This window comes from Onychostoma macrolepis, chromosome 02, assembly GCF_012432095.1.
Source record: "Onychostoma macrolepis isolate SWU-2019 chromosome 02, ASM1243209v1, whole genome shotgun sequence".
Taxonomy (NCBI): domain Eukaryota; kingdom Metazoa; phylum Chordata; class Actinopteri; order Cypriniformes; family Cyprinidae; genus Onychostoma; species Onychostoma macrolepis.
The window spans coordinates 3055362-3277193 of NC_081156.1; the positions used below are offsets into that span (position 1 = coordinate 3055362).

General features: G+C 37.8%; 4 protein-coding genes and 1 long non-coding RNA gene across 11 annotated transcripts; 3 read left to right on the forward strand and 2 right to left on the reverse strand.

Moving 5' to 3' along the window:
* Positions 1 to 322: 322 nt before the first annotated feature.
* dnajb4 (DnaJ heat shock protein family (Hsp40) member B4) lies at positions 323 to 4618 on the reverse strand. Its single transcript, XM_058751346.1, has 3 exons — positions 3836 to 4618; positions 2794 to 3371; positions 323 to 1259 (listed from the first exon to the last, which is right to left on the reverse strand). The coding sequence occupies exons 1-3, from the start codon at positions 4044 to 4046 to the stop codon at positions 1026 to 1028; spliced, it is 1023 nt and encodes a 340-aa protein (XP_058607329.1). The 5' UTR covers positions 4047 to 4618; the 3' UTR covers positions 323 to 1025.
* Positions 4619 to 5433: 815 nt separating this feature from the next.
* Positions 5434 to 13522, forward strand: slc25a24l (solute carrier family 25 member 24, like). Of its 2 annotated transcripts, none has more exons than XM_058755111.1 (10): positions 5434 to 5966; positions 6095 to 6221; positions 6354 to 6441; positions 6640 to 6751; positions 7208 to 7366; positions 10281 to 10418; positions 10496 to 10603; positions 11330 to 11497; positions 12300 to 12438; positions 12942 to 13522. In XM_058755111.1, exons 1-10 carry the CDS (start codon positions 5844 to 5846, stop codon positions 13124 to 13126), a joined length of 1347 nt encoding a protein of 448 aa, XP_058611094.1. In that variant the 5' UTR covers positions 5434 to 5843; the 3' UTR covers positions 13127 to 13522. The 2 variants fall into 2 exon arrangements, with proteins under 2 accessions (XP_058611094.1, XP_058611103.1); XM_058755120.1 differs by having other exon boundaries at positions 12955 to 13522.
* A 1517-nt stretch (positions 13523 to 15039) lies between these two features.
* On the forward strand, positions 15040 to 20769 carry cope (COPI coat complex subunit epsilon). Its single transcript, XM_058793857.1, has 10 exons — positions 15040 to 15200; positions 15389 to 15451; positions 15702 to 15802; positions 15982 to 16134; positions 16245 to 16298; positions 16873 to 16954; positions 18893 to 19048; positions 20075 to 20143; positions 20321 to 20395; positions 20529 to 20769. Exons 1-10 carry the CDS (start codon positions 15099 to 15101, stop codon positions 20574 to 20576), a joined length of 903 nt encoding a protein of 300 aa, XP_058649840.1. The 5' UTR covers positions 15040 to 15098; the 3' UTR covers positions 20577 to 20769.
* A 13869-nt stretch (positions 20770 to 34638) lies between these two features.
* Positions 34639 to 174544, forward strand: st6galnac3 (ST6 (alpha-N-acetyl-neuraminyl-2,3-beta-galactosyl-1,3)-N-acetylgalactosaminide alpha-2,6-sialyltransferase 3). 6 transcript variants are annotated; one of them, XM_058797900.1, is made up of 7 exons: positions 54204 to 54226; positions 66890 to 67081; positions 110369 to 110778; positions 121617 to 121663; positions 123140 to 123202; positions 168686 to 168793; positions 171454 to 171593. In XM_058797900.1, exons 1-6 carry the CDS (start codon positions 54221 to 54223, stop codon positions 168772 to 168774), a joined length of 807 nt encoding a protein of 268 aa, XP_058653883.1. In that variant the 5' UTR covers positions 54204 to 54220; the 3' UTR covers positions 168775 to 168793; positions 171454 to 171593. The 6 variants fall into 6 exon arrangements, with proteins under 6 accessions (XP_058653908.1, XP_058653917.1, XP_058653883.1 ...); XM_058797907.1 differs by lacking the exons at positions 168686 to 168793; positions 171454 to 171593 and adding an exon at positions 131952 to 132049; XM_058797925.1 differs by lacking the exons at positions 54204 to 54226; positions 121617 to 121663; positions 123140 to 123202 and adding an exon at positions 34639 to 34838 and having other exon boundaries at positions 66887 to 67081; positions 171454 to 174544.
* On the reverse strand, positions 91628 to 94194 carry LOC131553345 (uncharacterized). The gene is made up of 5 exons (XR_009274172.1): positions 94136 to 94194; positions 93317 to 93361; positions 93138 to 93212; positions 92985 to 93007; positions 91628 to 92422 (listed from the first exon to the last, which is right to left on the reverse strand). It is a non-coding gene; the product is annotated as an uncharacterized LOC131553345 (long non-coding RNA).
* Positions 174545 to 221832: the final 47288 nt, after the last annotated feature.

Here is a 221832-nt window from a genome sequence, read left to right on the forward strand (position 1 = left end):
GTAGCCTACTGTGTAAATCATTTTTAACATCTTCGTGCCATTCACTTTTAATAAGGATCAATCTTGTTTGCCATCATTGTTTTCACTGAGATTTAAAATCTCGTTTCCGCTTTCAGAAATCATATCCATTATTCTGATACGATGACTAATTCTGAGTAGCAAAGGTTGCTGACTCATTTTGGACCTTATTTCCCTCATGTAGTGGCATGAACATGTGGCATTGAACATGTGGCGTCCTCTGGCGGATATTTCAATGAATCACGTGCACAGTAGTTGAGCATTCTGCATCTCCTACAATTTTATTAAATTGTATCATAAAGATTTAACCATAAACCTTCAACACAATGCACTAGGAGTAGTCAGTGTAAGATAAAGTAATTCTAATAATGCAAACGCTCTCTTAATTTTCCATGAATAAACATGGTATGCTATGAACCCACAGCACAAGTAACCAAATTTTTGGTCTCTGTCAAAGACAGTTACATTATGTGAGTCCGTTACTCACATTTAAACGGATCTGACATATCAGATCTGACAAGGCATTAGTAGAGTCTTGCTAAATGCTATCACAAATGAAGGCAAGTATCCATGGTACCGTCACACAGTTCACTCCAAGCCATCATTTACTAAAATTATATCATATTGTGCATTTAGAAAGAATAACAGTACATGATCTGTCAGCACAGATGGGATCTACTTGTAAAAGGCAAACAAATAGATCAGTATAATTTAGTCTGCAAAACACTTATTTCAATACCGCACAATTCAAAAGAAGCATAAAAATAACAAAAAATATTCAGACATAGATTGCACTGTAAGTTGGCACTGTCACTGACATACACAAGCATGCAACATAATTCATATATATGCATTAGATATATAACATATACATATATATATTTAACAAACATTTAGATAAAAAATAGAAATTGCACATTCTCAAAATTTGATTTGTCATATTAGTCCACCTATGAAGGGGACTGAATTGTTCATAGAAATGTCACTAAAGTCTGTCCAAGCTCACTTTATGAGACCGGTAAGTGTCGTTTCAGGACATCCTTGGCATTCGATGGCAGACTGTCAGGAAAGTTCACATCAAACTCCACAATAAGGTCTCCTCTTTGTTCTGGGTTCTTTGGGAAGGGCAGTCCTTGTCCAGCAATGATCTTCCTCATGCCAGGTTTGATAACATCAGTTATCTTTATATTGCACGTTTTACCGTCTATCGTCGACACGGTGACAGAGCAGCCACACAATGACTATTAGCAAAGAAAAAAAAAAACAATCGTTAGTAGGATAAGAAATATTGGTAACACTTTACAATAATATTCTCTTAACTTTAAATATGCTATAAGACAAAGAACACATAAAAGCAGTCTTGTTAGTATTTATAACTGCATAACTACTATATAAATTTTACACTGCCATCCATTTATAAAAAATGATTGACTACGTTTTAATGGATGCCTGGTGCGAGATGCTTTCAACTCTGATACAGTAACTCTGTAACTGAATTGGACCTGCTTTTAGATACGCCTTCATTTTTCATCTTATTCATAGATTCACAGTATGTTCTTTACACTTTCTTCTTAAAATGACAAGCATCAGGACAGGAAGCTGGGAACAGAATGAAACTTTCACATTATGACAGTAACCTGGGCAAATACCTACTATAATTCCAATTTATAGGCTGCCGTGTGCAAAAATACATCAAAGTTTTTCCCTTTTGTCATCTGCATCCCATCCAACAGCCTGAAAGCATATTTTACTGGTTTGACAGCCACTCTGTGTCATGACATTTACAGACACAGCACTGTCTATCAATGATTCTGCCATATATGTACATCTTGATGGCCCTGTAACAGTTTAAGTGGGCGAGCTCCTTTCTGGCATCTCACAACAGCTGATCGAGCTCATATTCCTTCCTGTCCAAACTGCATTATGTAAGAGACGAGATTTCACACAAAGAACTTGACATTTTGAGCAAGGCAAATTTACAAAACCTTGCCTTATACAAACCTGCACAGATAGATAGATCTATAGACGGTAAAAGTGTTTATATTTTTAAATTGACACAAAATGCTACAGTAAAATCATGTTAATTGGCAATTTAACATGATAAACTGTACTTCTAAATGACATACCCTACCATAAATTGTGGAAAATTAGCTTGCATATAATAGGATTAATAACAAGTATACATTTAATACCTGTAAGCCTAATTTTACTATAAAATACTGTTTAAATTATATTTATTGGAAGTAAAAATAATGAATTACCATATAATTTACAAGGTGAAAATCTATATTATGTTCAACAAGTCAACATTTTTAAAGTCAGATGGATGAATGGATGGACAGATAGATTTAGAGATTTAGAGCCCTGCTGTAATTTAACTTACCATATATGGTTGAAAATGATATTCCATGAACTATTACTGTAAAATACTGTAAAAAAAAAAAAAAAAAAAAGCTTTTGGAAGTAAAAAAAAAAATTACCATCTAATTTAAGTGAAAATCTATATTATCTATGTCAATATTGTCTTTTAGAGTCAGATGGATGGATGGATGGAAGGAGGGATAGATAGACATTTACAGTCAGATGAATAACAGACAGTCACAGACAGATGGGATGGATGGATGCACAACACAACACAACACTTCATCAATCACTTCACCCCTTACTCAGGATGGCCCTCTTACTGCCCCTGGATAGATAGATAGATAGATAGATAGATAGACAGATAGATAGATAGATAGATAGACAAATTAATTTGGAAGTGGCTTCTCTCACCTGGCGCAAACTGACCCGGACCGGGTACACGATATCAGACCCCTCTCGGCGAAAGTGGGCGTGGGGCTTGTCTTTAATGACAAACACAATATCGGCAGGAATAGTATTAGGCGATTCGTCACCCTCGCGTGGAAACGTGATTTTGGTTCCCTCTTTCCACCCACGCTTGATCTCAATAGTGAGGATTTTGTCCTCGTTTCTCAAAGTCCGACCGTCTGGATTCAAGCGCTTGCGTGAGATTTTCATGCGCTTGGTGCATCCGTGAAAGACCTCCTCTAGAGACACCCGGAGCTCGTGGTGGATCGCGGGGTCCTGTTTTCTGCGCGGCGGGCCGCCCGGACCAACGTGCCGCTCGCGTGGAAATCCATTTATGTTAAAACTCGTGAAAGAACCAAAGGGGTCATTTCCGTCCACCTCCATGTCATCGTCATCTCGTCCATTGATTTTCCTGCCAAAAAATATCTCGAAAGGATTGGCTCCCCCGAAAAACGTGGCAAACGTCGCGTGAGGATCTCCATGGAAGGTGTAGGTGAAGTTGCCTCCTGGCCCGTCGGTCGCCCCTCCACCTCCTTTAAGGCCTAAAATGCACAGATTTGACAGAAAACACGTTTTATCGCTGGGAAAAAAAACTGAGGAAAATTTAGGCCACATGGCCTATTATATATGATGCCTGATGTTTAATTACTATGATGTTAAATTACTGTGCATCCCACTGCAGTAGGCTATGCCTAATAAATAAACACACATAAATCATGCGCACTTCAAACCAGAGCCTATAATTACAACAGCGGTGACATCCAATTTTGACGCTTAAATACAGAACATAGAGTCTTTTCCCGATTTAAAATAATGTGTTGGTTGAGCACCGAAAAGGTCAATAACCCAGGACTCCATATGGTCAACTTTGTGTACTCTCCAGTAGCCTAAATGTCCTGAGAATTCGTTTTCATTACATTTACATCCGATACATTCAAGAGATTAGACAGTAGGATTAAGTATTCATATTGTTATTACGGATAGGCTATTACAGAAGCAAGCCTACCTTCTTCACCGTACTGGTCATATATTTCTCGTTTCTTTGGATCACTAAGAACTTCATAAGCCTCCGCGACCTCCTTGAATTTCTCCTCCGCATTGGCCGTCTTGTTTTTGTCAGGATGCCATTTCAGAGCCTGTTTTCTGTACGCCTTTTTGATGTCGTCGTCTGATGCTCCTTTTGCGATTCCCAATATTTTGTAATAATCTTTGCCCATTTTCTCCTATGCAGACCCGGTTGGCGCCGCTTCCCGAGGATTCGTAAGTCTCTTGAAAAAGACAGTGAATAAATGCACCGTCGTGGTGACTACGGTGTCAAAACCTGCCTCTTTAAACCGTGATACAGATGATCAGTTGAGCCTGTTGTGTCTGTTTGGAGGCGGTTACTCAGCACTAAAGATCTTGTGTTATTTTACCCTCTTTAAATAGCCATTGCTCCCTCCCCTGTACCAGTGCAGCTCTGGAATCAGAGTGTGCTTTCTAGAACGTAGCAGAGGCACGTCATTTCCCATTTCAGATAAATCTAAATTCGAGCACGAGTAACGATGTGTAGTTTATGTCTCCGAGAAAATTCTGTGCTGTGGAGATATTCTATCTATCTATCTATCTATCTATCTATCTATCTATCTATCTATCTATCTATCTATCATTATAGTTTATCTGGTCATCTGAGGATTATGGGATGACATTTTAGTGGCTGTATATTTTACAGTTCATACATTTCAGTAGATGATAGCCTACAATGTTATTATACCAACCTTGAACTACTAAAATCTGATTTGTGCCTTAAAATATATTCATAACATCATAATAATACAAGTATTATTTAAAAAAAAAAAAGGAAAAACATCTGATGACTTAATCTTTTGATGAAGTTCATCAAAGTTGGACTTTCCATGAACACCTTTCCAAGGAAACATAGCCTACATGAAACTAATAAAACAAAATAAACATTAGCTAAACAACATAAATCAAATATATAATTCTATCTGTCTGTCTATCTACCTGACTGTTTTGTTGTCTTGCTGAATATAATATAAATGTAAATCTGTCTGTTTACCTGACTCTGTTTTGTCTTTCATTGTATGTTGATTAAAGAAAGCCTGATATATTTTTCAAATATGAATGATCAGTATGCTTACTGTGGGTCATATGAAACATTTCATTCCAAAATTAGCTCATGCTGCTTCATTAACTGCAGTAGCCTTTATGACCTTTCTGTTTTTGTGCTTCATATATATTATATTGTCTCCCATCAGAACAGTTTAACCCTATCTATCCTTCAGATCACTCTAAACCTTTAGACTAAAATAATAGTAATAAAACTAAACAACAATAATAATAAAACTAAACAATAGGCCTAAAAGTCAAACCCTGTGTAGCTTTAGCTGTTCTAAAACTGTAATGCTACATTTGTGTTGTAGCTAGTAATCAAAGCTGCTATGGATGCAGGTTATTGGACGTCATTTTCTGAAAATAGATGGAAAATATGAGATAATAAAAGGCACCACTCTAAGAATAGTAGTTCAATCTTTCACTGGCAGGTGGCAGCCTGCCAGAAAAAGATCCAGTTTCCTCTCCATCCCAACCTTCTCCTCACTCAGACCTGCATACTTGAAGCAATCTTTGAAAAAAATAGCAGATAACGAGTCTAATAGAAATACAGCATAAAGGAAATAACCAGAAATAACCATGTTTGGTCTGTAAACAATATTGACTTTAATAATCCGCACTGTTTATCCATATAATAGCACCACAGTTCCATCTGCTGGTTAGCATCGGTATAGCATGAACTTTCTCTGAGATGCTGGTATTCATCTGGACCACCGCATTGTACTCCATTCTCTGGCGAGAGATGACTCGGCGTTATCAGAGTAAATAAAGGTGAAAATACTGTAATTCACCTCAAATTAAACTAATAGACTTAGCCTACTTAAAACTATTAACCGTATCATTTAAATACGAATATATATATATATATATATATTACATTGGATAACCTAACAATAATAATCATGGATCACTTCCGCGGCTTGTTTGATAAACTCGACAAGAATAAAGACGGGTTTATATCTACAGAGGAGCTGCAAAGTGAAATGCGAAGGATAGGCGTGGAACCAGTTTGTGAAAAGGTTCAAGTAAGGCTTCTTTGTGTGGAATTACATACTGTTATACATTTGTAGCGATGTAGCCAAAATTATTCATTTTTTCATATGTATCTGGATTACATTATTGTCAGTAGGCTTAATATGATTCTCTCGTTTAGGCTATCATGTCCAGTTACGACCAAAATGAGGATGGACGTCTAAGCTATCAGGAATTTCTAATTTACATGATGGACAAAGAGAAGAAATGGAAAATAGATTTCCATGCCCTTGACAGAAATAAATGTGGTAAACTGTCTATGACAAATATCCATGTTTGAAACTGTTCTTTGTTTAAACGTGTAAAATGTGCTCTCAGCTCACAAAACAATACCAAGAAAGTGGCAAAACTTTATTTATAAAATCTTTCCTTTGATATAGGGGCTATTGGCCTGGAGGACATAATGTACCTGTTTAAGGAATTAGGTTTGGTCATATCAAAACCAAACGCAAAGCGGATCATCCAAATGTAAGAGGCCTGATGGTGTTACTTTTACATTTGCAATATTTTATCCTTGATACTTATTATAAAGCATTGTTTACCAAGTCACAAGCATCAAGATCCCTCCATATGTGTAAGATGAGGCTGATACTTTGACATATATAGGTTTATGTAAATCTCAAAGAGACTTTGTTATCTGACACAGTTAATTTTGATTGTCATTAGGATGGATGAAGACAACTCTATGACGGTAGACTGGGAGGAATTCCTCCAGCATGTCATCATAAACCCAGCAGAAAACATTGGAGAGTTGGTATCATCCTGGAAACATAACCTGGTAAAAACAGATTTTAAATACTTAAAAAAATACGTAATACATACCTCACCTAAAAGGAAAATTCTCTCAATATTTACTCACCCCCAGTGCCATCTCTGTTGTGTAAGACTTTATTTGTTCTGCAGAACACAAACAAAATATTTAAGCTCCGGCAGTGACATTTAGGTGTGTTCCCTCCCAAAAGTGATTAAATCAGCATACATTAATTAAACCTCTGGAGCCATATGAATTATGTTTATACATGCCTTTATGTGCTTTTTGGAGCTTCAAACTTTGTATGCAGACTTTGTCTGGAGATTTCAATCTATCATTGTGTTCTGCAGACAAGTTGTACACGAGTGTGACATAAGTAAATGGTGAAATTGCAATTTTTAGCTAAACTATTACTATTGTGCAAGTATACATTTAATCTGCACTGTTCATAATCAGGTTTATAAAAGGATGTTGTTTTTTTAGGTGTTTGATGTAGGAGAGAGTCGCTCTATGCCTATTGAGTTAACCCAGCAGGAGACTGACCTGTCTGTCTGGGGGAGCTTTATATTGGCCGCAGGATTGGCAGATGCTGTGTCTAGAACTGTGACAGCACCAATAGACCTGTTAAAGACACGACTTCAGGTAGTTTTTGTTAGTCATAACAAAAAAAAAAAAAAATTTGACTACTTATTGAATTGACTTTAATGTATTTAAAGGGGTCATATGATGCTATTTTAAAGATCATAATTTTGTGCTTTTGGTGTAACAGAATTTGTTGACATGCTTTAATGTAAAAAAAACCACATTATTTTTCAAATACTGTACATTATTGTAGTTCCTCTATGCCCTGCCTCTCTCAAACACATCGTTTTCTATAAAGCCCCTCCTTCCGACAAGTGCAGTCTGCTCTGATATGCCCAGCTGACACAGTGCATTGTGATTGGCCGAACACCACAAGCGCACATCAGAAATGTAACACCCCTTACAATAATCGCGAGCTTCAGCTTTCAAAGTAAATATAAAGACAGTTAATAATGTCCTTAGTTTTACCATCAGTTAAAGCCCGAAAGGGGAACAGAGTCGCTTGACAGACACAGTGATGATGCATTTGCAGTACACAAGCCATGGTTAAGACACCTGACTCCACTGTGATTTGACCTGTCTCTCTCTCTCAGACACACACACACAACGCGTTACTCTACTCTGCGCAAAACTCCGCATTTGAACAGTCAATATAGCAAATATTTAAACTAATAACAAAACATACTGACAGTTGCTGATTCAGAACCCCCTCTGCCCCCTGGCTGTCCGATGTCCGTGAACATCGCTCTAAACTAAGGGCTGCAGAGAAGAAATGGTGCAAATCAAAAAACTCTACCGACCTTAGTGTGTATCAGTCACTCCTCTCTTCCTTCTCTACAAATGTCTCCATGGCTAAAACGACATACTACCACAACAAAATTAACAACTGTTCTGACTCTCGCACACTTTTCAAAACTTTCTCTTCTCTTCTCTGTCCTCCTCCCCCTCCTCCTTCATCAACTCTTACAGCTGATGAATTTGCAATTTTCTTTACAAATAAAACAAGAACCATCAGTGGCCAATTCCCCGCACCACAAACTGATGATAACTTCACAGCGACAAATACACACTCTCTCTCTTCCTTCTCTCCACTCTCGGAGATGGACGTTTGCAAACTTATCCTTTCCAATCATCCTACTACCTGTTCGCTTGATCCTATCCCCACTCACCTCCTTCAGGCCATTTCTTCTTCAGTCATACCTGCGCTTACTCACATTATCAACACCTCTCTTCACACTAGTACATTTCCCACAGCATTCAAGCAGGCTCGGGTAACCCCACTGCTTAAAAAACCCTCTCTAAATCTAACACTTTTAGAAAACTACAGACTGGTATCCCTTATTCTGTTCATTGCAAAGACACTTGAGCGAGTTGTGTTCAGCCAACTCTCTATGTTTCTTGCACAGAACAACCTCCTGGACAGCAACCAAGCTGGCTTCAAAAGCGGCCACTCAACTGAGACTGCCCTGCTCTTGGTTACTGAAGCCCTGAGAATGGAAAGAGCAGCTTCCAAATCCTCAGTATTCATCTTGCTGGATCTGTCTGCTGCTTTTGACACAGTTAACCACCAGATCCTCCTGTCCACCCTGAGAAAGATGGGCATCTCAGGAATCGCACTCCTGTGGTTCGAGTCCTACCTCTCAGATAGGTCCTTCAGGGTGTCTTGGAGGGATGCGGTTTCTAAGTCACAACTTCTTGCTACTGGGGTTCCTCAAGGCTCAGTGCTTGTACCACTTCTCTTCTCCATCTACATGTCGTCATTAGGATCTGTCATTCAGAAGCACGGCTTTTCTTATCACTGCTATGCTGATGACACTCAACTCTACTTCTCATTCCAACCAGATGATCCAATGGTAGCCGCTCGCATTGCAGCCTGTCTAAGAGACATTTCTAGCTGGATGAAGGACCATCACCTTCAGCTCAACCTTGCTAAGACAGACTGCTCGTGGTCCCAGCCAACCCATCACTTAATCACAACTTCTCTAAACAGCTGGGTTCATCAACCATAACTCCTTCCAGGACAGCCAGGAACGTAGGAGTTGTGATCGATGATCAGTTAACCTTCACAGACCATATTGCTACAACGGCCCGGTCCTGCAGATTTGCCTTATCCAACATAAGAAAGATTAGACCCTTCCAGTCAGAGCAAGCCGCACAAGCCCTTCTCCAAGCTCTTGTTCTCTCCAGACTAGACTATTGTAATGCTCTCTTAGCAGGCCTTCCTGCATGTACTATCAAGCCTCTGCAACTGATCCAGAATGCGGCGACGAGAGTGGCCTTTTTAACGAGCTGAAAAAAGCTCACGTTACTCCTCTCTTCATCAGGTTACATTGGTTACCAATAGCTGCTCACATCAAATTCAAGGCACTGATGTTTGCCTACAAGACAACAACTGATGCTGCACCAATATACCTAAACTCACTAGTTCAATCTTATGCACCCTCCAGAAGCTTGCATTCTGCAAGTGAACGACGCCTTGTGGTGCCATCACAAAGAGGTAGCAAATCACTCTCACTGACCTTTTCCTGGACTGTGCCCAGCTGGTGGAATGACCGCCCGATCTCAATTCGAACAGCTGAGTCTTTAGCCATTTTCAAAAAACATCTAAAGACACATCTTTTTCGCCAGCACCTGACCAACTAATACTAGCACTTACCTATTCTATTCTATTCCATTTTATTCTATTCTATTCAACAACAACAACAAAAAACCACCAAAAAAAACCTAGCTACATGTACTGTGTTGAACTAACTGAGACTTGTCATGGCACTTGTATACTTTTGTTCTCTCGTTGATCTGATTGGTTTTATTGTTCTCCTCATTTGTAAGTCACTTTGGATAAAAGCGGCTGCTAAATGATTAAATGTAAATGTAAATGTAATTAAATTGTGAGTAATCACAATATATTTAATTTGTAAAACTGTGAGTGTCTGATCTGACAATAATAGCCTAAACAGTGCAATATGCTAAACAGGTTTTTGGATCCAAAGCTGTGTCTCTGGGATTCCGAGAGCTGCAGACTGGTGGATTTAGATCCTTGTGGCAAGGAAATGCTGTGAATGTTCTTAAAGGAACACCACAATCAACGCTTCAGTGTTTGATCTATGCCCAGGTGTGCCCACAAACACATACATTCACTCACATGCACAAATGTTCAAACGTTAATTCTTTATCTCACTGTCCTTGCAGATGAGGATGTACACTCTTGGTGAGAGGGACAGTCTGTCGGTCCATCAAAGGTTTGGACTGGGCTGTGTGTCAGGGGCCGTGGCACATGCTGTGTTCTACCCCTTAGAGGTATCACAGTGACAAAACAGGTTGGAGTTCCTTACTGTTAGGTGTTGTTTGTGAAATCTTTGTTAAAGAAAGTGTGTAGTTGTCATTTCTGTCATCATTTATATCTAGAAGGTGAACTTTTACAAAGAATTTCTCATGCAATAACCAGTAACATCCTGGAAGTCATAAAAAGTTATAGTTTCTTTTTCAGAACACAATTGACACGTTGAGAAATATCCATATCATATTACTTTCTAATTTACTTCACGACAAAGGCAGGATACAACAACATAAAGAGCAAATATGGATGCAAATTAGGTGTATAACTGACTCTTTATCTTTGTGTTGTATTATTTTCATGCTTGTTTCTGTTTCCTTCGGAGAATGATGTCTAATGTAGCTTTGTTACTCAAGCCTGTTGCCTCATATAACAGCAAAATGCACGGCAAAATAAACTGCTACATTTAATCGTCGGTAATTATGACCAAAAAGGAACACGAAAAGCATAATTAATGTTTTTGTTACTTGTAATAAAATAAATGTTAACTAAAAATGGGGGGAAAAAACTTTACTTGGATTTTTGTACTAAAATAACAATAACTGATGTAAAAGTTGATAAATATAGGCAAGAAAGACAAAACACAACTAAAACTTTAATTAGAACTGACTTGCAGTTAACATTCACAATTACGACTGATTAGATCAACACTAATTTGCTGACTCATTTTTTAATTCTTCTAATGGCAGGTGTTGAAAGTTAGACTCAATCTCCAGCCTGCTGGTACCTACAATGGAGTTTTGGGATGTGCCAGATTGATTTACCAGAACGAGTCTGTGTCAGCTTTCTACAGAGGGTTCAAACCCAGCATACTCTGTATGATACCTTACGCTGGAGTGGAATGTGCAGTGCATCAGGTAATTCAGGGCACTGGAGGAGGTACCGTATCTGAGCATTCAGTCAAGAAGAGACAAACTGCTTTTACTTTCAGGCAGTGTTATTGCTGAATAGGCAAACTGCAAGCTTTACTTTCTTAACATCCTAAATTACACAGCTGTAAGTTTCATCTATTACTGATTGTACATAAAATCATAAAATGTTAATTAAAGAACATTGCTAAAAACTTAAAACTAAATATCTTAGTGTGTGTTTTAATTACCAGTAATTTCATATGTATTATTTATGTTGTTTTATTTTTTATTGTATGAAATTATTTGCATCAGTGAAGAAAATATTATCATGAAATGTGCTCCATGCAAAAACATCTACATTAATAGATTTTATTCAATAATATTTGGCATCATTCATCTCAACTTAAATATATTAAGTTAAACCAGTAAATCAGAATGTAGCGGTTATATCAGATAGAAATAGCTCCTTAAGAAATGCAGATTAAGCATTTTACCTTTTTACATGTTTGAGGATTATTACTAAAATGTAAAAAAAATATACAGTCTATTATGTTTTTACCATTGTGAAAAAATGTAATATCAGTTTGCATATTTGTCATCAGACCATTGCACAAAAATAGTGTAATTTTACTTAATATAGCAGCCTTAACAATTATTGCCACCACTACGTTGATGTGCAAGTAATAAAGAAAATGTTCAATTATAATGACGAATTTTAATTAACTTTAATATTAACTAATTAACTAAATATTTGATTTTATTTCACTCATGAATCAGTCATTAACATGAAACCTTTATCCTCTGGCAGTCAATTATGAGCTGGGCTAAACAGGATCCAGAGCACTTCGGTGACTCCAAGCTCTTCCTCTTCAGTTTTGCAGCATTTGCATCAGGACAGGCCACCAGTTACCCTCTTGCTGTCATCAGAACACACCAGCAAGCGCAAGGTGAACGTTAACCTGAACTGATGATAATTACGTGGATAAATGTTTTCTTTCATCAACAAAAATAGAATCATGTACATTTTATCTTCCTCATATTAGAATATGGCTGTCAGTCTTGTTTTAGAGCACTAAATACAGTTCTGTTCACATACAATTGAATTTGTTAGCGTTTTTAATGATGTTAAGGCCTTCCAGTGTTACAGAAGTTGCTACTTTTTATACATTTTAGTCACTCTCTTTGTGGTAGCAAGCATTATTCAAAGGTTTGAGGGCAAAAACAGCAAAAGCTCGACCTTCAGTTGTTCTTTCATACATAGAGTATTCAAACTGGTGTAAGCTCAAGAATATTAGTTATATATATAATTAGTAAATATTCTCCTGTTAGTATAAATATAATCGTCAGTCCCAGACTGTGCAAACGTGTTGTATAGCATTTGTCTTGTGAATTTCTTTAGTATTTTAAAAAAAATTATTTGATATGTTGTTTTTTTCCCTCACAATTTCAGCTTTCTGTTCCAGCTCACAGAAGCCTACAGATGCTCTTCAAGGACTCGTTGGAATCTATGAGAAATATGGAGTCAGAGGTTTTTATAATGGAATGGGTGCTAGCTTTCTAAGAGCGGTTCCTTGTGCTTTACTGAATTACACCCTGACCTCAAAATTTGAGACATTGCTTTCTTCATTGTTATAATGTTGAATAATGGATCAGGAATGATGTCATGAACCTTGTGTATATTTATTGTTTTTATTCCTTTGAATTACGTTAGATTACATATAGTCTTGGGTGACCTGTTATGGTAACTTATGACTATGGTATCAGTATTACAGTATCAGTTTTTGAGATCTGAGCCTTTTAACAAATACATGAGCACAGTATCTGTATTGTGCATTCATATTGGCAGCACTGTATTGGGTTATGTATTTCACAGTTTACAATATGTTTTTGCCATGAAATGTTAACCATGTATCCAACCTTCCTGACATCAAAAAACTTTATTTGCTTGCTGCTATGAACTTAATGAGTATATGCCACTGGTGTTAAATTGTAAGGCCAACTCAGACTTAATAAAAACTGCCATTTCTTTTTTTTTATTTTGCTTTATTCCATTATATTTCCTTTTATGCTAAGCCCCAGATGTTACTAAATTGGTGAAAAAAATCTACTTTTGGCAGTACATTTTTTGTTCGCAAAGAACAAAACAGGTATACTGAAAAGTAAGATGGGTAGAGAGATGCAGTGAGCTAGTGAACAAAGTTTCAAACTTGTGATATGATCACATACAGTACCTCTAAACATTTTGTAAATATTAAAGGAATAGTTCTGCCAATAATGAAAATTAATTCTTCATTGGAACAGATTTTGATCAATTTAACGTTAAATCACTTACTCACCAATGGATCCTCTGGGTGCCATCAGAATGAGAGTCCAAACATCTGATAAAAACATTACAATAATCCAGTAAGTAATCCAGAAAAAAAAAAAAAAAAAAGACATAGTTGAGCCATGGGGCTAGTTGTAGGATAAGGAAGGACTATATCAGTAACTAAGGTTTTAAAAGAAAAGTCAAATTATACGTTTTTTTTTTTTTAATGTCAGTTTCAAACACCACAACTCTCTTAATTTACAGGATAATTTGTGTGAATTTTCTGACCTTGAAACTAAACTACCAATATCAGCATATTTTTGCCGTTGGGAAAACAAGTGGACACAGTGGTACATTTATAAAACACAGAACACAGAGAACTTGAACTGTGTTATTGTGTTTCTAAATATCTGGTCAGGGCAAGTTTGCTTCATTATAATGTTATACAAATCCCTGATGAAAAATAATAATAATGATAATAGGAACCATCACAGACTTTCTAATGGTTTCCACTTATACAAACATTACAAACCTTCAACTGTTAACCATTAAATCCATTACCAAATGATTTCCAGTAGTATGTTTTGGGCCAAATTCCATTAGGTTTAGTGGTTTTGACATACCACCAATAGAAGACAATAGTTTACCAGAGACCCACAGGGACCAATAAAGTTTTCAGTAATACCAATACAATTTCCATTATAACCATTAAAACCATGAAAAATTCTGTTAGGGTTTCTATTGTTTTTGTTGTTGTTGTTGTTGTTGTTTTTTCCCCATAGGCCTACCCTGCAGGCATATATAACAGTAGCTTCACTTTCTTTCTTTCTTTCTTTCACACAAAGACAGATATTTAAATAGTGGTTCAAATAAATAAAATATGATTTCATAGGCTGAATAGCCTATAATTTAATATCAAGTAAATATATGGTTATCCTACAATAATAACAGGAATGCCAGGATAGTACCAGAGCCTTGTTTAAGCTTTTATGGGCAATGGTGCCCAAATATTCAATAATATTTAGCTAAACATTTGTTTTAATTATTGCCAGCACCATGCAATGCGCAGTTTGTTAGACACAACTAAGATTGATAAATCGCTCTTTCACCTAATGGGCTGTCCTGACCCTCATAATTTACTGTATGCTCAATTGACCTTATCAAACGGGCTTTACTGACGAAAAAGCAGCAGTTAGTCTATTCCTTGCTTTGCCACAAGAGGACAGCATTTTTTAGTTTTGTTTTTCCGGATCGAAGCAAGCCGTTCTGGTTACGTGGCCAAGGGGACGTTTCACAAACATGGCGTCGCAGCAGAATGAAGTGGATGAGCTGTTCGATGTGAAAAACGCGTTTTATATCGGCAGCTATCAACACTGCATTAACGAAGCCCAGAAAGTAAAGGTGAGTGTCCTGCAAAAAAATAGTGTTCATGAGACGAAAACATTTCCTCAAGAGTTTTAGGTTCTAGAGTACGTTACGTCTGTTGGCTAACGGCTAATTCATTATAGCTATCACGTACCTATTTAAAGATTGTAAGTTAATTAACAAATGACAAACAACTACATGAAACTATTCTATATTTCTTTTAGACGTCAAGTCCAGAAAAGGATGTTGAGAGGAACATTTTTCTGTACAGAGCATATATTGCTCAGGTAAGTTCATCAGTCTGTTGTGATACTGCTGCTGCGTTATTTTGATTTTAATAAACACTTATACAAATGTAGATTGATTTGCATATTATAGTTTTTTGTAACTGTCAGCTACAATGTATTTTGCCCGCCTGCCAGTAAAGATGCACAGCTGTTTCATCTTTAGAACAACAAACATAGTGAATAATGTCCTTTTTTATATATATAAAATCAATAATTAGGTGGTTAACAGTGATGATTTCTGTATCCTCAGAGGAAGTATGGTGTTGTACTGGATGACATAAAGCCCAGCTCCTCTGAGGAGCTGCAGGCTGTCAGGATGTTTGCAGAGTACATGTCCAATGAAGGCAAGAGGTTTGTGCAGTCTTTTTATCTTTATTATATCAGACCATATGTATATATTATTTAAAATCTAGAAACATACAGTAGAGTTTAGTCATTTTTTCTGTCATTTAAAAACATTAAAAGCTGCAGAAGCCTTGAATTATGTATGAACTGATTCCGTGTATTTTATGGCCTTATACTTCTTTTAGGGATGCAATAGTGGCAGAACTGGATAAAAAGATGGCCAAGAGTGTTGATGTTTCCAACACCACCTTCCTGCTGATGGCGGCTTCAATCTATCTGCATGAGATGAACACAGATGCTGCATTACGTACCCTGCACCAGGGAGACAGTCTGGAGTGGTGAGTGTCCTGAGACTTTCTGACAGTTTCAAAAACTGTTGATTTAATCTAACACAAGTTGGATTACAAATCCATAAATTGCTCACTGTCTTTTTGTATTTCTCTTATAGCATGGCCATGACTGTCCAGATACTTCTAAAGCTGGACAGAGTTGATATGGCAAGGTATGTCTTTTAATTTATTCATTTTTAATTACTATTTAGTTTTGTATGTATGTACAGTAGGGCTGGGCGATATATTGCATGCAATGATCATGCGCATCTCGTCAGTAAAGCCGGTTCCGTGATTAGCGGTAAATCTCCATCACTTGCTTTCAAATGGAGCGGCATTAACTACACAGAGCCGTAGTTCACTGACAAGCTACACAATATCGCGTTCATTATCGAAGGCGATTCATCTGCGATAATGAATGCGATGTTGTGTAGCTTGTCAGTGATCTGCGATTCTGTGTATTAAATGCCGCTCCATTTGAAAGCAGGCGATGGAGATTTACCACTCATCACGGAACCGGCTTTACTGACGAGATGCGCATGATCATCGCGTTCGAAATATATCGCCCAGCCCTACTGTATAAATGTTTATATATATATGTTTTATTTAAAAAATATATATGTAATTGCAAAAAATATGTAGCTTATGATGTTTTGCTACAAATATAAAAAATTAAACTTGATTTTAGTTAATAGCTTTAAATATATTATTGTCATGGATCTGTTGTGTTGCTCATTGTCTCCACAGAAAGGAATTAAAGAAGATGCAAGACCAAGATGAAGATGCCACTCTGACCCAGCTCGCTACCGCTTGGGTCAACCTTGCAATTGTGAGTATTGAAGTAAATGTGAAAAGTTTTCTTGGACGTTCCTTGTCTAAAGGCTGTGAAACACCCAAGTCAGCTGTTTAGCCAGTATCAGGCAATCACTGAGTGTCTGTCAGCCTAGTTTCTGTGGTGTGTGTTCTGCACTCTTTGCACTAGTTGGACTACCAACAGTGGCTTTTTGGTCAATTGAGCATATTGAAATGGAGTCGGAGCCTTTGGTTGTGAGACTTATTGGATGTTCAGTTTAACCAGTCAGTGCATAAGAAAAGAAACAAAACAACAACGAAACAAAAGTCTCTTCTCATTTTACCTCAGCAAATATTTTCATAATGATATAGCCATTGGTGATGTAAGCAACCGTAGACCAACTGACCAACATTATATTTAATATAGTACGCAGGGCGCTCATTGTTAACGTTTGTATATCCTTTGACTAGGGGTGTAACGGTACGCGTACCGAACCGAAACGGTTCACATGGTATATTCCAAATGGAAGTGATCATCCCTATCCCCTTGGTGTGGGTACTTTGGAGTGAACAGGGCACGTGCGTGCCATTATTTAGTCGTTTGGAATGCACTTGGCAAAGAGAGAGAGTAATTTCCTCATCATCTTCAGCTGGGATGTTCCCATGACAACGCAGCACGGTGTCTGTCAGCAGATGTCGCTGTTTTAAAGGGGTACTATTATGCTCTTTTACCAAGTCTTGATTTTGTTTTGGGGGTGTAGAACATGCTCTCATGCTTGGTGGTTTGAAAATCGCATTATGTTTCACATAATTTACATTATTACAATACATTTCTCCCCAGCCTGACACAAACGGCTCGATTAAGTTCCGGTGAAAAGGGATTTTAAAAAAAGTAAATATCTCCCTTTTGAGTGGACTTTGAGATTTGTAACTTTGTAGATCTTTTTATGCCCAAACATACACACTACACACTGACTAAAATTCAAAAAGTGAAAAAGCATAATAGGACCCCTTTAATGGCATAGCATAAATGGCTTTTTAGTGTTGTTAGATTAACTGTTGTAAATGAACATACATTTTATATTTTAAAATGTTTTTTAAAGTGTTTTGCTATATAATATATAAAAACTAATATGTATAAAACTTTTTTAAATACAGTATAAAATGTATATTTTTTATGCCTGACTGTGTCTGTCAGCGAATCTGCTGACGCACACCGTGCTGCGTTGTCATGGGAACATCCCAGCTGAAGATGATGAGGAAATTACTCTCTCTCTTTGCCAAGTGCATTCCAAACGACTAAATAATGGCACGCACGTGCCCTGTTCACTCCAAAGTACCCACACCAAGGGGATAGGGATGATCAGTTCCATTTGGAATTTACCATGTGAACCGGTTTGGTTCGGTACGCGTACCGTTACACCCCTACCTTTGACAAAAATCTAAGTAAAGTTTTCACAGAACCTTATTTATACTTTCTGTACATTAAATATTTTGGGCAGGCCCTAAGTGCTAGTTGGCTGTTGACTGTGGTCTTTGCGGTGTGTTCGAATGCATGTACACTGCCTCCCAAATTTTTTGTCCGTCATAAAAAAATTTGGATCAGGTTCGAATTTTTTCCGTTTGATCGCATTCGTTGCAAGCATTTTGAGAGATTAATTAATACGCATTAGACTCAGTGTGCAAGGTTTCTGTGTGACGAATTTTTAGGATAATGAATACGAAAAAACGCATACGAAAGAGACCTTTAGACTTCCATCAAAATAGAATAACTTACTTTTCTTCTAAAAGCATCAATTTACATTTGTTTGCACTTAAACGTGAGTTGAAAAGTGTGAAATGATTTTGTTTTTCTATAAAATTTCTGCATATGGCTACTTGTTCAGTTTTTGCTGAATTGTATATCATTTTTTTTCTTGTTGACTGGGAATTGAATTGTGAAGAATGGTGTTTTTCATTCTTCTTCTACCAACAGGGGGGAGAGAAATTGCAGGATGCATTCTATATCTTCCAGGAAATGTCAGACAAGTACTCGCCCACACTGCTGCTGCTGAACGGTCAGGCTGCAAGTCACATGGCTCAGAATAAGTGGGATGAGGCTGAGTCAGTACTACAGGATGCTCTGGACAAAGTAAGAGCCTGAATTTCAGCACAGCAAATGTCAAGAAGTTTTGTCTAATTTGACAAGTGTAGACTGACTTCTTGGTTGAATCCAAGACCTTCAAGCTAAGACTGGCCACACACTGGAGGATTTTAAGGCCGATTTTAAGCCCAATTTGCACACCCGGCCCGAATCGCGGCTTGTTGCAACTGTTTTTTTATTTATTTTTGGTCCAAAAATCCTCTATTGTGTGGTATCATTACGATTATTTATCTGCTCCTGATCGAGATGGAGCGTCGTCGAACTCAAATAGTAAATATCAAACATGTTTGATATTTACGACACTTGATCGGGCTGCCTCTGACATGATACCCGCGATAGCCAATAAGAGCGAGCAAGTGTCACCTACCGGATGTTGCGTGCTTCTACAGCTGAAACTGGCAGCCACAAACATGCCATGAAAGCGATCACCCATATTCTTTTGTATACTGTGAAACAGAACGCACGCCAGCAGAGCCAGCTGACAACATTGATTGTCCTCTATTTGTTTTTCTTCTCTAGTCACGTTTGATCTCGCGAGTCTCCGTGAGATCACGTGTCACTGTGAAATCGTTCCTACAATCTTCAAGTGTGCGGTCTCCTGGTCTGGTCGAATCATCTAGTGTGCGCGTTCAGAAGATTATAAGGCTAAAAACTGGTTGAACTGTTTTCATATCTGTGGCCTCCCATGGTTTTAAACTTGGTTAAGATTTGAAAATCATCTAGTGTGCAGCCAGCTTAAGCAAGCAACCCAAACTCAGACTATAGAAATGCTATCCTGAATCACAGTCTAATCAGGGCTTAATTTTTCGGCTAGTCTCCTATGTTGACCTGTACAAGGCAGGAAATTGGTTGCCTTGCAGGGAAAACAAGCATTTGTGGTTGAAAACTGGAATTACTATTGAAATTGAAAGCAGAACTCATTAAGATGTGCTTCATATTGATTATTCAATGAGCTGGCTTTGGTCCACTTTTAACTGCGGTGAAATGTCATGATTTGTCCTTTATCTTCTATAGGACAGCAGCCACCCGGAGACACTCATCAACCTCATTGTGTTGACACAGCATTTGGGCAAACCTCCTGAGGTGAACTTTATAAATATAAATGTTCTTAGCACAGTCAGCTACAGAGGCAGTGGGATGTTAAGATTAACACTATAATCTGCATGCTTTGGTGTATGCGAAAGCATTTTATACCCCTGAGGAAGCATTAGCTATGTAAAGGATAGCAGAAATGTTCATAGTCTCTTTGTTTCTGCGCAGGTGACAAATCGATATTTGTCTCAACTGAAAGATGCACATAAGTCACATCCATTTATTAAAGAATATCTTACTAAGGTAAGATTATTTGGTGTGATACAGGACACCTTGTTCTGTTTTTCTTTTCTGAGAAGGCATTACTTGAGTAACTGTGAAAAAATTAAGTGCTAAGTTTAATAAAGACATTGTAAACTCAATTATGTTCCCACAGGAGAATGAATTCGACAGGCTTGCCATGCAGTACGCCCCCAGCGCCTGAAAGAGCTACGCAGTTTTAATTTATGTGTCCTACAATGCGCCGCAATATTATTTCCCCTCTTTACACCTTCTCAATGCCTTTAAACAAAATAATATTCAACTGTTTGAGATTTGTATTTGCTCTGTCTTTTTTGACATGTCCAAATGCTCTACAAACATTCCTGTACTATGGTTAAATAAACATGTTTATCATACATAGTGTTGTTGTGTTATTGAATGCTCATATCGGCCAGAGAACCTTGTCCACATCACAGCCAATGTTGTTCCTTGCCAGGCAATGGGCAAAAAAACTCTGTTGTGCCAAATCCAGTCTTGACAACACTCCACAACTGAGTCGCCATACGCCAATTCTATTGTCTTCAAGATGGCATGTTCTGCTTTGGCATGTTGGCTAATTATGTTCCTGCCTCTTTGTAAGATTGAACCCTGCTTCATATACAAAAATGCATTCATGAAATCCATTTCAAACAGACTTCTTCAATAGTGCATTTGTAGGCTTTCCTGATTAACATGCACTATAATACACTGCAGTTTACAGTAGCACAGAATTGGACTGTAAGCATCAACTGAAAATCTACACTTACTAGCACATACTGATATTGTAGATCTAGGATCCTTTATGAGTTGCGATCAAAGGGAACAGACAATGTTTGAAAGGCTGACAATATTTCAAAGTTTACATTGTCCTCAACTACTGGATTTGCTGAATTTCACACAGTCGAACATCAACAATGAGAGCATCTAGCTGTTGGGAGAACATAGCAAGCTTTCCACCCTCATGTGCTGGCCTTGCAATTCTACAAAAAGAAAGAGAGCACTTACGAATGTATACATACAACAAGAATAGTAATGGAAATTACTTCGATACATAAAATGTTTTATGGTTATTCCATAAGAATATTGTCACCTTTCCTCATCCAGCACCTGTAGTATTCCTCCTCTGCCTCTCATATTGTTTTCCTCCATTGTTAGTATCAACATTTAGCACACCTCAGAACTGACTAGCTGTGTATTTTAATTGCATCGTTAGAAACAAGTGTGATCAGTTTTGAGTTGTGTGTAAATGACAGCTGTATGGTAGCTGTGTTCAAGATGAGAATGTGTTTAGAGTTTTACAAAAACTGCAGTGTAACTAACTGAAATTGTTTTGCCAAAATAATTATTTATTCAATGGTTTATGTGTCTGAGCATTTGGCTCAGAGAATGGGGTTTAATGTTTTAGCAATTCAGGAAAAAAAACTCAAATTCTCAAAGCATGCAGTTTATAATTGACATTTTCACATCACTTGCTCTCATGTATCCTGTAGATATCCAATCAAAATAATTGGTTTTTAAAGACAAATCAAGATTTGCATTTTATTCAAATGAACAAATACAACCGGATGTGGCTGTTCAACCAACAAGAATGCCAAGTGTATGCTGTTCTTCATCATAAAATAAAAAGTTTTATTAAGAAACACTCCATATTTTGTTTTAATTACAAATGTTTTTGTAATACACCATAGCTCTTTGTACACCCATTTGACCTCAGACCTAAAGATGCTGGAGAGTGCAAGCTGCTCCTGTTTTCCATCTATAGTGTTTTCCAGGACCCTCCTTTAACGGCACACATATCACTACCCTTCCCTTTTTTCATGCTTAAGCAGCAATGCTGTGCTTTGCAAAAACATCAAGCAGGAGGTGATATATCATAGTCCTGGCACTGATCACAAGGAAAGTTCTGTAAATATGTTAAAATGCTATGTTATAGGCCTGTACATCTAACATATTTATGTAAAAAAAAAAAAGTTTTTCTAACATTCCCATAAAGCTATGAAAACCTTTTCAAAGAAAATTTGAAACGAAATGTAAATGTCTATTATATGTTAAATTTGTTATTTATTTTTTTAACTTCATTTTGTGTGTATGAGCAATGGGAACGTTTTGGTACAGTACACAAGACTTTTTAACTGCAAAATATGACAAAATGCATTGTGACCTTAATTATAGGAGGAACAGAAAGTGGACACAGTGCTGACTCAGTTTGTCCCAAATGAAGGAAATTACATGTATCTTTTTTTATTATTTTTTTTATTTAATGAAAGTTTCTGAAGAAAAATCAGTTATATTATCAGATAAGTCAAATCTGGCCTCTGGTCTCAAAGTTGCCCAAAAATAATTTCCATTGTTTTGCTGACATCTAAGACTTCTTGTATGCCTCATCCATCACTGATCAAATACAAACAATGGTGGTGTCATCAGTAAATGTGACGATGCAGTTGCTGAAATGGAAATGCAGTCAAAGGTGAATAACAGTGAGTAGCCTGATATAGAGCTGAGACAGCAGTTCTGTGTAATACAGGTGCTCTGAAAAAATATCCTTTTAGGATTTGCTAAGGACAATGTTTTGTTTGCACATAATATTTTCAGGTCGATGACAACTTTTCTACCTAGGACATTATTTCTCTCTGTTTATTTGTAGTTATTATATTTTAAAGGTTATGAATGCAAATTGGAGTCCAAAATCTGAGACCTGGACACAGATTGATCCATTAAAGAGAGTGACCAATATGAACAATGAAGACCAAGTCAAAGTTGAAGTTCAATCAGCTGACAGCAAACTGTTCTTCATTTCGTTTCATTTTGCTTCCAGTGTTCTGAGATACCCTGATCTCCTATAAGAATAACAGCAAATCAATCTCTCTAATCTCCAGTGAGACATTTAGAATGGACGGGAATATAATTTTTGGAGGATTTAAAAGCAAAAATTTGTTGGCATGATTTTAACACTAAGGTTTTAGTGGTTATCTCGACATTGCAACAAAGTTCTAAAATAGGATGTAACTTTACACAGAAAAGGTTATAAGCATTTTTAAGTTAGCATATAGTATTGTTTGCATCTTACGGTAATACTTTTGAAACTAGTTATTTTAATGTTTATGAATTGGCCCCATGAATTTCCATTGTGAGTGCCCCACTGTAACCCAGATTTAAAGCAAAAAGAGTCACAAGTGAAGATTTATGTTTAATCAACATTATGCCACAAGTGCTGTCGATTGAACATAGGAAACACACACGTACTGTACATCATAAGACAAGGATGACTAAATGACCCAGTGGCTCACATTTTAAGTACTCCTCTTATTATGTTTACCATCTTGACCACCTGGAGGATGTCTGATAAAAAGTGCCCAGTTTCAGTTAGATTTACTCAGCTCCAAGAGTTTTAAGGTCAGTTCTGGCATATTTATAGTGTTGAAGGTGGAGCTGTGGACAATAAATCAGTACACACATCCCAGTAAATGTATGAACAGCTCAAGGGCTGTTTGCAAGGTTGGAGAAGTGGTGTCATTGATTTGTTTGTTCAGTATGAAGCTGCAGAGGGTCCAAGGATTCGTGAATGATGTTGTCAGAAGAGGACAGAAGTTACCACAGTTTGACAGTAGTTACAGTATTCTGTTTGAAACGGACTGAAACCTCAGGTCAAAGAACTCTTGAACATGTCTGTGTAAACTGGGTCCAGCTGCTTGCTGTTTTGAGAACTCGCAGTGAGATGCCATCTGCTTGCGTTACTTGTTGTCACCTGCTAAGAACTTTGAACACAACTTGCAAATCATTTTATTGGCCTGGCACGATGTCACAGGTGGTTCAAGGTTTCAGAAAATGCTATAGATGGTACGCCAAATAAAAAGGAAAACTTGTGGTATTGATACGCAAAAATGGACTTTGGCGTACGATACGAACGTGTTTGGCGTGCATATAAAACTCAGTTTTCGCGTGCATATGATACCAAATTTGTTGGCGTGCATATGATACGCATCTACCCCACAACCATAATCCTACCCATCGCGTAGCATATACACGCCAAAGTCCATTTTTGCCTATCCATACCACGAGAAACACTGGGGCGGCCTTGGATGGAACATCTGGGACAGCAGTGACATGAATCTTTGAGGCATCACTAGAGTGGATATAACAGGGAATTTTGGTGTCAGGGACTACTGGGGTTGTGCTGACAGGAAGCTCTGGTACTGCAGTGACCAAGACAAGAAGCTCTGGAAATGTAACGGCTGCATCAATAGGACCTTCCAGGATGGGACAAAGAACTGTGTGACCAGGGCAGCTAAGGATACCTGAGACAGGAACCTCTGTTGTGCCTGTGACATGGACCTCTCTGACCTCAGCTGGTTCTGGGGCAGAGGCGACTGACACCTTTAAGGTGGCCTTTGCAGGGATTTCTGCTGTGGCAATGAGAGGAACCTTTTGGACCTGGTCATTCATGGTACACTCTTAAAAATAAAGGTGCTTAAAAGGTTCTTCAAAGCAATGCCATAGAAGAACCATTTTTGGTTCCACAAAGAAGCATTCAGTCAAAGGTTCTTTAAAGAAACATCTCTTTCTTATCTTTTTATAATCTGAAGAACCTTCTTTCACCACAAAGAACCTTTTGAGAAACAGAAAGGTTCTTCAGATGTTAAAGGTTCTTTATGGAACCATTTAGACGAAAAGGGTCTTTTATGGCATCGTGAAGCACCTTGATTTTTAAGAGTGTAGGAAGTTCAGGGATTGTATAGTGCATTTCAAACAGCAACATGAGTCAGAACAAATTTCCCTAAGCAAGTAATTTTGCAAGCTGTAAAATTTTTCACCTCAAATCATAGCTCCATATGCAATCATATGCAAAGACGCTAAGGCTACTCGTGTCAGCCTGTCAAATGCAAAATTGACCCTCTTCTCCATGTGAATGGGACCTGAATCAAAAACAGAAATCAGTTTTTTTTTTTTTTTCTCTAAAATTATTACACATAACAGATTTGATCTGGAAATCTCATACCATTACACAATAGAGGTGTCCAGTCCTGCTCCCGGAGGACCAATGTCCTGCGGTGTTTCGCTCCAACACACTTGCCTGGACATTTCTAATATTCCTGAAGACCTTGATTAGTTAGTTCGGGTGTGTTTAATTAGGATTTGACAAAAATTTTCCTCCAGGAGCAGGACTGGACACCCTGCAACAGACGTATTGAAATTATTTAATAAAATATTGCATGTAGATCACTGGCAAACCTAAAACAGTCAACAAACATCTTTCTCATTATTTTCTTTCATGAGATTAAAATAGCTGCTTATGACAGCAACCCATATGGTGTTATGAGTTCAAGTTCCAAACTACAGGTTTGAGGGACAATACATATCATAGTGGTTCTTGAAAAAGATCTTTTCAGCAGGACCTCCAAGGTGAAAAACAAGTACACTTCCATAATGTACTTAAAGTGCTCTATTTTTGCACACTAATTTTGTACTTAATATACTCAAAATTATCCTTTAGTACTTCTTAAGATAAACTTAAGATCATCTAAGTGTACTCAACTGTGCTATTTTGAGACACCATGAATATTTAGCACTTTAAATACATTATGGAAGTGCACTTGTTTTTCACCTGGGCTCTCACCCAAAGTCAATCAGTTTGATCTCCAGAGTGCTCTTTTTTTCGAAAAGAAGATTCTCATTCTCCATGTCCCGATGGAAGACCCCTGGGAACGGCACCTGACAGCCACTGCAATGGTTTGCCTCGTGAACTCCTCTCTTGAAGAGGCTGCTGTAGTGTTCCCAAAAAACGAGCATGTCCTTGGGTGATAGGTGCCTCAAGACCATTATGTAATGGTGAGGGTGGTCCTGTCAGTCCAGCAGCTTAATGATGTGAGGGCAGCTTGAGGGTCTTTACTGTCAGGGTCACCTCTAGGAGAAATGGTACGGGATGAACAGGCTATAAAAGACTGTTTTTATAATGGTCAGATGGAAGTGGTTTCTCAAATAAGGATTTAACCTGGTCTTGGACAAACTGAAGGCTGTTTATTCATTTAGACATTTGTAATGTTATTAACATTAATCTAAAATGTTATTAATTGAAAACCGTAAAAGATTGCAGCCCACATGCAAAGCTGATGAATTGCAAATCCCCAGCCAACCGAAGGCCATCTTGTTACCAATGCCAAAGTTCCAGCAAAGGTGGTCTATTGAAAGGGTTTTTTTTACACTTTAATTATATAATAAAGCAATTTACCACAGTGTGAGATGCTACATTGATTCTTATACTTGTAGATTACTTGTATACTTGTGATTATTATAGGCTACTTGTAGCCTTATGACTTAATAATAATTTATTTGTACTTTTAATACATTTGTACATTGCAGGACTATTTAAATTAATTGGAATATATATATATTACATTTGTGTACTTTTTGTTTATTTTCTTTTGTGTACTTTTAAAATGTTTCTAACAATCTTTAAAAGTATGTGATCATATTAAATTTGGGCTTAAATTATGCTAGTCTTTATTCTCTCTCTTTTTTTTTTTTTTTTTTTTTTTTGCGGCTTATTTTGCAATTTGTTTACTAGTCATTAATTTAGATGATTATTTCCTAATGTGGTTGTGTTTCCTCTCCCCGCCACCTGGAGGCAGCATTTATTGCTTTCATCCCACTGCATCTCTCTACAATTTTACATTTCAGAAAAATTACTTAACCAACATTAGTACTTTGGTTGTTTGCACACATACTTTAAAGATGTGCATGTACTGCCCTTTAAACTGATGTCAAAATATTTCCAACAGTCAATGCACTGACTAACTCCTATAACACTATATACACAGAGCAATGATAGCACAGCACAGGGAGGCACATTATAAATATATCCTTTTATATTCATCACCACTCTATATTCTATCCCAGTAATTTGTCTTATTTGCATAAATAGCCTGTTGTGTCGTATGATACATACATTTGAACATGATTTTTCTAAAAAAAAAAAAAAAAAATGATGAATGGATAATCAAGCCTAAGAAATATTACTAAAAATATAAATCTTGAAATATTACTCAAATATTAATTACCTCTATAAAAGGTATTCTTACGTTTACTTAATAAAACTCATTAAAGATAAAAAGAGGAAAAAGAGATATATTTTTTTAACTTATTTTGAACCACTTTTTTTGTAGAATGTTTTTTTTATTCATTTTTTTTTTATCATTGACTTGGAAACTTTCTTTATAAGTCTTTAGGTATGAAAGTTAATCTTACTGAAAAGATCACATACACACACACACACATTTGTTTTAATAGATAAAGAAGGCAACCAAATGTGGTATTTATAATCAATCCATGTTTAATATTTAAAATTTAAATGAAACATTGGATTACTATTTGGTTTGAAAAGCTTTTAAATTATTTAAATGATTTATATGATGATTGTTGTAGATCTGTTTAACTAATATACTGCATTTTGATGGATATGTAAGTAAATACTGTCATGTAAATAGGTTATAAATTGATTGCCAAACAAAAATGATTCACTCAAACAATTCATCCTAAAACACTGATTTATTCAGGGTTGAAACACAACTGCCGTGTGTTGCTCAGAGGTGCGATTCATTTTGCTTTGGCTGCATTAAGAACTATTTTCATTGGAGGAGCAAAAACAGAAAGTGAATGAATGAATGAATGAATAAATATTCACAGTCCTGCTAATATTGGAACAACTGCATTATGCATTCTGTTTACGGAAATTGCTTCTTCTCTCCCAAAACTATAGTACGAGTTCAGAAAACTTTAGCATGGACTGATCGCGAAAAGATTGCATCTTTTTAGAAGCTTTGGTTCCTATTCTTTGTAATTACGTGGAAAAGAGCGACTAGCACATTATTCAAAACTTCTACTTTTGCATTCCACAGAAGACAGTCAGTCATACAGGTTTGGAATAACATGAGGATGAGAGGATGATGACAGGATGTTCATTTTGGGTGAACTATCCCTTTAATTGTTGTGGATGGATTAGGGATGGAGTACTAATTAGTGCATGAAACACTTCAAAGCAAAGTTCAAAGTGATAGATTTACCCTGTTTATTGTTTAATCTAGTTTACCACCATCAAATAAACAACTACTTAAGGCTACAAAGAGTTTGATAATGCCTTCACTCTGAATATCCTGACAAGTTTTTGTTTACACAGTATATGTGTGTGTGTACTGTGGTATATTTATTGTGTATATATAAATTCATGTATTTAAGAAAAATATGATACGTTTATATATTAAATATATTTATATATAATATAAATGATATGAATATAAATATATACATGTAAATACATGTAAATATTTTCAAAATATATACTGTGTGTGTGTGTGTGTGTATTTATATATGCATAATAAATATACACAGTACACACAGATGTATTATGTAAATAAAAACTTTTATTTTGAATGCGCTTAACTGCGATCGTTTGACAGCACTAATAGCCTACATATACAGTGGTTGAAAAAGTGTTGGCCCCCTTCCTGATTTTTAATTTTTTTGCATGTTTGTCACACTTTAATGTTTCAGTTCATCAAACAAATTTAAATATTAATCAAAGATAACACAAGTAAACACAACATGCAGTTTTTAAATGAAGTTTTTTATTATGAAGGGAAAACAAAATCCAAACCCACTGTTACGTGTTTTCCCTTCTAGTTTCCTGTTTGCCCTTATTTGGTTTAGTTCCGGTTCTTGTCGTTAGTTAATCAACGTTTATTTTCTCCACCTGTTTTGTATTAATCATCTCGTTTACTCCTTTGTTTCCTATTCATTATAAGCATTCAGTTTCATTGAAGTTTTGTCCGATCTCAGTTACGTCTAGGTGTGTATTTTCTGTTCTCCCGAAGTGTTCTATTAAATGTTACCTCTTACAAAACTCTCCAGTTGTCTCCAGCGCCTTCCTTCCTGACACACCGTTACACCCACATGGCCCTGTGTTAAAAAGTGCTTGCCCCCTAAATCTAATAACTGGTTGGGCCACCCTTAACAGCAACAACTGCAATCAAGTGTTTGCGATAACTTGCAATGAGTCTGTTACAGCGCTGTGGAGGAATTTTGGCCCACTCTTCTTTGCAGAATTGTTGTAATTCAGCCACATTGGAGGGTTTTCAAGCATGAACCGCCTTTTTAAGGTCATGCCACAGCATCTCAATAGGATTCAGGCCAGCTTTGACTAGGCCACTCCAAAGTCTTCATTTTGTTTTTCTTCGGCCATTCAGAGGTGGACTTGCTGGTGTGTTTTGGATCATTGTCCTGCTGCAGAACCCAAGTGCACTTGAGATTGAGGTCACGAACAGATGGCCGGATATTCTCCTTCAGGATTTTCTGATAGAGTTCAGAATTCATGGTTCCATCAATTATGGCAAGTCATCCAGGTTCTGAAGCTGCAAAGCAGCCTCAGACCATCACACTACCTCCACCATGTTTGTCTGTTGGTATGATGTTCTTTTTATGAAATGCTGTGTTGGTTTACGCCAGATGTAACGGGACACACACCTTCCAAAAAGTTCAACTGTCTCATCAGTCCACAGAATATTTTCCCAAAAGTCTTGGGGATAATCAAGATATTTTTTGGCAAATGTGAGACGAGCCTTTGTGTTCTTTTTGGTCAGCAGTGGCTTTTGCCTTGGAACTCTCCCATGGATGCTGTTTTTGCCCAGTCTCTTTCTTATTGTTGAATCATGAACACTGACCTTAATTGAGGCAAGTGAGGCCTGCAGTTCTTTAGATGTTGTTCTGGGTTCTTTTATGACCTCCTGGATGAGTCGTCTTTGTGCTCTTGTAGTAATTTTGGTAGGCCAGCCACTCCTGGGAAGGTTCACCACTGTTCCAAGTTTTCTCCATTTGTGGATAATGGCTCCGACCATGGTTTGCTGGAGTCCCAAAGCTTTGGAAATGGCTTTATAACCCTTTCCAGACTGATACATGTAAACTATTTTGTTTCTCATTTGTTTATGAATTTCTTAAGATCGCGGAATGATGTGTTGCTCTTTAAACATGCTTCACTTTGTCAGACAGGTTCTATTTAAGTGATTTCTTGATTCAACAGGTCTGGCAGTAATCAGGTCTGGGTTTGGCTCGTGAAATTTAACTCCGCTTTCTAAAATAATGTGTTTAATCACAGTTCTTTCATGATTTAATAGGAGGGGGCAATTAATTTATCACGTAGGGCCATGTAGGTTTGGACTGCTTTTTTCCCTTAATAAATGAAATCATCATTTGAAAAAACTACATTTTGTATTTACTTGCATTATCTTTGTGCAATATTAAAATTTGTTTGATGATCTGAATCTTTTAAGTGTGACAAATATGCAAAAACTGTAAAAATCAGGAAGAAGGCCAACACTTTTTCACACCACTGTAAATATATAAAGTCTTAAACCCAATGATCATTTTGAAACAATATGCAAAATCTAAATCTAAAATTAGGGTACAGCCTGGCATACAACTTTTTTTTTTTTTTTCCTGTGGCCTTTTTCTCATCTAGTTATTAATTGAGCTTTTCTTAAGCTTGCTTGAGGCTCAATTCTGTTTAACACGGCTTCACTCTCTATACAACAGAAAAGTACACATACAGCCATGCGGGTCAGCTTGATGTTACTTCTTGGTTTTGTTTGTTTCCACTGAACATTAGGTCTCTAGGCTCAGACCTAAAATAATATTTCTTTCTGCATGTCTTATTCTGTACATTTAATTTTGTGCTGGCAATGTTTGACATTGAATGAAATGTTTTGTTATATGAGCAGTAATGAAATATGGAAATTATTTTGATACTTTTATTAGTTTGATCAATTCCTATTTTAATATTCTTAAAAGTTTTATTCTTTTGTTCCAACCCGAAATTATGAAAAGCACTGTGCAGCCAAAGAGGAAACTAGAACAAGTGTATGCTAAAACTAGTCTGTCTTCTGATTTAGTAGTCTAGGCTTTGGAAGTGACTAACATTGGCGAATTTGTTCTGCTTATTAACAGAGGGGCCTGGTGAAGAGGTGAGTATAACCAATCAAAGTGAAGAAAACTTTGCAATTTTTTTTTTTTGCCTTTCCTAACATATAAATATGTTTATTTTATTTTTTGTTTTTTGCAGTTTTTTGTGACTCTCTGCTGGTTGCTAATAAACCGTATTCCTGTAGAGACTTGGGACTGGTGTTATAATGCTGTGCAGCCGAAGAAGGGAAGCACTAAAGATTTTAGAACTTACATTTGATAAGTTAAGGCAGTGATAGAGGCTTTTTGGATGGAATAGCGTCCCCAGGTTAAGGTAGGGCCACCCGTGTATAATATAGGCAATGAACATGAGGTTGCTCATGCACTTTAAAGTTGTGATATAACTGAAGTAATAACAGATCATTTCTTTCTTTCTTGTGAAACAGATTATCGAAAAAGAAATTGTAAGGTGGGGACTTGGTTTTATTCGGTTGTTGATTGAATGGTTGGAGATCTGAATGTGAGATACTCAACTGTAGCAGAGTTCAAGCAGACTAAACGACTGGAGAAATCCTGCATGCATTGTCAGTTAGTCTCCCTATACACTCTCAAAAATGTTACATTTTTGTATCTATGTGCAGACTTTGCAATAACCTTAAAGGGATAGTTCACCCAAAAATGAAAATTTGATGTTTATCTGCTTATCCCAAGGACATTCAAGATGTAGGTGACTTTGTTCCTTCAGTAGAACACAAACAAAGATTTTCAACTCAAACCGTTGCAGTCTGTCAGTCATATAATTGCAGTCAATGGGGCTCACGGCTTTGAGAGAGAAAAAAAACATACACAGACAAAACCAAATTAAACCCTGCGGCTCGTGACGATACATTGAGGTCTAAAGACACGAAACGATCGGTCTGTGCAAGAAACTGAACAGTATTTATATTTTTTATTACCTCTGATCCGCCGCACGGATATCGTCACGAACCGCAGGGTTTAATTTGGTTTTGTCTGTGTATGGTTTTTTTTCTCTCAAAGCCGTGGGTCCCACTGACTGACATTATATGACTGACAGACTGCAAAGGTTTGAGTTAAAAATCTTTGTGTTCTACTGAAGAAACCTACAACCTACAGTCACCTACATCTTGGATGGCCTTGGGGTAAGCAGATAAACATCAAATTTTCATTTTTGTGTGAACTATCCCTTTAAGAAAAATGGTGATGTGCTGCTCAATTAATTTAGCTGATTATTTTAGTGTTATATATTTTCTGCTGCTCATTTCAAAGCCTATTTTAACAAATCTACATGCACATTGAACATTTTGACCTCCAGTGTGAGGTAGTTATTTATTTTTATTCAGTTTGCACATTTTCGAGTTGTGAAAAAAAAAAAATCTAAAAATTAATTTCTGGTTAAACCATATACCTCAAAAGGTAGAATTTTGATAAGATATTTTCACAAGGAGGGGTTGTATTTTAAAAACAACTGGTCTGTTTTATATGCTCCATAATTTTCCTATAAGGAGAAATTGGTCCAGGTTCTTATGGGTTAAAATATATTGTTTCTATGGTATATTCAACATCTTTAAATGAAGAGTTTTGTATTTCACTATTGTTTTTAATTTGCTTATGTCATTCATAATGCATCATGGGATTGTGGGTTGTTTAAATAGCCTATATCAGATTTACCCAACACTTTTTTTAAAAGCACCGTAGTAATATTTCACAATATTATCTTTTTAATTGTATTTTTACTCAACAAATGCAGCACTGGTAAGCATAAGAGCCTAGTTTCAAAAACTCAAAAACTTTTGAACTGCATATCTCTTAGGTAAATAGTTCATCCAAAAATGAAAATATTGTCCCCAGCAAGTTGTTCCAAACCTGTATGAGTTTCTTTCTTCTGCTGAACACAAAATAATATATTTTGAAAAATGTTGGTATAAGCAAACAGTTCACAAAATAACTCTCTCTCTCTCTCTCTCTCTCTCTCTCTCTCTAGTAAAGGTTGCATAATGTCTCAGAGCCTCAATTAATTAAAAAGAAAAAAAAAAGAAAAAGGAATGTCCATAGCCTTGTGCAAGCTGCTACTGGAAGTATTTTGAAAATAATAGCATTCCCAAGCATTATTTCTATCATGAAATGCTTGAAAATCTGAAAAGAATAGTTCACACAAAAGTGACAATTTTGTAGTTTTTCTGTATAGAAGTCAATGGCTAACTGTTTGGTTACCAACATTATTCAAAATATCTTCTTTTGTGCGCAGCACAAGAAAGAAACTCATACAGTTTTGGAACAACCTGACGGTGAGTAAATGATGACAGAATGTACATTTTTGGGTGAACTATCCCTTTAAGAGGGAACTTTCTCTGGCACAGCTGCATTGTTGAGTCTGTCAGCACAGGCAGAGAATTACAGAGCCCAAGAGAGATCATCATTCAGAATCCATCTCAGAGAACCTCACAATGCCTGAATTAACACAGAGCCAGAGTCGCATTGTGCTGCTCACTTCATGACTTTGAATGCTGTGCAATCATGTAGAATCAACCGCAATTCTCACTGTTTCATGTTACTCTGACCTAGTTTAAATTGAGTACACATTTGCACATTTCATTCAAACGTTGACCATTATTTTCATTATACACTTGATTTTTTTTTTATAGTACCTTCATATTAAATTACATACACAATTATTATTATTACTATTTTTTTCAAATTTAACCAAATGGTTCCTTTGAGTTTTAGATGCTTAGCATTTGTTAGTATTTACTGGTGAACATGAGAAAATAACAACTTGTTACATGCAGCACTAATAATCTTATACATGATGTAAACATCTTTTATAATGTGTCAGTCAGATATATTCATGAGCATCTGGAATTGTTCAGCTATTTGCATGAAGATATTTTCACTGATCTCACATTCTGTCTATTCTATTTCTAACCTTTCTTGTAACCACATTTATTTAGTTATGTTAATGCTTGTACATTTTTAGATTACCTCTTTAAACAGCGTATTTTTTGTTTTTATAAGCAATAATTACAGTGAGCTCGTGTACCTCATTGTGCACAAATGCTGTAGCATTAAAGTAAATCTAAACAGACAATGATAAATAATTTTTACCGCATGTATATAGGCCTACTCTCTTTGCAACAATAGTGAAGTTAATTCCTGTCATCCACACGGCCATTCTTTACATTACAGTGCGCCGAACAGCACAGGAATGAAATATCAGTCACATGATGAAGGGGGCGGGGCTCTCGTAGCTATGAGCCAATAGGAGCGCACGTCCACCCGAGCTCTGTAAATCAGGGAATAGAGCATGAATAACGGTACTCCACAATATTTACTGAAATGTTTCATCGCAACACGAAAGTCGGACATCCATGGCACATAAATAAATCATTAAGCCGCCAATACTGGCCTTTCCGTCTATAGATAGGGACGAGCACTTCAGCACTGCGAGCTATTATTCAGTGTTAAGATGGCCTGGATCTGGAAGGTAAGTCGAGCTGAGTGTTTGTCTCGCTTCATATCTAGTAATGTATGGATGCGCATTAACGTGCTGCTCAGATTGCATACGCTAAGTTGGTATTTTAAAGTTAGAAGTGTGCAACGAGAAACGGAGGATTCTGCTAATAGCTTGGTTCTTTTGTTATGAATGGAACTGTGTGGTAGAAGCTTCATGTCTTGTAACATTGTTCAAGTGCGACACGTGTGATCACTCAGTTTGCTTACACTTTGCAACCAGATTTATTTGATGTATCCTGGCTTATGCAATGATTGGACTTGTATCCAATCATGTCGATGACGATGTCTGAGTCTGCAAAGACCTTCGTTGTAAGAGACATACAACGCAATAAAGTTATTAGTTTTAATGTAATATGCACGTTATTACAACCACTGATGTATATGGTTTTTATATCCTCCTTGAGGTTTCACAACCTTCTGTTCAGAAACAAATGAAGACCTTCATGCTTCAGGGTACCACTACTCATGATATGTGGCTGGAGGTTTTATTTATCTATTTATTTGTTTTTTGGATGAATCATTCTGTCTATTGTGATGTGAAAAAAGAACAGTAAAAGCATCGGGACAGATTGCATTTTCAAACATGCTTGAATCTCTGGCCTTGTGTCAATCGAAAAAATAAAAAATAAAACTCTAGAAACCTTTGAGAAGTGTTGATTTTGTATTTTTTGCAAACTTTCAGACATGGGCAGTACGTTATAAAAAAAGGAGAAAAGAACATATTAATTCAAGAAATAGCTGGAATACGCATCTTTTGCCTGATTTGTAGTCTGGATGCGTCAACGCAAGTTGCTAAAAGTCAGAGTCAGTCTGCAGATTTTCAGCAGTCGGAAAATTGTGTAGTTTATGATGGGTACAGGCTCCAATTTTAACTTCAGATTCTATGATTCCATCCAGTCTCAAGATATCAGACATATTTGATATTTTAAGCTGATTTTATAACACAAATAATGTCGACTAGCAAGAAGGCGCATGTTACTGCTTGAGTTTGTTGTTGTTGTTGTTGTGTGATCCTCAGTGTATGATGCCCATAAAAGTTGTGTAGTGTATTCCAGCCTTAAATCACAACATTGTTACATTTCTGATTTCCTTTATTTATCATTTTAGTTCTTGTAGTATTTGAAAAATTAAACACCCTATATGTCTTTCTCTAGTTTGTTCAGCTAGTGTTGTTCACCAATGTGTATTAAAGCTGTGTATTGTTTTTGCAGCCATTGGTAGGTTGATTTGTGCTATCAAAACTTTAACTTGTTTGCTTGAGCATCCCAACCAGCCTGACAAAAGCATCTTCAGTTGCATTTCCACAGAACTGCAAAACAATGATTGTTTTTCAGACAAGTTTCCTGAACACAGCATTGGTCAGAGACACAGATGGGCCTAGTTCTGCACCCAAAATCATGCTATTAATTTAAAGACAATAGCCAAATGTTTCTAAAAATGGTAACAAACGATTTGCACTTGAGCTTGGTTCGGCATGCCACGATTACACTACAAAGTGGAAATCCATACTAGTTGGGCCGGATCAGTACAGGGTTTGGAATGGCTAAGAAATGAGAATGGTTGTGCCAAACTACTCTTGTTGCTTAACAGTTCCATTCTGTGCTGATCCATGATTTTGGGGGTGGACCAATTGCAGACAAAACCTGCATAACTATGCAGAATAACCTTCTATATTGTGTGTTTAAAATGTTTTGATTTTGTAAATATTCAAAGTGAATGTAAAACCGTTTTTAACAGTAATGTTTAAAAGAAACAGCACTTAACAGCTAAACAAAAACAGCTGTATGGAAGGGATGCAATGGGTTGTTCAGCAACTATGTTCAACAAGTAACAATTTTAATTTCAGTTACAATGCTTGCATGCCATTCATTGAAACTGAAGACATATAATCAGGAGATTCCTGTGTGGCTGTAAATAGCCTTAGTTGGCTGTACTGTCTGATAAAGAGGTGCCTTTGTCAGTGCTTTATCATTACCCTTAATCTATACGTCTGCATCAGACGGCAATCCGCAAACAGAGAAGAGCAACATATTAACTATTTAAAGCTGCTCATATAAAATACATGTTCCTGCTTATATGTGGACGTGAAGTGTTGGAGTTCTATTGGAATTCTTAGAATTTTCCTTAAGCACATTGCTTTTCTTCTGGACAGTTTGGATGGTTTTGTGATGGTAATGTAACCTTCAAGAGCTGGTCAGAGTGCGGTGTGCCACTGAGAGCCTCTTTGTAATCGCTGAGAATTAGTTCCAGCGTTGTCCACTTCACAGGGCCGCAGTGGTCAGTTCGGCCTGCTCTCAGCCTTCTGCACGCATACTTCACTGTAAAAAGACCTGCAACTACCTTAAAGAGCTATTTCTACTTGATCAAACCATTTAATTTAACTTAATGTATTTAGGTTGATTCATAATATTTTTAATATGTTTGGAAGCACAGTTTATATATAAAAATATATAACAACTAATTCATTATTACTTATATTACTTATATAATTATATTATTAAAATAAAATATTTCTGAATATTTTTTACTTTATTGTATTTAAATGTCAATAATTTCAACAATTTATTCAATTAAGCATAATCAATCACAGCCTTTTGCGATTTGGTAAGTGTAGTAAGCCATATTGCAAATTCGATTTTAGTTTTAGTTGAGAAGTTATCTAGTAAATTATCTTGTAATTGATTGGAAACACTGGGTAGTGTAATAAGAAAATTTAGCCTATAATAGATTGTCAAACTCTCTAAAAGTTTACTTCATGTTTATTCTGATGAATTTGCTTGTAATGACCTAGTGATCTTAATAGATTATGTAGACAAAAAACATTGTAATGTGTGTTTTAAATGGGAAGAATGTCTTAAATGGTTAGAGTTATGACTGAAATCAAGACAATCTGGGTGTTGCAATTGCAAATATTTTAAACATTTGAGAAAGTATTAAAGACCCAACAAATCTAAATCCAGAGATTATCAGTAAGATCATGAGAAACAGACAGTTTGGATGGGATTACACACAATTCTATTAGGCTAATTTTAAGAGGTTTAACTTTGGAGTGGTCCAACAGTCAAAAATAAGCATTTTGCGTATTTGTATTGACATAAACACAATAGTAGAGACATGCAACTAGGAGTCTTTAGCATATAGCAAACTTTAATTTATTTTTAAACATAGGCTTGCATGGTATTAGTTCAATTAGCCAATTTAAACGAGCTTTCTCCGCACACATTGTATACTGACTAATCCAGCACCGCTCACACAGACTTACTGACTTCACTTTTGGTGCATTATACATCTTAACGCCACTGTAAAGGGGTTGCTAAGATTTCTTTTTTTTTTTTTTTAAAGTCTTTTATGCTCGTCAATAGTGATTGACCGATATTGATTTTTTATAACCGATACTGATACCAATTATTTGCATGTTTATGTGCCCGATAACCGATATGCAGAACCTATATTTATTTACTGTTATAAAGTAAATAAATGACTGAGTGAAGTAAGAACATGCTTCACTTTGGTTTTTCCTCTTTTCAGTCATCTTTTTTTTTAAAGTGTTGAAAATTAGCAGTCTTTCATGTTAAATTTAATCTTCATATTACAACAATAAAAAATATTTTATTTATAAAAAGCATCAGCAGCAACAACACTAAGCAAAATAAATGTAGAATGTCTAATGTTTTCAAATGGAGAAAATAAAGGACAGGAGTCATATCAACTTCATTTTAAACTACAGTTTTAGTAGGTTTATAAGCTGTTAGGCCTATGGAGTCAAGAATGATTCACTGGATAATGTTAATTCACTGAATAATATTCTCTGGAATATTGGAATATAACAAACAAAACATCGTATTTCATTGTATTTCTCAACTGGAATGTTATATCAGAATTATTAATAATGTTTTTGTCCTTCTAGATTATGAAATGCCTGCTGACAGCGTGGTTTATCTATGCATTTACACAGAACTATACTCAAACTGAGATCTCGCAGAGATAATAAATAATTAATTTCCATAGAGTTGTATTTATTTAGATGTTTATTAGCAAAATAATAGTTATATAGTAAATGTTACTACAGTTTAGGGTGTTTTAAATAAGTGAATCACTTTGTGACTCCGACTTCACGAGACTAACGATGAGCATAGACAACAGAGAGAGAATTCAATTCAGTGCTTTTATTTCCAACATGTGCTCATTCATGGCTGCGTATTATTGAATCCAAAGTTACGTCTTTATTGGGACAGGACATGACAGATTATTTTCCATGACTCCGTGAGTTGCTCTATATTTCTTAGAGCCAAGCTGCATAAACTACATAACAGGCATTTATGTAATGCATCTAATTTGTAGAGATGTTCCGATTCTCTTTTTCCCTTCCCGATACCGATTCCGATACCTAGGCTCAGGGTATCGGCCGATACCGAGTACTGATCCGATACCTGGGTGTGTATCTGGTTATACAGCTGTATGTACTACTAGCCCTGTATGAATTGATATAATTATTTTATGGTGTGCTTCACCATATACTATATATATATATACATATATATATAGATAGATGATAGTCTGGCGAGTAAACAAAAAAATATAATCTATAATGTTTGGAAAATGGAACATCTTTTTAAATATCTAAAAGTACACTCTTAACATCAGTCAGTCAAGCATTATAAATATATTATGATAATCAAGTATTATTTAATGATATAACTTTAGCAATTAGAATTAAAACTTGGTAACCATGTATGAATACATATTAGTCATTTTAACTGAACTTAAGACTGGTGGTGGTGCTTTTTTGGTCATTCAGTGTTTCTGTAAAAAATGGGGGGAAAACTATCAATAATACTGATAAGATAATCATACTATGAATTCTACTAAGAACAATATAAAACGCACTAAGGATTAACGAGCTGCTGGATTCATGAATATTAATCATGTTGTCTGCATTGGCTCGAACTGATTTGCTGAAATCAAAACAGGGACGATAATAGGTGAGCGCCAGCCAATAAGATTGTCGTTTGCGCATTAGCTCCGCCCACTACTGGAGAACCCGGCTGTTCTTAAAAGCTGAAGAATTCATTTCAATTTATCGGTGAAACCGATATGGTAAAATGCTTAAATATGGAAAAATGTCAGTAAATTGATATATCGATCGATCTCTACTCGTCAATACTGCATTTATTCAATCAAAAATATAGTAAAAATACTGAAATATTTTTGTTAGTATTCTTTGATGATGTCACGGTCTTGTGTGCAAATCAAAGCGCACGACACAGGAGTATAATCCAAAAGAGTTCTTTTTAATAATCCAAAGGAGAAGACGGGTACAACCAAACACAAATCCAAACAATAGCAGACAAAGAAACATGTTTGATATTTACGATTTGAGTTCAGCAACGCTCCGTCTCGATCGGGAACAGATAAATAATCGAAATGACACCACACAGAGGATTTTTGGACAAAAAATCTTTTGCGACAAGCCACGAACCGGGCCACACCCCCTGATCGTTCGGGTGTGCAAATCGGGCTTAGAAACGGCCTTAAAATCCTCTAGCGTGCGGCCAACCTAAGTAACTAATCAGAGCAACTAACTAGGATGACGGAAACACAGAAAACTAAACTAAAACAGATAATACATGTCACAGATGAATAGAAAGTAAAAACTTTTTTTTTTAAATATTAATTTTGTTAACATGATAAATGTCTTCACTGTCAATTTTGATCATTTTAACGCATCCCTGCCAGGATCAGAAATGAATATTTCCATTAAGGGTCAATATTTTCTCCCTTGTATTGATTTCCAGGAGCATTTATTTTTTTTACATTCATCGGGGCAATTTTTATAATTACCTCCTTAATTGTATCTTTGTTGTCTGTAATGCCAAATACTTAAATTTAACCAATTACTTGCAGTGAAAATATTTTAAACTGTTACCAATAATAACCAACTGTATATAAATGATACATTTTAGAAACAGGGACTCACTGACTAATCTAAACACCTCTGATTGGCCATTGCATTCATAAGCTCAACAGAAATGTGTGTGATTGGTTATAATGCTCTACGCTGCAAAAAACAACATATAAAAAGCAATCTGATGGAATGTGCACAGATCTGTAATCTATCTATCTATAAATTTAGGTTGTTATACATGGAAAAATGGAAATTGTCTATAAATATTTAGTCTTTAAAATTTCTTTCTTTTTTAACTCATTGTAACATCAGATGTCACAATACAAGGGATGAGTAAATAGAGACCCACTTTTAATTTTTGGCTGAACTACTTCCTTTAATAGCCCTGGTTCAGACGTTTTCTGCTGTTTAATGAAGCCAAGCTTAAAAGGTTGCAGGTAAGATGGATTAGCAAGCACTTTACACATAAACCTTCCAACAAGACGATTTCCCCTTTATTAAATCCAATTTGGTCCTTGCTCCATTAGGATGTCCTACAAGGAGACTCTGTTGTCTGAATGTGTCATTGTGCAACATTTAGTTTTGTACTGGTAGCTCAGCCTTGTTTGGGAGGTGGAGAAAGACAGCTAGGTCAGGAAGTGACTGACATCTCATTTGACTAGTAATCTGGCTTGGAATGGTAACAGTGTTGATGTGGGTAAGTAGCTTAGCAGGAATGTGAGGAGGCCAGGGAGAGATATTGCAGGCATCTGCTTGTGTGGCTTTTTGAGGATTTACACTTCTGATCCATTTGCACACAACAGATGTGAATCCAGACTGAATTTTGTTTGCCTTTCCTTAATGAAGTAGAACTTTGAATGGAAGATTTGGGATTTTGTTATGCAAATGTTATGGTTTACTGTATTGTAGGTCTCTTTTATTGTTTAATAATATGCTTATCAAATATTAATTTATTAAAAATGACACTATAAGGTGAACCGTTTAACCCTTTTAGAGATTTCTACTCATCAGTTGCTTGATTCAGTTAATCAGCACAGAATTAATCAACAATTACCCTCTAATATACAGTGCCACGAATGACGCAGATCATTTGAGCTGTTATTATTGTAGGTCTATGTTTCCACCCCATTGATTATAAACAGTATGTGATGAATTATGATGACATCTTGGACCATCAACTCAAGTGTCACTTTTGATTTAGATGATTTGTAAACAGTGTTACTCAATGTCCCTGCATGCCTATAGTATAAACAAGGAGTCTTTCAGACAAAAGAGAGGGTTTTAATAATGCTGGGCTTTTAGATACCAAAAATGTGTTAATTTGTACTAAATCAATGTTATTTTAAAATCTAGAGATCAGTTTTTAAAGCTGATTGCTGGCTGTATTTTGATGAAGTTTATGTTGCCTCAACATTTGCTGTAATAAGCGGTGTAATTAAAGTATATTACACCATAATAAGGCAAGCACCAAAGGATCATTTAAAAATTTTAAATGTGGTGAAAATGTGTTGCATTCTATTAAGACTAAAACATATTTAAATATTTTATAGTGTTGTGGAACAATTTCAAGTGTAGTTAAAGAAACAGTTCACCCTAAAATGAAAAAGTCTTTGATTACTTATTCAGCTTCACAGTGAGACGTGATGCACCGTTTTTAATTTTTATTATAAATGCAAATAGGTTTGAGTGCTTTGTCAGATTAAATGTAAGATACTTACACTGCTTTCTGTTCCTCATTATTGTATGCCTTCAGAAGACTTGGGATATTAGTGAGTCATATGGACTACTTTATGTTTCACATTTGCATAGTTATTTATTTAGCAAATGCTTTTATCCAAAGCAACTTACAATGAGGAAGCAATTTGTCATAAGTGCCAACAATATTTGCAGTACACAATGCCGAGATTAAAGTATAAACTAGATTAGTACACAAAGCTAGAGCAGAGGTAAAATGCAGAAAAGACAACCTGTTCTCACTCGCAAGGCATCAAAAACCAAAGTATAGTCAAGTGCCTTTAGTGTCACTGTTACGACGCTAAAAGTACCCCTATGCTTCATTTTTTTAACAAGCTTGATGACTTAATGAGAATTCTTTGGCATCAATACACAGGACATGGAAAATTTGGATGATATGTAACTGCGGAATTATTTCCAGTGATTAAAACCTTAGGCTAACTTTGTTCCTCACATAAAGATATAATATTGTAAAGATATTTGCTTCAGACTTCAAGACATGGAATGCATCACAAATAGTTTGTAATACCTTTTTTTTGGTAAATTTTTGTAAGAAATTGCCGTGACTGTACTTTTATCTGCCTGTTACGTGTTCTGTGTTGTTGAGAAGTGGGTAGGTTTAGGGTAGGGTGAGGTTAGGTCCTCAAAAATATCTATGAAAAAGTATAAATATGTGTAAAGTGTAAATATAATAAATATGTATTTCCAACTTTACAAATGGATGCAAAGAATTAAATGAATCTTGATGCATAAGGCAAGCAACTGAAAGCATGGAGTTTCTAGTTCGATATAGTGATTCAAGGGTACCATTAGCATCTTAATATTAATAGCTAGAGGCGTTTGACCATGCTTTATTTTTTACACCTTGGGAGTCAGAATACCTTTAATAGTAAGGGCATTTGTTTATGATTGTGGATTAGTGCTTATGGAAGAGGTGTGTCTGTAGTTCTGGCGTTACAGTGATCTTCTGAGGAGATCAGGTGAAGGTCAGCGGTTCAATCCACCAAAGACAAATAGAGAGGGTGCTTTTATGGTGCTTCTTTGGTGGAGTTTGACAGCCAAGGTCAAGATGATTGTCCTTTACGTTTACTTCAGTGATTCTAGCTTTTGTTCGTTATTATCCTGTATACTGTATATATTCTTTTACATATTGTTCAAGTATTTAAAATAGAGCTTTTACTTGATTCAAATATTTCATGAAACATTCAAACCTGTAATAATTCAAGAATGAAACAACTTTCCCATCACTTTATGAAGGTATAATGACAGTGTTTCATGGATGTGATTTCTGATCAGTTTGTAGAAATCCCTTTATGGTGTTAAACATAGGTCATGCATTAACTTGTTTAAACACTTAAGCACTTCAGGTACAAAATTTTGAGTTTAAACCATTCTGGCTTACATCTGCATTGTGTTATTGAAAAAAGATCAGCTAATCTGTCATTCCAGGTCCCACCAGTGCCTTCGTCTCTTTTTACAAACTCAAAACCGGAGAGTAAATTGAGATTTCCTTTCCCACTTCATAAGTTTCTGTACTATATGTTTGTCTTCTATAGAACCTGTCCTTGAGACTTTTTGGAAGAAAACTGTGTGTAATTCTGTTTTCTCATTTGAAATGTCTATTTAAGGAATGATACCATGTGAATTTTCCATTGCAAATCCAGATGTTGTGAAGCATTAATCTCTCCCTCAGAGAATAAATAGGTTTGCTGAGAAAGCAGAATTAATTATGATTCTTTCCAATCTTTCCGTAGTAAGAAAATGCAAGATTGGCTGGAACCAACTTTATGGATACTTAAATGGTTAGTTCACCCCAAAATGAAAATTCTGTCTTTAATTACTCTCCCTCATGTCGTTCCAAACCTGTAAGACCTTCGTTCATCTTCGGAACACAAATTAAGATGTTTTTGATGAAATCGGAGAGCTATCTGACCCTCCATAGACAGCAACACAACTGAAATGTTCCCAGGCCCAGAAACGTAGTAAATACATCGGTAAAACAGTCCATGTGACATAGGGCTGAAACGATTCCTCGAGTAATTCGAGTAACTCCAATACAAAAAATAATCGAGGCAAATTCTTGTGCTTCGAAGAATCGTTTAGTTCATTTACTAGGCATGTACTGAATTTTCGGCCGCCGAAAATATATGCCGCGCCGCGCCACACAGCAGTGTTCAGGTTTCACTGTCCTCCAGCCGCGTGACGCTCCGTTCAATATTCCGCTCTATAAAGTGCATTCTGCTCATTTACCGCTCATGCTCACCGGAAAAGCTAAGTCCGCTCAAATAACGCGTGATAAGAAATTTCTATGTAGTACACTTGTTCCTGTTTGCAGTAGCGCTGCTGTGCTGTGACATGCTGTAGTGTAGTAACGCTGGTCAAATCTCCTTCACTGATCTGCTCCCCGCTACGCTCTGCTCACATGAGCTGATAATGATAGCTTTGCCAGGGTTTTTATATTTTTACACATTTACTTGATATTTCTGTACACAGAATCATAATTTCTATTCATTTCCCACTGATTTACGCGATGTGATGAGCATTACTCATATTAACGCGATCATATCTCTATAAATGAATGGCAGAGACGCGCGTTTTCCTTTACCACACACACTGCCGACTCGATGAGGACATAAACACACAAACAACATCTCCAGAACTGATCTGAGAGTCACTTCATGAGCCTTTCACCGTTTCATTTGAGTAAAACTAGCTTCATATCATATTCACACAGAAGGAATCCACAGCAACCCGTCAAAATAAAAGTCCGGATTAATTTGAAGACATTGCAGCAGAAATATATTACTATTGTTCAATGTACATACTACTACTACTAAAATTATGAAAACTTAATTTTTTTGAGGAATGATCACACAACATTTCTTCCATGTTTTAATTTTAATAGTAAATCCCCTTTGTTTGCCAAAATGTTTAATTTTCAATAATTTAAAGATAAATAAAATTGTTTTATGCCTTCATTTGATAAACAGATACACAATACAGAATTTCTGAGGAAAAATAAAACATTTCATAAGGCTATTTTAAGAATGAATAACAATAAAACATTAGATGAGAGAAAATAAAACATAACTTTATAATTGTCATTTTCTTTAATCATAGCTATAATTATAGTAACACCTAAAATGTGTTGCATGTAAAAAGTGTTTGTTTCAGCCACTTGAAGGGTGGGTACATTGTGTGCACAGTGCACATGATCAGGATGGTACCACCTCCGCCGCATTTTGAGAAAGGAAAAACCCTGTTTGCAGGACTATACATTATTTGGATAATTAGTCAAAAACAACAACAACAACAGTTATGTCTGATTCTGTTGTATAGAACTGAATAAAAAATAATACATTGATATTTAATATTAATATATTTTCTGTCCAATTTTCTTTCAATAAAAGTGTGGTTATTTTATTGGCTTGTGTTTTTTAAATTCTTTGTCATTAAAATTGAGTTAAATTAAAAAGTCTTACAAAACTACTTTATATTATTGAATAAATAATTATTACAAAGCCGTTTGGTTCTCGACCAAGCACATCCAGAATTCTTGGTTTCAGCCCAGAATTTTCATTTCGGTGCATCACTGTAACTGCATAGAGTGCACTGTGTTTGCAACCACATGCTCCTTTAAAGGATTACACACACCAGTATGCAGAGAGAGATTTAAGAGGGTTTATTCTCCAAATAACTTTAAATTCATGTTGCTGAAAAATGTGTTAATAAATGTTGTGTATGGACTCTTGTTTTTGTTCCATGTTAGCTTCCTGCCCGCTAATTTTTGCCTTTTACAAAAGCCACAAAGCCTTCTAAGAAGACAGTAAAGGCTTATGTCACGCCTGAGCTGTAGTTAGGCTGAAACTTGAAAGTTAAGTTGCACAATGTTTAGGTTTTATTATTATTTTTTTATTACTATTATTTTGATTTATGTCTTAGTTTTAGGTTGTACTATGTTTACCTTTTTTAAAGTAATTTGAAATAGATTTTTATATTTTTATATATTTGTATTTTGAATGTAATATGGCAATTAAATGCACTAAATGGGTTTAGTTTTATTAATATATACAATTTCAGCAATAAAAATGTAAATTTTTCTAAAAAGGAAACAAATAACTTGTTCATTTTAAGCGACCTGTCTTATTTTCTCTTGTATATTTAGTATTGCTCTTTAATAAAGAAAAAGTTCTTCTTATCCGATTACTCGATTAATCGATATAATTTTCGGTAGAATACTCGATTACTAAAATATTCGATAGCTACAGCCCTAATGTGACATCAGTGGCTCAAGTTCAGTTTTGCGATGCTACGAGAATACTTTTTTTTTGCGCAAAGAAAACAAATATAACAATTTACTCAACCATTCTTCTCACCTGAGTTATGTCTTCCGCCATTTTGGAGAGTACCTAAGAACATATTTGACTTAATCAGTGTTGTTTATGTTCGGGGGGAAAGCGCACGCATGCACGTAATCTGCGCATTAAGCATTGTTTATGCTTAGGGGAAAGCGCGCGTATGCATTGTGATACTCTCTAAAATGGCGGACTACGTAACTCGGTGGAGAAGAATGGTTGAGTAAATTGTTATTTTTGTTTTCTTTGCTCAAAAAAATAAAAATAAAAGTATTATCGTAGCGTCGCAAAACTGAGGTTGAGCCACTGATGTCACATGGACAGTTTTGCCGATGTATTTACTATGTTTCTGGGCCTGGGAACATTTCAGTTGTGTTGCTGTCTATGGGAGAGTCAGAGCTCTCCGATTTCATCAAAAACATCTTAATGTGTGTTCCGAAGATGAACGAAGGTCTTACGGGTTTGGAACGACATGCGGGTGAGTAATTAATGACATAATTTTAATTTTGGGGTGAACTAACCCTTTAACCCTCTCTCTCTCTCAAAATAAATAAATTTAAAAAAAAAAATCAATTTTCTTGCATAAAACTGAAGAAGTTTTGGGCAAGAATTGAACAAAACTCAATTTATTTAGCACATACATATAAGATCAAAACTGTCTCCTTGCTTTGCTCTGATTCACAGCTGTTAGCTTATAATTATGATTGATGAATGGAGCTGTTAGTCAGATTTCATGGGAAATGTCAATTTCATATCATTTGGCACAGCCAAGAGGGACAAAAGTTGCAAAGTTTTCTTTTTAACTTTTTAATTCAATTAAATTTGAATGTGAATACTAAAAGGAAGACATTTAATAGAACATAACATTCCACTGCATTCATATATTCCATTGTCACAAAATGTGGATTCAAAGCAACAACAAATGCCATATCAAAAATGAAAGAACAAGAAAGAAAATAAGGAAAGAAAAAAATATTTTCCGCATGATTATGTGACCATAAATGTATATTTTTAATTATTTTTTTTGAATTTCTTATGTTATTGGCTGATTCAAAGTCTTCCCTTAAATTGTAACAATTTCATTGCATCTTATATGCATCTTGAGCTTATGAGGTGTAGAAATTTTTTTGTAATGTCATGCAATAGAAGTTCAAATGGCTCCACGGTCACTCAGATTTTCTATGTCTATCTCTCTCGTTGTATGGAGAAAGTCATGCATTTCAAAACATGCACTAAAGCCAGTGTATTGCCACTTTGCCAGATATCATACAGTATTCCCAGTGCTGGCTTAGTATTTCTCTGACGGTGTAGCTATTTCCTGAAGCAGATGGTCATTGCCGGGGACCTGCCTCGAGTACACAGCGTCCTAGATCTAAAAATGCCACTATAATTTCACAAGGCAGCAACTGAGCTGATATACGTGTCTGGGCAAAGTTCCAGGTCATTCCGAAATATAAAGCCAAAGAAGTACATCAGCGAACGAGAACCTTTTTGTGTGACCCTCGCCAGGAATAATGGTGCTCAATTGTTTTAAGTGCAGGGTGTCAGAGAATAGCTCAGTGTTCACATTAATCACCCACCGAGCTGACAGACATTGTCTTGGCCTTGGAGAGCACAGCACAGAAATCACTGTCAGATGTAAGTTACAAGGCCAGATTTTTGTATGTGGGTGACTGACAAAAAATGTGATCCAATAAGACATGAAACAGCTAGCTGTAATGCAAACACGTTTAGCTTTCCAAATTTTTTTTGTCACATTTTTCTACATAAAACCCTAGACTGTAAACTGTTCTGTCAGGCAACCCAAAATGTTCTTCATGTGGTGACATCTAAAATATTAGTTGAAATATTATTTTAAGTGACAAAGGTTAAGGTTACACACAAAGGTTTGGGCCACAATATTTAATAAACGCATAAGTGAATGGATACAGAAACCAATAAATTAAACAATAATAGCCACTAAGTGATTTGTGTGGACAACCATGAAGTTGATAGAAAAATGCTGGCATGATTGTTGCAGGCTACTGTATAAATGAAGTTCAAAGGAAGTGGAGATTATATTTAGGTGAAAATGCTGCTTTGGCAGCTGAAAAATTATAGCAGGAAATTGCAGCGTATGAAAATTGGCCATAATGGATGCTCAGGATAGTAAGCAGTGAAGGATTTTGATTTGTGGTACCATCAGCCACAATAGAAACATGAATCCAGTAGATTCACAATTACTACAATATATGGTTTGTCAATGTTCTCTTTGCCGTCTCAGGTATTTTTACTAGAATAAAGGATGCTTGTATGAGAAATACTATGCAGATGTAGGCTTTCGCATTGTATAGAAAGCTACAAATAATATATTTTCTGCCTTGTTCTATGAACAGGCTCCGCATACAATTAAAAAAAAAAAAAAGTTGTTTTATAAATTTTAATTGTGTTCTCCAGCAGTAAGTTGTCACATGCGCATTTATAGTTTTATGCTAAAGCTAAAAAGCTTTCCAATCCATGTGCTATAATAAATGTTTTTCTTTTCTTTTTTTAATGATATTCTATTCGAGGACAAGATGCAAGATGAATTGCAAAAATGTTTTACTTTAAAAGCAATTTTGTCTTTTCCAGTAAAAAATATCTAAACATCTTTAACCAAGATTATTTAAAAAGCAGTGAATAAAGTATTTAGGCTTGTTTTAAAGTATCTTAAAAGTGTGTAAGTGCACTGGCAGATTTTCACTTCTTGAACTTCTTGAATGGTGGTTTTTCATTTCATGTCAACTTTAATAATTAATCCAGAGTCATACTTTACTAACAAAATACTTTACAAATTATTTTTGCAACCTGTAGTGGAATACATTTGAAAAATAACTCTTCTGTATTCAATAGTAATATAATATGTCCACTGTCTAAAAATAACTGTCCTATATTCAATAGTAATATAATATGTCCACTGTCTAATATGTATCACTTAGGTCAGGGCTTCTAAAAAAGTTAGAAACCATTCAGTCTCCTAAGAAGATAATACATTAAAGTTGAGCCACAATATAGTCAGAATTTGAAATATATTTTTAGGCATCTCCATTTTAGAGATTATGCTTTGACGTCAAATACTGTTATGATCCATGAGTGTGAAATTGTAACCTGTGAGCTAGTTTATAGTGTTTATATTTCAAAAGACTAAAGCCACATATTTTACTCTACTCAACTTTCCCCTAATGAAGTTTTAATCGGGGTGGTTGAGGAGGAACGAGCTCATGCACTGTGGAGAATTTCTGACAAACTGGCTGAGAGCTCTCTAGTGATGTGTCGTGTCACCAGGATTACATCTTCACTGACCTGGTTTTATGAAAGCCTTTTAAATGCTAAACAGTTCAGGGTTGTCAGAGAGACAGGACAGACAGTGAGCATTCAACTGTAATTGGCATATCTATGAAAAAAGTGCGCAAATTGATATGAAAAATTTAATAAAGGAAGAACAATGCATGGAAAGCCACCAGTAGGAGAGTTTCAGAGTCTTTACTGGAGGGATTTATCCGTTTTTGCAGGGCTTACTTTGGTAAAATATATTCATTTATTTATTTATTGATTATAGTTTATTATTATGCTTTTATATGTCATCACTGGTGCCAATGAACTAAAAAATTAAATTGCACAAAATACAATTTTGTTATAGCAGAACAGCTTGGTTTAAAATTAATTTATTATACAGAAACAGTAAGTTTTTTTTTTTTTTGCTTTACACATGCAAAAGTAATGTTACCTTTAAACAAAATAAAAATGAACTCACATAATAGAGTGCAAATAGTAGATATATATATATATATAAAAACCTTCTAAACATTTAATATAAACACTGGCTACTCTTTATAGTTTGGCCTCCTGGAGTGTTTAAAGGAGCTTAGTGGCTCATGGGTAGTCCATGGGTGGTCCATTTGAAAGACACTGTGGCTGTATAAAAAAAAAAAAAAATCATGTATTCATTTTAATCTTTTTTTTGTTTTTTTGTTTTACAGCGCTATATCACAGTGGACTTCATTTGGGTTTTTGTGGTCTATAAAGTGATTAAAATAATAATGTAAAGACCCATATATTTATATAATATATATATTTAATATAATAATACAATATTCACAGCCTTTATTATGATGCAACTAAAACTGAATCTCTGGTGAAAAAAAAAAAGAACACTTAAAGAATGTCTTTGCAGATCAAGGTCGTGGATAGAAAAAAATCCCTTTGGAGTACATTTGAACAATTTAACAACTGGAAGGAGTATGACAAATCTGTAAATCTATAGCCTTTAAAAACTGAGTGACTTTGCTGATATACTGAGGGAGTATATACCAGTACACATCTCTGAAGAAGCTATAAACTTCAGATACAATTTACAATCTCTCTATTAGTGTTACTGGACCTTAGTCCTGAATTTGACGCTATCGACCACTACATTCTTTTGAACAGACTCGAAAATTATGTTGGCATCAATTGCATTGACATAGTTCAAATGATACTTATCTGACTGTTATCAATTTGTAGCAGTAAATGAATCATATGAAATGAATTATATCAATCACAAGTTCCGTATGATGCAAGGCTCAGTACTAGGACCTTTGCTTTTCACCCTGTACATGCTACCCTTGGGAGATATAATTAGACAACATGGTTCACAATATTGACGAAACATACAAATTGACTAAACTTCATGGAATGTATTGTCAATATAAAAAATTGGATAAGTAGTAATTAAATATAAATTTAAATTAGCAACAAACAGAGGTTTTAATTATTGGACAAAAAACCTTTGCATGCAAGCAATAACCTAGAATACTGTCTAATACTTAATGGCTGCTCTGTTAAGTCTTCGTCGTCAGTTAGGAATCTGGGTGTGCTATTTGATAGCAGTCTTTCATTTGATAGCCACATCTCTAGCATTTGTAAAACCACATTTTACTATCATAAAATGTCTAAATTATGACGTATGCTCTCAATGTCCGATGCAGAAAAGCTATTTAGCCATCAGACACCAGATGAGCAAAACTGATAGAATCACTCAGACTCAAGGCTGGAATTGTAGACTGGAATTAGTGATTTACAGTATTTCCTCTATAACTATGCCAAAATCTGCCTGTTCCTGATTTAAAACATATATTGATATATTAAATAAAATTAATTAATCCTGATTTTGTGATTGCAGAAATTTGCAGAAACACTCATTGAGGAGGGAAAAAAGAAACATGCATTTTAAAATCTTTGATTTTATGTGCTTTTTAGTTTGGTCATTTCAATATATTAATGATAACAATGTATTAATTTAAATACTTTTAAGTTCTCCTGTAGCCCTGTGGAAGTTTGTTGAGAACCACTGCTGTAATAATGCCAAATAAAATCCTCTGGCTAAATATCATAAAACATGAAAAACATTCATATGTGTAAATTGCGTAGATGTATACATTTGTGAATGAAGCAGTGTCAGGAAGGAGTAGAGTTGAGGTGAAAATTTATCTGCAGGGGCGCGGGAAGTGTGTTTTTTTCTGTGGGCAACTGTTTAATTGTTGGGAATCTAAAAAAAAAAAAATCGGTGTCTATTTAAGTGCAAATAGCCAAGTTGTTTGAAGAGGCTATTTACACTAACTCCACCAACAAACGTATGATTGGGATAGTCAAATTTGCAAAAGACGGTTGCTAATTATCAGATTCAGTAGTGCAGATGGTAAAGCGTGTGCTATCGTTCTTTTGACACGATCGACTGGGGTTTGAATCTGCCTTTTGGCGAACTTTTTTTGCAATAAGTAATTAGCAGGATCCTGCTATTTTAACATAGAATAAATAGAATCTAAAGCTGTTTGCACTGTGTAAATAGCATATCACTAAAGAATACTGCTATTTTCACTTAGTATAAATAGCCTCTATCGCACCCCCCCCCACCCCCGCGCACGTACAGCACCCCCAACCTAAAACATCTTCCTGCGCCCCTGTCTGTATGTTTATTAAGTGTGAAAAAAAAAACTTTTATGCATGAGAACACACAGAAAATGCATGAGATTTAGCATTGACAATATTTACCAAGAACTGAACCAAAACTGGGGGTATAAACTATAACTGAAACTGCAGACTAAACTACATACTATAAACTTTTAGACATATTAAAATAATAATAAAATAAATAAATAATAATAATACAATTTATAATTGAAAAACATGAAACAAAATTATTTAAAAATATAAAATATAAAAATAAAACCTAATTCAAAATATCAACTACTATAATAGTATAATCAGTGGCACTAAAATAACACTGCAGATCATGCAGTCAGTCTCTTGCCAACATAACTCCTGTTCTAGAAAAAGAAACCAGATCTGTCTGACAAACCACATGTTCGGTAGCGATCTGCAGCAGATGTCTGATGTCTGTGGCGTTTGGGTGTCAGACAGTTCTAGGTGATAGCAGCCAGTCATTTTTATGACAAGCCTTGGCTCTGGCATTTCTGAAGGACCGGAGGAGGATTTGAGATGCTGGACGATGATAATGGTCCAGTGGTATTTTTCCAATAAAAAATGTATCATCACAATTTTTTGATTCACATCTAGGAATTGATTTAGTGAATGTTTCCGTCGCAAAAAAATAGAAATAAAATAAAATAATAATACGTACATATGTTTATTATGATCTTACAATTCACACCATGGTGTTTCCAACCCCTTTTTTGTATGCAGTATCCCAATATTTGCATAAAAATAAGTGGCAGCTACTGTCAGCTACTGACATTGGAGACCCAATTAACTACAAAAGTCAAAATACATAAAAAGAAATAGCATTGGGATGTTGCATAAAATCTACTAGCAGGGTAGAACAATAGAACTGTGTGAAAAGTTTTTAAATGTGTTTCAGTTTAAAAAAGTGAGTGCTATAGTTGAGGTGATTTAACATACAATTTTACATACATAACATAATTTCTAGTATTTTATTTTATTCAGCTGTGTAGAAAAAAATAGGCTCTTGTGCTTCCAGATTCTCCTATTTTTTTCTCAGACAGAGTACCAAGCGAACACTGCTTTGCTTTCTCTGGAAAGCAAAGCAGGCCATACAGGCAGAGAAGGGTTCCCTCTGCTGGTGACTGTCATTACAGCACCAGGGCATGTAATGCAATGTACACGTTACAGTTTTTGATAATTGCTAGAATTTCTCAATACTTATATACTATTTATTTTTTTCAAAACTCTTCACACAGTGAGCACAAGAGCAGTTTATATGGGCGAAACTATGGATCTTTTCCATTGCTTTGGCACAAAATTCTCAAAACATTCAGTGACCTCAGTGACATCCTGCCTAGCATCTCATTTTGTGGTCTAGAAGAAAGAAAATCTTGTAACGTCATGAGGGTGAGTGATCGATCAATCTCTTTATTGCAATCACATGACTGAATCCACTTCATTAGAAGATGAGTTTTTGTTTGTGAGTTGTGCTGTCTCATTTCCTTTGAGGGCTAGTAATGATTCTTGAGAACTAGCTGGGAACTGGAGGAGAGGATAGAGCACAAACGCTTAGTAAATATTTCTAGAATCTCTTATTAATTGAAATTGGATTTTAATGGCTCACTCTGCCATGGGTGTGGAAACAGTTTGTCGGGGGAAAACATCTTTGCATTGCTAATGTAATTTCCATGCTTGCTATTGCATTTCTTGCAATTACTGTGAAGGGTTCTGAAAATAGATTCTGTGTAAAGCTTGTGCGCTTTCTTTGTCTTTGCTTTAGATATCACATGTAACACTACGAACCTACTCAAGCAGCTAATTTAATTCAAAAGTCATCTGTATAACATGAACACATTATAAAACAGAAAGAAAAGAAAGGTATAGAATAAAAATAAATATAAATGACTATTTTCATAGAAATAAGAGCCACTTTAAAATTAAAATCACTAACAAAACTCAGCTTACTGCTACTTTTGCTTCACAAAAATAAACATTTTATTTATTTATTTATTATTTATTTTTCACTGTTAAAATTTTGATTTATTATCTATGACATTAAATAGAACCATGGTCCAAAATTCCCTTTATGCCGCATCTCTCAATAATGGGTGAATTAAGAAAATACTGTGCATTACATAAATATTTTAACCAGTTAAAAATGTATTTTAAAAAGTATTAAAAATGTATATTTTTTATTTAGAAAGAAAGAAATTAATACTTTTGTCTAACAAGGATACATTAAATTGTGAAAAGTGACAGTACAATGACAATACTTGTACAGTGTTTTCAAGAACATCCATTCATCAAAGAATCCTAAAGAAAAAAAAACTTTCCACAGAGATATATATATACAGTCATGGCCAAAAATATCGGTACCCTTGGTAAATATTATCAAAGAAGGCTGTGAAAATTAATCTGCATTGTTAATCCTTTTGATCTTCTATTTAAAAAAAATTACAAAAATCTAACCTTTCATTGGATAATAAGAATTTAAAATGGGGGGAAATATCATTATGAAATAAATGTTTTTCTCAAATACACGTTGGACACAATTATTGGCACCCCTAGAAATTCTTATGAGTAAAATATCTCTGAAGTATATTCCCATTCAAATTCACAATTTTGAGCACTCCAGGGTGATTATGAACATGAAATTATCCAGCCATGGCTTCCTGTTTCACAGAAATATAAATAGGGGGAAAACAAAGCCCAAATTCCCTTAATCATCCATCACAATGAGTAATGAGTATAATTCTGATGTGCAGCAAAAGATAATTGAGCTTCACAAATTAGTGAAGTGGCTTTAAGAAAAGAGCTAGAGCAGTGAAAATTCCCATTTCCACCATCAGGGCAATAATTAAGAATTTCCAATCAACATAAAATGTTAGGAAACTGCCTGGAAGAGGACGTGTGTCTATATCGTCCTAATGCACGGTGAGAAGGAGAGTTTGAGTGGCTAAAGACTCTCCAAGGACCACAGCTGGAGAATTGCAGAAAATAGTTGAGTCTCAGGGTCAGAAAACCTTAAAAAAAATAAATGTCAAACAGCACCTACATCACATGTTGTTTGGGAGGGTTTCAAGAAAAATTCTCTTAACTCATCCAAAAACAAACTCCAGCATATCCAGTTATCAGACACGACTGGAACTTCAAATGGGACTGGCTTCTATGGTCAGATGAAACTAAAAAAATGAGCTTTTTAGCAGCAAACACTCAAGATGGGTTTGGTGAACACAGGGATAAAAAGTACCCCATGTGTACAATGAAATATACTGCTGTATTTTTGATGTTGTGGGCCTATATTTCTGCTGGAGGTCCTGGACATCTTATTTAGACACACAGCATCATGGATTCTATCAAATACCAACAGATAAAATATATCAATAAGTGACTGACTCTGTTAGAAATCTTATAATGGGCCATGTTTGGATCTTCCAACCATACAATAATCCAAACACAAACCTCAAAAACAACACAAAAATGGGTCACTGAGCACAAAACCAAGCTTCTGCTATGGCCATTCCAGTCCTCTGACCTGAACCCTGTAGAAAATGAGTGGGTGAACTGAAGAGAAGAAGCACCAACACGGAGCTGGGAATCTAAAGGGTCTGGAGTGATTCTGGATGAAGGAATGGTCTCTGATCTCTTGTCAGGTGTTCTCTAACCTCATCAGACATTATAATTGGCAAATGGCCAATGTGTATTAGAGAAAAACATTTATTTCATAATGATATTTCCCTCCATTTTAAATTCTTATTATCCAATGAAACGTTAGATTTTTAAAAATTTTAAAATAAAAGTTCAAAAGGATTAACAATGCAGATAAATTTTCACAGCCTTCTTTGATCATATATATATATATATATATATATATATATATATAATAGAAAACATATTTTAAATAGTGCTGTCAAGCGATTAATCATATCCAAAATAAAAGTTTTTGTTTACATAATGTTTGTGTACTGTGTATATTTTTATGTATATACAGTAAATACACACACATGCATGTATATATTTAAGAATGTTACATTTATATATTAAATATATTTATATATGATATAATGTATATGAATATAAATAAATATATGTAAATATTTTCAAAATATATGCTGTATGTGTCTTTATATATACATGATAATTATACACAGTACACACACATATATCATGTAAACAAACACACATTTTTTTTCCCGATGCGATTAATTGCTTGACAGCACTCATTTTCAATTTTAATATTTTCTAATATTACTGTTTTTATTGTATTTTTAAATAAAATAAGTAACAATACTGGTGCATCTAACAAGCCATTTCAACTTTTGTTAAATTTCCCTCACATCTCTAACAATCGTGTTTGAAGTTCACCTGTTATTCTCATTAACGGTTTGTTGTTCACTATTGGCAGGATTTGTGTGTTGCACATAAATATTTCACTATTTCTTACATACATGAAAACAGATACATAAATGCTCCCATCAGAATTCCTCTCATGCAATATTAGCATGCATCTCAGCGTGGCGTCCATGTTTTTGCTCCTCCAGATGTGTTTAATTTCCTACCTTATATCTGTGAGAAATCCAATTTCTCTCTCTCGCTCGCTCACTCTCCTCACACATACTTACCAGGCTGACAGGATGATTCTAGTCAGTGTATGGGATTGCTGTGACGCCTGGTGCTCAGTCTGTGAACGGAGATCAATACTTGGTGAAATGAGTCTGGTCGTGGCTCTAGAAATAGCCCTCAGCAGAGAGATGTTCCACAGAGAAAGCTTTGTTAGCCACAGTGTCAGCTGCAATCTCCAGCACTGTAAAACTCCCTGTCAGAGGCAGTCGTAAAGAAGCTTCATAAAAAAAGAAACAGAACATATCCAATTGAGTGTCCAGTCCTGGAGAGGAACCTTGAATTTTATGGTGTATTTTCATACTTGGGCGAGTAAATATCCCTCGATATGGGGAATTGTTTTTTTGCAGGTTGTATTTTATACTTCTGTAGGTCAACAACAAATTTTTGCATTCACACAGAATAATATGGTTTTCAGTAGGCGTGTGCGATATTGACAAAAAATAATATCTCTATATTTTTTGTGATTTTAATCGATAAGGATAATTAGATGATATTTTGCTGAGTGTGTTATTGTGCTGGTACCTTAAGGACTGCTGTGGACAGCTGGCTCCTAAAGTTACTGATATTCTTCATATTCTGTGTGGTAGTCAGTTCACACTAATAGAAATGAATATTTTCCAATACGTTTAATATGATTTTTACATTTTGTGGGCATTTTTACCTTTATAAAGCCATTTGTTTTCTAAAAATGTCCATTACCTTTTGAGTCAAATTCTCACGTTTAACCAGTGAATTATAATAATAAAACATTTGGGCTGTTACCAAGCAAATGAGATCAGTATCAACAAAATTCATCTTTGCAATGCAGAGGAAATACAGAAGCTGCATCCGAAGTGGCATTTAGATATATTTACACACTGTTTAATGCAGGACATAAATGCATTTAACCTGCAATTACAAATGCATATAACATTTTTGATATATTAAACATAAAACGTTGAATACTGATATTTGAAATTATTAATAATTATTAAATAAAAGAAGATACTTTGAATGTGAAATTAAAATCGCCAGTAGGTGGCAGCAAGTCACTGTTAATAATTGAGTCATTGCGATTGAACCGAATCATTTAAATGGTTGATTCATTTAGAAACAAAACGGCGTCATGACAGCGTTGTGGCTGTGTTTGGAATTATTTTTTGTTGGCGAAATAGTGCAAAAACAGGAAATATGGTGTCTAAAACGTAAATCTCTTAATTAAATTCTTGTTTTTTTAACTGTTGAAAAAAATACATTTCACATTTGTAATCATGGTAATTGTTGGAGAAAAAGGGCACTCTTTGTGTGAAATTGATTAACTATATGAAGTGGTATAAATATATACATTTTCTGCCCCCATGTCTTGAATTTAAGATCATTCTAAATGTATTTTATTAGACTGAATCATGCAGTGAAAAAACAAACTCTACACGCACTTGTCTAGACTTAACGTAACGTGTGTGTGCACTGGGGTGTTTTGAATGGTTTTTACAAAATACTTGAAAATGACAAATCGCACATCGTTAAAACAACAACATGCTTATCAGAAGTGCAAACGAAGTCAAACCAGTGGAGTGTGAGAAAAAAAATGCTGTCATGTGTGAATATACTCACAATGAAGTTCTTTCGTTTGTCGTTTAGAGGAAAAATATGTTTGATATATACGCAAACAGTGGTTTACAGGCAACATCCCGTTTAATTGAATTTGTAATTAGGGTTAGCAGGGCTCGCAAAATTTCAAAATCCCTGGTAGCCCTTCGGGCAGGTACTCTTCAGATTTTGGTAGCCCGAAAATTAATATAACTAGCCCGAATTAAAAAAAATACTATTTTATTTTATTATTATTATTATTATTTTTTTAAATATAGAAAATCAGATAGGAGTTTAAATGTCAATCAAAAATATTTTCAATACACAAATATCAACAAATATGAAGGAAGGCATTTTATTTCACTATTTACAGGGTATCTGCAGAATTTTTAAAAATATATTTAAGGCAATTTATGACCCATTTTAAGAGCTGCACAAGTAAAATGAACACAGATTGAGCGGGGTTGGACAATGTCTATGGTAACATACAGTTTTGAGCCATAAAATTACATGATTTACAGTTCAGATACAGGTTTTCACAAAAACAAAATTCTTATACAACAGCGTTTCAGGCTATAGACCGTTTTTATGAAAAGGGATCAATCAAGCATATAAATTATTATGTTAATTTAAAACCTATAAATATTACTGTCTTAATTGTTTAGATTTTTAGAGGGCACATCAACTTCTTTCTCATTTACAACTCTTATGTGTTTGCTGCGTAAAAACATGAGTTGATATTTGCATTGATCTGACCATAAACAGCAAGGCTTATTGGAAATGCAAATTCATTCTCTGCCACGAGGTGGCGCTTTAGGAGCGCTGAAATATTGCGGTTTCCCCGGAAACGCTGTACACAAAGCAGCTCCGCACTCATAAACGCTGCTTTATCAGGAATTATAGGTAAAATCAAATTAAAATGCCAACGACATGTTTCTGAGGACAGTCGGTTCCCTTCAGATACATTCACATAAATACATCTGCGCCGCGGTTTGACTTGAAACGTGCAGCGCTCATTATTTATTCAATGACATCATTGCCTTTTGAAGTTTAATCCTGCCTTATCGTGACTCATGTCTTTCCGTCCCCAACTGTAAGACCTCTTGAAATTATAATTAAGACATTTCTCATACCATTTAACGTATTTAAAACTTTTTATGGCCTTAATTTTGATACAACTCACTTTCAGAGTTTATAAGGACCCGCGGGAGATCTGTATTTAAGGAGCCCGTCGGGCAGGCGGTGATACATTTTGGTAGCCCGACTGGAAAACACAATAGCCCCGGGACGTCGGGGTAGCGATTTTGCGAGCCCTGGTTAGGCACGCTTTCCTCGATAACAAGGTAAATGCACAACAAAAATGACAGTGGTGAGAAAACAGCAGTTAAGAAAGCGTCTGATCATAGAGATATGGATGTTTGTACCAGCTCTGCAATCAGCACTCAAAGTCATGTCACGTTTATACTCTGAGGTCCAATTAAAATGTTATCAAGACTTTTACATCAAAAAACATCACAATTTAGGAGTAATGGGCAATATTCTGTATAGACGTGGCAGATTGTAGACTCGGAAGTAAACGCCCACTGCTATGATTGGCTAACACTTGTGTTTGACAGTCTACATGCTTCATTCACAGATGGATGCTGCTGGGATTTAGGTTAAAAATGCATAAATACTCATATTAAACAATCTGATTAACAGACAAAGCAATAGTGATCACGTAATAAAAACAGTTACTCACAATTGTGTGTTGCGACATTGCTGTCGGATCTAATATAGCTGGCACAACGTCTTTTAGTTTCAATGTTTCTCAAAATCCTGCATTGAATTGTGCCTTGTTTGTAAACGAATCTGCAGTAAAATTAAGTGAACAAAGGGCCGAGTTCTTACAGGCGTGGTCCGGAACTTCATTAACAAATCCTAACGTTGGGATCAGAAGGAAGTAGGATTGTCAAAAGTACCGACCGCGATACCATTCAGTACTGAAATAATAAAAACGTCCAACCAGAACACTTTAAAAACTGTGTAGCGATACCCTTAGCTGGTTTTAACTGTAAGTAGCTGGTTCTAGCCTGCCCAACTAAATAATAATCGAAATTTTTGTTTTTTTCCCAGCAGGGAATGGTAATCAATGCAATCAATTTATCAATATAAATTATTTCTGTAATAGCCAATGCTAGTGTTCAGGATTTTTTTCTATTAATGGTCAGCTAGTTGTCCCTAATTGCATCAAATTGGTCTTTATTATTCTGAGTGTCACAGTTGTCCTATGATGGCGCTGTTGTCCTCTCTCTCTTGCGCTCGCTCTCTCTTTTATCTCTTTCTGTTTGTCCCTGCTTTTGAATAATTCCTCTCCACTGAAATGGGTGAAATTGTGCAGAACACAAGGCCTGTGCAATGATTATCCTGATGGATAGTACAATGATGAGACGAGTCATATGCTGTTGCTGATGGAAGTTCTTAGACATTTTCCCTCTCCCCTAAGCTTTTACCTCACCCTCTGAATCTGACACATCACTTTGCCAAGATTTGTGGCCACAGATTGAAATCAAGGTGGAGGGATATTTTCTTTTTATTCCCCCTTGCTGTGAGAACGGATGAGATGAACGGTCAAGCAGATGTTTTTTCCCCTCCTTTTTCTCTCTCTGTTGGTTGAGTACTTAAGTGCTTTAGGGGCTAAATCAGTTTTACTCTATGACTAGATGCTTGGATGATTGTCAAAACCAAATCAAATTTTAGTCTGTAATCTGATTAGAGCCTTTTAACAACCGCAGTGAGAAAGAATCTGTTGCAAGATATAACAGAGATATTAGAAAGTGTTTTAAAATGGCCCTTTTCAGCCTAATTTAATTTCAAATCACTTTAGTATATATATATATATATATATATATATACACACACACAGTGCTGGGCAGATTACTTACAAATTACAGTCTGTTTTTCATTACAAATTACATGATAAAAATTGTAGTCAGTAATGTAATCTAAATGACTCTATTTAGGTAATGTATTCTGACTACTTTTGGATTAATTTTAGATTAATTTTGACATAAATTGTTTAGTTTTAAATGGGATTATTGTTATTAAAAACAAACAAACTAAAACAAAAAACAAACAGAAATCAAATATAGCCTATGACCATTAACCAGCAACAGAGAACATGCGAATGTGAACAAACATCAAATGAACAAACATTAATAAACATGAAAACAGTAATGAATAAATGAATGAATGAATGAATGAGGCATTTGTATGACATGGTCATATAATTCAATGACATGGTGAAAGTATTCCAGGTTTTAAAAGTTTTTGTCAGTTATACAATTTTATTAACAGGGAGGTGCTTTTGTCCCCAATTTCAGATGCATGGTTTGCTAATTAATTTACATGACATTTACATGGCCAGTCTATGTTATGAATACTCACTGTATTCAATATGATACATGGTAGATTTTTTTTAGAAAGAGAAAAAAGAATTAGGGTGACAATAAATTATGAATAATTTACTGGCATTGTGTGAATAATTTGTAATCATATAATCCATAAAAAAGTAACTGTAATCTGATTAATGAGCATTTTAAAACATAATCTAATTACAAGTAGTGCATTTTGGAATCGGTGCAAAATCCTTTGAGTCTTTACTGTTCATCTTAATGGCACGACATAAATGTGAGACCATTCCTAATATAATGATGTAACATTCCAGCAATCTATGCAATGCAGTCTTTTAGTCTGAGCTTTAAATGGTCATTTTTTTAAATCAACTCTTCATGTTTGATGTCTTCCTGTGAAGTGCAAACCCAAACACCCTGCCTGAGATGTTTGATGTGCCAGATTTGAGCCCCACTGGCTCAGAAAGATTTGCTGACAGCCACCCTATTATTCCAGACACAATTCCATTCTAGATGGCAAATTATGGGCCATCAAACTACATCAAAGAACATAGACATTCACACCTTAGCAGCGAAAGCGGGTGGTTTCGCTTTTATATGTCTCTGTTGCATGAAGAAGCATCGTTATGTGTTACATTCCTGTACACAGATGTTGCTTGAGGCATGATGCAAAGATAAGCACTTGTTCTTTCAATAATTGTAATCTAGTTTAAAGGTGCAGTGAATTTTTGTGGGGGAAACACAGTTATTTCAATAGGAATCCACTATTGATTCACTGCAGAGGATCCATTGGTGAGCTAGTGATGTAATGGTACATTTATCTTGGATGGCCTGAGGGTGAGAAATCTTTCATTTTTGGGTGAATCCTTTAAGTCACAGGTGTCAAACACAGTTCCTGGAGGGCCACAGCCCTGTAGAGTTTAGATTAAACCCTAATTAAACACACCTGATCCAGCTAATCAAGTACTTGTTGGAGCAGGGTTGGAACTAGGGGCCCATCAACAGGGTTCCTGATATATCAAAGGTCTTGCTCTTTTTTAAAACAGCCATTATTCCCTTTAGCTTAATTCACAGCCCTGCAGAACCAACATTTGCTACATCTTGTTGCTAGTCAGTTGCATGTTCTCTGATGTCAGATAACTGACCTGGACTAAAAGGCTCAAAACTTTCTGATATTGATTTCATGGGGTTTTTAAAAGTTAAAATGTTTTACGGTTATTTTCTTAAGACGTTTAGTCAGCTCTTGTTTATATTACATAATATTTCATGTCTCATATAGAATGTCCATAATATTTTAAGTACTTGTCCATAAGCTGTATGCATTCAGTCATGTTTCAAGTAATTTTTCTTAGAGTTTCGAACACTTCTTCTGACACAACCATATGCATCATGTCCGTGGGCACATCATTATGCAGAGATAGCTTTGACAGTTCTCCGTATTTCATTGTGAAAAGAGAACTGAGAATGTTAGAAGTCAAATTTTAAGAGCTTTCTGACTTTTTTTTTTTTTTTTAGAATACTCAGTGGAAAATGTGTCATATCAGATAACTGTGAAGAAGGAGAAGATTCCATTTTAATGGAAAAAAAAATGAACAATTTATCAGCTTGAATTGTCCTCTGCGATCAGTCAAGTACAACACAGAGAATCGAGCTTCAGTTTCTGTCAAGTTCAATCCTTTTTAAGGAATACAGAATGACTTCTGCTGTACTTCTGACTTCTGTTTACAAGGGTTGGGTTTTTGGACTGCTTTAGACCATTAGGACATGAACTGAGAAAAAAAGAGCTTTGTTCTATTAAGATATCATTGATTTTGCAAAATCATACCCTTATTATTATTTCAGTATGTTTTTGTTTTATGGTTGTTTAAAGTATTATCTAATATAAAAATAACTGAGCATGAAAAGTAGGTTGCTTTAAATACACTATTTTCTTATCATAATCTCAAAGATGGCAGGATATATTGTGCATATTGACTAATTTTGAGGCAATGGAAGCATATATAATGGAAATAAAATTGGGCCCAATATATAGCCTTGTGGAAGCCCCCCAAAATATTTACTAACTCTACAGAGAGTGTTCTCCCTTCAAGAGAGGATGAAAACCATTCAAGTCAAGTCAAGTCACCTTTATTTATATAGCGCTTTTAACAATACAGATTGTGTCAAAACACTTAACAGTATCAAATTGGAAGATAGAGTGTCAGTAATGTATAATGGTAAGATTAAACACTCAATTTTCAGTTAAAGGCATTTCATTATTGAATTCAGAGATGTCATCGTCTAGCTCAGTTTAGTTTAAATTAGGGCTGGGCGATAAATCGATTTTATCGATTAACTCGAATGTGTAGTTCACGTCGATTTGTTTGAATGAAAATCGGTTTTCTCTTTAACATCCGCCGACGCTCCCGTAGTCCCGAAAGGGCTCAGCCCTCCCGACGCGCGTTTGCCATATTAGAGTTTAGGTAGGGTTTCGTGATCCTCCCGCAATCCGCCGCATCCCAACGTGTTCGGAAAGATGACGTGTACTGCGCAATGCGGATCCCTTAAAGCAGTGTTGCGCGGCTCACGAGACTCATGCGGCTCGCCAAGCTTTAATTTGTGGCTCGCATGGCAGTAAATAATACGATTATATGAGCAATACAGAGATTTCATAAAAACATTAAAAAAACAAGCAGGGCTATAACATAACCCATAAAAAAACTCACACCGTGTCTACACCGGTCGTGAGCGTCGCGGTGCGATCAGGGCTTATGATTTCCGCGATGCGGAAAACGCAGACGGAATCACGGAATCTAGTTATAAAAACAGAATGTACTGTATAACGCGGAATGTCATTGAATTTGTCAAAGTTTGGATGAATAAATCAAAAGTAGGTCATTACACTTAAATCAAATTGCGATATGAACTAGTATCTGTAAATGTTAAGCTGCAAAAATACCATTTAAATATGAATCCTGCGTGTCTCCTTATGAATGAATGCACAGACGCGCAGTTTCGTTTGCGACACACATACTGAAGCGCGCAGTGTTTTCAGCGTCTACTGTCTCGCCAAATGAGGTCATAAATACATGAACAACAGTCAGTGTCTGCTCTATTACAAATAATAATTTTTTTTTTAAATACCCAAAACAGCGGGATTACAAGATGGATATAGACTAGAAAGATATTTAAACTCGCTCTACCCTTACGTCCATGACATTGACTCACTGCGGAGAATAAATACAAGGGAGGAAAATGTATATTTCTTCTCTCCTTACTCTGTTTATGTGGTAAGTGACATTTTATGTACTGTAATGTAACTGTAACAGGCAACCGTTAGCAATCGTTATTCGTTTTCCGTGCCTTTCTGAATACGGATTCACGCTTTGGGCACACCTCCTAACCCCCACGATGTCATCGTCCATCCTTTATCAGAACTACCTCCTATCTACTGAATAGCAAGATGTTAAACTTGTGTTTAAAGAAAACTTATCAAAAAGGGTCACATAATTTTATGTTTTATGTTACGTTTTATGTTATATGTTATGTTATGTTACATTTTCACTGTTTACAATGGCAGGGCCTGCCATCTTGTCTCTTTGGCTTGTTGTTTCTGATTGCACTTTAACCCCAAGGGGGAAATCCAGATCAAATCCCAGAAGGGAAAATCAAAACAAAATAAAGTTAAAACTTGTTTTGAACAATTTCTTTGTCATCTGCAGATTGATTTTAAGTAGGGGAGAAAAAATTTAAATCGTAAATCGGATTTTTTGTGAAAAAATCGGGGGGTTTTTTTTAGGCCATATCGCCCAACCCTAGTTTAAATAGTATCTGTGCAATCAAATCGGCGATAATCGCTAAAAATTAAGTGTCCCCAAGGACAGTCCTTTGAATCTCTGCCCACCATCTTAAATGCTTCAGCAAAATTTCACAATCTAGGGTTTTGAATGCAGCACTAAGATCAAGATGGAGTAGAATTGGACACTTTTCTGAATCATCAGTCAGCAACAGGTTGTTAGACACTTTGAGGAGGGCTGACTCTGTGCTGAGATGTGCTCAAATCCCAGATTGCAATTGATCAAAAATGTCATTTCCATTTAAAAAGGGGGAGAGCTGATGATAAACAACCTTCTCTAGGATTTTTTGATTAAAAGGACAGTTTTGATGTTTGTTTATTATTTAGTGAAGAAAATGTTGCACCACAGCACCGGTACCACTTAATAATTTTAATGTTTATGTCATGATTATTACTTTGCCAAAATGGCAAACTTTCTATAAAATGGGAAGAATTAAAAACAGCTAATATAATATTTAGTTTGACCTCCTGAGGGTTTTTGAAGGTTACAGTCCCTCCTTTCACTAACCATTTGTCCAGAAAGAAAAACAAGCACTTTTTGACTGTGACAATAACTATTTTGCCTGAATGTTTCATTGCCAAATTTTGCCCATGAGTCAGAAAAGCTAAATGATGCGATGTTTTCTGTTCTTCTTTCCCTCCTCACAGAAGAAGTCAGTCATAGTGACCAGTCTGATTGTGGCGGTGTCTCTGTTTTTGTTGGTGATCAATTACTCAGAGAAACCCTACTTCCTGCTGCAGCCTGTATTCGGCCAGAGCTTCAGTAGAAACTGGATGTTCTCTCGCCCGCCACACAAAGCCTTCAAACCCCACCACGGCTACCTCAGTGTCCCCGACCAGGAGGTGAGACTAGAACGCACTTAAAACATTCAGTGGCTTTACCTAGTCTTACACTTTTGAGCTGCATTATATTTAAAAAGTTACGAACTGGATGAAAAAGATGTAGATTTAGCTGACCAATGGAACTGTTGGCTTGGACCGTCAATGTAGATGCAGAATCATTTAAAAGAAAGTTTTCAGTAAGACATATTTTAGTATTTCATGTTTGTCACATTATCAATATCAGTATTATGCAACCAAAAGTGCCTAATAAAATTTTACACTGCTGTGTTTTACAATGTGGAAAGTGAATTTCATTTTGTTTTTACTGCACTGGCCATTACATCATTTCAAAAATTTGGAAGGACTTACTGTCACATTTTTAATAAATAATATTGTAGTACACCACATAATTTATTTGTACCAAATGTTGAATTTATTTTATGGTCAGTCATATCATTCTAAATATACAAATTATTAGCAGGTTATGAGTTACTCACACTGCGAGTTTTATATGTAGCAATAAAGTACTCTTAAAGCCTTTTTCCACTTAATAATAGTTTCCAAAATATGAAAAAAAAAACTTGTTTTTTGTTTCCGAGTGCTAATGAGTTTGTTGTTAAGGCTGAATTCTACAAGCATAAATATTTATGAGGACGTTAACAATAGTTGTATCCTATTTTGCCTCAAGATGTTGTCAAGGAAGTGTTGATGATGAAAGAATCTGCAGCCCAAATGTTTAAGTGAAGTTTTGCCAAGTCATTTTTTTTCATATTCAAGGTCATTGGAGAGTTTTCCCTATACAGAGATGAGGCTTTGACTCATAACTGCCAAGTTCATGTAGATTCAACTGTTCAGGTGATTTATGGCTACAATTAGTGCAGAGAGGTTCGCTTGTTCTCCTACTAACAATGGAACAAAGAAAATGACTAAAAAAATTAATTGGATTTATTGCTTCAATCTGATCTCTTAAAAGCATCCAGCTTTTTAAATGCAATTATGTATGGTTGAAATTGGTCAAGAGGGTTGGATTTATTTAGTTGTTTTTGCTTTCATACTGCTTTATACACAAGTGAGGGGCAGAGACGGTCCTTATACTAAAGCCACGTTGAATACCTTTGTCAAGGTTACAAAGTGCTGCTACAACAGTCATGCCTTTACAAAACATCTTTTAGTTGCTGGGCAGATTCTCTAACTTCCAAATAACTGAGCTCTTTCAAACTCTTCTCCCAAAACAGTTTGTTTTAGACCATAGAAAATCAGAATGAAAATATTGATAATAACTAAAGCTTAGAATATACACCCCTGTAATTCAACAGTAAACGCCATTGACTTTGCAGATTGCCACAAGGCAATTTTGAAACACTTTAATAAATCAAATCTCAGTGAAACGGGCTTTATTATAGAATATGTTTTTAAAATGCTTGACTGCACAACATAAAAGTAACTTTTTCTTGAAAAGAACTCCTCATTGAAATAATCTTGAAAACTATTAAACACTGACAGTATTTAAAGGATTTATGTTTCTTTTAGTTAGCTTACATTTTGTACTACTGTAGCTTAGCTGTAGCTTATACCACTAGTTTATTAGCCTGTTAACTTAGCCTATAACTTCCCAAAGTATGACATTATATGTTTTATATAAATAATACTTTTTTTAAATTATACTGTTCAATTAGGCATTACAAATGACTTACAAAAAAGAAGAAAAAAAAATTGGTACATTCATTCGCTAGTATGTTTCTCTACTATAACTTGTATTTATACCATTTTTTTGTATTTGAATTGTTTTATACTCATAAATAGAACTTAGAAACATGTTCTGGTCTGAAATGATGGAGTGTGGGTGTTGTAGTCAGGAGCATCACATTCACAGTGGAACAGGCTTACCTGTCAGATCAGTGTCTGTGTCTGTCAGCTCAGAGCGAGATGAATGCCTCTCATCTTTCTCCTGATGTTCTTGTCAATACTTTGCTCTGAACTTCTGCCATACACTGAAATGGATTGGGTGGGTAAGTCTGTTTACCATTATTCAGTGAAACCAAAGGAGGCATCTGCAGTATTATTCGTCTAGTAAGCCTGCTAGGTTAAAGAATTATATAGCTGGAAACCCAATTAAAATTCCACTTTCATAATTTAATGTCAAATTTTCAAATTCCGGTAATTTTTCTGTTGTAAAATATTCGCAAATACAACAAGATTTAATCAATTCTAAACTTAAATTGTCAAGCTTTCCACTTTACAAAAGCAAAGTTAATAAAATGGCTGTGAAATGTTAAAAATGTGCAAAATGTTTCTATTTTCATACTTACTGAAGCAGTGTTTGAGGAGGTATTTCAGTTTAACCTGTGTTTAGTGTGCCAGTAGTTCCCTATCTGTCGGTCACTACGAGTTAAGTCGTGACTCGACATTATGGGGTCTTACTTGGGAGCCCGAATCCTCTCTGATTAAGAGAAAATGCCAATGAAATTTGGCTAGTGGATTTTGCATGCTGAGCCACTCCCTGTACACACGGGTATAAATAGGCCACGGGTGCATCCACTCATCATATTTTTGTTTCGGAGCTGAGTGAATGAACACAGTTTGAGATTTACCAGGCAAATTCTCACTTAGAGCCCTGCACGGGCCTCAAATTCAGGCCCTAGCCCTAGAGACGCTCAGGCCCAAGCCTTTTTTTTTCTCCCTTCTCCCAAACAGCTTATACTACTGATTTAGAAAAAACTTTTGGAGCATTTTTGTTCGTTAAATAGAAGTCTATAGATATAAAACAGTTCAAGCATATAACAATTTTTAAACGTTAAACCTAGATAAATGTGTGCTATATCCAATCGTTTGTGCGGAGAGTGGAAGCTAAAGCGTGCTTTACAGGACACGGAGGTGCCAGCGCGATCACTTGCATTTTTTTCAGTGGAAACAACTTAAAATGCATTGTCAGTTTTGCTCATAAAGGTAAGAGTACTACATCATTTGGAACTGTAAAGGGTCTACTTTTATTTGCGTGCACTCACAATATCAACAAAATGTTGTGCTTTTATAAAATAAAGAAAACAAACATGATGCACTTTCTGCCGTCTCAGTCTTGAACAGGAGCACTTCACAAAAATGAGCCAAAACTCAGTGAATACATGCCTCACAGACATGACGAATATATCTATAGAAAGCTTTAAAGCTTTTTTTGGGAAGATACTGGGTTTCAATCATCTCCACAAACTGTCATTAACACCACAGACAGGCCTTATCGCGGACCTACTCCGACCATTCCAGACTTCACTACAGGGGACCCTAGTGAGTTCACCAGACTAAAGATTGCTCTTGAGAACCTTCTACCTCCTGATGCTACTGAGCTCTTCTGCTATCAGATATTGATGGATCATCTGAGATTAGATGAAGCCCGTCTAGTAGATGACTCCTATCTTAACTCACCTTTCCCTTATAGAGATACCATGGCAGCTCTGACTGAAAGGTTTGCAGGGCTCGCAAAATCGCTAGCCCGACGTCCCGGGGCTATTGTGTTTTCCAGTCGGGCTACCAAAATGTATCACCGCCTGCCCGACGGGCTCCTTAAATACAGATCTCCCGCGGGTCCTTATAAACTCTTAAAGTGAGTTGTATCAAAATTAAGGCCATAATTTTTTTTTAAATACATTAAATGGTATAAGAAATGTCTTAATTATAATTTCTAGAGGTCTTACAGTTAGGGACGGAAAGACATGAGTAGCGATAAGGCAGGATTAAACTTCAAAAGGCAATGATGTCATTGAATAAATAATGAGCGCTGCACGTTTCAAGTCAAACCGCGGCGCGGATGTATTTATGTGAATGTATCTGAAGGGAACCGACTGTCCTCAGAAACGTGTCGTTGGCATTTTAATTTAATTTTACCTATAATTCCTGATAAAGCAGCGTTTATGAGCGCGGAGCTGCTTTGTGTACAGCGTTTCCGGGGAAACCGCAATATTTCAGCGCTCCTAAAGCGCCACCTCGTGGCAGAGAATGAATTTGCATTTCCAATAAGCCTTTCTTGCTGTTTATGGTCAGATCAATGCAAATATCAACTCATGTTTTTACGCAGCAAACACATAGAGTTGTAAATGAGAAAGAAGTTGATGCGCTTTCTAAAAATCTAAACAATTAAGACAGTAATATTTATATGTTTTAAATTAACATAATAATTTATATGTTTGATTGATCCCTTTTCATAAAAACGGTCTATACTAGCCTGAAACGCTATTGTATAATACTTTTGTTTTTGTGAAAACCTGTATCTGAACTGTAAATCATGTAATTTTATGGCTCAAAACTGTATGTTACCATAGACATTGTCCAACCCCCCTCATTCTGTTCATTTTACTTGTGCAGCTCTTAAAATGGGTCATTAATTGCCTTAAATATATTTTTAAAAATTCTGCAGATACCCTGTAAATAGTGAAATAAAATTCCTTCCTTCATTTTTGTTGATATTTGTGTATTGAAAATATTTTTGATTGACATTTAAACTCCTATCTGATTTTCTATATTTAAATTAAAATAAAATATTTAATAATAAAATAAAATAGTAATTTTTTAATTCGGGCTAGTTAAATTAATTTTCGGGCTACCAAAATCTGAAGAGTACCTGCCCGAAGGGCTACCAGGGATTTTGAAATTTTGCGAGCCCTGGTTTGGACAACCTTACAAACTAGCCCTCAGAAGGATAACGAAAGTGATGGATGCTCCTGACATTCGATGAGGTGACACAGCAGCCTTTGACAAGTTTGCCTTGCAAATCAGATCCCTTGTCAGTATGCTGGAGACTTTGGGCCATGAAGGTCAGGCTGAATTGAGGTGCGGTTCGCATGTGGAGAGGCTGTTAGGCAAACTTCCTCCTGAAATGAGGTCTGAGTTCAGAAGACATATGTTTTGTCGTCCCGATGCGGTGTATAACCTCCTGGACTTCTCGGAATGGTTACAATATGAGGCCTGGTGTCAGAGCAGCGAGAGCCAGATTTCAGACCGCAAACGAAGGGTAGAGCAAAAGACAGTCTGGGGGAGAGGGTACCTAGGGAACCCTGCTGGCCGTTCAGCTACTGTACTCCATGGATCAGACGAGGGCCCTGCCAAACCACCATCTGGACCTGCTCCGATCTCGTTAACCAGTTCAGGGGTCCTCCAAGGACAGAGTGTTCCAAAGTGTTCTGTCCATACTGTGACAAGATCGACCATTACCTCAGTCAATGCCCTACCTTCAGGTCCTTCAATAAACAGCAAATGACAGATTGGATTCAGACGAATCACCGCTGATGGCGTTGTGGGCGTGCACACCAAGCAGCCAAGTGTACCCTCAAGAAGCCATGTAGTATCTGTAAAGGCAGGCATTTGCAGATCCTTCATGAGGTCAACTCCAAACCCGCGACTAAGGTTCTTGTTTGGTTAATTCAGCGACCGAGACTCTGTATTTGGATAGACCTACGGGATGTAGGAAAGTTCTCCTCAAGGTTGTTAGAATTCTGCTTTGTCACGGGGATAAAACCCTGGATACCTATGCCGTCCTTGACGATGGTTCGGAGAGGACAATTCTCCTTTCCCCTGCAGCACCTAAACTTGGAATCTATGGTCCTGAAGAGAGCCTAGCCCTGCGTACTATCCGACAGGATTTACAAACTGTGACTGGAGCCGCAGTCTCCTTCCAGATTTCTCCATACTGCTGTGAGATGCAAGCTACCCGATCTAAGGAGGATTGAGAGGCTATCAATCACTTGGAGGCCAAGACTACGTGGGTTGATGTCAACTGAATCTTCCGCTATGCAACACCTTTATTGCGCAGGAAGGATTTCCCCTTCTTTTGTGCTCCAAAGGAAGCAGTCATGCCTAATCTCAGAGGCATGGAGCGTCAGCTCGCTCGGTCACCGGAGAAGGCAGAGGTGTATAAGTCTGAGATAAATAAGCTGGAGTTGAATGGTGCTGCCGTCAAACTGCTAAATGAGGGACAGGGAGCCATAGGAGAGAATTGGTATATTCCACACCATATGATCATGCACAATGGAAAAAACCGCTTAGTGTTCAACTGTTCCTTTGAATATGAGGGGCTGAACCTTAATGACTCCTTGCTACCTGGTCCAGTTTTAAGCCCCTCTCTCCTGGGTGTCCTCCTGCGGTTCAGGGAGCATTGTGTAGCCATAAGTGGAGATATACGTGGGATGTTTCATCAGGTCCTGCTACTGCCTGAGGACAGACCACTCTTACGTTTCCTATGGCGTGACCTGCGGCGAGATGATCCTCCAGACACTTATGAGTGGCAAGTCCTTCCCTTTGGGACTACGTGCAGCCCCTGCTGCGCAACCTTCGCCCTCCAGCAACATGTGTCTCGGCACAGTACTCCTGATGAGGATGTGAGATTCTCAGTGGATAAATGCTTCTATGTGGACAACTGTCTACAAAGTTTACCTTCTGCACAAGAAGCACGTCAGCTAGTGGATAAGTTACGTGCCCTCTTATCCCCTGGTGGTTTCGACATCCGCCAGTGGGCCAGTAATGTAGTGGAAGTTGTTAGTCATCTACCTCCTGAAGCCAGGTTCACTAAGCTGGAGTTGTGGCTCTCTCAAGATAAAGCTGACCCACGAGAGTCAACCTTGGGCCTGAGCTGGAACTGCGAGTCAGACCAGCTAGGGTTCAATCATACACCTGTCACATACAATGCTTTGACGATGCGGAGCATTTACCGGGTGCTGGCGAGTCAGTACGACCCCCTTGGAGTCATCCTTCCATATACTACCCGAGCCAAGGTGATCGTGCAGCAGCTTTGGGCAACCCACCAGGACTGGGATGATCCACAACTCCCTTGTGAGCTCTGGCAAGCATGGATAGCCTGGGAAGAGGAACTTAAATACCTTCCACAGGTAACACTCCCCAGATGCTATAACCCCTCCTATATGGATCATTCAGATGTTCGCCGGGAGATCCACATCTTCAGTGACGCCTCTGAGAAGGCATATGGGGCTGTGGCTTACCTGCTGTCAGAAGGTCACCAAGGGGAACTCCACCTTGCCTTTCTTCTAGCGCGATCCAGAGTGGCCCCGTGAAAGCAACAGTCAATACCGAGGCTTGAGCTCTGTGCCGCTCTGATAGGTGCACAGTTGGCAAAGTTGCTTGCAAATGAGCTCACTCTGAATTTGGACAAGATCACCTACTGGACTGACTCCACCATTGTGCTCCACTGGCTCCATTCTGAGTCCTGCCGATACAAGGTCTTTGTAGGCACCCGGGTAGCGGAGATTCAGGAGTTGACCAATCAGTCAAAATGGTGTTACATAAATTCTGAAGGAAACCCTGCCGACGATCTGACTCGTGGCAAGAACCTGCGAGATCTTATTGGCACCAACAGATGGCTTCAGGGTCCAGAGTTCCTACTGCAACCTCAGGAGGAGTGGCCCTCTCATCCCACCTCACGCGTTCCTGACTCCAAAGACACCACTGAACTTAAAGGAGGAACATTCTGTGGGATAACTATCACCACACCATTGATCCATGATGGAAAGAAATACAGTACCTGGACAGAATTGGTGGAGGCAGTCGCGCAGGAACTGCATGGGGCGGCCGCCCAGGATGATTTCCCTCCAGCTAGTACCTATGGAGAGGCAGAGACTGTTGTTCTGAGAAGGATACAGATGGACAGTTTCCCTGAAGATTATCAGCTGCTGAGAGTTTGACCCAGAAAATCAAGTCATATGAGTCGGAGGACGACTGAGGCGAGCAGAAGCCCTTGACCCACATACAGTGCACCCTATCGTACTCGACCCTCATCATCCAAACACCCAACTGCTTATTAAGGACTATGACACTCGACTCCATCACCCGGGACCTGAGCAAGTGTTTGCTGAGCTCCGCAGGAGGGTGTGGCTTCTGAGGGGCAGAGAGGCCATTAAGAAACATCAAAGGTCATGCCTCGAGTGTTGTAAGTGGAGGTCAAAACCTGCAACTCAGCAAATGGTTGATCTTCCTCCTCCAAGACTCAGATTATTTAAGCCTTCGTTCTATTCAGCGGGAATGGACTGTTTCGGACATTTCATAATAAGACTGGGACGCAGGACTGAAAAAAGGTGGGGTCTCCTATTTAAGTGTCTCACCACTCGGGCTGTGCACATAGAATTGCTAACCTCTATGGACAGTGACGCCTTCCTGATGGCACTGAGAAGGTTCATTGGTCGACGTGGCCAGCCAGCAGAACTGTACTCCGACCAGGGCACAAATTTCCGAGGTGGAGATACTGAACTCCGAGAAGCCTTCAGCAAACTCAGTCCAGACCTACAACAGCTGTTAGCCAAACAAAGGATCAGGTTCCACTTCAATCCTCCAGCTTCTCCAGATTCTGGACTGCGTTCATAAGGCAGTACCTACCAACAATGCAGACAAGAGGCAAGTGGCAAAGATCCTCACCTGACCTTGAACCTGGCACTGTAGCCATGTTAGTTGACCCCTAACTACCTCGGTCCTTGTGGCAGATCGGAAGAGTAACAAAAGTCTGCAGATGGACATGTCAGAACAGTGGAGATCCAGATAAAGGACAAGACGTATACCCGACCTATCGCTCGTCTGATTGTGCTTCCTGAAATCCCTGAAGAGGATGAGCTCCCTGAAAGTAAAGACAGACAATAGAAAACCTGAATCACTTTCCAACAGAGCAAATTTACACCTAAATTTGTGGGCGGCAGTGTTGGAAACGCGGGGCTTAGTGCCCCCTTTCGATCATCGCCATGACGCAGCAAAATGAAGCGAGAGAGAGACTTGTCCTGGGAGCGGGAGAAATAATCGCCTTTTGTGTGTTATAATGTACGTCTGTGACTAATTGTGAGTACCCGCTCTGCTCTATAGACTACTCTTGTTAATCCTAATATTCAGATACGAGACAATTTGGTATTTGTCCGCTGTTCGCGATCGAACGTGTGAAATGAGTGTAAGGCTATGCTAGCGCATTCAGCGCACTCCCGAGCTGTTCACAAATATGATATCACTATTTGTATTATCATCCTGTTCCGTACATTTTTATTCATATCATCATGCTGCTCTATTGGGAACTATTACTGTGAAGTTTATATAAGAGTACTTAATTGTTTGGATTTGTGATATTCATTGCAAGCCAATTTGGGGATTTTGTCACCAAATTTAGCTACTTTCTCATTGTTGCTGCGACTTTTATTAATTTTTTGCGACAAGGAGCTATTTTAGCTATATTTAAATACAAATAGTGATTTTTTGGAGATTTTTTTTTTTTACTTGGCCACACCTTGCCGTAGGCCCGTGACCTCCCACATTTACTCTCAATCATACCAATGAGTCTGTGCACAGTGTGCAGTGAACACGCATCAGTACACCTGCCATTCAGATATGATGGCACGCACCACCATTTCATTATAAGCTTCAAGATGGTGGAGAACAAATATGAAAAATTTGGATTATATCAGGGCACCAACTACTCAGTGCATGAACATCTTGTTTTAACCACAGACACAAATGTTATACCACAATTCATGCACAATCATGTCAACCAGATACTGAGAGACAGTGCATCATCGTGTCATGTGTGCTGGGATGCAGTATTTTGCACTTTGCAGTATAAAACACATGCAAATAGAAAAAGCACCAGCAAATCAAGAACATATCTTCATCAATTTGACAGCAGGTGCTGCAAATGCTCACAACACAAACAAATAAAGAAACACACTGCAAATGCTCACAACATAACCAAATAAAGAATTGTATTTGCGTTTCTTGTGTTGTGAGCATTTGCAGCGCATGTGTTGTCAAATTGATGAAGTTGTTTTCTTAATATGCAGGTGTTTTTTTTTTCCTATTTGCAGCGCGTTGAGCTCTCTCGGCCACCGTATAATAGAGTATGTTGACTGAAATAAATTTGTATGAATAAAGGTTTTGTTTTTGGAGAATCATAATATCTCTTATCTGTTGTATTTGAGCAGGACAGGGATGCACTTTGGTGACACATGAAACAAATGCCTAACATTGTGTGTCTTTACATAATTTCCATCATGTGCTTGCAGATCACAGGAAGAATTTACTGATTCAAATGTGTCGTGCAGAGTTACAAGAAAGCATTTCCTAAATTTCACTTCAGAATTTTGTATACTTTTGTTGTATTTTTTATACTGTCATAAAATTGTACTGTCATTGTAAAGTATATATTTACTTTCCTTTACCAATTTTACCTGTAATTACTTTCTTTTCATATTTGGCGACTTTTTGTGAAAAATGGAGATTTTTGTGGGTGGTTCTAGAGATTTTCTGAGGGAGGGGTTTGGCAACACTGATTGCAAGTATACGGGCACTTTCGGTTTAACGTGCCGATTATGTTTACATAAAAGAGCACAGCACTAAATTGTGTTGTATATTACCGCAGAAAGTTGATACTGTATATTGTATTTACACACTACATTGTATAGATTAATGTGATTTGTTTTGATACAGAAGTCAAGTATTGTTATGCTGATTATTTCTTTTATTTCTGTTTTATTGTAGAACCACACACACATACACCCTCCAATACATCTTCAGTGTTCAATAAACCCCTTTTGATTGAAGTTGACTGCCTGATCCACTCCTGTGTTCTGATCGACACACCAAGAGGAAGGCTAGAGAAATCCGAACCACCTTAGAATACAATCCTAGTTCAGCTCCATAACGCAGCCAATGAGCTTATGTAGCACATGTGTCAAATAATATGCACTTGTTGCTAATCTTAACCATAGGCCAGTAGGTTCAACTATGGAGATGCAATTGAAACAACAACAATTAAGTTAAAATAAATCTTTGTATTGAAAATAAATTTAAATGCTTTTCCAACAATCTGTCACAACTTTTCAATATCACGTCACAATTACATCAAATTTCAACTCCATTGAAATTAATAAAACAATTTCACCTGAATCTCTAGTTGGTTGTTAGATTAATAGGGTGCACCCTCTAGGCTATGCAAATTTCTTAGAATGCAACACCTTTGATATCACCGTAACATTTACAGTGTTCAAAATTAATAATTTTGACTGTTCACTTTATTACAATAACTCCTTGATGTTGAACACAAGGCAAAATAAACAGTTGGGAAGAAACAGTTCAAAGCTCAGTTCAAACTATTTGTTTGGAGAATTCAGTACACAAAAGAAAAGAAAAGTTCAGTACATCTGTTTGAAATGTTCCGTTGGAAAAAAAAGAAAAGATTCAGTTCAAAAAGATTTGATTCAACAGTTCCAATTTGACAAAAAAACAACTCCTTCCGAGTAAAAATAATACTCCTGAACAGTCACTTAAACAGCTCAGTTCAGTTTATGAAACGAAGCAGGCAATCAAAACTTTCCTACCCATTTCCTCGGGTGATGGTTGGAACGCAACTCTCACAACAATCAGTGTTGGGAAGGCTCAATCTCGCTGGGAAGGCTCGCCATCTTACATCATCACACTGAAATAAACGTAGTTCCAACGTAGGACAAAAAACCTGACCTGCATATACAACAGGCAGCTTTTAGTTCACAAACAAATTAAATTCACTGTTTTCAGTCACACATCAATACATACTAACACATACAGTATTTCCCTTTTTAACATTTAACAGTTATATTTTCATTGTACTTTGGTTTAGATAACGTCACGCTATTTAAACACAAAAAAATTGTTCATTCGTTATCATCATCAACAAAATATAACATTAGAAACTCCTATATACAATCGTTTTTAACCATTACATCCCTTTTGTCTTGTAAAACATCAGAACTCATCAGTATTTCACTCCAACAAAGAAATAAGTTTTTCACTCTCTAACTACTGAATACATTCCTACACATTTAATCACATTTGTAGCAGTACTCACCAAATCCAAAGAAAATAAACAAGGTTTCTGTTTTTATCTTCTCTGACGTATCTTAACTGTCTTAGAACAACACTGCTACTTGTTTCTCATCAGCCTCGAAGAGAAAAGAAAATGGCTACTCCCATCCCAGCGACTAGCGTGGTGGGGCGGGACTTCAATTTAGACTTCACGTAATTGGAAAATCATTAAAATGTCAATCGTCACACTAAAATGCTTTTTCACTTTAGATTCCTGCAGCGTGCTTTCAAAGTTTCTCTGAAACTCAACAGCTAGATAAGTAAACGGTCTTCAATCTGATTTCAGTGGATTATAACATTTGTCAGATTTACATTTTTAAACTAGAAAACATACAAGTTGTAAAACTACGTGCAGGTTATTAGTGTGAGGAGTAATTACAAAGCATGTCTTGTTCATATAACAGCACTAGCATTAGCAGCAGCAGCAAGCAGTTTTCCTAGTTCATGTATGTGAGAATCAGTGTTGGGGAGTAACCATGGTTCCCCGAGGGAACGAGACGCTGCGTCGATAACGCTTTGGGAACGCCCCTGTGTTCCCACGCTCTGAAACACGTGTGTAATCCGTCCGAGGGAATCCCGGCTGACGTCACCGGCGGAGATGACGTAGCGACAGCGGCAGCTTCAAAGTGAAGGAAGCGCTCGCAGGGGTGCAGATAGTATGGCATGCGACGCAGCGTCTCGTTCCCTCGGGGAATCATGGTTACATACGTAACCTGGGACGTTCTCCTTCGGGAACTCGAGCTGTGTCGATAACGCTTTGGGAACGACAATGCCCACGCCACCATACTGACAAATCCCTGCCTAGTGTGGAACGGCACAGCTTAGGCCGAGAGGACTGAGGAGCCAGGAGTGGCATCAAGGTCAAGGCTGTAGAACCTGACAAAGGTCAGAGGGGTGGACCATCCCGCAGCATTACAGATATCGTGCATTGAAACACCAGATGAGAAGGCCTTAGAGGCCGCCATACCTCTAGTAGAATGAGCCCTGATCCCCAGAGGTGAGGGGAGATCAGAAGACTCATATGCAGTGGTAATAGCATCCACTATCCATCTGCTGAGGGTCTGCTTGTTAGCAGGAAGACCCATCTTATAAGGACCGTAGCACACAAACAGTTGGTCCGACTTTCTCCACAGGGCAGCTCTGTGGACGTATGTGTCCAGTGCTCGCACTGAACACACACAATTAAGCTTTTCCTGGTCTGAATCCCGAAAGGGAGGTGGACAGAATGCCTGAAGAATCACTGGCCGTGGAACCACTGAGGGCACCTTCGGGACATACCCCGGCCTGGGGTACAGAAATGCTCTCGCCATACCAGGCGCAAACTCGAGACATGATGGAGCCACTGACAGGGCCTGCAAATCACAGACTCTCTTCAAGGAAGAGATGGCTAAAAGAAATACAGTCTTGACTGTAAGAAATCTCAGACGAACCTCTTCCAGGGGTTCGAAGGGAGCTTTAGAAAGGGCCTCTAGAACCACAGCCAAATCCCAAGTCGGCATCCTTGGGCGAACCGGAGGCCTCAGCCTCCTGGTACCCCGGAGAAATCGTGTTACTAACGGGTTCCTCCCTAGAGACTGCTCACCCACAGGGGTGTGGTGAGCAGCAATAGCGGCCGTGTAGACACTCAACGTGGAGGAGGATAACCCTGAGGCAAATCTGTCTTGCAGAAATTCCAACACTGACCCGATAGGGCAAACTACTGGGTCCAGCTGACTGCTGTGACACCAGGAAGTGAACAGTTGCCATTTAGCAGTGTATGATTTCTTCGTAGAGGGAACTCTGGACTGGAGTATGGTCTCCACAACCTCGTTTGAGAGACCGGATGCTATGAGTTGTGCCCCCTCAGGGGCCACACCCACAGTTTCCACAACTCTGGGTGAGGGTGAAAAATAGTGCCCCCTGCCTGTGAGAGGAGATCCCGCCGGACGGGAATCTCCCATGGAGAGTCTTCTAGAAGGGCTACCAGGTCTGCAAACCATGGACGGCCCGGCCAGTACGGGGCTACTAACAAGAGACGAACCCCGTCCCGGCGAACTCTCGCCAGAACTCCCGGGAGCAGAGCAATCGGGGGGAAGGCGTACAGACGAAGCCTCGGCCACATCTGTACCATGGCATCCAGCCCCAGTGGAGCTGGACGAGTCAGAGAGAACCAGAGGGGACATTGTGAGGTCTCTCGAGACGCAAACAAGTCCACCTGGGCTCGACCGAACTTCTTCCAAATCTGCTCCATCACCTCGGTGTGGAGCATCCATTCCCCGGGCCTCAGCCCCTGTCTCGACAGGATGTCTGCCCTCTGATTGAGGTACCCAGGGATGTACACTGCTCTCAAGGAGAGCAGTTTCCCTGGGCCCACAGAAGGATCTGGCGCGCCAGCCTTTACAGGGGGCGTGAGCGCAGACCCCCCTGGCGGTTGATGTAAGAGACCACCGACGTATTGTCTGTGCGAACTAGCACATGATGGCCTCTCAGGTCTGGGAGAAATTGCTTCAATGCTAGAAATACTGTCCGCATCTCCAGGCAGTTGATGTGCCAGCCGAGATGGGGACCTTCCCACAGACCTTGGGCGGAGCGGCCACTCATGACCGCTCCCCAGCCCGTGAGGGAGGCGTCCGTCGTTAGCGTTTCGCGACGACATGGAGCCCCCAACACGGGGCCTTGTGACAGGAACCACGGTTTCTTCCACATGTCTAAGGCACGTAAGCATCGCCGCGTGACCTTGATCATGCGAAATGGGTTGCCCCTCGGGGAAAACCCTGTGGTCCTGAGCCACCACTGCAAGGGTCTCATGTACAGCAGGCCAAAAGGTATCACGTTGGACGCAGCTGCCATCAGACCCAACAGTTTCTGAAACTGCTTCACAGTGAGTGACTGGCCTTCTCTCACTCTCTTGACTGTCGTGAGGATCGACTCGATACGAGCAGGGGACAGATGTGCCTGCATCGTGGTCGAATCCCACACCACGCCCAGATAAGTGGTCCTCTGTGCTGGAGGAAGCACACTTTTCTTTGCGTTTAGTCTTAAACCCAAGTCTTTCATGTGAGCGAGAACGACATCTCGATGCCGAACTGCTACCTGCTCTGATTGAGCTAAAATCAACCAATCGTCGATGTAATTCAGTATGTGGATGCCCTGGAGTCGCAAGGGAGCCAGAGCAGCATCCACACACTTCGTGAAAGTGCGGGGTGAGCGTGCTAGACCGAATGGAAGAACCCGATATTGGTACGCTTTGCCCCCGAAAGCAAACCTCAGGAACTTCCTGTGTTGAAGAAGGATGGATATATGGAAGTAGGCGTCTTTCAGATCTATAGTCACAAACCAGTCCTCGGACCTGATTTGGGACACGACTTGCTTGATAGTAAGCATCTTGAACTTGAGTCTCATGACTGAGCGGTTCAACAATCGCAGATCTAAAATTGGACGCAACCCCCCATCTTTCTTCAGAACGAAGAAGTAACGGCTGTAGAACCCGGACTCTCTGTCGAGAGGAGGGACCACCTCGATGGCCTCCTTCCTCAAGAGAGTAGCTACTTCTTGTTCCATTACCAGAGCCTGCTCGGGGCCCACCAGAGTGGGAAACACCCCGTTGAATAGAGGCGGACGCGACCCGAACTGAATCTTATACCCTCTCTCTACAGTGTGCAGGACCCATCGAGATACATTTGGCAGAAGCTTCCACGCTGCCATATAATGTACTAAGGGAACCAGTCTCTCGAGACTGGCCTCTGGTGTACTTTGAACTGCTAGCTCGGTGCCCTGAAGCGGAGGACCGGTAGGGGACGGCCGATCTAGCTGTTCTAGAGACTTTATTGGGGGTAGCGAGCCCCTCAGGACCGCTATGTTTCCGGGCGGAGGCTGGGGGATATACTCGCCGGAGACCGATGTGCCCTGAAGCACCGTGGGTGGCAGAGTTGGCAGACCGATCTCCCGAGGGCACTGAGGAGAGACGGGCACCGTGTAATGAGGTGTGTACCGCTCTTCCCCAGAGGGGCCTGCCCTCCGACGTCCTGGACTGAAAGCGTCAGGACCTTTTGGCCGAAGCCTTCTTATTGAAAATGACGGTCCTCAGATCCGTCATTTCCCTTGCGGACTTCGACCTGGAGCGCCGCCCCCCCCTCCTGACTTTCTCTTTGAGGAGGTTTACGAGTGGCGACACTCCGCTTTTGGACTTCTCGATATGAGGAGCTGGTACATGGCTGGGGCTGATTCCGCCTATCAGCCCCACTTTGAGAACGGCGAGGGAGAAATCGCTGAAAAGCTGCCGCCTGTTTTTTAGCCTCCTGAAACCTGTCGAAGACTGTGTTTACCGCGTCGTCGAACAGGCCAGAAGACGAAATAGGGGCATCTAGTAGAAAGACCAATCGATGTTTAACTTGGCCACAGCTCTAGTCACTACCTCCAACAGCTCCTCAAACAAGACAGACTGTGGTGGCAAGTCCACAGACTCGTCTCGATCGGCGCTCGTATCATCTCCCTCCTCAGAGGAAGACAACACAAACGCCGAGCCCTCTCTCGGGGCGGAGGAAACCATTTCAGAACGTGCCTCCGTCCCCAAAGAGTGAGAGCTAGATCTGGCAGGGGAAGAAGGAGAAAAGGACGTGCCCGTCTCCTTTCTTCGTGCCAGATCCATCTCCGATCCCCACGATTTAAGGCGCCGCTCTGCCTCGGCAGAGGTGGGACCCGAACCGCGGGGAACGCTGGCGAGATCACCCTCCTCAAAGAGCGATCTCCGGTAGCGAAGCGTCCGCATTGAAAGACGCACACAATGCGGACAGTCAGCTTCCTCGAGAGCTGACTGCGCGTGCTTCGCTCCCAGACAAGCAACGCACAAACTGTGTGTATCCCCGCCCGTAATGAAGCGAGGGCAGGGAGGAACACACAGCCTGAAACGCTGCTTGTCAGACTCATATTTCTTGCCAGATGCCATATCAATAATAATAATACGGGACAAACAACAGTAAATAGGACGTGAAACACATAGAGCGCTTACTGAACAACAGAAGCTGCCGCTGTCTCCACCGCAGGTGCTTTTATAACTTCCTGGTCGCTACGTCATCTCCGCCGGTGACGTCAGCCGGGATTCCCTCGGACGGATTACACACGTGTTTCAGAGCGTGGGAACACAGGGGCGTTCCCAAAGCGTTATCGACGCAGCTCGAGTTCCCGAAGGGGAACTAGTTACATGTAATGGAATTACATAACTTAATTACAAAATAAAAGTAATTGTAATCAGTTACAGTTACTTAGAAAAAATGTGTAATTAAATTACAGTTACTTATGAAAATGTTAAGGATTACAAAGGAGGTTACATCTGATTTTTTTCACACACACTCCCACATACAGATTTAATTGACTTCTTTCGTGAATTGCAGTGACTACTCTAAAATATGAAACACCAATGTTTCAGAAGTTTATAATATGCTTATCTGATACCTCTTATATTTCCTATATGGATTTATGTGTATGCTTTATTTTTTTTAAGATTAACTCTTTTTTTTCTAAGGCATTGTTAGATCCAGTGTTTCCTGTCATAGCTATGCAAAGATTTGATTTCAAAAACAGTATCATAGCTATTAAATTATTAAATTATCTTGTTATGATTTTAAAGTAAGTCTGATTTTGTGGTGGCTGTGCTTCAAAGGGGACATCGGATGCCCATTTTCCACAAGGTGGTATGATTCATTAGGGTCTTCTTGAAATGGTCTCAGTGGTCATGTAAAACAACACCCTTTTTACCTTGTCAAAAACAGCTTGTTTCAGTGCATATCTCTTTACATGCTAATGAGCACTGCTCACCCCGCCCCTCTCTTCTGTGGAAGTGATCCATTCTTGAGTTTTAACTTTTTTACAAAACCTTCCTTGAATTGTCCCTCATTCAGAAAACAGTCTGGAGTAAAATGATTTGCGCAGCCAGACATAAACGAATTTAGTGAAAGTGAAATGAAGCAACATATGGCCAAGTATGGTGACCCATACTCGGAATTTGTGCTATGCATTTAACCGATCCAAGTGCACACACACAGTAGTGAACACACACACACACACACACCGTGAACACACACCCAGAGCAGTGGGCAGCCATATTGCTGCGGTGCCCGGGGAGCAGTTGGGGGTTTGGTGCCTTGCTCAAGGGTCTCACCTCAGTTGTGGTATTGAAGGTGGAAGAGAGCGCTGGTTATTTACTCTAAAATCAAAATGGCTTGATAATTGAGACTGTTTAGGTTTTTGGGGGATTAAAAAAAGGAGCGAATTTCTATCATTGTAGGGTGGTTGTGTCCACAAACTGCTAAGACACATTTATATGCAAATTAAGATATTTTTCCTCCAATGTCTCCTTTAAAATTAAAATATTATAATCTTAATTCAAGTGATTAAATATTTCAAAAGTCTGACAGCAGTGTGGAGTACTACTGTAAGGTTAACCCTTCCTGGTTAACATGTTAGAAAATGATTAACAGTCGAAAACATTAGAAATTTAGAAAAGTAATCAAAAAGTAATCAAATGTAATCAGTTACATTACTTTAATAAAGTAACTGAAAAGTTACACTACTTATTACATTTTAAGTAGGGTAACTTGTAATCTGTAACCTATTACATTTCCAAAGTTACCTTCCCAACTCTGGTGAGAATACAACGTCAAGCGTCGCAGATTTTAGAACAGTAAAGTGAATTGGGGATTACCTTATTTGCCCGAAATCTCCAATGCTTTTAATATCTTCTGTGGTCATTCATTTCGACATAAACCGCGAACAGATCACTTTCAGATGCACACCTCACTAGTGGGGTCGGTTTGCAGTTGGTATCTTTAAAATATAAAGATACTACTAATAATAAATCATTTCCAATCAGTAGCCCATGTACAATGTAGCTAATAGTAGGACACTCTTAAACTGGAATTTACTATTTGTGTATTTAGTTGGGATTATAGTACTTTCATGGAGAGTAGCAGCAGTATCGTAGAATTCAGATCGCGTTATTAGCGAATTGTTAAAAGCAGTATGCATAGCAAATCAAGTCAAATTATTACCGTTGTTTATAGCAGCAGCAGCAGAATGTATCTGGTTGCATGAAATTTCAGTGATAACACATGGGGTAAGTAACTCTTTAAAGTTGAAATAGGCTTTTATTACTTTGTTTATTTAACAGGGCGTAAGGAGATTTTGTGAACTCTTCAAAGTGAAATAGACATTATTTGCGTTTCATTGTTTAATAAAGACGCTTATAATTGTAATTACTTTTCTGTAGCTGTAGCAGAAGTATGCATAGCTAGATCGCAATGTTTAGCGAATTTTAATAGCTACAGAATGGCATAGCAAATTCAGATGCAATGTAAGAAATAATATTAGCAGCAGTCTGCATAACAATCAATTATTATTGCTAATATAGCAGGGGCAGCAGAAAGTACTTTATTCGCATGAAATTTCAGTGATAATGCATGGATGGGCTACAGCAATTCTAGTACTTTCATGGAGTGTAGCAACAGTATCCATAGAATTTCAGATTGCGTTATTAGTGAATTATTAATAGCAGTATGCATTGCAAATCAAATTATGCGTTTAGTTTCGGCAGCAGTAGGTAGACCATAGTTTACATTTACATTTACATTTATTCATTTTGCAGATGCCTTTATCCAAAGCAACTACAATTGCTGAAGTTTCAGTGACTAAAAAAATGGATGGTATGTGAACTCAAGCGAATAGGCATCATTTGCGTTTCGTTTATTTAAAAGGGGCTTATAGCAATTCTAAGTACTTTTGTGCAGCTGTAGCAGCAGTATGCATAGTTATTCAGATCGCATGTAGCGAATTTAATAGCACCAGCATGCATAGCAAATTCATATGCAATGTTAGAAATAATATTAGCAGAAGGAAGTCAAATTATTGTTGCTAATATAGCAGCGGCAGCAGAAAGTAGTTTAGTTGCATGAAATTTCAGTGATAACGCATGGGGTAAGTGACTCTTTAAAGTGAAATAGGCATTTTATTTCTTTGCTTATTTAACAGGGCTTACAGTAGATTTTGTGAAGTCTTCAAAGCGAAATAGGCATTATATGATTGCGTTTGCTTTAGATGCTTATAGCAATTCTAAGTACTTTTGTGCAACTGTAGCAGCAGTGTGCATAGCTATTCAGATCGCTAGTTTAGTGAATTTTAATAGCAGGGGTACACATAGCAAATTCAGACGCAATGTTAGAAATATTGGCAGCAGTCTGCATGGAAATCCAATTATCATTGTTGCTAATATAGCAGCAGCAGCAGAAAGTATATTTAGTTGCATGAAATTTCAGTGATAAGATAACGCTTGGATGGTAGTAAACTTTTTAGGTGAAACAGACATTTTATACTTTGCTATTCAATTCAACAGGGTTTATGGAAATCTTCAAAGCAAAATCAGCGTTAATTGGTTGTGTTTGGTTATTTAATAAAGGGGCAGTAGCAATTCTAAGTACTTTTGTGCAGCAGTATAGCTATTCAGATCGCAAAGTTAACAAATTTTATAGCACGCATAGCAAATTCAGATGCAAAGTTAGAAATAATATTAGCAGCAGCATGCATAGCAAGGCATATTATCGTTGCTAATGTAGCAGCGGCAGCAGAAAGCGCTTTAGTTGCATGAAATTTTTGTGACAACCCATGGAGGGTAAATTAACCCTTTAAAGTGCAATAGGCATTTATTACTTTGCTTATTGAACAGGGCTTACAGCAGGTTTCGTTCAGCAGCAGTAGATTATGCTTTGCAAATTCTGATTAAATATTTACAACCGCAACAGCTCGCACAGTAAATTCCTACTACAACATTGTGAATATCATTGACAGCAATAGCATGTACTTCAACTCAGTATTGAAATGTTAGTGAATATTATCAATAGCAGCAGTAGCAGAAGTTTTGTTGCATTGGCCGTATCGCATTGCATACATTGTGGACAGCTTTACCTATCGCAACAGAGTCTATTGACTTTGTCATATTGTGCCGCTCGCATCTGGTGTAGACACCGTGTTAGAGTAAAATAGGCATTCGCGTAGCTACTTATATGTCTAATTAATGAAGCTCTCAGCAGTTCAGTCTCTTGTGCAGTAGCAGCAGCTTGCATAGGCATTCAGTCATCTAAATTTTTCTCAGCAGCAGCATGCACAGCATTTCTCTATTGCAAATTTTAATTTGGACACAATATAAAAGCAGACAGCTGCATTTAAATAAAGTCACTGTAGTGTCTTGCTCAAGACCATCTTGGAACGAGCCATGCATTTAGCAATGATGTGTTCATAGAATGCAAACATTATTGTTCTTAATATGCAATATAAATATTTTAAATTATCAAAATAAATGAGCAGCTGCTTTTGAGGCAGAATTAGTCCTGGGCATATACAGTGATTTATTCTTTCGCCAAATATTTTGTTAGCTTATTAATAAGTTAAAGGTAATTATTTCCATTGCAGTAACGTTGATGAACGTTAATGGGAAAAAATGTAATAAAATTACAACTCTTGAATGACAAATTTAAAACGCCCAAGCCTGAGTCAGGTGGTTGCTGGGGGTTACTTCATCTATCAGCCTACAGTGTGATTCTTGTTTGTTAATGACACACATAGTGCACGTTTCTACTTAGGTAATTTTGAGCAATTGGCCCAGACACACATAGTTATTTAGGTCATTAGTTAAATAAACCTAAGGGTACAGCACCCAGGTTCACATTGTTAAGCCACTAGTTCATTTATCTGGGCTCCATTAGCCCAGAAACACATTTAACTCAGGTCACTAGTTTAAGCTATCTGGTCAACCGATCAGGTACACACAGCCATAGTTCACTAGCGTTAAGCCATTCGGCAAAGCCGGCCCAGGCTCACATAGATAGCAAACACGCGGTCTTACGGCTCTCTGGAGCAGCAGCAGTGCATATGTCTTGGCAATAGATCTGCTTGCTCTGGGGGGTTTTATCTTATATATTTCTTCTGCCTTATAGGGATGATTTTAAGCATATTATTGGATAGCAGCAGCATACATATTTAATTGTTTTATTTTCTTCTTCCGGCTTTGTTGGGGGGTTATTTTATATGCTATTTGTGTAGCAGCAGTATGTCTTAAATACTCACGGCACCGTATCATCATATCCATTGGCAGTAGCAAGTTCCTGTACTTGCTTGCAGTAGCAGCGATAATCTACAACTACAGCAATAACCAACAGCAGCAGCAATTCAGCAGCAGTGTAGCAGATCTATTCCACCAAGACCAAATACATTAACATTGTCATATGCTGTATGGAATCAGCGATGGTGACCTGGATGATCCTGGATCATCCTGGATGACCAAAAACAAAGAAGATAATCCAAAGCACAATAAATGTAAAAGCTTTACAAGGTAAAGACAATACCTGACAAGGAACTGAACAAACTGAGGGCATATAAAAAGGCTAATGAGAATTAAACAAGACACAGGTGTACAACATAATCAGTTACTAAGGAGCTAGTTACTAAAACAAAGGAAACAGGAACTAATGCTACATTCCAGACAACTCGAAATTCAGATTTTTCCTACCTCCTACTGGGAAACAACATATAGGGCCAGTTTTACTAAACAGGGCAAATTTGCGTGAGAGCGCAATTCCAAAACAGCTACGATGGGTGTGGAAATTTCTGCAGGTGATTTACTAACAATGCGCGAATTAAAGAACACAAACGCACCATCTCATTTACATATTGACCAACGCAATATACCAAGCGCAGTGCAAATTAGCGTAGTCACAAAATAAAGAATAAAGAAATAAAGAAGCCACAGTACGTTGAAAAGAACAAGGGTTGGAAGAAGTTTTGATAGACCTGGTATTGCTTGACTCCTAGTTGAGGGTTTCAAGTCATCTTTTATTTCCTGAAGCAAATTAAAATGAACATGGCTTGGCAAAGATATGTTCGGATAATGTTCTTCTGACATTCCAAATAAATTAATACGTGTGGAAAAAATCCTCTCCTTTCTACCACACGCTCTCTGTTGTCTGCGGTGTCTCCTCCTATAACAACAATTGCAGCCATTTCAAGCGCGAAATAGCTTGACATGCTTTTTTTAGATGTTAAATAATGGCGCAAATACCAGTAATTTGATGAGCATTAGTAAATCTTGTAGCGTGATTCATTTGAATACTCTCCTCTAGGGATGTTCATTTTAACTGTTTAACCGTTAACCGACCGATAACAATTTTGACCGATTAATAAAATCAGTTAAATGGTTTAAAGTCACTTATTTTTTTTATTTATTTTTTTTTCAGTAATTTATAAAAATATTTTAGAAGGTTTTCTGCATGGTTAAAATAAGCTGCGCGTATAAAAAAAATATGTTTTTTAGAGAGAGAAAGAGAAAAACAATAACATAAGTCGCCTATAAGTCGCATTTTATTATTTCATTCAGAAATAGGCTGACGCGAATTACAAACATTATAATAAACACTGTAAACATATAGGCTATTTTAGTTCCCCTCACTCCTCAACAAATCCTTTCAATTAACAGTAGGCTATTTAGAAAAGAACAAGAATTAAAAACGTAAGAAGCTATAGGCCTAGCTATATAAACGACAAACCAAAACAAATTAATTTAGGCTAAACGAAACTGAAACCAATGTTGGGTCTCTCATTCGATACAAAATCAAATGTTTCCGTATTCGTGATATATTTGAATGCCAAAATATTATTTACCTTTTATGTAGCCTGGGCCTACTTCACTCGCGTTCCAATATCCACGTAAAACAAAACATTTTGTATAACTTCACGGCGGTACGGTGATAACGCTTAACGGCACAGATTTTACTTTTTATAATGATAATGAACAGGCTGCATTGTCAAGGTAGAATGCGTAACTGTGCGCGCATGCGGCGCTGCACTGTAAAAAGTAATTGGTTAAGTTTACTTAATTATATTGTGCAAACTTGTTGCCTTAATTCAATTAAGTAATCTTAACTTAAAAAGTAATTTAAGTTTACTTAATTACATTGTGAAAACTGGTTTCCTTAATTAAATTAAGTAATCTTAACTTAATTGAATTAACCTTTTCAGTGGTGAGTTTAAAATATTCTAGCGGTCCCCCCAGAGTGAGTTTTTTTAAGGCGACTGTTATTTTTGTTTGCCATTACTGTTTCCATGGCGACTTGTCATGATTGTCACGTGACACACCGCGGCCACAATAACACTGTATGACAGATGGATCGCTTTTATTTCGTTTTTCCTTTTTTATTTAATATGTTCACAAACTTGCTTACCATGTCATGGACAATCTGATATTCTGATTCACAAATATGCGCAAATGAGTGTGTTTTGTCGTTTAAACACCTTTATAAATGATCTTGATCGTGATCTGTAATGTGATATGGGCGCCGCCATGTTTGTTCGCGCCGCAGTTCAGAGAGTCCTGTCAGTCTGATTTACAGCACGTGAATTCATCAATTCAACGAAATACATGCAAGTAAGTGGCTGGTGAACTGCGTGAAGAATAGAGTGAACTTTATTGTTACTTACACTATGTGTATCTGATATGAATAAAACAAATCGGCAAAGTAAATTTGAATGGATTGTTATTGTTGCTTCCATAGACATCTGTGTGTATTTTACAAGCTCTAAATGTATTGTTTTACTAGTACTTATGTGTATTTGAATGTCTGAAACCTAAAATATGCATTATGCTGTTAAGAACACTGCTTAGTTGTGATAATATGACAATCGCAGTGCACATCTCTCTCTGAGTCAGCGCCAGTAAACGCGCGAAACCACAGTTTGAATTTGGCAGTTATGCGACGTCACCGAACGTTCTAAATCCCATATGTGGGACTGTACTCCCAGGGGCACGGAAATAAAAATCCCATATGTGGGACCGTACCGCTCAAAAGGTTAAGTGTAATTTAAGTCTTATTTACTAATATATTAAAAGTATTCTTTACTTATTTTAAGTCCTATTTACTTAAGCCATTTAAGTTTAGTTAACTTAATTGAATCTGTGATCTGAGGAACACTGAGAATAGCTATACCTAGTTAAAAAAAACACACAGCTGGCCATTCACATTTCAAAACATTTATTTTTCAAAATGCAGAAAACAAATGTAAATCAACATGGAAATAGTTGTTCATTAACAATGCTTGAATCAGAAAAAATCCCAAATTAAATGTTAAGAGTTGTACTTTTACATTTAGTCATTTAGCAGACGCTTTTATCCAAAGTGACTTACAAATGAGGACAATAGAAGCAATCAAAACCAACAAAAGAGCATTTGAGCACATTAAAACAATAAAAAGAATGCACACACAATATACTTTAACTTGCATAGTAACAAAAACATTTGCTCATACTGTCTAACTCCTTTGACATGTATTGCAATTTCAACTTGTGTCATCAAGTAAACACAATAGCTGAATCAAGAGAAAACATGAAAATAAACACGCAAGACTTTTCCTCTCCGTGTTGTGCCCAAGCTGGACAGGAATGCCACGGAGAACTGCAGTGTGTTGAAGAGTAACCTCAGTTTCCTGAAAAGAGGGAAGGAAGAGTATATAAAATGAGATTCCATGTTATTCTGTATGTGTAAAGAATGTCTTATTTATTGTTTTTAATTTGCTGACAATCCATTTAATTTAATGAGGCAGTCCTTCTAAAAATTTAAATTCTCTTTATCATTTATCACCCTCATGCTAACCTCCATGTATATTACTTTCTTCTGATAAATACACGATTTTTAGAAAAATAATCAATCTCTGTGAGTCCATATTTGATGCTTTAAAAAAAAACATACACACAGCAATTGTGACAGTAATTCATATGAGCCCCAGTGGAGGAATAAATGTCTACTAAAGACATCTTCACAACATCTCTCTCGTTTTTGAAGCATTAATTTTAAGGGTCCCTTCCTCTAGCATTATATGGTCTCACATAGATGGATTATTTTTCAAAAAAATCCTTAGATAGTGTTTATCTGAAGAAAAAAGTCATATACATCTGGGACAGTATAAAAATGAGTAAATGATCAGATAGATTTTTGGGAAGAGTATCCCTTTAAAACATCCTTTTCTGCCAAGCAAAGTCATCACATACCTTCTCCAAGTTGTCTGTTTTTCCTGCCAGGATTAAAAGATTTAGAGAGAAAAAAAAACTGTGATTAGTGTAGAACAACAAAAAACACATTAATGATAATATCTTTAGCATAATTTTCACTCATGCACTTTGTATTATATTAAAGAAACTAACCTCATATATGTACGTATTGCTTTGGAATCACCTTTTGTATCTCCTCAAATGCATATTAATCCAGCAGGCATGAGTCTGTAATAAGATGATGCAGGTAAAAACAACTCATTTAATTCATGAACAACAGCAGATAAAACCTAACTGACCATGAATATATCTAAAAGACTGTAAGTACTTACTTTTGTGATGTAATAACATGCAAAGTTGTCACAAAAATCTCTTTCCTAAAAAAAGACAAGGATAGCAATTATTAACTGGATTGAAGGAAAACAAAAGCATAGATAAATAAATAAAACATTAAAATGTCACAAATATATATATATATATATATATATTCCATTAAAGAATACTCCATGAATTAGAGTCTTTTGAAGCTAACAGTTATTTAGTAAAGGACAGTTATTTATTAAAGAGTTATTTTCTCTTTATCTTTTGTTTGATTAACATTAATAACATACCACAGCAGGTTTATTTAGGCTGCTGTCACTTTAAGAAGAAAAAATCTAATATACTGATCAACATCTGTTTTTCTCCTAACTGTTCACGTTCATTTTAGACATAACCGACTGTGTTTATGTGAATACTAAGAAAGATTGGTATTTTACATATCTGTGTGTTTATTTCATTTCATTCAAATGCCACGAAACAGAACACATTTCTGAACTTGAATGCTGACAGGCATCAGCACGCGCGCACAGAGATCCGTTGCACGAGTGTTGAGCTCAGTTTTCTTTCTGCGCACTTTTAAAGTATCAATCAAGCAAGTCCCGTTCTTTAATCTCCATTCATCCGTGCTTCATCACTCTAACGTGTCAGTAATTCAAACACTGAACACTGCGCGGATATATTTACCAGGCACGACATAGACGACATAACTAAATGTATATTGACACTTTATATTCGACAAAACACATGCATTAATCCGCTAACTTTGACTTTAATATCATATAATCAAGTTCCTTAACATTAAACTCAAACTTATATGTATAAATACTCACCAGTTTTATTGTTTATCAGCCGAGGTCTTCCACAAAACAAGATGGCCGTTGATCAGAAAATTCTCAATCCAAACCCTGATGACGTCAGTGGTCACATGGCTTGCACAGCACTCAAACAAATCATGCTAACTTAACTAGGGACATTTGAGTAACTAGGACTTTTAGCACAAATAGTAAGATTTAATAGATCTACATCAGTAAGGTAAACAAACAGGTGCACTTTAAGTAAAGTCAACAAAATGAATTGAGGTAGCACATTTGTTCGATTTTACAGCGTGGAGCAATCGCTTGATTCCCCCTTCTAACAGTGGAAGCAACTACTCCTTTTAGTCATGAAGATAATCGGAATTGTAAAAGGTTTGCTTTTATTTGTGTACATTCACAATAAAAACTAATCTTTGCGCTTTTGTAAAATAAGTCAAAAATATAGGATGCCGCTTTCTGCTGTCTGGTTTCCTTTCGCACACGAAAATCTGCATAGGCTACTTGTTGCACAGTTTTTCTTTCGTTTTCTTAAATTATGATTTAAGTGAAAATATATTTCTCGTATAGGCCTATTTATTCGTTATAATATATATATTAGTGCTGGGCAATGATTAATCGTGATTAATCACATCCAAAATAAAAGTTTTTGTTTATATAATATATCTGTGTGTACTGTGCATATTTATTATGTGTATATAAAGACACACACATACAGTATATATTTTGAAAAGATTTACATGTATTTACATGTATATATTTATTAATATAATTTATATGATATATAAATATATTTAATATATAATCATAACGCATTTTTCTTAAATATATACATACATGGGTGTGTATTCATATATACATAATAAATACACACACATATATTATGTACACAAAAACTTTTATTTTGGATGCGATTAATCGCGATTAATCGTTGCCCAGCACTAATATATATATATATATATATATAGCGCCTAGTTTTATTATGTTTTTCTCCGCTGCAGAAGCGCTGCAGGTGCATGATGTGATGGCTATGATGACCATGTGAATCCTCATGTTTTGTTGTTTGCTGCTTTTTGCGCATGTAAAATTAATTTTACATGTTAGCATTTTTACACTTATTCTTTCTAATTTAATTCAGTTCTAATTTAAAATAATCTTGTTGGTTAACGGTTAATAATCGGTTAACGAGCGTCGGTTGTCGGTTAGGAAAAATAACCGAAATGGACATCCCTACTCTCCTCCCATAAATTTTGCGTCTGAAAGGGAAACTCCTACAAATGCATGTTAAATAAGATCAGGCACAAATATACCTCTGTCCATGCCTTTTCAGTGCTAATTTGTCACTGCGCGTCTTTAGTAAATCCTGACAGAACTATTTTAACGCCAAAAGACTGTTAGTAAATCTAGCCAGTAGAATGCTGCTTGAAGTCGGATATCCAACCTGTGAACTCGGGACTGATCGATCAACCCAGACCTCTGCGAGACGCATCATTTGACATCACAATGAACATAATGTGGAGCTACTTTGTCAAACTTTAAAACATTTCAACCCAAATTTGGGTCAAATGTGGTCAAACCCTGCCATTGGGTTACATCTTTAAATTTTCAAGCTGTTTTATTGGCGAACCTTATATATATCAGAATAATGTCAATATCATATAATTTAATAATTCTATTAGTCTTTCCATGGTTGAAATACTAATAGAATTATTAAATTATATGATATTGATATTATTCTGATAGATATAAGGTTCACATGCTACAGCAGTCCATCATGCCACATTAAAGACCATCAAAACATCATTTATTGTTTGAATTTATAAAATTGTCGGAACTTAAAAGCTACTACTTTTCATATCAAAACAAAAAACAAAGTTTATTGCAATTATTGGATGTGGAGTAGACATTCTACAAATAATGCTTAATGAAGTTTTGTTCATCCATCAACTGAAGATCGATTTAAAAATGAGAAAATAATATTGTACCTGTTGTAGCTTATCCACATTGTGTGCACAAAATAGACACTTACACAATCAAAATGTGTCATTGGACAAGCGCTAGCTAAACTATACCTTTTAGGTCAATGATTTCGGCTCTCTCAATCTGATTAGCCAAATATTTTTGGTTGCTGAAATGTTTCAGTATCTTAACATTAATACAGGAACAAAATATTCATGGTATATCAAAATGCAAATACATATTGCCATCTGAGACTAGATGTATTGATTTTTTTTGTCTCTAAACTTTCTTGGGATCCCACTGCATCCACAGAAATAAAGCACAGACCTGCAAAAATATTTGGAAAAAATTTTACATGCTTACGCCGTGCTGTTGTAGCTGGACAAAGTGAAGTCGCAGATGCAGCATATTCTTCTTGTTTTTTCTCATCTCAGCTTTAATGAAAAAATGCTGTCTTATTTTCTCTGGGCTGTGGACTAATGTGGTGTATCATTCACTTTCTTTCATGAGTTCCACAATAGCAGCGGCAATGAACATTATGGTATTCTAACATCCGAACCGTCTACACAGCTGCCCAAAGCCCAACCATATTAATTTGCATTTCAAGTAACTTTGCTTTTCTAGCCCTTAGAAACACATGAATCACGAGTAACTGATCTGGCTCAACAGGGACCCGGTCCACAATGGTCCGTCAGCCATGCAAACAACACAATCAGTGTTCTAAAAGAAACCCAGACTTCAGAGCGTTTTTTTTTTTTTTCAATCTGTCTCATAAAGCCACAGGGAGTGAGCGAAGGCTTTTAGCTCTTAGAAAAATGTCCAACATCAATACGTCTCTTTCCTGCCTGCAGGTAACATAAGGCCAAGTGTCAGCTAAATTTGTGTTGTGTGTCCCATGAATCATTCATGGTGTCCCATGAGGTCAGAAAGGTTAAGGTTGTGGCCCTCTGTCAAATGACATGTCAGATTGTGTGCTTTCAGACAGGTTGCTGTGTAAGCTTCTTACATGTTCTTGCGTGCTTTCCATGTGAATGATGGACTTACTTTAGGGGAAAACCAGGATGACTGTAACAGAGGACAGCTGCAATGTGGACGACACTTTTTCTGAAAAAAGAAAAGTTGCAACGTTTAAAACATTATTGGATGTTTAGTATTGTTATTTTACTTTCTAAAATTAAAGGGGTCATATGATGCGATTTCAAGTTTTTCTTTCTCTTTGGAGTGTTACAAGCTGTTTGTGCATAGATAAGATCCCTGAAGTTGCAAAGACTAAAGTCTCAAAACCCAAAGAGATATTCTTTATAAAAGTTAAGACTCGACCACACCCTCCTAAAACGGCTCATTCAAACACCCCCCCACATGTCTACATTACGGTGTGGGGAGATTTGCAAAACACCGCCCAAACGTATACGCAATGAAAGAGGGCGGGACTTTTATTCTTGCTGTAGTACTGTTGCTGCCGCCGGCGCTATGTCCTGGAGACACTGTGTTTCGTTGTGAAATCAAAACTACTTTGTTTGGCCTTCCAAAAGAGGACACAACTACAAATCAGTGGTTAAGTTGTATTTACAACACTGTTCCAGAACAGTTCAACCCAAATATTAGAGTGTGTGCAGCACATTTTATGGAGGACTATTTCCTGAACCTGGGAGTAGCCTGCCAGATTCTCAAAGACTGTTTCTATAAAGTGGGGCAATTCCAACTTTGCAAGGGCAGTCTGGCGCTTCTGACTCACAGCCTGTAAGTATGTTTTCATATTTAAAGAATTTGCCACAGACTATTCAAACGCGAGTTTTGAGCTGTGTAGAGTAGTGCTTGTTGTTTGTCGTTTCTCCATTCACAAATGCAGACATGGTAATGTTTACGCGGCGCGATGCAATGTGATGCAAGAACGATGAGCTTTGTAAAAATCGGTGCATTTCAGAAAGGCGGGGCATAGAGCAGCAACAATAATGCACAGTATGTGGAAAATAATGTGTTTTTTTAATCTTAAACCGCATAAACACATTGCATTACACCAAATACACCAAATAATGTTCTATTTATCAACGTCATATGACCCCTTTAAGATAATTTCAAATTTAAACGATAAAGTCAGGAGCAAGTGATGTGCAATTAAAATGAAAATTATTTTGTTGAATTTTAGCTTTAAAATACATAATGGACATTATTTCATCTTGTTAAAAACTGTTGTTGACTCATCAATATATTTAAGTAAAAATAATTTAATATATTTTAAATAATTATGATGTACGTGATAAAATTTTTAGAATGCAAACTGAAATAAAATGCTTTTAAATTGTTACACTTTATGAAAACATATTTAATTATTATTTTAATTAATAAACAACTAAATTAATATTTTGTTATATTTTAAGCGTATATATTAGTTAAACAGGGTATAGTAAACAAAGTTGTATGTTCAATTATTAAATAATCGAAATGCCACAGTTCATGCTTCTTTTTTCGGTAACACATTATTTTACAGTGCCATTGTTGCATGTTACATGTACTGCACTTGCTACAGTAATAACAGTTATGCACAACTAAACCTAAATCAAACTCTGATTCTAACCCTATAGTAAGTATACATGCTAATTAATGCTTCTTAATTAGCACTAAATTAGGACAGCATAAAATAAAGTGTAACCATATTTTTTTTTTCAACTCCTCTATTAAAATAGCAACAGCAATAACCAATCCCAAAAGCAAAAGCAAGATAGGCCTATTATTATTATTTAATTGAGCTAGAGAGATGGAGAGAGGATTTTTCTTTTCCACACCATTTTGTTTACTCAACCAAAGCATATTTCAGGTGCAGATGGTTTGATTTACATTATTCCTGGCAAACCTTGTACAGATTCATGAAGAAATGATCCAGAGAGAGAACCTCTCAGAGTGTCCATCATTTGAACCCTACAACTTTTATTTCAAAGTTCCCTTTGAAGTGTTTTTTTTTTTTTTTGGTTCGGATCAGCCATGATTATTCTTCCTTTGTAGTCCCCTATGCAGACATCATGTATGCCATTTAAAATACACTATTACTGTAATCTGTGTTGTGGCTGTTTTTGATTTAATTTACTTTGTGTATATTCTTTTTTTGTCCCTTTCTAGTCTATTTTTGTCCTTGTTTGCTGTAAACCCAGGGGTATTTGATTGAGTATGTCATTAGTGTATATTATCAGCACAGGATTATGTTCCTACATGACTTAATCTTATCAGAGACCATAAATGTGCCTCCACTGACATTTATTTTGACAGAAATATGTGACTTGCCCTTTAACAATGAGCGATGTTTAGGCTGATAGCTGTGCCAAGGACATAGTGCTATACGCTTAAAAACTAGGCTCTGTTGACAGAGGACATTTTATCCAACCTTTGGTGCATAATATTACCTTCACACATGCATATTAAAATGACTTTTTTGGCCTTAAATGAAATGGTGGAACAGACTCCTGTGGAGGCCCACTGTTTGGCACAAAGTGCACAAATAAATGTGTAAGTTTCTTAATGAATAATTTATAGAATAGTTCTTAAGCATTCTAATGAATTTCAAGGTTAGGTGTAATTCTGTAAGAATATTATCATTGATTATCAAGAATGATATCACATGGTATGACTTTATGCGGTACTAATTTTTATTGTATGTGTTTATATAGTCTTTTATGCTGATTTGGACATAGTTATAATACTCTATTCATGTAGATATTAAATGTTAAGAACAGCAGAGTCTAAGATTAAAGGGTACAAAATAAAAGCGTATATATACTAAAAAATATGCTCATTACATTAATAATCAGATCAATATGCATTTGATCTCAGATTTACATCAGCATTTGTCTCCTTTTTTTATTTATTTTATAAAAAAAAAGATTCATTTGCATATCTTTCCACACAATTCCGTCAAAATATAGCAGAAAAAAATATGCACACTTTGACTCATTTACCAATTAAATCTGCATATATAATGTATTAAGCTTTCTAAATTTTATTATGCAGTCAAAACAAAAGTGGAATCAAATCGAATTTGTCTTTCCAAGCAGTGAAAACAAAATTAATGCTTCACCATATGGACCACAACTAAATTTGCAAAAGTAACATTCTCAGCTAGCAATGGCCCATTAATCATAGTTTATCTTTATTTTCACTTGTTTATGATTTTTAATTTTGGCAAGTATTGTTTATGCCCTTTATTCCCGGCAAATAAAGCTTAAGGTAAATCAACTTTTATCCAGCAATCCTAAAGCCAGTCTTAATTTATGCATCATCTCTTCTGCATCATGTCACAGAGACCGTGTTTGTTTTGGCAGGTGAATCAGGACTAGTTTTTGGTTTTATTATGTTCACTGGAGTTAGGCTGCTGAGTGAGGCAGGCAACATTAATTCTGTTCTCAAAATGCTATGCTCATTTTTAAAAAAATGCTTGAAGAGTTCAATTTATCAAGGGTTGCAGTGGTCTGAAGTATTGTATTCCATCTCTGGTTTGAATACCAAATGAAAAATGAATTCTCTCTCTCTTTCTGTCTCTCTCTTGCTCTATTGTTTATCACCATTGTATAAGCACTGTGAGAGAATTAAATAGTGCAGTAATTACAGTACCACATGCCATTTTTTCATAACAAAATTAAATGAGAATAAATTTGACTCAAATTTGGGTTCAGGCTTGCACAAGACATGTGTGCATATTTTTAAAAGCCCATTATTCATTCTCTTAGTGAATTGTATGTGTTTGTGTATCCATCCCTAACTGATTAGGATCCTACAATGCAAACCATTTGTTTATGTCTTCCAGCAGTGCTGGGTAGATTACTTGAGAAAGGTAATGAGTCACTCATTACAAATGACACAGCTACAATTCTTAGACCTACAATTCTTTTTAGGTGATCTAGTATTTTTACTTTTAATCTCTCATTGATCATTTATTTGATGTCATGCACAAGAAGATTTCTGCAAAATTTAAAAAAAAAAAATGGAAAGAGCTGTCCCTTTAAGGAATAGTTCACCCAAAAATGAAAATTTACTGAAAATTATCTAAGGCTATCTAACATATAGATGAGTTTGAACTGTTTATAGAACTGTTTCAGAGCAGTTTTTGAGAAATGTAGCATTACATCACTTGCACACCAATGGATCCTCTCCAGTGAATGGGTGCCATCAGAATGAGAGTCCAAACAGCTGATAAAAACATCACAATAATCCAGCCAATCAATTAATGTCTTGTGAAGAGAAAAGGTATGTGTTTGTAAAAAAAAAAAAAAAAGAAACAATTTCTTTTTAAAAAGAAACAATTTCTTCTGGCCAAAATCATAATAAATTTTCACAAGTTTGTGTGCCCATATAATCTTAGCATTAATGGTAAACAGATTTGGCTTGATGTCCCCAATGGAGGGCTCAGAGAGACTATTATAAATATATATAAAGGAGGAGATGGGGAGGAGGAGGGATGCCGAAAAAGCTAACGACGGAAGTGGTAAGAGGCTGTCTTTTATACTTGGATCTTAATTGGAAGATTAGATAGGCGTACTCCTCCCGAAATTACGTTAATAACTTCACATAATTCATAGTGCATAATTCACAATAGCATTTCCTCTAGTGAAACAATCTATTCCCTGTTGTCCTTTCACATCAAAATCCACTGAAATGTTTCTTTAGAACTGTTTTGGACTTGTTTTTGCTTGTAAACTGTACTCAATCTGAGACAACTTTTAGAGAAAGCAGTATTATCAATAGAAGACTCATGATCAATGTTCCCTCAATTTTTTTTCTTGCTGAGCAAAATGTTTCTCTATTGGGCCGACATTCCAGCCACCTGAGCAAAAACATTCTTTATACCATACCTGTACAGCGCGCGCACAAAAAAGTGTGTAACTTTTAACTTTAATGTGCTATTTATATTTGATTTGACCCTTGACTAAATTATGTACATTTTAGGTTAAACCTGAGAATTTTTTTTATTTTATTTTTTTACAGTATAATACACTGCCGTTCAAAAGTTTGGGATCAGTAAAGTTTATTAAATAAGTTTATTATGCTCATCAAGGCTGTATCTATTTGATAAAAAAAATAAAAATAAATATTATTATTTTGAAATATTATTGCAATTTAAAATAAAAGTTTTCTATTTTAATATACTTTTTAAAATATAATTCATTCCTATGAAGCCAAGCAATTTTCAGTATCATTACTCCTGTCTTCAGTGTCACATGATCCTTCAGAAATCATTCTAATATGCTGATTTATAATCAATGTTGGAAACAGTTGTTCTACTTAATATATTTTTGGGGGATGTGTGAATTTTTTTCAGGATTCTTTGATAAATAAAAAGTTAAAAAGAACAGTGTTTATTCAAAATAGAAATTTTGTGTTACAATACACTACTATTCAAAATGTTTTTAAAAGAAATCAATACTTTTATTCAGCAAGGATGTGTTATTTGGATAAAAAGTGACAGTAAAGACTTATTGTTAATGTTCAGTAGTATTGATGCAGCGACTGTAAGTATGTTTTGTTATTAGTTGAAGTATTTGCTAATGACTGTTCAAATGCGGAGTTTTGCACAGCGTAGAGTAATGCGTCGTGTATGTGTGTGTGTGTGTGTGAGGGGAACAGGGTCACATCACAGCGGAGTGAACAGCCTGTCAGAAATCATAGCACGTCAGCTAATATAGCACTCTGCAAAAAATAATGTGTTTTTTGAACATTAAAGCATGTCAACATATTCTGTTACACCAAATACACAAAATAATGAGCCCTTTAAAAACATCCTCATGGATTTGTGCAGCTTTTCGCTTCACAAAATGTCAGTTGATAGACTGGAGTCATGTGTAGTACCTGTGGATTATTTTGATGTTTTTATCAGCTATTTGGACTCTCATTCTGACGGCACCCATTCACTACAGAGGATCCATTAGTAAGCAAGTGATGTAATGCTGCATTTCTTTATATAACAAACTCATCTAGATGTTGGGTGGACTGAGAGTGCGTACATTTTCAGCAAATTTTCATTTTTGGGTAAACTATTCCTTTAAATTACATCAAGACAGAGATAAAGTTTCTTCCATATTTTGATGAAAGTGCATTAATTACCTCTCATTTCATTGCATGTTAAATAAACTGCAAATTATATGCAGTTCGTTACTACTCAACACCGTCTCTAAAGTAGAACTGAAAAATCTAGGACAAACATGCTTGTCTTTAATCAGTCTTACTATTTTTATAATAAAAGCTCTGTTCTGCTTTGTAACACACTTACTTAGTCATTGCTATTTGCATTTGGTGTCTCTCTCTCTTTATGACCTTGTTTTCAGTCTGATTTAACATATACAGAGGTGCTGAACTCTGCATGGGGCTTTAGATCAAAAGTGTTAATGCATGAAGCCCAGTCATAAAACAGATCTATGAACTGATAACATAAACATTATGCATGAACTCTGGTATTCACTTATCAACATGTTTTATTGTAACTGTCAAAAAAGCTCCTCTAACAGGCATAATCTCCTTCTGGATTTTTAGGGGAGGCTTTACTGTTTACTATACTTTCAGCATAATATTTTATTAGGTGCACATATAATAACCTTATATTTCACATGATAAGCCATTGCTTAATATATTAGCGCTGCTTTACACTACTTCCTATTGTAGATGCAAGTATATGATATTGTTGCAGTGCATTTTAATTAATCCGTTATACATCAAATCACTTTATTTATTTATTCTGTGTTTTTCCATCTGCGCATACATTCTTTGTTATTCTGCCCAGATTGGCATATGAAACCCAGGCACAGCCCAGATGTTTCACAGCAGTTTAATGACTACCAACTCAATGACAGTGTGTTCCTGGTCCAACCAACCAATCAATATGTGTAGATCAGTGTAAGCTGTGAGTCCAGCAGCAAGTTGAGACAGCCTGGGTTTTAATAGAAGGACAAGCTAGAGTCTGCAGCTACTCTGAAATGTCTCTTAGTCTCCCCTAAATGATTTCAAGCTAGTAGGAGGGACTGGATCCAGACATGGCACGAAATGAAAGCGTCAAAAAAATGAAAAGCAAAAGATTAAAGCATGATTTCTTTTTTTTTTTTTCTGGATGCAAAATTTTAATTTATGCTGAATTAAAGAAATAGAATTAACTCTTTCCCTAACAGTTTTTTCTTCTTCTTTTTTTTTTTTTTAAAGGTACCAGCAACAGCAGTTTTTTTTAATCATTTTCACAAGAATTTCATGGCACCCAGAATATTTAGTTACAGTTAGGTCCATATATATTTAGACACTGACACAGTATTCATAATTTTGGCTCTGTATGCCACCAGAATAGAATTAAAATAAAACAATTAAGATGAAATTTAAGTGCATTGAAGCTTTAATTTAAAGGGGTTGAACAAAAATGTAACATAAAAATCTTAGGAATTACAACCATTTTTATACACATTTCCCCCATTTTCAGGGGCTCAAATGTAATGGGACAAATAAATATAATCATAAATAAAATGTTAATTTTCAATATTTTGTTGAGAATCCTTTGCAGGCAATGATTGCCTTAAGTCTGGAACTCATGGACATCACCAGAGACTGGGTTTCCTCATTGTCCATTTGTACTATGAATCAACTTTGCTGCATTTGGCTGAATCTGGGCAGACAGTATATCTTTAAACACTTCAGAATTCTTCCGGCTGCTTCTGTCCTCTGTCACTTCATCGCTAAACACCAGTAACCCAGTGCCACTGGAAGCCATGCATGCTCATGCCATCACACTGCTCCACTATGTTTCACAGATGATGTTGTATGCTTTGGATCATGAGCTGTTCCAAGCCTTCTCCATATCTTTTTCTTCCTGTCATTCTGGTACAGGTTGATATTAATTTCAACCGTCCAAAGAATGCTTTTCCAGAAGTGATCTGGCTTTTTTAGATGTTTTTGGCAAAGTTTAATCAGGCCTTGTTTGCACCTTGTTGTGTGAACCCTCTGTATTTGCTCTCGTGAAGTCTTCTCTTGATTGCAGACTTTCACAGTGACACGTCTACCTCCTGGAGAGCGTTCTTCTCTTGGCTGGATGTTGTGAAAGGGTTTTTCTTTACCATGGAGAGGATCCTCCGATCATCCACCACTGTTGTCCTCTGTGGACATCCAGGCATTTTTATGTTGCTGAGCTCACCATTGTGTTCTTTTTTTCTCAGAATGTACCAGACTGTTGATTTGGCCAATCTGAATGTTCCTGCGATCTCTCTAATGGATTTGTTTTGTTTTTGAAGTCTAACAATTGTCTGTTTCATCTGCATGGAGAGATCCTTTGACCGCATGATGTGGGTTCACAGCAACAGCATCCACATGCAAATGACACACTTAGAATCAATTCCAGACCTTTTACCTGCTTAACTGATGTAGAAATAATGAAGGTATAGGCTTTTGAGTCAACTGTCCAATTATTTATGGTCCTTTGTGAAGGGGGGGGAGGTACATATTAAATAGCTGTAATTCCGTAACCTTTCCTCCAATTGACCTATCGGTAAGCCCCTCCCCTCGAACGCAGTCTAGCCAATGGCAGTCGAGTATCAGTTGCATGGCGAGCGGAACTCGGACATCTTTAGGTTTCAGCGCCATAGAGAATCATTGGAAGATCCGAAGCTTGCATCGGTTTTATGGGGTTTATGCTTCAAAAATGGAAAAAAGATGTGCCTGGGGTACTTGTAACACTGACTCCAGGTATCCTGAGAGGATGGGCGATATAATATATTTTATTACATTTCCTGAATCCAAACAAATCAGAGCAAAATGTCCCTAAGTATTCAACCCCAATACAAATGAAGACAAAAACTTTCATTTTCTGGTTGTCATACACTCATTAAGTTACAATTGTCATTTGCTCAATCAGAATGTTAATGTTATCTTGTGCTTTAGCAAGGTATCTCTGGCTAAAACTAGCTAATGTTAAAGTTAGTGAGTCCATGCTAACGTACAAATGTAAATAGCGGACTGTTCTCGCGTATTGTATAGTGTAGGTCAAAAACACATAAACAAAGGTCTACATTTCACTGTCTCTCCATATTAAACTGGTTAAATGTGCATTAATTTAATCGTACCCTGTGATACATGAACAATGTTGATCCTGCATGTTGTCATCCGCGATCATGATGACCGACCGTAATATGAGACTTCTCCCGCTTGCTTTGTGATCTCTAAAACCTCGCTTCGAGTTACCCACCGAAATTTATTTTTAAATATTTTATAAATCCCTCCATGGAATATTTAATTCCCATTTGGTGGCCTTCTGTGTCCAAAATTGTGCAGAAACATCGTGGGACAAGGTTTTCACACAGCAGCTGTCATTGAAAGACAGTGAGCAACTCCGTTTGTTTGTCCGAGGGAGCAACAGTAACTAAGGGGGCGGGGCTTACCGATAGGTCAATTGTGATGAGAATACCCTTAAATAAGCTCAGAGTGTTCACTTTAAGTACATATTCATTATATAACTGTAACTTGAATATGTTTTAGTCAACAGCTAAAATAATAAAAATTGTGCCTGTGTCAAAATATACTGTATATGGACCTAACTGTATATGAATATCTGCACATGCAATATGTAAAAAGATAGAACAGGGTCCCTGCTTTTAAACAAACAAACAAAAAAACAAAAATTATTCTAGCTTCATGCATTCTTTTTTTATCAACACTTGAATGTGGGCAAGTTTCATAACGCAGTATTTTAAAACAAAAAGCTGAGAAATTTGTCAAAGACTACATCTGAATCGGATTGTAGCTATAAGCAAAATACATATACAAATAGCTATAAGCTGAGCACCTCCCAAGATGTTGAGTTTAGTTTGTGGGGGGTTATTTGGAACACTCATGATTTTAACAAAACGCTATGAGACCACTCAATGTCCAGTGTATGTTTGGCAAGAAACGCTGGAATATTGATGTTAATATGTTTTTTTAAAAGGTTATTACCGTATTGTCCTGAATATAAGACGACCCCCCTTTTTCCAGATGTACCTGTTGGAAAACCAAATCTTGTTGTTTTTTTTGTTTTTTTCTCTCTCTGTAAAACACATTTATTCTTAAATTATTTTCATATTGCATATTTTTCCAATTCTAATTTTTGTTTTGAAAGTATGGTAAATACTGGTAAAATGTATCAACAATGACATTGGAAAATTTTGATATACCATTGAAATAACAGGTAGCCCATCTGAATTATATAACAATTAGGCTATCCAACTCATAGTAGCCTACCAAAATGTTATTATCAGTAGACGTGAAATCTTATTGTAGTCTTCAAATCTGGGTACTGTCTTATGTTTTAAAATGACTTACAGAGGAAGTTTGGTCCCATCAGGCTAACATGACAGTCACGATCATGCTGCTGTAAGCTTTTCTTTTTCATTTGTTATCATTTGCGATCTTTACAACAGACATTACATTACATATTTCATGGCACACTCATTTTATGCGTTTTTGGCACCACCTATTGTTGTGGGTGTATTATTGACATGTCAAAGTCTAGACCCTGAATATAAGAGGAACGCGTTTTTTCAGATGTATTTCCAAGGAAAAAACATTGTCTTATATTCGGGTCAATACGGTACTTTAAATGTTTATTATTTTGATTCAAATAAAGTTTTGGCTGGAGCAAAATGTTTCTTCAGACAAGTGGGTTTAACCAGACAATTTCGTGTGAATGGTAAGAAATTGAGACAATAACTTCTATAAAATACATGAGGTGAGAAACAAAACAAAGATCAGAAAGAGAAAATGTTGTTTGGTCATAGTGAGATATGTGTGTACTGAGAAGAGGAGCGGACAACGCACTGAACCCTGAGGCACCCCGGTGGTTAGCTGATGTGATTTAGACAATCTTACAAGAAACCTCGGCTGTACTCGTGTGGCAGAACTCAAGGTAGCTCTAGTCCTCCTTCTACCCTAAAGACCTAAAGTTGACAATTTCTGATCATGACTGGCTTTTCTAAAAAGGTGTCATGCTTTTATACCTTTATAGTTATGCAAGAAAACAGGTTTGGTTTGAAAAATGACCAAATAGTAATAGATTGAAAACAGGTAATGCTAAATTGATTAAATGAAAAATGGAGAGTAGTTTACTTAATTTTACTTTAACATGCTTAATTAAATTAGCCAGAGCAGTATGGATTTAGCCAATCTTCTGCCCTTCTTAAAACAGCTTGTACATCTTTTTTTAATTTCCATACATTTCTTTCGTCTGCTGATACACATAATCTCATTTCCACTTTTGGAAGCCAAATATCTATCATTTGCCAAGCACTAAGTGTGTCTGAAGGCTTACTGCTGTTGTTGTTCACTGTCACAGTCACAGTGATTCAGCGGTTGTCTTATCAGTTCTTTGTTCAAAAGAGAATAATGTGAGCAATGTAACATTTAAAGAGGCGTAACTCAAATTACTTCCTAATTGTAACTGATCTGCTGGTCAGTCATAAGCTATTGATCGGCCCCTGCCACCATTATCCTGTCTTGAGCAATAGTAATTTGTGCTCAGATTTTCAGATCAGCCAAGCAGGGCAAACATGCTCTAATTTGTTAGACCAATCTCATGGCACTCAGCATCCCTTTGGTATTCTAGGCGGATAAAATAGAAAGACCAGGGTGATAGATTTAATGCCATGGTGTTGATGATTAGTCATTACACTGCTGTTTAGAAGGGGTAAGTATTTAAGGGTCCTGTCTAAGCAGCATTTCACACTCTGCATACCCACATTTTTAGTATATTTGTCAACCAGACTTAGCAGAACATTACATCTATTACAGTAGTTCTCAGACTTTTCAGGCTAAGTACCACCTTTAATCAAATCAGAACAAATCAGAGCTAAAATTTAATTTGTAGCCGTCCCATCATGTTTTTCCAGTAAGAGTTTTGTTCACAAAATTCAGAGGTGTACACAGGACCACCTGACGATTTGAGATGGAGATCAGTTTAAGAAGTGCCATGATAAGAGTTTCTGATAAAGCTTCATATTTCTTTCCACCGTAAAAGTGGATTCTCATCCGATGGGATGCATGACTCTAACAAGAACTGAATATAGCAGTAACATTCAGAATAATGCCACACTTGGCTGCACCTGAAAGCACACAGCATCACCTCAATGTCACGTATGCAGTATTGACAAACCACTCAATGGATTTACAGTAGTAGCAAGTCCAAGGTTTACATGAACGATGTAGTTGGAAAATATATTTCATTGTTGCTAATGCCAGAAACAGGCACTAAGGAACATAAATGTGCAATTGGGACATAAACCCACAAATATGGTATACTTCACTTTTTTTAAGCATTAGTGATATAGATGTATTTTGATGTGTGTGTATACTGTTTGCGATAAATTGTTGAAAACATTCAGTAAAGTAATTTTATTTTATTTTATTAATAGAAATTCTTTTAAAGAACTCTTTTGAACTTATCAAAAAAAAAAAAGACAAAATAAAGCAGCAAATATTTTCATCTTTGATAATCCGAAATCATTCTGATATGCTATAATCTGGTATTCAAGAAATATTCTTAAGCATTATGTGACACTGAAGACTGGAGTAATGGCTGCTGAAAATATAGTTTTGCCATCACAGGAATACAATATATTATATATTGCAGCCATTTTAAATTGTAATAATATTTCACAATATTACATTTTTTTCTAGATTTTTGTTTAAATAATTACCTTATTTATCAAAAACATTAGAAGTCTTTGTATATATAATCATTAGGTAGCTGAAATTGTCCGCACACTGGAAAAATACAATCAGAGCAAAAAAGGTCTATCAAAAATAAGGAGCAGACGTTTTAGTCCATGCTTTCTTCACTGCTGAAATGTCTGCTCCTTAGTCTCTTTTTAATACATGTTGCACTTTTGTCACTTTTTCACGTTGCATATGGAAAATAAAATTTATTTTTGATAGACCTTTTTTTTTGCTCTGATTGTATTTTTCCAGTGTGCAGACAATTTCAGCTACCTGGTTGACTAAACTTCCTCTTTTTTGTTCTACGCACCTGAGAATTCATTGGTTTTTCTTTTTCGAGTGCACACAATTCCTGTTTGATATATATAATCATTAAAATAATAATGTTATAATTTTTGTGCCTGTAGTGTTTTTACAAGTTCACTAGTTAATGACATTAATTGTGAAAAAAAAAAAAAAAACATGTATTGTGAAAAGCACTACACAAGTAAAACTGACTTGCTTACACATGCCTAATCAGGATCGGATTCAAAACTTGCAATGCATTACTTAAATTAACCTGTTTCTAATTAACAAATTTCCTGTTCTCTCTTTTAGCCGTTGAAGCTGCATTGCGAGGTTTGCAGTATAGTGTCCAGCTCTGGCCAGATGCTGGGGCGTGAGGCAGGAGCTGAGATCGACCAGTCCTCCTGTATCTGGAGAATGAACAATGCACCCACCCGCGGCTTTGAGAGGGACGTGGGCCGCAGGACAGACCTGAGAGTGGTGTCTCACACTAGTGTTCCTCTGCTAATTCAAAAGCCCCAGCACTTCTTTGGCCAGGGGAATGAGACAGTCTATGTGGTGTGGGGACCCTTGCGCAACATGAGGCAGGATGGCAAGGGCATTGTGTACAACATGCTGCGGCAAGCGGTGGAAAACTACCCACATGCACGCATCTACGTCACCACAGAGGACCGCATGAATTACTGCGACACTGTTTTCAAGAAGGAAACGGGCAAAGACAGGTGAGAGTGCTGTAACCACCGTCACCTGTTTGAGATGCACTATGCAGGCAGTATTAAATCTGGCCCAGATTCTAAACATCTTTAGTTGTAACTTTAAAACATTCATTCACAAGGTTTCAGGAAGTGGCTCATATCTGAAGGTTGTACGCCATTCAGAACTGAATTGAGAATGTCTCAATTTAATTTTCATTTGATAATTAAAAGAAGTATAACTGAATTTAACTGAATTCAAATTCAAGGAGCTTCATTTCTGGGTTAATGATGTAACACTCCTTATTTGTGCGTTAATTTGTTCAAAAATATATCAAAATGGAATTTACAGTATTCTGTACATGAAATCATTTGAATATACCTTACCTATGATGAACATGTTTTTCATTTTAAAATTTAGATTTAATAGGGGGAGTCAAAAATGTCAGGGTGACGCATATTATTATAGTGTAAGGAAGAAAAAATTAATCTAGTTGTTCAGTGGCTTTCTTTTCTTTTTCTTTTTTTTTTAATTGATGGGCAGGGGAGCGAATGTTAATGAGTGACAAATGTGCCACACACTGATCTTGAGTCCCACGGTGGAGCTCTGTTCCAGAATCAAATCACTGAGGGTGCTTTAGCCTTCATGCACAGCTATTTTGGCATATCATATTTTGTCCAGTCCATTGTTATGATTATCACAATGTCAGTCATTGCGATTTCAAGAGAGAATCCCCCATTTATATGCAGATGTCATTCCCGAAACTTTGCAGCATGTTCGCCATGTCGGTCCTCTTAGCATGAAAAACAAAATTTTATTCTAATTCTGAATCAAATTCTGTCACTCATTTCAGTTCAATGCGATTCCGTTATAATCAATGAATCTCTTTACACTGCACAATAAATCTCTTATTTACATCGAGTCTACACAGAGTGGATTAGTTTTTGGGTGGTGAGTGAAACACTTCTGATTGGCCACTGGGTTCAAGAAATCAATGTCTGTGATTGGCTACAATGTTTAATGCTGCAAAAACATGTTGTAAATAGAAACCTTTAAAGCTGTCCAGAGTGCAAACACCGAGAGACAGATACACACTGGAGTCTGCTGTGAGGGGGCAGCCAATTACTTTCATTTTGTTGTTTATGCTTATTTTGTTATTAAAGTTACATTTGTCCATTCCCACTTTCCTCTTCCCTGAGTCTTGAACTTTGTTACATACATATATACATTTTTCTTAAATCATCCTGGCGACTCCCAGGGTTTGAAAAACAATGTAGTAATCTGGCATCATTTTGTATCATTATTTATTATAAAAAATACCAAAAACTGCTTCAGTGTTTAATAATATTTGAAAAACTTTTGTCCACCAAGTCAAGGTCATGTGGTGCAACTAACATTTGGAAACATGCAGAAAAAAGGTCATTAAGGCTATGTTCACACTTGGCGTCTTTTTTACATTATAATCCTATGGAGTAAACCGTGTTGGAGGAAATGACATTAATTATTAAGTTTATTAAAATTAGATTTTTATGTTGGATTGTAAAATGTCATATGGTGCAACTGCCCCAATAAGCAATTATATTTATTAATTAATAAAAGGTGATGGTCACATGGTAGCCAACAGCCTGTTTTAAAATAAAGTCATTCGTGAATATGGCTTAGCAGCCTTGTTTGAAACTTTTTTTTAAATCTTGAAGGATTATAGTCCTTACTGGCATACATGGATAAACTGAAGTATTATGCATCAACATGAATCCTAGAATGGCAGCTGTACATTTCATCTGAAGCCAGAGTGTGAAGCCACTTTGTCCTCTTTAGATGCAAAATACAAATAGCTGTAGCCTTATGTAAAATGGTACTTCAATAACTCAATGTTCTCAGGAAGGAAAAGTAGGTAAAATCTTCCTCGCGTTGTTGTCAACATCCCAGCGGTACCAAAGGTGAGATGTCGTCAGAAGAAATCAATGGACTCTCAAGGTTATTTGAGTTCTGAAGTGCACTCGCTGTGTGCTAATGAGTCTGGCACACTGTGCGCTCATAGCGCAGGAATTAATCAGCTGTTGATATTACTCATTACAGTCATCAGACCATAACATAACACCCTCATGAATGTTTCATTTGAAGTTGAGCGTTCACAAAGTCAGCAGGTTCACTGTAACTCCCTAAAAAGTCTACAAAAAATCTCTATTTCATGGAGAGGCTTAGATTACATTTGATCAGTCCGACTGAAATGCTGCGATAGTTCTGCCTTTCAAGAGTAATCCCCACATGATAGCCCTAATGCTGTTGTGTTATAGCACAGATAAGAGATATTCCTAAGGAGGCCTGGAGAGGATTATCCTTTATCCTACATCAATTCCTTTAGAGGAAAAGCAAGCAGATAGTGATGTCTCTAACAGTGTGCTGCAGTTTGTATATCCGGTAGGTGCGATGCAGCCATTTACCGCATAGAGAAGAGACACTTATAGCGTGAGTGAATGCATGGCCATGAGCAGATGTGTGTCTAATGTCAGTAATAAATCAGCTTTAATAGAGCAGATCGGCATGTCAGGAAACAGTTGGCAGCAAAGCCTTTGTTTTGAATCACATTTCCGAAGCAGCTTCACTTACAGACAACACCTGCGATTGGACCGTGCGGTTGAAATGCACCAAATTATCACTAATACAGCCTAAAATCACAGAAAGCTGTGGCAGAAATCAAAAGAACTTAAATGCCAGTGAATGCAGTTATAGTAAAAATAATACACTATATGCAAATAATGCATTTAAAATCCACAACAAACATTTACTCAGTGTTCATATTATTTTGAAACATTTCATTTTAATATACGATTCCTCACAACACATGTATTCAATCAATCAATTAGTTCCATATCTATTCTACAAAAAAAAAAAAAAAAAAAAGACTTTAAACTAAAGCGTGACATTGCTGCTTTTCTCCATATAAACATTTGAAACATCTTTGTCCACTAAACAGAAATCATGAGTTCCAACCAACATGCAGGGGGGAAAAAAATCAGAAAATTATACCAGGTGATTGCCATGACTTTGTATCAAGTTCAAGTTCATTTATTTATTTATTTTTTTTTTTGTTGTTGTAAAAGTATGTAAAACAGAAACCTGGCATGTGTTTTAAGCTGGATTTTTTTTTACCTTTTCTTTCTTATGGACACTCTTATTTTGTCAGTGACCTTCAGTTAAAGACCAATTATGCTATTTGCGATGATGTTGGAAAGACTTAAAAAGTGACACCTAGCAGTGACAAAACACTGATGATTTTCTCTTGCACTATATGTTTCAGACATTCAAGTGCATGTGTGCAGTATTATTTATCTCTGTGTATTATTTGAGATTCAGTTTTCACATTGTTCACGCCTTAATCCAGTTTTGAATAGCTGTCAAACACTGAATGAAATCCCAAGAGTACATCAGAACATCCATTTCTGTCTCATTAGTCCAGTGTGATCCATCAGTCAGAGGCCAACAGTGTGAACCAGCAGGGGAAGCGAATGAAAGACACTCCATTATTCTGAGTGTCAGACATCCACCCATCTGATTGTGAGCAGCAATGACATTTCAGATATGTGTGATGACAGCTCTAATGTAGCACATGATGAATGAAAGCTTAAGGAGTCCAGGAGAATGATTGTGCTCAGTTTGAGCAATTGTGTGCTCTCCTCATGCTGTACTGTTCTGTCTAAGTGAAAGCAATCTGAGGCTGATTGTCAGCTCCAACAGTAGACATTACAGAAATCCCTGTTTAATCAGGCTTAACACAGGAAGTAAACAAGCTCTGTATCGCATTTGGAAATAACATACCACTTACACTAAACCCAACCCTAAACCTAACCTAACCAAATGCAAGCATGAGATAAAACACTAACTGAAGCAACTATGCCATTTTTGCTTGCTTCTACAAGTCTGTGAGCTAGAAAATGCAGTGAATTATACGTAGAGGTACATTTTTAGAATTGCAAAAATGTAGGTAGAGACATGTCTTTCCAATAAGCCAATTTAGATTGGAAGTACTATTGGATAAAAAAAACAATCTGTATTTAATTGTTTTCTGTATTTAATTGTCAATAAGACTCAATGTGGTCGACTGATATATGGCCATTGACAATATATTGGACAATATTTAGCATATTTTAAATATTGGCACTGCCCCATAAGTTTTTCTGTTTGGCCAAAGTGTCAGAAGTAGGACTTTTATTTTGACAATTCTTCATCTTCATTAGTTTAGTCTCTGTTTAACAGTTATGTCTCAATTATAATGAACAATTATTAGACAACCGTTAAACAAATAAAGTAAGTAGTTTATGAATAATTATTATAGCGTTTGCCTTTCTAGTGGCAATAGAAAGGCAAACATATTTTCTCATCTTTCTTCTCATTATACTTTCTCATCTAAGCATTTAGCAAACTTGCATTTATATCACTTAATCACTTAAACCATCTTTAAACATCTAATAAATACCAATTACCAGACTGCATACAAATGCATGTGCTCATATTCATATTTTTAACAATTTCTTTGTGAAAAATACTATAAGATTACAAAATTAAGATGTTGCAATCTAAAATGAATGACTTGAATCTTGAATTCTGTTGAATCTGTTTAATATTTATTGTTTTTATGTTTAAATTTCATTGTGTGATGTCATATATATTGACCATCAGCCACCGCTGCTCTCAAAGATATCAATATCAAAATCAGTATGGGTCGTCGACCACTCATTGTTATGTCTAAGGATCTAACTCATAAACCCTACATTTAGCCCAAATCACTTAACTCTGTTCAAATTTTGTTATATAGTTTTAGTTTTGTATTAAAATTGAACTGAAAATGTCTGTAGAAATGACATTTTCAGAATGTTCAAAACATGATGGTCAGTGACAATGTTGTCATAGTATTTGTATATTCACTTGTGATTAATCTTCTTTCTTACATATATTTGCATACCGAATTATCATTGGTCTTATATTCCTTTCATATATTTAGCCATTTATCGTCATTATCGAGTGCACAGTGATTCTTGTGTCGAGTCGACTGAAAACCAGGCGGGTGATGAGTGTCATGACAACAGCAAAGTGACTCTAATGCATTTAATTTGCATAGAACCCAAAACTTTAAGGTGAAAACATTATGCTTTTGCAGCCTTGCGAGAACTTATATTTCCTTTGGGAAATGCAAATTTATCTTTGTTTTAAAATGTCTTTTGAAGTCAGGGTTTCAGGGAGACCGGGAGTACAATTACTGTATAAAGAAAATGCTGTGCAGTAAACAAAGATTGAGCATTTATGAGTTAGAGCTAATTATACTAGGCATGTGTTTTGGTGTATCCCTGAAAGCAGGACACTGTTCTTTTTTTGTCACAGTGCATGTCAGACAAGTTTAATTAGCATCATTGCACAGAGTGGAATGAGATCTGTTCCGCAGGAACTAGGCAGTCCTCTGACTCACTAATTAAATTAAATATTAAATAAATTAATTAAATTAAATATTCATTTTTTTCAATCATGGAGTGATTGATTAAGATTTTCAGATTCTTAATCAGCTAGGAGTTGAAACTGCAAATTTTTCTTCAGCTTAAAAAAAATAAAAAATAAAAACATTTAGTTTTTGCATGTATATATTTGAGCAAATTTCAGTGGATTAAAATTAAGTAAAATCTGAATTTAAAAAAAATGAATAGATCTATAATAAAGTTAACTAAATTTAAAACATTTGAATTTATAGATTAACTTTTACTTTTGTCTAATGTAATTAGGGCTGAAACGATTCCTCGAGTAATTCGAGTAACTCGAATACAAAAAAATAATCGAGGCAAATTCTTGTGCTTCGAAGAATCGTTTTAGTCTATTTACTAGGGATGCACTAAATTTTCGGCCGCCGAAAATATATGCCGTGCCGCGCCACACAGCAGTGTTCAGGTTTCACTGTCCTCCAGCCGTCATCACTGCGCCGCGTGACGCTCCGTTCAGTATTCTGCTCTATAATGTGCATTCTGCTCATTTACCGCTCATGCTCACCGGAAAAGCTAAGTCCGCTCAAATAACGCGTGATAAGAAATTTCTATGTAGTAAACTTGTTCCTGTTTGCAGTAGCGCTACTGTGCTGTGACATGCTGTAGTACAGCTGTACTGGGCAACGCTGGTAAAATCTCCTTCACTGATCTGCTCCCCGCTACGCTCTGCTCACATGCGCTGATAATAATAGCTTTGCCAGGGTTTTTATATTTTTACACGTTTACTTGATATTTCTGTACACAGAATCATCATTTCTATTCATTTCCCACTGATTTACTTGATCTGATGAGCATTACTCATATTAACGCGATCATATCTCTATGAATGAATGGCAGAGACGTGCGTTCCTCTTCAGGAACTCTAGCTGCGTCCGAAGACGCTAGGGGAACGCCCTCAGCATAACCGGCTCTGAATACAAATTAAATCTGTCCAATGGATGTGCGAGACGTCACGGGCGAGGTGATGTAATGACCAGCTGGTATAAAAGCACGTGCGGTGCAAACCAGCGTCAGCTTTCTGTCATTCAGCTAGCGCTCTGTGTGTTGTCAGTCCTATTTGGTGTTGTCTGTCTTGTTCTGATCAGGATGTCTAAAAGCCAGTTCAAGGCTAGACATCAGGGCAATGAGAGCAAATCACAGTACAAGCTGTGTGTTCCTCCCTGCGAACGTTATTTGTGCGCAGGTGATACACACAGCTTGTGTGTGGTTTGCTTGGGAGCAAGACATGCAGAGGCGGCTCTCGAGGGGGCTGAGTGCCCGCACTGCGAGAGCCTCCCTCTGCGTGTACTTCGCTCCTGAAAGGCCCTCTTCTCTAAAGAGGGTTCTTTCGTCAGCGTTCCCCGTGGTGCTGGCCCCGCTTTCGCCGAGGCGGAGTGGCGGCAGCGCTCGTGGGGTTCGCAATGGGATCTGGCGCAGCGATCGGAGACAAGCGAGTCTCTATCTCCGCCCTCGCCCGTCAGATCCCATGACCGCTCCCCGAGAATGGAAGCCCGCCAGGCAGATACTTCCCCTCGGGCAGCGGCATCAGCGCTTCTCCTGTCTTCCTCCTCTGAGGTTGACACGGGAAATGTCAAAGATGTTGCGCCCTCTCTTTCGCCCCAGTATGAGGAGCTTGTGGAGGTGGTCACTCGGGCCGTGGCCAAGTTAAATCTTGTCTGGCCGCCCGAGTGTCATGTCGAACCACAGAAAGGCAAGTTAGATGAGCGCTTTCTGCGGTTTAAGACTCCATCTCCACATCGGAGTCTGCCTTTTTTCCCCGACCTTCACACTGAGGTATCAAAGTCGTGGGGAAGACCATTCTCGGCCCGCCTCTTCGTCCCCTCTTCGGATTACTACGGTAATGTGATGGGGACGAGTGAGTGCGGTTACAGAGCGATGCCGCGTGTGGAACAGACGCTTGCGAGCTATCTGTCCTCTAACGCGGCATCGTATCTGAAGGCTCCGACCCTGCCCACCAAGCCGTTGCGCACTTCATCGACACTGGTGGGCAAGGGGTACGCGGCAGCAGGTCAGGCTGGTTCATGTCTGCACACTATGGCGGTGTTGCAGGCATACCAGGCTGACCTGCTCAAAGAGCTGGATGAGGGCGAGGGATTTAGTGCGGAGGATATCACCGAGCTCCGCAAAACCGCTGATTTGTCTCTCCGTGCCACCAAGGAGAATGCCCGTTGAGGCAGACTCTTCACTTCATGGTGCAGAGATCGCCAGCTCGACCCAGTTAACTGCCCGGTTGGTACAGTGCTGGAGTTCCTGCAGGCTCGATTCTCTGCAGGGTTAACCCACTCCACCTTGAAGGTTTATGTGGCGGCGATTTCGGCCTACCATGCCTCTCTTGGTGGACAGTCAGTGGGTAGACACCCCCTAGTTACACGTTTCCTCCGCGGTGCGCTGAGGCTAAAGCCCCCAGTACGGTCCCGGATTCCTCCCTGGGACCTGGCTGTTGGATGCTCTCTGCAGGCCTCCCTTTGAGCCTATTGAGGAGATCTCCGATCGCCATCTTACCCTGAAGACTGTATTCCTTCTGGTGATTTCCTCTCTGAAGAGAGTTGGGGATTTGCAGGCCCTGTCAGTGGCCCCTACTCATTTGGACTTTGCGCCCGGCATGGCCAAAGCCTTTTTGTACCCTCGTGTAGGGTACGTCCCCAAAGTTCCATCTGTCACACTACAGTACTGCAGGCTTTTAGTCCTCCTCCCTTTCGGGAGCCTGATCAGCAAAAGCTTAATTTTACACTGGACGCATACGTCCACAGAGCTGCCCTGTGGAGAAGGGCGGACCAGTTGCTTGTTTGCTATGGTCCCCCTAAAAGGGGTCTCCCTGCTTCCAAGCAGACCCTCAGTCGGTGGATATTGGATGCCATTAACATTGCCTATGAGTCCTCTGACCTCCCCTCGCCGATGGGAGTCAGGGTTCATTCCACTAGGAGTGTGGCGGCCTCCAAGGCCTTCCTCGCAGGTGTCCCAATTCGGGACATCTGTAACGCTGCGGGATGGTCTATGCCCCTGACCTTTGTCAGGTTTTATGGCCTGGACATGCGGGCCACTCCAGGCTGTTCCGTCCTCTCGCCCTAGATGTGCTCTGCAGGGATACACACTGGGCAGGGATTGGAAAGTCTGGCAACGTGGATATCTCGTTCCCCTAGCGTCTTCGGACGCAGCTCGAGTTCCTGAAGAGGAACATCTTAGGTTACGTATGTAACCCCAGTTCCTCGAGGGAACGAGACACTGCGTCCCGATGCCACACTTCCGGCATCCCTGCCAGCGCTTGCTTCGTTCCAGAGGCTGACGCCGGTTTGCACCGCACGTGCTTTTATACCAGCTGGTCATTACGTCACCTCGCCCGTGACGTCTCGCCCCCATCCATTGGACAGATTTCATTTGTATTCAGGGCCGGTTACGCTGAGGGCGTTCCCCTAGCGTCTTCGGACGCAGCGTCTTCGGACGCAGCGTCTCATTCCCTCGAGGAACTGGGGTTACATACATAACCTAAGACGTTTTCCTTTACCACACACACACAGAAGCGCGCATGACGCTCGCGGTGATTTCAGCGTCTGCCGACTCGATGAGGACATAAACACACGAACAACATCTCCAGAACTGCTATGAGAGTCAATTCATGAGCGTTTCGCGTTTTTTAAAACTAGCATCATATCATATTCACGCAGAAATTTAAAGGAATTCACGGCAACCCGTCAAAATAAAAGTCCGGATTAATTTGAAGACATTGCAGCTGAAATATATTACTATTGTTCAATGTACATACTACTACTACTAAAATTATGAAAACTTCATTTTTTCAACATTTCTTCCATGTTTTAATTTTAATAGTAAATCCCATTTGTTTGCCAAAAAGTTTAATTTTCAATAATTTAAAGATAAATAAAATTAATGTTTTATGCCTTCATTTGATAACCAGATACACAACACAGAATTTCTGAGGAAAAATAAAACATTTCATAAGGCTATTTTAAGAATGAATAACAATAAAACATTAGATGAGAGAAAATAAAACATAACTTTATAATTGTCATTTTCTTTAATCATAGCTATAATTATAGTAACACCTAAAATATGTTGCGTGTAAAAAGTGTTTGTTTCAGCCACTTAAAGGGTGGGTACATTGTGTGCACAGTGCACATGATCAGGATGGTACCACCTCCCCGGCATTTTGAGAAAGGAAAAACCCTGTTTGCAGGACTATACATTATTTGGATAATTAGTCAAAAACAACAACAACAACAGTTATGTCTGATTCTGTTGCATAGAACTGAATAAAAAAATAATACATTGATATTTAATATTAATATATTTTCTGTCCAATTTTCTTTCAATAAAAGTGTGGTTATTTTATTGGCTTGTGTTTTTTAAGTTCTTTGTCATTAAAATTGAGTTAAATTAAAAAGTCTTACAAAACTACTTTATATTATTGAATGAAATAAATAATTACAAAGCCGTTTGGTTCTCGACCAAGCACATCCAGAATTCTCGGTTTCAGCCCAGAATTTTCATTTCGGTACATTCCTGTAACTGCATAGAGTGCACAGTGTTTGCAACCACATGCTCCTTTAAAGGATTACACACACCAGTATGCAGAGAGACATTTAAGAGGGTTTATTCTCCAAATAACTTTAAATTCATGTTGCTGAAAAATGTGTTAATAAATGTTGTGTGTATGGACTCTTGTTTTTGTTCCACGTTAGCTTACTGCCCACTAATTTTTGCCTTTTACAAAAGGCACAAAGCCTTCTAAGAAGACAGTAAAGGCTTATGTCATGCCTGAGCTATAGTTAGGCTGAAACTTAAGTTGCAATGTTTAGGTTTTATTATTATTTTATTACTATTATTTTGATTTATGTCTTAGTTTTAGGTTGTACTATGTTTACCTTTTTTAAAGTAATTTGAAATACATTTTTATATATTTGTATTTTGAATGTAATATGGCAATTAAATGCACTAAATGGGTTTAGTTTTATTAATATATGCAATTTCAGCAATAAAAATGTAAATTTTTCTAAAAAGGAAACAAATTACTTGTTCATTTTAAATGACCTGTCTTATTTTCTCTTGTATATTTAGTATTGCTCTTTAATAAAGAAAAAGTTCTTCTTATCCGATTACTCTATATAATTTTCGGTAGAATACTCGATTACTAAAATATTCGATTGGTACAGCCCTAAATGTAATTGTCACGTTTCAAGGCAGAGACAAGAGGGGTAATTTCAAACAAGCTGGTTTATTGACAATGACTGAAGAGTGAAGAGAGCAGGAGGCAGGTGAGTCAATGGCATTATGAGAGTTATTGTATGCTTAGCTGAAAGTAAGTCTCTTTGTCCTTGTTGCAGGAATCCTGGTGGAGATCGGGGTCGCAGGAACACGGGAAACTCTGGAGGTAAGTAACACACGGAGAGTATACAGGTAAGTAAGGTCTGGAAACAGTTCAAGGTAGTGAACGGTAGACCGGACCATGATCGACTGTGAGGAGTGTGTTCTTGAAGGTGTGCTGATTGCTGGCTGCAGGTGCTCAGTAATAAGGTGATTCTGATCAGGTGAGTGTCGTGACTGAGAACAGGTGTGAGCCGGGGAGGATCCTGGGACATGGAGTCCAGAGCTGGTGACTGGTGACAGAGACATCCTGACATTACCTCCCCCTCCCGGAAGGCACGTCCCGTGCCATAACATATACTCCGGGGAAGGGGGGTGGGCACTCTGGAGGCTGGTCCAAGACACGGGCGGATCAAGAGACTCGGGCGACTCAAGACTCAAGAGACCATGGCGGAGCGGAAGACTGGGGAGGCCATGGAGGGTCGGGGGACTCGGGAGGCCATGGCTGGACTGCCTCCGAGGCCGCGACCCCAGCCCCAGCCTCAAAAAATAATCCTTGGGGAAAGTAGAGGACTCAGAGGCACTCCCTGGGCAGGATTCGGGATCTGGATGGTGCTCTGGAGGAGCGGGCACTGGAGGGCCCTCTGGAGGAGCAGGCCCTCAAGGGCGCTCTGGGGCTGGAGCCGACACTTGTGCGAGCTCTGGGGCTGGAGCAGACACTGGAGGGTGCTCTGGGGCTCGGATGAGGGCTGAGAACAGTCTTTTCCTCCTCCTATTCCTCCTTTAGTTTGGGGTAATTCGGGCCAATGGCCTTGAGACAGCGGCGGCCGGCATTTCTGGGCTGAGGATTGGGATGGTTCTGGGAGCAGGACATGGAGGATGGGAGGCAGATTTCAGCGCTGACCGGACAGATGTTAATGAAGGGTCCATAACCAAGCGCTGTTGGAGGTCCACTTACGAGCTCGTGGGAACACAGGGGTATATTGGTGGCCGTAGCCATTGGCCAGGTATGTGGAGGGTCCCGGCGTGTGGTGAATTGGAGAGGCCCTGTAGTTTTCAGGAGGGGCTGGATGAATGTGGCTCAAACATTCCTCTACTTCCAAATTAGAACCATTTAAATAGAGGACCAAATTAATCAGCTCGATCAAGAAAAAAAAAAAAACACACACAACACAAACACACACACACACACAAGTGGGGAGATTGGAGCGGATCTTGGTTTCATCCAGCCCCAGCTGAAAACAGGCACCGAGTGCGGCGTCGTGCCAACTCACCCGGTTGGAGAGCTCGAGGAATTCCCCCACATACCTCTCCAAAGGTCGACCACCCTGTCGCAGGCACCACAGCCTATCCCCAGTCAGACATCTTTTCGTGGTCCGGACTTCTGTGACGTTTCAAAGCAGAGACAAGAGGGGTAAGTTCAAACAAGCTGATTTATTGACAATGACTGAAGAGTGAGGAGAGCAGAAGGCAGGTGAGTCAATGGCAGTATGAGAGTTCTTGTATGCTTAGCTGAAAGTAAGTCTTTTTGTCCTTGTTGCAGGAATCCTGGTGGAGATCGGGAATGAAGGAGATCGGGATCGCAGGAACACGGAAAACTCTGGAGGTCAGTAACACACGGAGAGTATACGGGTAAGCAAGGTCTGGAAACAGTCCAAGGTAATGAACGGTAGACCGGACCATGATCGACTGTGAGGAGTGTGTTCTTGAAGGTGTGCTGATTGCTGGTTGCAGGTGCAGGTGCTCAGTAATAAGGTGATTGTGATCAGGTGAGTGTCGTGACTGAGAACAGGTGTGAGCCGGGGAGGATTCTGGGACATGGAGTCCAGAGCTGGTGACTGGTGACAGAGACATCTTGACAGTAATGATGCTGAAATAACTAATAAATGTACAATAATGAACATTCATATACTCATTTAAGGCACATTTCAAACAGCTCGCTCACTATAGGTAATATTTATTTGCAATTAGCTTCTTTCCACACTGTCATATCTGTAAAGGCAAAAGGTAGCACTTTAAGGTGTCATTTGTGAACATTAGTTAATGCATTAACCTTTGTTAATGTTATTTAAAAAAAATACAATGGTTCATTGCTTGTTCATGTTAATTAACAGTGAATTAAATAACAGATATGAATTTTTACTTAAAAATTTGTAAATAAATGTGACTAACTAAGATTAGTAAAGTCTGTAGCAGTATTTTTTATTGTTAGTTCATGTCAATGAATTTAGTTAACCAATATGAACAAATGAAACCTTATTTCAGATTTTCAGCGTAAAATCTTTTCTGCAGCACAAATTATTTTATTATGCTTCCTAGTTTTCTTTTTCTTTTATCCCTTTTTATGCTCTTCTGACCTTTCTTTCTCTGCTTTCATTATCCTTTATTCCTCCCCTCATTCTTGCCTCCTCAACCTTTCTGTGTTCCCTCACAGGCTGTGTGTTAACTTTTGTGCAATATCTGTACTTGAGCTGCACCTGCAGTGCACTGGGCCAGGCAGAATCTTCCAGACTGAGTTCTTTTTTTCTTAAATGTCGCACATTTTACCGGTTTGCTGTCAAGCTGTGTTTGGGGGTGGCCTGGTAAACTATGTGCAGATAACAGCCGACAGCCCTCCTAAATCACACTGTCACATTACCTTGTTGCCATGATAGTGCTGTTGACCTCTGTGTTGACACACACACACAGGGTGCTAAGTCACTGCAGATATTACTGATAATCTGAGACTCCATTTTGTGGGTTGTTCACTTTACTTGTCCACCATGTTACCTGTTAAATCTTTATAATTGCTTTATTACAACCTTATTACACTGTAATATTTTGTTGTACTTTTTGGGTGTTGTCTTATTATCATCTATAATTGCCTGAATAAAGGCAAAAATGCCAAAAAATATATATCTATAAAAGGAAAGGGTAACTCTTTCAGTAAGGCTTCAGTTAACGAACTATGAGCAATATATTTTTACAGCATTTAGAAAACTTTGTTAATGTTAGTTGATACATTTGGTTCCAGCTGTAGGTGGCATAATAGCTGAAAGCGGATTCAGTAGATATGTTTACATGGAGCCTTTGGTTCCGATTGCAGTCAGTTTAAAAGTCCAATCTGAATGAAAATGCTCAAAATAAATGCCTCAATTAGAATAAAAATGAACCTTTTGAAATTTCAATCGGGTTGAGAGGGGTGGAATAAGCCTTTTCTAATCTGTTCAATAGGACATGTAAACCCTTGATCGGATTGAAATGGTGTAATGACGCATGACAAATGGAACGAGCCGATGTTGTTGTTGCTGTTGTTGAATATATTAAATGACTGTCGCGTAAATCTAAAATTCCCTTTCCACTCATCGTCTGTGAAGAGGTGCAGGATAAAGTTGTGCCAAGAGTGCTTGCTTTGAACTCTCATTTGCAGAACTCTCATTTCTCGTTTTAGGTGAGGGAATGCAAGTTTTTAATGCTTGATTAATATAAGCATCACTGCACAAATCTTGCATGTGCTTGTTGTCTCCCAATTAGGACCCGAAATAGATAAATATTAAGACTGCTTTATACTGCTTTACTACTGGTTAATATGCCAAAACAGCGGGGAAACTGTATATTCGTGCAATGTGCTCTTGTCAAAAGATTAAATCTGATTTGAAGCTTGTGACATATAAACACGCACATCAACCCAATCACTTTATTTATCGTTCATGTAAACACTATATTTGGATTCATCAGTCAGAATGATTTCATTTTTTTTTTTTTTTTTAACAAAAACTGTCCATGTAAACGTGGCTAGAGAGGCATTTACCAATTCTAGAAGATCTTCTTCTAAACATTTAAACACACTTTTGAAGAAAGATGTTTGGAGTGTGTCAAGGGAGTAGGTTGATGTTTAAAGATGCTAAAGACTTGGCCATCAGTTGCCTCAAAATCAGACACAGTGACTAATTTCTGAAGTTGTTGTGGCTGGGTCTGTCTGACATCAGTGCAACGCGAGGACGTGCTGATCGCCTGTCAGGTATTATCGATCTTCCCAGAAAAAAAGGAAGCAAACTCATTGCATTTGCTTTCAGCATTTGGTTCACTGGGAATGCTATTTGGGGGGTGGGGGTTTTTTAAGTTGCTGCTTATAATGTCACCAAACAAATTCACATACATCTTGGATGCCCTGGGGGTAAGCAGATAAACATAAAATTTTCATTTTTGGGTGAACTATCCCTTTAATGATCAATAAATCTAGAGTCTGTCCAAGATTGTGGAACAGTTCTGAATTCTGAGTTCTTTTCATGAATTAGATTCAGCATTATAAATGTAAATGTTAAAATCACCAACACTAGCAAAACAGAGGAGATTGCTGATAACAGTTCTGTGAAATCGTCAATAAAGCCTGTAAATAATCCATGGAGCACCATTTAATGCTATACTCACATACTCAAAGGACAAGTATTCAACAAATGACGCTTGCATTGATAGTCATCTTTAAATAGAACAGCCATGCCTCCACCTTTTCAAATAGCTCTTCAGACTCTTATAAATGCAAAGTTAGGAGGGGCTGTTTCATTGCATTTTTATTACTCTTGCATTGCAGCTGTCATCTTGCCAAGTTTAGTTTAGAAACATAAAGTCCATATTGTTTGAGTTGATGACGTCATTGACTAGAAGTGATTTATTTTTAAGTGAGTGAATGTTTAAAACTGCTAACTTAACAGTATGTTTTTAATAGGCTGTAGATTAGATGGGGTTGCTATCAGATTTGAGAAGGCCTTAAGCCCTAAACACACTGCACGATTTTCAGCTGTCCCACACAAAAGATTGGCATCGTGAAACAATCGTGCCGATTTCTGTGATCGTAGCTACTAATCGGTGGTCCTGTCTTACAGTGAGAGAGGTTCAAAGACGGCCATTTTCACAGTCTTGTGACCATACAGTATGATCATCGCACAGTGTGTTTGCTGTTACGATCCTAAATCGCTAAAATATAAAACTGCTTACCTCAAGCTCTTATCCCTTCCTCTTTCGCCACTTCCACTTTTTTTCAGCACTCATAAAAACTACAGCTGCTCAAGTGTGATTTATCATGCTCTTTTTTGTTTAGCATTAGCGCATGCTGATGACATTTATTCCACTGTAGTGACGTGCATCGTAGTGTACGAGTCAATACGTGTCATCATCATACAGTCTACACACAAGTCGTAGCCAAGTTTATTAGATACATGTCACACAGTGTGACATGCAGTGATCTTATAGGATTGCTAAAATCGTGCAGTGTGTTTTGGGCTTTAGATCAGGGCTCCCCAACCCTGCTCCTACTACTACCAATACTACTGATGACTCTGGGAAATTTTTTCCCCTAATATTTAATCATTGACTAGCCATTCAACATTACAAGAGCTATTCATTTTAACATTTGTTAAAATACTTAAAATAACTTCTAATTTAAGTGAACTTAAAACAATCTTCACATAAACCCATTATAATAAATGTCATATTTAGTTACTTGTGCCCTTCAGCAAGTAGGACATATACAGAAATTGAATAAAGTTATCAAACACTAAATTCTAAATTAAATATAGCCTAGATGAATCCTTAAATCCTCCGAAAGTTAATGATTTCCTTTTTTTCCTTTTGACCTTTCATTAACAGGCATCACAGCAGCTGATTATTAGGTTTTTAGTCTGTTATTTCTATAAGAGCTGCCGCTGCTGAATGAGACAGGAATCTGACATGCATCTCTCTTTACCTATTCTGACCCACTTCAGGTCTTAAAGTCTCTACTAATTAAATTGAGTTGAATCGGTTGTTAGATGAGGGAGACAGTGCTGTGCGGCTCCAGGACAGTTTGGAAAACCACTGCATTTCAGAGACATGTTCTTAAATGTGACTCATATAACAAATACATACACGCATAGTTTTAAGTCAGCTTTAATTAACTTCATGACTTAACTGATTTTTGACATAACTACGACATTGCATGCTCATAGTTTCATAGATGCAAACTGATCACCTTTTGCTGAAAACTCACCTTTTTGAGATCAAAATAGTCACCTACGAGATTCCTGCAGATCAGATGAGAAAGTATTTTGATTGGGGGGCATAGTACCAATTCAATTCTATACCCGCTTATAGTCAACCGCTTTTAAACGCTCCTGTGTGTTTTTGTGTGCGTGCTCTGGTTACAAAACCACACGTTTATTTACAACATGCTTTTGCAACGCAGTATTGCGTACTGTAGCCAATCACAGGCATCTCTGTTGAAAGCAATGGCCAGTCAGAGGTGTTTTTTGTAGGTTAATCAGAATCTTCTCTGAGCTCATTTTTTTTTTCGCATGTAGAGTTCTACACGCTCGCAGATCTACCTATTAGAACGGGAGAGAAAGAAAAGCATACGCACGGTGTAAATAAGAGATTTATTAGTTAGTCATTGATTATATCATTGAGTTTTCGCGTGATAAAGCTCAGTCAGTTGCGCTATAAGAGGAGCTTGGTTTCTCTACATAATCCATTGACAATTTGAAGAAAAGTTTTATTTGTCTAATAGGACCGAACATCCATGTATACTGTTTCAGGAGTGACGAGTGTAAAAAATTATGCGCTTGAATCCACTAAATTGTTCCGCCAGTCATTGCTATGATTGACAGTGATAACCGTAGCAACGGACAGAACGAACAGACCGATGTCAAAAATAGACCTGTGCATTAAGTGATGCAGAGTAACATAACTACTGTTACGGGGCTGACGAGACGAGAGGCGTACGGATCCATTTGCAGATTTTTATTGGCAAGAGACGTGGTCATAACAGGCAGGGTCAAACAGTGGCAAACAGGTATAACAGGGACGAGACAAAGAGTAACCAGAGACAAGCGTGGGTCGGCGATCGGCGAACAGTATCCACAGGGGCGAGACAGGAGAGGTAAACCGAAACGTGAGCGATAGTCCAGGCAGGGGAAAACACAATCCAACAAAGGCTAGGCTAGGCAAGGCAAGGCTAGGAAAACTAATAGGGCTCTGTAGGGCAGCAATAATGCGTACAATACTCGGCAACGAGGGAGAGAATGTCCAGGGTTGAAATAGTGTGTGTTATTAGTGATGCTGTGTGATCAGGTGTGCGTGTGATTAGTGCAATGAGTGATTGGTAACAGCTGTGTGCGTGTGATTGGTGAGATGGCTGATGGGAAATGTCTTTGTCACCTTTTTCACCCATGATGAGTTTGCATCCCTGTTGTTTCTTTTGCAATTTGATATGAAATGATAGCTTACAGTGCACGCTGGAGTATTTCCTGCGCTTGTTTGTCTCACGCCTGGTGCTGAGGAAAAGTTGTAGCGTGTCTGGAATGTCTCAGGTTAGGTGTGGTCATTCTACGTTTAAATTAACGACGGTTCTTGACAAAAAAATTTGACAGAAACAGCAGTTGTGAGTGGAGTGGCCAACCCTAGCCCCTCCCCTGCATTAACTGCGTTAAATATTTTTAACGTGTTTAACTGAAAAATGAATTGCCTGCGTTAACGTGCTAATTTTGACAGCACTAGTTGGAACTGAAGTCTGCAGGATGGTAGCCTTCCAGGAGCAGGGTTGGAGATCCCTGCCTTAGACATTTTATCACTTAACAAAACAGATATAGAGAAGGCAATAGGAACACTAGGTTCCCATTTGTTCTGTAAACATTTAAGAAAGTTGCTGTTATCATAGCGGGGAGCTCACACATATCACTGAGAGCTGTTATCAGTTGTTTGTTGTTCACCTACAGCGGATGGAGAATGATGTGGGCCTGGTGTTGTGGTAGAGGCCAGAGAGATCTCACATGGGTAGAGCAAGTGCGACCAGTATGCTTTGGTGGTTGCGGAGTTCATCGCCTTTAGTTTGATATCTGGGGGCTTGCAGCAAAATAGTGGGAGAGTTTGGTTCCAACATACACCAGCTCCTCTATTTTCTCTCAGGAACTCAGAAGTGGAGATGCTGGAGAGATGGATAACATGTCTGGTGTGAGGGACTGTGGCTCTGGTGTCATCTCAGGCTGAAAGATGTTACCCTGACTTCCTTCCCAAAAGGTTGTCCTTGGGTACAGAATCTTGGAGCAGTTCTAGTTCGTAGCAGTCTCTCTGTGGGCATGGTTCAGCTGGGATTGTGTCCGTAAGCAGTGGTTGTTGTGGCTGCTTGCTATTATCATCATCCTTGTATCATATGTCAATCACATGTCCATTCAGGTGCTGATGGGAGGTCCTGTGGTCATTCAGACATTCATCAGCTGTGTTTGTGCCATTTTGGTCAAGTGAAGTGGATCATACTGCTAAGGATGATGGAGGGAGAAGTAGATATTTTGTCCTTTAGTACTCCTGCACCAAGTTTGTTTGGGTGGAGGCCGTCTGATTTAAACAGTTGTCTTTGACTCCAGAAAATGTCAATTATGTTAATTCCTCTTATGTTGCATGTTCTTCTGAGTATCACTCTTTCTTGTTGGGAGTGGCCCACTGATGAATAACTGAATTTCCAGTCTTCCAAATGGTTCAGAGAGTTCATTCAAATCCCTCAGAATTCTGACTGCTCTTTCTGAGTATCATTCTTCCCCATATGAATAATAACCTGCTTTGCAGTCTTGTGCTACTTCAGAATGTTCTGAAGTTCCATTTACATCAGAAACTGTTTCTTAAGGAAACCAGCATGCAGTTGTAGATCTGTTACAAATGTTCTTGATTATGGAGTTGTTACAATCAGAGTGCTGGACTCGCATTGCTCTGAATTGAATGGCCTGCTAGCTGCAATATTAGCTTCTGACAGAGGCGATCTTTGTCTGATTATGTTTGGGGATTCTTCACTCGCATTTATTAATGCTACAAATCTTTTCCCAAGATGTACTGGGGGTGTTAAGGCCCTTTCACATGGGACGCGGCAGTCGCGAGTGTGTAGTTCATTTTCAATGGGAGACATGCAGAAAGTGGCAAACCCCGCGGGCGGTTTCCTGCCGCTTCCACGAGCACGTGCCGCCAAAGATAAAAATATCTAAGCGTCGGCTTTAACCAATCAGTGAACAGATTATTAACAGCATTTAACTGAACTTATAACGGACAGTTGAAAATGGAGGAGAAGATTGTTTTAAGTGTGATGGATTTCCCAGAACTGTATGACCCATCTAAAATCTCATACAGAGACATAAATAAAAAATCTATAAAAAATAAAAAAAGAGCGTGGGAGCGTGGGAGCTTGTGATTGCAGGAGTTGGTTTGCCAGGTAAAAATACAAATATGTACAAAATGTCCAAACAATATGTTTTTGTGCGTGGTTAAATGTTATGATAAACTATAAACTACCTTACAAAAGTTTGGATTTAGTATAATGTTTGGATTTGATTTGATTTGATTTTTTAATTTAAAAAAAAAAAAAAATTCTCTTCTGGCTCACCAAGGTTGAATTTATCGAATCAAAACATAGCAAATTGGTAATATTGTGAACAATTTATATATATATATATATATATATATGTATGTACACACACATACAAATGCTGTGCTGTGCGTGTGTCTACGTGTGTACGTGTGTGTGTACATGTTTTTCTATCCTGGTGAGGACTTAAATCTGAATACACACTGACTCATGGAGACTCGTGTCACCGTGGGGACCTACATTGAGGCAATAGAAAATACAGTTTTTACAGTATAAAAACCACTACGACTATGGAGAGTCCCCACAACAAGGATAGTAAACCAGACGTGGGTGTGTGTGTGTGTGTGTGTGTGTGTGTGTGTTCACGCATGTGTGTGTAATTGAGCAGCAAATCAGCAATTTTAAATATTACTGTTATTATTTTTGATCAAATCAACGGAGCCTTGGTTAGCAGAAGATAATTTTTTCAAACACATTACAAATCTTTCTGGCCCCAAACTTTTGAAAGGTGATGTGCATCAGGTTCAAGGATAGATAGACACAAATCAATAATAAGCCATCTGTTTTATTTAATCAGTTTTTTTTTGTTTACTGTAACAACTGCTTTTCATTATCTACTGATTAATTGACTTTTTGATTTATTACTGTTTATTACTATATACTGATACACTATATACTGATTACTGTATATACACATTTGAAAAAGATTTATCCTAGTTTAATATCTGTAGCCAGTTGATCATATTAGTTTATTCAATGGAGTGTTGCCAGGACACTTCTCCTTGAGGTGAGCTAAAATATGTGCAGAATTTTTCTCTAACAGACACTGCAAGTCTGCTGCTGCTGTTGGCTCCTATTCTTAATACTGGCTGCAAAAAATCCTGGGAGTCACATGGAGAACTTCTTACTGCATGCTCTTCCTCACATTTGTTGCCATGAATCCATAGGAAATTGTGCAGAATGCATGTGGCTTTAACAATTGCCTCTGCTTTCTCAGGTGTAACAGCCATCATCTGCCTATAGACTCGTCACTAATTGGAGAGTATGCCAAAGGCATTTTCTACCACTCTTCTTGCCCAGGACAATTACATGAAACAGATAATGTGCATCAACTAATGCCAGAAGGACAATAGAGTGTGTGCCCTTATATTTGAAATATAATGATCCAGAGTTTGGTGGAGCTTGTAACACCACATGTTTGCCATCAATAGCTCCATTACAGTTTGGAAAGTTCCACCTCTCCTGAAACTCTTTAGCGATTTCCACCCAATCTTGCATTTCTGGCACTGGCATATATTCATTCACCAACACATCCCAGATGACCTTGGTGACCTCATCCACAATTGTTGCTACGGTTGACGTTCCCACTCTGTAGCTGAAAGCTATACTCACAAATGATTCTCCAGTTGCCAGAAACCTGTATTGAAAAACAACAACAACACAATATTGAGTATCATGCAACTAATTCATGTAAAATAAGATATTGTAAATTAACATCATGTACATTAACATCATGATATTCTGTAAAACTGCTTTGAAACAATGCGTATTGTGTAAAGGACTATACAAATAAATCTGACATTATGTATTCATGTATAATTCTCAATCATTCTTAATTGTTTCAGTGTATTAACTATTTTTCTGTTTTTGTTTTTAAATTGTTCTTCTCTGGTTAGTTGAAGAAAATTGAAAAATCTCAGGATAAATGTATAAAAGAGAGTAGAGCTGTGAACGAGAAAAAGAGTGGGTCAGAAGCAGACAGCCAGAAAGTATGGAAAAACTTTCACATCATGGCATTCCTTGAGCCCCATGTGAGAGAGAGGCCTACAAGCAGTAACATGGTGGTAAATGAAGAAGAACAGGAAATTATTCTCACACTTGAGCCAGTCACAGTGCAGATAGAGCAGGAAGTGAGTGATATAAGTACAACAGGAGAGGATTCACTTGCTGAGAATGAAAACGAGCAAAATGCTCACAAATGCCTAAGTAAAGTTCATCTATTCCTCAGGTACCAATGAGAAGGCGAAGACAGCAGGAACTTTATTTTGAGTCACGTGTACTTGAAAAGTTGGATGAAATCTCCAAGCAGCTTAAAGACTGTGGTGATGAGGATGAACTCTTCCTCATGAGTCTTGTACCAGCTTTTAAGAGACTGAGCGAGATACAAAAATCTACAGCCCGCATAGAAATTATGGGGGTCCTGCATGACATTCAGTTTAAAGAGAAGTAACTCTAAAAACAGATATACAGTAGTATGTTTTCAGACACTGTTAGTAGTTTTGGGTTAGCTCTTTTGTCTAACCTAATGTTCTCATTTACAGAACAGGAATATATATATATATAGCACACAAACTCATTTTGATTATTAAGAACATTTAAAAAATATTTTAACATGTATTTGTATTATTTTTCACACAACTTACTAATAAAATTGTATTTTGAAGAGTTGTCAAACTATAACATATGTAATGAAGTTATTGCATTTACCTGAGACAGATGGAAAGCCGCTCCTTTGAGCTGATGGGTTTCCTCATGTTTGTTTCTGTCTTTGTGATCCTTGTTGCCGCCTTCTCATGAAGTAGTTCAAAAAGTTCAGGGGTAAGACCTGAGAGGGTCAAAGTAACGTTCTTGAACCAAATGATGATAGTCTCCCTGCTCTTTTTGTTTAAGGAGTAGTTCATGTACCCATTTTGTCCTCCTTTTTTTCCCTTTTGTGCATGAGCACAACAATAAGAAGTTGTTTTGCATTTCCAGCAAAGCCCTGCGCCTGGAATGCATTGTTTAGGCTCAATTAATATTTTAAATTTTCCTTTAAAATTATATTTCCCTCAAATATTAGCAAAATCGTGATCTCACAGGTGATGCTCCTAAGGTAATTCTTCTAAAACAACTCCACTTGTGCCAAACGAAAAACAATAATAATAATGACAATAATTAATGACAGGATGACACAAACACAAATTTCCGTTACGTTTTATTTAGATTTTAGGAAATACAATTGTAAATATGGCAACGTACGCCCCCAGACTGTGTCGTGAACACCGCCTCCACTGCACAAAACGCTTCCACTACAAGAGAAGGCGGCAGCCGCAAGGCAATTCCACCGCTTGCCACGTCCCGTGTGAAAGGGCCTGTAGGATGCCCACCATGTTGACAAGTCGAGTCAAAGCTGTATGTAGGGTAGAGGTTGCTAGTGCAGTAATATGCGATGCTCATGACGATCTGGTGTCTTAAGTGCCATTAGGTCTCACTCCCTGTTTATGCCATCAGTTAGTGTGCTCATCAGTTAAGCTTGTTTCTCTATACTTAGTATAACCTGTCAAGGAACACTAGATTCATAGGACTTACCAGCTGTATGCTGATGGGGTCCATGATGAAGCTTTCCTGTGTGTTCTGGCAGGACTGCGAGGACAGTAACTTTGTTTTAAGAGCTGCAATCTTTTATATAAGTCTTTGGCAGTTTGTGCAGAAAGTAGTTTCTGAACCAGATGGAGGTATTTCGTCTGAATATAGACAGCTGTGTTATGTTGTCTCAGGAAAGAGGCCCATACAGAAGTGTAATATGTGAAATACATTTTTCAAGCTTAAGAAACTGGATGAAATATTCAGAAAGATATCAGACCACAACTCTGACTAGTGATGCAGCCTGGATTTAAACCGCACCATGTTGGTTTGCCTGGCCAGAGGAGAACTAGACCCCTGACTGAGCCTGGTTTCTCTCAAGGTTTTTCTCCATTTCTGTCACCGATGGTGTTTGTGTTACTTGCAACTGACGCCTTTTGGCTTGCTTAGTCAGGGGCACCTAATATTTGACAGTATTATTGACTTGATTGCACTGACACTATTGGATGAGAACTGAACTGAGCTAGATGATGGCATCACTGTTCTGAGCTACTTTATAGATGATGAATTAATCTATAATTGAACTCATTCCATAATTGACCCTTCGCAGACACCCCCCACACACACACCTCTTAGTTACTGTTGCTACAAGCCATGGTGCTCTAAACATACGTAGATACTGCATGTATAGTTAAATGCCCTATTAGCGGCTGTTTTTATGGGCTGCTATACTTAAGCCGTCCGTTTAAAAAGTGCAAATCTGCACAGGTTTAAAAACCTGTAATATTGAGTTCAATTAATATTAAAAACACAAACCAACAGATTCTTAGCTGTGAAAGGTTATCCAGTTTCTCCTGGAGTTTAAATTTAGGCTTTTTTTAACAACCAAATACTGCACACTGTTGTTGCATCTTGAAACTCGTTGATTGTTATTGTGAGTGACGACATAGACCGTTCCAAGGTGGCGGACACATCAACATATCTGGGGTCTCATTTCTAAAATGTTGCACAGAAACCATTCTAAATTTGATCTTACGATCATCTCTCAAATATGCGTACGCCTCTCTTTAAGATGTGAAATCTATGAATCACAAATGATCTTGAACTTACACTCAACTGTAAGGTTTCAGCTTTCTGCCTTGTAAATAACAGTGGGATTTGGCGTGCAATAGAAATGGAGTCAACACATGAAGTTGAGAGGAAAATTAAAGCGGCTGTTTACATTACAAAAGCAAAGCAAGGCAAGTCAGACATCTGGAAACAATTCTCAATTGTCACGGAAAAAAATGGGAAAGAATTAAACTTCGTAAGCCAATAGTTTTGTTTTAACGATTAATATTTTATAATGGTAATAAAAAATACCCAATGTTTTTGTCACGTGTGGTGCTTTGGTTTAGCATTACTACATCTTATTTAAACGCAATCATGTTTAAAGCCTGTTATTCTGGATGTTAACTCATTTAGTTTGAGTATTTGTGTACATTTTTCACAAGCTCTGAGAGAAAGTCCACTGTAGCGGGCGGTAGTGGACACAAACATTGCGGGCGGGAGTGGAACACACAGGTTGCGGGAGCGGGCGGTCAGTGTGATAGTGTGTCCACACAGTAGCTAAACATAAAGCAATGTAGACACTTACAGTCTACAGTCAAAGAAACCTTCATGTTTGACTCATCCCATTTTAAATGTTAATGACTGAACTCTCTATTTTATACCATCATTTAACAGGCGGGTTTAAATGTAGCATTTAATTGCCTTGACAGTCTCTTATGGTTCTCATCAACAGTTGTCGAGTAGTCACAATTCTGCCTCGGGAAAGCGTTAGTCGCCGTCCTCTCAATGCCTAATTGAATCAGACCCTTTCAACCACTACATTAATGAGTGCACCTGCACATCATGCAATATAATGTGACAGTATAATGTCATTAGAGATAATTAGATCTGCTGACTGTTTTGTTGGAAATAATCAGACTAAAGTGTGTTCAAACACACTGAGTGGACTTTAAATGTAGCCCCGATGAACAAGGTGCCAAGATGCGGCTCTAAAATACAAAGGCATATCTGAAACACTAGACGCCATGTTGTCACAGTCCATTCTGCTCTTTAATTAACTAACAGTCTCAGTTCTTAATGACTCAAAGTTTACTTTGTAGTAGTTTAATTGGAACTGAAAGCTTGGAGGGATTTAAAAAAATGTACCTAATAATACCCCAATCCTCAGGATTTGCTTGACTTATTTACTTATGGAGGATGGGAATAAAATGCAGCTGGGCTTGGTAGCAGTCAGAATTGTGCTGCAGGCTTCATTCTTTGTATGTCGCTTAATAGCCTACATCTGAGATAACAAGCCGTATACCATCATTCTAATCATGGTAATTCCTCTCTGTTTAATTTGATTCAAAAAGCTTGTGTGGATATGATTAGTAAATCTGGATTGAGTTTTTTGAGATGACTGCATCCTATGTTCTTTGGAAAGGGCACATGTATTGTTACTTAGCAAAACAGTGATTCATAAACAATAAAAGAGAAATGGGATTACATTATATATATATATATATATATATATATATATATAGTGCTGTCAAATGATTAATCGTGGTTAATATATAATATTAATTAATTGATACCGGTGCATCTCAATTTATAATTTTTTTGATTGATCTTAGGATATATTCTAATATTTTGAGATACTGGATTTTGACTTTCATGAGTGGTAAGCTCTAATCATCAAAATTAAAACAAACAAACAAAAAAACTTTTGAAATGTTTTACTTTACATGCAATGAATCAAGAATATGAAATTTTTACTTTTTGAAATAAGTTAAAGAATTTTTTTACTTTTTCACGATATAAATATATATGTATATAAAACAGTGCATGTAATATACATACACACACATATACAGTATATACACAACCCGAATTCAGAAATGTTGGGACGTTTTTAAATTTGAAAAAAAAAAAAAACTAAAAGATTTTCAAAAATCACATGAATATTTATTCACAATAGAACAGATAATATAACAAATGTTTAAACTGATAAATTTTTACAATTTTATGCATAAAATGAGCTCATTTCAAATTTGATGCCTGCTACAGGTCTCAAAATAGTTGGGACGGGGGCATGTTTACCATGGTGTAGCATCTCCTCTTCTTTTTTGAAGATGTCTGGGCATCGATTCAGCATTGAATAACATAAATAAATTATATTTTATTAAAATAGTATAAAAGTATATTAAAATAGAACAATTTTTTTAAATTGTAATAATATTTCACAATATTAGGCTACAGTTATTTTCTGTATTTTTGATCAAATAAATGCAGGCTTGATAAGCATAAGACACTTTCATAATGCTGCATAATTATCAAAAAATGGTAATATAATAAAGTCCTTTCACGTCACCATTTCCCCTGCCTACACTTCACATAACAGGCCTGTAGGTGGCACTTGGGCTTAAATAACTATGATAATTTCGTCAAATATAGTAAATAGTGTATATCATACATAAATAGGCTATAAGTGAATTGAATAGCCTGCTGATTACCATTATTGCAACTTTTGGTGCTGCACATCTTCCCAGCAATGTAATTTGATTTATAAAATGAGACAAACTGCAGATCCAGATCGCTCCACAAATAAGCTCATCTGTCCCATGTAGGCTAGTTTTCAACTGATTTATAAATAAGAACGGAAAATAACCACTCCACTTCAAATTATTGTCCAATGAAATTTGAACTTCTTGTGACAGATCATGATTGGTTGGTGTATAATACATGACTAACGGGCACTGATGAATTATGCAATATTCTAAAAATATGGATTTTTAATTAAATCGACACAAGACTTTGGCGGCTGGTCTCGTTTTGCTCTCGCGGTACTTTGATGGCACGTGATCGTATGACGGCTGCAGCGCCGATCAAAGTCGGACAAATGTTCTAACCAGAATGCATTGCTTTTGTCAGGCAGCAGCCAATCTTTGCGGCGCCGCATGAACAAGCCAAATGACAACATGAGGGCTATAAATACCAAACAATAAGGGTCACATGACACAAACCAACCAATGGGAAACAAGGCAAATGACTAAAGCAACCAATCAGAACATGACACACACACTAGGCAGGAATACATAAGGATCAAAGGGAATCACATGACTAGACAGGAACTATGACCACGACAAAATAAGAGACATGAAAACAATGAAAATGAAACAAAACCCCAAAACAGACATAACAATAACAATCTACCTCTAAATTATAGGGAGCACTTTTACATTACTATAAGGTTACAATTAACAACAGAGCCCAAAATTCAATTACTATTTATTTTTTAACTATAATAACACTCAAATTAAAAATTTGTATGCAAACATGTAAGCTTTTTAATTAACTTCTAAATTGTACAATTTCTATTTGTTGTTGAAATGTAATCATTTACACAGTGGCTGTCATAAATTGTTTCATAAAAAAATATTTAAAAATACATTAAATAATCAAGACATAGCTAACTGGTGAAGTAAAATATAATGAAGTATATAGTTTAATACTTCTCAAAATGCTCTTCTCTAGACTTCATTTCTCTAGCAAATAACAATCTGGAGACACTGATGACTTGCCTGAGGTAAATGAAATGCTACGTGACATTTTGTTGTTTTGTTGGGGTTGTTTTTTTTTTATGTCTTTCTGCAATTGAAACACTGATTGAGCGATTACATGAGATGTTCATTCATGTTTATTTCAAGTTAAAACTAGTAGTAAAAAGGAAGGGATGATCATGCTCACTCGCACTCAGTCGTGCCACATCAGAGAGCGCCGAAACTGCATGTATTGTCTGAATTTCCTGAAAAAACTGAATGACTTGTTCAGTACACATGTGTACCGAACCGAAAGACCCGAAAATTTGCGGTTTGCTGATTACAAGTTAATATATTTAATTATGTTATTTAATAATGTTAATTAATATTATTTGATTAATTGTCGCTATTTGTTTGACTGTTTTTTTTTAGCATCTTGTGCCATGAGCATTGCTTTTTTAAAACATGTTAAAGTGGTCATATGGTGCTATTTTAAAGATCATTATTTTGTTTATTTGGTGTAACAGAATATGTTGACATGCTTTAATGTTCAAAAAACACGTTATTTTTCAAATACTGTACATTATTGTAGTTCCTCTATGCCCCGCCTCTCTCAAACGTCGTTTTCTACAAAGCCCCTCCTTCCGACAAGCGCAGTCTGCTCTGATTGGCCAGCTGACACAGTGCATTGTGATTGGCCGAACGCCACAAGAGCACGTCACGTTGGAAATGTAACGTCAATATCAAATACTTAATACTGATTCAGAAGTGCCAGATTGTCATAGCAAAGTCAGAATTGACCCTTTTTTGTGCACAGCCAGCCTTCCTAGGTTCACGAAACTGTCGTCCATAAAATGCGTTGCACAAATTCGAACATCTGGGTTGTTCTGTTCTGTTGTAAGTAATTTTAATGATTCCTAACTGCATCTACTTTCGGAGGGTCAAATAAAGTGCTTTTGCTTTCGCATAGAAACACACAGTATCTCCCTAACACGGCTGCATCCAAGCTACTGCGGTTACTGAAACCACGTCATCTTTCTTTGCGTGAACATTTGGGCGGCATTATGCAAATGTTACCACATTGTGACGTAGTGGGGGGCGTGTTTTAATGAGGCGTTTTAGCCCGGTCTGGATCAGCCTTATCTTTTAGATAGAATAAATCCTTTTGTGGGAGACTTTGAGCTTTGTAACTCTGCAGATCTTATACATGCACAAACAGCTACATACCACACTAAAGAAAAGGAAAAATAGAAATCGCATCGTATGACCCCTTTAAGTTAAAAATACAGTACGTCAACTAAATTGTCTTGGGTTCTGGTTCATTCCATTGTGCTAGCTTCTTTGCACTTGGTAGCATGTGTATGTGTAGCATGTGGTAGGTACTGTACTGCACCATCCATTCAGACGGCCATTCAGAACTGTGTATTGTGACAAAATGTATTTGTTTATGTCATTTTCCTTCAGCTCTAATATAGACCTCTTTCGGTAAACCCGAAACCTGTCTACAGTCATACAGGGCTACCTTAGTATTGAGAATTTGAGTAGTAAAATATGTAGTTTTATATAACCATATTAAAAGAGTTTCCACTGATCCACTGATGTGTGAAAATTAATTTTCTGTATTTTATTTAAATGTATAGGAAAGGCTTTGTGTGAATGTGCCGCACTGCACCTTGGTTTAAAAATACCTTCAAAAGTCTGAAATCTACCATGTCAACAGCATTGACCCCTATTTCAACTCTAATCCCTTATTTCATACTGGAGGCACAAAGGTATTTGTTTTGATTAGTTCTTCAGTTTACTGTTTTCATTCTGAATGCTCGCTGAGGATTTCTAAGATGTGCTTATCTTTTCATTTATTTGTTATTTTGCTCGGCTGCACAAAGTCGCTCTGCATAATTTTTATAAATATATTATGTATTGACTCCCCTAGCACCTATCTGACATATTACCACATGCTTATGGTATTAGGAAATCCATTTCCTCTTTTTTAGCAGCCACTGTAATTTCAGCTCTTTGTAGAATTTGGCTGAATGTCAGCAAAATAGCAGAAATGACCTCCCATTATCCAGAGAGTGCTTCCTGAGGCACCGCCGTTTGTGTATTCTTGGGAAAGTTCTGTTGAATCAACCGTGTGTCGGGATGGATGGCTTTATAGTCCATGAATTCAAGCGCTGCCGGAAAACTGTATGAATAGGGTGAGGGAATAAAAGTCCTAATGCATGCAAAAGGCCTCATCATTCATCGGCTATTATCACAGATCCTGGAGCCTTTGAAAGAGACATTACCCAGATGGGATGTGAGCAGAATTCAAATATTGAAATTGTTCATTATTTTGCTCACTCATATTCCTCCCTGCAGCAAATGCAGCTACGCCCAGATTAGATTTGTAGTTCAACAAAGTCAATTTAGCCCTTGAAGATTGATTTTAGATCTAAAAACGTCAATTCTGACTGTCTCCGTAAAGTTATTTTTTTTGTTTTGATGTGTAAATGATAGGAGGAAGACATTTAGCTCACGTTGAACACATACAGAACAGAAGCTTGCAGTGTGACAGATTCCGTCTAAAACTGTTTTAAACTGCATTTTACTTATTTTATACCACATTTAACACATGCAATTTTAACTGTAATGCATCAGCTACTCGCAAGTAAAAAAAAAACTTGTGTAATTTTTTGTTGCTTATTGAAGAAGGAATTAGAGTGAGATGAAACAGAATAGCAATGCGATTATGTATCTTTTGCCAGATGTTGCGTTAAATAACAATAAGTCACACACCCTGTAAGATACACGAGTTACTCAATAAATTCATAAAAACACATATCATGAGATTATAATGCAAATCGTTAATCAATTTTTCATCTTTTTACTATATTAAACTGTAAATTAAGATAAGTGGATTATTATTTGAGCCTATTTCAGGTTATTGAATAATAATAAGGAAGGATCTTTGACATGTATTGATCTTAGCATGCCTTAATGCAAAAATCTGCACATAAATGAAATTAATCTGCTTAACTTCGCAATAAATCACATCCAGAAATATTTCTCCCTACTTTGAATGCACAAGCTATCCTCAGATGAGCCGAAACTGACATTAAAGACATTAGATCTATTTCCAACCATGAAAGATGGTAAAATCGAGCAATGCTGTTTCTCTGAGCTGATAGAGATCAGAGCATAAGGCTTTAGCTTGTCATAGATTAATGAATATTTCTACAGATGAAATCTGTTCAGTAAGCAGTCCAAAGTGGAAAGAGTGAGTTGCGTGATAAATTAGTTAATGCACTGACTCGTCATATAAAACATTTTGAAATTCTCCTTGTACAGAAACTCAGTCAAGACTGTGAATGTACTAATATTTGAGGTCACCTTATTCTTGCATATATTTCTTTTGAGGCTGTTCATTCACTGCTGAGACTGAGCTATTATGAGTCATAAAGAGTTCTAGCTACTGAAACTTTATGGAGCACTATTTACAGAATGCACAAACAAAACTTATGTCTGCCTAGGTTTCCTTTGAGAATTTGGTGAGGGTTCAAAACATCCAGGAATATGCCATTGCATGAAGCATGGTGTTTTGATCAGTGTATCTCTTGCATGAAAGCATCCCTTTATGGCTAACTTAACTGTTTTTGCAAAGTGGGCCGAGACTCAAGCGGCTGCATATGTGCCATTGCCTCAAAATGACAGAGGCCTGACCTATGAATATTAATTAAGTTATCTTAATATTTAGATTGTATTGTTTAGATATCAGGTCTGTAGTAATGTTTGCTCATGTCAAAACTGCAATGTAAACAATATATGAATACCATTACAGTTATTAAAAGGATAGTTCTTCTAGTTTCTTTCTTCTGCTGAACACAAAAGAAGATCTTATTTGAACATCTTATTTGATCCATTTTGTAGGCAAGCATATAGATGCATGGGTTATAGAGCACGACTGGTTGGACAAGCGGTATACAGTATATGTGTTTCAGGGTTTTAACCTACCTTGATATAAGTTTTTGTTTTAATAAATCAAAATTGTAGCTCTACATCACAACATGTATTCTTGATTTCACTTTAAAGCAATAGAGAAGCAGGGCGCATGTCTGAGAGCTGTGCACGGCAGAGAACACTGCCGCTTTCCGTCACGGATGACAACCGCAACGACCACTCAGCAAAATGTAAACTCAACAAATTCCATGGCCAGATTGCCTCTCAAAACACACACTGACAAAATGAAACTCCTGCTAAGCAATTGGAGATGCTTCCTTTGATGATGTATTCAGTCGGCCATGGCAAAAAGAATGACAACTAAGGCTGTATAGTGGTTATTTTGATAATATGTTTGATTCTTGCTTTTATCTTGTCCTGATTTCTGCTGTATCTACAATAAAACAATTAATTCATTACCCTTACTTAATTTAAAAATGTTTTTCCACACAGTTTATTTTATTCAAATTGAGTCAGTTACATTGGGTCGGATTAATTGGATTTGGCCAGGCTGATGTAATACAATGCGTTTAAATGAACTACACTTACCCCCGGTAGAGAGATAGTAGTATGCTTTGTGTCCAAATTTTTGATTTATTGCCCCCTCATAAAGATAAGACCCCCACCCTCCCACCCACCCAAACTGGACACCTGTTTGTCCGCCCCCACCCATCTAAATGAGCATCTGTTTTTACTGTCCAGTGATCCTAAGGTATTTATGAATGTTTTGGGAACCGTGTTTTTGTGTGGGCCATTGAAGACTATTATGTGTTTAAACTTTAAATTGTGAAACTGTGTTAAACGGGATAAAGGGAAGTTTTTATTAGAGTTTTTCACGCACACATATCAACAAAAAAACATCAAACATATACGTAAAATGAGCAACGACTTGCTAGTGTTGTTGTAACGAACTCTAACTAGTTTAAAAACGTTTTAAGTTAAATAAAAAGAAGTGTACGTGTTTGTTTATTTAAAACAAACAAAACACCTTAGTTAAAACAATAGCATAACATTACAAGCTAAATAATGTCGACTCATCTTCTAAAACAAAAAAAAAGCATACTTTACAACGTTCTATCATTACAGATTAAAAGGTAGCTTTTCTCACAAGTTACAGCAAATAGCTCTGACTTATCTTACCCGTCTTCTAAAACAGAAAAAAGCATCAGACACGTTCGTTAAGTAAAAAGTCAAAATCTTGTTACAAGTTAGGAAATAAAAGAAAGAGAAAAAATAACTGCGATGTAAAATAAAGAAAGAAAAAAAGAAAAAGAGCAGACTATCTTACGCAGCCTCCGGCAGATAACCGCACACTAGCGCGTCAAAACTCAGAATGCGTTTACGCCGGTGAATCCAGACCACGCCTTCCGCCACCCCTAACAGCATGTGTACTGACGGCTTCAGTAGTAACATTGCGTTTAAAAAAGGAGTGTTGAGGATAGCGTATCTTCACCTAGACGCAAAATACAGGCGAGGTTTTTGTGAATTGGAAAAACAGAAAATTGTTCTACAACAATGGCTGAAACATCATTACCTAAAACACCCGAGAAGACCGTTGAGGTTGCTATGGGCGATCTTACTCTAGCGCCTAGGAAGATGAAACATGGACCGTGTTTGATCAATTTCCTCCACGAGTCTATGGATAATGTTAAGTACGATCTTCATTTATCCGGTAATCGTGTATGCAGTTACAACTTTGACAAGACCAACAGAGAGGTCAGACTGCGTACCGTGGACAATGATGAAAGGTTCGCGTACGACACGTGCGAAGATCCTGAATTGTTTTTCACTGTAAAAGACTGGTGTTTATTTTACAACTATGTCTGGCGCGATCTAAAAGACGGTTGCGACGAACCACTATTCATAGGGGAGTGGAACGGCGTTACACCTGGAATGAGATACAGAGTGCTGGGGGACCATGTTAACAAGTACGCTGATGATTACGTTTATATACTTTGTAGCGATCACACTGAAGGCCTACCTGAGCGCATGGCCGATATCTGAAGAGGATCATCTCAAATACTATAGAATTAAATTCTTATTTCAATGGAAAGATGTCGCTGCGTTAGAAGACATATTTGAGAAGATTGACAAAATGTTTAAATGGTGCGAGGCATTTGACAGATACAACAACATAAAAGTGAAATTGTTTCACCCAGAATGGTGTGTGACCAGTCGGAGAGGCGTTCACGTAGCTCCGCCTACATTCTATTATCATTAAATACAGAGCGACAGGGTTCTCAGAGGAAATAGACTTTCAAAACGCTAACGTCAGCAACATGACCCAAGAAAATACTTCAACGGCTCCTAGCATCGTATGCGATGAGATCGCATCCGTAGAGGGATCGCTCACGGATAACATTACCTGGCTGAACAAATTTTGTACAGAGCTCGGATACCATAACCTCGCCTTCCTGGCAAAGCACGCACCGTCTCAACCTGCAGCACCTGAAGCCGCAAACTCCGATTCCGTCGCGGATTCGGTCGACGGACGCATCGGTGTGACCGCCCATAAAATTATTAAAGCCGTTGTCGGGGTCATTCTGGAACATCTGGTTGACAGACAGCTTAAAAAAAATTGCTATGGTTGTTCGGTCGACCATCCTTCCCAAACACAACATTCGTGTCTCTATGAGGCACCGGCATACTATTTTCTCGGCTGTTTTGAAGAACTGAGGGGTAAAGTGTGTAAAACCGATCTAAAATTCATTCTGGCCAGAACCTTGAAACTGTTCGGTTTATCACCACACCTCCAGAGGATTCAGGGTGTTGTCGAATCTGTTCTGTGCGAACTCAGAGACGAGATGTACATAGTAGGAGGATTGGCAGAACTCAGGACGAAACTTGTGGATGAAAACTGTGAACAGGCTGTTTTTGACGCCGTTGACAGCTGGAAGAAAAGCGCACCTGCGGATTCTGACTAATCTGAGGAAGATGGGAAACCTCTGCAACGCATCCTATCTGGCAAAACTCTTATTTAAACAACGAATTAAGAGAGAAATAATACATTTATTGTATAAGACCATTGATGATAATAATGATTGTTATGTGAATAATAAACGTTTAATGAAAATAAAAAATCAAATGACTGTTATACGAGGTATGTCGAATGAGTGGAAAGTCATGACAAATCAATGCATTGCAAAGGGGTATGATCCCTGTATGACCGTTAAAAACATTCTTGAAATCATGCATGAATCTGAAGAAAGTCTTAAAATAGGTAACATTTTATGTCTTTGTACTTATGTAACCGATGTGTGTACGATCTTGTTGTCAAGAAATGAACCGACGGATGTGTGTAAAATTATTGATACATTAGTTGAACATATGACAGAGAAAAATATTGTAACGTGTATGAAGTTCCTTCAATATATAGATAAAGTATAACCAATCATATTAAATGTTTGACCCCTCCTTCTACAATGATTGTAAATAAAACCTACTTGACACTAATCGTTCTGTCATTATTTTTGAAAAAACAGTGGAGTAAGATGTCTGAATTAATGAAAAAAACATACTACAATCCTTCAAACCCCGGATCTTTGGGGGGTAAAAAACGGTTAAAACGTGCAGTGTTACAGGAATACGGCGTAACTCTGAATGATAAAGAAGTTACGGACTGGCTAGCAGCTCAAGACGCATATACCTTACACAGAACTGCACCTGTCAAATACAAGCGTAATAGAGTCGTGGTGTTTGGGAAAGACGTACAGTTTCAAGCAGATCTGGTCGACATGTCTGCTTATTCGAAAGAAAACGATAATATAAAATTTTTACTGACTTGTATAGACGTTTTCAGCAAGTACGCATGGGCGCGTCCGCTGAAGAATAAGACGGGGAAGGAGGTTACAAAAGCGTTCGAATCTATACTCAAAGAAAACCGTGTACCTCAAAAATTACAGACTGATAAAGGTACTGAATTTTTTAACAAACATTTCCAGCAACTGATGAAAAAGTATAACATACATCATTTTGCTACGGCAAGTGATGTAAAAGCGTCGGTGGTGGAACGCTTTAATCGCACGCTTCGGGACAGAATGGCGCGATTTTTAACAGCCATCAATTCAAAGCGTTATTACGATATCTTACAAGACCTTATAGACGGGTATAATGCCAGCTATCACAAAAGCATTAAAATGCGACCCCTGGATGTTCATAAAGAAAACGAAGCGGACGTGTTTAATAATCTGTATGGAAGGATGCGTAAATGTGCACCTGTTTTTAGGTATAAAATTGGCGATGTGGTTAGGGTGTCTAAAGTCAGAAATGTGTTTTCTAAGGGGTACGAGCAGAATTACACAGAAGAGTTTTTCACTATAGCGGCCTGTATACCACGGACCCCGCCGGTGTACAGGTTACAAGACTACGACGGGGATATTATCGAAGGTTGTTTTATGAAAAGAATTACAAAAATTATTGTGAATCAAGATAAATCGTTTAAAATAGAGAAGATTTTAGATCGTAAAAGAGAGGGAAAAACGTTCTGTCTAGTGAAATGGTGGGGATGGCCGACTAAATTTACGTCATGGTTGCCAGAAAGCTCCATCTCGGACTTACAGAAGCGTTTAAAGTAACGGTGAGGTCATCTTAAATATCATTCGCAATAATCTACGTCATGACCGAGGGAGGTTTTTACGTTACGCTTCCTTGCAACGCGTCTATGAATGTGTATCCTGACAACTGTATTTCTAATTACAAAACAAGACTTGCCAGAAGTATGAACCTCAAAGGCCAGTGGGAGGTAGGCCTGATCGAGTTTTATTATCCAATTTCCTGGTATACATTTAACGAGGAGGACGCTGCGTTTATTATTAACACGACCCCCGACATACTGAGTTATGATGAGAAACGTTACGAAGAGGATGCGGGTGTGATTATCTATATTAAAGAAAAAAATCTTCAAAACGTATCTAAAGTATGCAATACGTTAAAACGGATATTACGAGGATGTACTGTTTCTGGTTAGAGAAATAAATGCGAATCTACCTCCTAGAGTGACCCTCGGTTACGATCATGTCAAAAACAGGATATTTCTAAAAGCACCGACGAACACGTCTTTGATATTTTACGGGAAGTTGGCCATTATTTTAGGTTTAAAACCGGGCATGCCTCTAGGATCTGTAAATCAGCCTCGCAAAGATCATCCTGATGATGCACCTGTCGTGACGCCGCCCACATCAGACCGACATAAGAGGGGTTTTATAGCATGTACATATACACGGACATGATTGAATATCAATCAGTCGGAGACCGCATGTACCGCTACTGAGAACTGTACATATAGAGGGAACGTCTAACGACATAGTCAGTGTTAGATTCGATAAGCCGCATTACGCACCTGTGAATAAATCTGATATTACAGACATATGCATCGAAATCAAAGACGATCAGAACAAACACGCACGCTTTCACTTACGGTAAAGTTGTGGTTAAACTACACTTCAGACCAGTGAAGTAGGTTTTTTTTTTTTTTTTAACAAACCTATCACACGAGTATGGACCCCGAACGCCACGCCGCTATCACTACGAAACCAGGCGGGTAACGGTTTACCCGGCTATGCCGGGCGGACCTGTTATGTACGGCGCAGGTATAGGGGAATTTTCAAAGCGCCAGAACCGCCTACCTCTGTTGAAAAGAGGTTTTAGTATAGCAAAACCGCATCTAAAAGCAGCTGCGAGAAATATAGCTAGCGACGTTGTAACCACAGCCCTATCGAGATCGTATAACGATAATAATAACTACAATGGTCAAAACGGTAACGGGTTAATGGTTATGTCGCGAGGGTCTTTTAAACCGCCCGGAGTGCGAGTGCGTAGGGGGAGTGGCCGCGTGAAGAAAGCTAAACGCACTAGCAAGAAGCGTACAGTCGCAAAACGCTCACGACGCTCCCGCGCGAAACGTGTAAAGAAAACTGTCTGTGTCAAAAGACCGCTGAACACTATTTTCTAAAACATGTCTCTGTTTCACAACATGTCAGAGGAGTGCATTAAATCCGAGTTAGATTTATTTACCGTTCCTATGACCCAGACGTCTATTGAAAAAATACCTACGTGGAAATACCACCTTTATCTGCAATAACGGATTCATCGCCGTTAGAATTTTTATTGCAGGACGGGCGAAGATTACATCGACCTTAATAACACTCTGTTATACACGCGGGTCAAAATAACCAGACCGGACGGTACCGATATAGCAGACGGTGCACCTGTCGGTTTAATAAATTATCCCGGAGCGTGTATATTCTCGCAGGTGGATGTTTCTCTAGGCGATCGCTAATAACACAGAGTTCTAGTACGCACTTATAGGTGCTTGATCGAAGCTCTGATCAATTTTGGAAAAGACACCCTCGAAACTGTCTTTTCAGCCGGATTGTTTTACAAAGACACACCGGGTCACATGGATGCCACAGACCCCGCAGGAGAAAATACAGGGTTAATGAAGCGCGCGGCGTTTACCACCGCTAGTAATGTCGTAGAATTATTAGCACCTATACACAGCGATATATTCTTTCAGGAGAAGCTCATGTTGAACGGTATTGACGCATTTAATACGGATGACAAGAGGTAAAGACGAGTTTTGTTTGATGCGAGATGACCTTACCGCTTATAAACTCAATATTGTATCAGCGTCTCTTTTTGTGAAAAAAGTTTCGGTTTCACCGGGCGTACGGTTAGGACATGCGCAAGCGCTTCTATCCACCACGGCTAAATACCCCATAGAACGTGTGTGTCTGAAGAATTTCTCTATACCGGTAGGATCTCGCGTGTCTAATCAAGAAAATCTTTTTTTGGGGACTTTACCAAAATCTATAATTTTAGCAATGACCGAAAATACGGCTTTTTCAGGCGCCTACGATAAAAACCCCTTTGCTTTTAAACATTTTAACCTGGAATTTCTGGCTTTATATCGAGACGGAATACAGATCCCGTCCAAACCCCTTCAGCCGGAATACGATAACGGATCTGCCGTGAGGGACTTTTATCAACTCGTATTATCTACCGGAAGACATCTTAAAAATCACGCCCTGGCAATAGATCGCCAGGATTTTCTCAACGGATACACCCTCTACGGATTTAATTTATCGCCCGATGAAGATTGTTCGAATCACGTATCATTAATCAGATCGGGAAACATTAGACTGGAAGCGCGATTCAGACAACCTCTCACGCAATCCGTAACCATCATCGTATATGCGATTTTTGATTCCATCGTTGAAATATCCAATCGAAGACAGGTGCTGGTCGATTATTACTGACTGAGGCTGTGAAATGAATACCGTTCAACTAACGGCCGTTATGGATAAAATTGCACACAACACGTATTTTTAGGAGTGCTTCTGCGATTACCTACCCAAAACACCGTTAAAGAATTTACCGCCATGCTTATTTTAATACCGACCCTTCCACAGAACCGGGTCAACACTGGGTGGCCATCTACGTAAACAACGACGGCGTTAGTTGTTTTTTTGACAGCTTTGGTGGAAACCCTAAAGATCCCCATTTTCCGAAGGCTGTCCAGGATTTTTTTAAAAACAATTCTATCCGCGTGCAATACTCTAACAAACAGGTTCAAGACTTCGCCTCAGATGCTTGCGGCCAACATTGTGTGTTTTTTCTGTATCACATGTCAAAAGGTTACGGTTATGAAAATATTGTTAAAATGTATTATGACGATCTAATTAAAAATGATGACATGGTAGTTCGATTTGTAAAGAGATTGAAACCTCGTCTCTGCGATACATTTAATTGTATTCACTGCGTGCAGATCTGTAAAGTTCTATAATTACATGTTTAATAAATAAAAGATGTAATCTCAAATGTGAGTACTTTATAAATAAAAGAAGTTTGGTAATCAGTCATATCTTTTTCTTTATTAATATAGCGTTGATATTTCAACACATTTTAATACAAATATTTCATACATTTCAAACACGTTTACAAATATAAGTTACAAACAGTAACTTAAAAAGTTAACCACGCGCTAGCATCAAGAGTCGGCGAATTAAACGCATCTCCTACTGGGGTACTAAGCTGTGACGCGGCCGCACGCTTTTTACCGCGCCGTTGTTTCAACGGGTCGTCATCTTTGGCGACATCTGCTGGTTGTATCCGGTGATTTCCTTTAAGGGCTTCGACCGATCGCTTAACTTGAGGGTTGCTTATAGTTGAAAATGGTATATTTAAAACGGCAAAAGCATCTAGAAATTCGTTCCATCCGCGAGGTCTGTATTCATCGCGGACGGTATGAGGAGCTGTTACCCAGATAGCAAAATTTGTCTGGCCCACCTCTGGGCCACAACCTTGCTTCACTTCTGGCCCAGTTCTGGCTGGGTCCCCGGCCCAAAACTGGCACACACACTGAAAACCGACTCAAACAATTTCCTCTGGCCCAGATGTGGCCCACAACCTGTAAAATGACTCTTATTTATTGACGTGGCCCAGATCTGGCCCGCATACTGTAGAGTGACTTCTATTATTTTATGTGGCCCAGGTCTGGCCCAGACACTTTAAGCCAGATCTGGCTGAGACTCGGCTTGGTCCCCGGGCCGAATGTGGCCCAGAAACTGCTAAATGTAATTCAGCAGTAAAACACAAATACAACCATTTAAAAACATTAAAAAGGCTTTAATTATAAAATTACCAAATACTTTAAATATACATGAACAAATGCACTACAGTATAAACATTCACACTTTTTAAACCACAAAGTAACAAGTAAATTATATTTACTGCATATATATATATATATATAAAAATGAAGAGTTCATTTGCAGAAACAGATAACTTCGTTTTTAACAATTTTAAAAAATCATGTTTTTTCATTGTGCATTCCAATTAATCTCAATCAAACTGCATGCAGGTTATTTTGATTAGGTAAAGAATAACTAATAAATACTAGCTAACTAACACAATAAAACAAAAACATGATAACAAAAAACAAAATTTTATCCGTTATCCGTTTTGCAAATAAACTTCATATATAAAACATTGTGTGTCATAATTCAGTTCAGTTCTTATCAAATGGTGTCAGTGCAGTCAAGTCAATAATATTGCTGAATATTAGGTGTCTTCAACCAAGCAAGACAAAAGGCAACAGTGACAAGGAACCCAAACCCAAACAAGACCCGGCTCAGTCAGGAAACAGTCTCGTCTGGCCAAACGAATGAACGTGGTGTGATTATTCCAGGCTGCATCACAAGTCAGATTGTGGATTGATATCATTCAGAATATTTCGTCCAACTTCTTCTGCATGAGGAAACATCATGCCAGCAGGTGAAGCTGGTAAAAGGGTCTGTGCAGAGGGCTTGTCTGGTTCTCGTAGTCTTTGCTGAGGATCTGTGCTGAGGCCATCAGTGAGGTCTTCACAGGGATCTGTCATCTAGCTGACATGGTCTCCGCTGACAGTCAGGGATGTGTTGTGGTCACTCCTGGTGCAGGTCCACCGTCTGGTCTGGATACCGACTGGATCAGCTGATTATTGTAACCTAGGGATAAGGGTGAGACAGTATATAAGCAACTAATATAAGCAATGATGTCATTCTTCTTACAAATTAACATGTACATTAGATATTATAGGAAGTGTTGCTGCTTACCCTAATTGGTGCAGCATAAAAATCCTTTAAGAGATTTGAATTATAGAAATGTGATAGTGTGTCATGTGTATGGAATGTTAAAGAGATGGTCTTTAAACTCACAGAGTGTGTCTGCCTCCTGAAGTACTCACTTTTGATCAGCTGGAAGCCACCTCTTCATAGTCCCTTGACCTCCATTTCAGCAGCATTAGCTTGAAAGTTTTTTCCAAATTGCAGCCTTGAAATATGTACAAATATATATTGTAAGGTAATTATTTAATCTTAAGCATTACAGCTTTTTACAATCATTAGGACGAGAGCCAGAATTCGCACCTTATATGTTTGATGAATGTTCATGCAGCAGCTCAGAATTTCTGTAAAAAAATAAAATAAATAAATGTCAGATTACATATATATAGTGTTCAGATTAAACTTTTAAATTTGTTTGCTCATAATAATCCCCACCACAGTAAAATAAGTATGATTTTAATCACATCACACGGCATATCTATGCTTCAGAAGTTTTCATTCACTCTAAAACTGAACCTGCTGAAGTGCAGCAGACAGATTAGGCCTCCATTCAAGAACAAAAGATGATGCACTTACATTTTACGGCTTTCTCTTACGTATCTATAGTGTTTTTCTCTGTCAGAGCTGCCCACACGGCAGTGTTACCACAAAATAAATATTATTATTAAATTCAGATTGCACATATTGAATTATCTTAGCAGGTGTAATGCTACTATAGCGTGCTCAGTTTGACTTACAAACAAATGACTCATTTGAATGGTTCAGTGAATCGAATCAGACAGAGTCACTCGTATAGATGTTTATGGCTCCAGCAGCGGTCCGACTCCTTTGCTTCAATAGCAATCACTCGTTGAAAAGATGAATCGAATGAATTCTAGCAAACAAAATGGAATTTAACTCATTAAAATTTAATTACCTTACATTATCGTGCACTGGATACAGCTCATGGGTTTTTCATATTAAAAATTACATATTGTTTTCCTAAAGAGACCGCCTGACAGTTAGGCCTAACGTTACTCATCAACACTCAATATATCCGGACCGAATGATTTTTCTGACGCCATTATCATCGCAAACCTAACAGAAACCATCTAAAAACTATACTCCTCCTGGCATTTAAACATCAAACAACACTAGATCGATCATTAAATAACTTAATTTACCTTTTTGCAGCTGAAGTATTCCTCTTGAGACCTGTGCCCGCCGAAATCTCCTCAGGATTAACCGCCAAATCTCTCTCTCAGCGGCGGATCTTCATTCTAGCAGCGCCGGAGACAAAACCAGCTCGGGCGAAGGTAGAGACACACAACTACACCGAGTGTGGACCTGCCGCGCATACAACAGCTTTCAGCCGAGATCGCCCAGAGAGAAAAAGCCGTCTGTCAACCAGAAGTGTTTTGTAGAGTCGGCGCGGCTCTGGCCCATTATCTTCTCACCGACGTCGTGACTGAGCCGACAGTGCCGCATTTCAGCCAGAATCGGCCCGAGTGTGCTTGCTATGTGGGTATGCTTTTAACCAAATCCATCACGTGCGAACCGACGATTACGCGGCCTTTAAACACAAACTCTCCAGAATCTGACCATGAAGACAGCTGCTTAGCATTAGACATTTTATTCAAAATGAATTTGATGTTTTTTAATTGCCTTTGCGGTACGTTGTTTAAGATCTCGTTGACGATGTGATCCTCTTCATCACTTTTATTAGACGGTGGGTCAGGTGCGTTAACAGGTGTACTACCAGGCGTGTCGTTGTGAACGTTATCCTGTTTCGGGAGCGTCAGAGTTAAAGTACCGCTCTCCAAATCGCCCTGTTTTACTATAGTTAAAAACCTCTGTAAGACATTGGAATAAAGTTTAGCTTTCCCGTGCGAATCTAAATCAGCCCTCTGTAATATATTTCTTATAGCACCATCCAAATCGTTCTCCACAACTTGTTGAATTGTCTCGCGAACGTTCCCAGCTCTTAATTTATTCAGCTGATTCTGCGGAATTACATAATGCTTTTCAGCATATTCCATTCCTAATGTTGTCTGGACGTTATTAAACTACTGATAAAAGGTATGGCGACGCTTAACAGAGGTATGAGAAAACCACCTCTTTGATTAATCAGGCGTTTTTTTCTCTCGACGGTGATCTTTTTACTAGCAGCGTATTTGATTTCTTCTTTTTTCTTTTTTAATCTTCGGAACTGTGTGCTGTTTAGAGGTATGGTACCGCGGAGGACGTTAAGAGCTATTTCACATAAGGATAGAATCAGTTGATCCGATGCCGACTGTAAAATGACACGTCGCTGCTTCGGTGTAGCCTTATATAACAGTTTTAAAAGAGGCAGGTTTTTACAAAGCCTATCGCTCATTTTCTTATTTTCATCAAAGTTTACCGCGTTCTTTTCTGTATGTACACCACTTGATGATCTGAAAACAGATCCGATCTGAGACGAAAACGCTCGGGCGTTTTAGCTTTAAAGTCGATCAGGAGAAACCGAAAGCCTTATTGGTTGCATCCTGGTAACATTCCATGAAATATTTAACGTTTCCTGGAAAAATTTGTCGCCCTAAAACCATTATTTGCATAGAGTCTCTGGGGCTCTTGTACAAAATAATATAATGAGTATTCAGTGTAATAGTTCTACTGGTTTTACCTTGAAAAAACAGATTCTGAGTTATCAATATGATGGAAAATGATTTATGATGAACATATTTCGTGAAAGCGCGTGAGAGTTCATCGTTCGAATATGCTAATTCCATTAAATCATCACAAATCAAAATAGATTTCTTATTAGGAGGCAATAAATTTTCATCCGTTAAAGATTTTGGTATGCCTTCAATAAATTTAATATCAAACAATGACAAGAGTTCATCATACAATGGTTGCCAACAACTGTATAAAAAAACAATATTGTCAATTTTTACATTGATCAGCTTATCTGCGTTACACAACAGATTTTTCACAAAGACAGTCTTCCCGCTGCCGGAAGGTCCGGAGACCACGGCGGAGAACGGGAAATTAAAACGAAAGTCAAAACCTTCTTCAACATACGCATCTTCTGGTCTGGACATATTGTTAAAAACCGTAAGGTAAAGTGGAGCAGTCAGGCAAAAGAATCCGTTTGTCATAAACCACTTTGAATCTTTTCAAAAGTGATCTATTATGTAGTGTGAACTTCTTTTATTCCGCACGATGGTCTCTGTGCGGGTGAGCAGATGGGCCGTGTCACGTGATGCTACATAACCGTGTACCAGACATATCATACTTTCTAAGGTAACGATTTGCGCATTCGAAGAATGGAGCGTGATCCCTTTCGCTTTAAGGGTAACTTTATTTTTGCAGTTTTAAAGCCGACGATTTAGGACCGGTTGATGCGAATTCCGTGATGTTATCGCTCTATGTCGAGTTCGTTCGTCAGTTCGCCAGGTACGAGCCTGTTTGAGGCATCCATTCGCCTTCTTTCGACGAAAAGATAAGACTGTCTGTATCTACGTAAAAAACGCGCGGGCCTAATCTGTCCATAAGGTCGTATAATTCCAACCGTCCATAAGCCGTGGTGAATGAGGCTATAAACACATTAACATCGCATGCGGGGCGGGTCGCCTTCAGCGTAGCACCACTGCACTAGGGCTACAGAGTCTGATACGAATGAGAAGTGTTTAATTACATGGTAGTTTCCAAAAATGTGTCGGGCGAAATCTTCAGGATCTGTCAAAAGTTCGGTCTTAGGTAAATTACATCTAAGTCCGAATCTCCCCCAAAGGGCGTTCAATAAAAACTTATTTATAGATCTACGCGCAGGATTGAGTGTTATTTTGTCTATGTCAAGCTGAACGCCCTCCTTCTCAAAATAATCTTCAACGTAAGACTGTTTTTCGGCATCTGTCACCACGTGCGGGGGGAAACCTGAAGCCTCTTGCTTGAATTTGAGAAACGTCTTAACATATTCGGTGAATAATGTGTCTGACGTCTGCGGAAAGTGCCAGACTTCCACGATACTGACAACTGTGTAACCTTTAACTAGGGCGTGTGAGAGTTCCACAGACGTCCAAACCCCTGAAATAGCTCTTTCTTCATCGCTATGCTGACAACCCGTTTGTAGTTGTTGCTCTGCGCAGGTGCGACACAGAGCGAACAATAGTTTACCCTGCGGCGATTTGAAAGGGATAAGCGGATGAAGCAGTTTACGCGGGGGCAGCACCGTACATTTAATAAGTCCAAAATAAGACTCGACCGGTTCAAAATCTTTTAAAATTATTTCAGGATGCCCGATGGGGTAAGTTTTACGCGACTGTACGAAAGGATACAACGACGTAAAGTCCAAATATGATACGCGTTCGCCCTCTGTAACTTTATGGTAAAGCTTCAGTGCATTCGTACGAAAAGCGACGCCCTAGGATTCAGACGTTCAGGTTCCGCGTAATTACTCATAAAAGTCCTAACATCAGGATCGTTTTGTTTGGCATTCTCCCACTGACATTCCCAAATAGTAATTACTTTGAGGTTGTAAGTTTTACGCAAAACTTCCAGCTTATTATCAGACTGTCTTCTGAGCATACCGAAAGGTGTTTTTGACACGGGATTTAATTCGTTAGGATTAAAACGACAGCAATGTCCGTGCCAGAAACACCCCAGGAATCCCAAAGCCATTCTATCACCGTTAAACTCATAATATCCATCCACGTGATAAGATCCGAATTTGACTTCTCCGTGATTTAATGCATGATGCACGTCAACGTTTTTGGTCGCTTTAATATATTCCAACCACTGGATGGACGGAGTCGAATAAGCTTTGTACTGATTAAGATAGGCGTTTTTATGCGTCAGGGCTATTGTGTCTTTGGATAAAAAAAGCGTTTTAAACACCTTCATAGCGCACCCCGCGAGCGTTACACATCCGAAGGGGTCCACGTTTGTACACGCTATAAATTCGTTTCTGTATTTCATACAACCATCACGTAACAAAACAACGTCGTTCTTGCAATACATCGCCAGTTGTGTTTTGAAATTAAACACCTGTCCTGCTACACTCTCGTACCACCTATCAAATTTAACCTGATCAGGTTCGGACATTGTGTTGTATCCATAATCTTCTTTAGATGGATACGGTCCGACGTAATTTGCATTTTGCAAACGATTAAAGTGATGGGGAAAGAATCCTTTTTCGTCGGTGTTTAGGTTTAAAGCGGAGGGCATTTTTGACAATTTCATAGGTAAGAAACTGTAACTGTCTATGTATCGCTGTTTAAATACATGATCGTACATATATACGAGTCTGCATCCTTGGAGTATAATTTTTGGTGCCAAACCCTGACTTGTGAAATACTCGAGCAATATATAAGAGTCAAAACCTGAAGCATTGTGCGCTATAAATGTAAAGTCTGTAAATTTTGGACATCTGAAATGTTTGACCATTTTGTCTCACGCAATCAACCCCTCGGCTGTAAACTCTTCACCGTCTTGCGAAATGGCGCACACGTAATTTGCAGTATGTCTTGAATCTTCGTGCATCGTCTCAAAATCGAAATAAATATATTTTTCGCTATGCACGTCAGGTTTTGCGGGTTGAATATAACAGCCGTGATGCCCTTCATCTACCAGTATGTCGTTGCAATGCGGGCATTTGGACGGGGCGCACTTGTGCAGTGTTAGTTTATCACCCGTCCATTTCGCTCTATACTGTCTGCAACATCTCCGCAAAATTTTATGAGATCGCAGCGACCTCACCCCTTCACTTTGCGGCTGTTTATGCATTTCATAACAGAAGTCAGATCTGCAATATCTGGCGCAGTCCTCACATTGCATCCATTTCTTAGGATGTGTGGCGCACTGAGGTGTATTACACACGTTGCATGTAAATTTGCAATAATGTAAACTACGATCGTTAAAGCCTTGATAGCAGTACTCGCAAACGTAGCCGTACCCTAAGAAACCCTTCAGATTTTTTATCACGTAGTAATGTTCATCATGCAGATATAAATGTACGGTGTTCGGTGTGTTTCATCTGTATTTTTATACACTTCAATTTACCTGAACACGTTCTGTGAAAGATGACTATTTTCAGGTCTAGGGCTGTTTCGAATTTAGTAACGTCGTGAAATGCAATTTTATCTTGCGGTTTATAACCCTGTTCTGTGTGTATGTCGTTGGCTATTCTGCCCAATTCCTGATCGGGACAATGAGGGTTTAAAAAATGTGCCAGGCATATGCTGAAGCACATATTGTCTGTTATATTTTTTGCGACGAAAAGATTCATCTTATTTTTTTGGATTATCATATTGTGGGCTAGGTCGGTTAGCTTTCTACGCCCTCCACCTTGCCTATTCCGTACCACAGACACGCATAACTGTAAAGCAGAATCAACCCCCACATCTGCGTTGCTTTGAACCGTGCGTTCGATTTGATCGATAAACGTATTAATGTCATGATTATTATCTGGGGTTAGAACCGCGTTAATGTCTGTTGGGAGACTCTCGCCTTGCAGCGACACATTCATAAAACCGGTTTCGCCTGCCAACAAACGTGAAAAATCTACGATCTCATTCAAAATATCTTGCAAAAAGATATTATACGCTGCATAATCGTCTGCGACAATTTCGCGGAAATTTAAAGTTCTGCGAATTTCTAAACCGTTAAATCTCGATCTTGGGGTAATTGTAAAATCGCTCACACGACCGCCTTCATTTATTAGCCTATCTATAAAATTTTGGCTGAGACCCATGTTTGGTGCTGAAGGTTCGTAGCTTGAGGCATCATCGTTAGACGATCCCATACCAATCTGATCATCATTTATAGTTACATCCAGCCATTCATACTGTTCATCTACCAGTTCGTGCAATCTTTCGGTCATGTTGCTTAATCTGGTTGTAACATCTGTAATTGATTATTAATAAGATCGCGTAACAGATCAGCGTTATTTTGAGAATCGTGTCTAGGTCTTAATGATCTCTGAACATCTTCTGGTACACGGTCATGCAAATCGTCGTGACATCTTTTACCACTCATTTTGAAAATTTATTTTGAAATCAGAAATACAAAATAGTACAACCTTAAAGACAAACGGATGTAGCGCCTTGAAAACACCACAACGGTTCACAACGTAACGTGTCCAGATATAACAAAAACAATAACATGAATAATCAATAATAACAGTATGAAAAATTCAATATAGGTAACATACAAAATAATGTAAGGAAAAATAATGTAAGGAAAATAATGAAAGGAAAATAATGAAAATAATGTAAGGAAAAAAAACCATCTATTCAATTCATTGTACATTATCTCCTGGATATCATACGTTCATGCAAATCTACCAACATTCTCTGTAACAGATTCAAACGTTCAGACATCAAAGATAATGCATTTACCGCCAATCTCTGCTCGGTCCGGTTCTCCCGGATTTCTTCCGGTACTCCGATCATACTCTGGCGAAATTGCGTGAATTCGTTATATAACTCTTCGTGACAATTTCTCCAAAACTCCGCTGCGTGTCGTAAGGCTTCGGTGTGTTGTTGTTGACAGGATATGACATTTCTTAAAATCGAAATAACGTCACCTTGCGCGTTAGCTGCAATCTCTTCAACTTGCCGGTAAGTCAACGGTTGTCCGGCCAGATCAAAAAGTCTTTCGAAGTAACGATTAACACGGTTCAACGCTTCGCGATCAAGCCTTCTATTTAAATCGCGATCGCTAAACAGCTCCCGAGGTATTTCATGTAGTAATTCCGCAACCTCCTCCGCCTCCACCTCTTCCTCTTCCTCACTCTCCGTATCAGTGAAGGATACCTGATCCCATGCGTGGACCAGCGAATCAGACCAAGCTGTTAACCCTCGTTGGTCATGAGCTTGTTCTGTAAAAAGAATAACAATAACCACTTTATTAATTTATTAAATAAAAGTCGAACATAAAATATGATAATGCGATTTTCTGTTTTAATACGCACCATTGTTCTCTGAAGTCCTTAAACGGCTGGTGGACGGCGAGTCGCTCGTTTCCTGCTCGGGCAGTCTCACGCGTTTTACGGCCTGTCCGCAACCATACATTCGCTGCGTGGGGGGGTCGACCACGTCTGTGTGCGCGTTTGCACGGACGGTAGGCGTGTGAAGTTGTTCATCGGAACACTCCGTGTGGGAGGGGCGTCCGCCAGACGCTCCCTGGTTCGTGACGTAACTCGGTTGCCGCCGCAACCCCCCGCTGCACATCCTCTGCAGTTATTATTACAACGTTGTTGTCATCATTGTGCACGCCTGTCAAATTTAGTAAATACTGTTTATGAGGGATCGGTGGTTTTAACACGTTAAGAAAAACAAAACAAAACTAATGTCAACTTACCGTTAAGGCCATCGTCGTCCTCGCAGACAGCCAGTTGGGCTTCATCAACTGAATAAATGATATTCATCATTATTATTAATAATAATATTATTAAACCGTACGATAGAAAAAGAGTAAAAACTTACATATCTCTTCAAGGATGTGTTCTAAATCTTCGTCAAACACAAGATTATCGAAAGTAGCTGGAAATAATAACATCATGTTAAACAAATATTCACGTTAAAATATTTAAACATCTCCTATGAACAAAACATACTCACCATCGTAATTGTCGGCCATCGTTCCGACGTTTGTTGAGGTGTAACGACGTCGTACCAGAAGTTAGAGTTTTACAGTTAATGAGGATGTTATAACTTGTGCTTTTTAACGCATCACTTTGAGGGGGGTGGGGGGCGTCTCTTGAAAATGCGTCGTAAATCCGATAACAGCCGGCAGGGGGTGACCTAATACCACAAATCTTTAGTAAGGTACATGACACAACGTTAATTTGTGAAATAGTATGGTCAAATATTACGACATTCGTGTTTAAACATAATGACTAGTATTCTATAAATATTGCGATTATTCGTACATGCATGCATAAAGGAACGCTTTTATTATTTACATTTAAACGCCGGTTTCGCATCTGTTTACATAATTTACCTGACGGTATGATATACATTTACGCTACATTATTTAAAACAGAAACTCTGGTTACATTTTATATTTAGACTCCTACTTATCGCTCGCTGCTGCCATATATTTATTCGGATTCTGACTTTCCTTATTCTCATCAAATCCATCCCGCACAATTCATCAGATGCATGTTAGTTAGCCGGGTGCATCTTCATCACTTTACTTAACGCAGCTGGAGGTGTTTCACCAACGGGTTGAAACGTCTTTTAGATTTTCTTTTTTCTTTTACAACTTAATTGCTGCGATGTTAGCATATCCCTCGCATGTAGACGCATATTGTCCCTTATCTATGCGTATTTGAACGCCACGGGGTGATTTTAACAGATGAAAAATCAAAGTTTGTGATATCTGTTTATTGACCTCGCGTGATGTGAACCGTCTGTTCAAACGGCCGTTTGAAGTAGTTCTTATGTATTTCTTACGACGGTAAAGTTCACGTGATTCTATTTGTGTTATATGTATTACGTATAGACCTACATCGTAACATGTTTTAAGTACAACAATGATCAAAGATCAGTTAAATAACAAATTATGTGAAATTAAGTAAATTAAACGTCATTTTCCTACAACATAGACCATCTTATTACAATCATCTTTGGAGATCCTCTATTTATTTAAACTTTATCACATTCTTTATCTACCTCATTACATCCTGAACATCGGTTTGAATACGTATTCGAATAGATTATAAATTCATTATAAATATTCAATTCTCAACTTTACCTAACTTTTAACTTAACCAGCTATGTGTCATATAAAAACTTCAAAAGGGGACGATCCTTTGACCGTACAGTGAACTTTAAGTCTAAACTTTTGACAAAGTTCATACTAGCAGGCTCATGTCATAAAATGCTTAATGTGTATGTCGTTTGATCAATGAACAGCTACACCAAAGTTTACGATGCCAGACCCCCTCAAAACTCGTTAGATTGCAAATGAGTTGCGTCTCCAGAAAAACCTTTAGATGTTTTACAGCAACTCTTGATCTGATACGGTCGCGTCGTTAATCATACGTCCAGACACGCACTGTCGTTCTCATTTCGTCGCTCCCTGCGTGAGACGAAGTATTTACATTTCGTGCTATAATGTAAAAAAGTTTAGGCGTCTAATTATGGCTAAAAATCCAAAGACGTCCGAAACATTTGCTTTCATTCCGGTTTCCGCTCACATGCGCGCGTATGTGTTTTAACTATAGCTACAGAAGATTTAAGATTGACAAAAATCAAAGCCTAAATAAATGTATTATACTACTAAAATAAAATAAAACAAGACAAACAACCTTTTCCTGTGGCTTAGAGGCGATTTTATAAGAAAAAACTGTGTAACCTAATTTTAAAAGTGAAAAGCTTTAGGATGCGTGCCGAATTGTTTAATTAATTAAGAAATGCTAAAGATTTATTAAAATAATGTTCGTTCTAATGTTAAAACATTACTTTAATTCTTTTAAATCTTTGCATCGGTCTCTCCTCACGCTGTTAGGGGGGTGGCGGAAGGCGTGGTCTGGATTCAGCGGCGTAAACGCATTCTGAGTTTTGACGCGCTAGTGTGCGGTTATCTGCCGGAGGCTGCGTAAGATAGTCTGCTCTTTTTCTTTTTTTCTTTCTTTATTTTACATCGCAGTTATTTTTTCTCTTTCTTTTATTTCCTAACTTGTAACAAGATTTTGACTTTTTACTTAACGAACGTGTCTGATGCTTTTTTCTGTTTTAGAAGACGGGTAAGATAAGTCAGAGCTATTTGCTGTAACTTGTGAGAAAAGCTACCTTTTAATCTGTAATGATAGAACGTTGTAAAGTATGCTTTTTTTTTGTTTTAGAAGATGAGTCGACATTATTTAGCTTGTAATGTTATGCTATTGTTTTAACTAAGGTGTTTTGTTTGTTTTAAATAAACAAACACGTACACTTCTTTTTATTTAACTTAAAACGTTTTTAAACTAGTTAGAGTTGGTTAGAACAACGCTAGCAAGTCGTTGCTCATTTTACGTATATGTTTGATGTTTTTTTGTTGATATGTGTGCGTGAAAAACTCTAATAAAAACTTCCCTTTATCCCGTTTAACACAGTTTCACAATTTAAAGTTTAAACACATAATAGTCTTCAATGGCCCACACAAAAACACGGTTCCCAAAACATTCATAAATACCTTAGGATCACTGGACAGTAAAAACAGATGCTCATTTAGATGGGTGGGGGCGGACAAACAGGTGTCCAGTTTGGGTGGGTGGGAGGGGTGGGGGTCTTATCTTTATGAGGGGGCAATAAATCAAAAATTTGGACACAAAGCATACTACTATCTCTCTCCCGGTTTCACAGACAAGGCTTAAGCCTAGTCCCTGTCTAAAATGTAAGTCTGAGCTGTTTTTAACTGAAAGAAACTTGTACTGATTGATCTTGAAATATGTCAGTGCCCTTGTTTTGTCTCAAGATGCACACCAGTAATGTTTTTTCTAAGGTATGTCTATAAAAATTACTTTAAAATCCTAATTGAACTATGGCCTAAATCTTTGTTACACTAAATCTTAAGTATGAAAAAAAAACATTGTTTTTCATTTATATTCTACATGATTCTTAAATGAAAGAGAAATTAAATGCAAGAGAACTTACAACACAACTTATTGTTTTAGTTATTGTTCTTGTTGTGATTTGGCCCCTACTGCATTTTATTTTACAGGAATGTTGCTCATAACTTAATTTAAATTCACCTGTTCATTCACTTCATTTTCTGTACAGATACAGTGTTATTTAAAAAGGTTTTACAGCAGTACACAATATTATTTTATCACAGATCTATACAGAAATTACGGTAGCATTAATGGCTCCATATTTGACCTAAAATTCAGATAAAGAGATGGCACTTTTAGGTTTAAGCAGAAAACAGTGGAAAAATAATATGAAATCCACACCTCAGGGTAACAATTAAAACTTACAGGAAGCGTCTGAGCATGTATTTTAACTGAATCAAACAAGCAAAAGATATCTTACCTTGTTACAATTTGCAGAGATCACCTTAACCAGTGGTCCACAAGATCACCTTTGAGAGATTATTAATGGTCTCGCAAAACCCATTGAGACATGAATAAAACACAATTCATTCTCATTATTATCATGTATTTCTTTTTAATTGAATTGACTCATGGTTAAGTTGCTCCAGTGAAAATACCCCCTTTTTTTAAAGAATACATTTGTCTGTTTTTGCCCATGCAATAAAATTCAGTGAGCTGAGAAACAACAAAAACTAACATTCTTCAAAACGTTTTTTTTTTTTTCTTTTTGTGTTCCAAAGGTATTTTTTCTTGTACATTTTTGGGGTGGACTATCCCTCATTTTCAGGTTAAAATAGATAAATAGATTGAAAAGAAATCTTTGAAAAAAAAAAAATTCTTCAAGAAGCAACACGGCATTAAATATTAACAATTTTCTTTTTTTTTTTTTTTTTGATCCCTTAATGGCAGTGTATTTTGTCTGGCAGTTTTTTTGTTTGTTTGTTTGTTTTTTTTAAGTGAAAAAATATACTTATATTCTAAATAAATATTGCTTTTACTTTGAAAAAAGACAAGACATGTTCATGCAGCTCTGCATTGTGCCTATAACAACGCCCATTACCTAATATGAATTCACTGTAAATCACAGCATTTTGGGACTTTTTGCTTTATAAAGTCATACAATAAAATTGTGTGAGGAACAACATTCAGTGTTAGTCTACGGAGCCCTTTACAGGACATTGTGGTGGGAAAAATTCGGGGTGAATGGAAAAAATTCAGGGTGGGAGGGAATTTTTTTTTTCAAATGTTTTGCGTTCTCTCGCAAAACTTTTGCGTTCCCTCGAGAAACTTTGCGTTCCCTCGCAAAGATATTTGCATTCTCTCGCAAAGATATTTGCGTTCCCTCGCAAAACTTTTGCGTTCTCTCGCAAAACCATTTGAGTTCGGACAAACGCTTCCTGTTTACTTTGCAGCTTGCAGTGGTTATAGCTCGTATGTTCACAATGAGCGGTTCATAGAATTTTATTTTGAACTTGGACTCAAATAAATTAATAAGTCAGTGCTTAGTTCAAGGCACGGTTTTGGGACATAATAAAACGCTTAATGTGGCTTAATGTTTTAAAACAGTGACTTGGAGGACCAAATTCGATAATAATAAAAGCTGATACAATTATTAGGCTAATATTAATAACCTTATTAATAATATTACTAAGCAGAATAGCCCAGAATATGAACGCAACGCCCTGCACGTAGCCTAAGCTTTTTCTCCCCCATAAAACGTAGGCTATAAAAGGTAGGCTATAATGAAAACGGTGATTTAAAAATACCAAATCCGTTGCATTCATATTCTGGGCTATTCTTCTTTATTAATAGTAATATTATTTATAAGGTTATTAATATAAACCTAACAATTTTATTAGTATTTATTATTATCGAATTTGGTCCTAATGTCACTGTTTAAAGCCACATTAAAGCGTTTTAGAATGTCCCAAAACCGTGCCTTGAACTAACCACTGACTGACTGTATTTCTTTATACTTGAATCAAAGTTCAAAATAAAAACTCTATGAACCGCCCCATTGTGAACCTTTCATTATAGCCTACCTTAAGCGTTTTCTATGGGGAAGAAAAGGCTTAACGTGCAGGGCGTTGCGTTCATATTCTGCTTTATTAATAGGAATATTATTAATAAGGTTATTAATGTTAGCCTAATAATTTTTATCAGGATTTATTATTATCAAATCTAGTCCTCCAATGTCACTGTTTTAAAACATTAAGCCACATTAAGCGTTTTAGAATGTCCCAAAACCGTGCTTCGACATAAGCACTGACTGTATTACTTTGAGTGCAAGTTCAAAATAAAACTCTATGAACCGCTCCATTGTGAACATACGAGCTATAACCACTGCAAGCTGCAAAGTAAACAGGAAGCGTTTGTCCGAACTCAAATGGTTTTGCGAGAGAACGCAAAAGTTTTGAGAGAGAACGCAAATGTCTTTGCGAGAGAACGCAAACATTTTGCGAAGGAACGCAAAGTTTCTCGAGGGAATGCAAAAGTTTTGCGAGAGAACGCAAAACATTTGAAAAAAAATTTTTCCTCCCACCCTGAATTTTTTTCATTCACCCCGAATTTTTCCCACCACAATGTCCTGTAAAGGGCTCCGTATTAGTCATTATTATTACCTAGAAATCTTAATTCTTCGTTCAGCATATTCTAATTGAAGCATCATGACATTTGAATACAAACCTTTTATTGACGCCCCTATAAAATTCAAGACATGAGAGCAAAAAATGTCCCTGTATGAGTTTGTACGCAATTTGTATATGATATGGTATATCAATATCACACAAACAAGAGATGTTTTTTTTCCCGAATATCTGCACAATTGTAAATTTGATAGAGATAAAACAGTTCACTAAATATGATATGATATTGCACTGTAAAAAAAAAAAAAGTTGAGTTTGCTCAACTTAATTTTGTGGGAGATTCTCAAATTTTTGTTGTATAAACTTAAAACGACAAGTTGAGAAAACTCAAAAATCTGCTGAAGCTGGTTGCCTTAATTTTAAGTTGGCTCAACTTTTTTTTTTTACAGTGTGTGTTAAATTTTAGATGCAATATTGTGCATCTCTGACCAACACAGCGGTATTTTGTTATTGAACGAATCTGTGGTTTTTAACAAATTATTCAGCCAAAAATTCAGTGACCCATTCATAAAGAATTAATTAATTAATCAGCACATCATGTAATTTATTAGCTTAAAAAAATTGTATTGACTTGACAGTCCTACTAAAAACATGTACCGCAGCATTAGCTGCTGCTGGATAAATTGAAGTTGTGCTGACCAGGTAAAACCACTTAAGAACAGGAGCTGGTGCACTTACTACAGGCCTATCATTTACTAGCAACCTGCTGACAGCCTCAGGGTTATTAATAGATCTTGCCGAAATGAAAGTAAACACAACCTTAGCTTGGAGGAACTGTCTGTCTTCTTTAATGTGTCAGGTAATAATGGCCGTACTTAGTTCCCTCACAAAGATAAATTGACGCAGCCAAAGAGTGCTAGGCAACTCTACCATTCTCCTCTGGCTAAATGAAAAACTCATCCCAAGGGAAGAAATAGTTTAAAACATCTTAGGGAAGCACTGTTCAGCTGTGTTAGTCAGCAGAACCGCACCATTAAAAATGAGCTGTTTAGATAAATCAATTAGGTAAAGAATAGCAGTGCTTCTCCATTTCCGCAAGGTTGGTAAGCAATTCTATCACACTAGTGGCATTGTATAATGTTGGCTTGTGGCTATATATTCCAAATAGTGTTTATTTGAAAGTTTATTCCAGTGTCTTGCCCCATATACTTAAATTAACAGCATATTTTCATTTTTGGGTGAAGTATTCCTTTAAACTTCAGCTTATTGCTTCTGAATACATGGAATATAGCACACAGGTTGTATGCACTATTTTTGTGATGTTTTCCTTTATTGAATTTGCTTGAGGTTTTCAAAAGATGCATGAACATTCTTTCAAATTTCTCCTTTTGTGCACCACACAAAAAATAACAGCATGGGGGTTTGAAGCAAATAATGACTGAATTTTTACCCCTTTAGGTTTTTCCAGCTACCAGAGAAGCCGTCATTAAGGGGTGTTGTGTTCAGTTGAACATTGTCTCAGAAACTGTATGAATGGCAATTTAAAGCTGCACAGAGCAGAGGAAGGTTGATGGCTGGGAATTAATGCCTGTACTTTGAAAGCAGGTCTGCTCTTTCTGATGAAATCGGTGTTCTTTACAAAGCGCCTGGGAAATGGATTTTTCCACAGGTGCCAATAGCTTCTCTAAATGGCCACGTGCTCTAATATGTCTTGATGATTGACCATTTTCCTGAGCCCTGCGGGGGAGAGTTGCAGGGAACATAAGCATCAAGACTGTGTGATGGAGGTACTGAGTCTGTAAATGTGCTTTGATACAAGTCAAGGGAGCACATGTGCACTTAAAATGTGATGCTACTTCAACTTATTTCTGATTTTGAGAATTTCACACAAACTAATTATTTCTTACCTGTGAAGAGAGATACTTTGGTTCTGTATACAGCAGCTTCTGTGTTGTCAGTCCTCACTATAAGGTTCACTTGGTTTATGTTCTACACATAGGTGCTTTATTTTTCTTTTGAAAGAGATATTACAGTATTTTGGGAGCTATATTGTAGATTATTTGAATATAGATCACTCAAATGTGTGTTGACATGACATTATGATTTTATGTTGGCAGGATTCAGTCAGGGTCGTATCTCAGCACCGGTTGGTTCACACTCATTCTGGCCATGGACATGTGCAAGGAGATCCGAGTCTACGGCATGATCAATGACACTTACTGCAAGTAAGACTGACATGCAATCTATCACTTGACAATGGGCTTTAAAGAAGCTTCACCTGTTTCCAGAGTGAAATAGCACAGCTGAGCTGATACAGTGCAGAGCTGTGGGCTTCTTTAAATATTGTTGGACATGTCCACCCTGCCATAATACAGACGTACATGCAAAAGTCTTTGCTTCAAAATTCTTCACTAGTTATAATTTTAGACCATGTATTGTTGCAATATGTTTTAGCATACATTGAACACCAAAAAAATGTCAGAACACGATGCTGCATGATAAAAGTAGCGCTAAATTCAGTTTCATTTAGTGATCAGGTATGTCTTTTATATTCGGTTCATTAATTTGAAGGTGTACTCAGTAGCGTCTCATTATGAAGGCTGTGTCCTCCGGAGGATGCATTTGTCTGTCGCATGCGTCATTGAAACTGTCTCATTTTAGAAATGTACCCATTACATTCCAAAGTAAAAGAGACAATAATTTATGCCTCAATAATTACTTTTCTGAAATGACACATCTTGGATGAAGCACGCAGCCAACAAATGTGACCTTCGGAGGGCACAGGCTACAAAATTAAACATAAGGAGTGTTTTTTTTCCAAAACTGCATACTATATCCACCTTTTTATTCAATATAAGTAAGCCTATGGGTGAGACTTCCGGTTTATTAGCCGCTCTAGGGAAATAACGAGAAGAATAACAACGTGCAACGTGCAACTGTTTGCACTACAAACCAGTGTGTTCATAATTAAGATAATACAATGTTTTGTACAGCTAAAAATAGCTGGATGCAGATGAGACCGGAAGCCAGACCCATAGAATTTACAAATGGCCGCGCCCATTTTTACGGGAAGAAAAAGGTAGATACACTGTAAAAAAAAAAAGTTGAGCCAACATAAAATGTTAAGGCAACCAACTTCAGCAGATTTTTTAATTTGCTCAACTTGTTATTTTAAGTTTTAAGTTGGCTCAACACAGTGTAGTATGTAAAAAAAAAAACAGTATGTGAAAAGAATAGTATCCACAGTATTCAACAGTAGCTGAAAACTTCGTAGATGACCTACTACTTCTGGTTCAGTTCTAAAGTGCACATTTGATATGGATGACAACAAGAGGTAAATCACGAAAAAGGTGTATATTTATTATATATATAATATATAAACAGGTGTTATATTTAACATAATTAGCCTCCATGGCAACAAATGAGAATCGGGAACAAAGGAAACAGGAACATAACACAGGAAAACCATGTTGAATAAACTAAAGGTCTAAAAACCAGCCACAGGAGAGAATTTGTAAATGACAGTGAAGTGACGCAATTGTCACTGTAGGTCACGTGACAATGACACCATGGCGAATGTAGTATGTATGTATGTATGTAAATTCATACTACACGTTTATACTGTATAGAAGGTACTTTTTTAACGAAGTCACAAAGTAATTACTTATTCAAACGAAGTGCCTACTAAAAGCAGCCTTTGTTTGTTTACCGATATGTAATAATTAATACTGACACCTAGCGGTGTGGCTGTAGCATCAAAAAACACAAAACCAAACGTTTTCAATTACCTTGTCATTGTAGAAATACTCTATAGCCATGTAAGGCACAATCCACAGCTATGTGTGCATTTAACTATTTTTTACTACGGGGCTGTTGAATGCATGAATTGGTTGAAGGAATGTTCTAAGGTGTGTAATTATTTTCATTTGGCTAAAGTTATTCCACGCAGGTCTTGACCACATTACTTATCCATATCACTTCAGTACATGTCCATATACATATGATTTCAAAGATCCTTACAGCCTAAAATATTTAGGGGCCCACAATCAGTCTTCATTACTGTCCACCACTGACCGTACTGAATGCGTAAAAGTAACTGTTAATTTGGTTAATTTCTATGGTTGTTTTATCTACATTTTAACGCACAATCAGAATCAAATATTTAGATAGACCATGGTGTAAGATCAATTGCAACGTGATAGACGTAAGCAATGCATGCAATGATGTGATTAGCGTGTTTGTAAAGTAGCTATTATAATCTGTTTTCCCAGCCATTTATTCATTCTGCTCTCCCTTTCAAAACAATGAGCAATTTTCATTTCACAGCAACTCCCAGTCACCTGAAAAGACTGGCAAATGAGAAAACAGTGGCTACAACAAAGTCATTTTGATGAAAGGCAGTTCAGCTGGGAAGTATCTATTTTAGCATAATGTGCTGAGCTGTTGTTGCAATTGACCTCGCTGGATCTCTTGTAATTAAAATTCAACAGGTGCTACTGGGAGAGAAAAATTGAATCAGGAAAAAATGCCTTCTGAGCTTCCATTTCTCCACAGGAATGCTCCTTACGGACTCAGAGCACTCAATCTTTGAATAAAAAGTAGCAATGGGTTAAAGCTCCAACAACATCAAAACTGCTACAGGCTTCCCAGTCTTTATTGTGCACAATTCATCAGTGCATTACAGAGGGAAAAAAAAAATCCTTGTTTTTCTGTTTTCCAGTGTTTATTTTTATTTTTTCATTTGGTTTCACTCAGAAATATGTGATGCGGAAATGAAATAAATTGCAAATGCCTTTTAAAATATACTGAAAATGGCATTGATGAGCAAGTATGATTTATTGTGATGGAATAACAAAGTAACATTTATTTAATTTTTAAATTTTAGATCAGAAGGCTACAGGAAGGTGCCGTACCACTACTATGAAGCAGGAAGTCGTGACGAATGTGCCGAATACCTCTTGCACGAGAGCGCCCCTTATGGTGGCCACCGGTTCATTACAGAGAAGGCTGTTTTTGCAAAGTGGGCTAAGACGCACCCCATCAAGTTTTTCAGCCCAGAGTGGCAGCTGTCATGACCAAAACTTCCATTCGTTCAGAATATCCCTTGATACTACAGCTCTGTTGGCTCGTCCCTCCTGCATTGTAAAGTAATACTCACAAAACATTAGCCAAACAAATCATTCCAAATGTGATTTCAAATGGCAGTTGTCTGAGTGAAGTAAGTATCCCATCGTGACCATGAGGAGAGGTTTCTAATGAAACTCGTGTTGATCCTGGTAGTGATCAAATAGTGGATTTTGCATGTTCTCATTTTATTCTCATCTGGATAATCAAGTAGTGTATGTTTTCCAGAGGCACACCTTTTGCAGAAGAGATCTACAAAGAACATCACATCCTTGTTTTAGCTTTCATTACTTTAAATGGGCTCACTTTAGGGCTGGCCGATATACCAAATTATTTATAAAGTTATACTGTATTTCCATACTTTTCAGCTTTTTGATTGTATTTTCTATACATTTTTATTTATATATTTGCTCTTAAATGGGGCTAGAATTTTTGCATTTAAAGACACAAAGAAAGTGGAAGTTTAGAGAGTTTTTTACAAGTTCAACTACCCTATTTTTAGACTGCTTTTTTCACTTATAAATGATTTCAACTAAACATCCATTGTTGCTCCTTAGATTTAAAAGGATTAATGCAAAGAAGTAAAGTACAGGAATTTTACCCTACATAAACCCAAGGAATAATGATACTTAGGCCCAGTTTCATAGACAGGGCTTAGCCTAAGCCCGAATTAGGCCATAGTTCAATTTTTATAAACATGCCATAGAAAAAAAACATTACTGGTGTGCATCTTTAGATAAAACAAAAGCATGTTTTAAGATCAGTCAGTGCAAGTTTCTTTGGTTGAAACAGCTCAGATTTACATTTTAGTCTAGGACTAGGCTTAAGCCTTGTCTGTGAAACCGGGGATAAACATTATAATAATTTATCTGAAGCATTATTTTTACAAACAGTATATTGTGTTTGTAAATAGCCATTATAGCCAATTTAATTCAAATGATTAATGCAAATTCAATTAATCTAAACCGATATACCTAGTTTTTTTACCTAGCAAAACTGTACAAAAGAACTACATTCTGTGCAAACAATAGCTGAATCAGAATTTTGAATGAACTAATTAACAAAAATTAATTGAATTTACAAACTCTAATGAAGTTTAGACTTTAGTAATGCTACTAAATCAGATTAAACATTCTCATACTTGAGTTTGACACAGACTTTAGGAAACTTAATAGCCAAATGAAAAATCACATTAACTTATTGCTGCTTATTTTTATATTTCCTGCAACATAATTGTGAAAATTTGATATATCTTCCAGCTCTGGTTTCATATATTATTATTTTATGGTTATTTTTATTATAATATTATGGTTATTCTTGTCTCATAGACAAGCATTGGACTGAAACAGATCTTAGGAAAACAGTCACTGTCAAACTTTTTACTTTCATAAAAAACCTACAAAAATCATTAGCCCAAAATCGTAAACATTTTTCACAACACCGCTGACATCCCTTTGGAAATGTAACATTGAAAGCATCCTTTGAGCAGGTTAATGGGTCATTCAGGAACTTATTTTTCCCCATTTTTTATTTATTCCCTGAACAAAAGAATACATAGGCATTTGTTGATCTGAGATTGTAGAACACAAAGCGATATTCTGTTGTTACGTGCCATGACAATAACACAGCATTGCTTACGATATCTAGGTCTGCTGTTGACAAAAGACTTGAGGAACGATTCAGAATGAGTGAATTCAGATGTCAAGACTGTGCCTGTATGAAGTGTAGCATATGTTGACTGTGCAAAGCAACCAATCCTTCATTTTTTATGCCTTATTTGCTTATTTAAAAATGACACTCCTGTCCACCACCTGTCAGTATCCTGAATTCCCATGAGATGAAGCTACGCCATCTCTGTTGTCAGATCAGCAGGTTAATTTGATCAGCTACTGTAGCTAAGTGTCGTAGCATCATATAAACCAGCAGACAATGCAGCACCCTTGGGACTCCCCTACTGCTTCGAGACATCCAGTTTTTTCCCCCATCAAACTAAGCATGCACTCTTTTTGCATGTATATCAAGAACATTCATAATCGCCGATACTGTACGTAACAAGTTTTCGTATCAGCTTGCATTTCAGACATCATCTGGCAGCTCAGCCCGAACAGCCTTTCTCTTCTAATGCACCACTGTGCATGTTTGACCAGCACTGCGACAAAGTTTGAGCACCGTCACAGTTTTTTCCCTGGAGAAAAAGATGGATGCACTGGCTGTGTGGAGAGAGAATTATATACAGCATGATAATATGAGACTGATACACAGCACGGGAAGCAGGCGCCAGTGCTGGAGCACTTTGATGAGATACTGCTCACTCCTCTGGCCAACCTGTTCATTAAAACAATTGATGTCAGCTCAGTTTCTCTGAGTGCTGACCCAGAATCGTCATTTTCTGGCTTCTGTATTGATTTTGTTCACCATGTGACATAAACCAGAGCTGGTCAAGAAATGGCACTTTCACTTTTCAATGTATTTTTGACTTTAGCTTCTGTTGTTCATGCTTCAGTCATACTTGATGTTCTCATGATATGTACGATTCATGACCAAAAGTATGTGGACAATGCAAAAATCATTTTGTATTTTTGTCTTGTTTTCCATTAAAAAAATAAAAATAACTAAATACATTTACTGGAGAAACTAAATAGTGTTAGGTAATTGTTCACATTTTTCTATGCCCTTTTTTTCTTGTGTTAAGCATAAACCTCACTAAATATGGTTATATTTATACTTGAAGCAAGATAAAAAATTATTTGCTGAAGGTATAAGAAAAATTATTTTTTACAACAAAAACAACAATAATAAAATAATGATTATGAATATGATTATTACAAATTTACACCACTGTCCGAATGTTTGGGGTCAATTATATATATATATATATATATATATATATATATATATATATATATATATATATATTTTTTTTTTTTTTTTTTTAAGAAACTTTTATTCACCAAAGATTTATTCAGTATAAGATTTAAAACACTTCTGTTCAGAACAAAAGTTATCATGGTTTCCACAAAAATATTAAGCAGCACAACTGTTTTCAACGTTGATAATAGGAAATGTTTATTAAGCAGCATATTAGAATGATTTCTGAAGCATCATATGACACTAAAGACCAAAGCCATCAAATAAATAAATAATATTTTAAATTATAGTAAAATAGTAAAATATTATGTTAAATGGTAATAATATTTCACAATATTATTGTTTACTGTATTTCTAATCAAACAAATGCAACATGTGTAAGCATAAGAAAGCATTAAACCCTTACCGTCCCCAAACTTTTGAACTATATCTTGAGGATGTACATATATTTTTAATTGAAAACAAGACAACAATACTGATTGGGAAAATTAGTCTGCAGTACACTTGAACATCACATCCATATGCGCTTGTTTTAAAGCCATTGGCATTAATCTGGAGTTGGTTCTTCCTTAGCCGCTATAACAGCTTCTACTCTGGGCAGTCTTTACAGCAGATGTTGGAATATAGATGCAGGGAATTGCTTCTATTCAGACACAGGAGCATCTGTGCGGTCAGGTGCCGATATTGGGTGATGAGGTCTGGCTCACTCAGCTTTCCAAATTAATTCCAGCGGTGTTCAGTGGGATTCGTGTCACACTTTGTGAAAGCCACTCAAGTTTTTCCATCAACCTTTCTTTCTACACAGAGACTAGAACAGAAAAAGGATCCATTCTTCTAAAAATGTTTATTTTAGGAGATTGCATGGTTTTTTATTAACTTCATAGTAACAAGTGCAGCTGAAATAGCAACACTTGCTAACTGGAAGTGGGTGTCCACATGCTTATGGCCATGTTTTGTATATCAGAAGTACAGAGGAGAGTTCTCTTATCTCAGTCTCATGATCTGCTTGATGCAGTCGATGCCTTTCCACAGATCTGCAGCAGCATGTGAATGTTGACTTGTCACCCAGATGCCCGACTGAGTCAAAATTCAGTGCATTTTGCATTTTTTTGTTTTGTTTGTGAAATACACAATACTTGCTTTTGCATTGAGCTTGTCCTATTAGTTTGTGTCTTTATCAAATGTCGTACAGTAAGTGCTTTTCTTGAGCCTTTTAAAAGGGTGCAAGCTTAAGGTGTACACTTTATCACTTTTTCTTTGCAGCATAAAGTGTCCTTTTTTTAGTTGATTTTATCTTTCAGTGTAGTTATTGTATTTTTGCTGCATTTCTTTTTCTTTTCTTGTTTTGCTTATGTCCTCACACATTTAAGGTTTTGGCCATTAACTGCAATCAGAAGTGTCTGTTTTTTTGTTTTTTGTTTTTTGTTTTTTCCTCCAGGTGATGATTTGCTGAGTGTTTCCCTCCATTGTTAGTGCAATCTACTAAGAGTCAAATATACAGTGCTTTCCAAAAGTAACAATCCCACTAACAAGGACACAATTGCCTTACAATTGGCCTCTAACTGTGACTCATTGAAATGACTTCCAGATTTTCTGGGGGGGAAAAAATAATAATAAAAAAAATAAATAAAACAAGGGATCATCATTCAGATTGTTATTCTGATGGACAATATAGTAAAAAATTAGAAAAATTAGTAAAAATAGTAAAGTGCATTACAATTAAGCGAGAACAAATGCATAGATGAGGAGATCTATACATATTACAATAGTACAAGCTATTACTTCAGCATTTCACATTGAAATAAATAATAACAAAATATTGTGACTATTTAAACAGAAGGACACAAAGAAGTAAAGTCACTGTGGAGCTGTTTTTCAAAAGCAAGGACTTAGCATCTTGTTAAAAAGAAGGAAGGATGGATAATATATTTTAGCTTGAAAATGATCCCATGCACAAGGCCAGTTTAACAATGGAGTGGCCTAACAGGTGAATTTCCTACAATGGCACCGTTAAAGCCGTGATCTCAGTCCAATTGTGAATCTCTGGCGCAATTTGAAAATCGTCAGTGCGCAAGAGTCACTGACTAACCTGAAATGTCAATCTGCCTGGGGAAAATAGACAAAATTACACCCTAATACAGCTGTGAAAAGCTGGTACATACCACAAAAGACATTTATAGAGCCAGCTTTGCAGCTGTCATTGCTTCAATGCTAGCTTTATAATATACTCAAATGCATTGACTGAATACACCATTTTTATTAAAAATGTAAACCACATTTTCTTTAAAATTGGATTTGTACCTCAGTATGATGAGAGAACTATTTAAGGGTCTGAAAACCTTTGCAAAGCACTGTATCATCCTGTGTTGTGATCTTGAGCATGTTATGAAGCTTGCCTTCACAATGTTGATCTGTAAAATGTTAACGATTTTGTGGTGTGTAGAAAATATGTCTGTTCCTCATTGCAAAACTGATGGATTCAAACCGTTTAGGCATAGTCCTCTTACATATAATTACATTATATTTATTAAGTTTATTTACAGGTCAGTCTGCTGTATTTTAATCTGTAATTATCAGCAGTGCACAATCAAATAGAGAGCAGATAGTTTGACTTTTTGATTCACCTTCATTGATAAAACAGTTTTTACTAGGAATTTACTAGGTGTACAGTAATTACTTTGTCTTGTCATTTCCTGTTTCTTCTCTTCATGCTGTCATAGAATGTGTGAATATCATCATAACATTAGAGATTGATTCAGATTTTTTTTTTTTTTTTTTTTGATTGATTGATTGGAAAAGAGATGCATAAAGATTGTTAAAAAATTATCTTTATGTGTTCCACTGAAAAATAAGTAATTAAAAAAATAAAAAAATAGCAAAGGGCTTTGGAATAACATGGTAAAATAATTACAGATTTTTAATTTTAGGGTGAGCAATTCCTTAAAAAAAATCGTACACTACTGGTCCAACATTTGGAATAATTAAGATTTTTAAGTTTTTTTTTTTTTCTAAGGTGCTTTTGCTGACCAAGGCTCAGTTTTTTTTTTTTTTTTTTTTATTAATAATGCAGTAAAACGATAATATTGTGAATTATTATTATTATTATTTAAAAGAACTGTTTTCTATTTATTTTATTTGTTCAAATATTAATATACATATATACATACTTCAGTCTTCGGTGTCACATGATCCTTCAGAAATCATGATTTGGTGCTCAATTATTGTAAATTTGTATTGGTGGTCAATTATTAATAATGGTTCTCATTACATTATTATATGTTGAAAGCAGCGTTTGCTCATTAATATTTTTGTGGAAACCATTATGCATTCTTCTTTGATGAATAGAAAGTTCAGATGAACAGCATTTATGTGGAAAAATAAATCTTTTGTAACAATTCAATGTCTTTGTTGAATAAAAATAATAATTTATATGACAAAAAATGTATGGTAGTGTATGGTAGGTTGAAGAGTAGTGTTTCATGATTACCACAAAAATATTAAGCAACAAAAACAGTTTTTAACATTGATAATAATAATAATAAATGTTTCTTGAGCACCAAATCAGCATATTAGAATGATTTCTGAAAGATCATGTGACTGGAGTAATGATGCTGAAATTTCATCTTGGCCATCACATTTTAAAATATAGTAAACTAGAAAACAGTTATTTCAAATTGTAATAATAGTTCACAATATTACTGTTTTTACTGCATTCAAACAAAGGCAGCTTTGGTGAGCACATAAGAATTCTGTAAAAAATATATATATATTTATATATATATATATATATATATATATATATATATATATATATATATATATATATATATATATCATTCCAAACTTTTGACCGATTATGTTAGTATAAAGCAAACTGTAAATATTATTGTCTCTGATTAACTAAGAATTCTGACAGTCCAGGTTGGAAAATGACATTACAGTCCAGATTATTAGTTGGTGACATGTATTCGTGATGCCTTTGTTTTATTGGTTGGTTCGCTGCTCTGTTGTTTCCAGATGTGGTTCCATTTGAGAAGTGGAAGTGATTATGAACAATGGTTACACTCTTCATTAAAATCTAAATGAACCTTGGGACAGTGAGGGGAAATGAGCTTTAATACCCCATCAGCTCCAGCTAACTCATTTCAACATATCTTTGTTCTTTTCCATTTTGTTATATCTTCTGTAATTCAAAAAGTCCTGTAAGATCCCTAAGGCTAAATGGCAGTGGGCAGCATTCTTGATATTCTGTAGTGCATCTCAAACTTTCAAAAGTTCAGACAACTCGTCACTTCATTTTTTTTATTATTATTTTTTTTTATCGAATGCATAGATTTTCCTGCAAAATAATTTCTCCCGGAATATGCTGATGCCCTTCATTGAACAGATGGCATTGCCATATGTACTGTGCTCACACCTAAGCCTCTGCTCACAGCTCGCAACCACGACTTCACTGCTGTTCTGTGGAATTACAATAGCTGTATGAAAAACACCCATGGAGTATCTGTCTACATCAGCAGTTCTGCTTCACATTGTATATGTAGTGAAAAAAGAAAAAAATCTTTTGTATGGTTTAAAATTATGTTGTTGATAACCCTGCTGAGAAAAAAAGCAAGAAAAAGCTGGTCTGCTTTGCTGGTTTTAGAGGGGCATTTGTACGGTCAGACTGGGAGACCAAATGGCTGGCCAGCTGCACAGCAGCTTGACCAAACTGGAAGACCAACTTAAACCAGGTAAGACCAGCAAACCGTCTTAGGTTTGTTTTAAAGTAATAGTTCACCCAAAATTGAAAATTTGCTGAAAATATACTCTCCCTCAGGATGAGCAGATGAGTTTGTTTCTTCAACAGAACAGATTTGGAGAAATGTAGCATTACATCACTTGCTCACAAATGGGTCCTCTGTAGCGAATGGGTGCCGTCATAATGAGAGTCCAAACAGCTGATTAAAACATCACAATAATCCTCCAGTAATCCACACAAATCTAGTCCATCAATTAACATCTTGTGAAGTGGACAGCTGTGTGTTTGTAATAAATTTAACTTCAAACCATCTTCAGTGAAAACGTCATCTCGTCTGAATCAGGAAAGCAAAAACAGTTCTAACCAAACATGTTGGTGGATTTTGATGTGAGAGAACAACGGGATGAGCTTTTTCACTGGAGGACGCTTTATTTTGGATTATTATGGATTTGTTTCTTACAAAAATGCAGGAAGAAGTATATAGATGGACTGGAGTCATTTTGTGGATTATTGTGATGTTTTTATCAGCTATTTGGACTATCATTCTGATGGCACCCATTCACTGCAGAGGACCTATTGATGAACATGAAATGTAATGCTACATTTCTCCAAATCTCTTTTGATAAAGAATCAAATTCATCTTCATCTTGGATGGCCTGAGGGTGAGTATATTTTCAGCAAATATTCATTTTGGTGTGAACTATTCCTTTAAACCCACTTTTCAGCAGCATATATTATTATGATAATTATTTATATTATTGAAAATTATATATTATTTCGCCTACCAATCACAGTGGGGAAATCAGTGGTCCATCACACCCTTGTTATGGAGTTTACATTTTTGCTGTCGTGGAAGCTGATTGTTCTGTGCTGTTTAATATTATCACTTTGTCTTTAACGCCTGTAACTATGTATGCTGCTTTTTTCCTTTCATCTCCTCCTTATTGTCTGCAGTGTTTGGTTTTTTAAGGAAAAAAAAAACGTATACATTAACAAAATGTTCGCTTTTCAAGCAATGTGATTGTGTCACACTCATTTTTGTACTTGCTGTCTGGCTGTTTGTAATAAATGACAAAATTTAATATGTGACTTTTGTGCTTGGTAGTCGCATGAATCACATAACATAATGCAATCTGAAAATCTTGACATTTTTTGTCTGGGTCTATAAATTTATTTTAAAAATCAATTCAATAAAAATAATTATAATTAAAATTCATTTGGATGTTTGTGGGAGCCTAAAGTTAAAGTGTCAGGGTAATGCATCTGCCCTGATGTTATAATGAAGAAAAAAAGCCTCATTAAAAGAATAAGCTACTTCACTGCTAATTGATATCTGAAAAACATTCGCCTGCCACATTAAGTGCATCAAATTTACTTATATCGCTTTTCACAATGTTTATAATATATCGTCGTGCCTTATAGTCATATTTAGCAGATAAGAGCTGGGCAGCAATAATGCATTTTGCAACAGTACAAGCAATCAAGCAGTTATGCTGTGTAGTATATAATACTCTTTTTTTTTCGACAATATAAATAATCACACAGTTGGGATTTGCTATATAGTACATATTTCTCTATGTACACATGTATATTATACAATACAGCTGCTGAAATTTGCTATATAGTACATATTTCTTTTTGTGTACTGTATATACCCACATAAACAATGTACTATATATCCAACATTTAATATATCAATCACTAGGCGATAAAATAGTCAAAACAATTCCTATGATATAACAATACAGCTGCTGAGATTTGCTATATAGTTTGTACTGCAGAAGAAAAAAAAAGACATTTTGACCTTTCTGTGACAACCCTAGTGAAAAATAAATATACTTAATTGTATTTAAAATATATTTATTTTAGGATATGTATACTAAAAATAGATTGACATGTCTATACTAACTGAAAATACATTCTAAATGTAGTTATTTCATGCTTTCATCCAGCACAAACTTAGTGCACTACAAATTCATTTGTAAAACACTACTTTTTACAAATGCATTTGTGGAAGGATGAAATATATATACCGTATATTCATCTTTAAGAAAGTACACTGGCTAGGTTTTTAATTCCATCTACAACATGTTTGAAACTTGTTCAAATTGATTTTCACACATACGTTGTATGTTGTCATATCATTTAAGTAAACAAGGCCGCTGTATGAGTTCTCACCTAAGACTATGGCACAAGAGACAATATCACATTCTATGTATTGATATTTGTTTGTTCCTTAAAAGTGTCTTAAGTATTTTAATAATGTTATTTTTAACATCGGCCTAAATATAGGCTACAGTATGTTCAGTGAAGGGGGCTTGATAAGTCAGTCTCTCCTCACCTTATACCTTCATGAGCTCTGAAATTCACCAACAATGCATTTTGCTGTAAACATCTGAACTCGGTAGAGTGCACACTATTGGGAATATGTGTTTTTTCAGAAGAAACCTTTAGAGTCTAGAATCTCATTGCAGCTAGTCTCACCATGTATTTCAAATATGAGAATAATGCAATTATTTTAAGATAAGACTTTCTTTTTGGGCAAACCAAAGAAAATGTGAGGTATGAATTGAAACATCCAGTATGTTTCTGCTAACAGGTGCTGTAAGGGCAAAGCTTTCAAATACAACTTTTGCCTATAGCACAAATGTTACAATGGGGGATTTGCATATAAGACAATTTAATTTGTTAAATATTGAAGTAATACTTCAGTAATTTATTTTAGTTGAATCCTCTGTTGACCTGTTATGATAAATGTACAATACAATACACTGTATTTAAGTTCTACTTGACTATAAAAATAGTATAGATAAAAAGAATTGTTTTGAGTTGCAAATAATCATAATAATTCATAACGATGCAGTACTTTGTATAGTTATGAACTTTACCTTTTCAATAATTTAACCACACTTCAAATAGTGCTTTTCACAATTTTGCATGGTTGCAAAGCAGTTTTACATACATATGTGACCCATGGACCAAAAAAAAAAAAAAAAACCAGTCATAAGTAGCACGGGTATATTTGCAAGAGCCAAAAATATATTGAATGGGTCAAAATGATCGGTTTTTCTTTTATGCCAAAAATCATTAGGATATTAAGTAAATATCATGTTCCATGAAGATATTTTGTAAATTTCCAACCGTGAATATATATACTTAATTTTGATTAACCATATGCATGGCTAGGGACTTCATTTGGACAACTTTAAAGGCGATTTTCTCAATATTTAGATTTTTTTGCACCCTCAGATTCCAGATTTTCAAATAGTTGTATCTTGGCCAAATAGCCTATTGTCCTATCATAACAAACACCAATTGAAAGCCTATTTATTAAGCTTTCAGGTGATTTAAAAAAAATAAAAAAAATAAAGACCCTTATGACTGGTTTTGTGGCCCATGGTCACATATAGAAAGTAGTTACAAAAGTAAAGATACTGTATGTAAACAATATAGTCATGGATTTGAAATGAAGAAAGAAATTCACAAACTTGATCAGAAGGTTTATTATTTTAGTATATTCCCAATACACTCCAATGCACCTGGACCAACACACTTTTTTCCATTAATGGTTCTTTAATGTCCTGTACGAACAACGGCAACATTGCACTTGGAAATGTGGACTGCAGCCCTATATTATGTATTATTAAACGAATTATTAAATTATCCTGACCTGCCCTCAAAACTACACAAAAAGATAAAATGTCAAATAAATTCAGAGACGTTAACTACATAAAAAATAACAAAATGTATGAAAATAATTCAAATTAATTTATACGTCACATATGAATCCGCAGCGTACTGTCAAACTGCCAAAACATTTCATCACATTTTAATTACATTAATATTTGTGCAGTGTATTGAGAGTCAAAGCGTGCAGAGATGTTAAGGATGGGTTTATTCCTTCCACATGCACTGAAACATAAGCAGTACATTCACATTCTTCCACCAACTAATGGAACTGTCTGTTTTTAGTGTAGACTGAGTACAGTAGAGACACTTTCTGCTTTTTTCATCCCTACACAAAAACTAGATGCTGAAATGAAGTAATTTTTCACATGATATTTCTTTTGCTTGTGTACTAAAATATCATAAATTGATAATAGCCATAAGTAGTTTATATTTTCCACAATTAGCTCATAAACATGAGGTGCATTTTTGTCTCAAAATACAAGATATATGGCAAACAGTACAAATGTAAACATAACAGTAAAAATAACAATATACATACCAGTATATTCTATAACCCTACCCCTAAACCTACGCATCACTCGAAACTTTCTGTATTTTTACATTTTCAATCATTCTGTATGATTTATAAACTTGTTTCATCATGGGGACCTAAAAATATCCCCATAAGGTTAGAATTTACTGGTATTACTATACTTGTGGGGACATTTGGTCCCCATAATGTAAGGTAATAGCAGTACACAAACACACACAGCCACTGTATGCATTTTATTTTCTATGATTGAACTGTTACTGTATACAGTACATAGCAACCTTATAAAGGGTGTCTCAACTGTACCCACTTTACCACTTTCTTAAAATGCTATGTAATCCTTTTAACATTCATGTTAGAAAATATGTCCATTAATAATAGACATATTATTTGCATAGCATATGTGTAAATGTGACTTTTATCCTATTATCATAACACTGTACAACTAAACAGCATGTGAAGCAATTGGAGACCAATCCGGGTACAGTTGATACAATGTGTCTCAACCATACCCCACTGACATGCTTGCACATTTCTTTAGATTATGAAAAGACCTTGCATGGCACAATATCATGAAATATGTCTATTTTTAGAGATCAGAGTAATGTTTGCAAAGTTATATATTAAATTTAACAATCATAAAAGAATAATAAGATATTTATTGTGGAAGGGACATGGTGAAATGAAAATCTCACCTTGGAAAAAAAAAAAAACTTTTGCCGATATCTTCGGAGTGGAAAGACGCACACATTTCAAATTTCCCACGTTCAAAGAGAACACTAATACACATGTGTGGAGCAAAAATCACAGCATGGGGTTCTTGTGCATGCAAGTTATTTAAGGTGTTTCAACTGTACACGTCTCAAATGTACTCGGTCTACCCTACAAGAATAAAACCAATATTATGTCGGTTTATCCATAAGTGTTAATGACAGATCATGTCAGTTAAAAGGGAAGCAAAACATTCTGCAGATGATATTTAATGTTGTTTCCGCTGACTTTAACAGCTTCAAGTTTAACGCACTTTCGTGTTCTATAGCCTACCAGTCATTTCACGTTTATTTCCACGCACCGCACTTACTGCGCCTATAGTAAGACTTTTATTTGTCCATATTATTTGTGCTGTTATTGATGGGAAAAAAACTGTTTACTTATAGTGGTATTTTTAACAGTAGAAAAACTACAAAGTAACCGCAGTCTGGATAATTGAGTTGACTGGTATGCTGGGGGTGTTAGTAAAAGTCCATTTCTTAAGCTTTGCCATTATTCATAAAGGTTCATTTATTGAAATAGAAGCACACAATAATTGTGCCATTAGCACACTTCAAGTTTACTTGGAATACCATTGCAATGCATTTTAAAGTAAGGGATAGCATGACCTCAGTTTGTTATTAGTATAATATTAATGTATGTTCAACACTCTTACAGTGTAATTGAATTGCAATTGTAATGTCACCAAAACACATTTGAAGTTTTAGCTGAATGAATTCTGCATTTCAAAAATTAAATAAAAGAGTGGATATTTAAAGTGTACTATAAGTATACTTGAAATAGTCCCACTTTAGCACAAACAAGTATATTTATTACAACTTTAGTTGAACTTTAGCACTGCTTTTGCACAACTAAAATTCATTTAGTACAAAATTAGTTAATCCAATTTAGCAGACTTTAAGTATACCAGTTTATAGTGTGCCACAAATATATTTAGTTGTACTAAAGTACATACGAATAAATTTTACTTAAGTATACTTTTTTTTTTTTCACTAGGGAAGGCAAGGTTAGTTTAAGTTGTTAAATGTCATTGTAGTGCAACTCCACAAAAATGATATTTCTGAATAATTTATGAAATTCTGCAGGGGAATGTGATAGTTTTTTACCTTGGAAAATGTATTTTAAAACCTTTTTGAAAATAATAATTAAGATGTTTATGCTTACAAGATGTAAGAAAAATCGGTAACACTTTACAATAAGGTTCATTAGTTAACATTAGTTAACAACATTAGTTAACATGAACTAAGAATGAACAATACTTCTACAGCATTTCTTAATCTCAGTTAATGTTAATTTCAGCATTTACTAATGCATTATTAAAATCACAAGTTGTGTTTGTTAACATTAGTTAATGCACTGTGAACTAACATGAACTAACAATGAACAACTCTATTTTTATTAACTAACGTTAACAAAGATGAATAAATAGTGTAATAAATGTATTGATCATTGTTTGTTCATGTTAGTTAATACATTAACTAATGTTAACAAATGACACCTTATTGTAAAGTGTTACCGAAAAATCTATTTGATGGTTTATACCACATGATATTTTTAGAATTGAAATGTTTCTCAGGAAAGGTGTAAAAGTTTATTGAAACTATTTACAAAGAGCACATTTCTAAAATTTGACATGCATTTTAAACTAGATTTTAAAATGATTTCTTCCCATTCTTTATTGAGGACCCTTATTTGTTATTGACCGTAGTATATAATTGACAATGAGCCTTTATACTATAAACAAATAGTTCCACAGAAGTGACATCAGTGGTGTTGAGCAGATCAAGAAAACAATAAAATGGGGCATATTTGAGGACCGTTGCTCGGTCACATTCTGTTGACTTTTAGCTGGTGACTAAAAAATAATACTGTGATTCAAGGTTTCCCTGACAGGGGACTTGAATCGCATCAGCTATCTTTTTTTCCTGCCACACAACCCAATTAACTACTGCTCCCTGCCTGCTGCAACAGATTGCTTCAAAGATATTCTGAAGCAGACGCTGTACAATCACATTCTCCCGCACAATGTTTACAATAAATGAGTTCCTCCCCATTAAATGTGTTATATCTTTTCATTGACTCCAGCTCCAGATAAAAAGCATTTTTGTTTTCCCATTTAAAGATAGAACCACATGAGCCAAATGGATAAACGATAAGCAGGTTGAAATATAGACTCCCAGAGCCAAAGCCTCCGGGTTCAGTGCTGCTGTGGCGGTCTGTTCGAAGTTGATAAACGGCCTGATTTTTACCTGCAGGTGGGATAGTGCGTCCATACGGCTGCTGGCAATGATGACCACTTGGGTTTATAAGAAAATGTGTATTGTAAATATGCCATATTAAGCTTCTGCAGGAGAGAGTCTTCCCAGAGAAAAATGTTTTTGCTCTGGGGTCACTCTTTTATAGCTCAGGACACTTAATGGAGTTTGTCCCATTCTCTTATGAAACTTAAGATGAGATTAATCAAGTCTTTTTCTCATGAGAAATATTTACATTAGCGCTGTCAAAGGATTAATCGCGATTAATCGCATCCAAAATAAAAGTTTTTGTTCACATAATATAAACAGTACATAAACATAAATATAAACAGTACACTCATATATGTTATGTAAACAAGAACTTTTATTTTGGATGCGATTAATCGTGATTAATCGTTTGACAGCACTAATTCAAATAAACAATTTTATTTGCTTGTATTCGAAATACTCAGAATGTATGACTACAGAGTTAAATTCCTTCTTAGTCTGTTTGATTAGTTGGGTCTGGTCATCTCAAGTCAAGCAGAATTGGATAATATAAACACCTAGATTTCACACACTTAAGAATAATGACATTGCATTTTTATGATGTAATTGATAATTGATATTTTAATCAGATTTCTTAGCTTAAATGAATTGTCATTAACCTCACTGTGACAGAAGTTAAGCATATTTCTGCATGAGTGCCATTTTAAATGATGGAGGCTATTAAGTGGTGGAGTTCTAATCACACTAATACCTCCTTTCCACAATATCAATCAGCTCAGCTCTCTCTGAAGTCAAAGACCAAAGCGCCTCCAATCAAATTTTAATGAGGAACACGCTGGCAGACTGAGACTTGCCGGAGAATGGGCAACAGTTCAAAGAAACACTCAGATAACATCATATTTCGTCATGGGGACATTTCAAGCTACAAGCTTTCTGAAATGTGTGACTTTATCCTGGAGTCATAGACCGATAAAGTTAGTTTTGCAGCTGATGAGCAAAATGAGACATTGGGATCAGTTGACAACACCTGGAAATTTTCAAATGTCACGTTAATTAGAATCAGCAGGTTTGTGATGCTGCTAGTCCTTACGAAAAAGAAGTCAAAGTACATTTATTAAGTAAATTTATTTCCAGATATTGTAAGTTCAGGTGCTGGTCATATAATTAGAATATCATCAAAAAGTTGATTTATTTCACTAATTCCATTCAAAAAGTGAAACTTGTATATTATATTCATTCATTACACACAGACTGATATATTTCAAATGTTTATTTTTTTTTTAATTTTGATGATTATAACTGACAACTAAGGAAAATCCCAAATTCAGTATCTCAGAAAATTAGAATATTGTGAAAAGGTTAAAAATTGAAGACACCTGGTGCCACACTCTAATCAGCTAATTAACTCAAAACACCTTTAAATGGTCTCTCAGTCTAGTTCTGTAGGCTACACAATCATGGGGAAGACTGCTGACTTGACAGTTGTCCAAAAGACGACCATTGACACGTTGCACAAGGAGGGAAAGACACAAAAGGTCATTGCAAAAGAGGCTGGCTGTTCACAGAGCTCTGTGTCCAAGCACATTAATAGAGAGGCGAAGGGAAGGAAAAGAAGTGGTAGAAAAACGTGTACAAGCAATAGGGATAACCGCACCCTGGAGAGGACTGTGAAACAAAAGCCATTCAAAAATGTGGGGGAGATACACAAAGAGTGGACTGCAGCTGGAGTCAGTGCTTCAAGAACCACTATGCACAGACGTATGCAAGACATGGGTTTCAGCTGTCGCATTCCTTGTGTCAAGCTACTCTTGAACAACAGACAGCGTCAGAAGCGTCTCGCCTGGGCTAAAGACAAAAAGGACTGGACTGCTGCTGAGTGGTCCAAAGTTATGTTCTCTGATGAAAGTAAATTTTGCATTTCCTTTGGAAATCAGGGTCCCAGAGTCTGGAGGAAGAGAGGAGAGGCACACAATCCACGTTGCTTGAGGTCCAGTGTAAAGTTTCCACAGTCAGTGATGGTTTGGGGTGCCATGTCATCTGCTGGTGTTGGTCCACTGTGTTTTCTGAGGTCCAAGGTCAAAGCAGGAAGTTTTAGAGCACTTCATGCTTCCTGCTGCTGACCAACTTTATGGAGATGCAGATTTCATTTTCCAACAGGACTTGGCAGCTGCACACAGTGCCAAAGCAACCAGTATCTGTTTTAAGGACCATGGTATCCCTGTTCTTAATTGGCCAGCAAACTCGCCTGACCTTAACCCCATAGAAAATCTATGGGGTATTGTGAAGAGGATTAGACCCTTCCTGTCTGAGCAAGCTGCACAACTCCTTGTCCAAGCTCTTGTTCTGTCCAGACTGGACTATTGTAACGCGCTCTTGGCAGGCCTTCCCGCAAGTATTATCAAGCCTCTACAACTGATCCAGAATGCAGCAGCCAGAGTGGTCTTTAATGAACCGAGGAAAGCTCACGTTACCCCTCTCTTCTTCAGGTTGCACTGGTTCCCTTTCAGTCAGTCACTCCGAGTCACGTCGGATGACCGACGAATTGGGATCTCGCCAGAGAGACCAATCCACTTCGAGTGTAACTAAACGAGCCAATGGACATTGGCATGCGATCATTGCATCCAGCTGCCGCTGATCACAGCGTGAGTATAAGAGGCAGCGGGTGCACCGCATTAATTCATCCTTTCGCTTCGGAGCCGAGCGGCGGTGAATTACTGCTGCTCTCCTTTCCTGAACGAGTGAGAAGACGAGCGAGCGAGTGCGGGCGTTACAGCGCAGCAGCGGTGGTCGCGGTCTCACGGGAGAAAGAGATCGATTCCCGTGAAGGCAGTCACACTAGGAGTGTGTGGTGGCCAGCTCCCCTGCGTGCTTCAGCACTAATAAAGAGCAAATTTTCTCTAAAAGAGTAACACGGGTGATCGCGTCTTTTTAAAGATGTCTTATCACCCGTGCGTTTCTGGGTGTGGTCGTTTCCTGGCGCCTCAGGACGGTCACGATCACTGCCTCACGTGTCTGGGCATTCAGCACGCTGAGGAAGCTTTCGTGGATGGTTCATGTTCTTCTTGTGGGGACATGACCATCTCGGAGTTGCACAATAGACTCCGTTATGTCAAACATGGCGGAGTCCCTCTGCCTCTGCCGGATCCAGTGTTCGTTCCCGGGGCGGCGCTGGATCCAGTGGAGTCAGAGGTAATCTGAGGGTTACGGTGAGGGCTTCCCCAAGAGGAGTTCCTCACCCCTCAAGCACTCCGCAGCCGGTGGACCTGCTGAAGGAGCGCGCTGGGCCCTCTGCTGGACAGAGTGCACCACGCGTTTCCTTCGGCGCCCCCTCTGACGACCAGATGTCAATCGCTGCATCGGAGGGCGAGTCCTCTCTCTCCGGGGATGACGACCCGACTGCGTTGCCCCCTTCGGGTGTGGTAGCGTTGTCCGAGCCAGACCCAGAGATGATGGCTATGCTTTCCCAGGCCGCCGAGAATGTCGGGCTCGTGTGGAATCCTCCACCGCGTCCCGATCCTTCGAGGCTGGATGAGTGAGCCGGCGGGGTCGCGCTGGTTCTCAGCGCCCCCTCGGTGCCATTCTTCCCGAAGTGCATGAGGAGCTCACAAGATCGTGGAGGGCACCTTTCACTGCCCGAAACAAATCTTGCGGCTCCTCCCCCTCACCACCCTCGATGGTGGAGCCGCTTTGGGGTACGCGGGCATCCCCTCTGTGGAGTGGTCTGTGGCCATGCAACTATGTCTAACAGCCGCTACCACTCTGCGGGGTGACCCGTGTCTCCCCTCGCGGGCCTGTAAATATTCGTCAGGTCTAACTGGCAGTGCTTATAGAGCCTGTGGGGAGGCGGCTTCTGCCCTTCACGCCATGGCGTTACTGCAGGTCTACCAGGCCAAAGCCCTGAAAGACCTGCACGAGGGTGGTCACGACCTGGCGGTTCTACATGAGCTGCGTGCTGCGACGGACCTCGCGCTTCGAGCGACGAAGGTGACCACACAGTCTCTGGGTCGTGCGATGTCCACGCTAGTGGTGCAGGAGCGCCATCTCTGGCTGTGTCTTGCTGACATGAAGGAGCAGGAGAAGGTACAGTTCCTGAATGCTCCCGTGTCGCAGACCGGCCTTTTCGGCGACGCTGTCGAGAGCTTTGCCCAGCAGTTCTCGGCAGCCCAGAAGCAGACTGAGGCGATCAAACACATCATGCGCCGGAGGAAACCTGCTGCTTCCACTCCGGCTGCAGCCCCTCAGCCTGCTCGTTGCCGTGGGCGCCCCCCTGCGGCTGCCCCCACTCCCGCGCAGCCGCAGCAGCCTTCCACCAGGCAGCGTCGTGGAGCCGGTCGCAGGCAGGATGCCCAGCCCGTCCAGGCCCCCGCCAAACCTGGCGGCAAGCGCAAGTGCAAGAGGCCCTGAGACGGGCGACCCGGAGATGGTGGAGACTGCTCGTCGGGAGATGGTGACCGCACCACTCCCTCCCCCGGAGGAGGGCCGGGTGGAGAATCCTTTGTTTCGTTTTGTTTTTGTTCCGCCAAAACATCAGTAAAAGAGCAGTTTCCTCAATCTCTGGGTCTCAAGAGGAGGAGAGTGGTGAACCGTGCATCACAGGATCACTTCCCTTCTCCTCTCTCGCCAGCAGGCAGCAGTGGGCAAGAGCACCCCTCCTGCCCATTCGTGGAACCAGGTAAGGGCGGTAGCACTCAAGTCCCCGCTTTAAGTCGTCACACGCCAGGCTGTCACAAGCCTCAAGCCGGGTCCCTGTGTTTCCTCCCTCACGAGGAGGAATCAGGTGAGTGTTACACTGCACACCCAGACCCCGCCCCCCGCCGTCACAGGCCAAGCCGTCACAGGCTCCGGGCCGGGTCCCTGTGTTCCACCTCGCTGCCCCACCGCGGGTATGTCGGTGGCCCCGTTGGTCCCGCTGGTACGGTCTCTCGGAGCCTGGCTAGCGCTCCCCAGTCCGTCTCGGTGGCTCCTGCGGACCATCAGACTCGGCTACGCGATTCAGTTCGCCCGGCGTCCTCCCAAGTTCGGGGGCATCCGGTTCACTTCAGTCAAGGCCGTCGATGCCCCTGTCTTGCGTGCGGAAATTGCAGTCCTGCTGGCGAAGGACGCGATAGAGCCGGTCCCTCCAGCCGATATGAGGTCGGGGTTTTACAGCCCTTACTTCATTGTGCCCAAGAAAGGCGGTGGGTTACGACCGATCTTGGATCTGCGAGTTTTGAACCGTGCACTTCACAAGATGCCGTTCAAGATGTTGACGCAGAAACGCATTTTTGGGTGCGTCCGTCCCCTAGATTGGTTTGCAGCGATCGACCTGAAAGACGCGTACTTTCATGTCTCGATTCTCCCGCGACACAGGCCATTCCTGCGATTCGCGTTCGAGGGTCAGGCATATCAGTACAAGGTCCTGCCCTTCGGGCTGTCCCTTTCGCCTCGCGTCTTCACCAAAGTCACAGAGGCGTCCCTTGTTCCCTTGAGAGAACGGGGTGTGCGCATCCTCAACTACCTCGATGACTGGCTCATACTTGCACAGTCTCAAGAGCAGTTGTGCGCACACAGGGACCTGGTGCTGAGGCACCTCAGCCAGTTGGGTCTTCGGGTCAACTGGGAAAAGAGCAAACTCGTGCCAACGCAGAGGATCTCTTTTCTCGGCATGGAGTTGGATTCGGTCAACCAGACAGCACGCCTCACCCAGGAACGTGCTCAGTCGGTGCTGAACTGCCTCAAGACTTTATCAGGCAGGACGGCGGTCCCACTTAAACTCTTTCAGAGGCTCCTGGGGCATATGGCTGCAGCTGCGGCGATAGTTCCGCTCGGTCTGCTCCATATGAGACCGCTTCAGCACTGGCTCCATGGCCGAGTCCCGAGGTGGGCGTGGAAACGCGGTACTCACCGGGTTCAGATTACACCGGCCTGCCGCAAAACCTTCGGCCCGTGGACAGATCCCTCGTTCCTTCGGGCAGGAGTGCCCTTGGAGCAGGTATCCAGGCATGCTATGGTATTTACAGATGCCTCGGCCACCGGCTGGGGAGCCAAGTACAACGGGCACGCAGTGTCAGGGGTGTGGACGGGTCCCCAACTGCGTTGGCATATCAATTGCCTCGAGTTGCTGGCAGTACGCCTTGCCTTGAACCGCCTCAGAGGGCGCCTTCGGGGCAAGGACGTTCTGGTGCGTTCTATGCTCCTCGCGACAGCCCCTACCTGGCCGATTCCTCTGAGGAAGGATCTGCTTTCTCAGAGACGGGGCACCCTCTGGCACCCGCGTCCAGACTTGTGGAAACTCCATGTGTGGTCCCTGGACGGGACGCGGAGGTTCTAGGTGATCTGCCCCAGGAGGTAGCTCTCAATATCGCTTCAGCACGAGCACCGTCCACAAGACGGGCCTATGCGCTGAAGTGGAACCTGTTCGTCGAATGGTGTTCCTCTCACCGTGAGGACCCCCGGAGATGTTCGATCAGAGCCGTGCTTTCCTTTTTGCAACAAGGGTTGGAGCGTAGGCTGTCCCCCTCCACCCTTAAGGTTTATGTTGCTGCTATTTCCGCTCACCACGACCCCGTAGAGGGGAGGTTGTGGTTGTCAGGTTTCTTAGGGGGGCCAGGAGATTAAACCCTGCTAGGCCTCCCTCCCTACCCTCTTGGGATTTGGCATTGGTGCTAAGAGCCCTACAAATTGCCCCCTTCGAGCCTTTGCAGTCAGTTGAGTTGAAGTTTCTCTCTATGAAAACCCTACTCCTGACTGCGTTGGCCTCGATCAAGAGGGTGGGGGACCTGCAGGCATTTTCGGTCGACGAATCGTGCCTTGAATTTGGGCCGGCTGACTCCAGTGCAACACTGAGGCCCCGGCCCGGCTATGTGCCCAAGGTTCCTACCACTCCCTTCAGGGACCAGGTAGTGAACCTGCAAGCGCTGCCCCTGGAGGAGGCAGACCCAGCCCTAGCTTTGCTCTGTCCTGTACGTGCACTGCGACAGTACGTGGATAGAACTCAGAGCTTCAGGACCTCAGAACAGCTCTTTGTCTGTTACGGAGGACAGCAGAAGGGGAAGGCTGTCTCCAAGCAGAGAATGGCCCACTGGATAGTGGATGCCATCACCTTGGCCTATGAAGCACAAGGTGTGCCCTGCCCGCTCAGGTTGCGTGCTCACTCCACTAGGGGTGTTGCATCGTCCTGGGCCCTGGCTCGTGGTGCCTCGCTAGCAGACATCTGTAGAGCTGCGGGTTGGGCGACTCCTAACACGTTTGCTAGGTTTTATAGCCTACGTGTCGAACCGGTTTCCTCCTGTGTTCTCACCTCAAACGGGTAGTGGCACTGAGAGGCCCGGCTCAGAGTCGGCTTGAGGCGTTCTTTCGCCTAATTCTCCAGAGCGTCCGGCGCCAGGCCTTTCAGCCAATGAATTCTTGAAATCTGATGTGAGGCTAGTGCCCATATGAGAGACCCTGCCGGGATCCCATATGTGTATTCCACGGTATGCTTATTAGAGCCGTGTTTCCTCTGGCAGACCACATTCTGCCATCTCTAATGATGCAGCCTAAGCCATCTCAGAGACTTCCATGTGCAATAGGGCCCTACGGGGTTACTTCACATGTCTAAATGCCACTTAACCCCCTCTGGGAGGAGGTGACTCCGCAGTGTGCCTCTTCCAAATGGAAGGGCACGCTTCCCAGTGTTATCCAAGTCCTACTGTCTGGGTTGCCCAAGGAACAACAGTAGTTGACCTCTCTGTGTAGAGCCCGGTCCTATCGTCTGCCTTATAGGAAGGGTCAGGAGGCCTACACAGGGCACTGGAAGGGCAGCTCCTGTGGTGCTTTGGTAGGGATCCCAATTCGTCGGTCATCTGACGTGACTCGGAGTGACCGACTGAAAGGGAACGCATCGGTTACGTATGTAACCCTCGTTCCCTGAAGAAGGGAACGGAGACGTCACGTCCCGTCGCCACAGTCGCTGTACCACCGCTGGGCGGCCGGGCCACCGCTCGGCTCCTCAGCGAAGCATGAATGTCGCGGTGCACCCGCTGCCTCTTATACTCACGCTGTGATCAGCGGCAGCTGGATGCAATGATCGCATGCCAATGTCCATTGGCTCGTTTAGTTACACTCGAAGTGGATTGGTCTCTCTGGCGAGATCCCAATTCGTCGGTCATCCGACGTGACGTCTCCGTTCCCTTCTTTAGGGAACGAGGGTTACATACGTAACCGAGACGTTACCAATAGCCGCTCGCATCAAATTCAAGGTACTGATGTTTGCCTACAAGACGACAACTAGCACTGCACCAATATATCTAAACTCACTAGTTCAAACTTATGCACCCTCCAGAAGCTTGTGTTCTGCAAGTGAACGATGCCTTGTGGTTCCATCACAAAGAGGTACCAAATCTCTCTCACAGACCTTTTCCTGGACTGTGCCCATCTGGTGGAATGACCTCCCGATCTCAATTCGTACAGCTGAGTCTTTAGCCATTTTCAAAAATCATCTAAAGGCACATCTTTTTCGCCAGCACCTGACCAACTAATACTAACACTAACACTTACCTATTATGTCTGTCTGTTTTAAAAAAAAAAAAAAAGAAAAAAACTAGCTACGTCTACTGTGCTGGACTAACTGAGACTTGTCATGGCACTTGCATACTGCTGCACTCTCGATGGTCTGATTGCTTCTATTGTTCTCATTTGTACGTCGCTTTGGATAAAAGCGTCTGCTAAATGATTAAATGTAAATGTAAATGTAAGAGGAAGATGCTATATGCCAGACCCAACAATGCAGAAGAGCTGAAGGCCACTATCAGAGCAACCTGGGCTCTCATAACACCTGAGCAGTGCCACAGACTGATCGATTCCATGCCACGCCGCATTGCTGCAGTAATTCAGGCAAAAGGAGCCCCAACTAAGTATTGAGTGCTGTACATGCTCATACTTTTCATGTTCAAACTTTTCAGTTGGCCAAGATTTCTAAAAATCCTTTCTTTGTATTGGTCTTAAGTAATATTCTAATTTTCTGAGATACTGAATTTGGGATTTTCCTTAGTTGTCAGTTATAATCATCAAAATTAAAAGAAATAAACATTTGAAATATATCAGTCTGTGTGTAATGCATGAATATAATATAAAAAGTTTCACTTTTTGAATGGAATTAGTGAAATAAATCAACTTTTTGATGATATTCTAATTATATGACCAGCACCTGTATACTGACATCAGTGTACTAGTAAATGTGTACCAGATGGGCCAGATTTACTAATAAGCTAAGAGCAGCGCAAATTAGCATAGGGTCGCAAACAAGCAGAACCATTTTTTTACCGTTAAATAAGCAGAGCTTTTTGGGGGTGTTAAATAATGGTACAAATGCCAGTAAATCGACCTCCCATAAATTTTGCATCTGAAAGGAAAACTCATACAAATGCATTTGCAATAAGGTCAGATGCAAAAAAAAAAAAAAAACTGTCCACACCTTTTCATCGCTAATTTTTTACTGAACGTCTGACAGTATTTTTTTTTTTTTATGTCAAAAGAGGGATTGCATTGGTGCAAACTCATAGTAATCTGTATAGTATAGTAATCTGGTTTTACAAGTATACCAATACATGTGAAAACATGTATTTAATAGGCTATTCTAAGATTAAACACAACTACAAGCCAAGTATGCTTATAACACAATAAAAAAAAAAATAAGTACAAGTATAAGCCATGGGAGATTTTGTAATTTTGTAATTTTTCACACATTCAAATCTGCCGTTTTGGTGATACACATAAGAACAAACAAAGTTTGCTCATATTCTGCTACTTATATGTTGTCCATTGTATTTTCTGTGCTGAACTAATGTTAACACACTTTAAAAAAAAAAAGAAGTATACTTAAAGTAAATTTCTTTTTTTTTTTTTTAAGTTTGCTTTATGCTGTATATTAAAATTAATACTAGTAGTCTAAAAGTAAGTTTATTATAGTTTAAAATTTAGTGTAGGCTATAATTATACCTTTAGTTTATATATAAATATTTCTAAAAGTACACCTTTAAGTGTACCTTAAGTGTATCAGTAGTAGACATTGAGTACAAGTGATTTAGTGTATTAACAAATTTCGGGAGGAGCACGCGTAGATAATTAACATGGCCAATTCATCTTCAGCAATCACACAGTCTACCCTATCAGCCGAGAGAGATCTTCTATAAATAGACCAAGCCATCTTACCTTCATCCTCTCTACAGTCTTTCAGCATCCCTCCTCCAACCCAACTCCTCACCATCAGCCCGCTCCTACCCCAGCATGGGGAGGAGCACTTGGTGGGAGTGCTCTGGGTCTGGGCTAAATGCTGAGCTCGGAGCCCTCTCCCCGGACAGCACGCCAAATACGCATAACCTTTTAAATCTTTTGTTTATACTGTGAACTTAATATAATAACCCACTTTTTAGTTTGTGAAAGTACATTTTGAAGTATGTTGTTGTATTCTTTGTAAATTACCAGTTTAATAGTTGAATTACTACTGAATTACAACACTGAATGAATTACACTACTTATCCTGAAAGTATACTTGTAAGTGTTCAAGTCAACTTGACCGTCAAACTTATAGTTTACTAACACCATGGAAGAACTGTAAAAAAGTCCTCTCTTTTAAAAAAATCAAACACAACTACAAGCCAATTATGCTTAGAATAATAAATAAAAATGTTCTTAAGTATATCTCGATAAAAAGATTAAGTATCAAGCATCAAGTGTTGGCCAAGTATATGGTACTTCAAATTATCTGTATGTAGTTACTGTAAGTCTCTGTACATAAGTACATACAAAGTAGACAAAGCATACTTTAATATTTTTTATTTTAAAAGAAGTACACTATAAGCACAGAGGAATAAACTTGGTTTTTGTAAGGGCAAAGACATTCTCTTGTGTATCATTACTGTGCCAGATCTCTGGATGTGCAGAATTTCAGTGGCCTACTTATGGTCTGCTTTTATGGTCCCTTTTTTAATTTAATTTAATTACTTTTTAATGTCTATGTCTTGAAGTAAGCTTCCTTCATAGATCCATAGAAACTGCATAGCATTAGCACATACTAAAAGCCTTCAGAACACATTAAATGCATAAATGCACCACCCAGAGATTTGTCTATTTCTATTTCCTATTGTCATTGGCTCCCTAAAAATTCCCAAAATGCTCCATAAAATCCACTGACTCAGCTGCTTACTATATTCACTTACTAAAAATGTTGTCATGTTTTATTGAGTTTCTTGAGCCGAGAGAAATAGAGGACATTGGATACTAATCTACTCTACTAACAACTACGAATAAAGATGTAGCAAGCACCACATTAGCAAGTTCCACTAAAAAAGAATGAGGGACTGTTAAAACAGCTGCCGCAAATTTACCCCCAGATCAGATCTAGCCTGTAAGCCTCATAGTAATTCCCTAACAAGGATTGTCATCAAGACTAATTATTAAGGAAAAACAGAAAGGGAAACAAGGTGTAGTTGCTTTTTTCTTTTTGTGTCATGTGGATTAGGGCAAAATGTCTACAAGGGCTGGTGTGTATAAGTCAGCCAGGCATAAGAACCGGGAGTCTCAGAGCTCCTGTAGCGTAGTCACCCCTGAAACTAGATTCCAGCTCCATCATGCCTCAGGGAGCAATTTAATTAAAGCTCTGCTCTGAGCGTAGGACAATCATCAGCTCTAACCAAACTCAGAGAGGAACAAGAAAACTAGAATATCTTACTGGACATTGCTCTTCCTTTTGATAACAAGGGTAAACGTCTGATGGAAATTAGTCTGATAGAGCTTTTGTCTCATGAGACAATGGCATATAAGAGCACCAAAGGGGAAAAAATGTTATAATAAATAATATTATTAAAGTTAATTTATACCATAAAATGTACTGACTGAACAAATGGCACATGGTGCAACTATCAGGTAAAAAGTCATAACATTTTCTTACAAAATTAACACCATATGACATTTTACAAACTGAACTAACTTAATAAAAATGTATTCTTTCATTCAATCATTCATTCATTCATTTAGAAACTTACTGATCTTGACACAAAGTCGCATGGGTCTTGATCCTCTGTATAATGTTATTTTGGCCCCTAGCATACTTCTCATACTTAAAAAAAATAAAAAATAAAAATAATTATTTTATATATATCTCTTTGGTCACTTTTGATTGAAAAAATGTGATGTTTTGAAATCTTTAAAAACTGTAATGGTACAAAGAATGGTGGGGAAAAAAATCTGTAGCATTTTTGGCACCTGTGTAAACACAAAAAAAGATATGACTGGAAAAGGCAAAAAAAAAAAATTTACCCTTTGCACTCACAGGAAATTAATTTGAAATACTAAAAAATATGAAAATATAGAGAATTTTGGGGGGTACAATCAGTTATTAATCAGTTATAAATCAGTTATTCAGACACAATGTAAGAAAAAAAAGCATATGCAATGAAGGGGCTAAACTCTTAAACATCAAGGGCCCTATTTTAATGATCTAAGCGCATGGTCTAAAGCACACGGCGCAAGTGCACTCAGGGCGTGACCGAATCCACTTTTGCTAGTTTAACGACGGGAAAACCGTCTGTGCGCATGGTCTAAACGGGTTGTCCCTATTCTCTTAATGAGTAATGGGTGTTTTTTTGGGTGTAACGTGCAATAAACCAATCAGAGTCTCATCTCCCATTCCCTTTAAGAGTGAGGTGCGCTCGTGCCATGGCGGATTCGCAATTTAAACGGCGGAATTTTAAGGTGCATGGACTGAAGAGCAAACGGATCTGCAATGTCCGAGCAAATAGGTAGGCGAATTCTGATACACGCAATGACTATCCATTATGCCACAGAGAAATCTGCAGAAATACAGCAGTGACTTGCCAAATGAGCTCATTACAGCAGCTAAAGAATGGCTACACATGTCATTTCAGCTTGACTCTTCACTAGATGATTGCATCCCTGATGAAAATGAGGATCTTCATGCATTTCTTTTTATGCCACGACAAATTTAAGACTTTTGTGCATTTTCTTCATCAGCCACAGCTCTTGCTGCAGTAGTGCTGAGACCTTGACTCAAGGCTTTGGCTGGCTCTTTGTCCTATATATAATTAGTAAGTACGTCTTATCCACCTCGTTCATTACCCAAATGCAAGTGACAAATGGGAGGGAGGCCTATTTTCACTCCGGTATCTGTTCCCTGCAGAAATATGGCACTGCTGAGGAGAACACGTTGAGGTGATGGACGATACTGTGCCGTACATTAGAGAACGCAACAGAGCTTCCATTACGGATATTTTTCATTTACATGAAATAGCCTTTACATTTTGTTAATGAATTATTCTTAGGATTCTGTTTTAGATTGTCTTCATCATTCCCCTTAGGTTCCTGCTTATGAGCTCCAGTTTCTTTTCCATAGTCCGTTTCATTTAAAAAATAATATTCTGGATATTTATTTTTTATCATTTTTCTATCATGTATAAAGTATTCACACATAGTTTCTAACAAAAAAATTGTGAAAACCGTGAAATGAGTGATTTGTTTGAATTTGTTGTCTATAAGCACTTTCGTACCTCAATTTTATTGAAATATTTATGTTTATAGTTAATATTTATTAATATTAATATTAATGTATTGTTGAAATACAGCACCATTACCATTCACAACAGACTTGTCCGTTGCCATGTTTCACACTAACACCCTTCCATCATCACAAACTGGCAACTTGAATATCGTTAAACAAATCTACACAACAGTTTCTCTAATTTGATTGGTCAAATATTGTTCCAAGAGTGCTGACAGTACAACAGCACTGAAATTTTCTCTGACTTATTGCATCACACTACTTATCTGTGCATTCCAGGCACACTATCCGTATCCTCCACTTACATCCAATCAGTTGTTCCTGTCTTTATGGGTAAGTTAGTCATTGAATTGATCCTTTGAAAAACACTAAGCACTGTTGAGAGAAATGCGTTAAAGTGATGGATAATACTATGTCGCTATACGTTAGTGAATGCAGCAGAACTTCCATTAGGGATATTTTTATATACATTTACATAAAAAGTTGCAGCATATAATATTGACAGCTATCATTTGAAATGGGTACTGCAGTCCAAATTCTAAATATTAGAGAGTGTTGTTTCTCCCGCCCCCTGCTCCTCAAACACAACACCCACACGGGTTGCCAGATTGAGGACACGCAACAGCAATGAGCGCAATTGACCCTTCGCAAAGACCTGCCCCGTTTAGTTACTGTTGCTATGTCCGACAAGCAATGCTGCTCTCACACCACACATCATGTTCTCGTGCAGTAAAAAAAAATATGTCACCGAGCCGAAAGACAAGACAAAGCAGGTTACTTCTAGTATGAAACGAAGTCTCATCTTTCAAATTTGTATTGCCTCATTTCAAGAGACACGTGAACTGAGTTACTTAAAGCAAGAAATAAACATGAATGAACATCAGAACGTATCTTATTACAACCACAGAAAGATGTAAATTTTCAAGTTTTTCCACTGAAGATAATCTATACTCTCCTGTCTGATTTGTTTGTCAGACAAAATTGCAGATTCAACGGCAGAATCAAGCTCTTTGCGAAGTGTCAATTGACCTTTCACTCGGAGTTTGACTAACAGGTGATCTGACCAATCATAATGCCGAATCTGCCATTTTTGTCCGACAAACATGTAACGTTCGGCCTTATCGGTCGAATTACATGGGTTTAAAATGGGGTCAGATTTAACTGTGAGAAATAAAATAAGTGTTTTTTTTTTTTAAAGATGAGACAAATGAGAAAAGTAGAATGAATAAATAGTGTTTTTCATAATGCACATGGAACTTAAAACAACACAATAAAACTAGAATAATTTAGGCTGTTAAAAGTAGATCGTCTATTTGAATTGTACCCTAAAACAGTCCTTAAGAATCCTAGTGTGTTGAAGTCCCAAGGTAAAAGTGTCCACCGGTGTCCACCGGTATACAGTCCAAAGAAAGTGATAATCTAAGATGTGTGAAATTCTGGAATGGTAAATCCTGAAATAACTCCACAATCCAGCGAGTGCAGTGGTTTGGTCAATGACCCTGTTTGTTTGTCATGTTGCTTTCTTTATACTGGTCTACTTCCTGATTTCTGTCATGTGACTGATCACATGACAGGCAGACCCATGAACATTTAAAGACATCCACACATAAAATAACTCAAATATATAGATATAGATCTTAATATATATTGAGCGATATAAAACATGTGTCTTTGTGTGACAGTGTCACAAACAAACCAGACAGGAGAGTAGATTACAGTTTTTTTTGTTTTTTGTTTTTTTATAATCAATAGAGAACACACCTATAGTTTTGATGTTAAAATTTACTGTTAGTAAATTATTACAAAAAAATGCAGTGCTTCATTCTGCAGTAAAGTTGAACTGTTTGATTAAAATAAGCATGTGTTTAGATGGCTATGTTAATTGTTAATTGTAATTTAAAAACTGATCACAGATATCGATTGTATATTAATTTAGATCTTTGATTATTCTGGAAATCCCATACTTTCAAATCTTCGTTCATTAGGGACCAGGTATGGCACAGGAATTACACTTCGGACGATTTTAGTGAATCCACGGACACAAACTCGTCAGTTCTAAACTTACTCAGAGGGTGCAGAGTGGTTATAATACCTTTAAGTGAGCTGCGCCTGCATACTCGTAACAAAAAGTGTATTTTTTCCTATAACCACAATTGTGAATCACATTGTAACCGCGTGGCAACCCTGCTCCTGTAAACAGAGACTGTGGCGATATGGGAAATAGCCAAGTGATCTACGCAGGAGACAAACAGTTATACTAATTTAACAGAAGATGGATAAACAAGTTTTCAGTATTTCTCATAATACAAGTGACTAATTGCATTTTACCAAACGCACAGAGACCTTTAAAATGATACCACACATGAAGGGGAAAAACAACAGGTTCACAAGATACATGATATGTGGGATATTCTTAATGAACTTTGAGTGAAAACTTTTGGGGGAAAAGAGGGAGAGGCAGAGAGGGCAGGGGGGATAAGGTGGTCGTAAATGAACAAGGGGAGTGGTGCTGTTTGCTGTCTTTGAAGATCTCTTCTCCAGGGCTGCGTTTCCCAAAAGCATCGTAAACCTAAGAAGTTCGTAAAAACGATCATACGACTGATCTTAATATTACAGTCCGTTTCCCAAAAGCATCGTAACTTAAGTAGCACTTGAAAATCATTGTAGATCTACGAGTACTCTGGAGTAATCGTAAAGCCCTACATGCATCGTAAGAAGACAGAATTATGAGGTCACCTGCAGGACAATCAGCAGATTACACCTGTAACTTTATTCAAGTGCAATGTGATTATAATTAAAGCTTTTGATTGTACTTTATTGCACACTTTATAATGTTTTAAAAATAAATAAATAAATAAATAATAAAAAAAATATATATATATATATATATATATATATATATAATGAAATTGGGCAAAATAATTAAAAAGGGCAGAGAAACAAAAAAAACTAAACAAAAAAACAATGCATCTAAATTAAATGATTGAAGAACAACAACAACAAAGAAAGAATAAAAGAAGTAATGTAGGAAAACCAAATAATGTCTCTACAGATATTATATACTATATAGAATAATATTAATCTACAAATATAATATTAATGTACTATATGTATATAATATATTATACAATATTAATATATAAAGTAGATTAATATTATACTTATCACTTATATACTTATTATATTTACTTATATTATATTAAATTATATTATATACTCTAGCACTCTCTATTCTAATTCTATTTTATCTATATTTATTCTGCTTGCTTTTCTTGAAAAACTAACACTAGTTTTCTTTTTTTCTATTCTATCTACTTGTTTCTTATAAATAAATAAATAATAATAATACAAATTTTTAAAAAACACTAGGTTACTTTTTTCGATATTCTATCTACTCGTTTTCTTTAAAAAAAAAAAAATTGCTACGTGTACTGTGTTAGGCTAACCGAGACTTGTCATAGCACTTCCATGTTGTTGCTCTTTTGTTGGTTTTGATTGCTTCTATATTGTCCTCATTTGTAAGTCGTTTTGGATAAAAGTGTCTGCTAAATGACTAAATGTAAATTATATTATATTATATTATCCGAGCTGTCTGGAACGGTAGCATTAGGTTAACATTTCAATAAACGAGTGTGTACTACAAATACAAGCCATTCTATAAATTAACATTTCAGCACTTGACCATCGGATAGCGACTCCTAAGTAGCACTTAAAGCACGGCTACGTGCGATTGTGTTAAGTGCATTTTTGGGAAACGCACGTGAAACAATAACGAACGCTCTTAAGCGCTAAGATCAATCATTATCGAGAAACGCAGCCCAGATTAGTTTTATGGTTTTATTGCATGGCATCTGTTTTGTGAGAGTTCCTGAGTCTTGGCCTCATGAGGAATTAATTTCATAAAGAAAATAATTTCACTCCATTTTTTAAACCGCTGTTTATAATGGGGTCTATAACTTATACTAAACTTCTGTTTTGTTTAGTTAAAATGTACGATACTTGCATTGCCTTGGTCATTGGTGAGTGTCCGGAATGCAGTCTCGGATGAAAGTCTTGATGGTTTCAAGGTTTTGGACTCGCGATCACGTTCTTCCGGGTTGAAGAGTGATGAATTCCAAAGATGTCCTGACTCGATGGTGATTGGGAGTTTCTTCCCAGGTAGAAAGTGAAAAAGAGCTAAGAAAGAGATCTGCTGAGGTCCGAGGACCTTTGGTTGAATGGAAAGTCAAGGCCGCAAGGCCTGCCACAAAAACTTAAGAGTCCAGAAGAGTTCTAGCTCACATCCTCATCTTCTCAGAATCTAAAAGATTCGCAGACTGGTAGGCGTCACTGATGTGAGAGCTTTATCTGATATAGAGGTCACGCCTCTGGGGTGTCAAAGAGCCAATGGTGTCTTGAACTTTTGGAGGGAAATTTTTACGTCTCTTTGTCTCTGAACATGGTAATTTGCATATGAACTGGATTGGAAGTTGATATACAAACTATTAAAGATTCTTAGAACACTAATATGTTGTATAGGTATCAACATATAATATACACTCTCAATTAGATCATCCGAAGACAAATTGATAGAGACCAAACATGGTATGTGAGGTAATATTAACTAGTGATCTATCAGGATAAAACAGGATACAATACACAACAACAGTAATAATATACACAATGACCTGAAGATATGTGTGTTCATTCAAAGAAAGGTTTTTTTATGAATTAATTAGAGAAGAGTCCATTTTTATGGCATAAAGTCACTTTCCTAAGGGAAAATGAGGTGAGTATTGCTCTGTCCGCATTCCTTTGAGCAATAAAACTAGTGTTATCAGATTGGTTGCCATGGAACCGGGGGCCTGGAGTCATCCACTGACATACTGGCACCCAGTATGTGTATTGTGTGAGGGGGTCTGTGACTATTTGTTAATCTAATGACTAATTGATTTGTTAAATCTAATGAAAAATTGTGTGTCTGATTGGTCCAAATGCTACAACGCTAAGAAAAAGCTTGCCATACTTCTTCTTTCTTCCTCTTTTGTTCAATGGCCATGGCCATCCTAATTGGTGGTTGTGCAATGATTTTTCAAACTTTTCGTTCCATCTTTAATCGCTGAAAATAAGAATTATATTGTTTGTTTCATGCTGATTAATAAGACATACCATTCTGTATTTTTATTATAGAAATACATTATAGAAAATGCAAAAAGAAGAATAAAAGAAGAATAAAAAAACACATTTGAATGCAGATCCATGTGTAAGATGACAATAAATTGATTAGAATAAATAAATCTTAGTATAATAGTGCTTTATATCGATACAACAAAAATTTTATGTTATATATTACTTATGGTCAGAGCTGGGTAGATTACTTACAAATTGTAATCCGTTACTGATTCCAGATTACATGACAAAAATTGTAGTCCGTAACATAATCCGTTACATTACACATTTTAGGTAATATAATCAGATTACTTTTAGATTACTTTTGATTTAACTCTATTATCACATTGATTTAAATAGCATTATCTTGTACCATAATGATGTAAAAAAATGCAAAGAGTAAGAAAACTTGTTCCATTCATTGTACAACATGAACTGCATTAAACATTATATTACATCAAGGTTTCCCAAACTAGGGTTCGTAAAGGAACTGCAGGGGGATTGTGAGTTTAATGAAAAGCTGACAATTAATCATAAACAATTTCAATGAAAATAAATCATTTTAAAACAAACTCCCTTTCGAGGAAAGTCTCTTCATTCGGTGGCCATATTTGCAACGCCTCCGGGCAGCTCGTACAAGAACTATCTTAATGAATGGAGGAATACTGAAATCTCAAAAACTGCTCGCTGAACTCACAGTTAAATTAAATATGTCAAAAACAAAACAAATCAGCAACAAAAATCTGAAATTAATTGCCCCATGAATGTTGTTTCTTGTGCTCAAATAGCGTTTTTAAAAGCTTATTTTTCAGGCTAGACCAGCCAATGTGCATGCGAAATCATAACATGCTTAAACTGTGCATATGCATTGGCTGGTCTAGTCAGGTTTCTACAGTGGGTACGGAAAGTATTCAGACCCCCTTAAATTTTTCACCCTTTGTTATATTGCAGCCATTTGCTAAAATCATTTAAGTTCATTTTTTTTCCTCATTAATGTACACACAGTACCCCATATTGACAGAAAAATACAGAATTGTTGACATTTTTGCAGATTTATTAAAAAAGAAAAACTGAAATATCACATGGTCCTAAGTATTCACACCCATTGCTCAGTATTTAGTAGAAGCACCCTTTTGATCTAATACAGCCATGAGTCTTTTTGGGAAAGATGCAACAAGTTTTTTACACCTGGATTTGGGGATCCTCTGCCATTCCTCCTTGCAGATCCTCTCCAGTTCTGTCAGGTTGGATGGTAAACATTGGTGGAAAGCCATTTTTAGGTCTCTCCAGAGATGCTCAATTGTGTTTAAGTCAGGGCTCTGGCTGGGCCATTCAAGAACAGTCACGGAGTTGTTGTGAAGCCACTCTGTAACACAGTTCGTAGATCGGGAAGAAGGAGGCAGGAACCGGCGAACATTTAAACAAAGTTTTTAATCAAATAAACAAACATCAAAGTAAAGCGGCAGCCCCTCACGAACGACTGCCGCACATAAAATACAAAATAAAAGTCCAGGCCTGGTCCTCTCTCGTCTTCCACTGTCATCACTCCTCCTTTTATCCTTCCGGAGCTCCTCCGTGGGACTCGAGACCGGTGAGTGGCGCAGGTGTCGCTCATTATCATTCACTCCACCGGCCTCGCTCCGTTCCCACGGCTCTCGGCCCCGCCCACTCGCCACACATTCCTTCGTTATTTTAGCTGTGTGCTTAGGGTCATTGTCTTGTTGGAAGGTAAACCTTAGGCCCAGTCTGAGGTCCTGAGCACTGTGGAGAAAGTTTTCGTCCAGGATATCCCTGTACCAGGCCGCATTCATCTTTCCCTCGATTGCAACCAGTCGTCCTGTCCCTGCAGCTGAAAAACACCCCCACAGCATGATGCTGCCACCACCATGCTTCACTGTTGGGACTGTATTGGACAGGTGATGAGCAGTGCCTGGTTTTCTCCACACATACCGCTTAGAATTAAGGCCAAAAAGTCCTATCTTGGTCTCATCAGACCAGAGAATCTTATTTCTCACCATCTTGGAGTCCTTCAGGTGTTTTTTAGCAAACTCCATGCAGGCTTTCATGTGCCTTGCACTGAAGCCATAAAGCCCTGACTGGTGGAGGGCTGCAGTGATGGTTGACTTTCTACAACTTTCTCCCATCTCCCAACTGCATCTCTGGAGCTCAGCCACAGTGATCTTTGGGTTCTTCTTTACCTCTCTCACCAAGGCTCTTCTCCCCCGATAGCTCAGTTTGGCCAGACGGCCAGCTCTAGGAAGGGTTCTGGTCGTCCCAAACGTCTTCCATTTAAGGATTATGGAGGCCACTATGCTCTTAGGAACCTTAAGTGCAGCAGAAATTTTTTTGTAACCTTGGCCAGATCTGTGCCTTGCCACAATTCTGTCTCTGAGCTCTTCAGGCAGTTCCTTTGACCTCATGATTCTCATTTGCTCTGACATGCACTGTGAGCTGTAAGGTCTTATATAGACAGGTGTGTGGCTTTCCTAATCAAGTCCAATCAGTATAATCAAACACAGCTGGACTCAAATGAAGGTGTAGAACCATCTCAAGGATGATCAGAAGAAATGGACAGCACCTGAGTTAAATATATGAGTGTCACAGCAAAGGGTCTGAATACTTAGGACCATGTGATATTTCAGTTTGTCTTTTTTAATAAATCTGCAAAAATGTCAACACTTCTGTGTTTTTCTGTCAATATGGGGTGCTGTGTGTACATTAATGAGGAAAAAAAATGAACTTAAATGATTTTAGCAAATGGCTGCAATATAACAAAGAGTGAAAAATTTAAGGGGGTCTGAATACTTTCTGTACCCACTGTATGTGAAATTTGGCTTTTTCATTTAGAAGGTAGAACTATTCCTCCATATTGCTCGTTGCTGTTTCTCCCAATCATAAATATAGGAGTGAACCATCTTTGTATTTCTATAGTCTTTGTTTTAAATAAAACACTTACTAAAAAGATTAAATATTTTTATTTACCTGCATGCCATGTGATCATTAATCAATATCAAAGAAACCGTGAACATGCAAATGTGATACTTAATTATTGAAATAGTTATTTTAAAATCTCAGGGGTACTTAAAGCAAATATATTTGGTGTATAAGGTTTAGATGTTTTTTGATGGCCTCTCAGATCCGTTGTGACACTAAAATAAAATTCCTTGTATGCGCAAGCATACTTGGCAATAAAGCTCTTTTCTGATTCTGATGACAAAAAGTTTTGGAATGCCTGCACTACATGTAACTAAGAAATAATGTGAATATGTACATTTTAATTAGTTATAATTAGGTTAAAGAACCTACAGAGTAATAATTCAAATAAAAATGAATGTTCATCATCAATGTTGATGCAATGTTGAAACCCGTCTTAAACCTGAAATGATTTTTGTAAATCCAGTTCAAATGCTGTCGCCACCTGACTAATGACTGATCTTTGTGTGAATGTCCGCAAAACTGGACTATATGTATGTATGTATGTGTGTGTGTGTGTGTGTGTGTATATATATATATATATATATATATATATATATATATAAAAATATAAAATCGGTTGGCTATTTTAGAAAGGAAAATTTAAAAGATGAAAAAGGGAAGAAATTAGGGAGAATCAATGAATTATGAATAATTTATTGCTATTGTGTGAATAACATGTAATCGTGTACTCCATAAAAAAGTAACTGTAGTCTGATTACGAATATTTTACAATGTAACTTACTCTAATTACAAGTACTTAATTTTTGGAATCTGATTACGTAATACAGATTGCATGTAATCAGTTACTACCCAGCTCTGCTTATAGTAGGGTCATTCCATGTCAAATCAACCTGAGGTCCCCGGCTCAAAATTTTGATTTTGCTAATATTTTTTCTGAAGAAAGATAAACATGTATAGTGATGAAGCCAAAATATTAAATGTCATGGGTGAATATTTATGGAGTAATCCACTGTTTTGTAGAGGGATAAAATGGCAATTTTCACCTGAGAATCATAGCCAATTTACAGGGGGTTAAAAAATGACTTAAGATGGCAGCATCATTATGTTACTTTTACACAGAGATCGGTAGGTCTGTTAGTAAAATCAGTTGACTTTAGCCTTTAGACTTTATTCTTTGTTGCATTATGTGCCAGTGGTGACCATTCAGAAATGGGGAAAGAGCACTTTTCAAGTTTTTTTCTCCAAAGTTTGCAGGCCTGTAACTCAAAAAGTATTGAAGATACCTTAAATGGATAGTTCACCCAAAAATGAAAATTAACCGAAGATTTACTCACCTTTAGGTCATCCTAGGCATGTCCGTCATTCCTCTTTCGGACAAACACATTCGGAGTTATATTCAACATTGTCCTGTCTGTTCCAATCTGTATAATTGCAGTGAATGGTGCCCCTGTTTCTGAATCCGAAAAAAAGTATCCATCCATCGCAAAACTACTCCACACGGCTCCGGGGTGTTAATAAAGGACTTCTGCAGCGAAACGATGCGTTAGTTTAAGAAAAATGACGATTCTTAAAACTTTATAAACTGTAATGTGCAGCTTCCGGTCGCTCAAGCAGGCGCGTTCCCGAAAAGGCGGTTGAACGTATGACGTAGGCGCAGCGAAATGTGCAACGTAAGCTCCGGGGAGAAGCGCGCAAAAATCCCAGTCTCCTCTTGCTTTATATCGAAATCCTCTACATTTTTCACTTGAATCTTCGTTTTAATAGTTAGTGACAGGTGTTTTGTTTTCCTTTCTCCTCTGTGCTTCCTTGTTCATCACACTCTCCCAGGAGCTTACTCTCTTGAGACTACGCGCTTCTCCCCGGAGCTTATGTTGCGCATTTCACGGCGCCTACGTCATACGCTCAACCGCCTTGTCGGGAACGCGCCTGCTTGAGAGACCGGAAGCTGGACTAAACGGTTTATAAAGTTAAGAATCTACATTTTTCTTATACTAACGCATCGTTTCGCTTCAGAAGTCCTTTATTAACACCCCGGAGCCGTGTGGAGTAGTTTTGCAATGGATGGGTACTTTTTTTTCGGATTCAGAAACAGGGGCACCATTCACTGCAATTATACAGATTGGAACAGACAGGACAATGTTGAATATAACTCTGAATGTGTTCGTCTGAAAGAGGAATGACAGACACTCCTAGGATGACCTGAAGGTGAGTAAATCTTTGGCTAATTAAAATTTTTGGGTGAACTATCCCTTTAATGCCCTTTTAGATATTGGGTCTTAACAAACTTTTCTTTTGGCATCTTTATTTTTAAGGCCCTATAAATGGTTCAGAATTTCAACATGGCTCCAGGAGTAAATCGTTAAATTGTACACGTTTTCAGTGGTCAAAAACCAAATGTGAGTCACTTTGAAAAAATATGACACTTCTTTAATTTAAAAGAGGAATGTCTGAAGAACAAATAATGTTTAAACTAGAAATGTATCTTGTTTCCTTCTGTCAAAACACTGGACATGCGTCTTTTACATGCAGAGGAAAGCACTCGCATGCGTCGTGATTATAGCTGAGGGGCTAAGGACTGTAAGGTGCTAGTCGGAGCTAAGGAGGTGGAGTTGGTCCAGGTGTGCCGGTTAGAACACCAGAGTGGAGAAGAGAATGAGTTCAACTATTTATTGGTATAAGCATATGCAATGGAGGGGGAGCCAGGTGGTAACGAGGTGCATTATTCTGTTCTTTGTTTGCCTATAGGAGGTGAGCATGAGTACTGGTGCAGAGCAATATTGTCTTGTTCTTTATGTCCTTAGAAGTGTCAGCATCCACTTGACGGTGTGTGTGTGTGTGTGTGTGTGGTCTGCAAAAAATGAATAAAGACATTTTGTAACATGCAATGCTTCTTCTTATCGCACTACACAACATCAGTATGCTTACATTTCTAACATAATTTCAAGTATTAAGAGGCTATTGGCTTCCCCCATACATTAACACAATATAGCATTAACAGCTTAAACAGTATAAAGGTTATCACACTTTACATTGGATGTGGTCTCAAATAATGCTATACTTCACACTAGCACTCATTTCGTATGCATCACTCTTTTAACTTCTCTATTCAGTAAACAGAAATCAACTCCGTTCGAATAACGGTGAAATCTACAATACTCACTTTCTCTCTGGACGCACACAACTTAAAACACTCAAAGGAACATAAGGATGATCACATAGCTGTTGTCTGCAACGGAATCTTACAACTCGTTATCACTGGAGAAAGGTAACGGCTAATGCAATACTGAATTACGTACGCGCAGCGCTGTGATGCACTCCACAGAATGCGCTGCAAGTCCCGCGATCGGGAAGAGAGCACTCTTGTGCATCCACATAGAAAGCCATTGTCCATTACTAATGAGCCTTTCTCACACAGCCACCCCCAAATTGTATGCAATTTGTTCCTGTGAAAGGCTCACTACTCAGTTTCCTCTGTACGCTCAGCGATGGAATCTGTTTCCCCATCTGAATCTGGGATAGCAGAGAGGATGATGAGACGGGCAACTGGTCTGGTGTAGACTTTGTCCTTTATCTGGACATCTGCTGACCTCACACGACCGTCAATGCTCTGGTGGACCTTAGTCACTCTGCCAACTGGCCAAAGAGCTCTAGGAATTAGCAGGTCCATCAACAGAGTTGACTACAAGATCCACTTTGGTGGTGTGCCACTTCTGCCGATGCTGTAGGGTTGGCAGATAGTATCTTATGAACCTAGACCAGAAGTGGTCTGCCAGAACCTGACAGTTCTGGCAGACCACTCGAGAGCTTCAGCCCCCCGCAATCTACCACCAACGCGTATGACAGCCTCCTTAGGCTCTAACTCCGGGGACAAGGTAAGTAGGTGACTGCTATTAGGTACTGGCTTACCCTCCTTGAGGTGGTGCAGTTCTTCTGGGAAATAGTCATGCTGGATTCGCTTGTAGATCATCATTTCTGCTTGTTGGTAATCCGAAGCAGTAACCGGGTTACCCTGTCCAGCCGCCCCGTGAAGCTCAAGCTCCACAGCCTCAACCAGATCCTTCCAAGTGTGTTGGTCACCTTGCAGAGAATATGGCCAGGCCAGGTTAGTCACTATACTGCAGGAGACTGACTTTCTGCACTCTGACGAATCTGGATCAAGCAGCTTAAGGGGTTGAGATGGCCAGTGGTCGGGTCCCTTAAGGAGGAACGAGGGCCCATGGCTCCAGCGATTAGGCAAGGCAAGCTCCGTTAAAGTCTTACTCCGTGTGACATCATCAGCGGGATTCAGTGAGGAATCCACGTAGCGCCAGGCATCTGGGTTTGTGAGCTCTTGGATTTCGGCTACACGGGTACCCACAAATACTTTAAAACGGCACGATTCTGACTGTAGCCAGGTGAGCACTGTGGTGGAATCGCTCCAAAGAATAATCTGCTCATTCTTCAACACCTTTGCCAACTGGGCAGCCGTTAGGGCACCGCAGAGCTCTAGACGTGGAACTGAGTGTCGCCGCCGGGGAGCGACTCTTGATCTCGCTGCCAGGAATGACAGGAAGACTTGACCCTGAGCGTCCTCAGTACGCAGGTAAGAAACTGAGCCATAGGCTTTCTCCGAAGCGTCACTGAATATGTGGATCTGTTGAGAGACAACGGTTTGATCCACATGAGCTGGAACATAAGCTTGAGGTAGGGTTATGTACGAGGCAACAGGTGGAGCTCAGCTTCACATTCTCCCCAAGCCTGCTGGAGTTCCTGAGGAAGGAGTGGGTCATCCCAGTGACGGTGGTTATCCCACATGCTTTGGACAAGTAACTTGGCTCGGGTGGTGTAGGGTAATATGAACCGTAGGGGGTCGTACTGTCGAGCCAGAACTTTATACACATTGCGCATGGTCAGTGTGCCATAGTCCAGCGGGCGACTCTTGTACCCCAAGATGTCCGATTCCCAATGCCAACTCAGACCAAGAGTCGACTCGGACACAGACCAGTGTCATCGTGTGAGAGCCAGCGTTCCATGCTGTCCGACCTTGCTTCCTTTGGTAGATGTGCGATGACAGTTGGGATGTTGCATGCCCACTGGCGGATCTCAAATCCAACCGATGCCAGAATCTCCCTGAGATTGTCCACCAACCTTGTGGCTTCAGCTGCAGATGGCAAGCTCTGAAGGCAATTATCTACATAGAAGCAGTGTTCAACTGAGTTTCTAACACCATCCCTGGGAACACTGTGATCTCTGACATGCCGTTGAAGAGCAAAGGTGGCACAACAAGGTGAGCAGGTGGCGACCTGCCACTCGAAGATATCTGGGGGAACCTCCCGCTGCATCTCTCTCCATACAAACTGGAGAAGCGGCTGGTCTTCTGGCAGAAGCTGGACTTGATGTAACATTCCCCTAATATCTCCACAGATTGCTACTGCTTGTTGCCTAAAGCGCAACAGGACATTGTGGAGGTGCTAACCTGTCATCATACTCGTCTTCTTTCCTTTGGGCTGGGAAGTCATCCTGTATAGGAGGGGGTGGTACTGGCCACGGTTCTTGTTGTGACCTTTGCAGCGACTTCACTGAGGCTGCAAGAGAACGAATTTCCCTCTCCACACCCCAAAGCTTTGAAGGACTGCTCTGCACATTCTCTGTGGATCTGTGTGATGATGTGTCCTCTCTATACATCACATAGCGCTCATTCCTGCCTCCTGCATAGGGTGTAGGAGTGTCCATCCACTCTGCACGTAGGCCAGTTGAATGTACATCATAGCTGGGAGAGTACACTTCAGCATGCTCACTAATATCTGAATCCCACTGCACCTGACGAGGAGGCCTTGAAGTATTTGCACTTTCCACTGGCGTCATCATAGCTGCTCCCTCCAAATAGGAGCTCAACCCCTCTTCCCCATGCATATACTGTAATGAACTGGTGCGAGGTGAGACATGTGTCCTTTGTCTCACTGGACCAAGCTCATAGTCTTCAAGGTACTGCGGTGGGCTCCGCTAGGGCTGCAACAAGCGATTGTTTTGATAATCGATTAATCTAACGATTATTAGACCGATTAATCGACTAATCATCGATTATTCCACTGGTTAATCAGTAGACTTTCATTTGATTATTCAGCTTTTGCAACTAGTTAAAATATTAAGTTACACATATTCTAACATAAATAAAGGTCACTTCAGCTTTAGAAAAGCATATTATGTAATTACAATCATTATACAATTAATTGGTAACACTTTACAATAAGGTTCATTAGTTAACATTAGTTAACATGAACTAAGAATGAACAATACTTCTACAGCATTTATTAATCTTAGTTAATGTTAATTTCAGCATTTACTAATGCATTTATAAAAATCACAAGTTGTTTTTTAACATTGGTAAATGCACTGTGAACTAACATGAACAAACAATGAACAACTGTATTGTTATTAACCAACATTAACAAAGATTAATAGTTAAATGTAATTGTCACGAATCCAGTCTGCACTTCCGTTCACTCACCACTAGAGGTCACCCGCTCACCACATGGACTTTCACACCACACATCACATGGACTCCATTTCCCATCATTCATTGCACTAACGACACACAGCTCCTTGCACTGATCACACACAGCTGATTCCCATTTGCACACAGTATTTAGCCATGGACTTTCTCTGCCTCAGAGCCAAGTATTGTATGCATTATCGCTGCCCTACAGAGCCCCGTTAGTTTTCCTAGCCTCGCCTCGCCTCGCCTTGCCTCGCCTTGCCTTTGTCGGATTGTGTTTCCCCTGCCTGGACTATAGCTAACGTTTTGGATTACCTCTCCTGTCTTGCCCCTTTGGATTCTGTACGCCGATCGTCGACCCACGCTTGTCTCTGTTTACTCTTTGTCTCGCCCATGTTATACCTGTTTGCCACTGTTTGACCCTGCCTGTTATGACCACGTCTCTTGTAAATAAAAGTCTGCAGATGGATCCACACGCCTCACGTCTCGTCAGCCCTGTTACAGTAATAAATGCATTGTTCATTGTTCATTGATGTTAATTAATACATTAATGTTAACAAATTATACCTTACTGTAAAGTGTTACCAATTCATTATACAAATAGATGTATTTGGCACACAAAATGAGATGACAGACAGAGACACTCTCTCACCATTTAATTAGCTACATGAAAAGGTAACTGAATAACACATCATTCTGCCTAACATCTCCTTTTTTAAGTCATATAGATAAGAAACAAAATAAAGGTAAGTGATGAGATGCTTTGGATAAACTATTTTATTGATAACATAATGTCTTAAAATACCTTATAGGGTTATGATAACCTAAACAGTCCTGAGCTAGATCAAGCTTTGATTTCTGTAAACCAAACTATCACTTTAATGAAATTATTTTTTTTCCACTAATAAAAATAGGGGAGCGAGGGGAACAAGTCTTTTGAAGATATCGCTGAACATTTATTTTACCATAGTAAAATGAAATTTCTGGTTTAAGTAAATTTTTCATCTCAGTTTTTATTACTAATTTAAAATGAGACAAATCTGCTATTATTTTAATCTCGAATCTGTTATTTATCAGTTTAGATCGTTTTTTAATGCCTCGATAACTAGCAGAAGACACTAACCGGTTTTAAATTAAAGTTGCACAGATGGGGAAAGTTGTAACACTGCGTTACAATCTACCCTGCCGTGCTATTCTATGACATTAGCGATGTAATTCACACTATTTACTTTAATACATTTTAATGAGAAATGACAAGAAACAAGTGAATAAAGACTGACAATCATTGGTTAATGTTCAGAAATGATTATTTCAAGACATGTAAAGCATTTTGGCTCGTTTATGTGGGCAATTTTCATTGTCAAACTCAAAAATCAGATTACTTTTAATTATTCAAAAACGCCATTATTTTATTTAAAATAAATAATTATTTTATTGGCAAAATATTTTAGTTTGTCTTGTGTATATTTTTTTCATAAGAACAGATAACATTTTACGGTGTCATACGGTCATGTTACAACGTGTCCCTCAGCTGTTACAATGTACCCCACCTATGGGGCATGTTGTCACATTTCACTTCCAATTTTTGAGGGTAAATAAAGAAAAACGTATACACTGTATTTATGAAACAAAGCGACATATTTGTACTAGACAAGTGTGAAATTACTGTGGATAAAAAAAATATACTCTGAACACGAAGTGGATTTACACAATTTGAGAAAGTCAAAAAGTGTTACTTGGTGCCCCGCTCTCCCCTATTTTATCATTAGCTAGCTCCACATGGAGGGGTGCTTTACAGAAAATCAAGTTGTAATTCTAACTGAAAGCAACACTGACTCTGGTTTTTCATGTTTAATACCGTAAAGTTGCTTGAATTAAGGGTATCTATTGCATAAAGTACTATATAAATAAACATGATGTGACCTGACTTTACTGGAGTAACGTTACGTTTCTGGAAAGCAGAGCTCATGCAAACATCCACATCGTTTTTAACTGCTGCTTTCACACTGCTGCCAGTTTTTGTTGTGTTTATTTCGTTACTGAGAGGAAAGCGTGCAATATATATTTACATATTCATCAAATGCCGCTCAGGTTCGGGTGTGTCTTCTCTTGAATACGGGTTATGCGCAACCGACTTCCGTATTCTTCTAACCAGGTCTCGTTGCTTCCGGGTCACGCGTTTTGCAAGTGCCCGTTAAATATGATGCTTTTTTACTCAAGATGCCTTCAAAGTAGACACTAAAGATAATCATAACCAATGTCCATCACATATGTGGATTGATATATAAAAGTTAAAAAATTGTATTCTTTTCAATAACATACAAAAGTCGAATAAAACGTCAACAATAAAAACAGCTAGCTGATTTAACTGATTACCTTAAAAGTCCATTGATATCGGCATTTTTTTAATACTGCTATTAATACGTTCTCCGACAAGAGGAAGCGATGAGACCTGTTTTCCGGGTTTGGTTAGGTGACGTTCGACATATACCCAATTGCATCCAGGAGGGCTGAATTACATTCTTGCGCTACAGCGCCACACTGGTCAAACCGCAGTATTGCAGGCTCTTACATTAGGTCATATAAGATCAAACGATTACTCGACAACAAAAATATTTGTCGACAATTTTTTATTGTCGGCGTTGTCGATAATGTCGACTAATCGTTGCAGCCCTAGTCTCCGCTGCCGCTTAGGTCAAGTTGATGGATCCCATGATGTTTCTCCACCCTGCTGCATGTTCCCGGAACAGCTACGTATCCAGCTCGAAGGACCAAATATAGCTGAGGGGCTAAGGACTGTAAGGTGCTAGTCGGCGCTAAGGAGGTGGAGTTGGTCCAGGTGTGCCGGTTAGAACACCAGAGTGGAGAAGAGAATGAGTTCAACTATTTATTGGTATAAGCATATGCAATGGAGGGGGAGCCAGGTGGTAACGAGGTGCATTATTCTATGTTCTTTGTTTGCATATATAGGAGGTGAGCATGAGTACTGGTGCAGAGCAGTATTGTCTTGTTCTTTATGTCCTTAGAAGTGTCAGCATCCACTTGACAGTGTGTGTGTGTGTGTGTGTGTGTGTGTGTGTGGTCTGCAACAAATGAATAAAGACATTTTCTAACATGCAATGCTTCTTCTTATCGCACTACACAACATCAGTATGCTTACATTTCTAACATAATTTCAAGTATTAAGAGGCTATTGGCTTCCCCCATACATTAACACAATATAGCATTAACAGCTTAAACAGTATAAAGGTTATCACACTTTACATTGGATGTGGTCTCAAATAATGCTATACTTCACACTAGCACTCATTTCGTATGCATCACTCTTTTAACTTCTCTATTCAGTAAACAGAAATCAACTCCGTTCGAATAACGGTGAAATCTACAATACTCACTTTCTCTCTGGATGCACACAACTTAAAACACTCAAAGGAACATAAGGATGATCATATAGCTGTTGTCTGCAACAGAATCTTACAACTCGTTATCACTGGAGAAAGGTAACGGCTAATGCAATACTGAATTACGTACGCGCAGCGCTGTGATGCACTCCACAGAATGCGCTGCAAGTCCCGCGATCGGGAAGAGAGCACTCTTGTGCATCCACATAGAAAGCCATTGTCCATTACTAATGAGCCTTTCTCACAGTGATATTCCACAATGGCGACACGCTACAACAGATGGGATGAGGAGGAAAGGAACTGTTGAATAAAGTTACTATTTTTGTTTTCTTTGCACACAAAAAGTATTCTCGTAGCTTCGTAAAACTACGATCGATCCATTGATGTCACATGGACTATTTTACTGCTGTCCTTGCTATGTTTCTGGGCCTGGGAACATTTCAGTTGTCACTGTCTATGCAGGGTCAGATAACTCTCAGATTTCATTAAAAATACCTTAATTTGTGTTCTGCAGATGAACAAAGGTCTTACAGGTTTGGAACGACATGAGGGTGAGTAATTAATGACAGAATTTTTATTTTTGGGTGGACTATCCCTGTTTTGGCTCTGGCTCTGTTGGCTCTGTCTTCATCATTCACCTTAAGTTTCTGCTTTTGAGCTCCAGTTTCTAAGCTTGTCTTAAAAAAAATACTATTCTGAAAAAGTTCATTTTGAATTATGATGAAAGACCCATTACAAGAGCATGAGTACTTTTAGCTCTGAAATAGGTAAAGGATCATTTGCATTTCTGTGAATATCATCAAGTTTCACAAAGATCCCAATTAGCTCTATTCAGTATGCTGGAGTTCAGCAGCGATTTTAGGTCCAGGTGAGAACACACGAAGACAAAATCACTGACAGTTTCACATCATTATTTCACATCATTTGTCTGACTTTCAGTGCCTACAAGAAGATATGGACAAATTTCTTTGTATGATTTTGCAAGCTAGCTCTTTTCTGCCATTTTGAACCCCATCCTTTAAAGGGCCATAAAAAGGCCCATCAATGATTATTTGACATAATTGGGGCTTATTATCTTCATTACTGGCTATAATACCGCAAAAAAGTTGAAGCTTTTAACGTGTCTCTCATAGATGGATGTCGTTATGCCTGTTGTCACAAAGAGTCGTTTTGAATCTCTATTCTGACACCTTTGAGGTCTTTATAGGGATCCGAGCACATGCTGTGCTGTATAAGGCTCACATCCCACTGTTTCTTGGTAACACATTTTTTGATTACCTTTTCCAGGAAAGCTTCTTAGCGATGACCATTCCTTTAATGAAAAGATTGTATGAAACATAAATAATAGCCTGTGCCTCACGTTTCCCATTTAGATTTTATTGCCTTGGTGCCCTCCTAACCCGCTCTGGCTCTGATTCAGGTGCAATTTATTACTTTCCTGTTTTATGTTCTTCTTGATCTTTAATTTGGTTCTCTTTAATATTTCACTGATATGTGCTAGCTCAAACCATCTGTCTGTTGATGACTTGTCAAAAATCTATGTTGCTGTCTCAAACACATGATTACTTGTAAAAAAAAAAAAGCTACATACATGTGAAGCACAAAACTAATCTTATTGGAAGTATTAGTCTAAACTGTATTATACTGAAATATTTGGCCAGGTGGGATAAGCAAATAATAATGCCAAATATTTGTGTAATTTAATGTGTAAGCTTTAAACATACACAAATGATACAGGTGCACCTCAAATCATGATTTGATAGTTTTTATCTCTTCACTGAATCATTTGATAAACATACAGAATAAAATAACCTATGAGTTAAGTCTATCTTTCCTTCCAGTTCATCTGGAAAGTTTCTACTTTGATTTGTTATTTACTCGGGTCTAAAAAAAAAATGGAAATTTTATTTTTATTATATTTTTATATAATTTCTATTGTTTATTTACACATATCTAACAAAAACATTTATTTTGTATAAAGAAATCTGATTGTCTAACTTGCCATTTGTTGTTTATAAGCTCTTTTCTTACCTTAATACTATTAAAATATATTAATTTATTGTTGAAATTGAAAGGAGTTAAATAATTTCCTTTATGAAATTAATTCCTCATGAGGCCAAAAACTCAGGAACTCTCACAGCACACATGACATGCAAAAAAAACAATAAATGTTCTAATCTGACAGGAAGATCTGGGAGAAAGACTATTCGCTCATCTGTCCCTTGACCCATCCTTAGGCTCCCTCCTTCCCCCCTGGGCATGACATAGAAGTGTCAAGAACTCAAGTTGCCAGACTTACAAACTGAATTTATGATATCTTATCCAAACATGATAGCTTTCATGTTTGGTATCATTTTAAAGGTCTCTGTGTGATTGGTAAACTGGACTCAATTTCACAATAATCACTTATATTATGAGAAATATTGAAAACTTGAGTGAATTCTGTACCTCTGTTGTGGGTGGTCTCCTTTCAAAATCTGATAAACATTGCTCTACACCAGGTGTGACCATTTGGGGCACGAGAACAGCTCCTACTGAGGTTTCTCATCCCCCATACACAGATCTAATCTGTTTTGGGGCAGAGAATAAATGTTTATGGCCCTTTTGTTCTGGTAAGGGAAAGTTGCAGAATCACTCATTGTGATTCTGTAGCCAGATCAGCACGTAGTGTGGAGTGTATTTCATATGCTCCATTCTATGTATTTTCTTGAAGTCAGGTATACATTTTTACTCTTAGATTCATTTTTGAACAACTGATGTTATGTATTTCCTTATTGTTTTATTATGTAATTGGCATGACACGTTTACCTGACTAATAATAAATTGTTATATTTGATTTATTCTGATCTCTTCTGAAATCATTTTTCAAGTAGATTAATGTGTAGGGGGTGCGCTAGATTTGCAGCCTGGACAAGTTGACACTAGTTGCCAAAAGTCAGAGTTGACAAATATGAGAATACCATATAGTGTATGATGGGCAGGAGGATTTGAGAGTTGTTTGATATTTTAAGCTGATTTTAGAAAAAAATATTGTTTTAATTTGTCTTGCATCTACTCGCAATGAGGCAAATGTTTCTGCATGCGTTTTTCTGAGTTTGTAGTGTTCGGAATGGCATGACAGCCTGCTGTGTGATCCCCATTCATTTAGTTTTTGATGCCCAGTCTTTCCCTGTAGCTATTTTGAGCTGATTATAGAATGCATATTGTTTTCATTTTCATGCATCTACTAGCAACAAGGTGCATGTTTCTGTGTGAGTTTGTTGTATTTGGACTTAAATGTATAGTAGTGTGTGATCCTCAATCATTTAGTGTATGATGCCCATTTTTTCTCTGTAACCATTTACAAAGTCGGCAAGTGTGTGATGCCTAGTGTTTAAAAACCTGTGTGGATTTTAAAGGTGGTGTAGAGTATTCCAGTCTTAACTGCCAAAATTGCAAAATGTCTTCCAAAACTTATTTTTTACTGAATTTGCATCAAAGCAATATCACAATTGTTCTGTTTACTGGAGGTGAGAAACGCTGCTTTTAAAATTTAGCTTTTAGATGAGCCATGACCATGAGACGTTCGGCTAAAAATTACAATATCTGAAATAAGCACGTTTATCATAAAATTCATGCACAGCATATTAGTTGTTTGTGTTGTCAGCCATTTACTTCTTCTGGACAAACATCCCACAGCATTGCATATGTATTTCTAAGCCTTGCTGTGTTTTACGACTTCTCAAAGGGACTTGAAATATGAAAGAATGATGAAATATGCATGAACTAATGCGGTTGGCGACATATAGCAAATCAGCTGCTGT

Coding starts and splice junctions, on each gene's coding strand:
- dnajb4 (XM_058751346.1), bottom strand. CDS start 4,046: ATGGGCAAAGATTATTACAAAATATTGGGAATCGCAAAAGGAGCATCA. Junction 3,372..3,835: donor TGACCAGTACGGTGAAGAAG/GTAGGCTTGCTT, acceptor TGTGCATTTTAG/GCCTTAAAGGAGGTGGAGGG. Junction 1,260..2,793: donor TCCGGGTCAGTTTGCGCCAG/GTGAGAGAAGCC, acceptor CTTTGCTAATAG/TCATTGTGTGGCTGCTCTGT.
- slc25a24l (XM_058755111.1), top strand. CDS start 5,844: ATGGATCACTTCCGCGGCTTGTTTGATAAACTCGACAAGAATAAAGAC. Junction 5,967..6,094: donor CAGTTTGTGAAAAGGTTCAA/GTAAGGCTTCTT, acceptor TCTCTCGTTTAG/GCTATCATGTCCAGTTACGA. Junction 6,752..7,207: donor CATCCTGGAAACATAACCTG/GTAAAAACAGAT, acceptor TTGTTTTTTTAG/GTGTTTGATGTAGGAGAGAG.
- cope (XM_058793857.1), top strand. CDS start 15,099: ATGGCGTCGCAGCAGAATGAAGTGGATGAGCTGTTCGATGTGAAAAAC. Junction 15,452..15,701: donor ACAGAGCATATATTGCTCAG/GTAAGTTCATCA, acceptor CTGTATCCTCAG/AGGAAGTATGGTGTTGTACT. Junction 16,299..16,872: donor GACAGAGTTGATATGGCAAG/GTATGTCTTTTA, acceptor TTGTCTCCACAG/AAAGGAATTAAAGAAGATGC.
- st6galnac3 (XM_058797925.1), top strand. Junction 110,779..168,685: donor AAGGAAACGGGCAAAGACAG/GTGAGAGTGCTG, acceptor TTATGTTGGCAG/GATTCAGTCAGGGTCGTATC. Junction 168,794..171,453: donor ATCAATGACACTTACTGCAA/GTAAGACTGACA, acceptor TTTAAATTTTAG/ATCAGAAGGCTACAGGAAGG.